This window comes from Cetorhinus maximus, chromosome 3 (assembly GCF_964194155.1).
Source record: "Cetorhinus maximus chromosome 3, sCetMax3.hap1.1, whole genome shotgun sequence".
Classification (NCBI taxonomy): Eukaryota; Metazoa; Chordata; class Chondrichthyes; order Lamniformes; family Cetorhinidae; genus Cetorhinus; species Cetorhinus maximus.
In genome coordinates, this window is record NC_135881.1 from 29449506 (window position 1) to 29737863 (window position 288358).

Consider the following 288358-nt stretch of genomic DNA (forward strand, 5'->3'; position numbering starts at 1 on the left):
CCCTCATGCCTTCCATACCAATATTTGCCCCCACTCACTATCCATGGCCCTTTATAGCCCCTATGCCACCTTAGTGCTAACTCATGTCAACCCATGCCCCCCATCCACCATCCTTTGCCCTTACCCCCTCCATGCCAACTCATCCAGTATTCACCATGGGCAGACATCAGGGCGCGTGCTGAGAGGAAATAAGATAAAGTTCTTTATTAAAATATTTATTGATGAATTCACAATATTAAAAAATGCTCTTACTGATTAAAAACCCATTCACCACATTTAAATTCCCTCGATCACTTAATCCTTTATTATAAGTGTTTGTATTCATAACCCACATCAAAGACCTTATAACCACTTGGAGCTGTCAATCAAACTGTGAACTGGCAGGCATCCCACTGCCTTAATGATAGGTTGTAAAATCAGTCATGCAGCACAAATCCTAAAATGATAGGCTTTAGGCTATGTCAACAGAGCGAAATAGCAGCACTGATTTTGTTAACCGCAGACTGCTTTTTTAAAATTTAAAGGCCAGAAGATTTAAATCCCTTGATAACTTGACAATTCCAATGAACTTGACAGTTCTACTGAGTTTTTCTACCTTTTGCACACATTCATGTCTAATTTTAACAATGATAAAGAGCAACTTACCTCTCCCAAAGGGCACTTTATTTCTCCCAAAGGATACCTTACTTCCCCAAAAGGTGTCCCTGGACCAATCCAAAAGGGTATACTATCTTCCAAAAGGGTACCCTGTTTCTCCAAAGGACTCTGCTAAATTTAAACTCCCTGATAGGTATAAAGTGCACAAATTGCATTTTGGACACCTGACCATCCAAAATTGGATCTGACTGAAGGCATCTGGCTTTAACATGAGCAGCTGCCTCCGTGAGCCACAGATTTGCAAAAAACAAGCTGTTTTTGTTTCCCCCCCAGACCCTACGAAAATGGTAGTGGCCAGATTTGGGGATGGGACTTCCGGTTCTGGAACTCCGGTGCCATTTTGGCCAAGCCAGACACCCGCTCCAATTGCATGACAATTCAGGCCTTAGTTCCCAGAGGGTGTGATGGGAACACAGGAACAAGAATAGGTTAATTTAGTTCCTTGAGTCTGTTCTGAGATTCATTGAGATCATGGTTGATCTGCGACCTGACTCCATATGCCCGGTGAATGGCACAATGGGCAGGGACACAGCCCTTTCATCTCTGAAATCGGGTTTGAATCCAGTCCAGGGTGACAATCTCCTCTATCTGGGAAGCCAAATGGCGGCATATTTCCTACTGGATGTGGGCCCAAGGGTTAGGACTGCCCGTAATTCAGCAAGGATTGGCAATGTCACTTGCAAAACCATAAAGCTGCCTGGTGTAGGAAGTGGAAAACTTCACACTGCCGCAGCAGAGGATGTAAATATTTAAACGAGATCCTGAAGCAGGGAAGGGAAAATATTACATTCTCCTTCCAGCATGTTTCGCAGAGACAGCACAATGATAACTGTGCTGGGAGCCGTCGAAGGTAGACATTTCATCAGCCAGTCTTTTTGTTTGTATAATAAAATTGCTGAGGTCCATTGTGTGGGATAACAGCAAGGCTGAAAAAGAGTGGGTCAGAAAATAAGGTAAAAAGGTGATACCCAGCTTGGGTTTTCTAGGAGAAAGGGCAGGGTGCATGAACTCCAAATTTTTGATATACTGGGATATCCAATGGTGATTCTGAATTACTGTTAGTGCCCAAATCTATTACAAAATGTCCATTGGAATAACATCAGTGACAACGGATACTAAAATGAATTCACATAACAACCAATGGAAGTCACCTCCACAGCTCCTGATGATACAATGTCAGAACAATAGAACCGTTTTTCTGAGGAAATATTCAAGAAGATTTTTCAAAGCTTAACTATATTTTCTTTTAAAAGGATTGTGAGTTACACTTAGCCCTTATAAATCTGCTGGTGAACTCATCAAACCTTACCCTTATCTTCTCCTTTAATACACTTCTTAAATTGTTCAAGTGTTTGTAACATGGGAGGCTCGTGCCTGAGGCAGGCGAGATTATGTGCTCAAGGCTGTAGTGGGAATTAAGCCCACAACCTTTTTATCAGCTGAAGCGAGAGTGACACCAACGGAGCATGGCAGCTGATGCTACTCTGTCATTGTGACTACTAGTAGATACTAACCTGTATCAATGGCCATCACTTTCACCTCAATGGGTTCAAAACCCACTCTAGAACTTGAGTACAAAATCCAGGCTGACACTGCAGTGCCTAGGGAATGCCAATATAGGATGTTAAATGGAAGCACTGTTTGTCTTTTCAAGTAAATGTTTCAGATGCTAAATGAACCAAACTGACACTGGAGGGAAGTCTAAAATGGGAGATTGTCTTGTGGTTCCCAGAAGTCTGAAATAATCACACTACTTAACACAGATACTTGGAGTTGACATCAAGTGTATTTTTCACATCTCTCCGTGTGTGTGTGGCAGAATGATATAATGCAGATTCTGCACACAGGCTGCAGTGCAGTAGTGAATGCTGTATATACAGGTATGTGCATGACAATATAGGGTTTATGGGGGCTTGGGGGGGTGGCGGCTGGTGGGGCGGGGGGGTGTGGACTGCTTGTCCGCCCCCAGAAGGAATGTTGCCAGCAGCCGGTGCACCCATAAGCAGCCTGCCCCGCATCCATAAAACGCTGCCAACGGGCGAAACTGGGTGGCAGTGGGACTTTTTGCCCATCAGTGGGAGGAAGTCCCACCCTCGAGAGATGCCGGCCAATCCCGACAGCGCCGGAGCTCAGTGTTGGGCACTGCCGGGACTGCAAGCAAGTCCAGGAAGAAGAGAAGAGGGACGCTGGAAGGTAAGTCGGGCTCTTTTTGGATAGGGAGGGATTGGGCAGCACAGGGAGGGGGCTGAGGGGAGATGGGTGGTGGGGTTTCTGGCTTTGGAGGCCAGGTGGGAGGGAATGGGGTGGGGGGGGGGAGGGTAAAATTTTGTAAGGGGTACCCCCAATGCGCAGATGGCATGCACCCACAGGACATACCCCCTTCCTTTCCACCTTATAAACATCTGCGTTTGAAAAACCACCTGCCCACTCCTGCCCGCTGCTCATGCCAACCATATCATGGCCTTGACAGCATGTGATCCGGGTCAATTGGCTTGTTACCAAAATTATTTCTTTAAATGTGGTGCTGATTTTGGCACCTGCCCACCCATGGCATTATGGGGGAGGCCCCGGGGGCGGACAGGAAGGTGTTGGACCTGCTGCCCGTCATATTTTATGTACCCGCCACCCTCATCGTAAACACGCCCACTGGGCTGACGTAAAACCCAGCCCATAGCTCCTAAATCATTTTGGAATAATATAACCGTGGCCCAAAACTTCTGATCCGAATCAGAACCCCTGTGTTCAAAAGGCTCCAATTTCCCACCCACGATGCAGAAAACTCCCTCAGCGCAGGAATCCACACAGAGAGCAGCGAAGAAAATCAGTGCAGAAGCCCACCGCACCCCTCCCCCAACTTTTACAATACCAGCCGCCATAAGGTAAGTTCAAATGTCCAGTGTGAATGGATGAATGAGTGAGTGAGTGGATGAATGAGTGAATGGGTAGGGTGGGTGGGTGGATGTGTTAATTGGGTAGCGTGGCAGATGGGTGAGGTGGTAGAGTGGCAGGTTGGTGAGTTGGGTGGGTGGGTGAGTGGGTCGTTGGGTCGGGTCAGGAGGGGTTGTCAGGTCAGGCAGCGGGGAGTTGGGGCTGGGGGTTGAGTCGAGGGGTCACGGGGTAGTTGGGTGTTGGGGGCTAGTCAGGTTGAGTCTATGGAATTCATGGGGTCAGTGGGGGTTAGGGGTTGCGTTGGGGCGTCAGGGGGCTACTCAGAGGGTTGGGGGGGGTTAGAAGGTCAGGGGGTGTAGTTGTGGGTTCTGGGGTGGCAATCAGGGAATCGAAGAGGGAGTTGGAGGGGTTCAGTGTGAGTGATTGGGGGAGTCAATTGTATAGTCTCCCAGGAGTTAGAATAAGAATTTTCAGTCTAACATTTCCTGCACCACAATCCAGGTGTGTCTCACGGAACTGTCCAAGATCTCCGACCCCAATTCAGAGGGTACTGGGCAATTCCCGTGGAGTCATTGCACTGGGACTCCCACGGGGTCCCAAAGTACATCAATGGGGGTACGTCTGATCTCCAATGATCCAGCGATTGTAAAATCAGGGCTGTTATAGCAGAAAGATTGCGCAAGGTCTGGGAAGGGATTTAATTGGGCAGTGAATGGCTTTTCCATATTCCATGATAGATTTTCAAATTCCATGGGACCTACTGTATGTTCATCCAAGCAGTTTTCTAAACTACCAGGGATACACTCGGAGGTATGATTTTCTAACATGACGGAGAGCTTCTTCGCAAAAAAAAAGAGGGGAAATCTAACCTCCAAAATAAAAAAGTTGGGTTTGGTAGGACGGGGTTCCAAAATTTAAAAATTCTAATATCCTCAGCCCAACCCACCACAAGTCCCACCCATTTCTAGTTTTAACGGAGACGGGACGGGAGGGGGTGGAGGCAGGCAGCCAACCTCCGCTCAGGAGGTGGGTTGTTGGCTTAACGTTTAAATCAGGTTGCGAGCCTCAGAATTTATTTCCTTTTTAAGTTTCATCCAGCAGCTGAAGGGAGGCATGAGCTGCGGTGTGGAAGAGATAAGTGGCTTTTCTCAGTGGCTTACAGGCCAGCTGGGCCCTCAGCTAACCTGCTTCCGCCTCCAAGATCAATCACCCTCCCCCACCCCCACCCCCACCACCATCCACACTCACCTGTTAAAGGAACCTCCTGCCCTGTGACTGGGTCACTCTGGTCCCTGCCCTCCTGCCCCACCCAGCACCACGATTGGATCCTTCTTCGCTGATCCTCCCCTGATCACGTCCCACCCCATTCTTCGCTCCAATTTGCCTCCGACTTTCCAGCAATCAACTCCTATGCCTACAAGCCGCCCTGTATCCACTCCTCCCCCACACCTGCCCACAATCTCTACCACTCGGGTAAAATTGGGCTCCCAGGCTCCTGGCCAGAATTCCTTCAATCCGTCCACCCTCTCTCCCAGCATGAAAGTCCTGCTCCATGAAATACCGGGGCCAGTATGAGCAGAAAGTGTGGCCATATCCGTAAGCGATCAGAAAATCATGTGCAAGGTGTGCTTGAATTTCTAATATGTGTGCCCACTGGGTTTGGCTCTTCACTGGCAGTGCCAAGTTGGAACATTACCCATCTGATACCATTTTTAAATAGGAATCAGAAGGACAGAGTAAAAAAACACATTCATTCTTACCAGTCTTTGGAGTAAGTCCAATTGGGAAACATTTTAAAATATTTTTTTGCATTTAGCTTCTTCATAAAGCTCCCCCAATTCCTTCAGCTGCAAAGTTCATAAATTCTGACCCTTCACCTCTCCATATAAATCGACAACCTCTGCTCTAACTGGCTGGCAGTGGGCACAATTTCATTTGGCCAAAAAAAATGTATAAACCTTGGTCCAGTGAGATATACAACTACGATTCACGGAGCACTCTTACTCTTGTGACTCAGCCTTTGCTACCGCCAATCTCCGAGTGCTTGCATTGTGCAATTGGATGGAACGGGAGAAGTAGATTTAAAGAAATAGTAAGTAAGCAGGTTAAAGGAATTGGAAAGTGTACAGAACAGTTTTACCAGATTGATTCCAGGGTTTAAAGGATTAAAGTTATGAAGGCAGGTTGCTGAACCCTGGCTTGTGTTCTCTTGAGTTTTGAAGTTTGAGTGGTGATCTTATAAAGTCATTTAAAATGATTAAGGGACTTGGTAGAGGAGAAACAGAAAAGCAATTTCCTCTGCTGGGGCAGTACGGAACAGAAGGATAGAAGCTTAACATTGGAGCAAGACCATTTCGGATTGAAAACAGGAAATATCTCCACACTGAGGCTGGCACAAATCCGGAATCCTGACTTCCAAGAAGCTGTGAATGCTGAGTCAATTGAAACTTTCAATACTGAGATTGATAGGCTTTTGTCAGGTAAGAGAACGAAGAGACATAGAACAAAGACAGGAGTTAAGGTATAGATTAGTCATGCTCTAAATGAACGATGAAACAAACACAGAGATAAAAACAAAAAGTTAAAAGCTACTGCGGATGCTGGAAATACAAAACAAAAACAGAATTACCTGGAAAAACTCAGCAGGTCTGGCAGCATCGGTGGAGAAGAAAAGAGTTGACGTTTCGAGTCCAACATGACCCTTCAACAAAACAAACACAATGGTCTTTATGTCTATTCCTCTCCTTAAAAATAATGAATAAGCTCCTTTGGGCCTAATTATCTCTTCCTGTAGTGAAACATTCTTCTCTTGGGATATTTCTGTTGCTAACTTCATTCCTATTTATCAATCGAAGCGCATGGCCAGAAACTACGTGACAGGAAACAACAAAATAACAACAACCATTTCCATTTATTCGGCACCTTTAAACTAGTAAAAAGTCCCAAGGTGCTTCGCGGGTGCATTATTGCACCAAAAGTTTACACCTAGTATTTAGCACTGAGAAATGGATAACTAATAACTTTGTAGTGAAGGGGCCTCTAGGAAAGAGTGACCATAATATGGTAGAATTTTATATTGGGCAGGATTATTCACTGAGCAGGTGGGCGCGAGCCCAACCCGCTCGAACATAAAACGACGTGCGGTGACGTTGGGCGAGCATCCCAACATTATTGTGTACTCGCCCGCTATTTCGGTCAGTGGGCGCGTGCGGGAGTTGGCAGAGCGCCTGCTGACAATTAAAAGGCCTATTAAGGCCATTAAAAATGTAATTGAATTATATTTCTCGCTGCCCGTCCTTACGGTTGGCGGGCAGGCGAAAAGGCCATGCATTTTTTGTGAAGCCTCATCCACGGGCGGGATGAGATTTCGACCTGTCGTTAAAAATAAACAAATTTCATCCTAATTTCTAACATGACCCTGCTCATGGGACAGAGTCACATGAGGGGACATGTTTTTTTTTAACATTTTAAAAATCTTTATTTCTAATTTTCAAAACTCTTCACCTCCCTGAGGCCGCTCTGTGCCTCAGGGAGCTTTTCCAGCGCGCCTCCGCCCGCATGTGCGAACTTGCACTGTTGCCCTCCTTGTCCCCCTCCCCCCCCACAACACAGGCAACGCTGAAGCACGAATTTCACGCTGGGTGGGCCTTAATTGGCCCATCAGCGTGAAATCCCGGCCCAACCCCGATTCCGGGCGACGGTGGACTTCCCGACTGCTCCCGCCTGCCCCTGCTGAGCCCGCCCTGATGAGGGAAAATTCCTGGCCTTTGAGTTTGAAGTGATTTGTTAAGCCTGCAACAACTTTAAGGAGGTATTTATTAGGGTGGTTAAGGAGGAACCGTTGGATGTGGTGTTCGGGGCCAGAATTTTCTGCTCGGCGCGAGAATTGGCACCGTGCCCGCCGACAATTAAGAGGTCTCTTCAGGCCATTAATCGATTGATCAAGAATGTTATTTTTAGCTGCCCGTCCAACCTTACGGGTTGGCGGGCTGGCGAATCAGCCAGGCGGCCTTTGGGTTTTTGCGCAAACCTCATCCAAGGGCGGGGTGGGGTTTCTGATCATTTTTGAAAGATACAAATGTTTGGGCAGAACTTTTATCATCGATATGTTTAGGTGAGCGCTTCTTATATGTGGAAAATGATATCCAGGATTTTGACATCTTTATTTAAGAGTTTAAAATTCTTCAGCTCCCTGAGACAGCTCTTTGCCCTCGGTGGGCGCTCCCCGGCACCTGTGCAGACTTCTGCGCTCGCCCTCCTCCCCCCACCCCCCCAACCCTGTTAGTGCTGAGCTTTTCAGCACGTCCGTCATGCTGGCCGGCCGTTAATTGGCCAGCCAATGTGAAATCGCGGCCAGAGGCCGATCACGGGCAGGGGGCCCTTTCCTGGCTGCTCCCGGGCCCGCCCACCGCACCCGCCTGGCGAGCCAAAAATCCGGTCCTTGATCGTGTACAACTCAAGACGACATTCCCCATATCGGGACCCATGGGATTGGGAACAATATATTAATATGAATTGGGGAATTGGTTACTGGAAAGAAAACAGAGAGCAGGGCCAGAATTTCCGGCACAGCTCGGTGAGCGGGGTCCGCTCGCTGAGGCGTAAAATGACGCGGGGTGATGTCGGGCATCATTTAGATTTTCAGTTCGGTGGGCGCGCGGCCGACTCAGCTGCACACCCGCCAAACTGGCAAAGGCCTATTAAGGCCATTTAAAAACTAATTAGAGAAATAAACTGAGCTGCCTGTCCAACCTTAAGGTTGGATGGGCAGGTGAAGAGCCCAGGCGGCCTGCGCATTTATCATGGAACCTCATCCACGGGCGGGATGAGTTCTTATGAAGTGTTTATAAATTGAATGAAAACTGAAAAAAAATTCATTGGCATGTCCCAGCTCATGTCACATGAAGGGACTTGTCTTAAAATTTTTTCTTTTCTTTATTCAGCTTTTTAAAACGTAAACTAATCTCCCTGAGGCACCTCTGTTCCTCAGGGAGATTTCTGCGCTCTTTTGCACGCATGCAGGCCCTGACTCAAGCAATCCCCCTTCCGCCCGCACAGGGAGCGCTCAGCACTTCCGGGTGCGCGTCACGCTGGGCGGGCCTTAATTGGCCCGCCCACTTAAAATGGCGACGTGGATCCGATTGGGGGCGCCAATTGGGTTCGTGCCCGCCTCATCACGCGCCATTGCGATATTTGGTTGGGCGGGCACATGATGATATCCGCTGCGCACCCGCCATTAATTAACGGGACACTTAAGGCCCTCGTCTCACCAATCGGCACGATTTTTCGGCGCCCATGCAATTTTCGGGTCAGCGCACGGGCAAAACGGGCAGGCGAGTAGGAGATATTTGTATAAACCTCATCAAAGGGCGGGATAAGAGGGCTCACTGAGGTCGCGAATGTGCACAGTCAAGTATTGATTTTTCAAAGTTATTGAAACTTGCCTGTGTGATCTGCAATACTTCAAAACACATACCAGCTGCGTGGTCTGGACTCTTAACCTTCAGGTCAGCACTCTGCAGTGAGGAATCTTTTTTGGGCCTGCAGGTTTCTGGAAGTCTTCCCTTAGCCTGGGAATTGGAGTTGTGCTCTCCACTGGAGGCACCTCCTCTGAGGAGGAAGGGAGGGCTAGAAGGGGGAGGAGGCCAGGAATGCATATTCAGCCTCCAGTGGAGCCACCTTTGGGTGGACAGGCACAGGCACAAGGGGCGCAGGGCCAAGAGGTAGCCCCAGGCAGAAGGGGTCACAGAAAACGCCACTATCCTGCTGCCAGGGTATACAGGCGGCGAAGCAGCTACCTCAATATATCTGAGGTGCAGTGCCGAAGGAGGCTCTGTCTCTCAAGGGAGACAGTCAACTGTATCTGTCAGATGATTGGGCCTGAGATCTCTGCGAACTGTGAGGGTGGACACCCCATACCAGTGGTTCTAAACGTCACAGCTGCCCTCAACTTCTCTGCCTCTGACTCCTTCCAGGGCTCGGTGGGTGATCTTTGCGGTGTCTCCCAATCAGCTGTCCACACTTGTGTCAAACAGGTTACAGATGCTCTGTTCAGGCGTGCATTGACCTTCATCCTCTACTGTTAGGACCAGGCAAGTCAGACACAGTGAGCCAGAGGCTTCGCAGCCATTGCTGGCTTCCCCCGTGTCCAGGGTGCAATAGACTGTACACATGTGGCCATCAAGGCGCCAGCAGGTGAGCCCGGTGCCTTCGTCAACAGGAAGGGCTTCCACTCCATGAACGTGCAGATAGTGTGTGATCACAGGATGCTGATTCTACAAGTCTGTGCAAGGTACCCAGGCAGCTCCCACGGTGCCTTCAGCCTCAGACACTCTCAGGTGCCGGGGCTCTTCAGTGCTCCGGCTTGATGGTTGGCTGCTGTGTGACAAGGGCTATCCCCTCAGAAGGTAGTTCATGACGCCTCTCCGCCATCCAAGAACAGAAGCTGAGCAGTGGTACAATAGGAGCCACGGCACCACAAAGGCTGTGGTAGAGAGAATCATCGGTGTTCTCAAGATGCGCTTCCGATGCCTGGACCGCTCAGGGGGCGCACTCTTGTACCCCCCAGATCGTGTCTTGGTGATAGTGGTTGCTGCTGCGCTCTCCACAATCTTGCGCTGGAACGGGGGAACGATGAAGACGTTGACGCAGTGTCTGCGGCTGCACACGATGAGTCCAGCAGTGAGTCCGAGGATGAGCAGGAAAAGGGAAATGCTGAGGGGGTAGACGCTGACCCGGGCATACTCCAGGGAGGCAGGGACACGTGGGAGGCTTTAATCCAACAAACCTTCAGCTAGCACACCACATATGAACCTCCAGGACAAGCCTGGGCTGTCGGCTCCATACTCGATACCCACGTGCAAAATCTGCCAGGTTAGGAACAGTAACTAAGGGCCTTGTTAATAAAGCTGAATGTCCCACAAATCACTCATAACATTTTTGGAAACCATACACAGACAGAAGAAAAGAGGCACCCTCTGCCTTGGTCACTTGTCTGAATTTAATATCACAAGCAAAGAAATTTAAGCCAAAAAAATGACAATTGTGTTCCAATTCAAAGCAAATGATTAAGATCTCATCTCGGGCCAACACAAAAGCACCAGTGATAAACCTGTGGTGTGCCTAAGGTGCCTTATGTTTACATTTCCAGGTGCTACGTCTTGGTGCTGCCCCATCGCTGGGAGTGGTACCTGAGACAGCCGGCTGACTCTGCTGTCCTGTTGGCCTGGATGACCTTGGCGGTCGTCCTCTGGCCCGTGGACCCTGTGCTGGCCCCACCTGGGAGGGAGCTGCCAGTTCCACAGCTGGCATCTCCCCAGTCGTCACAGCCTCACTAGATGATAAAGCACTGGGAGAGGGGCAGAGGAGCTGAAGCCCTCATCCAGAGCGCCCTGAGAGGAGCCCACAGAGACGACAGGCAGCTGCTGCGCTGATGTACGGTCGCTTCGGAACTCCCTGCTCACCGTGGATGGATGGGCACCGAGCTAGGAAACTTGGTGCCCAGACCATATCCCACACTGGCACTGACCAGCTGTGGTCAAGGCCGATGTGATGGCTTGCTGGTCAGAGCGCATCCCCAGGAAGCCCTGACCGGTCTCCTGGAGGAGCCTCTCCATGAGAGTAGCCACTCGAGGACGCATGTCGCTCGGATAAGTGACTCATTGCTTTGGGGATCTTCCGCGTAGACTCCTCCACCACGGAGACCAAGCCAAGCATAGCCTCATGTATCTCCCCCAGATGCTCCCACACACCCGGCCGCATTTCCTGCCCCTGCTGCGTCGCGGACGACTCCAGAAGCACATCATCAGGCACCGTCTGAGCATGTGCCTGGTACCCTGCAGTCCTTTGACTGCTGGCACCATGGGCACTCTCTGCCTCTGCCAGCTCCTCCAGCGACTGTGAAGTGCCCTCACCGCTGTGCCCCGGGACACTAGCCGGTGTTCGAATTCCCACCGAGGTGCTGGTATCTGAGCTGGTGCCTGCCTGGCCGAGATGGTGTGACGCTGGTGAGACTTCAGGGCCCTCAGGTGTGAGAGGGGGCCTCTGCTGCTCCTCCTCCAGGCCCAGCTCCGCTGATGCTGAAAGGAAGAACAAGGACATTGGATCAGTTAACGCGGAGACAATGTCAATGTACATCCCTGTCCCCGGGTCATTATGCGCTCATCCTCCCATAAACAATGGTCAAGCCATGTTGCAAAATTAAATCAATTAACATTCAGCAGTGCCATGGCTGTTGGGAGAACAATGGTGACCTCACTGCTGGGCAAACATACCTGGCCATAGCGCCCCAGCCTCACCGACACCAGTGGACCTGGGCACATGGCGCCTCTCCAAATCCAGGGCCTCCTGCTCAAACTGGATCAGAATCGTGAACTGTGCCTGGCTCCACACCCACCCACCCTCCCCTTGGCCAAATGCTGCCTACATCACATTAGGCACCACACGGTATATCCTTCCATAGCAAGGAGGCGCAAGCACATGGAGCGCAGAGGGCAGCAGATGGTTCATTGCCACGTCACCTTGAAGCTCCCCTCCCAGCCTGTCATCACCCTGACTTGCACATGTCCTGGATTTCCAGCACTGTGCCTGGGTGCAGCTCCTCCAGGTTGCCCCTAAAACAGTAATGTGGGTCTCAGTGTACCACATGCTGCGGGGGCAGAACCCGTCTCTTCACCACCCTCTCAGGGTGACCTCGGCATGGGCAATATCTGCTGACCCACCCAGCGAAGGACACAGGCCGTCAATGATTCAATGCAGTCACTACACTCAGACTTGGGGGCGGAGGGAGTCAGCAGCGGGGAAAGCCGACCTGCTGGGTTAGTGACCAATGCCAACATGGTACTCACCCTTCCTGAGCGCAACAAATCGTTGAAGCGCTTGAACACTGGATCCAGGTGCGCTGCACCACATCGCGGGAGCTCACCACCTCTGCCACCTCCTCCCAGGCACACTTCGTCATTTTGGGAGGCCTCCTCCTCCTGTCCTGGGGAACCAGCACCTCCTGTCGTGCTGCCACCTCCTCGAGGAGGGCAGCAAGTGCGGTCACCATAAAAACAAGGGGCACACTGGCCCCCCCCCCGCCCTATCCTCCAGCCTGGCCTGCCCCAATGGTCTACCCTCCAGACATGCGTTACCTTCAGTGCCCCTCTGCAGAGCCCTTCACCCAGCCATTGTGAGCAGCCTTTCGCACCTGCTCACGTTCCCGCTCCATCGGCGCCCCCCCCCCCACACCGTGCCAGCCAGAAAATTCAGCCCATAGACTCAAAATAAGGGGTCAGCCATTAAGAATTGAAATAAGGAGAGATTTCTTTAGTCAAGTGGCTGTGAATCTTTGGAATTCTCTGCCCAGATAGTTGGGAATGTTCATTCATTGAGTATATTCAAGACAAAAGTCGAGAGAGTTTTGGGTACCAAAGAAATTAAGGGATATAGGGATAGTGCGGGAGCGTACAGTTAAGGTAGATCAGCCATAATCTTGTTAAAGGGATAAATAGCTTAATCCAGCTCCTATTTTCTTGTGTAATTTAACACTGAGCCATATAAGGAGATAGTAGGATCGGTGACCCAAAATTTGTTTAAAGAGTTACGCTTTAAGGAATGGCTTAAAAGAGAAAAGAGATTATGGTGAATATTTAGTTCATGATTCATGCATTTTGAGATATAATTTTTATTAAAGCTTAACTGTAGAAAATGGGATAAGTGAATTAAAGCAAGCTTGGAGCTTATTGCACTTAAAAGTCTGGGGCCATATTGCCTTAAGAAGTTAACAGCTAAAAATATAAGATCAAAACAGCAGGTGGCCTTACTTAGCGAAGGAACTGGAAATGTGATGTCCATAATGCTTGCATTAATGGCTGTCCAGAGTAATGTTTTGTTTTGGAACTTAGTGTTAAATTAGTTTAAAGCATTCAGGAAACCCTGAAAAACCTATTTACTTAATCAGATTAAAAAACAAACTATAAATAGGGATAATTAACTTAAAGTTCAGTTTGAGGATAGCCCAGAGCAGGCTATGTTGTCATGGAGATGCATGAAGCTCAGGAAGGCTTCCTGGTTTCAATTTATATGCATGTTTGCTGGGAGAGGTCTTTTAGTTGCAGAGTAGACCTTGTGTGGTTTGCAGTGCACTGAGAGAAGTTAACCAAAGTAAATGACATTTAGACAGACCTGCACTGGAAGCAGAGTAAAGCACTAACTTCATTATTAACCATGTGGAAAGCAGGTAAGGCTTAATCTCAGTTTGAATTTTGTAAAGGAATGGAAGTCTGGCTTGAAGCTAGTGGGAGAATCGACAGTGGGCCTCATAGTGTCTTATTGCAAAAGAAAACAATCAACTGAATTAACTTGGGAGTATTGAAAAGTAACCAGAACAAGAGACTGAGCATCCACAGTCAAGAGGTGGTAAATGAAAGTTTTACCTCTGAGAACAGCTGGATCTGAGGAGGATTCTCCAGAGGATTGTGGCATACTTATGAGTGGTTCCCTACAGAAGTAAATAACTTTAAGATTGTTGTGTCTTATACGAGAATTCTTGGGGAAGTAGGCAGTAAACCTTGAATGCGTAACATATATAGTTATAAACCATGTTGTTAAATTAATAGTGCTTGTTTTACGTCTTTTATGTACAATAAAGTTTGTTTTTGAAAATAAAGTGAAATCTTGTGGCATAGTTCTGTTGGTCAGATTGTAACAATATTCAGAAAGTTTTAAGGGAGAGAATTCCAGATTTTAGAATTTAGGAAGCTGATGGTACGGCCATAATGCCAGAGCAATAAAAATTGGGGATGCACAAGAGGCCAGAATTAGAGGAGTGTAGAGATCTTGGAAGGTTGTAAGGCTGGTGGAGGTTATCAAGATAGGGAGGGGCTGATAAGTGCTGATTAGCGTCAAATCTGGAGCAGTTTTGTGCTGTGGGTTTGTGCTCACTAGAAACTAAGTTGAGACCTTCCCAACTCATTTTCCTGTAAGGACTTTGTAGCCAACAGACATAAAGCTTAGCACTTTATTAAGAACACTGAGGTCACCATTAACTTGACAATCAAAAAGCTGCAAATGTGAAAACAATAAAACACAGTTTAGAAAAATAATGGCAACACATAACAAATTAAAATACTGTTTCCATTTATAAACAAAACTCTTTACACCATCATCTGTACATTTTTTTGCTAACAATAATAATTTACACCAGATTACAGTCCAATGGATACAACACATTGAAGTTTACTGCACATATGATCTGTACTCCTATTTTGTTCTAAAACATTTCAATAGGGCTATTCGTTTATTTTGTTTATGGTTATATATCAGCAAGGCAACCAAGATCCTCGGGGGTTAGCCATCTATTGTACAATATACAAATACAACACAGGCTGACGAATAGTCGCTTGGTAGTACAGAGCTTGAGTATTGCTGAAAAAATACGTTTTTGTTAAAGCTTTTCGTCTTGCACTCATCAGGAGTGATGAGCAAATATACCCATTGTAAATATACCCATTGTAAAGGGAACAACAATTTATACTGTATGAGAAGAGAGTGCTAATTGGTTGGCAAGTGGAGTCTGATTGGTAGAGGTGTTGCCATGAGGAATGCATCAGTTGATGGGGTAAATTAATAACCCTGTTACCAATCTGTTCAATCTCATCTTCTAAATTGTTGTTCCCTTTAGATTTGGTATTCTTGCGAATTGTTCTGGAGAGTGCAAGATGAAAAGCTTTGACAAAAATGTCTCTTTTCTCAGCAGCACACAACACAGGTTTATTCATCAAAGATTGTTTTCTTGCCTCAATAACAATGAAGTCCCAGCATCAAATTATTTTAATCTGAACAGCAATTTACAAGGAATTGTATTTGAGACACTTGTGATTCAGCTTTCATGAGTTCTAATTACACACTCTATAATTTAGTTCAGTAAAAGTCTCCTTATGCATGAATATTTTCTTAAAAATTGGTCTTCCAGTAAACTTAAATGTGTTCCAGGTCCTTTTCAGGAATAGATGGGCTGACCGGAAATGTTTCACGGAGTGCAAGAACCTTTAGATAAAACTATCATCATTTCAAATTCCAATCACTTGCTGGAATATTTTTGGGATGGAATGGCTGGGATAGCCATTTTTCATATAGGAGGAAAAAATACACAAAGTAAAGCACTTTACAGATCATTGTTTAGTGCTTATGTAGGGCATGGGTAGCAGCTGTGTTTTAGGAAAAAAACCATAAACCATTCACAGATTGGTAGAGTGGCGATATGGTATGACGGTACAATGAGGCTTTGGCAGACTCGGTGCTGAGAGGTTGTTTCCCCTGGCTGGGCAGCCTAGAACTAGGGGTCAAGGTCCCAGGGTAAGGGCGCAGCCATTTAGGACTGAGATGGAAAGTAATATCTTCACTCAGAGGCTTGTGAACCTTTCGAATTCTCTACCTAGGGAGCGGTGGATGCTTAGTCATTGCGTATAATCAAGATAGAGGTCGATAGATTTTTGGACACTAAGAGAATGAAAGGGGGAGTAGGGTATGTCAGGAAAGCGGAGTTGAGGTTATATCTCATCCAGGATCTTACTGAATGGTGGAGCAGGCTTGATGGGACATATGAACTCCTCCTGCTCCTAACGATAGTTTGGCAAAGAGGCATTTTGTATTATGGGGCTGAATCTTCGGCTCGGCCTGCGGGTGCAGGGCCCACTGGCTGAGGCATAAAATATCACGGGGTGACGTCGGGCGTGCGTCCTGACGTCACCGCGCGTCATTTAGATTTTTAGTTCAGTGACTCGGCTGCGCGCCTGCTGAACTGTCAAAGGCCTGTTAAGGCCATTAATGAACTAATTAAGCCTATCGCGAAAGCTGCCCGTCCAACCTTAAGGTTGGCGGGCAGGCGAAGAGCCCAGGCGGCTTTCGCATTTTTCATGGAACCTCATCCATGGGCGGGATGAGGTTTTATGAAGGGTTTATAAATTAAATACATTTTTTCATTAAAGTTCATTGGCATGTCCCAGCTCATACGAAACTGTCACATGAGGGGACATTTATCTAAATTTTTTTTTTCTTTGTTAAAATTTTTGGAACTTAAACTAATCTCCCTGAGGCAGCTCTGGCACTTAGGGAGGTTTCTGCGCTCTTCCGTGCGCATGCGTGAAAAAGCGCAGACCCTGACTCAGGGAACCCCTCTCTCCCCGCTCGGAGAGGGGGCGCTCAGCGCTTCCGGGTGCGCATCACGCTGGGCGGGCCTTAACTGGCCCGCCCACGTGAAATGGTGGCGCGGACCCGATCAGGGACGCCGATCGGACCTGCGCCCGCCCCCGCACAACCCCTTCGATGGGGTGGATGTTTCTACCCATGGTATTCTGATGCAGTGATGTTTTGGCATACACATAGTTGGTATAGTAATGGTTGGTGTACTAGTTGTTCGGTATAATGACATTTAGTATGGTGGTGATTTGGATATGGAAACAGTTCAATATGTACATAGTTTGCCGCAATGATCTATCAGATAGTGGAAGGTTGGCATTTTGCAAACTTGTTAAAGTGGTGATTTGGTACAGCAGAGTTCAGTGCAATGACAGTTTGATACAAAGGCAATTTAGTACAATGCAGTTTGGCACACTGATGTTTTACTATAGTGGTTGTTTGTCTAGTGATAGTCTGACACAATAGGAGTTTGGCATTGAGACAGTTTGATACAATGATGTTTTGGTACAAAGCACATGATAAAGTGGTGGTTTAGTACAGAGACAATGTAATGCAGTGGTCATTGGGTGATGGGACAGTAGTGACAGCACAATTTTGTCCCAATTTACCAAAGTCACTGAAACCAATCCTGTCCTGATTTGGTAATTAGCCTATTATTGTCTTCCGCTCACTGGTTCCAACATAATTCTCATGGAGATCCAATAAAAAGACAATTAAATTATTGGTCATCAGCCATGAGCTGAGGAAGACTCACTTGTTATGCGTTGAATTGTCACATTTATATACAAGGTTGGGCCAAAGCTGAATGACCTCATGAATACGAGGGTTGAAAGTTGCATTTTCCCATTGATATCCGGGGATATGGATGAATTATGTTTTTTATCCTTCAGTGATGCTCATGTCTCACCTCACTGATAAACCAATCTGGAATTTTTGTCGAGGTTCTCCTAATCTGTGGCTATAACTTCAGTGGGAGATTGGTGGAAGATCCCAATGGATAAAAACAGCCACTTGTGACGTTTCTCAGAGGTATCTGCCAAAATTCTGTGGAAGCTATGATGAGATACCAGGAGGATGCCTAAGAATTCTCCCCCTATTATTGTCTGGAAATGTATGAAATAGGCATAGGTGGTGAGTAGGGGCTAAATTGAACAGCTCTCAAAAATGGACATTGCAGTGTATGATTAACTCTTCAGAGCATTGGAAATGCGACCCTTTCTCTGATCTGAGGTTGTTGTTATGGCTGCAGCATATGGCTAATTTCAGTGAGGATGGCCTCACTGAAGCACAGATGTTTTACATACTGATCCCCATTGAGATTCAGGTGGGAGAACTGCTGCCTGAACACCTTGGGCAGAAAAGGCCTACTCCATCACCTCCTCCTCTCTCTTCTAGTAGCTTGCCCTGCTCTGTGTGACCTCTGTCCATTTCCCAAGTCATGCTAAATTCCAAGGGGAATGGATACTTGTGTAATGACAACTAGGAGCAATCGTTTGTACAGAAGCCTTGAATTTATCAAAAACACTTTGAACGCCAGCCACACCACTCCCTGTGGAGCTGGTGGGTTGGGGGGAGGGGAGACTGTCGAGATGGTCCTTCCTGCTGCTGAATGCATGTTCAGCTGTGTCAACTTCAGACAGGATGTTAGCTGAAGTGCTGAATTCAAAAAATGGCATCGTGATGTCATGATCTGCCAGATTTGCATACTTGCAGTGGTTCTGCGCCACGCACTGTCACCTTCACCATGCCTCACCCCAAAATCGTCCATGAGCTGTACTCATCATTTTCTCCCTAGTTGACATAATTGAATCATAGAATAGTTACAGCAGATGAGGAGGCCATTTGGCCTGTCGTGTCCATGCTGGCCCTATATATGAAATATTCACCTACTGCCATTCCCCTGCCTTTTCCTCATAGCCCTGCACAAATAATTATCCAGTAATCACATCCACAGTGCTCAGAAAACCCAATCTTGAGCGGCATGTGCTTTGTTTGGAACTGGCTCCTGACAGTGTCTGGTTTCCAAATCCACGTGCCTAAGAACTATGTGTAAAGTTAATGAACTAGAATATAGCAAAGACTCTTACCAAATCCTTTCGTGACTGTGAGCTTGTGCCAATTGTGGTTTTAAAAGTTTGCTGTCCTTAGAACACATTGCCAGATATTACAGGAGCTGGAACATTGCCAACTATGAGATTGATCTGTTCCTTATAGGTAACTGCAGTTAATACAAATTAATGTCTTTCACTTAATTATCTCACCCTTAAGTTGCCTCATGGCAGTTTGGGTACAAAATACATTACAAGTGCTCACAGTATTGGGCTACGTTGTGGGGGCACAATTTTGGATGTGCAGTCTTGGCTTGTCATGTTCCCGAGGGTATCTGTAATATTTTTAACCTGCCACTCGTTGTTCTTTAGCTTGCAGAAGCTGTTTGGAAGCTACGAGTGATTCAACCGCAATATTTCCTTCCCACATTTTTCAGTTACAATCAGATTTTCTAAGTTGAAGCAGCAATTTGGTTTCAATGGATTTCAATGATGTGCTGATTTGATTTTAATTCTTGTTCGTTCATGAGATGTGGACATCATTGGCTGGGCCAACTACTATTGCCCATCCCTAATTGCCCTTGAGAAGGTGGTGTTGAGCTGCCTTCTTGAACCACTGCAGTCCATGTGGTGTAGGTACACCCTCAGTGCTGTTAGGAAGGCAGTTCCAGGATTTTGACCCAGTGACAGTGAAGGAACGGTGATATATTTCCAAATCAGGATGGTGTGTAACTTGGAGGGGAACTTCCAGATGGTGGTGTTCCCATGTATCTGCTGCCCTTGTCCTTCTAGGTGGTAGAGGTCAAGGAAGATGCTGTCAGAGGAAGGTGCTGTCCAATGGCACAGCACAATGGGTATCAATTGTGGACAAGTTAGATTCCAAGGAAGTGGAGGCTAGATTTCAATAGTATGGAGGCTGGGGTTCATTTATGTGAAGGCTGCATTTCAGTAGCATAGACATTGTGGTACAATTGTGCAAAGTTCATATATAAGATACTGAGGGGAATTGAGGGGGTGGATACTGAAAGGGGTGGTATTTCCCATTCTGGGACTAAGCCCTGTGGCGGCAGAGTGGGGAGACTTTCATGCCAATGAGGCTGCTGGGAATTTGCGTTGTATCGCTGGCCTAATTAACTATGCAGTCGGGGGTTTCCTGATATTTTGTGCGTCAGGAAGGGCTGGATGGCTCGTGCCCCATCATAATATCCGGATGCAATATTTAAAAGGCAACTAGACATCAGCTGATCCACTGTGGAAGTGAGAAGATCCACCTCCTGGTTAAGGTCCTGATGTCAGAAGATCCACATCGTAGATGCTCCACTTACTTCCTTCCCTTCCGATCTCGGTGAGCTGCCCTGGGCCTTCTTGCAGGTGTCTGACATTTGCACACCATGCTGGTGCAGGTGTCCTCTGCCCCACCGTAAAAACCCGCTGGCGGCACGGGAAATCGGATGCGGGCGGATGATTCTGGTTGGGCCTCCATCCCAGTAACGAGATGCAAAACGGTTTCATGCCGGCCTCCGGTGGGAATGGCGACCCGCCGTGATGGGTGGGAGCGCACGTACCCGCCATTATTTTACGCTGGTGGGATACTGACTTTTTGCCTCCTGCTGCAATGTCCCCCTCTGCCTGCCATTGAACCTGTCATGGGTGAAACTAGAACTGGGGGACACTGCTTAAAAATAAGTGGTCTCCCATTTAAGACAGAAAGGAGGGGAATATTTTTCTCTGAGGGTTGTGAGTCTGTGAAACTCTCTTCTCCAGAGTACAATGGAGGCAGGGCCATTGAATATTTTTAAGGCAGAGGTAGATAGATTCTTGATTAACAAGGGGGTCATGGGTAATTGGGGGTGCGGGGGAAGGTGGAGTTGAGACCACAATCAGATCAGCCATGATCTTATTGAATGGCGGAGCAGAATTGATGGGCCGAATGGCCTACTCCTGCTCCTAATTCGTATGTTCGTATGTCTCAGTGGTGTAGGGACTGCTTTCAATGCTGTAGCAACAAAGGTTCTTTGGGGACACCTCCCAAACCTGTGACACCGATCATCTCGAAGGACAAGAGCAGCAGGTGCAGGGGAACACCGTCACTTCTGAGTCTCCCTTTTAAGTCACCAACCTGAGTTAGAAATATATCACTATTCCTGTGTTATTACTGGGCTAAAATTCTGTAACTCCCTAGCTAACCTCATTTTTCTTTCTTGTACTTCCACAGGATGTGGGCTTTGCTGGCTGGGCCAGCATTTATAGCCCATCCCTAATTGCCCTTGAGAAGGTGGTGGTAAGTTGCCTTCTTGAACCGCTGCAGTCCATGTGGTGTAGGTACACCCACAGTGCTGTTAGGGAGGGCCATTGTTGGCCCCTCACCACCTTCTCAAGGGCAAATAAGGATGAGCAATAAATGTCGGCATTGTCAGCAATGACCACATCCTGAGAATGAATTCAAAAAAAGTTGTAATTCAATGTTGTAGAGGTTTGGTTTCAGTGGTGTGGTGATTGGATTTCAGTCATGTGCAGGCTGGGGTTTTATTTTGAAAAATGAACTGAACGGTCAGCAATTTAAAACATTTGCTGTGCACTCGCATTACCAAACGAACATGTAGCCCATGCTGTGCAAGGTTACTGTCGAATGAATCTGATTTGGTTTCAGTTATACCACACCCTGTGCATTGCTGTGACGCTGAAACAACTTCCTGGTGGTGCTGAGTACTGAGCTGTTAGGAGTGTGAAGAGAGTGCAAACGCACAGGAAATCTGCTTTCACTTATTCTTCCGATTGAAACATTTACCAGAGCATGAACCTTTGAACTATTATTTGCAATCAGATTAGTTTTTCACTACCGGTGAAGTGCAATAGTCAACCCTGCTATCTGGAAGCGAGGGGAAATTTTTGCTTGATTATTTTTCATAATGTGTGCCCACCTAAATACAGATAGCCCTATCCAAAAAAAGTGGCAAGGATGGGGTGATGCCATATGTCACATTATCCCTCATTCCGTCTTAGCAATGCTGGACGCTAGCTGTGGCAGCAACATAGTGGCATTCAGCGTCACTAGAACTAGCACAATGGGTTAGAAATCTTGGAAAGGTCTTGGTAAATTGATCAGTTAAAGTCACCAACATTCCCAGCATGCTGCAGCTGCCTAAGGGGGCATCAGCATGGTAGGGTTCTGGTGCGGCGACAAGACCAAAAGGAACTAATAAAACAACTCAGATTGGGCCGGGCCTATGAAATGTGCTGAGGTCAACAGTGGGGCAAGTGGGCAAGTGCCAAATGAACATCAGCAAATATCAGCATCCATGAAAACCTCGACAATAAATTCACTTTGCTGGCATGCTGCTGGGTTTTTAAGATTGAAAGAATTGTTGGCGCTTTTCTCTTTGTAGCTTTTTACTTCTGTCTGTAGCAAGTTTTGTGAGGAGTGTTTGTGTACTCTGCTTAATGTAAGCCCCAATTGGCAAAGTATTGCAATGTGCTGCACAATGGAAGGTCCAGCTACATTGCCGCAAGACATCGCTGTGATCAGAGTTTACAAATAATTCAAAAACCAAATGCTGCAAATCCGAAACAAGAAGAGAAATGGTTCTGACAAACTGACCCGAAACGTTGGACTGAATTGTACTGCCGGCCACAGAATACCGATGTCAGGACCAAATGAGGGCCCTGAGCTTGCAAATGCCAGTAAAATGGCAGCAGCCCTATTTAATAGACCCTAATTGGCGCCTTAAGTGCTTCAATTGGCTGCCCCAGCGATGGGACTGCATTGGGAAAAGGGGCATTTTAACAACTCTGTGTCTCCCAGTCTGCCACCTGGTCCAGCCTATTAACACTGTTTCCCTCTCCACATTGGCTGCCTGACCTGCTATATACTCCAGGGATTAATTATATTCTAGCTCTATGACTGCACAAGGCAATCTCTAGTGTGATTTTGGTTGAGGACACTGTCTATGAAAAGGACTTGGTCTGAAACTTGGGCCTAGGAATGACAGTTTGTGACATTGGCTTAATGACATTTCCTCGTCTAATATTTTAAGAAAAGCATTAGCCTGTTATAGGTTGGTGCATTAGTCTGGAGTGTATAAACTTGCTCTCTCATCCACAAAATAAATAAGCATTGTTTCCCTGGAGGATGAAATGTGCCTCCTGACTGCACTCCTCCAAACAGGGCAGCAAACCAGAGTGATATGGAGTCTTCTGAACAATAGAAGCCATCATTTTCCTGCAAGTGTTGGAAAATCATTCTTTAACAAAAAACAAAATGACATGCTGGAAGGATCAACCACAGTATAACCAACTGGAGAGTTCCCAACATATACCCTGGCACATTTCCACTTTTAGAGAGTTCAAATTCAACTCTGGAATATGGAAGCAGCATTTAAAGTGATAGGAAGTTCTTTTTCACTCAAAGGGACATCAACGCATGGATCAGCTTCCGGGTGGGGTTGTGGAGGGAGGAATTGAAGCACCACCTGCTGTAATCAGGGGCACTATCGTTCTTCCTGGGTTCTTACTGGGTATATGAGCTATTAACTTCATATCCTCTCTGTCACCAAGGCCAGTTGTCTCCACCCCGGCCTCGGCTCATCTTCTGCTGAAACCTTCATATACACCTTTGTTATCTCCAGGCTCGATTATTCCACTGCTGCCCTGGCTGGCCCACCACCTTTCACCCTTTGTAAACCTGAGCACATTTAAAACTCCGCTGCCCGTATCTGAACTAGCTCCAGGCCCTGTTCACCCATCAACGCTGTGCTCAGTGAGGTTAACCAGATCCCTGTCCAGCAACATCTCGATTTTAAAATTCTCCAAATCTCTTCATGGCCCCTCCCCTCCCTCTCCCTGTGACCTCCTCCAGCCTCTCGAGAACTCTGCTCTCTTCCAATTTTGGCCTCCTGTGCATCCCTGATTTTAATCACTCCGCCATTGCTGGTGGTGCTTTCAGGCTTGGCCTTAAGCTCTGAAATTCCTTCCCTAAACCTCTCCATCTCTCTACCTCATTTTCCTGCATTAGACACTCCTTAAAACCTTACTTCTTTGGCCAAACTTTTGGTCATCTGACCTGATACGTGGCTCGGTGTCATACTTTGTTTTAAAATGTCTTTGTGAAGTGCATTGGGACATTTTTATACAATAAAGGCTAATCTGATTGGCCGGCAGCTCTGTAATCCCAGCATTGTCAGTGGCAGCAGTGGTCAAGACCGGGGCTACAAACGGTTCCCAGGTGGAATTTTACATCCCCTCCTGCTGGCGGGATTTTCCTGTCCCACCGAAATCAATGGACTTTTAAATGGTTCACTGCATTTTCCGGCCTTGTTCCCGGCTGAGACGGGATCATAAAATTCCACCCTAAATCCCGGAGTCCAGGACCAGGTAAGTGAGGGGGGGTGGGGGGTTGGTCTCATGGCCCGAGTGGAGGTGAGGCCTGGGGGTGTGGGGGAGAAGAGTGGGGGGGGGTTTGCTTGGAGCGGCCAAGAGGTCAGGGAGCACCGACTGGGGCAGACCTCGTTGGGGAAGGGAGAGGAAAGGGGGTGCCCGACATGGAAAAGGGGCCTTTGAGGGAGGCCCTCCCGCCTTCACCCCCGAGGCCTGAGCAGACCTGCCCTCCTGACCCCGAACTCATCCCATCAGCCTCAAACGAGGCCGGGCAGGAAGTGACGTTAAGCGGCCAATAATTTAACGATAATATTAATCGGTCACTTAGGGGCTTCAATTGGGGTGAGGACTGGCAGCTGAGGCCTCGCCTGCCCCCATGTAAAATGGCAGACAGGTCGGGGCGGGGGCAAGGGCAGCAGGAAGGCCATCTGAGGAATTTTATGGCCCCGCGCACCCCCGCCCCCACCCCTACCCCCCACCCCCCTCCCCCACCCCTACCACCCACCTCCCCCCCCCACCTCCCCCCCACCCCACCTTCCCCCCCCCACCTGCCCCCCCCACCCCCACCCCAGGCTGCAGACCCCTGGCGGGGAACCGTAAAACTCTGCCTGTTGTTGCTGTCTATCAGTTACAGGCATTCATCGAAACATCAGGACCAACTTGAGGCCTCCGGATGCTCATATCATCATACTGACTCTTGCACTGAAATAAGAATGATTCTGTTTTATTGAAACATACTCAACTCCTGGAAATTTGCAATTTCTTCTCTGCATCATCCAATTATTTGACATAAGCAACATAAATAGAAAAGCAACGTGTGAAGTCAGTGTCAGACAAATGGAATTATCAGCGATTTTGAATTCAGTAAAAGAAGATGAGTGGATCGTGGTTGCTATTAATTCTCTACATCACATTGTTGTCAAATTTGTGCCATTTGGTGTCGACTCAAGAATATTGCTGTTTGTCGACATATTTATTTGTTAGAACGGCAGTCAATACATATAATGTGATAGAAATGCATCGAATGTGCTTTCATCAACTGGATCATTCTAAGTTGACCAAAAAAAGCTACATATTTTTTGGTCGAGGGGTGGATCTTATATGCATCTGTGACATTTTATACAACTCCCGCTCATATTGTTTGAATGGAGCTGTAAGGCTGGGATTACTGCTCGAAATCTTAATCAGGCTTTGTCCCATTCAAAGCAAATGAATTTATGCCATGCCAAAGCCTTAGAGGGTGCGCAGAGCAGGTTTATTAAAATGGTACCTGGGATTGTGGGACTTCAGTTACGTAGAGAGACTACAGGAACTGGGGTATTCCCCGCAGGGAAGAGAAGATTAAAGGAGTTTTAATAGCGGCGCTCAACTCCGCGAATGGCGTCGATAATGGATCAAGGAGAAAATCTTTCCAATGACTGGAGAGGACATGGATTTAACTTAATTGGTAAAAGCACAGGAGAGAACGGACATGAGGGGATTTTTTTTTTTCACAGTGAGTTATGATGCACTGTCTGAAAGGCTGTTGGAAACAAATTAAATGGTAGCTTTCGAAAAGGAATTGGATAAATACTTAAAGTGGAAAAAAAATTGCAGGGCTACAGGGACAAGATTAATTGGAGAGCTTGTTCGAAAATGGTTTGACTGGCTTTCCGCAGTGCTGTATCACTCTATGGTTCTAAGAAAATAGCAGAGAGAGGAATGTCATCCAAACCCACCAAGCGTTCCAACATTGGCTACAGTAAACTTTAGGCTTTAATTACTTCCCGAGCACTATAATCCCACTGATCAGCAGGATTAGTTTATCACTGCCACATACTTACTCACAATACAGCCCCACAGTAATTCCTCAAAGCGAACTTTGGGGATGAAATTAAGTACAGAAATACCAAGTTACTCAATGATTAGAACATAATTTATCCACCTTGAAATCCCGGAATGTTTAAACAATAAATAAAACCTCACGGATTTAAATCTTGTGATGGAAGTTGGGACCTGGTAGAATTCCAATGAATGCTGTGGATGGATTTCCATGAGGCATTCAAATTTGTGGGTGTCCATCCATCCCCTGGGACATCAGAACAGGAACTCGTAGCACTCTAACAACTGGTGATGTGCCTTGTTCGTGTTGCAAAGAGTTGAATATGAAATACTGGCCATTTTTTACATGAGAAAAAGTCAACATCACAAGGCTCAGTAAACGAGTGTTCGAGCTGCTACTGTGCAGAAGACTACATATATAATCGATTTTCAAGAAACCCTTAAAAAGGTGTTGTCTTGACTGCTGCACATGTTGTTGAGAAGTTTTAAATGTACTCATCGCAAAATGCAAGCTTTGAAAAATTCTTGCGTTTGGAAAGAAAGCGCCTGTGCCTGATGTTCCCCTCGGTTTCTCTCATGTGTCCAAGCAAAACACGAGTGGATCTCTTGATTCCGATGAATGTATGTATGGGAGGTAGAAAACTGCAGGATTCAGCACCGCCCTCAGAACCACGCTTATACCAGAGAGGTTTCTGTCTGCAGGAAGGACTGAGCTCGGGTATTTCTGCGAGAACCATTCCCTGAAATCGACGTTCTGTGCATATTGTAATCGGACTTTAAGTGACAACTGGAAACCAAGCTCCGCCATTTCTTTTTCAGTTCGGCTTGAACCTATATTTTAAAAATGAAGAATTTCAATGGCTATAATATATTTAATTTATTGTAGTTTAGTCCTAAAAATAAGCACAGCCACATAAATACATCATGTATATGTTAATACATTTGCACTTTTCATTAATATATATATTAAAATATATCAGCATATATTAACTTACACATATATTAATATGTATTAACATATGCATTAATATAGGGAATAGTGATCATTGTATCATAAGCCACTCACCATCCGGAGTTGGAAATATATCGCCGTTCCTTCACTGTCGCTGGGTCAAAATCCTGAAACTCCCTTACTAACAGCACTGTGAGTGTGCCTACACCACAGGGACTGCAGCGGTTCAAGAGGGCAGCTCACCACCACCTTCACAAGGGTAATTAGGGATGGGCAATAAATGCTGGCCGAGCCTGCGATGCCCACATCGGACTTCATGGGGTCCGGAGTCGATGTTGAGGACTCCCAGGGCAACTCCCTCCTGACTGTATACCACTGTGACACCACCTCTGCTGGGTTTGCCCTGACAGTCGGACAGGACATACCCAGGGATGGTGATGGTGATGTCTGGGACATTATCTGTAAGGTATGATTCTGTGAGGAGGACAATGTCAGGCTGTTGCTTGACTAGTCTGTGAGGCAGCTCTCCCAATTTTGGCACTAGCCCCCAGATGTTAGTAAGGAGGACCTTTCATGGTCGACAGGGCTGAGTTTGCTGTTGTCGTTGCCTAGGTCGATGCCCGGAGGTCCGTCCAGTTTCATTCCTTTTTTAAGGCCTTGTAGCAGTTTGATACAACTGAGTGGCTTGCTAGGCCATTTCTGAGGGCATTTAAAAGTCAACCTGGAGCCACATGTAGGCCAGACCAGGTAAGGACGGCAGATTTCCTTCCCTGAAGAACATTAGTGAACCAGATGGTTTTTTACAACAATCAACAATGGTTTCGTGGTCATCATTAGAATTTTAATTCCAGATTTTTACTGACTGCAAGTTCCATCATCTGCTGTGGCAGGACTCGAACCTGGGTCCCCAGGGCATTACCCTGGGTCTCTGGATTACTAGTCCAGCAACAGTACCACCACTCCTTGAATTGACATTTCTCTGATGGGGTGCTGTGCAAGCAATAATTATTGGCACACCAATACTTCCTCCAGCTTTACCGACTACTCATTCGTTTAGTGAATGGTAATTCCAGGAAAACTCAGCTGTGTAACAAAGACTTCTACCGAGTAACTCTGTCAACAGCAGCCGTGTTCATAAAGGTATAAAGTGGACCTCTTGGATGTGTGAAAATGCCCTATTTATTAACTATTAACAGAGCTGAAAAATTGTAATTCCCCTGATGCCAACTTGTAGCTGCGGGCAGTTCCGGAGCAGAAACAGCAGCCACTCATTCATCTGACATCTCATCCTTCAGGGGGACCTTCAGCTGGATAGGGATGAGCAAAGTCTGGAAAATGGTATTGTCACATTCTCCTGTTTGGAGTCTAGGACTACAAGACAATTTACATTCTACAAAAACAGCCTTGCTCCAAAGTCTCGTGTTAGCTCGCAGACTAGTACCATTGTGGATAATGCCCACTGAGGAATCTTTTTTTAAAAACTGCAAATACAACAAGGGCCCAGATTCAAATTCTCTAAAGTGGTTAAACTTGGCTTTTGAGCAGCCACAATGTTGTCAGCTTTCATTCTGATCTCAGGCTGGATACTACTGAAACCTTTGTCCATCTTTCCTGGTTCAACTTCTCCGATGCTATCCTCGCCGGTCACCTACAGCTCGGCTGCTCTCACACTGTCCCGTCCAAAGTCTAGGTCAACCTAACGCCCTTGACCTCACTGACTTCCAGTAGCTCTTCCCATTCCCGCCTGCAGTGATTTTAAAAGCTTCGTCCTTTTCTATGAATTCTTTGGAATCCTCTCCAGCCCCATGTTCTAGCACGCACCCTCTTGTTCCTTTGTGTATTCTCTCCTCGCTCTACTCCCAGCATTCTAAAACTCCCTTCCTAAAAACCCTTTCATCTTGCTGTATTTAGCAGTGAGGAAGTGGTTATGACACTGGACGAGTCACTGCAGAGTTTGTAATCACCGATCCCGGTTGGGGGGGTGGGGGAGTGATTATGAAAGCTGCTGAGGTGTTGTTAAAACTCAGCTGGATTGGTGTCTTTCAGGGAAGAGACCCTTCCAACAGCATCTACGCTCACTCACTTTACAAAACCGCTTCATGAAATTCAGGGCCACGGGGAGTCGGAGCCTATCCCGACAGGCAATGGGCACTAGACAGAGTACACCCAGGACGGGACACCAGTCCACCACGTGGAGTATCTATACTTGAACAGGGAAATGTGCAGGGCAGCAGGGCAGTTTCAAAGAATTGGAGCAGGCACAATGGGCTGAATGGTCTCCTTCTGTGCTGTATGAAATGATATCTCCCATCACTGTCAAAAACCTCCTCAAAACCTACCTCCACAACTATTCGGTGTCCTAAACAACTCGCTTCGCAAACTCCTGCTCATTGTCCGTCCAATTATTTGCAAAGTGTCTTGAGAATTTTACTATGTTACAGGTGCTACACAAGCTGCAAGCTGCTGTTATTTTATTGGGATCTTTGCCACTGCCTGCTCAGGCATTATTTCCCTTAAGGCTAGCTGACATTCTGTTGGTGTGCAGGATTACAGCCAGGTTCCAGATTCTGGCTGCCTGTTGTTGTCATCCATTAGAAAATTACATTCCTTTAACATTCAAGTCTTGTAACCAAGTTATCGGGCAAAGGTCACTGAAGCAGGCAAAATGAATAAGTTCAAGAAAGAATTGGATAGAGTTCTGGAGGGAGAAGAGACTGACAGCTTACAGCGAGATGGAATCTAGGTGCACTTCACCTACAAACATAATAACCTTTACGTGTTCTTAAAACTATTTCTGTTCTTAAACAAATGTGCATCTTTACTAGGCTTAGGAACCTAGACAAACCCAGTGCTAGCTTGCATATAGATCATACTTTGTTATAGCAAACAAAAACCAGCTGAAATTAGGGGTGCCATCCCCTTGCAAGTTATTATTAAGATTTTCCTCAGGGGTGAGTCATGCTTTGGAATGATGTTTTATATCAGTGGTAACCTTTGGGAAAGATTGACATTCGTGGAGAAATCACACAGCCTGTAATTCTCATCTTTTAAAATGAATGCACAGAGGCTCACAGACCATGTCCCCAGGTGCTTCTAACATATTAGAAGTTCTGGAAGGCAGAATTCCCTAATTGATTAACGTGATAGGTGGAAATTTCCCTTCCAAAGACCAAGCGCGTTGGCAGGTGGGAAAGTCAGCGTGATTCCCACGAGGCCGTGGGGCAGGTTCTCACGCCTGATCTTCCACTTTTCAGCTCATTTTTTATGCATCAGCGAGGACATTGTCGAATCTCATGGTGGGGCGGGCAGTGATTCGTCTGCCCCGCCGATACCTCATGGGGTCGAAGGTCCTGGCACCATATTGTTATGACATGGCAGATGATGTGAGCCAGACAGATCAAATCCACAAGGGAAACTTGACTATGTGGCCACAAAAACTGTTTTGACATTTGTATTTTATTTCGAGATGCGTGCCTTGAATTCAGTGGTAATAAGTCCACCACGACTTCAGAGGTTCTTTAGAAAACTAAATTAAACATTTATTAACAAAAGAAAGGATTTCAAGCACATACATAAGTCAACAAATTACTACTATAATAACTCCTAAAACCCCGAATTAATCTGGCTTCCAGTTACACGCAGGTTAAGGCAACAGTAAAAAACAAATAGATTTAAACAGACCCAGGCAAAGCACACAATACCCTGGACAGTGGAATTCAAAGTGAGTATTCTCAACTTCGGTTCCTGTAGACAGCAACTTAATGCATAGAGGCTGGAGGATTTTTACACTTGTGTTAGATCTTAGAATGTCTTCTTCCCTTACACATAGCCTCATCTCATTTATATATATTTCTTCTTTTTTAATGCAAATCCCATTGTTCCCATGGGCAGGATTTTCCGTTCGTCGGGCGGGTGTGGCGGGAGGGCGTGGGAGCGGCCGGGATAAGGTCTGCCCACCCGTGATTGGCCCTTGATCGCGAATTCGCGCTGGCTGGCTGTTAATTAACGGCCATCCAGCGTGAAATGCGCACTGAAACGCTCAGTGCTGCCAGGGTGGGGGCAGGAAGAGGGCGAGAGTGGAAGTCTGTGCTTGGGCGGGGCAGCATGTGCTGAAAGCACCCTGAGGGCACAGAGCTGCCTCAGGGAGCTGAAAAATCGGAGAAATGAAAGTAAAGATTTAAAGATGATATAAACATGTCCCCACATCTGGACTCAGTCGGATGAAGAGGGACATGTTTAAAATGATGGTGAAAAGTATTTAATAGATTTTTATTCACTGTTGGGAACCTCATTCTGCCCGTGGATGAGGTTTTGTTAAAAATGCAAAGGCTGCCTGGCCTATTCGCCTGCCCGCCAACTGAACAGTTGAACGGGCAGCGAAAAATATAAATTAATTAGTTGCTTAAGGGCCTTAATAGGCCTCTTAATTGTTGGCAAGCTCACTGCCGACTCCCGTACACACCCACCGACTGAAAGATCACCAGAGTACGCGATGACATTGGGATGCTCACCCGACGTCATCATGCGTGATTTTATGCCCAATCAGGTCGGGCGCGTGCCCGCCTGATGAATGTAAAATCCTGCCCCATGTTTTTGCAACTTTACTTTTGTCATAATATAAATCCTTTATAGTACTAATTTTATCAGTAACCTTCGGGAAAAATAAACACACTGTTTAGCTTAGTGTCTCCGGGCTGGTGTAACATCTTACCATCTCTTTGAAATTCAAACTACTCTGGTTTATCTAAAAATGCTAATTTTCCTTACACCTCACATTCTAAAACTTCAGCCATGTTTACGTATTTAGCGTTTCAAACCTAGCTTCCTTTTCGATAACTCATAGACCCAAGACCAGCTGTCCCCAATTCAATTAAATCCCATACACATACTCATAGAGAAACTAATCCAAACCCCACTTTTAACTTACTCTTACAATAAATCACAATAATATTATGAAAATTAATATATTTTCATGACAATATTTAAATGGCACCCACACACAATCACTCACTGTAGGAGAGATGTGCTGATGAGTCAAAGATGAAGCACCAAGATGAAGTAAACCCTCAGCTCCACGATTTAGCGAGGCCTCCTTGGAGATAATCCTCCAGGCCATCCAGGAAAGGTGGCAAGACCTCCTTCTAAGGGATGGGAGCAGGAGGGCCACCCACCTGGCCTTGGCGGCCTGAGAGAAGGTCACCAGGAAGGTCAGCAAACAAAAAAGGAACGCCCTGCAGTGCAGGAAGAGAACGAATGATCTGATCCTCTCCACCAGTGAATGTTCCCCTCACTCCAAACCCACACTCTCATAAGGGCATCAGGTAGTCCACAGGGATGTCACACACTATCAGCAGATGGGCCAGCAGAACTGATCGTCTGCCAGTCACTTTAACATCACCATCTCATGTAAGATCCTGCACAAATGGCATCTTCATCTCTTACAGGGTAGGACTCAGCACACACAGCAGGGATGCATGCTTCGGAACTGTTCTTTCATCCGTGGTGCTCACAGTCAATCCATCTGTCTTTATGCAGGACATGATTCCCCACAACAAGAGGGAGAAATCGATGACCAGAGGGGAGATGCTGGAGTTGAGGACACTCTCTTCTTACGAGGAACAGGCTGCAGAGCTGGCTGGAGAGGATGGGGATCGTTCCTGCATGGAAGGCGAGATCAGCCACCCCCCCGACCCCAACAAGGCAGTGAGGGCCCACACATTGGCTACACTTGGATAATGTGCGTGAACTATAGTGCAGGTGGCTGACTAGTCAATCACTAATTATCTCTTTTCTCTATTCCAGCCACTAGAAAGAAAAGGCAGAGGGAGATTTCCAGCAAGCGCCTCAGCCCAACCCCTGGACCACCTCAGATGATGAGGTGGTCTGATTATCAGATGAAGGCCTGTCACTGTGTTCACCTGCACCCTCCACCAGCGCAGATACACACCTTGGTGGGTCCTAGTTCTATAGTAGGCTCGAGTTCACAATCTGATCACCTCACAGATGCATGTCCACAGCAGATAGAGACAGTGACAGCCGAGGTCTCTGATACTTGGGGGACTACTGGAGACCAGGTTCCTGCTGAGTCCGAGTCCTGTGGTGAGCCTCTGGAATTGGCTTTGAGAGAAATGTTGGAGATGCGGAGACAGGCAGGGGAACATTAGGTAGAGTTGTCAGAGGCCGTCAGCAGACTGTTCTGTCTGGTGACATGGCTCCGGCATGCAAGCACATTGAAGTCTCCATTGGAAGGGAGACAGTTTCTGCCAGATTTGCTTCAGACCTGCACATCATCACTCTAGCCATGTGTGCGTTGAGTAGTGGATAGGCAAGAAGGGGACGAGGCACCTCGACCTCCCTCCATGTGCCCCTTTCCTCAAGGAGACAGGGAGGGGTCCTTGGGCACCCAGAGAGCATAGGAGCATCAGCCAGACACCCCAGGGGCATCACCCAGGAAACTCTGAAGGTGTCCAGTTGCTCCAAGTCCCCCCTATCTGTGACTCCATCAATGACAGCTGGTCAGGCGGAGGAGGGTGCATCTGAGCAGGTGACCCTTAGCAGGCTGGGGACCTCCAGACCTCAGGCCTCCAGAGGATGCCAGCCAAAGTCACCTCAGACAACAGGGCGTCGCAGTCAGCTGGCTGCCTCCATCTCTGCCGCAGATGTCAGGGCTACAGCAAGACGTAGGCATAGGTGTTCAATCACCACATAAACTTTGCACCTTTGTAAATGTATTTTGCTGCTCTCCCTCAAAGTCTCAGGTACTTAATGGCTCTTCCATGTGATGCAATGTTCTGTATTCATTCAAGGGTAACAAATGCCCTCCCACCCCTCCTCAAGTATCTCCCATCGTGTCCCACATTCCCCTTCCTCTGACCCCCACCCCCGTTACCCTGGAGCCAATCATTATAGATGTTGATATTCCTGTCCTGCTCCCTAACCATTTGATGTTGATGTCCTCGTACCTTTTGTTGACCTGACCCCTACCCTTCTCAAGGCCACACGCACTCTGACTTTCAGGGACCCCCTCCCACACACACACAATGAGACCATCCAATACCCCCTCCACCTCCCATGACTTACCAACTCCCAATTTACAGGGTGCAGATTCCTCCCTTGACCTTGACTGTGCCACCTGCCTCCAACCCTCAGGACCAAAATCTGAAACTGACTGACCATGTCCTGCACACCATGCTGTGTATGGCCGTCACTGCCCAGAGAGGCTTTCCCCCTCCCAGTACCGGGATCAAGCCACGTGTGCCATGCAGAGCCCTCTAGCATGGGCCGTATAGTCCTAGGACTGTCTTCGGAATCTGTCCCTGACAGTGTGGCCTCAGACCCAGGACAGTCTCACGCTACCAGCCTCTGTTCCTTTAACAATGCACCCCGCCTAGTCATGTGTTTGCCTTCCCCCCTTCCCTCCTGTGTTCCACTCACCACGCCCCCCATCCCCCACCGCAAGTCATGCCTCTGCCTCCCCCACCCCCTTCTCTCTGGCCTTGCCTGGTGGCCAGCAGCCTTGGCGCCGAGTCCGAGGAGCAGCGAGATATGGCAGCACCGCGGTTAAGGGTAGGTGAAAGCAGAGTCAATGTACCTCGAAGTCGCTGGTGAAGTGAAGGTCGCCAGGTGTACGCCACTTATACATGGTCATGTAACAGACCGTCCTGTTTGGCAGGGCATTTAAATTTGGAGGGAGGATGTCAATTCCGGCGAGTTGCATTTTTAATAAGCGTTCATGAGATGCAAATCTGGTCCCCACATCAATCAGTGGGAAAGTCTTTAACCCGCCGTGAAAGTCGGGAGCACAAAATTCCAAACTCATTTCCGGCTGGCGGGAAACTCGTTTTTGCCCGCGCTCCAGATTTAGTGCCCCTGCCCACCGCGTGCCTGGCCGCTGGTGGGAGTGGGAAGTTCCAAGCAATGTCACAAATGTGATACTGGTGTGCATTTATGGATTTGAAACTGGACTGACATATTAAGATTCAAATGACTGTACATAGGTTAAAGATGTTCTTTTTAGTTAGAATTTGTACAACGGGGCTATTAACTACCATTCTTACTGGTTCACCTGTACTGAGAACAGGTATAGTTGATAAATGCTTGTCTATGATATTCCAGGCATGACTCTAACATAAATTATGACCTGAGATTGATATCTTTACAATGTACATATCAGGCTTAAGCAGATGCCAGAGCTTCTGACGTCTCAGAAAACATGCGACTATTGATTCAGTGCCTTTTGGTCTGCGGGCAATAGTTGCCCTGAATTAATTACAAACAAAATCATGAATTAGCAACTTTGGAAATCAGCAAAGTTAACTCACCTCACTATTTAAAAAACAGTACAGGACTGCAACAATAAACCCCTGCAAGAGAAACAATTCAAAAAATATATCAGTGAACCATAAATTCTGTTGACACAAGAAATTAAATCCCAGGAGGGGTAAGAAATTGTTTTTACCTGAAAAGATCCAAAACATAATTCAAACGCCATCTTATATTCTTGGGAAATGTTATCCGGAAAAAAGGCAAACACAATGTAATGTACTCCAAGCAACGGGATTAGGAGCAGCGTGGATTTAGCAAGTCTCCTGGTTAATTGGGAAGAACAGAAACAATCACCATGACTTATAAAACCACCAGCTCCTTACAGAGCAAACAGGATCTGTGCAGAACCTGGAGGACCAAAGGCAACCAGCAGGTTTACAATCGAACATTACAGCAGGGATAGCAACTTGTAGGTGGCATAATGCATGTGGCAGGCACAGTTAGACAGCCGGTCCATTTTAACCAGCGGGCCTTGTTTCAATGGAGTGGGTGGGCTGCCCGTCTCAATGCCATCTCTCCATGCCGATTCAATATTGGGCAGCTTGCTGGCTGCTCAGCTAACATATGGTAGGTCACTGGGGGGGGGCGAAGGGAGGGAGGGGATGGTTCAATAGGGGTTCAGGGATGGAGAAGGGTGAGAACCCCATGCGACAGAGGCTCAAAATATTCTGTGGGGTCTGGAGGAGAACCCTTGCTCCCCCTATTCCCACAATAAAGTTATTTTACTTCGCTTTGAGGGCCGCTGCTCCTGACCTGACAGCTTCTACCTTCCACCCAGTCGGCCATGACAATCGTATTAGAGTCCTATGTATGTAGTAGGACCATGATTAAGGTAAATTCAGGAGTCAGGCAGGTGCCATGGGAGGTGAAAAGAGGGCAAGTGGGTCACTTTAATTTTAACTTCTGTATGATTTCCGCTGGAATGAAGGGATTTGTCATCCCTTCCCCACCCCACTTGAGTGACGGTCTTCAGTTGGCCAAGAACCCAACTGCATGCAAGGTGGAGTAACAGGGAAAGAACATGCCATCTGAATGTTATGCCAATGTTTGGTGCTCAGAAAGTACATTGGTCCCCAGTTCAACTGCAGCATTTCCAGGGAGAGATCGCAGTGATTCATAGATTCATAGAACATAAATCCTCCCGGCACCTGATTCTGGGATACCATCCTACATTTACAGTCAGACCAGTTAATACATATGTGAACACCTGGAATGCTTTCATTGTGAACCAGTATCAATACGTTTTTCATGGTGAATCCATAAATTTCCTTAATCAAATGAACCAGCACCGAACATACAATTGTTTCCTTAACCGAAAGTTAACTCAGGCTGAGTTGATACGCTTGGGTGCCATTACATGATGAATGTGTCAACTGGCATCCCATTAAGGAGGCTTTTTGTTTAAAGTTTTTAAGAGTTAACAATCAAGCCTGAAATCCGTGCCTATCATTTGCGTATCTCGTTGCCTCACAGAAGTCCTAATTTTGCGGCTTGGACAGTCCTTAATGCACTGCTCTTCTGTTTAAAGTCCCATTGCAGTGCTGGAGCAGTGGGCGAGTGACGCTCAGGTGACTGAGTGTACATCCACCCAGATAGTGTTACATTAGCACACTCTGCTCTGAATCCCCAGTGTGCTACACAGAGGCACTGACTGGCATGGGAACTTGTGGAAAGAAAGAAAGCAGACCACTCAACTTGACATAGATTCAGATGAGGAAGCGTTTCTCAGTTTAAAAAAAAGGGAGCTTGGTGGGGTTGGGGTACGGAATGAAATGGAAAAAAAGCTGCTGCAGTGAGAGTGAGGGATGGGTTAAAAAATCAACAGCGCAAATAAAAGCACCAAGTTACTTCAACAACCCTGTTGTGCTCTACAGTTTGATGGATGAGGCACTGCAAGATAAGTCCATTGCCAGATTGCTAGAATATTTTCATTTTCTTTACACATTATGACATTGAAAGCTGATTTTGACTAATAATTATTGATAAAAAGAATTGATGTCTCATTAATTGGTGGATTTTTGATATTTAAGATTATTGCATTTTCCAAAGGTTTATAACTTAATCAAGCCTGATCGTACAAATTGTGTGTGTGTTTGTGTGTTTGTGTGTGTGTCCAATATTTTCTATTAGGCACACAGTATGAGATAACAAACAAATTGTTTACTTGTATTGTGAGTGATCGTTGCCTCCAATATCTGGCGACCTTAGCTTCTGTATCAGTATTCGTACAATACTAATAAACAGGAGAAAGTTTAGCTGTAAATGAAATGAAAATGTGCACATTAGCTGCATGCAGTCTTGAGAAAATAAAGATACCTTATCTGTTATTTCTGAAGGTATTTTTAAAACATGTTATTTAACAGTTCAGTAATATTCAGACTATGCAACAAGAAGCTCTGGTACTTTTCTACTTTTAGGCATTGCACTTGATGAGTTCACTTGTGCTTAAAAATTGCAGTTGGGGTCCAACAGCAACATAAGACCCCTTTTGGCATATTTAAACAGCCTCCTGACTGAACTAGGTGGAAGTACAGTCTGTCCAATTACAGGCCCACCTATAATTGCAGCTGGTGGGCGTTGGATGGCAAGGGGTGACTGATGGTTCTACCCCTTCCTCTTCCTCCACTGCACACTGTTCCACACCACCCACTCGCATCCCACTTCACCATTTTCTCTACTGACTGACTAATTTTCAACTGTGAAGCAAGTGGGCAGTAGTTGAATATCATCTCCAACGTTACAATGTTATAGTGAGATTAATTTATGTGCACTCTGTTCATGGAAGAGCCATTAAATAATGATGATTACACCAGAGTGTTAAAGTGTTGTACTACAACATTGTTGTGTTAGCAGGTCACGAGGCCCATATGTACACACTCCTGGTCCAGCTGATCAATGTTTCTGTTATTTGCAACATCAACAATAACAACCTGCCTTTATATATTGCCTCTAATATCATAAAAGTATCAAGACACTTCACAAAATTAATTGAACACTGAGCAACATAAGAAGATATTGGGTCAGGTAACCAAAGGCTTGGCCAAAGGTGCTAAGGAGCAACTTAGAACCATAGAACCATAGAACACTGCAGCACAGAAAACAGGCCATTCGGCCCTTCTAGTCTGTGCCGAAATATTATTCCGCTAATCCCATTGACCTGCACCCAGCCCATAACCCTCCAGACCTCTCCCATCCATGTATCTATCCAATTTATTCTTAAAACTTAAGAGTGAGCCCGCATTTACCACGTCAGATGGCAGCTCGTTCCACACTCCCATCACTCTCTGAGTGAAGAAGTTCCCCCTAATATTCCCCCTAAACCTTTCCCCTTTCACCCTAAAGCCATGTCCTCTCGTGTTTATCTCTCCTAATCTAAGTGGAAAGAACCTACTCGCATTTACTCTGTCTATACCCCTCATAATTTTGTAAACTTCTTTCAAATCTCCCCTCATCCTTCTACGCTCCAAGGAATAAAGTCCTAACCTGTTTAATCTTTCCCTGTAACTCAACTCCTTATGACCCGGCAACATCCTAATAAATCTTCTCTGCACCCTTTCAATCTTACTGATATCCTTCCTGCAGTTAGGCGACCAGAACTGCACACAATACTCCAAAGTTGGCCTCACCAATGTCTTATACAACCTCACCATAACATCCCAACTCCTATACTCAATACTTTGATTTATGAAGGCCAGTATGCCAAAAGCTTTCTTTACAACCCTTTCTACCTGTGATGCCACTTTCAGGGAATTATGTATCTGAACTCCCAGATCCCTTTGTTCCTCCGCACTCCTCAGTGCCCTGCCATTTACTTTATATGTCCTACCTTGGTTTGTCCTTCCAAAATGCAACACCTCACATTTTTCTGCATTAAATTCCATCTGCCATTTTCTGGCCCATTTTTCCAGTTGGTCCAGATCCCTCTGCAAGCTTTGAAAGCCTTCCTCGCTGTCCACAACACCTCCAATCTTAGTGTCATCAGCAAACTTGCTGATTCAATTTACCACATTTTCATCCAAATCATTGATATAGACAACAAACAACAATGGTCCCAGCACAGATCCCTGAGGCACATCACTAGTCATAGGCCTCCAGTCTGAGATGCAATCATCCACTACCGCTCTCTGTCTTCTCCCACACAGCCAATTTCGAATCCAGTTTACAACCTCTCCATGGATACCAAGTGTCTGAACCTTCTGAACTAACCTCCCATGTGGGACCTTGTCAAAGGCCTTACTAAAGTCCATGTAGACAACATCCACAGCCTTTCCTTCATCTACTTTCTTGTTAACTTCCTCGAAAATCTCTACAAGGTTCGTTAAACACGACTCACCACGCACAAAGCCATGCTGACTATCCTTAATCAGCCCTTGGCTGTCCAGATAATTGTATATCCGATCTCTCAGAACACGTTCCAATAATTTACCTACTACTGACGTCAGGCTCACTGGCCTGTAATTACCTGGTTTACTTTTGGAGCCTTTTTTAAACAACGGAACAATGTACTTGAAGGAGGAGAGAGAGGTAAAGAGGTTTAGGGAGGGAATTCCAAAATTTAAAAGCTGAAGGATGAGCCACCAATGGTGGAGTAATGAATGTCAGAATCACAAGAGGTCAGAATTGGGCCCTGATGCGAGGTCATTGGCCTGAAACATGAACTCAGTTTCCCTTTCCACAGACACTGGCAGGCTTGCTGTGTACAGTCCGCATTTTCTGGTTTTATTTCAGAATTGGAGGTGCCACAGAAATCTGTGAGGGTAGTAGAGCTGGGGGAGATTACATAGAAAGAGAAGGGCCAGGTTAAGGAGGGATTTGAATATATGGTTGAGAATTTTAAAATTATGGCATTACAAGGTCATGATCCAGAGTAGGTCAGTGAGCACAGGGGAGGTGGTAAATGAGTTAGGATCAAGGTAGAAGACTTTAGGATGAGCTCAAATTTATGGAGAGCGCAAAGTAGAAGGCTGATCAGCAGAGCATTGGAATGGTCTTGTCAGTTCCTAAAGCCACTGTTGATGGTGGGGCTATAACCCCTCAATACATTGCACACATAAATAGAAAGAGAGAGAGAGAGAGAGAAAGGTCATATTGTAATAGAATTATCAATTTATCAATGCTCCTTTACTAATAAGAGGAGTAGGCCTTTCAGTTCCCAGGAATGCCTTGTGCCATTCTATTCGATCAAGACTGATCTGGTCGAAAAAAAAGAGATATGCTATCGAAGCTTTCCGTCTTGCACTCATCAGCACAGCTCACAGGAAATCACCAAATGTAATGGGGGAACAACAATTTATACTGCGTGAGAAGAGAGTGCTGTTTGGTTGGCAAATGGACTCTGATTAGGGAGACTTTGCCATGGAGAATGCAGCATGGAACAGTTAACTGCCTAGCTTTGTTCAAATTCAAACCAGGCAGGTTGACTTGATTGGCCAAGGCATTGCCCTGGGGAATGAACCAGGGAATGACTGTTCCCTAAGCTTCTGTTTAGTTGAAAAAGGTGCAATATTCCTTCTGTCTGCAAAGGAAAGGGCCCTATGTGTGAATATATGTAGCTTCTAGCATATGTAAATGAGCCACACTGTGAGCCTGACTGATACTCTTAAATGGGTTTTCAGTGTAAATCTTAGCACAATCAGGATTGTTTAGCAGTCCAATCGTGGAATCACTTCTAATGTTGAACACTACGGCCAGAATTTTCCAATCCCTTATTCCGGCGGGATCTTCCGGTCCTGCTGATGTGAACGGAGATTTCAATGGATTGCCAGCCCTGCCACAGGAGAACCTGCGTGGTGGGGGAGCTGGAAGATTCTGGTCTATGTTTAGAGTTTTGCAAGAGTGGGCTGGTTGGATACAGTCAGTACTTTGCCTGTTGCAAACAGCTGAGAATACAACCAGCCAATCATTAGGACATATGCCCTATACACCTGGAATTAACTGGCACTGAAATTCATATTCCACATTTCTCATTTGTGTGATAGGCAGAACATCTTTTAGTCTTGATGGCAGCATCCTGTTAGTGGAGAATACCACTCCTGTTGCTACTGCACAGTGACAGTGTAAAATAGCTAGCTTCACCCGTTGCTCAACATTTTGAGACACTTTACCCTTACAGGGTAATCTGAGGTAGAATGGGTACTCTTCAGGACAGAAAGTGGTGGTATTTGGCCCAATCATGAGTTTGCGTGATAGACAGTGTGAAATGATCTGATCAGGGTAGCCAACATCCTGCAAGATGTCTTGATGCGCCTATTTCAGCATCAAGATTGCACGGTGAGCAGATGGCTCGCGCCCTATTTACCAGGTTACCGATAAAACCAATCTCATAGTGCATGGAACTATAGGGGAAGAGTTTTCTCCCCGTCGTGGGGGGTTGGGTGGGAGTGAGCATGGGTGGGCGCGCAGCCGATCGCCGCCATTTTGGGTGGGTAGGCCAATTAAGGCCCACCCAGCGTGACGCGCACCCAGAAGCGGTGAGTGCTCCCTGTGCGGGCGGGGGGAATAGGCTGAATCGGGGCCTGTGGTCTTTCGCGCATGCACGCGAAAGAGCGCAGAAATCTCCCTGAGGTACAGAGCTGCCTCAGGGCGATTAGTTTGATTTTTAAAAATTTTAATAAAGAAAAAAAATTTTAAGACATGTCCCCTCATGTGACAGTGTCACATGAGCTGGGACATGTCAATGAATTTTAATTTAAAAAGTTATTTAATTTATAAACCCTTCATGAAACCTCATCCCGCCCGTGGATGAGGTTTCATGATAAATGCGAAGGCCGCCTGGGCCCTTTGTCTGCCCGCCAACCTTAAAGTTGGACGGGTAGCTCAGCTAATAACTTTAATTAGTTTTTAAAAGGCCTCAATAGGCCTTTGACAGTTCGGTGGGTGCGCAGTGGAGTCGGCTGCACGTCCGCCGAACTGAGGGTCAGAATGATGTGCGGTGCTGTTGGGACGCACGCCCGACATCACCGCGTGTCATTTCACGCATCAGCGAGCGGGGCCCACCTCCACTCACCGACCCTAAGATTCTGCCCTAGGAATCCCAATGCATGTATTGGCTGGTGAAGGTAGGCTTGCGGTAGACAGTAGTAGAGAACCCACTGGCAGATTTCTCAACTAGAACATTGAGGAAAGGGATTTGACTGCTCCACTTCAAAGGTGAATTTGAGCGCAGGATGGAGCCCATTAAGGTGTGTAAGGAAGATCTTACGTGCAGCTGTAGATTCAAAAACAGCAAATGTATCATCCACATATTGGAAATATGCAAGTGGTAGGAGGTTAGGGGCTGAAGTTTGCCCTTGTCGGGTGGGCGCAGGGTGCGGGCTCAGGAGCGATCACAAAACCGACCACCTCTAGCGATCGGGCCCCAAACACGATTTTCACGCTGGCTGGTGGTTAATTGGCCAGTCAGCGTGAATAGCTGCAATGCTGAGCACTGCCAGGGTGGGGGTGTGAGGAGGGCGAGCGCAGAAGTTTGCACATGGGTGGGGGTTTGCACTGTAAGCTCTCTGAAGGCACAGACCTGCTTCAGGGAGCTGAAGATTTATAACTGTACCAATAAAGATTTAAAAAATAAGCGGCAGAATTTTGCCCTTGATGGGTGGGTGGGCCCAACCGACTCGGCGGCGGGCGGGCAGCCGATCACTGCCACTGAAATGGGCCGCGCCGTGCCGCCATTTTGCGCCGGCGAGCCAATTAAGGTCCGCCCAGTGGGTTAGCGACTCCCGTGTAGAACGGGAAAATCGTCGCGGAGGTGGGCCTGTTCAGACCGCCGATTCCAATGGGGAACCGGCAGTCTGTATAAAGAGTGGCCAGGCAGCCTCGTTGAGGCAATGCACCATGGCCACTCACAGAGTGAGACAGAGAGGCTGCTCTCAGAGCACAGGAGCAGGAACAGGAGGAGGGGGGGCAGGCTGCAGGAGAGGCCAGTGGGGAGCCACTGTGCCCCTTGCTTCTTAGATGCCTGCCTTGCTGTCCTCCTCGAAGAGGCGTCCAGCCATCAGGATATTTTGTATCCAGAGGATGGGAGGAGGAGTGCCCCCCCACTTGACCAGGCAGGTGTGGGAGGAGGTGGGGGAGTCAGTAAGCGCCCATGATGCTGTGCGGCGCACAGGAACCCAGTGCCACAAGCGTTTCAATGATCTGTTGCGCTCTGGAAGGGTGAGTACCATGTCAGCCTTGGCCATTTTACCCAGCAGGTAGCCTTAGCCTTTGAGGCCCCACCCCTCACGTCTTAGTGTCGTTACTGCATTGGGCATTTGGCACACGCTGGGTGGGCAAACAGACAGTGACCATGCTTACATCAGCGTTAGTGGTTGAGGAGAAGATGTGTTCTCCCTGCAGCATATGTTGGTGTTTGTCGCATTAGAGTAGTCTGGGGGCAACCTGCAGGGGAGGCAGCTAAACACATACTCAGAACTCCAACACATGTCTTATTGATGGTGATGAGATGGTGGAAGGGGAGCCTCAAGGTGTCGTGGCCAAGAGCCATCTGCTGGCCTCGGCGTCGCACCTAGTTGCGCATCCTTGCTATGGGCGCTAAGACCCATGTGTTATTCAAAGTGATGGAATGTGTCCAAGGTGGCCGTTGGGGGAGGGGGTTGGGAGCAGCCGTACTATCTTCTGGGGACTGATCACCAGTAGCGTGGACAGGAGCCACTGGAGGCCTCAGGTGGGCCACTGTGGTTGGGGTGCGGTGTGCGTGTACAGAGTACATGAGCGATCAGCCCCAATAAATCCTTTTCTCTGTTCTGCAGGCAAAAACTGAGCACAATCTCAGGGAGCGCCAGAGGACTGGTGGTGGGCATGCCATGCTCCAGCGCCTCACCACCTATGAGGGGCAGGCGATGAAGCTGGGGGGGGGGAGGCAGGTGGCCAGGTTGGCAGGTGTCGGTGAGGCTGGGGTCCAGTGGCCAGGTATTTGAGGTCCTCAGTCCCATCCACTCTGTTTCCCCACTATCCAAAGCACTGATGGTTGCTGCAATCATTAATGCAGCAACACTGCTCATTCACAGACTGATACAGTCAGACGTGTGGGTCATACACAAAGGTCCCTCGGCCTCTTGAGGATGTGCGTCTCCAGCACCTTCCAAAGTCACCTTATCCCATTTGTGACCACTATCCCCATGGCCTAACATGCCATGGCATCACTGCTGCACATCCAAAGACTTATTGCATCTTAGGAGGGTTTGTTCCTCCACCACCCTTTCAGCCAGTGCGTCCCACATTACTCTGTCTAAAAGGTTCTCAGCACCTCACCTGTCAACCTCATGGCACTCAACTTAAATAAATGCCACCACGTTACTCATCCCTGCTCCAAGGGGAAATGTTGCCTTCTGTCCACTCGTTCGATGCCCCTCATAACGATATGAAGGTCAATAATGTGACCTGTCAATCTCCTGTGCTCCACGGCAAATGTCGCAAGTGTTTGCAACGTTTCCTCATCACTCCAACTCTCCAGGCCAGCATGCATCCAGGTCAGGAACCTCTGCACTCTCCCCACTCCAATGCCACATAACATTCCATGTGGCATTCCTTAGGCCATCTGACCAGCCTGTCTGTATGCGCGTCTAATGTTTGGGCCTCCTCTTGACTCTTTTCCACCCCACTAATGTTCGTCTCCTTAGGGACTTGAAGGGTGAGCGACTTATGAGGCTCGGGGGGAAAGGGATGAAAGGTGTTACTGACTGAATGCTAACTGATGCACTGTCCTTGTTGTTAATTTCAGCATCACCACCGCATGGCCGCCCCCAACACGTCCAGAGCCCCCCCTCCACACCTGAGGGCCAACATTTGCAAATTGATGCACATCATTTCAGCCAGCCAGGCACCAGTGCAGCGACAAACACTTTGGTGGGGAATGCAACATTGGCGAGTGTCCCGGGTCACAGTGGAGAGGGCACTTCACAATCGCTGGAGGAGATGGCATGGACAGAGTGTCTCGATGGCACCAGCAGCCAGAGGGCTGCAGGGGACCAGGCACATGCTGAGTCCGGCAGTGATGATTTACCTCTGGAGGTGTCAGCCATGCAGCAGCTGCAGGACAAGCAGCAGGGTGTGCGGGAGCATCTGGCAGGGTTGCATGAGGGTGTGCTGCAGTTGGTGCCTGTGGTGGAGGAATCCAGGCAGAGTGTCAGTGATGGCATGAACCTCAGGACAGAGCTTCAGGCTTCCTCCATTGAGAGATTGGCGACTCTCATGGAGAGCGGCTTCAATCAGATTGAGAATCTTCTGATTGGGTTACGCTCTGACCTGCAAGCCCTCACAGCGCTAATGGCCACAGGTGGTCATTGGCAATGTGGGAGATGTTCTGGGCACCAAGTGTCGGCGCTCGGTGCCCATGCATCTGTGTGAGCAGGGAGGTCCAATCTGACCTCACGTCGGTGCAGCAGCTGCCTGTCGTCGCTGCGAGCTCCTCTCAGGGCGCTCCGGATGAGGGCAGCAGCTCCTCCGCCCCTCTGCCAGTGACCGTTGCATCCGTTGAGGCTGCGACAACTGGGGAGGTGCCAGTTCTGGAACTGCCACTATCACAGAGACACGATCTGGGGATTACTGGAATGCATCCCCTGAGCGGTCCAGGCAACAGAAGCGCATCTTGAGAAGACCGATGGTTCTCTCCACCACAGCCCTTGTGGAGCCGTGGCTCCTATTGCAGCGCTCCTCAGCTTCTGTTCTTGGATGTCGGCGAGGTGTCATGAGCCACCTTCTGAGGGGATAGCCCTGATCACCCAGCAGCCATCCCTCCAGCCGAGCCAGAGCACTGATGAGCCCCGGCACCTGGGAGTATCTGAGGATGTAGGCATCGTGGGAGCTGCCTGGGTACCTTGCACAGACTTGTAGAATCAGCATCCTGTGATCACACACTATCTACACGTTCATGGAGTGGAAACCCTTCCTGTTGACGAAGGCACTGGGCTCACCTGCTGACGCCTTGATGGCCACATATGTACAGTCTATTGCACCCTGGACACGGGGGAAGCCAGCAATGGCTGAAAAGCCTCTGGCTCGCTGTGTCTGGCTTGCCTGGTCCCAACGGAAGTGGATGAAGGTCAATGCCCGTCTGAACAGAGCGTCTGTAACCTGCTTGACACAAGTGTGGACAGCTGATTGGGAGATATTGCAAAGATCACCCACCGAGCCCTGGAAGGAGCCAGAGGCATAGAAGTTGAGGGCAGCTGTGAGCTTCAGAGCCGCTGGCATGGGGTGTCCACCCTCACAGGTAGGGGAGATCTCAGGCCCAATCATCTGGCAGATATAGTTGACTGTCTCCCTTGAGAGATGGAGCCTCCTTCGGCACTGCACTTCAATCATATTGAGGTAGTTGCTTCGCCGCCTGTATACCCTGGCAGCAGGATAGTGGCATCTTCTGTGGCCCCTTCCACCTTGGACAACCTCTTGGCCCTGCACCCCTTGTGCCTGCGCCTGGCCTCCCAAAGGTGGCTCCCCTGGAGGCTGATTGTCCTCCTCCTTATTCTATCCTTCCCTTCCTCCTCAGAGGAGCTGCCTCCAGTGGAGATGTCAGAACCCATACCCCCAGGCTAAATGGAGGCCTCTGGAAAGCTGCAGGCCCGACAAAGATTACTGTCTGCAGACTGGTGAGCTGAAGCTTCAAAGTACAGAGAAAGCTCTTGGAAATCGATGTGAACTGCTAACAATCACACAGGCAAGTTTAAAACACTTTCTGCATTAAATACTTCATGAAAAACATGAACAACCCCTCTGAATCCACATATGCCACCAGTGCATGAGTTTTGATAAGAAATCACCTACCCGCCTGCCCGTTGGGCCCGTGCGCCGAGCTGAAGTTTGCACGGGCACCTCAAAATCCTCATCGATTGGCAAGTTCAAGGCCTTAACAAGGCCTTTAATTAATGGCGGGCGTGCGTCCTGATGCTGTGCGCGCCCGCCAACCTAAATATCGCGATGCCGCGTGCTGATGTCGGGACGCTCGCGCGACGTCAGCGGGTGACATTTTAAGCGCTGACGTGCGGGCTCCATCACCCGCACGTCAGCCAGAAAATTCTGCCCAAGGTGAACGTGTCCCCTCATGTGACTATATCACATGAGCAGGCACACGCTATAAATGAGATTTAAACATTTTTATTTTATTTTTAATTAACACTGGAAACCTCATCCTGCCCGTGGATGAGATTTCCTCAAAAATCCAAAGGCCGCTTGGCCTTTTCACCTGCCCGCCAACCAAACGGCTGGACAGGCAGCAAAAAACCTGATTTAATGAATTGATTAAGGGTCCTAATGGGTCTGTTAATTGTCGGTGGGCGCGCTGCCGCCTTTCGCGTGTGCCCGCTGAGCGAAATATTGCGAGAGTACACAATGACTTCGGGATGCTCGCCTGACATCATCGCGCAATATTGTACTCTCGTTTGGATCAGGTGCGTGCCCGCACGAGGAGAGAAAAATTCTGCCCTAGGTGTCATTCCATCAAAAGTGCATTTCTTGTGGAAACCAACGAAGGTGTTTGTGACAGCCAGGCCTAGTGGGGATCCCATGGCAACATCATCTAACTGGGCATACATACGGTGTTGTTAAAACTGAACTCAACTGCATGAGTTGCTGAATTCATAAGCTCAGTAAGTACATTCAGATATTGGTGATAGTGTCTAGATCACCATGATACAGCGATGCAGTGCAAATGTCTATGCCTTCCTTGAGCGGTACATTGGCGAATAGTCTAGCAATGTCGAATGAGCAAATAGACACAGCGTTGCTATTGATATGCAAGTCCTGTATAGTCTTCACAAAGGTGAAGGAATCCTTCACAGAGTATCTGGGAAACTTGCTCAGAATTGGTTGTAGTCATTTGGCCAACTCATAAAAACAAAAACAGAATTACCTGGAAAAACTCAGCAGGTCTGGCAGCATCGGCGGAGAAGAAAAGAGTTGACGTTTCGAGTCCTCATGACCCTTCTTCTCCGCCGATGCTGCCAGACCTGCTGAGTTTTTCCAGGTAATTCTGTTTTTGTTTTGGATTTCCAGCATCCGCAGTAGCTTTTTGCTTTTATTTTGGTCAACTCATGTTGTGCAGAACTGGCCATGGATAAGATAGAGGTTAATGGGACATCGCTTTTGTGTGTCTTGGGCAGCCCATACATACACAGACACAGTGAGCTGTATGAACAAGTTCAGTCATATACATCTCCTGGCAGCTTGTAACTCTTACATAAGTCCAGCAAACGCTTTTGTGACTTACAAGTTGATGCAAGATGTAAAGCTTTGATAGCATCTCTTTTTTCAGCAGCACTCAAGTTCTGTACAACCAACAACTATAAGATCGATCTGCACTTTTACTCTATTCCCTGTCTTGGCCCCAATTTCCCTGACACAGCTACCCAACAAAAATCTATCAATCTCAGCCGTGAAAATTTCAATTGACCCAACGTTACAGTTTTTTAGGAGAGCAAGTTCCAGATTTTCACCACACTTTGTGTGAAAAGATGCTTCTTGATTTTAACCCCCAAAGGCCTAGATCTAATTGAAGATTCTGCCCTCTGGTTATGAACTCCCAACAGAGGAAATAATTTCTTGATCTACCCTATCCTATCTCTTTACCATTTTAAAGACCTTGTTTAAATCACCCAATCTTTTATACTCAAGGCAATACACACTATTTTATATAATTCATTCTCATAAGTTAACCCTTGAAGTCCTTTATGGCCCTGGTAAATCTGTGTGTTATCCTCTCCAAGGCCCATTTATCTTCCCTGATAGATTGCACATACAAATTAGATATAATTAGCATAATTAATGGAAAATTGGTTTGAAATGCTGTATAACTCTAAATGTAAAAAGGAATGCGCCCCTCCACAAACTTCAACTCATCGACAATTCTGTCCCCAAACTCCAGACTCTCACTACCATACCCCCATCAATGCCCTAAACTCCATTAGCCCCCTTGACGCTGCATCAGACTCTTGGCTTTACCTTCAGTTCCCTCAATGACCTCACCCACTTTACTCTTAGCGATCTTGTCTCCACTTAAAATCCTGAACTTAGCCTCCACTCTCTAATACTGGACTTCTCCTCCTTCCTCTTTCTCTCAGATTTCCACATCAGCAGTTGCTCGTTCAGTCATAAAACTCCTGCTTTCCGACTCTCTCTCGTTCGTTCCTTCCCCTCGGCCACCTGTGCCTCTGCTTTCTCAAGTTGTCTCAACGTCATCCTCTCCAACTGTGTCTTTGTACCCATTCTCTCATCCTCTTCCCTTTCCCCGTGTGTGGTGTCCACTGTTTCAGTTTGTGATAAACTGTTTTGAGGCTTCTCCCTGCACTTGAGGAGTGTATCATAAAGGCAAGGGTTGGGATTGCACCATTTCCGTTCTTTTTTTGCATTAAAATGAGGTTCAGTGGGACACAGGTTGTAGATAATTGGCAACAGAACCAGAGGGGGAGATGAGGAAAAACATTTTACACAACAAATTATTAGAACTGGAATGCACTGCCTGAAAGGGTCGTGGAAGTGATATAAATTAGAAATATACTTAGAATGAACATATATTTAACAGTAAGCATGAGATATGTAAAAGAATACATTAGTACTATAAGTTTCATTTTACTGGACACAGCTCAACATTTTGTTTCTCTAGAAACAAACCAGCGGAATGATTATTCTTATGTGATGACAGCTGTAGCTAGCCTGAAAGGGGCCCATGGCCAGGCGAGGCCCCTGCAATAGTGAGCGAGCAACTAGATAGATACTTAGAACAAACAGCTGTAATATAAAACTGTGCTGGGCTTTTCACTCAACCCTGCCTATTTAAGAAGCTTGCTGAAATACATAAGTTAATTAACATAACCAAGTGGAATAGAAGTTACCTTAGTAAGCAACTTGTTAGTTCAATAGTCTGATAAGGAATTAAAACCAATCAGACTGGATAGCCATTGTGAAGAGCACATTAACAGGCCAATATGAATAATGAGCCCCTGAAGTTAACCCAGGGATGAGCTGGGAAGGAACTTTAAAACTAAACTGGAGAACAGCCCAGAGTGAGATAAGGAGGGGATGAAGTAAGGCCTGATTGATCAAGGACAGAAGGTACATACAAAGTCTCAAGAGGTTAATGGCAGGTGGATAACATTAAAAGTGGTTTTCACCCCATGATTTAGACAAAGGACAACTTTTTTTAGTGTATTTCAAATGAAGTATATCTTTATGGGCAGGTTTTTCCAGTCGGTGAGCGGGGGAGGGGCCCGCTTGCCGGTGTGTAAAATGATGTGGGGATACATCGGGCGTGCGTCCCGACGTCACCCCGCGTCATTTAGACTTTCAGTTCAGTGGGCGCGTAGCCAATTTGGCTGTGCGCCCGCCTGCCGATCTGTCAACGGCCTATTAAAGCCATTAAAAAACCAATTAACACGATTGATGGACCTGCTCGTCCAGCCTTAATGCTGGCGGGCAGCCCAGGAGCCCAGGAGGGGGAAAAATCATGAAAGCTCATCCACGGGCGGGATGAGGTTCCATGAGGGTAGTTAAATTTTTATTAAATGTTTAAATAAAAGTTATGGGCATGTCCCAACTCGTGTGACAGTGTCACATGAGGGGACATGGCAGGGAAATTTTTTAATCATCTTTATTAAAAGTTTTAAATCTGCGCCAATCACCCTGAGGCAGCATTTTGCCTCAGGGAGATCTGTGCGCTCCTGGCTGAGGCAATCCCCCCCTGCCCGCACAGGGAATGCATAGTGCTCCCTGGCGGATGTCATGCTGGGCGGGTCTTAATTGGCCCGCCCACGTAAAATGGTGGCGTGCCCCCGATCGGAAGCCCGCCCAGTCGTGCCCGCTCCTGCATTCCCCCCCGTTGGGGGTGGGGGGCTGGGGGGAATGCTGCCCTATATCACCATAGGGCCCTGTCAGTAACCCATCCAGCTTCACCCCTGAAAAAGGATATAATTAAGAGACTTTGAGACACCTCAGTGCAGTATGCAGAGAAACTGCTAAGGGTTGATCCATGCTAACACTCTTTGGGTGGTTTGAAAAATCGTGAAGATGCGAGGCACTGAGAAGAAAAAAAGAAAGTTGTTTGTACACGCTGGCCATCCTGCTACTTGTCATGGTCATATGGCTTTGCTGTATAATTCCCATCTTAAACTTTGAATAAACTTGACATATCCACCATGTTAGTTGCGGTCAATCATTATAGTTATTAATTCTCTAAACATGAACAAAGTGGAATATTAAAATCACTACAGAAGCAGATTCAATAGTAACTCGCAAATGGGAATTAAATAAATACTTGAAAACATTTAGAGCTATGAGGAAGGGGCAGATGAGTGGAACTAATTGATAAAATGCTTGTCAAAGACACAATGGTTCTAATGGACTCCTTCTGTGCTGTGAAATTCTAAAGCAGCTGGTAAGTCAGATAGAGAAATATTTGCCCTTTGGAATTGCTCACTTCACTAGCATCATTTAATGTTAGATCAATGACAAGTATGTGATGTGTATGAATAATACTATTTATGTTCTCATATCACGAGCACTTCATGTCACTGAAACAAAAAATATGTCAGCTAATTGGCTGCTCCCAAGCTGCTTCAAAGCAAAAAATGGTTGAACGAGGTCAAGAGGAGCTTTCATGTAAGCGTGTAAAAAATGTACAAAAACACAACTTTATGTATTGCTTGTAACCGATGAAAAATGTCGTCCCACAGAGACATCTAATAGTGTCCATGGATTGTAATTATGGGTGAGCTGTCATGTTTTATTTGGAGCAGGAGTTCTGGGGGGTCAACAGTTGTATGAAGCACTTGACAGAGCTGACAAGAACTGAGTACTGAGGCATAGTGTACTGGTGATCTTTGTTTAAGTCAGATAACAATATCTTAAGACTCACAGATGATTCAGTGAGAAGCTAAACATGGGTCAGCTGTGACTCTGGTCTAGAACTGCACCAGTTACTTGGGGCTGAACTCTCCTGTGGAGTTGGAAGTCCTGCCGCTAGGGGCGAAAGGGGGAGCCAACCACAGCTTCCCCACCCCCCATCTCCAGCAGGCGGCGGGACACTGGGGCGGCATTTACCAATAGCGGCCAATTAAGAGGCCGCTTCCAGGGTCGCCATTCATTTGAGGATGGCATCACCTCCTCAAGAGCTGCCGGCCCAATCAGGAGGCCAGCAGTTTAACAGCCCCACCTCGCAGTGGCCAGAGCTAACACTGAATCTCGAGGATGAGTGCTCGTCGATACTGAGGCATCTTTGAAGGCTTGTAGGTGTCCTTGGGGAAGCCGGGGCCAGGCAGACAGACGCTGGTGATTGGCAGGATGGGGGTGGAGGTGGGGTTGGATTGTTATCGTGGAGACCCTCGGGGCATTACAGCCAGGGGCTCCTTCATGGGCCATAGAGCACCTATTAAGGATGCTCCCCCCTTCCCAGGAACCCGCTGGCAGGGTCAGGAAGTGGCCTTTAATTGAGCCATTAAGTGGCTCAATTGGCTGCCTGGGGTTGGGCGGCAGTGCTCCTAAGGTTCCCGCTGCCATGGTGGCAGGAAGTCATCGGGCTTCCCTCCCAATGCCACGTTCCAGCATATTTCCAGCCTAACAGCTCGTCTCGAATGGCACAGGAGCATTCTGCCCTTCAGCTTCATCTAGGCTGGCACTCCTGTGCACTACAGAGGGAGTGCTGCACTGTGGGATGCCCTGTGGCAATGTTTGAGAAAGATATCCTGTGGGAATACTTGATGAAGAGCTTGTGGGTTTTCCTGGTGTCCGGGTAAATATTTTAACTCTCAATCAACAGCACCAAAGCAGATAATCTGATTATGTATTTCATTACAGTCTATGGTACCTTGTTGTGCTCAAATTTCTGTGTTTCCTCCATTACTATGACTGCATTTCAAAAGCACATCACTGGGTATCAAGAGATTTGGGACATCTTGAAGGGAGAAAGGTTACATGTGTAAATGCAAGTTTTTTCTTATTAAACCAAGGCCCTATCTCTCTGTCCTGGTGGTTCAGGAGGACAGTAAAGAGCCTGTAGCTCTATATGAAGAAGAGCAGGGAGTTCCAAACGTGTCAGGGCTGACAGTCCTTCAACCAGCACTGCCAAAAAAAAACTGTCTAACTGGGATGAATTGGAATTTGCTATTTGCCTACATAACAACAGTTACCCAATTTCAAAGTAATCTGTGGTTTGTGAAGCGTTTTTGGGATGTTTCTAAGAGACATGATAAGAAGCTAAATAAACAGATGTCTGTCTCTCTTCTCTTAGATAGTAGTTCAAACGCTTTGACTGCATGACAAACAAGTTCATCCGAATTTGCAGTGACAATTCTTTCAGAGCTCAGTCAGCGATAGAAAAAGCCTGCAGCTTCTCGACTCACTTACAGAATGAACCTGGAGCTCAATGAACAATCCTTGGCTCATTCACTGTGTCTGCAGCTGAAGGAAAGAATTGGAGGTACTGACTCCTCAGATACTGAAGCAGTCCGTGTCCATATGCAGCAAGACCCGGACAACATTCAGGCTTGGGCTGAAAAGTGGCAAGTAACATTCTCGCCCACAAATGCCAGGCAATGACCATCTCCAATAAGAGAGAATCTAACCATCTCCCCATGATATTCAATGTTACCATCGCTGAATCCCTCACTATCAATATGCTGGGGGTTACCATTGGCCAGGAACTTAACTGGACCAACCATTTCAATACTGTGGCTACAAGAGCAGGTTAGAGGCTGAGGCCAGAAGGGTCTGCTCCCATTGGTGGCGGGCGTCAATGGAGACAATATGGCTTGAAAGCAAAAAAGTGGCTTTACGCCATCGTGAAACCAGTTTGCAATCGCACACTCCGCCTGTCAATGGCGGGTTGCGTTTCCCACCGTCCAACGTCAGGAACTTAATTTTAATGCATTTGCATCTCATCATTATGCCCGCACGCCGGAATCATCCCCCCTACATCAAATTACCTCCCGCATCGGCGTGACTGCAGAAAGGTGTGATTTATGACTGCCTTTAAAAGGCGTGCACCTGGCGAGCTGAACTTTGAGGGGAACTTGGAGGTGATTGCACCCAGCCTTCTGCAGCGCTCACGAGGATTGGCCCTAGGACATCAAGGAAGAGGCACCATGCATTCGGAGGGGGAAACGGGCAAGTAGCTTTCTCCCGGCTGACTTTCGGTGCGGTGCTGGGACAAGAGCTCCAGTGGGGATGCTCATGCAGCAACCCAAACTTTGGTGGAGCAAACGATCAGCATATTGAAAATGAGGTTCCGGTACCTCAACAGGTCAGGTGAAGCCCTGTAATACAGTCCCCAGAGGGTGCTGCGGATCATTGTCGCTAGCTGCGTGCTACCCAATCTGGCACTAGGTTGCCAGGGGCAGGACCTGGCTGAGGAGGTGATGGAAGAGCTACACGTCTCCTCCGATGAGGTCGATGGGGACGAGCGTGATGATGTCCTCGAAGGCAAGGATGCCAGTGATGAGGCCATTGCACTGGCCAGACAAGGATAGAGCGCTCATGAGGCCCAAATACCTGCAAGATTCGTGGAGGATGGAGGCGAGATGCAGTGAGGGCAGTCCTGACATCCTCACTTTGCATCTGTGAACGTTTGACTCCTGTGTGACTGGTAGCAGCGTACATACCCTCAGTGCTCAGGCTCATGTCTTGGAGATGCAGTGGAGGCCCTAATAGTCACTAGATTTCAGGAGGTTGATGGTAACATGTAGTGAGGATGTTTCATATTGCCTCTGTGAATGTCTGACTCCTGTCTCGCAATTGTCTTTGCAGCTCCAACAACTGATTGAGGACTGAATCCAGAGGCTCATCATCTGACTCAGACTCAGCAGATTCCTTGCCTCCAGCAGTCCTCCGAGTGCCGGCGACTAAGGGTATCCCTGCCTCCATCTGCTGTGGAACAGATTGTGTACTGTGCTCACTAGATTGTGATCCCACCCAGGTCCCACCGAAGTGTGTGTCGCTGCGCTGGTGGAGAGTGTGTGTGAGCGTCATGGTGGGTTTTCAACAGTGCTGCCCTGTCCTTATCCAAGGTGCTCTTGGTGCTGGAGTTGGGGTCAAGTTAGCCTGAGGGTGTTGCAGCAGATGTGCCTAGGAGAGAAAGTGGAGATTATTAGTGCTTGGCAGCCGCACACAGAACAGTGGCCTAAGAGTTGTGTTGACGGAGGGATGATGTGGTGCAGGATCCTCACGTGGATGCTTGCTGACCTCACCGTTGCCGCAGGAACGGTTCACGGCCTGTCCAGCTGGCTCTAATGCCTGACTCTTGAACAGAGTGAGGACCTTGATGTCTGGCACTCCACCATCCCCCTGCCTGGGACCTCTCCCGTTGATTGTGCAAGATCTTGTCCTGCATAAAGACAGGTGAAGAGAGTGTGAGCAAGGCGTATGCCAGGCCAAATGAAAAGGATGCCAGGCATGTGTGCTGAGTGGAGCCATGGATGGGATGAGGAGGCCACCTCCAGAGGAGATGAGGCCAGATGGAAATGTGAGGAAGTGTGTGACAGGGTGAGTGGTGATGTCACTGAGCTGGCAGTGAGTGAGATGCCAGTGAATGTGTGATGGGCTTGTGAGTGTGTGTGTTTAGAGTGATGAGATGGTTGACTTACCCTGGCGACATGGATGAGATCATTCATCCTCTTTCTGCACTGGATGGCCGACATGTTGTGTAAAGCGTTGGCACTGACCACCTCTGCCACCGCCTCCCAAGCCAGAGTGGTGACACTGATGGGGCCTCCTGTGGCCAGAGTGGAGATAAAGGTATATCCTGTACACAAAAAGCAGGACAAATCCAACCCGACCAATTACCGCCCCATCAGTCCACTCTCCATCATCAGTAAAGTAATGGAAGGGGTCATCAATAGTATTATCAAGCGGCACTTGCTTAGCAATAACCTGCTCACTGATGCTTAGTTTTGGTTCCAACAGGGCCACTCAGCTCCTGACCTCATTACAGCCTTGGTTCAAACATGGACAAAAGAGCCGAACTCCCAAGGTGAGCCAAGAGTGACTGCCCTTGACATCAAGGCAACATTTGACCAAGTGTGGCATCAAGGAGCCCTAGCAAAACTGGAATCAATGGGAATCAGGGGGAAAACTCTCTGCTGGTTGGAGTTATACCCAGCACAAAGGAAGATGGTTATGGTTGTTGAAGGTCAGTCATCTCAGCTCCAGGTCATCACTGCAGGAGTTCCTCAGGGTCGTGTCCTAGACCCAACCATCTTCCGCTGCTTCATCAATGACCTTCCTTCCATCATAAGCTGAGAAGTGGGGATGTTCGCTGATGATTGCACAATGTTCAGCACCATTTGTGACTCCTCAGATACTGAAGCAGTCCATGTCCAAATGCAGCAAGACCTGGACAATATCCAGGTTTGGGCTGACAAATGGCAAGTAACATTCACGGCACAGCAGTGTCAGGTAATGACCATCTCCAACAAGAGAGAATCCAACTATCGCCCCCTGGTGTTCAATGGCATTACCATCACTGAATCCCCCACTATCAACATCCTGGAGGTTACCATTGACCAGAAACTGAACTGGACTAGCCATATAAATACTGTGGCTAGAAGAGCAGGTCAGAGGCTAGGAATCCTGCGATGAGTAACTCACCTCCTGACTCCCCAAAGCCTGTCCACCATCTACAAGGCACAAGTCAGGAGTGTGATGGAATACTCCTTGCTTGCCTGGATGAGTGCAGCTCCCACAACACTCAAGAAGCTCGACACCATCCAGGACAAAGCAGCCCAATTGATTGGGACCACATCCACAAACATTCAGTTCCCCCACCACCGATGGATAGTAGCAGCAATGTTTATCATCTACAAGATGCACTGCAGGAATTCACCAAGTCTCCTTAAACAGCACCTTCCAAACTCACGACCACTACCATCTAGAAGGACAAGGGCATCAGATAGATGGGAACACCACCACCTGGAAGTTCCCCTCTGGGTCACTCACCATCCTGACTTGGAAATATATCACCGTTCCTTCACTGTCGCTGGGTCAAAATCCTGGAACTCCCTTCCTAACAGCACTGTGGGTGTACCTACACCACATGGACTGCAGCGGTTCAAGAAGGCAGCTCACCACCACCTTCTCAAGGGCAATTAGGGATGGGCAATAAATGCTGGCCTAGCCAGCGAAGCCCACATCCTGTGAATGAATTAAAAAAGGACATTGCCTTGGGCCTCCCTGGCATCCAGAATGTGTCCCAGGGATGTATCACTGAATCAGGGGGCTGCGCTCTTCTTGGCTTTTGGGGCCATGTCTTCACCGGAGCAGTTCTGGGCTGCAAGCATTGGGAACTGTGCATGCGCCTGAAGTTTAAACATGGTACCCGGAGTGAGGAAGCAGCGAGGCAACGTCGTGGAGGGCAAATCAGAGGCCGGCCACCAGCAATCTGCTGTGTTTCCCATGACTGCCCAATTTATGAGGTAAAAGGGGACAATAGTTACCTGTGGTCAGCAGGTAAAGCATCTTTTTTCACGCCTGCTACCGCACTTAACACAAATCTGGGAGATTCTGCCCTCAGAATTCTGTGATGAGTAACTCACCTCTTGACTTCGCAAAACCTGCCCACTATCTACGAGGCACAAATCATGAGTGTGATGGAATGATCCCTATTTTCCTGGATGAGTGCAGCCCCAACAATGCTCCAGAAGTTCAACACCATCTAGAACAAAGCACCCTGCCCCATCTATCACCTTAAACATTCATTCCCTCCACCACAGAGCACAGCGGCTATAGTAAGTGCCATCTACAAGATGCACTGCAGCAACATGCCAAGGCTCCTTCGAATTGCGAACTCTACCACTTAGAAGGACAAGTACAATAGATGCATGTCACCAAATGCAAGCTCCCCTCAGATTGCACACCATCCTCACTTAGGACTATTTGCCCTTTCTTCATTGTTGCTGGTTCAAACTCCTAGAGCTCCCTCCATAATAGCACTGTAGGTATATCATCAGCACAGATACTCAAGAAGGCCACCTTCCCAAGGGCAAATAGGATTGGTAATAAATGCTGACTTTAGCACACATTCAATGAATGAATAAAAACAAATTATGCTCACGCTGTTCATTCTCTGGTACGGTCCTCATCTCCTTTCCCTTAAAGCGAAGGGGTGCAGACTTGAATGAATATGGTGGACAACTGGTTCAGCTATCACCATGTGCACAGCGGAGCCTGGTCTCCAGTCGTCTTGGAGACCCTTGCCACTGGACCAAGGCCTTGGCTCTGTGAAGCCCATGTAGTAGCTGGTGTGCAATGGCCACCCTACGTTAAAAGAACTTACGAACAGGCATCTTCTACGACCTTAAAATTAAGTTTGGGACCTGGAACGTAAGGACCCTCATGGACAACCGCAACAGTGACAGACTGGAATGGCTCACCACTATCGTTACCCAGGAGCCCAGGCATTTCAACATTGACATCACCACCCTAAGTAAGACCCAGCGGGCGGGAGAAGGCCAGCTCAAGGAACAAGGTGGCAGTTACACCTTCTCCTGGAAAGGTAAACCAGTAGAAGATCAACACCTCCACGGGGTTGACTTCGTCATTAAAAACTAGTCGGCCCTCTCAAAGACACCACCTGCAGGATAAATGAGCACCTCATGATCCTTCGGCTCAGCCTAGCCTAGAACCAAGGTGCTACAGTCCTCAGCGCGTATGCCACAACACAGGCGAGTCCAAAGAGGAATTTTATTCCAGCCTCGATCAATCCCTGGCCCGAGTCCCTGCAGGCAATATGCTGATCTTCGTCGGCGGCTTCAGTGCCTGAGTTGGGAAGGACACAGGCCTCTGGGGAGATGTAATCAGCAGTGAGGGGGTAGGGAAATCCAACATCAATGGTATTCTGCTCCTGAACAAATGCCTAGAACAGGGCCTTGTCATAACCAACACCTTGTTCCGTCAGAGAGGTGAGTACAAGGCCTGATGGCAACACCCTTGCTCCAGGCACTGGTGCCTTCTCGACTACATCATTATCCGAGCGAGGGACTGCAAGGACGTGCGTACCACCCACGCCATGACAGGAGTTGACCCCTTGCTGGATGGACCACTGCCTAATTCGCTCTGTCATCAACATCAATGTAGCCCCAAATCAGCCACAGCAACAGAAACTTTGCTGCAGGAAAATCAGCACTGAGGCTGTCAAGGACCCTGATAAGAGAGCCCTATTCAGCCAGTGCCTCACTGCTGAACTGGCGACTCCCAGTGACCCAGAGACACAGAGTAAGCACAGTGCCTGGTCTGCCCTCAAGGCCTCCATAATCAGCACTTGCGATGAGACGCTTGGTCGCTCGACCAGGAAACACCAAGGCTGGTTCGATGAGAATGACCAGGAGATCCAGGAGCTGATAAGTCAGAAGCGCAAGGCATTCCTGAACCTGAAACAGCAACTCAACCCGAGAGCAAGAAAGCAGCTCTACAGACGGCTGAAGGCTGAGGTCCAGCAAAAAACCCGCGACCTAAAGAACAGATGGTGGGTGGAGAAAGCATAGGAGGTCCAACAGTGAGCTGATAACCATGACATGCGAGGTTTCTTTAGTGCAGTCAAGACCACCTAAGGTCCAGGCAACCAAAGTCCGACTGCACTGCTGGCCAAGAACGGAGAGGTGCTCTTCAAGGACAGAGAGGTGGTCAGCACCTGTTGTAAGGAGCACTCCAAAGATCTTAACAGACTCTGTCTTTTGACTCCCCACAACATGCAACCCACCACCATCTCAGCACAACTCCAACCCTGCACGAGGTAGAAAAGGCCATTTGACAGCTAAAGAGCAACAAGTCATCGGGAGTAGATGGAATCCCCGCTGAAACACAAAAGCAGGGTGGAGGAGCACTATTGGCATAAATACATGGCCTCATCTCCCTTATCTGGAAGGAGGAGAGCATGCCAGGAGATCTCAGAGACGCCACAATTGTAACCATCTTCAAGAAAGGTGACAATTCCGACTACGGTAACCACAGAGGAAGCTCCCTGCTGTCAGCCACAGGGAAGGTCATCGTTAGAATCCTCCTCAATCACCTTCTCCTTGTGACTGAAGAGCTCCTCCCAGAGTCGCAATACAGACTCCGCCCACTAAGGAACACAACAGATATGATCTTCACTACGCAGCAACTGCAAGAGAAATGCAGTGAACAGCACCAACCCTTGTACATGGCCTTCTTTGACCTCACAAAAGCATTCGACACTGTCAACTATGAAGGGTTATGGAGCAGCCTCCTCCATTTCGGCTGTCCCCAAAAGTTTGTCACCATCCTCCACCTGCTCCACGATGACATGCAAGCCATGATACTGACCAACAGATCCACCACAGACCCAATCCACGTTTGGACCGGGGTCAAACAAGGCTGTGTCATCGCACCAACGCTTTTCTCGATCTTTCTTGCCACAATGCTCCATCTCACCCTCACCGCCGCTGGAGTGGAGCTAAACTTCAGGACAAGGGGGAACCTATTCAACCTCCACCACCTGCAGGCAGATCCAAGGTCGTCCCATCCTCTGTCATTGAACTACAGCACGCAGATGATGCTTGTGTCTGCGCACACTCGAAGGCCAAGCTCCAAGCGATCATCAACATCTTCACCGAGGCGTACGAGAGCATGGGCCTATCACTAAACATCCGTGGGACTAAGGTCCTCTACCAACCTGCCCCCTCCACACCGCACTGCCCCCCAGTTATCAAAATCCATGACAAGGCCTTGGACAATGTGGATCACTTTCCGTACCTTGGGAGTTGACTATCAACAGGGGCAGATATCGACAACGAGGGTAAACACCGCCTTCAGTGTGCCAGCACAGCCTTCGGCCACCTGAGGAAGAGAGTGTTTGAAGACCAGGACCTCAAACCCGGCACCAAGCTCATGGTCTACAGACCAATAGTGATACCCACCCTTCTATATAGCTCAGAGATGTAGACCATGTACAGCAGGCACCTCAAAACTCTGGAGAAGTACCACCAGTGCTGCCTCCACAGGATCCTGCAAATCCATTGGCAGGACAGGCGCACGTCAGTGTTCTCACTCAGGCCAACATCCCCAGCATCAAAGCACTGACCACGCTCAATCAGCTCCGCTGGGCGGGCCACACTGTCCGCACTCCTGACACAAGACTCACGAAGCAAGCGCTCTACTCGAAGCTTTGACATGGCAAGCGAGCCCCAGGAGGGCAGGGGAAACACTTCAAAGACACCCTCAAAGCCTGCTTGAAAAAGTGCAACCCACCGACATCTGGGAATCCTTTGCCCAAGGCCATCATCTGGGAAATCTTCTGGGAAGGAGCTGAACACCTCGAGTCTCATTGCCAAGGGCTAGCTGAAGCTAAGCGTCCGACAGCGAAAGGAGCGCATGGCAACCCGGGCATCCCACCCACCTGTTCCCCCTACCACCGTCTGCCCCACCTGTAACAGGGACTGTAGGTCGAGCATTGGACTCTTCAGTCGCCTGAGAACTCATTTTTAGTGCGGAAGCAAATCATCCTCCAAGTCGAGGGGCAGCCTAAGAAGAAGAAGTGGCTGCATTAGATAAAGCATTGTCAGATCCTGCTCTCATGTGTCAGAACTATTTGCTAATAGAGGATCATTCTGGAGTGCAAAGATAACCCCTGGTCTCTTTTTTCCACTGAAACTGTCATGTTAAATCCCTGTCCCTGTCTCCTCCACCTCAGCCTCAACAATAAAGGTGAGGACCTCATGGGCTTTTTTGTCAATATGATCTATACCATCTGATCAGCTGCTTCTGCGATGCCCCTCCCTTCCTTAAGCCCACTGGAGCAAACTTCCTCTAAAGCTCCTCCCTGTCCTAGCCCCAAATTTGCATCTTTCTCTAGTTTCTCTCCTTCATACCCACTGCAAGGTCATCCAGCCCATGAGACCCATCCCCTGCTCCTTCAATCTTATTCCCAGTAAACTGCTGACCACACAACTTCCCCTCCTGTTTCCCATGTTGGCTGAGATTGTTAACGGTTCTCTCTCCTCAGGTACTCTTCACCTGTCCCTCAAATCCGCCACTATCACCCTTTCTCCTCAATTATGTTAAATTTGTGTTAACTGAGGATCTTCTATTTATTCTTTCATGGGATGTGGGTGTCACTGGCAAAGTCATCATTTGTTCCTCATCCCTAATTGCCCTTGAACTGAATGGCTTGTTTGGGCATTACAGAGGGCAGTGAAGAGTGAACCACATTGCTGTGGGTCTGGAGTCACATGCAGGCCAGACCAGGTAAGAATGACACAGATTTCCTTCCCTAAAGGGACGTTAGTGAACCAGGTGTGTTTTTACAGCTATTGAAGATAGTTTCATGGAGTAAAATGTTTAGCTCGGCGGGTGGGTGCCCACCCGACCCACCCGACCCACTTGAGCATGAAATGCCGTGCATTGATGTCGGCCGAGCGTGCCGATGTCAACGTGCAGTCGCCGGGTGCGCGCTGGAGTCAGCGGCGCATCCCTTAACAATTATAAGGCCTGTTATGGCCATTAAAGAATCAATTAACTTAAATTTTTCGCTGCCCATCCAACCTTATGGTTGGCGTGCGGGCGAAAAGGCCAAGCGACCTTTGAAATTTTTTGGAAACCTCAACCAGAGCCACATGAGGGGACATGTTTCATTACATTTTTATTTTTTAATATATCTCTTCATCTTATGAAGTGCACACTCACACATGCGTGAAGTTTGTGCTCGCCCCCGCCCGCTCGCTCGCTCGCTCGCCCGCTTGCACAGGCAGCGCTGACTGCCACTTGCGTTTCATGCTGGGCGGGCCTTAATTAGCCTGCCAATGTAAAATCACAGTCCAGCCCTGATCGTGGGCTTCCTGACTGCCCCTGTCCAACATGTGCTAAATTCTGCCTATGGTAACCATTACTGATTTTAGTTTTTGATTCCAAATTTTATCAATTGAATTTAAATTCCATCAGCTATCATGGTGTGATTTGAACCCATGACCTCAGAGCATTAGCCTAGGCCTCTAGATTACCAGTCCAGAGACATTACCACTACACTACCATCTCCCCCCTCCTACCTGTGGAAATAGTTGCTCCCTATCTACTCTATCAAAACCTCTCTTATCCTGATTAAACTTCAAAATCCAAAGAGGACATAAGAGTAAAAACTTGCCACCCAGCAAAGTTTCACTGTGGTGGATCCGTTGGTCAGGATCATGTCATTATGGAGCAGGCAGAGGTATCATAGACCTTGCCACAGCAGCTATATTAATCAGGAACTTTGAATCAAGGTTGATGGATCGGAGACAATTCAGATCAAACCGAGCCAGAAATAATTGTTATAAATGCGAGGTTTTATAAGATGACTATGTTTTGGGACTGTGTTTCTCTGCGATGCAAAGGGATCTAGATGTCCTAGTGCATGACTCACAAAAGGCTAGCAGGCAGGTACAGTAAGTAATGAGGAAAGCTAATAGAATGTTATCATTTATTGTGAGGGGAATTGAATACAAAAGTAGGGAGGTTATGGATTTGGTGAGAGCACATTTGGAGTATTGTGTACGGTATTAGTCATCTTATTTAAGGAAGTATGTAAGTATGCTTGAAGCAGTTCAGGGAAGGTTTACTAAACTAATACCCAGAATGGGCGGGTTGTCTTTTGAGGAAAGGTTGGATAGGCTAGGCTTATACCTGCTGGAGTTTAGATGAGTAAGAGGCGACTTGATTGAAACATTTAAGATCTTGACAGGGTTGATGTGGAGAGCATGTTTCCTCTTGTGGGACAATCTAGAACTAGGGGCCAATGTTTAAAAATAAGGGGTCACCCATTTAGGGCAGAGATGAGCAGAATTTTTTCTCTCAGAGGATTGTGAGTCTTTGGAACTCTCTTCCTCAAAAGGCAGTGGAAGCAGAGTCTTTGAACATTTGTAAGGCAGAGCTAAATAGATTCTTAATAAGAAAGGGGGTGAAAGGTTATCGGGGGTAGGCAGGAAAGTGGAGTTGAGATTACAATCAGATAAGCCATGGCAAAACAGGCTCAAAGGGCAGAGTGGCCTATTCCAGCTCCTAATTCGTAGGTATGTACATATGTATGTATGGAACTGTCACTCTGGCTCCAGATAAGAAGGAGTCATGAAGAGGATCATGTGATCCACTTTGAATTCTGCCTGACAACAAGCCTGAATGACCCAGGGTCAGGGAGGTCCAGGGTGACGCTTACTGGGAGCAAAGTGTAAGATATTCACATCTGAAAAAAAAAGGCAAGAGCTGCTGTGGATAGACTTTTAGTCTTCAGGTTTGGGCAGAAAAAAGAGAAAGAGGGAGGTCTCAGCACAGAAAAAGGTTGCAGCTAGTGTGGTCAGTCGAGAATAAGATGGTGAGTTCCTTTTGAGCTACTAAGCAGAAATGTTGAAGGGAACACGGTCTCTGGTCAGAGGGCCACATCTTGTGGCAAACTACGGAATCTAGAAGATTTGTCCTGGTGAGGTCATGGGGGAAAGAATTGCTGGAGTGGGCCTTACTGCTGGTGTTCAGTTTGGAACTTCTCCGGAAACTGAGAGAACTGCCTTTTGACGGTCACTCGATGTTAAGACACAGTGAAATGAGAAGGACCGAACCCTTGGAAGCTGGGAGTGATTTTGAATTGGTTCCTGTAAAAACTGCAATATGGCGGAGAGCAGGCAGTGAAGTATAAGAGTGGCATGGGGTTTTCGGTCATGTGAATAAGTTAAAGGAGGGAGATGTTTTCTGTAGTTTCGAGTACTAATTGCCTAATAAATAGCGTTTAGCTGTGTTGCTTTTGGTTTGTTTGTTACGGTAAAGGTCATAAAACTTGAAACATTGTTATGTGATCCTTTCACAGGTTATCAGTCCCTATGGGGATCATAACAATTTACACATCCCCATTATACAGAAACAGTTATTAATTAAATGAGAACATTAACATGAGAAGGCAGACAAAAAATGATCATTTACATGAAAAAATGCCTGAAAAATAAGCTTTACCCAATTTAAATTCTAAAATGGTAATCTTTCTAAGTGCAAGGTTGGATTAAGGAATTAGTTACCACTGTACTTTTCCCTTAGCAGCAAAATGCAGACTGGTTTAGTTCCCCAGTGTATTCCTGTTGCTGGGTAAGTATCTCCTCTCCTACCTATGCTTGCTATCTGGCTATCTCTTGCTGTCATTGCTTAAACTGCTCTGAACATAAAGAAGTGCTAGAGCAGCGAAGCTACTAAGTCCAATCCTGGCCATTGTCTTTCCCTTTAGTGCCATACTTAGCCTCCACTGGGTGCTGCTGGTTACAGGGATAAAGATACAGCAGATTCTATCAGTAAAACTAAGCTGCCCAGGCAGAATGAAACTTGGCTTTGATTTGGCAAAGTGCATAAGGAACGCAAGCTGTTTTCCTTCTTTGGAGGTTTCTTCCACCAGTAAACATTTGGCCAACAATCTATCCTATAGACATTCCTTAGCAGATTCAGAATGGTTTATTTTGGCAATAGTAGTGTAAGCCATTAATGTAATGAATCGAGTTATAAAGCAAATGAACGTATCATGGTGCGACCTAATGTAACATAAATAGGTTATTCTAAAGAAGATTTAATGAGTTAACTATTCCTGTTTCTGCCTGTCTATAAGTCACCAAAACTAAGCAAAGTTTAATACCTTGACCTCTCTGTCTCAATTTCTGGTGATAGACTGTCCACCAATATTCATTACAAGTCTACCGACTCCCACAGCTACCTTGACTACAGCTCCTCACACCCCGCTTCCTGTAAGGACTCCATCCCATTCTCTCAGTTCCTTCGCCTCCTTCACATCTGTTCTGATGATGTCACTTTCAAAAACAGTTCCTCTGACATGTCCTCCTTCTTCCTTAACCGAGGTTTTCCACCCACAGTGGTTGACAGGGCCCTCAACTGTGTCCGGCCCATCTTCCGCGCATCCGCCCTCACACCTTCCTCTCCCTCCCAGAAACATGATAGGGTCCCCCTTGTCCTCACTTATCACCCCACCAGCCACCGCATTCAAAGGATCATCCTCCGCCATTTCCGCCAACTCCAGCATGATGCCACCACCAAAAACATCTTCCCTTCACCCCTCCCTGGCGGCATTCCGCAGGGATCATTCCTTCCGGGACACCCTGGTCCACTCCTCCATCACCCCCTTCACCTCAACCCCATCCCACGGCACCTTCCCATGCAACCGCAGAAGGTGCAACACCTGCCCCTTTACTTCCCCTCTCCCCACCGTCCAAGGGCCCAAACAGTCCTTTCAAGTGAAGCAGCACTTCACTTGCACTTCCCTCAATTTAGTCTACTGCATTCGCTGCTCCTCTACAATGCGGTTTCCTCTACATTGGAGAGACCAAACGCAGACTGGGTGACCGCTTTGCGGAACACCTTCAGTCTGTCCGCAAGCATGACCCAGACCTCCCTGTCACTTGCCATTTCAACACTCCACCCTGCTCTCATGCCCACATGTCCATCCTTGGCCTGCTGCATTGTTCCAGTGAAGCTCAATGCAAACTGGAGCAACAGCATCTCATCTTCCGATTAGGCATTTTACAGCCTTCCGGACTGAATATTGAGTTCAACAATTTTAGATCATGAACTCTCTCCTCCATCCCCACCCCCTTTCCGATCCCCCTTTTTTCCAATAATTTATATAGATTTTTCTTTTCCCACCTATTTCCATTATTTTTAAATGTATTTCCATCCATTGTTTTATCTCTACCTTTTAGCCTATTTCGATCCCTTCCCCCCACCCCACCCCCACTAGGGCTATCTGTACCTTTATTATTACATTCCTTAGATAATATCACCACCTTCAACACCTCTTTATCCTTTTGTCTACGACATCTTTTGGCTATCTCCACCTATCACTGGCCCTCTATCCAGCTCTACCTGTCCCACCCCCCTTAAACCAGCTTATATTTCACCTTTTTTCTATTTTTCCTTAGTTCTGTTGAAGAGTCATACGGACTCGAAACGTTAACTGTGTTCCTCCCTGCAGATGCTCTCAGACCTGCTGAGTTTTTCCAGGTACTTTTGTTTTTGTTCTGGATTTCCAGCATCCGCAGTTTTTTGCTTTTATCTTAACACTGAAACAGATTGCCACAGGGCTTCAGCCTGGCAAGTACATCACTGTCCGTGAACAAGCTCAGCTTATTGACGTTCAAGTTCATTCCTGAGACTGCTAAAGAGAATGTTGGGAGCTTCAGAGCTCCATCCCATTTTAAGTAGACAGAGAACAAGTGTGGCGTCACAATCAGCACAGCAATGGATTTATTCCACAATTGTGGCTACACAGGAACATGGAAACATGCAGACACCATTTTGCTCCTTGGGCCTGTGCAGCCATCAATAGGATGGATTTTGGCTGATCTGCAAGTTAACTCCATATACTCACCTTTGCATCATACTCCTTAACATCTCTGGTGCAATCAACCTCAGGATTAATATTTACATTTAATCTCGCATCAGTTGCTATTGATGCAGTTGTGGAAGAGAGGTCCATGCTCCTACCATTCTTTGTGTGTAGAAGTGTTTCCTAATTTCACTCTGAAAGGTCTGGGCTTATTTTTAGACGGCACCCGCACCCCCTACCCCCCGCCTAGTCATAGATTCCCCAACCAGTGGAAATAGTTTCTCTCAATCTACCCTACTACCCATACGTTCCCTTAATATTTTGGAAACTTCAATCAAATCACCCCGCAACCTTATAAATTCCAGGGAATACAACCCTAGTTTATGTTTTCTCCCCTTGTAAATCCTTGGAGTCCAGGTATCATTCTGGTATGCTGCACTCATTCCTAGGAAGTGGTGCCCAGAATGGCTCACAGTCACTTCAGGGCTGGTCTAACCAGGGCTTTGAAGCAAGTCTTCTACCCACTTTTATTCTAGTTTTCTAGACATAAAGGCCAACATTCCATTAGCCTTTTCAACAACTGTCAACGCAAGTGAAACGACGATGTCCTTCAAACAGGAATAATAAATTTATTACTGCACCTAAGCTACTGAAGTACTTTCCAATCTACATATAAATCATCAATCATGATCTCCCAGCACGGAGCATGAGTCAGAGACAGGGTGACAAGGTCATAGCTCCAATTTTCTAACTATGCTTCCTCTAAGCAGTACTGCTGGTGGTCCTACCTGAATAATTGAAATGTTCACGTATGAATTTTTTTACAATGTTTTTCACTAATGTTAAACATTACTGTGACTGTGAAAATCATGTGAATGTGGATAGACCGAGCACAGTGCACAGTGTCTCAAATCTGGCTGCCCAAAACCAGAGTTGCCCGAAAACTGGACGTTTTTATAACGTGCCATGTGTCAATTTTGATTGAAGAAAATAAAAAAAATAACTTACCTGGGCAACTTGGCTAGTTGCTGCATTGCTGCGGTGTGGGGCTGGCCTAGTTTTTGGCTTTGCCTCCTCACGCGCCAAACTATTCCCGTGCTCCGAGTGACTCTTAACCCCAACTGACCCAACTTGACTCGAACCGCCCACGGCCTGAACTGCCTAACCCGATATCAGGCAAGATCCGAAATCCAGCATGGCCTCGGCTCTGAGAGTGCCAGCTTTGAGACACTGTACCTGTATTAGTAATTATTGCTGACAAACAAGGAAACTGCTCACATTATGGTTATTACGAACATATGAAATAGGAGCAGGAGTAGGTCACTCGTCCCTTTGAGCCTGCTCCGCCATTCAATAAGATCATGGTTGTTCTGATTATTATGTCAACCCCACATTCCTGGCTATTCCTGATAACCTTTCACCCCCTTGGACCTTGCTTATCAAGAATCTATCTAGCTTTGCCTTACAAATGTCGAAAGACTCCACTGCCATTGAGGAAGAGAGTTCCAAAGACTCACAACCCTCTGAGGGAAAAAAATTCTCCTCATCCTAAACGGGTGACGCCTTATTTTTAAACAGAGGCCCCCAATTCTAGATTCTCCCACAAGAGGAAACCTCATCTCCACATCCATCCTGTCAAGACCCCCTCAGGGCCTTATATGTTTCAATCATGTTGCCTCTTACTCTAAACTCCAGTGGATACAGGCCCAGCCTGTCCAAACTTTCTTTTTAAGATAACCTGCCCAATCCACGTATTAGTTTAGTAAACCTTCTCTGAACTGCTTCAAACGCATATACATCCTTCCTTAAATAAGGAGAACAATACTGTACACAGTACTCCAAATGTTGTCTCACCAATGCCCTGTACAACTGAAGCATAACCTTCCTACTTTTGCATTCAATTCCCCTCACAATAAGGGATAACATTCTAATAGCTTTCCTAATTACTTGCTGTAGCCTTTTGCAATTCGTGCACTAGGTCAACTAGATCCCTCTGCATCTCAGAGCTCTGCAATCTCTCACCATTTAGATAATATGCTTCTTTTTTATTTTTCCTGCCAAAATGGATAATTACACATTTTATACTCCATTTGTCAGATCTTTGCCCATAGAATACATAGAAACTAGGAGCAGGAGTAGGCCATTCGGTCCTTCGGGTCTGCTCCGCTATTCAATATGATCATGGCTGATCCTCTATCCCAGTGCCATATTCCCGCTTTCTCTCCATACCCCTTGATGCCCCTAATATCCAAAAATTTGTCAATGTATTTCTTGAATATACTCAGTGACCCGACCTCCACAACCTTCTGTGGTAGAGAATTCCACAGGTTGACCACCCTCTGAGTGAAGAAATCTTTCCTCATCTCAGTCCTAAATGGCCTGCCCCGTATCCTGAGACTGTTTCCAGACTCCCCAGCCAGGATCCTCCCGGCATCTGCCTAGCCCTGTTAGAATTTTATACGTTTCAATCAGATCTCCTCTAATTCTTCTAAACTCAAGTGAATACAGGCCCAGTCGAACCAATCTCTCCTCATACGACAGTCCTGCCATCCCTGGTATCAGCCTAGTGAACCTTCGCTGCACTCCCTCTATGGCAAGTATATCCTATCTTAGGTAGGGAGACCAAAACTGCACACAATACTCCAGGTGTGGTCTCACCAAGGCCTTGTATAAATGCAGTAAGTCATCTTTACTTCTGAACTCAAATCCTCTTGCAATGAAGACCAACATACCATTTGCCTTCCTAATTGCTTGCTGCACCTGTCTGTTTACTTTTATTGACTGGTGTACAAGGACACCCAGGTCCCTTTGTACATCCACATTTCCCAGTATAACACCATTTAAATCATACTCTGCCTTTCTGTTTTTCACACCGAAGCTTATAACTTCACATTTATCCATGTTATACTGCATCTGCCATGTGTTTGCCCACACACACTTGTCTAAATTGCCCTGAAGCCTCCTTGCATCCTCCACACAACCCTGCCCAGTTTTGTGTCATCAGCAAACTTGGATATATTGCATTTGGTTCCCTCATCCAAGTCATTTATACATATCATGAATAGCTGGGGTCCAAGCACTGATCCTTGTGGTACACCACTAGCCTGCCACCCGGAAAAGACTCATTTATTCCCAATTTCTGTTTCCGGTCTATCAACCAATTCTCAATCCATGCCAGTATATTACCCCCAATCCCATGTGCTTTAATTTTGCCCACTAGCCTCTCATGTGGGACCTTATCAAAAGCCTATGATAAAAGCAAAATGCTGCAGATGCTGGAACTCTGAAACAAAAACAAAAAATGCTGGAAAAAAACTCAGTAGGTCTAGCGGCATCTGTGGAAAGAGAAACAGAGTTAACGTTTTGAGTCTGTATGACCCTTCTTCAGAGCTGAAGAGAAGTGGAAATGTGATGAAATTTATACAGTTAAAGGGGGGCGGGGCAGGTGGAGCTGGATAGAAGGCCAGCGATAGGTGGGGACAATGGAGGGATTGACAAAGATATCATGAACTAAAGGAAAAAGGGAGTGCTAATGGTATGGTTAGTGCTAAAAAAGGTGCTAATAGTGGCACAAAGGTAAGAAAGCAGAATGTGATTATAGCAGAACAAGGGTAGCATTGTGTGAAAGAACAACATAGAACAAGTGGCCCTGGAGGGGCTGGGGTGGGGGGAGGGGGCCGTGGTGGGGAAAAAAAGGATAGAAAATGGGACAGAAGGGGGGATAAAAAGGGGATAAAACCGCAGATAAATGAATGAAAATAAAATAAAAATGGATAAAAAATAAAAATGAATGTAGAAAAAAGGGGATTAAAAAAGGGGGTGAGGATGGAGGAGAGAGTTCATGATCTGAAGTTGTTGAACTCAATGTTAAGTCTGGAAGGCTGTAAAGTGCCTAAACGGAAGATGAGGTGCTGTTCCTCCAGTTTGCGTTGGGCTTCACTGGAACATTGCAGCAGGCCAAGGATGGACATGTGGGTATGAGAGCAGGGTGGTGTGTTCAAATGGCAAGCGACAGGGAGGTCTGGGTCATGCTTATGGACAGACCGGAGGTGTTCTGCAAAGTGGTCACCCAGTCTGCATTTGGTCTCCCCGATGTAGAAGAGACCACATTGGGGGCAGCAGATGCAGTAGACCAAATTGAAGGAGGTGCAAGTGAAGCGCTGCTTCACCTGAAAGGAGTGTTTGGGCCCTTGGACAGTGAGGAGAAGGAGGTAAAGGGGCAGGTGTTGTACCTTCTGCAATTGCACGGGAAGGTGCCATAGGAAGATGAGGTGTTGGGGATGATGGAGAAGTGGACCAGGGTGTCCTGGAAGGAACGGCCCTATGGAATGCTGACAGGGGGGAGGGGGCGGGGGGAAGAAGTGTTTGGTGGTGGCATCATGCTGGAGTTGGCGAAAATGGCAGAGGATGATCCTTTGAATGCGGAGGCTGGTGGTGTGAAAAGTGAGGACAATGGGTACCCGATCTGATCGTTGGACACAGCTGAGTGGGGTGGGAGGGAGGCCTTGGTTAAGGAAGAAGGAAGAAATGTCAGAAGCGCCATTTTGGAATGTGGCATCATCGGAACAGATGCGGTGGAGGCGAAGGAACTGAGAGAATGGGATGGAGTCCTTACAGGAAGCAGGATGTGAGGAGCTGTAGTTGAGGTAGCTGTGGGAGTCGGTGGGTTCACAAGCCCTGGGGATTTTTCAGCCTTTAACCCCGTTAATTTCTCTAGCATCATTTTTTATTAATATTGATTTTCTTAAATTCCTTCCTCTCACTAGACCCTAACATTTCTGGGAAATTATTTGTGTCTTCTTTTATGAAAACAGAGCCAAAATATGTAATTAATTCTTCTGCCATTTCTTTATTCCCCATTATAATTTCCTCCATTTCTGACTGTAAGGGACCTACATTTGTCTTCACTAATCTTTTTCTCTTCACATATTTATAGAAGCTTTTACAGTCAGCTTTTATGTTCCTTGCAAGTTTACTCTCATCCTCCATTTTCCCCTTCTTGATCATTCTTTTTGTCCACTTTTGCTGAATTCTAAACTACTCCCAATCCTCAGGCTTGCTGATTTTACTGGCAATTTTACATCTCCTTTTTGGATCTAATACTATCCCTAATATCTTTTGTGAGCCATAGTTGAGCCACCTTTCCTGTTTTATTTTTGCACCAGACAGGAATGAATAATTGTTGTAATTCATGCATATGTTCCTTAAATATTAGCCATTGCCTATCCACTGTCAACCCTTTTAGTAGGATTCCCCAATCCATCATTGCCAACTCGCGCCTCATACCCTCGTAGTTCCCTTTATTTAGATTCAGGACCCTAGTTTTCGATTCAACTTTTTCATTCTCCATCTTAATGAACACTTCTATCATTTTATGGTCGCTCTTCCCCAAGAGACCCCGCACAACAAGATTGCTAATTAATACATTCTCATTGCACAATACCCAGTCTAGGATAACCTGCTCTCTAGTTGGTTCCTCAACGTATTGGTCTAAAAAACCATCACGTACACACTCCAGGAAATCCTCCTCCACAGTATTATTGCTAGTTTGGTTTGTCCAATCTATATGTAGATTAAAGTCACCCATGATTACAGTTGTACCCTTATTGCGTGCGTCTCTAATTTCCTGTTTAATGCCTTCCCTTACATCTCCATTACTGTTTGGGGGCCTATAGACAACCCCCACCAACATTTTCTGCCCCTTGGTGTTTCTTATCTCCACCCAAACAGATTCCACATCATGAGTTTCTAAGCCAATTATTGCATTGATTTCCTCCTTTACTAACAATGCTACCCCCCCTCCTTTCCCTATCTGTCTGTCCTACTTAAATATTGAATACCCTTTGATGTTCAGTTGCCATCCTGCAGCCATGTCTCGGTAATTGCAACTATATCATAACCGTTTATATCTGTTTGCATTGCTAATTCATCTACCTTATTGCGAATGCTCTGTGCATTACCATACAGTGCCTTTAGACTTGTCTTTTTAACCTTGTTAGTCATCTTAGCTTTATTTTGCACTATGACCCCATTTGTTTTTTTGCCCTTGTTTTTTCTGCCTTCCACTTTTGGTTCTTCCTTTTCTGTCTTTTGTTTCTATCCTTGTTTCCCTCTCCTCTGTCTTCATGCTCAGGTTCCCATCCCCCTGCCATTCCAGTTTAAACCCTCCCTGACCACACTGGCAAACACCCCCCATTGGTCCCAGTCCTGCCCAGATGCAACCTATCCTGTTTGTACTGGTCCCACCTTCCCCACAGTGAGCCCACTCACTTAATTGATCCATATCCCTTTGTAGCCTCCTTGAGTCCTTATCACATCTTACTATCTTACCTATCTTTGTGTCATCAGCAAATTTAGCAGCCATTCCTTCAGTCTCTTTATCCAAGTCACTTATACAAATTGTATAAAGTTGAGGCCCCAGCACTGATCTCTGTGGCACAACACTCATTGTACCTTGCCATCTAGAAAAAGATCAATTTATGCCAACTCTCTGCTTCCTATTAGCTAGCCAATCTTCTATCCATGCTAATGTGTTACCTGCTACACCATGAGCTTTTATTTTTCGCAATAGCCATTGATGTGGCACCATATCAAATGCCTTCTGAAAATCTAAGTACAGTACATCCACTGGTTCCCCTTTATCCCCAGCATATGTTACTTCTTCAAAGAACTCCAATAAATTGGTCAAACATGATTTCCCTTTCATAAAACCATGTTGACTCTGCCTAATTACCTTGAATGTTTCGAAGTGCCCTGTTATAACTTCTTTAATAACAGCTTCTAACATTTTCCCTATGACAGATGTTAAGCTAATTGCCCTATTGTTTCCCGCTTTCTGTCTCCATCCCTTATTGAATAAAGGAGTTACATTCACTATTTTCCAAACTAATGGAATCTTCCCCGATTCCAGGGAATTTTGGAAAATTAAAACTATCTCCCTAGCCACTTCTTTTAAGACCCTAGGATGAGTCCATCAGGACTCGGGGACTTGTCAGCCCGCATCTCCAACAATTTGCTCAGTACCACTTCTCTGGTGATTGTAATTTTCCAACGTTCCTCTCTCCCTTCCATTTCCTGATTTACAGCTATTTCTGGGATGTTACTTGTATCCTCTATAGTGAAGACTGATGTAAAATACCTATTCAGTTCATCTGCCGTCTCCTTATTCTCCAATATTATTTCCCCAGACTTACTTTCTATAGGGCCAATGCTCTCACTTTGTTGACTCTTTCCTTTTTAAAATATCTATAGAAACTCTTACTATCTGTCTTTATATTTCTAGCTAGCTGTCATGAAAATATAATAATTTTCATAATATTATTGTGATTTATTGTAAAAGTGGATTAATAGTGTGTGTGGAATTAATTGAATTAGAAACAGCTGGTCTGGCGGTTTTTGAGTAATCAAACAAGAAGCTAGATTTGAAATGCTAAATATGTAAACATGGCTGAAGTTTTAGAATGTGAGGTGTGAGGAAAATTTGCATTTATAGATAAATTAGGTTAGTCTGAATTTCAAAGAGATGGTAAGATGTTATACCTAGCTAAAAGAAGCTAAGCCAAACAGTTATTTTTCCCAAAGATTACTGATAAAATTAGTACTATGAAAGATTTATATTATGAGAAAAGTAAAGTTGCAAAAACATGGGAACAATGGAATTTGCATTAAAATGGAGAAACATGTATAAATGAGATGAGGTTATGTGTAAGGAGAAGGAATTCTAAGATCTAATAGAAGTGTAAAAAGCCTCCAGCCTCTGTGCTGTCTACAGGAACCAAAGCTGAGAAAACTCATTTTGAATGCGACTGTCCAGGATATTGTGTTGCTTTGCCTGAGTCTGTTTAAATCTATTCATTTTTACTGTTGCCTTAACGGAGCTGTAACTGAGGGCCAGGTTAATTAGGGGTTTTAGGAGTTATTATAGTAGTAATTTGTAGACCTATGTGTGTGCTTGAAATCTTTTCTTTTGTTAATAAATATTTAATTTAGTTTTGTAAAAAGTCTCTAAGTCTAGGTGGACTTATTACTACTGAATTCAAGGCACGCATCTTGGAACAAAATACAAATTGCAAAATCGTTGTGACCGCGTGATCACATTTCCCTCGTGGATTTGATCCACCTGCCACACATCATCTGCCACATCATAACATTAGCTTTCTCTCTTAATCTAATTTTTCCTTCCTTATCAAACGTTTAGTCATACTTTGAAGTTTTTTATTGTCTATCCAATCTTCAGACCTGCCACCCATCTTTGCACATTTGTATACTTTTTCTTTATTTTAATGCAGTCTTTAATTTTTTTAGTTAAACACGGATGGTGGCTCTTCCCCTTGGAAATTTTCTTTCTCATTGAAATGTATCTATTCTGTGTATTCGGAAATATCCCCTTAAATTTCTGCCACTGCAATGCTATCGACCTATCCCTTAACCTAATTTGCCAGTTCACTTTAGTGTGGTGTCAAACTCCACAGCTTTCCACAACTATATTTCCACAATTTCCAATCAGGTATACCATTTAGCATTCATCAGAATAAGAAAGTGTTTCCCTTTGGGTTAATTTATAAAGACTAAAGGAGCAATTTCCCCAGGATACTTAGATGCTAAAGAGCCTCTTAGGAGCCTAGATGGGGTCTTGAACTGCAACATTGGTTTTGCCTGTGTTTAGCACAAGACGCCATCTTAGTAAAGGAGTTGAACTGTGCAGTAGGAATGGCTGCTTCGAGGATCGATAAGGGACTGATTACCAATCCAATTCCCTACCAGCGCAATAATTAGCAAGTCACGGATAAGACTTTTGAGCAATACTTAAAGCAATATTCAGCTTTTCACTGTTCAATTGCTGCTGGAGGTTTGAAGAGGACTTTTGAGGTACATTGGGAGACTTTCTGAGACAGTTTGTCTAGACTTTACAACAATTTGAGGACTCCTCCTTGGTCTGGAGGGGGACACGAGGCTGCACCAGCTTCTGTAAGCTAGAGGGATAGGGGGCCAAACTGTACTCCCTTTCTCGCTGCGGGTACAGGATATCCTACCTCCTATGAACCTCCTCTACCAGGACCTCCAGTGTCGCCCTCTCACTCAGTCTCTGAGCCATCCTGAAGCGGCTGCTGTGTGCCAGCCAGCCCACTCAGCTCCTTCTGTGGAAGTGGATACTTGAAAACCGCATATCCAGCTGCACAAAAATTGAATTTAAGCAGAGCTTGAGTGCTAAACCTAAAGATATTTCTGTTTTAGTGCCTCCGGACAATTTAAAATTATGGTAATCAGCAATTAGGATCGAATTACACAATAAAATCAGACTTTCTAACAAGTGTGTATCTTATTATCACAGCACCCATTTAGCGACTATCACCCCTTAACCAAAACAACGCCCCAATCTATCCTTGATGTTAGTTGAGAGATAAACATTGGTTAGGACACCAGGTGAATTCCTCTGCTTTTCTTCAATAGCGCCATGGACAATGCTTCCTCTAAGCTGCGCGGGTGCACAGTCATGCAGCAATCCAGAAGGTAGCGCACAGTGCGACAAACAGGTCAGGCACTACCAATGTTCTTTAAGATGCGAGTGTGAGCAGTCGTGCAGCAATCTTAAAAGGACTGCGCAGTGCAACATAACAGAGAAAAATTAGAGGTAACATTGGCCATGGATCTTTTATGCACAGGTGAGAATGCAGAAGGGGCCTTGGTTTAACATCTTATCTGAAAAATGGTGCTTCTGACAGTGCAACTCTCCTTCTGCATTGCAATGGAGTGTCAACCTATATTATGTGCATTAATCTCATGGGATTGGATTTGAACCCATAACTCTCTGGCTCACGGGTGAGAGTGCTACCCATTGGGCCACAGCTGATTTTAGTCCACTTATTTTCTGAATTGGACACATGGGGGAGAATTTTCTCCTTGTCGGGGGGGTTGTACGGGGGTGGGCCCGGAGCCGATTGGCGCCCCCGAGTGGCTGGGCGCCGCCATTTTACATGGGTGGGCCAATTGAGGCCCACCCAGCGTGACACACGCCCAGAAGTGCTGTACTTTCCCTGCGCAGGCGGAGGGGGTGTTGCCTGAGTTGGGAGTGCGGAAAGAGCGTAGAAATCTCCCTGAGGCACAGAGGTGGAGATTAGCTTTAAGTTTAAACAGCCTAATAAAGTGTTGTGAAAAATTTCATGACATGTCCCCTCATGTGAAACTGTCACATGAGCTGGGACATGTGCAGTAATTTTAATAAAAATTTTTCTGAAAATTTTAAATCATTCATGAAATCTCATCCCACCCGTGGATGAGGTTCCATGAAAAATGCAAAGGCCGCCTGGGCTCTTCGCCTGCCCGCCAACCTTAAGGTTGGATGGACAGCTTTCTCAATAAGCTTAATTAGATTATTAACGACCTTAACAGACCTTTGACAGTTCGGCGGGCGTGCAGCTGACTCCGGCGCGTGCCCGCCGAACTGAAAATCTAAATGAGGCGTGGCGAAGTCAGGACGCATGCCTGATGTCATCCTGCATCATTTTACGTCTCGGCGAGCGGGCCCCACCCCTACTCGCCGAGCCGAAGATTCAGCCCATGATTTTCAATTTTTCCACCCAGAAATACACACAGAATAACTTCATTTATATACAAAGACGATGGGGAGTGATGACAATGCAGGCCCACAAAATGATGAGCGGTATAGATCATCGCTCTCATTATCTTAAATGCTTTCTAATCTGTTCTGTAAATCAACAAGTTATTTAAATTGTGTGAATTAGACGATGCCAACATAAGAGATAGCAAGCTCAATAAGAATAGCAAGATTTGTTATCCCACACAGTTTTGGATATGTAGAACAGATTGCCTGCAAAAGCAATTAACATCACGGTTAAGCCCCTTAAAAATAAACTCGAGGAGTTCAACTGTAGATTATAAGGATTAGAATAAACATTCTTGATCAAATAACCCAAGGAACTGCATGGCTCTGGTGCTGTTATGACCACAGTATAGCCATCTGTGGAAATCAGGCCAACAGAGTTGAGTATTGCAGGCTGTCAGGTTAGGCGTTAAGTTTCAATTGGTTACCTTTGAAATTGAGGAAGAAATTTTGCAGAAAATTCTGTGAGGAGGCATATAAATTTACATAAATTCTATATTAATTTGATAAACTGTACAGGGTTGATGTTCAAATCTCCAATGCAACATTCTTCTGTTCTGGTGTACATTACCAGCAACACATGCCCAGGACCAGCATGTTCCTATCCCACTGTATTGCAAGTTCTAGACGGTGGAAGGATGGTGTGAACAATTTTTGAGCAGCTCTTAATTCATTACGTATAGTGCCACAATACCGTAGATAGATGATGACAGTAACACAGTAATATAAAGGTTAGTAATCATTTTGATTTGCAAGAACATAGAACAATCAAAGCAAACATGTTTGAGGTAGGAATCTGATATAAGTATTCCCGTCTGAGGTGGTGCAGGCCTTTATTCATCACTTACGATGATAGATGCTACGATTGGTCCTCTAATTGTCCACCATGGAATGCTCTGCTTATTAGTGTCCCAGCAGCTAAATTCAAAGAAGAACATGCATTTTATATAGCACTGAACTACTGTAAAACTCAAAGCAGCTGGTATTTGCAAAGTAAGCACTTAGGTTCTAACATTTAGTCTATGTTGAGAATTAAGATTCACCATGGTCAACTCTGACAATCTCAAAGAACAGGTAACTTGAAAGATCATTAATAAAATAAAAACCACTCATAATACATTGAACATGCGCTGTAATGGGAGCTCATAAATGTTTCAGGCACTTGAGTAAATTATTATCTCTGCCCAATGGATGGTCATTTGCTGCAGTGGATCCCTCACCCTCACAGAAACCACTGACCTCCATAGTGTTAGGAACATAGGAACATAAGGCATGGGAGCAGGAGTAGGCCATTCAGCCTTTCGAGCCTGCTCCACCATTCAATAAGATCATCGCTGATGATCATGGTTGTGGTCTCAATTCCACTTTGCCATCTGCCTCCCATAACCCTTGACGTCCTTGTCTATCAAAAATCTGTCAACTCTGCCTTGAATAAAGCCAATGACCCAACCTCCACAGCTTTCTGGGGAAGAGAACCCTACATATTAATGACCCTTTGAGAGAATTAATTTCTCCTCATCTCCCTTTTAAATGGTAGACCTCTTATTCTTAAACTGTGTCACCTGGTTCCAGTCTCTCCCACAACTGGAAACATCCTCCCAGTGTCCATCCTGTCAAATCCCCTCAGGATCTTTATGGGCAGAATTTTGCATTCGGCGTGTGAACGTGCGCCCAACATGCTGGAACATAAAATGACCCACGGTGATGTCGGGCGTGTGTCCCAACGTCATCGCGAACTCACGCGATATTTCGTTCGGTGGGCGAGCGCCGGAGTTGGCTGCGCACCCGCGAATAATTGAATGGCCTATTAAGGCCATTAGCTAGGTAATGAAGTTGAATTTTACGCTGCCCGATCAATGTGGGATGAGGTTTCCTAAAGCTAATAGTGATGAAATAAAAACTTTCTTTTGAAAATAAAAACATGTCCCATCTCATGTGACACAGTCGAATGAGGGGTCATGTTTCGTTAAGTTTTTACTGTCCACGTGTATTTTTTTAAAAAGCGCTTCAATCTCCCTGAGGCAGCTCCAAAGAGTGCTGGATCCAACTCTCCATCCTGCTCCCTGCCTGCACAGCACTACCGCTCGCGATCCACGCAGGGCGGACTCTAATCGGCCCGCTCACGTGAAATCGTGGTGCGCAGCCGATCGCGGCCACCTGCGCCCGCTCCCGCCTGGAAAATCCTGGTCTATGTTTCAATAAGATCACTTCTCATTCTTGGAAACTCCATTGGGTATTGGCCCAACCTGTTCAACCTTTCATCATAAGATAATCCCCTCATCCCAGGAATGAGTTGAGTGAAGCTTCCCTGAACTGCTTCTAATGCAATTATATCTTTTCTCAAGTAAGGAGACCAAAACTGTACACAGCACTCCAGATCTGGCCTCACCAAAGCCCTGTACAGCTGCAGTAAAACTTCCCTATATTTATATTCCATTCCCCTTGCAATAAATGTCAAAATTCATTTTTTCCCTTCTAACCACTTGCTGTTAGTTTGAAAGGAATGCAAATTGGGCAGGATCAGAAACTGATGGGTGATCCAGTCCACCAGGTTAGAGCCCTGGGCTTGACCACAGGTAACTTCCTGAGCTTTTCCAAAAGTCAATACTGTCATGCTGTTCCAAGCCACCAGAAAATTGATCAATTACCAGTATCTGAAGATGGCATTTAGAATTCTTATTACATATTTATCTTCTTAATAGAGCAGAAAGATCATCCACGTAATAGGATAGAGAACATGGGAAGGGAATGAAGGGGAACTGAGTGAGTTGGTCATGAATGGGGTAAATATCCATACTTTCAGTTCACCCTAAAATAGGGACTAGCTTTAAAGGGCATTATGTTGTTACATGTAGGATACAAGTCTTGAACAAGTAAAAAGGCCTTCTGCTTCTTCCGTGCCGTAAGGAAGGGGAAAAAAAATTAAATAAACTTACTTTGATGGGCTATTTTTGGCTCTGTTTCCTGGTTCTGAGTGGTTTGGCCTGGCAGTGAAGCCATAAGGACTTTTCCACATGTGCTGGGTTGCAGACTGCAGTCAGGTGCCAATGACATTACCGGGACCCAATCTTTGGATTTAAACAAAGACCTTGCTGGATTTACCAGGTGCTCTTGATGCCTCCAATTTAGCTGTCAGCCAGATTGGAATAAAAAATTCATCACACCATTTTAACTTTTCTGCTGCCCGGTTTTTTCCAGGAGACATTACAGATGAATAGCATTTAATTAGGAACAGGTTATAAGGAAGGGGAAGAAAAAAAAATTCTGCAAACCAAATATGGGAGAAGAAAATTATGACCTATAAAATTTCCTCTACATTATTCCATTAGAGTTGAACATAAGCTTAAGGAAAAGCAGCTTATCTTTCTACGAGGTACTTTGCAGTCCTCTGACCTCAATATGAACTTTAACAAGTTCCAACCATAAAAACGTCCTCCATTCTCTTGATGGAAAGAAGTGCCGGCACTGTGGGCTGTGGGACTGGAGGAGATTACTTAGATAGGGAGGGAAAGGCCATGGAAAGATTTGAAAAGAAGGAAAATAATTTTAAAATCAAGACGTTGCTTGGCTGAAAGTCAAGATACCTTAGTGCCCACAGGGAACGGGATTTGCTGTGAGTTAAGACAAGGGCAGCAGAGTTTTAGATGATGTTACTAATATCTAATTTCATGATTCTTATGTTATTGTAATAATATTTAGCTGCGGATTGAAATTTTTAAATGTAAGATAAATGAAAATACCTGGCTTGAAAAACTGGCAAACAGACCTGAAGTATTTGCAAATTAAGGGGTAGCCGATGTTTAATTTATAAGGTCACAGTGGGAAGTATTGGAAATTAAACAATGTGCTACCTCTCTGAGCTTCTTGGTGGAGACAGGATGTCTACAGCTGTCTTATTAGAGGTTTAAATTCTTTCCCAGAACAAAGAGAAGCTTTGGGAATTGGAGATAATTAGTTTAAATCTCCATCTGGGACATTACAGGCATGCCTTGGAGAATAGTGGGAACACTTAGGAGAATCAAAATGAATTCCTGGGAGCTGTGGCACACCTTGATTTGGTCCCGGGTAGAATGTGGGGGACCAGCAATAGTTAAGTCTAGAGGTAATGAAGACATGGATAAGCATTTCAGCAGCAGATGAGATAAGGCAGGGGCAAAGTCGAAATAAGCAGTCTTAGTGATGGCACTAATATGAGGTCAGAAGGTTGTCTCAGGATCAAATATAACACCAAGGTTGCAAACAGACTGGCTTAATCTCAGACTGTTGCCAGGGGGAGGGATGGTGTTCAGAAAAATTCTATGCCCATGCTCACTGCTCTCTGTGGCTGGCTGCCCTTAACCCTCCTCGTCCTGAGGCAGGAGCTGCTGACTGCCTCATTATGGTAATTGGCTGATTTCCCACACACACACACACACACACAACCAGCAAACTGGGACAAAGTGCCAACTTGGTGCCTGCAGCTTGCTGCCTACAGTTTGGTCCTCCTGACACTGGCTTTAAGTGGGCAGTACAGCTGCTCTGCCAACTTCCCTACTAATTTGGGCATAAGTTGCTTTTGAATCTCTCCCTTCCCTGTTAAGAACAACCACGGCAGCCATGATTTCAATTTAAAGCTTTCTAGTGCCTGAACCAAGCCATAAAAAAAGATAAATTGTAGAAAAACTTATGAATAAAAACTAGACAGATTCTTGGACCTGCCCCACTATCCATCTGAAAAGACAACATAATACTTTGTTTAACCTTTCCGCAGTCCAGAAACATCCTGATTTTCACCCTCAACGCTTGAGCGATCCCCTCTGTTTGATTATGGCCCTAACAGTGAAGGTGAACATTATCTCCGACCCCCAAAAACATCAAGCTATGATTCCACCAATAGGACATTTCGCTTTAGGACAGGAGACGAAGGTCTCTTTTGTCTCTTTATCTCCCAGAAAGATGTCGGGTTTTCCAACTCCATTTGACATCCTCTAAATACTGTTTCTTGATTTATCTCCGTTTACACATAATACTTTTAGGCATGTTGCCTTTGGCCCTTTATCTAGGTGTTGCTGATATAAGAGTTACTGCAAAATTTTTACTATGGCATTAAATTAGGATTTTGTGAAATTGTTTATTTCAACTGAGGCCTGAAAAATACCACTATTATTGAACACCTGTCCACTTCCATATTTCTTTGCAACTGAGAATGATGCCAGCTGTCACCTCACAGGAATGACATTTAGCCAATAAATGGAAACAGAAATGAATCTAGCTGCCTGGGAATTTTCTAGCTAAGGTAACAATGGGAATAGAAATGCCTTTCGGTTGGCTCCCTGCATCATGACTGGAACAGCTAATAAAATGTTGAAACGGGAACATTCCTAACTTGGCAGGCAGGGATGACCTATTATGGCACCACTTTAGCAGCAGGTCTCACCAGACTTTCCATTTGACCATCTTCAGTGAGACTTCCAGATGTTTTCTTTACAGTTTTATTCTGACTAACAGTTGAGCCTTTGTGCCACTCACGGTCATTTGAAAAAATCATTTGTTCATGGGATGTGGGAATCGCTGGGTAGGCTAGCATGTATTGCCCAGCCCTAATTCACCTTGTTCAGAGGGCATTTAAGAGCCAACCACATTGCTGTGGGTCTGGAGTCACATGTAGGCCAGACCAGGTAAGGACAGCAGATTTCCTTCCCTAAAGGACATTAATGAACCAGATGGGTTTTTATGACAACTGACAATGGTTTCATGGTCATCATCAGACTTTTAATTCCAGATTTTTTTTATTGAATTCAAATTCCACTATCTGCCATGGTGGGATTCAAATCCAGGTCCCTGGATCATTAAGATAAAAGCAAAAAACTGCGGATGCTGGAAATCCAAAACAAAAAGAAAAATACCTGGAAAAACTCAGCAGTTCTGAAAGCATCTGTGGAGTTAACGTTTCGAGTCCGTATGACTCTTCAACAGAACTAAGAAAAAATAGAAAAGAGGTGAAATATAAGCTGGTTTAAATGGGGTAGGACAGGTAGAGCTGGATAGAGGGCCAGTGATAGGTGGAGATAACCAAAAGATGTCATAGACAAAAGGATAAAGAGGTGTTGAAGCTGGTGATATTATCTAAGGAATGTGATAATAAAGGTACAGATAGCCCTAGTGGGGGTGGGGTGGAGGGAAAGGATCGAAATAGGCTAAAAGGCAAAGATAAAACAATGGATGGAAATACATTTAAAAATAATGGAAATAAGCGGGAAATGAAAAACCTATATAAATTATTGGAAAAAAGGGGGATTGGAAAGGGGGTGGGGATGGAGGAGCGAGTTCATGATCTAAAATTGTTGAACTCAATATTCAGTCTGGAAGGCTGTAAAGTGCCTAATCGGAAGATGAGGTGCTGTTCCTCCAGTTTGCGTTGAGCTTCACTGGAACAATGCAGCAGGCTAAGGACGGACATGTGAGAATGAGAGCAGGGTGGAGTGTTGAAATGGCAAGCGACAGGAGGTCTGGGTAATGCTTGCGTACAGACTGAAGGTGTTCCGCAAAGCGGTCACCCAGTCTGCGTTTGGTCTCTCCAATGTAGAGGAAACCGCATTGGGAGCAGCAAAAGCAAGGACTAAATTGAGGGAAGTGCAAGTGAAATGCTGCTTCACTTGAAAGGAGTGTTTGGGCCCTTGGACGGTGAGGAGAGGGGAAGTAAAGGGGCAGGTGTTGCACCTTCTGCGGTTGCATGGGAAGGTGCCATAGGAGGGGGTTGAGGTGTAGGGGGTGACGGAGGAGTGGACCAGGGTGTCCCGGAGGGAACGATCCCTGCAGAATGCTGCCGGGGGGGGTGAAGGGAAGATGTGTTTGGTGGTGGCATCATGCTGGAGTTGGCGGAAATGGCGGAGGATGAACTTTGAATGCAGAGGCTGGTGGGGTGATAAGTGAGGACAAGGGGGACCCTATCATGGTTCTGGGAGGGAGAGGAAGGTGTGAGGACGAGTGCGCAGGAGATGGGCTGGACACGGTTGAGGGCCCTGTCAACCACTGTGGGTGGAAAACCTCGGTTAAGGAAGAAGGAGGACATGTCAGAGGAACTGTTTTTGAAAGTGGCATCATCAGAACAGATGCAACGGAGGCGAAGGAACTGAGAGAATGGGATGGAGTCCTTACATGGGTGCCTGCATAGGCCCCAGTTATGCCTGACTCTTTATGGGGTATGTGGAACATTCCTTGTTCCAGTCCTACTCCGGCCCCCTCCCACAACTCTTTCTCCGGTACATCGATGATTACTTCGGTGCTGCTTCATGCTCTCGTCTGGACCTGGAAAAATTTATTAATTTTGCTTCCAATTTCCACCCTTCCATCATTTTCACGTGGTCCATCTCTGACACTTCCTTGCCCTTCCTTGACCTCTCTGTCTCAATTTCTGGTGATAGACTGTCCACCAATATTCATTACAAGCCTACCGACTCCCACAGCTACCTCGACTACAGCTCCTCGCACCCCGCTTCCTGTAAGGACTCCATCCCATTCTCTCAGTTTCTTCGCCTCCATCATATCTGTTCTGATGATGCCACTTTCAAAAACAGTTCCTCTGACATGTCTTCCTTCTTCCTTAACCGAGGTTTTTCACCCACAGTGGTTGACAGGGCCCTCAACCGTGTCCGGCCCATCTCCCGCGCACCCGCCCTCACACCTTCCTCTCCCTCCCAGAACCGTGATAGGGTCCCCCTTGTCCTCACTTATCACCCCAACAGCCTCCGCATTTAAATGATCATCCTCCACCATTTCCGCCAACTCCAGCATGATGCCACCACCAAACACATCTTCCCTTCACCCCCTCTGGCAGCATTCTGCAGGGATCGTTCCCTCTGGGACACCCTGCTCCACTCCTCCATCACCCCCTGCACCTCAACCCCTCTCCCATGGCACCTTCCCATGCAACCGCAGAAGGTGCAACACCTGCCCCTTTACTTCCTCTCTCCTCACTGTCCAAGGGCCCAAACACTCCTTACAAGTGAAGCAGCATTTCATTTTCACTTCCCTCAATTTAATCTACTGCATTCGCTGCTCCCAATGCAGTTTCCTCTACATTGGAGAGACCAAACGCAGACTGGGTGACCGCCTTGCAGAACACCTTCAGTCTGTCCACAAGCATGACCCAGACCTCCCTGTCACTTGCCATTTCAACACTTCACCCTGCTCTCATGCCCACATGTCCGTCCTTGGCCTGCTGCATTGTTTCAGTGAAGCTCAATGCAAACTGGAGGAACAGCACCTCATCTTCTGACTAGGCACTTTCCAGCCTTCTGGACTGAATATTGAGTTCAACAATTTTAGATCATGAACTCTCTCCTCCATCCCCACCCCCTTTCCGATCCCCCTTTTTTCCAATAATTTATATAGGTTTTTCATTTCCCACCTATTTCCATTATTTTTGAATGTATTTCCATCCATTGTTTTATCTTTGCCTTTTAGCCTATTTCGATCCTTTCCCCTTACCCCACCCCCACTAGGGCTATCTGTACCTTTATTATCACATTACTTAGATAATATCACCAGCTTCAACACCTCTATCCTTTTGTCTATGACATCTTTTGGTTATTTCCACCTATCACTGGCCCTCTATCCAGCTCTACCTGTCCCATCCCCCATTTAAACCAGCTTATATTTCACCTCTTTTCTATTTTTCCTTAGTTCTGTTGAAGAGTCATACAGACTCGAAACATTAACTGTGTTCCTCTCCGCAGATGCTGCCAGACCTGCTGAGTTATTCCAGGTATTTTTGTTTTTGTTTTGTCCCCGGGTCATTACCCTGGGTCTCTGGATTACTAGTCCAGTGACAATACCACTATGCTACTGCCTCCCCCAAAGTTGAAGTTAATGCTGTTTTACATTGACAGGAGCCATTATGGTGTGTGACACACACAGTGCATTATTCCACCTCTAAGACCCAGCTGTGTTTAAACTGGTCTGAAATGGCTGTAAATAAGCACAAGCACACGGCCTGCATAGAATTTTATTACAGTGGTTTGGACAGCTTACAGGTTGCTAAGTGCCTATTAACTTCCGGCCTCAAGTCAATTTGTACATTACTCCCATTAAGTTCCATTAACCTGTCATTAATATCAGTGTGAAATTCCTGGCTTTTCTCTTTGACTTTTCAAAACGTTTTCATTCATGAGATGTGGGTGTCACCAGTTGGGCCAACATTTATTACCCATTCCTAGTTGCCCTTGAGAAGGTAGTGGTGAGCTGCCTTCTTGAACTGCTGCAGTCCATGTGGTGTAGGTACACCCACAGTGCTGTTAGGAAGGGAATTCCAGGATTTTGACCCAGTGACAGTGAAGGAACGGCGATATATTCCCAAGTCAGAATGTTGTGTGACTTGGAGGAGATCTTCCAGGTGGTGATGTTCCCATGTGTCTGCTGCCCTTGTCCTTCCAGGTGGTGGAGGTTGCATATTTGGAAGATGTTTTTGAAGGAGTCTAATGAAGGACTCCTGCCACTGTGCGTCAGTGGTGGAGGGATTGAATGTTGAAGGTGGTGGATAAGGTGCCACCAATTGGGTTGCTTTGTCCTGGATGGTGTTGAGCTTCTTGAGTGTTGTGGGAGCTGCACTCATCCAGGCAAGTGGGGAGTATTCCATCACACTCCTGACTTGTGCCTTGTAAATGGTGGACAGGCTTTGGGGAGTCAGGAGGTGAGTTCCTAGCTGCAGAATTTCCAGCTTCTGACCTGCTCTTATAGCCACAGTATTGATTTGACTAGTCCAGTTCAGTTTCTGGTCAATGGTAACCTCAGGATGTTGCTAGTGGGAGATTCAGTGATGGCAATGCCATTGAATGTGAAGGGGAGATAGTTAGATTCTTCTGTTGGACACTTTGAAGCATTAAATCTAAAGTATAAGGGATAGCCTCAAAACATTTACATTCAACAGAGAGAATGCATTAATTTAACTTAATGTACTTCATCATTGATTGATTTTCTGGTTCATTTGGAAGCTCTAAGATTTGACAAATCAGAAGTGGCACCAGCTTGAGGAACACCAACTCCTCTTTCCACTCAGGCAGTTTGTGGCTTCCGCACTCAACATTGAGCTCAAGGGCAGGATTTTTCATATGGGGGGTGGGCTGGGTGGGAGCGGGTGGGGGAGGGCGTGGAGCCGCCATTTTACGCGGCCGGGGCAATTAAAGCCTGCCCAGCTTAATATGCTGCCAGTGGCGCTCAGTGCTACCTGTGCGGGTGGCAGGGGGAGGAGGGGGAGTCAGGGCGAGCGTTCTTTCGCGCGCAAGAATCTCGTGCCTCAGGGAGATTGAATGGATATTAAAATAATTAAATAAATGATTTTAAAATTTATTTAAACATGTCACCTCATGTGACTGTGTCACATGAGACGGGACAAGCTTTTATTTTTATGAAAACTTTTTTTATTTATTTAATAAAAGCTTTAGGGAACCTCATCCCACTGGTGAATGAGGTTTCCTAAAAAATGTGAAGGCTGCTTGGGCTTTTCGCCTGCCCTTAAGGTCGGACGGACAGCGTTACTAATCACATGGATTGTTTTCTTAATGGCCTCAATAGGCCGTTTACATATTGGCAGGCCCGCAGCCTACTCCAGCGCGCACCGCCAAACGAAATATTGCGGGACTGCGCGATGATGTCAGGACGCACGCCCGACGTCTTCGCGCGTCACTTTACGCGTTGGCGTGTCGGGCCCGCCCCCGCACGCCGACTAAAAAATTCTACCCCAACAATTCCAGGTCATAAATGATCGGCATCTTCCGGGACAAAGCAGCCCGCTTGACTGGCACAAACGTTCACCTTTGATTAAGTCGCCCCTTAAGCATCTAAATTCCAGGGATACAACACTACTTTGTGCAATCTCCCCTTGTAGCTTGTTCAGGAATCATTCTGGTAAACCCATGCTGCACTCCCTCCAAGCTCCTTTTTCACTCCTCACAGCAGTTCAGGTGTGTTCTAACCAGTGAATTGTATCGTTAAAGTGTGTGTTTTATTCCTCTAGATTCCATTAGCTGTTCATGACAGTTTCTTTTCCTTTATTCTTTCATGGGATGCAGGCATCGCTAGCATCCCTAAATGCCCATGTATTGAACGGTTTGCTCAGGCCATTTCACAGGGTAGTTAAGAGTCAACCACATTGCTATGGGTCTGGAGTCACACGTAGGCCAGTAAGGATGGTGGATTTCCTTCCCTAAAGGACATTAGTGAACCATTTGGGATTTTAGTTGTCATGGTTACCATTATTGAGGCTAGCTTTTATATTCCGGATTTTATTAATTGAATTTAAATTCCACCAACTACCGTGGTGGGATTTGAACCTGTGTCCCCTGGGCATTAGCCTGGGCCTCTGGATCACTCGCCCAGTGACGATACCCCTGCACCACTACACCATCGGCTCCCCCATGCAATCTACTTAATGGTCTATGAACTTGGGTTTTCAAGTCTCTTTGAACTCCCCTCTCTCTAGCTCTTCACCATTTCAAAAGTACCATGTTCTATCCTTTTTTGTCCAAAATGGACCTCACATTGGAAACATTTTGAGTCCCTTCCTGTTCAGTTCCCAATGTGGGCCACAACGAGTGAGTACTAAAAAAGGCTTTGGTTTCCCTCCCTTCCCCTGAACCCCAAACAGGAAAGTCATTTGTGAAATCCCTGGTACCTCTATGGCCCCTCACACGCCCATGCCATGATAAAGAACTGGGAGAATACCAAGATAGCTTTATAGTCAAAAGATACAACAGAGGAATAGAGCTCCGTTCTGTCTCAGTGGTAGGATATTCAACCTTGAGTCAGAAGGTTGTGGTTCACTGTGTGTAACCCACTTCAGAGACTTCAGCACTCAGCTGAAACTTCAGTGCAGCACTGAGGGAGTACTGCACTGTCGGTAGTGTTGTCTTTCTGTTGAGTTGTTAAACTGAGGCCCGCCCATCCTGTCAAGTGGACATAAATGATCCCAAAGCCCTATTTCAAAGAAGAGCAGGAGTGTTCTCTCTGGTTTCCTGGCCAATATTTATTCCTCAATCAACATCGTGAAAACAGATTATTGCTTATATTATTATCTTATTATAATATTATTATCATATTATTATTATTAATAATTATTATTAATAATAATTATTATAATATTATTATTATAAGATATTATTATCTTATTGCTATAATAAAAACGGAAAGTACTGGAAATGCTCAGCGATCTGGCAGCATTTGTGGAGAAATCAACAGAGTTAAATGGGCTAGATTTTCAACAAGTAGGGAATGACTCGGGAGCCCTTTAAAAATGGTGGGCATGTCTTGATTCCGGGATCCCCGACCCTATTCCCAGGGTTTCCAATTTTCGGGAGTGTCTTTTCAGGGTGAGGGCTGGTTTGGGTCAAATGACCACACCCTGCACTCCTGACCCTGTGGCATGTCCTAGCCCTCTACAATTTTCATGATGTCAGGCAAGCTTTTTACAGCATCACGGAATTGTTATGGTGTACAAGGAGGCCATTTGGCCCATCGTGCCTGCACGAGGTGTGGCTCATGGTTTGTTAGAGGTCTTGTAACCATAGTTTGCATGAGGGCACCTTTTACATAGAAAAAAAATAGGAGCAGGAGTAGGCCATTCGGCCCTTCGAGCCTGCTCCGCCATACATTATGAACATGGCTGATCATCCAACTAAATAGCCTGCTCCCGCTTTCTCCCCATATCCTTTGATCCCTTTTGCCCCAAGAGCTATATCTAACTCCTTGAAAAAATACAATATTTTGGCCTCAACTACTTTCTGTGGTAGGAAATTCCACAGGCTCACCACTCCCTGGGTGAAGAAATTTCTCCTCATCTCAGTCCTAAATGGTCTACTTCGTATCCTCAGACTGTGACCCCTGGTTCTGGACTCCCCCATCATCGGGAACATCCTCCCTGCACCTACCCTGTCTAGTCCTGTTAGAATTTTATTGGTTTCGATGAGATCCCCCCCTTCATTCTTCTGAACTCCAGCGAATATAATCCTAACCGACTCAATCTCTCCTCATATGTCAGTCCCACCATCCCAGGAATCAGTCTGGTAAACTTTTGCTGCACTCCCACTATAGCAAGTACATCCTTCCTCAGATAAGGAGACCAAAACTGCTCACAATATTCCAGGTGTGGTCTCACCAAGGCCCTGTATAATTGCAGCAAGACATCCCTGCTCCTGTACTCGAATCCTCTCGCTATGAAGGCCAACATACTATTTGCCTTCTTTACCGCCTGCTGCACCTGCATGCTTATCTTCAGCGACTGGTGTACAAGGACACCCAAGTCTCGTTGCACATTCCCCTCTCTCAGATAATAATCTGTCTTCCTGTTTTTGCTACTAAAGTGGATAACCTCACATTTATCCACATTATACTGCATCTGCCATGCATTTGCCCACTCACTCAGCTTGTCCAAATCACCCTGAAGCATCTCTGCATCCTCCTTCCAGCTCACCCTCCCACCCAGCTTTGTGTCATCAGCAAATTTGGAGATATTACATTTAGTTCCCTCATCTAAATCATTTATATATGTTGTGAATAGCTGGGGTCCCAGCACCGATCCCTGCGGTACCCCACTAGTCACTGCCTGCCATTCGGAAAAAGGCCCGCTTATTCCTAGGCCTGAATATTCCTGTTGGCGATTTGGGGGCGGAGCCCACTTGCCGACGGGAAAATGACGTGGGGTGACGTCGGGAGGAACGCCCGATGTCATCCCGGTCCCTTTAAATTTTTAGGAAGGAAGGCTGACAGCGAAATCAGCTGTCCGCCCGCCGACCTGTCAATGGTCAATTGAGGCCATTGACAGGGTAATTAAGATAATTAAATACCTCCCCGTCCAACCTTAAGGCTGGCGGGCAGGCCAGGAGCCCCAGCGGGCTTCTGATAATACATGAAACCTCATCCACTGGCGGGATGAGGTTTCATGTCCGTTTTTAAAAAGTGTAATAAAGTTTATGTCCTTTTTATTAACATGTCCCATCTCGTATGAAATGTTAATAATTTTTTAATTTTTCTATTTTTAAAATTTTTTGCACTGTCAGTAATCTCCCTGAGACAGGACCTTGTCTCAGGGAGCAGTGCGCTCTTTCGCGTGCATGCGTGAAAGAGCGCACTTTGACAGCTGGTGGTTCCCTCCCCCCCCGCACAGGAAGTGCATAGCGCTTCCTGTCGGGCAGGCTGCTGGGCGGGCCTTAATTGGCCCGCCCACTCAAAATGGCAGCGGGCCCTGTTTCGGTGGCGGGGGTCGGCTGTCCACCCGCTGCCAAGCTGGTGGGGCCCGCACGCCCACCAAGGGCAGAATTCTGCCCCTACTCTTTGTTTCCTGTCTGCCAAGCAGTTTTCTATCCATCTCAATACACTACCCCCAATCCCATGTGCTTTAATTTTACACGCTAATCTCTTATGTGGGACTTTGTCAAAAGGCTTCTGAAAGTCCAAATAAACCACATCCACTGGCTCCCCCTCATTAACTCTAGTAGTTACATCTTCGAAAAATTCCAGTATATTTGTCAAGCATGATTTCCCTTTCATAAATCCCTGCTAACTCTATCCGATTCTGCCACAGTTTTCCAAGTGCTCAGCTATTAAATCTTTTATAATGGACTCTAGAATTTTCCCCACTACTGACGTCAGGCTGACTGGTCTGTAATTCCCTGTTTTCTCTCTACCTCCTTTTTTAAATAGTGGGGTTACATTAGCTACCCTCTAATCTGTAGGAACTGTTCCAGAGTCTATAGAATCTCGGAAGATGACCACCAATGCATCCGCTACTTCTAGGGCCACTCCCTTAAGTACTCTGGGATGTAGATTATCAGGCCCTGGGGATTTATCGGCCTTCAATCCCAGCAATTGCCCCAACACTATTTTCCTACTAATGCTGATTTCTTTCAGTTCCTCCCTCTCACTAAACCCTGTGTTCCCCAACATTTCTGGTATGCTATTTGTGTCCTCCTTTGTGAAGACAAAACCAAAGTAAGTGCAAGTAAGTTCAAAAGGTCCTCCTCATGCTGTCAATCAAACAATGGTTTCTCTGGGGCTCGAGTGTTTCAGTACCTTAATGGATGTCAGGGCTTTCAGCCAAGAATACATAATGAGGCTTAGTTGAAAGCCCAGAAATCCATTGGTCTGTTGAAATACCCGAGTCCCAGAGAAAAGATTGGGCCGTTACCTTCGCCTAGTGTCTGAAAGTCCACAGAAATTAGAAAAATAAATGCACACATACCTGATCTTGAAAATTGCGTTGCCACTTCCATTGAGTGGAACTGCTTGAGGCCTGCATTAAAAGAATCCTCACAGGCCCCAGCGAAGTTTAGATCCAGCGTATTCATGGAGGCCATGCCCCCTTTTTAACAGTACTTGCTGCCGTAAAGCAGGTAAGTTTAAAGGGCCAGAGAAATTGATAGACCAGGGGAAGGTAAGTGTCTAAGGTAAGTAAATGGTGTGCCAGAGGTCGGGGGTGGGGTGGGGTCTGGAGGTGATGGGGATGCCTGGTGGTTGGGGGGTGTGGAGGTCAGAGGCCGGGCATCCAGAGGTCAGGGGGTGCCAGGAGGTCTGGGTGTCGTGTGTCCGGTCAGGGTGGGGTGTGTCCAGGGGTTGGGGGGGCGGTATGTCTGGAGGTCGGTGGGGTATCCGAAGGTCAGGGAGCGGAAATGTACGGAGGTTGGGGATGTGCCTGGATGTCGGGGGGTTGGTGTCTGGAGGTCGGGGGGTGTCCCAAGGTCAGGAGTGTGTCCAGAGGTCGGGGGTGCGTGTCTGGGGCTTGGGATGTCCGGAGGTAACGGAGCGGGGTGTGTCCAGAGGCCAGGGGGTGGGGGGAGGGGTGGGCGGCGGTGTCTAGAGGTCGGGGTTGGGGATGTCCGGAGGCCTGGGTGGGGAATGTCCAGAGATCTGGATCAGGGGTTTCCGGAGGTCCGGGAGGGGGTGGGGGGTGGGAGGGTTTGGGAGTTCTGGGGGCTGGTGTCCGGAGGGTTTGGATGTCAGGGGAGGGCGCGTGTATCTGGAGGTCAGGGGGTCTGGAGGTCAGTGGGGGTCCGAGGTCTGGTGGTGGGGGGCAGGGGGGATGTTGGGGGTGGTATTGTCTCCAGAGGTTGGAGGGGTCCGAGGTCTGGGGTGGGTCCGAGGTCTGGAGGGTGTGGGGATGTTTGAAGGCCGGGGTGGGTGGTGGGGTCCGGAGGTTGGAGGGCCTAAAGGGGCGGGGGGGGGGGGGGGGGTGGGGGGAGGTGGTGTCCAGAGGTCGGGGGGGACAGGAGATCGCGTGGGGAAGCGAGCGTTCAGTGGTCCAGGGGTCCAAGGTCAGGGGAGTCTGAGGTCTGAGGGTCCAAGGCTGGGTGGGGGATTCGATGTCGGGGGTTGCTGAGGTCAGTGCGGAGGGGTTGGCAGGGTTGTTGCAGGTCGGGGGGGATGGGGGGAGTCCCGTGAGGTCAGTCTGGGCATTTACAATAGTTACCCAGAAGTTAGAAGAGGTTTTAATTCTTCTAACTTTTTCTGGGTAACTATTGGTATAACCCCGGCAGAACCATCAAAGTCTATAATTTGAATCGCATTTTCAGATGGTTCCCAGTGCAGTGCAATTGTCCAGAGGAAGTTAGCACTTCTGGGAAATTGCCATGCAAACGCTTGCCTGGGATTCCCCAGCACATCTTTGGGGTACCCCCCAAATCCATCGCTGGGGAGCGCAGAAGTAATGGGCCATTGTTTGATTGACAGTTCTGGATTTCTGATCTATGCTGTCAATTTCACAAAGTTTAAGAGATTCAAAGAGATTTCAAGTGCTTGAAGTTTTTGCTATTGATGCTTTAAAGGGCCTGGATGATTTTTGTTGGGCTTTGGTAAAATGTCCTTGTTAAGAGAGTGGAAATTTATCAATCAATGACTTTTTAAAAAACCTTTTTTTAATATATCCTTCTGTCACTATAGGTTTCGTTGCTTCTATACAGTGTATAGTGCGCGAATGGGCACAGAAATGCCATAGCTTGGCAGGGGGGGAACACGAGGCCATAGGGGATGTTTGGGGGGTATAACTTGGAATGGGAGCATGAGGGGCTATAGGTGATTTTGGTGGCATGCCTTGGCATGATGGGCATGAAGGGCCATTGTGGGGGGACATGAGGTGGCATGGATAAGGCATGGGTGAGTGTGTGGAGTGAAGGGGTGTGAGGGGTCGTGGTTGGAGGGCCTTTTTGCTTTTATTTCAACTGGGACAAAATCCCACAGCATTGAGGTAGGCCTTTTCAAACAGGTTTTCTCAGCATCCAGAAACCCTGTGGCTGCCTCCGAACATTGTCTCAGGTCACTGGCCCGACTGCAGCCCACGCCCTCTACCCACCACAATGAAAATCCCATTCAGCGGGCACTTCGTCACGAGGCGGGCGGACCAAGCCGGGAATTTTCCAAACTCGCGCTACCCGCCTTGAGGATGAAAATCCAGCCCAATGTTTCAGGTCAATGACTTTGCATCAGACCTATTGTGTGGCCTCATTGCTGTTTGTGGGAAATTTCCATTTGGAAATTGGCTGCCACATGTCCTACATTAGAACAGCGAGCGCACTTCAAAAGTACTTCATTGACTGCAAAGCACTTTGGGATGTCTTATGGTCATGAAAGGTGCTATATAAAAGCAAGTCTCTCCTTCTCTCTCTGGGAGCTCATCTACAAGGGGCGGGGCTCTTGGCCCTCCTCTCTGTCTCCCTCTGTACTGCTGCCACCCACCGCCCCACGCCCCCCACCACGACCCCCAACCCGCCAAGGTATCAGGCCTGATGGATGAAGAAAAGATGACAAAAATGACCCCGAATGAAGAAATACACCAGATACTATCGCCAAAAAAATAGAAGCCAAAAAAGAGCGAGAAGCAATCGGTGCATTTTCATCCCTCTCTGCAACATGTTGCTCAGACCAAAAGAAGGGTTTATGACTCTACCAGTAACCGGCAATCGTAAACATTTTTATCTTTCTAATTTTGTTCATACTCACTCATTGTCTTCTAAATAGATTCTTGTAATAGTCCAGATGATTGTGCAGATTGTTGGGATTCCTGTAGAAAATATTATCAGACCAAATAAAGTCACAATTAGCTTGGGCAGATTTCAAACGAACTCTGTTAAGAACATTTTCTGCTCATCCAACTAAAAAGCTTACCCCAACCAATCAGCATGTAGAGAACAAAGTATTTATTTTCTGAGAAAAAGACCATGAGGAGTGTGTGCAGGTACAAGCCTTCCACCAACAGCCAGTAGAAGTTGGCAATGATGAAGTACTGGAAGAAGATCAAGATAGCTCTGCAGCCAACCTGGAACGAAACAACAAGGAGAATAAAGCTCAACTGTGATCAAGAGAAGAGGCTGTGTAAACATGTTGCCTAAAAATAGCATGGAAAATGCAGGACAGAGCTTACTTTCAAACATTACTTCAGTCAATAAGGATAATGAACCTTACCAGTAGAATGACTGCTGTCTACAAACATGTGTCACAGCAGAAGGTAGTCCCAAAAGGACATAAGAACATAAGAAATAGGAGAAGTAGGCCATTCGGCCCCTCAAGCCTGCCCACCATTCAATAAGATCATGGCTGATCTGCCCCAGGCCTCAACTCCTCTTTCACGCCAACTCATCATAGCCCTCAACTCCCTGATATTTCAAAAATCTATCTACCTCCTCTTTAAATACTTTCAGTGATCTAGCCTCCACGACTCTCTTGGTAGAGAATTCCAGACATTCACTACCCTATGAGAGAAGAAATTCCTGCGCATCTCAGTTTTAAATAAGTGTCCCCTTATTCTGTAACTATGTCCCCTAGTTCAAGATTCCCCCACTAGTGGAGACATCTTCTCAACATCTACCCTGTCAAGCCACTTCAGAATCTTGTACGTTTCGATAAGATCACCCCTCATTCTTCTAAACTCAAATGAATAAAGGCCTAACCTGTTTAGCCATTCTTGATAAGTCAACCCCTTCATCCCAGGAATCAACCTAGGGAATCTCTTTTGAACCTTCTCCAATGCCAGTATATCCTTTCTTAAATACGGGGGCCAAAACTGTACACAGTACTGCAGGTGCAGCCTCACCAACACCCTGTACAGTTGTAACAAAACTTCCCTATTTTTAAACTTCAACCCCCTAGCAATAGAGGCCAAAATTCCATTTGCCTTCTTAACTACTTGCTGCACCTGCATGCTAACTTTTTGTGTTTCATGCACAAGAACACCTAGATCCCTCTGCGCTGCACTTTTTTGGAGTCTCTCTCCATTTAAATAATAGTCTGCCTTTTGATTCTTCCTACCAAAGTGCATGACCTCACACTTTCCTACATTAAACTCCACCTGCCAAGTTTTTGCCCACTCACTCAATCTATCTATATCCCCTTGCAGACTCCTTATGTCCTCATCACAATATGCCCTTCCACCTTTTTTTGTATCATCAGCAAATTTGGATACATTACACTTTGCCCCCTCCCCCAGGTCATTAATATAGATAGTAAATAATTGAGACCCTAGGACTGATCCTTGTGGCACTCCACTAGTTACGTACTTCCAACCTGAAAAAGACCCATTAAACCCATCTCTCCGTCTTCAGTGTGTTAACCAATCCTCAATCCATGCTAATACATTACTCCCAATACCGTGAATTCAATCTTGTGCAATAATCTTTCATGTGGCACCTTATCGAAAGCCTTCTGGAAATCCAAATACACTACATCTGCTGGTTCCCCTTTACCAACCCTGCTTGTTATATCCTCAAAGAACTCTAGCAAATTTGTCAAACATGATTTTCCTTTCACAAAACCATGTTTATTCTGTTCAATTGCGTTAGGTTTTTCTAAATGTCCTGCTAGTTCTTCCTTAATAATGGACACTAGCATTTTCCCAATGATAGATGTTAGGCTGACTGGCCTATAGTTTCCTGCTTTTTGTCTCCCTCCCTCCTTGAACAAGGGCGTCACATTAGAGGTTTTCCAATCTGCTGGGGCCCTCCCTGAACCCAGTGAGTTCTGGAATATTTCGACAAATGCCTCCCACTATCCCTGCAGCCATTTCCTTTAAAACCCTTGGATGCAGGCCGTCAGGTCTTGGCGATCTGTCATCGCGAAGTCGCACGATATTTCATTCGGCGGGCGCGCACCAAAGTCAGCTGCGTGCCTGCTGAGAATTGAAAGGCCTATTAAGGCCATTAATCAAGCAATTAACCTGAACTTTACGTTGCCCGTCCAACCTTACGGTTGGTGGGCAGGCGAAAAGGCCAAGCGGCCTTTACTTTTTTCAGGAAACCTCATCCACAAGCAGGATGAGGTTTCCTGAAGCTATTACAAATTAAAAAGTTTAATTTGAACTTAAAAACATGTCCCATCTCGTGTGACACAGTCACATGAGGGGACATATTTCATTGAATTTTTCTGCTCTTTATTATTTTTTTCAAAGAGCGCTTCAATCTCCCTGAGGCAGCACTGTGCCTCAGGGAGATTGAAGCGCTCTTTCGAGCGCATGTGCAAACTGCATGCTAGGCCCGGCTTTCCCTCCTATCCCCGCCCACACAGGTAGTGCGCTACTGCTTGCGATCCACGCAGGGCGGGCCTTAATTGGCCCGTTGCATGAAATCGCGGTGGGGAGCCGATCACGGACGGTGGTCAGCTCCGTTACCAACACTGCTTACTCACACCAAGCCCGCCCGACGAATGGAAAATTCTGGTCAATGTTATTGGAAATTATTTTAAATTGGATTTGTAGTTGGGTCTGTGTCTGTGGGTGTGTCTGTGTGTGTCTTAATAGGATTAAAGCCAGCTAGCCTAAGAGCATTGATACATAGCATTTTTGAGATGTTAACAGTAAGGTAAAGGGTGCATTTGCATTTTGTTGAATAAACCATTCAAAGAATTGGGGGTGAAATCTTGCACCTAGCTAGGAGACACCAGGCAATGCGTTTATATCGCTAAAGAATTGGTACTATGAAAGGAGTTTTATTGTTAGAAAAGATGGAGTTCAAAAGGCATCGTGATAAAATGAGAATTTGCATTCAAAGGGGAGGCTAGGTATATACAGAAGAGTTTTGTGTATGGAAGTCAGAGGCATGTAAAATCTAAGCCTGAAAGCCTACCACTATTTCTGTGAAGGAACCAAATTGAAAGGAACCTCATTTTGAATTTGTAAGATATAATGTGCTTTGCCTGGTGTCTGTTTAAAATCTATGGGGGGAGTTTTCTCTCCGTCGGGCGGGTCGGTTGGGATTGGGCGCGGGCGGGTGCGGAGCTGATCGCCACCCGTAATTGGCTGCGTGCCACCATTTTACATGGGTGGGCCAATTAAGGCCTGCCCAGTGTGACACGTGCCTGGCAGTGCTCAGCACTACCTGTGCGTGAAAGAGCGCAGAAATCTCCCTGAAGCACAGAGCTGCCTCAGGGAGATTAACTTCAGTGTTAAACTTGCAATAAATAAAAAAATAAAATTATTCAGACATGTCCCTTATGTGGCAGTGTCACATGAGCTGGGACATGTTCATGAATTTTGATAAAAATTTTTATTAAATTAATAAACCCTTCATGAAACCTCATCCCACCCGTGGATGAGGTTTCATGAGAAATGCGAAGGCCGCCTGGGCTCTTTGCCTGCCCGACAACCTGAAGGTTGGACGGGCAGCCCTGACAATTGCTTTAATTAGTTTATTAATGGCCTTAACAGGCCTTTGACAGTTCGGCGGGTGCATAGCCGACACTGGTGCACACCGCTGATAGGAAGATGAGGATGACGCGCGGTGACATCAGGACACACGCCGACCCGAAGATTCTGCCCTATGGGTTATTGTTGACTTGGTGAAGATTTTAGGATTTGGGGATTTGTTTAATAGTTATTATGGCAGTAATTTATAGATGTGTAGGTGTTTAATACCTTATAAAATTAATAAATGTTTAATTTAATTTATATAAAAAACTTCTTGAGGCTTGGTGGCTTCATTTCTGAATTCAGAGTTGCATCTCAAACATACCAATTGAAAATATAGGTTATGACAGTTGTTTAAAGTTTCCCTCTAGGATTTTAAATAACCTAACCTTTACCAACTGCTGTGTCAGAACACCATCAATATGCAGATTAAAATCACCCATGACAATTGTAGCGCCCTTTTTACATGCCTCCATTATTTCCTGATTTATACTTTGTCCTGCAGCAAGGCAACTTTTCGGGGGCCTATAGATGACTCCCACCCATGACCTCTTCCCCTTGCTATTCCTTATTTCCACCCAAACTGATTCCACATCACGACCTATTGCACCTATATCACTACTCACCACCGCACTGATACCTTCCTTTATTAACAAAGCTACCCCACCTCCTTTTCCTTTTTGCCTATGTTTTCCAAATGTCGAATACCCTTGAATCTTGAGTTCCCAGTCTTGGTCACCCTGCAGCCACATCTCTGTTAAAGCTATAAAGTCACATTCATTTATTTCTATTTGTGCCATCAACCCGTCGACCTTGTTATAAATGTTGCTTGCATTCAGATAAAGAGCCTTAAGCTTTGACTTTTTACCATTATTACTCATTCTGGTTCTGATTTCTGCTGCACTCTTCTGCTTATATTTTCTGCCCCTTCCTGTCACACTTTGATTATTACTTGCCTCTTCACTACCCTGCACCTCTGCTCTCACGTTTCTTCTTGATTTTTTAAACTTCCCTTCAATTGAACCCTCTCTCCACTAATTAGTTTAAAATCCTATCTACAACCCTAGTTATATCATTCACCAGGAAACTAGTCCCAGCATGGTTCAAATGAAGCCCGTCCCAATGGATCAGCTCTCTCCTTCTCCAGTGCTGGTGCCAGTGCCCCATGAATCGGAACCCATTTGTCCCACACCAAACTTTGAGCTGCGCATTTACCTCTCTAATCTTATTTACCCTATGCCAATTTGCACATGGCACAGGAAGTAATCCTATAGAAAACTTCCTACATGTATCTCTCACTCTGTCGTGAAAATATAATAATTTTCATAATATTACTGTGATTTATTTAAAGGTAGGTTAATAGTAGGGTTTGGGTTAGTTTCTCCATGAATGTGTGTGTGAGGGATTTAGTTGAATTGGAGGCAGCTGACCTGGCGCTTTTGAGTTATTAAGAGGAGCTAGGTTTGAAATGCTAAATACGTAAACATGGCTGAAGTTTTAGAATGCGAGGTGTGAGGAACAGCTGGAACAATGGAATTTACATTAAAAGGGGAGAAACATATATAAAGAAGCTGAGGTTATGTGTAAGGGGAAGACCTTCTAAGATCTAACACAAGTGTGGAAAGCCTCCAGCCTTTATGCATCAAGTTGCTGTCTACAGGAACCGAAGCTAAGAAAACTCATGGTGAATATCACTGTTCAGGGTATTGTGTGCTTTGCCTCGGTCTGTTAAAATTTATTTGTTTTTACTGCTGCCTTAACAAAGGTGTAACTGGGAGTGAGATTAATTAGGGGATTTAGGAGTTATTATAGTAGTAAGTTGTAAACCTATGTATGTGCTTAAAATCTTTTCTTCTATTAATAAATGTTTAATTTAGTTTTGTAAAAATCCTCTAAGACTCGGTGGACTTATTACTACTGTATTCAAGGCACACATCTCGAAATGAAATACAAATTACAAAACAATTGTGACAGCTGTTTCAAGTTTCCCTCTGGGATTTGAGCAGCTCGGCATTTACCATCCACTGTGCCGTAACAACTCCTTTACATGAAGTTGTGAATTCTAACCATTGACTTGTTGACTAGTTAGTCTAGTTCCACAGTTCATCAGTTAAATAATATTGACAGGAAAAAAGAATTTCAAGCATCAGCCTTTGTAGGAACGGATTATGACCATCATATATAATATATCACAACTCAACTTTAAACATAGATCCTTGATATTTACACATTTTACCACAGGAATAATTAATCTGGATGGTAAATAATTTGTCAATTTTCTTTATAATCTTGAACTTTTCAATTTGTGTCATTTTGATATCTGTTTTTCAAAGAATATCTTTAACCTTACCTCGTGACTATAATTCTTGATATTTAAAAACAGTTTTGTTGCTTATATCTGTACCATGTCAAAGGCAATAATGTTTTTGAATTGGGCCACCACAGACCACAAACAATTGTTTTCACTTTTATAATACCTCTAAGTTAAGCACTTCACAGGAGCATAACAAACACATTTTGATCAGTTTTTAAGCAGCTTCTCAAAGGGAGAGAGAGATAGAAGAGGCAGAGTGGCTTAGGGAAGGAAGTCCAGAGTTTAAAGCCAGGCAGCTGAAGGTATCTAGGATATTAAAATTTTGAATGTGCAAGAGGCCAGAATTGGTGAGCTTAGGGATCTCAAAGGCTTGTAAGGCTGAAGGACATTACACAGATAGGCAGGGCAAGGCCATGGAGGGATGTGAAAACAAGGTTGAGAATTTTAAAACCAAGATGTTACCAGACTGGGAACCAATGTAGGTCAGCAAGCATAGGGGTGAGCTGGTACAAATTGGGACGTAGGCAGAGAGTTTTGGATGACCACAAGATTACTAAGGGTGGAAAATGGGAGGCCATCCAGGAGGACGTTGGAATAGTCGAGTCTAGAGGTAACAAAGGCATTGATAAGGCATGATTCCTGACAGTCTAACATGAGGATGGGTGATTCCTGACATTTTATTGAAGGATGGGATGATTCTTGGCACTTTCATGTGAAATAGGTCTGATCATTGAAAGAGTGGCAATTCATTTTCCATCGATGTAATCTGGAGCAGCTTGACAATTTACTCACAATGTAAATGACAAAATACACTTTCTGTGCTGGTGAGGGAATGTCTATTTCATTGGAGGATTTCTTACAAAGTCTAGTTGGACTCTTTTTTTTATTCATTCATGGGATTTGGGCCAACATTTATTGCCCATCCCTAATTGCCCTTATTCAGCAGGCATTTCACATTGTTGTGGGTCTGGAGTCACATGTAGGCCAGACCAGCTAAGGACAGCAGATTTCCTTCCCTAAAGAACGTTAGTGAACCAGATGGGTTTTTACGACAATCGGCAATGTTTTCGTGATCATCATCAGACTTTCAATTCCAGGTTTTTATTGAGTTTGAAAAGGACCTGGAGAGCAACGGAGACTTCAGTTTGAAAAGGGCGTGGAGAGCGGTGGGGACTTAGTTTGCAAAGGGCGCAGGAGAATGGGAGAGACTTCACTTTAAAAAGGGCATGGAGAGTGAGAGCGACTTCAGGTTAACTTCAGTTTAACTTTGTGAGAGAGAGGTTAAAATAGAGAGACTTTGGGAGAGAGGCTAAAATAGTGAGACTTTGGAAGAGAGAGGTTAAAACAGTGAGGCGTTGGGACAGAGAGGTTAAAACAGCGAGACTTCGGGAGAGAAGTTAAAACAGTGAGCTTCAGGAGAGAGGTTAAAACAGCGAGACTTCAGGAGAGAGAGATTAAAACAGCGAGACTTCAGGAGAGAGAGGTTAAAACAGCGAGACTTCGGGAGAGAGAGGTTAAAACAGCGAGACTTCGGGAGAGAGAGGTTAAAACAGCGAGACTTCGGGAGAGAGAGGTTAAAACAGCGAGACTTCAGGAGAGAGAGATTAAAACAGCGAGACTTCAGGAGAGAGAGGTTAAAACAGCGAGACTTCGGGAGAGAGAGGTTAAAACAGTGAGACTTCAGGACAGAGGTTAAAACAGTGAGACTTTGGGAGAGAGAGGTTAAAACAGCGAGACTTCAGGAGAGAGGTTAAAACAGCGAGACTTCGGGACAGAGGTTAAAACAGCGAGACTTCAGGAGAGAGATTAAAACAGCGAGACTTCAGGAGAGAGGTTAAAACAGCGAGACTTCGGGACAGAGGTTAAAACAGTGAGACTTCAGGAGAGAGAGGTTAAAACAGCGAGACTTCGGGAGAGAGGTTAAAACAGCGAGACTTCAGGAGAGAGATTAAAACAGCGAGACTTTGGGACAGAGAGGTTAAAACAGCGAGGCTTCAGGAGAGAGATTAAAACAGCGAGACTTCAGGAGAGAGATTAAAACAGCGAGACTTCAGGAGAGACAGGTTAAAACAGCGAGACTTCAGGAGAGAGAGGTTAAAACAGCGAGACTTCGGGAGAGAGATTAAAACAGTGAGACTTCGGGAGAGAGAGGTTAAAACAGCGAGACTTCAGGAGAGAGATTAAAACAGCGAGACTTTGGGAGAGAGAGGTTAAAACAGCGAGACTTCGGGAGAGAGATGTTAAAACAGCGAGAGTTCGGTAGAGAGAGATTAAACAGCAAGACTTTGGGAGAGAAAGGTTAAAACAGCGAGATTCAGGTAGGAGTAAGGGTAAAATAAAGGCAAGGGTCCATGTTCTATTTAGTTAAGATATGTCTGGGGTGCTCAGTCCTGTGATTTGCACATCCTGCGCTATATGGGAAATCCTAGACGCTCTTGGCGGGCTGGATAACCATGTGTGCAGGAGGTGCCTCCGAATGGAGCAACTCGAGCTCCAGGTTTTGGAGCTTGCGTGGTAGCTGGGGACACTATGGTGCATTCACGAGGCTGAGAAGTTTTTGTATAGCACTTTTCATGACATGGTCACCCCGCAGCTTAAGGAAGTGCAAGCAGAGAGGGAATGGGTGACCACCAGACAGAAGAAAGGGACCAGGCAGGTAGTGGAGGAATCGCCCGAGTGCATCTCACTCACAAACCATTTTTTGGCCTTGGAAAACGGTGAGAGTGACGGTTCCTCTGTGGAGGCCAATCAGAGCAAAGGCCATGGCACTGTGGGTGGTCCAGCTGCTCAGGCCAAGGAGGAAGAATTGTGGAAGGGCAATAGTGGTCGGGGATTCATTAGTGAGGGGAGTAGACAGGTGCCTCTGCAGCTATAGATGTGACTCCAGGATGGTATGTTGCCTCCCGGGTGCCAAGGTCAAGGATGTTCCAGAATGGCTACAGGACATACTGAAGGGGGAGGGTGAACAGCCAGAGGTCGTGTTGGAACCCATGACATAGGAAGAGAGAGAAATGAGGTCCTGCAAGCAGACTTTAGGGAGTTAGGTAGGAAATTGAAAAGCAGATTTCAAAGGTGGTAATCTCCGGATTACTCCCAGTGCTACGCAGTAGTGAGTATAGGAATGGAAGGGTAGAGCAGATGAATGCGTGGCTGGAGAGATGGTGCAGGAGGGAGGGCTTTAGATTTCTGGGACACTGGGACCGCTTCTGGGGGAGGTGGGACCTGTACAAGTTGGATGAGTTACATCTGAACAGGAATGGGATCAACATCCTCGCGGGGAGGTTTGCTAATGCTGTTGGGGTGGATTTAAACTAAATTGGCAGGGGGGATGGGATCTTGAAAAGTAGTTCAGAGGGGAGAGAAGCTGAGATGGAATTAGAAGTTAAAAGGCTAGTAAGTGAGTCTGGAAGGCAAAAGAAACATAGGCTAGATAAGAAAGAAATAAGTTTAGCAAGGTGAAATGGAATATATTTTAATGCAATTAGCCTGAGGAATAAGACAGACGAGCTGAGGGCACAGGTAGCTATAATATCATACTCCAACGTGCCTATGACCGAGACTTGGCTAAAAGAAGGGCAGGATTGGCAGCTCAACATTCATGGTTATAGGGCATTCAGGCGAGATAGGGGAATAGAAGAGAAGGGGTGGTTATAGTATTGATCAAGGAATCAATTAAAGCAGTGAGTAGGGATGATATCTCGGGAGGATCATTAAATGAGGCCATATGGGCAGAAGTAAAAAACACAAAAGGGGCAAACACACTGTAGGTGTGTACTATAGGCCTCCAAACAGTCAGGGAGAGATAGAGGATCAAATATATAAATCAAATTTCAGAGAAGTGTAAGAATAATAGGGCAGTAATAGTAGGGGATTTTAACTACCCAAATAATAACTGGGATAGTTTTAGTGGGCAAGTTGGGAGGGAACAAATTTCTTAAGCAGCATCCAGGAGAACTTTTTTAGCCAGTATGTAGAAAACCCAACAAGGGAGGGGGCAGTCCTGGACCTAATATTAGGAAATGAACCCAGGCAGGTGGAAGGCGTATCAATAGGGCAGCATTTTGGAGATGGTGACCATAACTCAGTTAGATTTAGGATAGTTATGGAAAAGGATAAGGTTGGGCTGGGAATAAGTTCCAAACTGGGGAAAGGTTAATTTTACTAAGGTGAGAAATGATTTGGCCCAAGTGGACTGGGAGATGCGACTTACAGATAAAACTGTCAGAGCAATGGGAAGCATTCAAGGAGGAAATAGTGAGAGTGCAGGGCAAATATGTTCCTGTAAAGATAAAGGGGGGGATCAAGTCTGGAGAACCCTGGATGTCAAGGGCCATAAAGGTTAGGATTAAGAAAAAGAGAGAAGTTTATGGCAGATACCAAGGGATCAATATGGCAGAGTCTGTTTCCAGTGAGGTTCTGCAGGGCTCGGTGCTGGGGCCCTTGCTGTTTGTGGCGTACATAAATGATTTGGACTTAAATGTAGGGGATATGATCAAGAAGTTTGTGGATGACACCAAAATTAGTAGGGTTGTAAATAGTGAGGAGGATAGTCGTAAACTGCAAGAGGATATCAATGGACTGGTCAGGTGGGCAGAGCAGTGGCAAGTAGAATTTAACCCGGAAAAGTGTGAGGGCGTACAAGGCAAGGGATTACACTATGAATGGTAGGACCCTGGAAAGTACTGAAGATCAGAGGGACCTTGGTGTGCATATCCACAGATCCCTGAGGTTGCAGGGCAAGTAGATAAGGCATATTTGCCTTTATTAGCTGAGGCATAGAATACAAGAGCATGGAGGTTATGCTGGAACTGTATAAAATGCTGGTTAGGTCACAACTGAAGTACTGCGTGCAGTTCTCGTCACCACATTATAGGAAGGATGTGATTGCACTGGAGAGGGTGCAGAGGAGATTTACCAGGATGCTGCCTGGGCTGGGGGGGTCTGAGCTATGAGGAAAGATTGGATAGGCTGTTTTCCTTGGAGCAACGGAGGTTGAGAGGGGACCTGACAGAGGTGTATAAGATTATGAAGGGCATAGATAGGGTGGTTAGGAAGGCACTTTTTCCATTAGTAGCGGGGACAATAACCACAGGGACATAGATTTAAGGTAAGAGGTAGAAGGCTAAGAGGAGAATTTTTTTCACCCAGAGGGTGGTGGGAGTCTGGAATTCACTGCCTGAAAGGGTGCTTGAGTCAGAAACTCTCATAACATTTAAGCAGTATTTAGATAGTCACTTGTGTTGCCATAGCCTCCAGGGCTATAGGCCAAGCACTGGAAAATGGGATTAGTGTTGTCAGATCTTTGCTGACCATCACAGAGACATAATGAGCTGAATGGCCTCCTTCTGTGCTGTAAACATCTACAAGAATTCAAATTTCACCACCTGTCATGGTGGGATTTGAACTCAGGTCCCCAGAGAATTCACCTGGGTCTCTGAGTTACTAATCTAATGACAATTCTGCTATGCCACCACCTCCCATTGCCTTGTCTAAGGGAACTGTGAATAACTGTCTGAAGCAGAGGGGTGAGCATGGGACAGTGGGGTTTGGTTTGGATGACTTTAGCACAGGGAAGCACAGTCACCAAATGTACAAAACGGCCTCTTTCCAAATGGTAAACCTCCTTGGTTTTAGTCCCCTTACACTGTGAAAGTGCAGTTCAGTGACAAACATATCAGACTCACTGGTACAACTAACACTCCATTTGATCAGCAGAGGACAGCTTAGGAGTGCACTAGGCAACTATTCAATTTGTTAATTTATTTAAAGATGAAGCAGTAACCCCTAGGGTGATCAGCGTCCTTTTCATGGAAGGTGTACTTTTCCTTTAAAACAATGGGCTGAATACAATGGTGTGTGAGGGAGGGGGTGCGGGTGGGGGTGGGGGGCAGCTCGCACAGTATACTTAACCATAACGAGCTGTGGGGCAGCTGCCAAGTGGGACTTCTGCCCCTCACTGGGGAGAAGGTCCCACCCTCTGGAGCTACCAGCCAATCCTGGCAGTTGCCGAGACTGCAGAAGAAGGGAGAAGGTGCATCGATCCCTGGAGCAGTTAAGTCTGAGGTCTTGGGCAGGGAGGGTTTGGATAGGTCAGGTAGGGGGACAGGGCGGAGGGGAGGAGGTGGCTTTAAGGCCGCAGGCGGGCAGGGAGGAAGGTGGTGTTCGATCTTAGGGGGACCGCCCCACGATCGGCAAAGGGCAAACCCCTAGGAGCAAAACCATCCCCTCAGCTTCCTTCCCGCCCTTTGAAGGACTTATAAAAAATATCGGTCTGCTCGCTCCTGCCCAGACCAAACGTTTCATGGCATGGACGGTGTATTATCAGGGTCAGTTGGCTTGATAACAAGCCTAATTGACCCTTGATTATTTATTTGAATGTGGTGGGCGGGATGCCAATTTTGGCACCTGCCGCCATATGGGGGTGAGCTCTGGGGTGGGCGGGAAGGTGGTGGGATGGGCACCTTTGCTATTTTATGTGCCCCCCCCACTCCCAAAACACACCCAGCGGGGGCATGTTAAATACAGCCCAATGTGGCTTAATCACAAAGACATCACACAACTGTTTATGCATTTCTTTATGAACTTTGCCCTTGAGTGCAGTGACTTTTCAATTTTTACTTGCTAAGCTCAATCTAGTTTTGGAATGAAGATTGCATAAGCCCCATCGGCTGATCTCAGGGTGCATTTCTTAATCGCCACATAGATTGTGGCCATCAAAGGTCAGGGGTCCGGAAGATAAGAGTTCAACTTGGAATTCCAAACCTAGTGTAATCAAATGACATTAACTTGGGCTGTGACTCTATAGAAATAAATAAGGAGAAAGATGAGAGGATTTTGTCTCATGGAATAATGCATTCCCAGCTAAGCCAGTTTCTACGTGACATCTGCTTGCCAGAAAAAGCAAAACCAAAATATCTTGTGTACAAGTAAACTTATCTCTGCAAATCTATAAAATCGCAGCTGATGCTTAGTTATGTTCAGCAATGTGGATGTGCCACCCATGTTACACAGCACTATTTCAGTTACACTAAGTACCATGTGTAGGTTCAATTGCTTTTTTGGTGTTCTTATTTTTGGCTCCTCTTGATCACCAGCTTTTGCTCATTGAGTTTCTTTCTACCCCTATTTCCCTTTGACTCTCCCAGGTTCTGTTTTTGGTCAACGAATGCTGGACCTGCTAGCGACGCTCATATCCTTATAATAATAAGGATGGAATAAAAACGAAAAATGCTGGAAATACGCAGCAGGTCAGGCAGCACATGTGGGGAGAAAAGCAAAGTTAATGTTTCAGGGCATAACCTGAAACTTTGACTCTGTTTCTCTGTCCACAGAGAAAGGAGACTCAAGTGAGCAACCAGGACTTGAAAGTTAAATCCAGAGGAAGAAGGTTGGCAGTCAAAAGGACCAAGCAATAAGAATGAACAAAACTAAGTTACACTTGTCAAACTATAGAGGGGTTTCACCGACACTAAGTAATCCAGTTAGCTCCATTCCCATTTTGTCTCATGTAAACTAGGACAGTGAGGCTTAATTTGACACATGGGATGAGATTTTCCGTGCCCGTTGGCATTGGGCGTGTCCGGTGGTGTGAGCGGACAATATGGTGAGAAGGCCAAAAATCAGTTTCATGATGTCGTGAAACCAGTTTACGATCTTCCGCTCAGCCTGCCAATGTCGGGCCGTGTTTCCCTCCGTCAGACGTCGGGAACCTCATTGTAATATATCTGCATATCATTATAAGGCCAGCCCGCCAGAATCATCCACCCGCTTCGGCAGGACAACACGTCAAAGGCAAACAGGGGTAGAAAGAAACTCAATCAGCAAAAGCTGGTGATCAAGAGGAGCCAAAAATAAGAACACCAAAAAAGCCATTGAACCTACACATGGTACTTAGTGTAACTGAAACAGTGCTGTGTAACATGGGTGGCACATCCACATTGCTGAACATAACTAAGCATCAGCTGCGATTTTATAGATTTGCAGAGATAAGTTTACTTGTACACAAGATATTTTGGTTTTGCTTTTTCTGGCAAGCAGATGTCACGTAGAAACTGGCTTAGCTGGGAACGCAATATTCCATGAGACAAAATCCTCTCATCTTACTCCTTATTTATTTCTATAGAGTCACTTGACAACTGGGACGTGCAGAAGTTGGGACACACCAGGACCTTGCTCACACTGCGGACATCCGAGGAGCAGGAGATACAGCAACGTGACCCTGGAGGAATGCTGGGTGGATTCTCATGGACATGGCTCCATCGTGAAGCAGCTCACGGAAGGTGGAAAATCACCGCGAAGGGTCTGCTCACAACAGATGGTGGTCAAGAGAGTGCAGAGGATGGTCCAACTGTGGTTGGGAGAGGAAAATGGTACCGGGGAGTGGGAGAGGAAGGTCTAGGATAGACTGGGAGAGGAAGAAATGTCAGAGTTGGGGGTGCAGTGAGGCTGGGAGGGGGGAAACAAAGCTGTCGGGAGGTTGGGGAGGGCGAGGTTGTGGGAGGAATGAAAGTGCCGGGGGCAGTGAGGTTGGGAGGGGGGGAATTAATATATCGGATGGGGGGGGGTGGCGGTGGGCGTGAGGTTGGGAGGGGGTGGATTAAGGTGTCAGGGGGGGTGAGGTTGGGAGGGAGTGAAGAAAGCTGTCAGGGAGGAAGTTGGAGGGGGGAAGGGGTTCCGGGGCAGAAGAGGGGGCAACGGTGAGACGACAGCAACTGGGGAGGTCGGCCTGAGGGGGGGGTGAAAGGTGTGAGGGAAGGAGTTTGGAGAGGGGGAGGGGTGCGGAGAGGGTATGGGGTCTGAGGGAGTCAGGAGTCTGGGGGGGGAGGAAGGAGTGCAGAGAGGTGAAGGAATCCAGGGGGAGGCAGGAGTGCTGGGGTGGGGGGATGGGGGTAAGGGGTGCAGAGAGGGGAGGGAGTAAGGGTAGACGAAGAAGGAAGGTTGGAGGAAGAAGGGTGTCTGAAGGAGTCAGGAAGGGTGAAAGAATAAGGAGGGGTAATCTGGAGTGGGGAGGACTAAGGTGGGGGGTAGTATTGAGGGGGAGGGGGGGAGGGGCGGGGAGCGTGGAAGGACTAAGTAGGGGGGCGGAGTCCGAGGGGGTGGGCGAGGAGTTCCAAGGGGGGACGGAGCCCGGAGGCGGGGGGAATGTCCAAGCGGACATGCAAGGGAGGGGGTCTGATGAGTCCATGACTGCCTCCTGGGGAGTGAGTGTGTGGAATGAGGGGATGGTGAGAATGACCGAGGGCAGAGTGAGGCGGTCAGGTGGGAGGGTGAGGGTTCGACGGTATTGGTAGAAGGGATGGTGAGGGTGGTTGGTGGAGATTCAGGGGCATACACGGACCCTGGGGGTGGGAAGGAGGAGGTTGGGGAGGTTAATGTGGATGGGGATGGGATTTTTCAAGAAGAAAGAGAACATGCACATTCACCAGGACATCTCTGAAAGAAAAGGGTTGTGGTTGGTGGAGGGTGACCCCAGAGGGGGAAAGGAAATGGGTGACTGGGGAGGGGAAAGGAAGGGCAGTGAAGGAAAAGCTGTATTTTTACCATGCTGGCTAAATTACTAGTGAAACGAGAGTGGTGGTGGGTGAGATCAGGTGCTGCATGGGAGTGAGATCAATGGGTGGGTGGTGATGCAGGTCAGCTCAAATGGTCAACTGAAAGTGAACCCCATCAGGCAGCATTGAAAATACTCAGGACATTGAGATGAGTGTGATACGTGAAAGATCCACGTGCTTGGAGGAGTGTTTGCACGAGGCTCCGAAAGGCCCTGCCACACACACACTTCTCCCTCCAGAATCACTCATTGGCCGGCTGAGTGCAGCTGAACTGCTAGTGGGGGTGGATGCAGTGGGAGGACTCAGGAAGCCTGTCAATGAAGCAGAAAGACACCATTACACATTATTCAGTGAAAGTGAATATATTTCCAGACTGTAAAGTGACAAAATGTGTTCACCCCTGCAAACAACTGTGATCAGAATTTCTTAACTTTGAACACCTTAGACTTCTAGTTGCTGCCCTGACATCTGCAGCAGGGGTGGAGACAGCCTGTGCAATGATTGACCCTGTTGCCCCTGATGCCTTCGGCATGTGTCCTCTGGAGATCCGAGGCCTTGGGGACATCGGCTTGCTTTGGCCGTCCTCCTGTGGGCAGCTGCTCCCTCTGCGGTGACAGGTGAGGTTGAAGGGGTCACAGGCAAAGAGGACTTGGAGGGAGCGGTCAGCCTCTGAGGTTCCTGAGAGGATGACCCAGGGGTGTCCAGCTGCACCTTCTCCTCCCTTCGGGTGCCGGGGGAGGCCTCGGCCTGGCTCCTTGAGGGGGAGGAGCACCTGGGGGGATGGTGAGGTGCCCCATTACCCTCGCGTGTTGCCACTGCAGGAACTCACCCATGGCTACCGCGATGGAGTGCAGGTCTGCACATATCTCCACATCCTGCTGGATCAGGTTCTCCATGGCATCTGCCAACCTTTCCATGGAGACATCCATATGCGCACATGTGGGCACCATTTCGCCAGAGAACAAGCGGACGCACTCCTCTGACTTGCGTGCCACTCTGTTGAGGGCTTCCAACAGCTCGGTGTGATGTTCCCCTGCCTTCTGCTGACTCTCCAGGATGAGATTGAAGGCCAAATCCAGAGGTTCGCCATCTGACTCGGACCTCAACAGATGCCTCTTCCCCAGAAGTCCTACAAATGCTGGGGAGCTCGGCCAATCCTGCCTCCTCACGCTGCAGAGATACGTCCATATGGTGACCACCAGATTATGAACCCAGGCTTGCTCTAGATGTTGGTCCCACCGAGGTGTGTCTCTGTGCTGGTGGAGGGTGTGGGTAAGTGCTGTGATGGGTCTTCCAGGCTGCTTGTTTCCAGCTCTTCATTGGAGGAGGAATCCTCCTGGCTGGAGATGAGGTTGTGGATGGAGCTCAGGGTCTGGCTGGTTGAGGGCGTCAGTCACTTGGCAGCACTCCCTGTGAACCAAATAGAGATAATTAGTGCATGGCAACAGAGTCAAAAGCAGGACCGAGAGAGCACAGTTGCGTTGAGAGAGGCATGATGTGGTACAGGTTCCTCATGAGGGTGTTTGCCGCCGACCTCACCGTCACCACAGACACGGTCCATGTCCTCAGCAGTCAGTATGATGGCACAGTCCTCAAAGTGACTGAGGGGCCTAATGTGGACCACTCTAGCTCCAGTCTGGGACCTCTCCCTACTGATGTGAGCCAGCTTCTCCTGCATGAAAACCGATGGAGAGAGTGTGAGCAGGACACATGGCATTGCGTGGAATGTTTGTGTGGTGAGTGGAGCCAGGGACAGGATGAGGATGTGAGCTCCAGAGGAATGGAGCCTGATGGAGATGTGAGGGTGTGTGTGAGAGTTAAAAGTGTTGTCCTTTGAGGTGTGAGATCCCTGTGGATGTGTGATGGGTTTGTGAGTGTGAGAGTTGAGAGTGATGAAAAGACTGACTTACCCTGTCGGAACGGGTGAGACCATTCAACCTCTTTTGGCACTGAGTGGCTGTTCTCCTTTGCAAGACATTGGTACTGACCATCATTGCCACCGCCTCCCAAGCCGGGTTGGTGATGTTGCTACCCATCCTGCGGCCAGAGCAGGGGTGGACGGCATCACAGCAGCCCAACCACGGCGTCCAAAAGGCGCTCGAGGGACACGTCATTAATCATGGGGGCTGCAGTCTTCTTGCCTTTCTTGCTATGTCTTCTGTGCAGCCATCCTGGGCTGGAAGCACGGAGAGGTATGCGTGCAGCTACACTTTAAAAATGGCGCCCGGCATGAGGGAGCAGTGAGGTGCTGGCGTTGAGGGTGAATGAGAGCCCGCATGCCATTGAAACAACGTGTTTCCCAGAATGCATAATCAATGCGTTGGAATTTGGATGGTACGGTGTGAGAAGCCGCCATTGCAGCCGGCGGGTAAAACATAATTTTTCCCACCCACTACTTCACTTAGTACAAACCTGGGACGATTCTTCCCATGAAGTCACATGATATAAACTTGAGAACAAATTATTTGTATGAATGTATTCAAACCCAGGTTTCATGATTGTTTGTTGCATAAGTAAGTCATGGTTCGTAGAATCATAGATATTTCCAGCATAGAAGAAGGTCTTTTGGATGATCGTGCCTGGGCTGGCTCCTAGGAAGAGTGCTTAAGCCCCCTCCCCTGCATTCTGTCCACAACCCAGCAAGTTTCCCATCCCCGGGTACCTGTCCAACAACCTTCTGAAATTATTAATGGATTCAGATTCCACCACCTCTTCAGATGGGACGTTGCAGATCCTGACAACTCTCTGAGTGAAGAAAGGATCTCCCCTCAAGACCTTTTGCTAATGATTTTGTTGATTCAATTGCCAGAGGGAATAATTTTCCTCCATCTACTTTATCAAGCCCTTCTCACTATCTTACTCTATTGGATCACTTCTTAATGTCTCTGTTCCAAGTCCTAACTTTGCCAAGCTCTCCTCATAACTGAAATCCTTCATAACATCCTGTTAAACCTCCAGTGTGTTTTCTCTAAGGGCACATCTTTTCTTGCCCTGCTATCTTTAAGGATTTGTGTAAATGAATACAAAGGCCTATCTGCTTAACTGCACTTTTCAAAATTGCATTATTGTACTGTCATTCTGTATTAATTCTCATAAAGTGAATCATTTCACATTTGGCTTTGGCATCATATCACTTAATACTAACAAAAATCCATCAATCTCAAATTTAAGATTATTAATTAAGCTGACTTCTACTGTTTTTTGTGGGAGAGGGCTCCAAAATGCTACCATCTGTTTTGTTGGGTTGACACCATTAAGTAGTCTTGTAGAAGTTACCAGGAAGTCTTTTATTAACATTCCTGAACTATGTACATATTTACAGTGGAGGGTACAGGCATGGAGAGAACTCCATGGCACGTCCTTACATGTTGCTACCGAACTCTACACTGCTGATCTAAACTCTAGGTCAGGTGCCTTCTCACGTCACTGGTGGTACTGTACCCAGCCCCAGGTTAACATTTAATATACCAGGTCCTTCTACCACACCATCTTTTGCATGAGAATGTGTTTCCTAACTTTTCTCCTGAATGAACATTCTCTCATTTTTAGATTATGTCCCCTTGTCCTAGATTCCCCCACCAACTGAAAATGTTTATCTCTGTTCACCCTACCAATTCCTTTCAAATTCATACCAACCTCCAACCATATCACTTCTTATATTCTGTGGAAAACAAGCCTAATGGATGTAATTATACTAACTCTGATTTTAGGATTAAATTTGATTAAGATTGATAATCATCCACCAAAAGATGAATTTTGAAATTAAGATTAAATCCAATAAAACACACAGTTGTCAAGATCAGTGTAGTAGAATTCTAATGTGATGTTTTCTCTGGACATGAATCATTATCACTGTCATTTTCATACAGTGAGAACTTTATCTTCTTTCTACGCCAACTTAAAAAGCACCGATAGTCACTCATGTGCAGAGGCTGAACAAAGTTCCATGAGAATAAATTTAAAGATGCATATCACCTCATTTTAGCTTAGCATTGTAACTTGTGGAAGCATTTGTCAGCATTTGTTATTCATTGAAAGCACTTAGCTCCTTCAATAAATGTTTAACTGATCAATGAAAATAATCACTTTTTACCTCGTCATGACCTTTTGTAAGACAATTTTTAACATGCTTACCTCAAGTGAGCCTTCACACTATAACCCTTCATCCCTGGTAATATTTATTATATCTAGTCCACTGATTTTCTAATTCCTGTAAGAATGTGAACCAAACCTTACACAATACTCCAACTGTGGCCAAGGTCTTGTATAAGTTCAGCAATGACTTTGTTGCTTTTATATTCTATCTATTCTAGTTACAAAAGTGACAATGCTATTTGCCATTGGTATGGCCTTAGCCTTCCATCTTTCAGATAAGATATGAAATCATGCGCGCCTGCCCTCTTAATCTCCTGGCATGATTTGAAGAAGAGCTACCAGTCCTCTAATATTTCCCCTTCAGCCTACACCACTAAGAAAACAGATTCAATCGTGTCATAGCTGTTAACAAAGAACAAAGAAAAGTACTGCACAGGAACAGGCCCTTCGGCCCTCCAAGCCTGCGCCGATCATATTGCCTGTCAAACTAAAACATTTTGCACTTCCGGGGTCCGTATCCCTCTATTCCCATCCCCTGTTCGTGGGATCTTGCCATGTGCAAGTTTAGTGGCTTGCGTTTGCCGACTTCTGAGGTTCCCCAGCCTGGGGCATGGTTAGGTGTGCCTGGGTTATTGGAGGAGGTCCTGAGGAAGTTGGGCTGGCCAAGGATGAGAGCCACTACTGCAACCTCACGTAGCCAGAGGAGGTACATAATGGGTTATGTCAGCACAGCATGGGATGTCTGCGACGTGACTGATTCCTTGAAGTTCAGTCTGATTAAAAATATTAAATATCTATCTGGAAAGACTCAGAAGAAAATCTTATGGGTTGGGATTTAGCGTGGGCGACGGTGGTATCGCCCATCAGTGGGTAAACTGGTGGCAGCCAACATCGCTTTTCTCTGGGAGGCCTGACACAATTCATTCCAATCTGCACAGGGCCCAGCCTTCCAAGCGATTAACCCCCAGTAAGGCAAAAATCCTGCCCACCAGAGCTGCTGGCCAATCAGAGGCTGGCAGCTCTCCAGTACCAGCAACACCACCTGGCCACAGCTGGTATTAAGGGACCACCGATGGATCCCTGGAGCGAGGTGAGCATGGGAGGGATGGGGACCGTGGAGGTGGGGTCACCAGCGGGCAGAGGTAGGGAGGGATCAGAAGCAAGGTAGGGGAGGGTTGGCTTCTTGCCGCCCCCCCCCACCTTCCTGATGTCAGGTTCCTCAACCGGGAACAGAGTGATCACGAATGAGGGGCACCCACCTCATCCAATAAGCCACAGGCAGACCTGACAGGGTTTGCTGGGCAGCCTCCCTGGATGGTGCGTCCCCTGCCCGCTACTGGTTGAATACCAGGGGCAGTGGCATGAGGCCCATGAGTGGCTTCAATTGGCCTCTGGGCAGGAAGGCTGTCTGAAAGCTTTCCAGCTCTAAATATGATTGGAGGGAGGTGGGAGGTGGAAACACTTTTGCTCTGCAACCTCCCACCCAGTCACATGGCCCTTCCCCTACCTCCGGACCTCCAAACCTGTCCAGATGGGGTGGGGGGGAGCTTTAAACTCCACCAACGGTTGTTAAGCTGATGAACTCCAATCTAATGCTATAAACTTTAGATAGAAAAATAGGAAAGGGAGAACAGGAGTAAGGGTGGCATTTTTGGTTAAGGATAGTATTGCAGTACTGGAGAAAGAGGATGTGTTGGAGGATTTAAGGACAGAATCGATTTGGCTAGAGCTAATTATTAATAAGGGTGCAATTACATTGCTCAGTGTAATATATAGACTACCAGCTAGTGGGAAGGATATAAAGGAATAAATCTGCAAGGAAATTACAGAGAGGTATAAACATTATAGAGCAGTTATAATGGGGGACTTTAATTACCTGTATATAGGCTGGGATAGTGGTAGGGTAAGGGGCAGTGAGGGACAAGCATTCTTAGATTGTGTTCAGGAGAATTTCCTACAGCAGTATGTTTCCAGTCCAACAAGAAAGGAGGCATTGCTAGAACTAGTTCTTGGGAATGAGGTGGGTCAAGTAGATCAAGTCACAGTGGGGGAACATTTAGGGGACAGTGATCATTGTATCATAAGGTTTAGGATGAGGCGGAAAATGACACTGATCACCCCAGAGTAAGAATAATCAACTGGCACAGAGCAAACTTCAATGGGGAAAGAATGGAGCTGGGCCAGATAGACTGGAACCAAAGGTTGGTGGGAAAAACAATAGCTGAACAATGAACTACCTTCAAAGAGGACATGGTTCGGCCACGGTCAAGGTATGTTCCCTCAAAAGGGAAGGGTAGGACAAACAAATCCAGAGCTCCCTGGATGACAAAGGAGATAGAAATTAAGTTAAAGAAGAAAAAGTGTGCTTACGACAGGTGTTTGGTAGCAAATACAATTGAGAACCAAGTTGAATGCAGAAGGTTCAGAAGGGATGTGAGAAAGAAAATACGAGAAGCAAGAGGGATTATGAGAAAAGACTGGCAGATGACATAACAGGAAATCCCTAAGTATTCTATAAGCACATCAATAATAAAAGGGTGGTAAAAGGAGGAGTAGGGCCTATTAGGGACCAAAAAAGGGATTTACACATAGAGGCAAGAGGCATGGCTGAGGTGTTAAATGAATACTTTGCACCTGCACCTACAAGGTAGACGCTGCTCAGGCCATGGTGACAGAGGAGGAAACTCTGTCACTAGAAGGGTTTAAAATTGATGAGGAGAAGGTATTGGATAAGCTGTTGGTGCTTAAAGTTGATAAGGCACTGGGACTGGGTGAGATGCATCCAAGAATATTGAAGGAAGTGAGAGTGGAAATTGCATAGGCACTGGCAATAATCTTTCAATGTTCACTGGATTCAAGGGAGGTGCCAGAGGACCAGAGAATTGCAAACATTACTCTCTTGTTCAAGGAAGGTTGTAAAGATCTGTCCTGCAATTACAGACCAGTCAGTTTAACTTTGGTGGTGGAGAAACTTCTAGAAACAATTATTCGGTATAGAATTAATAGTCACATGGAAAAATATGAATTGATTCGGAAGAGTCAGCATGGATTTGTTGGAGGAAAATCATGTCTAACTAACTTGCTGGAGTTTTTTGAAGAGGTAAGAGAGATGGTTGATGAGGGCAAGGCCATTGATGTGGTATATATGGACTTCCTAAAGGCGTTCGATACAGTGCCACACAACAGACTTGTGAGGAGAGTTATAGCTCATGGAATAAAAGGGACAGTAGCAACATGAATACAAAATTGGCTGAGGGATAGAAAACAGCGAATAATGGTTAATGGGTATTTTTCAGGCTGGAGGAAGGTTTGTAGTGGAGTTCCCCATGTGTCGGTATTGGGATCCTTGCTTTCCCTGATATATATTAATGATCTTGGTGTGCAGGGGATAATTTCAAACTTTGCAGATGACACAAAACTTGGGAGAATTGTGAACTGTGAGGAGGACAGTGTGGAACTTCAAATTGACATTGACACATAGGTGGAGTGGTCAAATAGGTGACAGAGATTAAGTTCAATGCGGAGAAGTGTGAGGTGATACACTTTGGCACAAAGAACATGGAAAAACAGTATAAAATAAAATATAATATTCTAAAGAGTGCGCAGGTACAGAGAGACCTGGGTGTATATGTACATAAGTCATTAAAGGTGGCAGGACAGGTAGAGGGAGCTGTTCCTAAAGCGTATAGTATTCTAGGCTTCATTAATAGGGGCACAGAGTACAAGAGCAGGGAGGTTACGATGAATTTTTATAAGACACTGGTTAGACCTCAGCTGGAGTACTGTGTACATTTCTGGGCGCTGCACTATAGGAAGGCTGTGAACACATTGGAGAGAATGTAGAAGGAGTTTACGAGAAAGGTTCCAGGGATGAGATACTTCAGTTATGAGGAAAGATTAGAGAAGTTGGGACTGTTTTCCTTGGAGAGAAGAAGGCTAAGAGGCGACTTGATAGAAGTTTTCAAAATCATGAGGGGTCTGGACAGAGTAGATAGGGAGAAACTGTTCCCGCTCATAATGGATTGAGAACCAGAGGGCACTGTTTTAAAATGTTTTGCAAAATGAGCAAATATGAGGTGAGAAAAAACTCTTTCACAAACCGAGTAGTTAGGGATTGGAATGCACTGCCTGGAAGTGTGGTGGAGGCAGGTTCAATTGAGGCATTCAAGAGGGCATTGGATGATTATTTAAATAGAAACAATGTGGGGGGTTACGGGGAAAAGAAAGAAGATTACCATCATATTAAAATGCTAAGAGGCCTGAATGGCCTCCTTCTACACTGTAACAATTCTGTGATTCTGTGATAAACGTATTATCAACATCCTGGGGGTTACCATTGACCAGAAACTGAACTGGACAAGCCATATAAACACTGTAGCTGCAAGAGGAGGTCAGCGGCTAGGAATTCTGCAGCGAGTAACTCACCTCCTGACTCCCCAGAGCCTGTCCAACATCTACAAGGCACAAGGCAGGAGTGTGATGGAATACTCTCCACTTCCCTGGATGAGTGAAGCTCCAACAACATGCAAGAAGCTTGACACCATCCAGGACAAAGCAGCCCGCTTGATTGGCACCCCATCCACAAACATTCACTCCCTCCACCACAAACGCACAGTAGCAGCATCTACATTGTACCATCTACAAGATGCGCTGCAGGAACTCACCAAGGCTCCGTCCAAACTCACAGCCACTACCATCCAGAAGGACAAGGGCAGCAGACACATTGGAACACCACCACCCGGGAGTTCCTCTCCAAACCACTCACTTGGAAATATATCACCGTTTCTTCACTGTCACTGGGTCAAAATCATGGAACTCCCTCCCTAACAGCACTGTGGGTGTACCTATACCACATGGACTGCAGCGGTTCAAGAAGGCAGCCCACCACCACCTTCTCAAGGGCAATTAGGGATGGGCAATAAATGCTGGCCTAGCCAGTGAAGCCCACATCTCATAAATGGAATTTTAAAAACTATGTGGTTTAGGTCATGTCTATACTGTGATCATTGCATTTCAAAGAAATTAATAGCGTGTGAATTTCTTAGGAGTTATTTGGATGTGATTAGGTACCTTATCAATACAAATTTTTAGCAATAACAACAATGCAGATCATTCTTTTTGTTAGTTACCTGTGGGCATATGACTTGATTCTGCTTAAAGGAATCTATGAATGACTTACCAGTGCTGCTTCATTACACTGACCAGAATCTGAATACAATGTGTCATCCTTCAGTAAAACAGATATTGCACGCAAAATGAAAGAGAGAAACAGATTCAGGTGGATGTAGTTCCTAGTACAACGAAGTTTCCTGTATGCAAGGAAAAGAAAGAGCAGAAAAAAATTAGTTTGTCTGAATTATATTCCGTTCACCTCCATTTCCCAATTGGCATTAATTTGATGCTGGTTTACTGCTGGTGCTAAAATAATTCCCATTGAAAGAAATCATCTTTTGTCCAAAAAGTATTTTGTCCCTTAAAGGACTATATAAAAACAGAACTGTCATATTTTGTACTACTGGGTGAACAGCTCTTGCCTTTAATATGAATCATTGTTGCTTTGTGTTAGTTTTAACCTGGACAGTGAGCACCAAAATTGTTTTAGTAGCTTTTCAAACCTACTCAGTCATACAAAGGGTCCATCATGATTCACACTCATGAATGAGACAGTTCCTTGGTCTGGCTCTCATTTTAAGATTATGTCCCTCTGTCCTAGAATCCCTAACCAGTGTAAAAGGGTTGTTGATGTGGCAAAGATATTAATGGCCACAATACTGCATAAACACTTGAAGTTTTTGTATGACATTCCTCTGTATAGTGCTTTAATGGAAATGTTAGCCTGGTTATGTTAACTGAGCCAAAATAGGACATTGAAAAGTACAGGACCAGAAAAGACTGCAGCACATTTATTCAGTCCTAAAACTGAACACTTCTCAATCAAGAAAGAAAGATCTTGCATTTGTATAGCATCTTTCATGACTTCAGGATATGCCAGAGCAACTTACAGCCAATTAAGCACCTTTGAAGTGTAGCTGCTCTTATAACATAGGAAACATGGTAGCCAATATGCACACAACAAGCTCCCACAAACTGCAATGTGATAGGTAATCTATTTTTTGGTGATGTTTGGCTGCTGGTTGGGTCTATTCTCCTTGGGGCAGAAATTTCCCCCCGTTCGGGGGGGGGGGGGGTCGTGTGGGGGTGGGCGGGGACGGGTGCGAACCCGATTGACACCCCCAATCGGGGCCGCGCTGCCATTTTACATGGGCGGGCCACAGAGGTGCCTCAGGGAGATTAGTTTAAGGTTTAAAATTTTAAATAAAGGGAAGAAAATATTTTAAGACATGTCCCCTCATGTAACAGTGTCACATGAGCTGGGACATGTTTATCAATTGTTTGAAAATTTTTTATTTAATTAACAAACCTTTCATGAAACCTCATCCCGCCCATGGATGAGATTTCATGAAAAATGTGAAGGCCGCCTGGGCTCTTCGCCTGCCCGCCAACCTTAACATTCTTAACTACTTTAATTACTTTCTTAATGGCCATAACAGGCCGAGTCCGCTGCGCACCCGCCGAACTGAAAATCTAAATGACGCACAGTCACCGATGTCACCGTGCCTGACGTCATTGGGCGTCATTTTACGCATTGGCGAGTGGGCCCCACCCCCGCTCGCCGACCCGAAAATTCTTCCCCTGGAGTTTAGAAGAATGAGAGGCGATCTTATTTCTTATTGAAACATAAGACAAGAGGGTTCTTGACAGGGTAGATACTGAGAGGATGTTTTCTCTCATGTGAGAATCTACAACTAGGGGGCACAGTTTAAAAAGAAGGGGTCTCCCATTTAAGACGGAGATTGGGGAGGATTTCTTCTCTCAGCGGATTGTTAGTCTTGTTTGGAAGTCTGTTCCACAGACAGCAATGAAATGAAGGCTTCAATACTTTCAAGGTTGAGTTAGAATTTTGATTAACAAGGGAGTCAAGGGTTATGGGGGCAGACAGGAAAGTAGAGTTAAGGCCACAATCAGACCAGCCGCAAAAGTATTGAATTGCACGGAAGGTTCATGAGTTGAACAGCCTACTCCTGCTCCTATTTCTTACGTTCTCATGATTCTATTTTTAAAAATTCATACATGGGGTGTGGGCTTCACTGGCACTTATTGCCCATCCCTAGTTGCCCTTGAGAAGGTGGTGGTGAGCTGCCTTCTTGAACTCCCCCTCTATCTCGCTCTCTCTTTCTCCCTCTCACATACACTCTCTCTCTCCCACTCACATACTCTCCCTCTCTGCCCCCTCACTCTCTCTCTCCCCCTTCACACATTTGCTCTCTCTCTCCCTCCTCACACACTCCCCTCTCTCTCCCTCCTCACACACTCTTTCTCTCCCTCCTCACACACTCTCTCTTTCTCTCCCTTCTCACAAACTCTCTCTTTCTCTCCCTCCTCACACACTCTCTTTCTCTCCCTCCTCACACACTCTCTCTTTCTCTCTATCTCCCCCCTCATACATACACTCTCTCTCTCTCCCTCCTCACACACTCTCTCTCCCCCTCACACATACACTTTCTCTCTCCCCCTCACACATTCTCTCTCTAACCCACCTCATGCACTCTCTCCCTCTCTCCCCCCAACACAGTCTTTCTCTCTCTCTCTCTCCTTCACACTCTCTCTCTCCCCCTCACACACACTCTCCCTCTCCCTCTCACACACACTGTCTCTCTCGCCCCTCACACTCTCTCTTCCCCCTCAAACACATACACATTCTCTTTCTCTCCCGCACACAGTCTCTCTCACATTGTCTCCAGTCACTCACTGAGATATCACTGGGCTGAGCTGCTGCTGCCTCATTCTCCAACCTGGACAGCTGCTCCCTGTTTACTGACATCCCTGCTTGTGGGCTCCCAGCCCTCAGCTCTCCGGCCCTCAGCTCCCCGGTCCTCAGCTCCCCCCTCCTGGCATGCTGGCCCTCAGCTCCCTGCTCCTGGGTCCACACTCCTGGCTTCCATGGCCCTCAGCTCCCTGCTTCTGTGCTTCCTGCTCCTGTGCTTTCCAGCCCTCGGTTCCCTGTTCCTGAGGTTTCCCGGCCCTTATCTCCGCAGCTATGCTCCCGGGCCCCAAACACATTACGGCTGGTGTTTGCCGCTCCTCCAATCACAAGTTGTTTCTCTCCCACATTTGCTGCTGATAAGCTCACTAGTGTGGGAGAGAACTGGCCTATGATTGGAGGAGCGGCTCCATGCAGAATCTCCCATTTAAACTTACCTGTTTGACCAGGGTATTTAAAACTGGCTCCGGGGGTCGCATTGAGGGTCTTCACGGGCTGCCTTTGACCTGTGGGCCGTACATTGGACAAGCCTGTTCTAGATGGTAGTGGTTGTGGGTTTGGAAAGTGCTGCCTAAGGAGCCTTGGTGAATTCCTGCAGTGCATCTTGTAGATGGTACACACTGCTGCTACTGTGCGTCGGTGGTGGAGGGAGTGAATGTTTGTTGATTTGGTGCCAATCAAGCGGGCTACTTTGTCCTGGATGGTGTCAAGCTTCGTGAGTGTTTTGGAGCTGCACTCACCCAGGCAAGTGGGGAGTATTTTATCACACTCCTGACTTGTGCCTTGTAGATGGCGGACAAGCTTTGGGGAGTCAGGAGGTGAGTTACTCATCGCAGGATTCCTAGCCTCTGACCTGCTCTTGTACCGCAGTATTTACATGGCTAGTCCAGTTCAGTTTCTGGTCAATGTTAATACCCCAGATGTTGATAGTGGGGGATTCAGTGATGGTAATGACATTGAATGTCAGGGGTTGATGGTTAGATTCTCTCTTGTTGGAGATGGTCATTGCCTGGCACTTGTGTGGCACAAATGTTGCTTGCCACTTGTCAGCCCAAGCCTGGATACTGTCCAGGTCTTGCTGCATTTGGACATGGACTGCTTCAGTATCTGAGGAGTCGCGAATGGTGCTGAACGTTGTGCAAACACCAGCGAACATCCCCACTTCGGACCTTATAATGGAAGGAAGATCATTGATGAAGCAGCTGAAGATGGTTGGGCCGAGGACCCTACCCTGAGGAACTCCTGCAGCGATGCCCTCGAGCTGAGATGATTGACCCTTAACAAGCAAAACCATCTTCCTTTGTGCGAGGTATGACTTCAACTGCTGGAGAGATTTCCCCCTGATTCCCACTGACTCTAGTTTTGCTGGGGCACCTTGATGCCACACTCAAATGCTACCTTGATGTCAAGGGCAGTCACTCTCACCTCACCTCTGGAGTTCAACTCTTTTGTCCATGTTTGCACCAAGGCTGTAATGAGGTCAGGAACTGAGTGACCCTGGCAGAGCCCAAATTGAGCATCAGTGAGCAGGTTATTGCTAAATAAGTGCCGCTTGATAGCACTGTTGATGACCCCTCCCAACACTTTACTGATGATTGAGAGTAGACTGATGGGGCGGTAATTGGCCGGGTTGGATTTGTCCTGCTTTTTGTGTACAGGACATACCTGGACAATTTTCCACATTGCTGGGTAGATGCCAGTGTTGTAGCTATACTGGAACAGCTTGGCTAGGGGCGCAGCAAGTTCTGGAGCACAAGTCTTGAGTACTATTGCCAAAAATGTTGTCAGGGCCCATAGCCTTTGCAGTATCCAGTTCCTTCAGTCATTTCTTGCTATCATTTGGAGTGATTTGAATTGTCTGAAGACTGGCAGCTGGGATGCTGGGGACCTCTGGAAGAGTCCGAGCTGGCTCATCCATTTGGCACTTCTGGCTGAAGATTGTTATGAATGATTCAGCCTTATCTCTTGCACTGCTGTGCTGGGCTCCTCCATCATTGAGGATGGGGAGCCTCCTCCTTCAGTGAGTTGTTTAATTGTCCACCATCATTCACGACAGGATGTGGCAGGATTGCAGAGCTTGGATCTGATCCATTGGTCTGTCTATCACTTGCTGCTTATGCTGTTTGGCATGTAAGTAATCCTGTGTTATAGCTTCACCAGGTTGACACCTCATTTTTAGGTATGCCTGGTGCTGCTCCTGGCCTGCCCTCCTACACTCTTCATTGAACCAGGGTTGATCCCCTGGCTTGATGGTAATGGTAGAGCGGGGGATATGTCGGGCCATGAGGTTACAGATTGTGGATGAGTACAATTCTGCTGCTGCTGATGGCCTCATGGTTGCCTAGTCTTGAGTTGCTAGATCTGTTCAAAATCATCCTATTTAGCATGGTGGTAGTGCCACACAACACGATGGAGGATATCCTCAATGTGAAGACGGGACTTTGTCTGCACAGGACTGTGCGGTGGTCACTCCTAATGATACTGTCATAACAGATGCATCTGCTGCAGGCAGGTTGGTGAGGATGAGGACAAGTGTATTTATCGTTCTCAGTTCACTCACCATCTGTCACAGGCCCAGTCTAGCAGCTATGTCATTTAGGACTCGGCCAGTGGTGGTGCTAGCGAGCCACTCTTGATGACGGACATTGAAGTCCCCTACCCAGAGTACATTCTATGCCCTTGCCACCCTCAGTGCTTCCTCCAAGTGGTGTTCAACATGGAGGAGCACTGATTCATCAGCTGATGGGCGGGGGTGGGGGGTTACGTGGTAATCAGCAGGAGGTTTCCTTGCCCATGTTTGGCCTGGTGCCATGAGGCTTCATGGGGTCTGGAGTCAGATGTTATGAGTGGTCAGTGTCTTTTTTTAAAATCCGTTCATGGGATGTCGCTGGCTAGGCCAGCATTTATTGCCCATCTGTAATTTCCCTTGTTCAGAGGGCATTTGAGAATCAACCACATTGCTGTGGGTCTGGAGTCACATGTAGGCCAGACCAGGTGAGGACAGCAGATTTCCTTCCCTAAAGGACTTTAGTGAACCAGATGGTTTTTTACAACAATTGACAATGGTTTCATGGTCATCATTAGACTTTCAATTCCAGATTTTCATTGAATTCAAATTCCACCATCTGCCGTGGTGGGATTCGAACCCAGCTCCCCAGAGAATTACCCTGGGTCTCCGGAGAACTGGCCCAGTGACAATACCACTATGCCACCTCCTCCCCACGAATTGAACGCATTACCTGAAAGTGTGGCGGAGGCAGCTTCAATCATGGTTTTCAAAAGAGAAGTAGGTCTGAAGAGGAAACATTGGCAGGGCTAGGGAGAAAGGTGAGGGAGTAGCACGATGTAAATTGCTCCTGCAGAGAGCCAGCACAGACACAAGGGGTTGAATGGCCTCATTCCGTGCTGTAACCATCCTATGACTCTACCGTATCCTGGCTAACATTTATCTCTCAAGTCATGTCACTAAACCAGGTTATCTGGTCATTATTTCATTTTTGCTTGTGTGACCTTGCTGTGGGAATATTGGTTTCCGCATTTCTTACAAGACCGACTACACTTCAAAAATACTTCATTGACTGTAACGTTCCTTGGGACATTGTGAGGCTGCAAAGGCGCTTTATGAATGCAAGTTCTTTCTTCTCTTTCCTTTTGTAAGTAAATTTTGCCAATTGGAATTTCTACCTTTACAAGGAAGTTAGGGCAGAAAATCCCTCAAGGAAGAAATCTCTCCAAGGCACCTCGGGGAAGCGGCAAACTATCGGAAACAGCGACCAGGAGAAAGGCAGAGAAGGTCATGCACTGCGCAGGAGTTGTTCCTTAGCCTGCTCAAAGCACTCTTGAGACAGAAAGTAACTCAGAACTCTCAGAGCACTGAACAAGATATAACCTGTGCACAGGTTTCTTTCTCTCATTGGCAGAAAAAACATTCTCAACTTCCAGTATATTAGGCAATATTACTTATTCTAGTTTTCTGTGTGTAACCAATCTTCTAATTATAGCCATTCTCCATGGGGGTAATGAGCTCCAAGGCCAGTTTAGCACTAATGGACGTTATTTAATGGAAGTGAGGTGGCCTCGCCCGCCAGCTGGAGAGCCAGTGAGCCCTGTGTTGCCTCTTTTTGGGAAGGCCAGCTGCCTTAAGTACCAATCAAGTACTTGATCGGGCAGCGGTAGGCTTTTCCCCGGAATCAAGGGCCCTGGGGGATAGAAGTCCCACCCGTCGAGGGCTGTTGGCCAATCAGAGGCTGGCAGCTTGTCATTGGTTGGCAATGCCCCTGGGGAGGCAGTGGCTGCTGCTGCTGAATATGTACCCACCAGCGGCCTTGGGTCACCATGGACCTAGGCACAGGTGAGTGATGGTAGGAGGAGTTTCGCGAGGTGGGGGTGGAAGGGCGGTCGGCACCAAGGGCAGGGGGTGACCCTCAGCGGGCCCCTCCTCCCCCTTCCTGATGCTCAGTCCCTCGATCAAGCACTGAGTGCCTGGCAACAAGGGGCCGCCTCTGGGTGCCCGCAAGCAAACTTGCCCAGGTTTATTTTTCAGGTTCCCAAATGGTGAGTCCGACGCCGGCGAATACCAGTGGTGACGGGATGAAACCCCTTGTGCATTAATTGCCCACTTAAGGGTCTAAATTGGTGGTGGGGTGGGAAAGCCAAATCGGCTGGCCTTCCCACCACGGACTTCATCGGGGCAGTGGTTGGAAGATGGCGGGGTCCCCACCCACCACAATCCTGCCTGATTAAATGCCCACCCTGCCCCCGCCAACGTACTTGCCACGGGAAGGCACTAAATTCCACCCGATATAGCTGTAATGGACCACCTCCCTTTATCCTGTCGAGTCGAATCAAATTGCTACTTTGCCGCTAATTCCTATTGTCATGAAGCTATTAATGTATATAATATTTTGGAAAATATTTTTCTTTTAAAACAGAGGTTTGGTCTGCGGGTATGTCTTAGTTGGATTAAAGCCAGCTAGCCTGGGTGCTTTGATATGTACTAGTTTTGATATGGAAGAGAGATAGTGTGCATCTGCATTTTTTTGAATACAGCATTCAAGAAGTGGGGTGAAAATTGATGTCTATCTAGCAGATACCAAGCAATATGTTTATATTACTAATAAAATTGGTACTATGAAAGTGGTTTCATTGTTAAAAGGTGAAGTCCAAAGAGGCTGTTGACACAATGAGAATTAACATTCAATGGGGCTGGTAGGTATAACTTCGGTATACCTTTTCAGTTTTCGGGTGTACAGAGCAGAGGCAATGTGAGGTCAAAAGGCAGCTGCAAGCCTCCAATTGGCTCCATAGTGAAAAGAACCTCATTTTGAATTTGTAAGGTGAAAATGCTTTGCCTGGTGTTTGGTTAAGTCTACGGGTGCTGTTGCCATAATGAAGATTAGTTTGGGAACTTGTTAAAAGTTATGATAGCAATTTGTAGCCATCTGTATATATATTTTAACCTGTGTAAATTAATAAACTGTTTCACTTCGTTTAATGTAAAACCTTGAGAACTAATGGCCTGATTCTTGAATTTAGAGTTGCATCTCAAACATAACACTTAAAATTATAGGTTATGACAGTTGTTTAAAGTTTCCCTCTGGGATTTTTAAATAACTCCACTTTACCAACTGCATTGGTCATAACACTATGGTGCTATTCAAATAATAACAACTTGAATTTATATAGCACCTTTAACATGTAAAAGGTCCCAAGGCTCTTCAATTGGTGAAGGAGGGAGAGTTAGAGAGGTAGAAAGTATTTTGAGATGGTCCTTCTATCTGTGTACTCCATGTGTGGTACTTGGTTAGTAGACAGACTGCAGGCATACACTGGCATCTACTTAATACTTGTTTATTAGGACTACTTCTAAACAGGTGACAGAGTAAGTATATTGCTCCTAGGTATGGTATTCCAACCTCTCTCTCAAGAGTCTAACGCATGACTGACTGATGTCAGTCGTCCATCATCACCTACATCAGGTATTAGCATTTTCCATCTGTTAACCCTTTATACTATAGAGAGGTTTAAGAAGGACATTCCAGAGCCTAAGGCCCAGGCAACACAGTACTTAACAATGAAGTAAATTTCTGCTATATCTTCCGCTGTGTCACTAATCAGATTTGCCTCTAAAAATACTAAAATGTTCGTTCTCATCACTCCTGCTGTTTGTTCTCATTGCAGATGGCAACCAACTATTTCAGCACTTAATATAATGAAACAAAACTGATGAGTGCCTCACTCAGATAAATCCTCTCTCCTTTCAGTTTCTGGGGACACTGGGACAGATTGTAAGCTTTTTAATGATCAAGATACTGATTTTCTTTTCAGATTGGGAAGGCAAGTTGCCTGGTGCCAGGTTTTTAAACAAAGTTAAATTACAAGTTCTATAAGTTAAAGCTGTTATCAGCCCTTGCAGTAATAAGATGCATAATCATGCCATGTCATCAAAATGGGTGTTTTAAAAATAATAGCTGTTGCTTAACGTGCATAAAATATTTTAGCCACTGTAAAATAGTGAAGAGTAATGAAGCCTTCAGATGCTCAGAAGAGCTATTTCCCTACACCACATGATTAATGACTAATCAATATTCATGCAAAAGGCAAAGATTACTGCGTGTAATTATGATAGGAAGTCAGGGGGATGTATTAAAAAGCCACTTTAAAGCTAATGGTTGAAATGAGACCTCCCTTCTAATAAATTATTTTTTTACAATCAGTTCCATTCCATTAATGCCATGTTTAATATTAAATAGATAATTTGGAAAAAAAACAGTAATTACTACAATTAACTTGTCACTGATTCTATTATCTTAACTGATGGTAAGTGTAGTTTATGCACATAATGCAGGAAAATGGTGTTGAAGGAACAAGTTCAGCCATGATTTTACTGAATGACAGAGGAGGCTCGAGGGGCTCTTTAACCTACTCTCTCCTATTTCTGATGTAACATTGCTTCACAAAGTACGATTCAGTTAGGTAAATGGGTGCAACAGAGACAGATGAAATTCAAAACAGGATTGGAGGGGAGGGGGGGAAGGGGGAGGGGGGAGGGATGGGAGGAGGGGGAGGGGAGGGGAAGGGGAGGGGAGGGGAAGGGAGGAGGGGGGAGGAGGAGGGAGGGGAAGGGGGGATGGGAGGGGGGAGGGGAGGAGAGAGGGGGGAGAGGGGAGGGGAGGGGGAGGGAAGAAGTGAGGGGAGGAGGAGGGGAGAAGGGGAGGGGAGGAGGGGAGGGGATAGAGGAGAGGGGAGGGGGAGAGGAGAAGGGAGGAGAGGGAAGGGAGGGGAGTGGGGGAAGAGGGGTGGAAGTGGGGGGAGAGGGGAGGGGTGGGCGGTGCGGGTACGGTGGCCAGAAGAGTGCCGCAAAGAGGTAAAGATGGAGTTTGTTCTGTTATCATTGTTGTGGGTTTTAGATGAGGTTGTCTATGGTCTGGATTTATAAATACTGCTGGAGTCAAGGCTGCAGGTAAACTTTGCCTTTTATTGCACATTATATAATGTACAGTACAGGCTTACCACGAGGCTCTACATAGAACTATCTCTCAGCATACTCTGCTGTCATGTGATCGATGTAGATTGTTCTATTTACATATGTAACATGAACCCATTATACTACATTTTTTGTAGGCTTCTAACTGGACCAAAGCATTAAAGAGATAGGATCTGGGAACCTGAGGAGAAGGATATTTTAATATGCTGCTCTGACACTTGATTAGAACAGGGCAACAAACGGTCCAAAGATATTGGACTTTTGGAGTATTGGCCTGCTACTGCACTCCAGGCCTCAGAGGAAATGGCTTTCTGACTGCTGATCGAAGGGACAGAGAGCCAGCAGAAAAGGTCTCTGCTCTTCTTCCCTGAACTTTACACCTGTCTTCAGGGAAGAGGTCAAGCAAGTTTGGGTCTCTTGTTTCTACTTTAAACAAGATCAGAATTGGTATTATTACCAACAGGAGGTTTTAGGCATTATAAAATCAAACATTTATTCAAATAACCTTAATGTTCATCTAAGATAGTCACCCAAGCCACTCCATAATTGTCTAATGGCTGCTATGATTTACTAGGTGTGAGCTTCCAAATCTGGCTTCTCCCTAGAATAACTTTTCTTATCACAGCCTTGCGCTCCAACTATTAGCCCAGACAAAACCCCGTGAGCTGCATGAAAGACAAGCATTTAATTTTTGGTCTCTCATGCTGCTTTTGCTCTCATTCAGCTTCAATCTTTTCAAAATATGGGTATATCTGAAATTTGTGGTTTGTCTAGTTCGCCTTCTACCATCCTGGTAATTGTATGCTACAATGATAATGGAGTTGTTGACTAATCATGGTCATCAATCTTTCAATTAATCTATGACAGGCCCAGCCATGAAGTGGAAACCTTTAGGAACCATCTGTTCCAAAATTCTGTTCCAAATGTTACAGCCTTGGAAACATCTTAGGAACATCTTAACTAAACAAAGTGTGTTGGCCCAATGTTTTAAAATGTTCATGTGATATGTGAAGTTTTCTCATATTTTCACTGAAAAAGTAATAATTTTCTTAAGGAGTTGGCTAACATGAACAGGAACAATATATAACCAGATTTTCTGTAGTGCCAGTAAATAGTCAAATGATGTAAAGGTAACTCAACAGAAGGCCATGTTTCTTACAAATATAATTTTATTAGGTATAGGAAAACAACAGTCTTTATTAACCAGTGACTACATTGAGGTTGCCAGCTGTGATTGGACATATTTCTGGAGGTGTCAGCACATGACCTCCTGCTTCTAAGAGCCCTCGTCCCACACTCCTGCCATTGGTAACCCAACATATCCAAACTCACCTTCCCATACCAATTGGAAAGTGAACTGACTCTTCATTATCAAACTTGATGATTCCTGACTGCCAAATAGTGCTCTAGCCTATGTCTGATATTTTTGTACCTAATGCATAAAAGTATTCAAAAAATTTTTAAAGACAAATTATTGCTCATATAACTTGTCTCCATGGTTGCTCACAGCAGTGTCCTGGAGATTAACCTACAATTCCTCAAGACTCCAAGACAATCCTGGAGGATTAGCAACTCTAACTTACAACGCCCATACTTCCAGAGGCTCCATCACTATAGCTAGTCTCTTTTTATATTCCGTGTCTCGAGATACTCAACCAGGGATCCCATTTGGCTTATTTACGGCCTTTCTCTACTTGCTTTTAATGATTGTTGTACCTATAAAAGGCCCCTCTGTTCACTTTCCCAAATCTAACTTCAAAACCTATTAATTCACTCTCTACATCAGCTACATCTGCCACATTGTTATCTGTCAATTCAGCGTTGACTGCAGTTTATTGTAATCCTCACCACAATTCACTGTACTCCCCCAACTTGGAGTCATCAGCAAATTTTGAAATAAATTTCATCTATCCACAGACACTTGTGGCACACTGCTTACTGTATATTTTCCATCTGACTAACTTCCTTTTACCCTGTACCCTTTCCTTTTCACTCTCCAACCATATCTTTAACCATTTGCCTTCTTGACTAATCATACATTATCTTTGCCATGAGTCTCTTAACATGCTATCTCAAAGATCTGAAGTGTGGGGAAATGGTGGTTAAGATAATAAATTATGTGGAAAAATAAATTTGGAAAATTAGTTGTATATGATGATAAACAATACAGAAAATTACCATAAGTGTTGCAAATGAACACAGGTTCAAAGGCAAAGTTACGGCTAATATCAGGAAGTTCTTTCACCTTGGTGCAGCATTGGAGGTGAACACGCTGGCATTATTTAAGAAACAATTAGTTGTTGCAATGGAGAGATTTTTAGGCTCTTTCTGATAAGGACTTAATGGCCTTTCTACTCCATCTTTACCATTGTGATCTGTGGCGTTGGTCCACAACCCAAAGCTCTCACTGGGGGGCCACACCTGTAGGTGGTGTTGGTCTTTGAGCCACATTCTGGTTCTTCACTGGGATACAGAATCACGGATAACCCCTTACATGACATTAATTCATTACTGGCTATTGTTGCTGCTTCTACACAAACTTTCCAGCTCTTGCTCCTTCACCAAATACAACCAATTGACTGGGATATTGTGAATTTTCTTTTAGTGCTGTTTGGTTTTATTCTGACCCATCAATAGCTGCGTAATAATGAACATTTTAAGGACAGTTTTTAAGGAGCCCCATGAATAGTTCATAGCAGTTGTTCATCTCCCACAGTCCCTGACTTCTCTTGCACCACAGCTGGCTTAGAGTATCATAGAATCATAGAAATTTATACCGTGGAGGGCCATTCGGCCCATTTTATCCAAGCCAGCCAACAAGTAGCCATCCATTCTAATCCCATCTTCTTGCTTTTGGCCCATAGCCTTGTAAAATATGGCATGTCAAGTGCATATCCAAGTACTTTTTAAATGTTATGAGGATTTCACTTCTACCACCCTCTCAGGCAGCGTAGAGTATGCTCACCTGGGAATTCTCTTGTTAGGGAAAGTTTGCTCTACTCTTCACATTCATTTAGTTTGTTAATTTTCTCTACAAAGTGCAACAAATGCTCACACTCACAGGCATGCATTCAACCTTTCTGTTTCTTTCAAAGCCTCTTTGTACCTATGTGATGCCTCAGAAATTTGCTTGTTCAGATCTTGAAAAGTTTGGTTCATTTTTAAAGGTATATACTCAGCTTGAATCTTGTGTTTCAAATCTTCCAGTTCAGCTTCAATATGAACATTTTCCTGTGGAATAGCTTCACTTTCTTTTTGTAGGTTTTGTTTCTTTTGGGTTAGATCAGGTAGCTTTCCTTCATTCACAGCCAGCTGCTTTCTCCACACTGCCACCTACTGTTGCAGTTTGATGTTGGCATTTTCAAAAAGCTCTATTTTTAAACATTTTGTCTGCTTCTCAGCTTCTTTTTTTCCTCTGCACTAAACTCTCTGGTTCTTGCACTTCATTGATCTGGACATGGTCTACAATCATCTTGAGGTTTGTTTAGGTTTGCTTCCCTTGGCCTGGGGTCTCCTGTCTCCCTCGCTTTGGGGTCCCCTGTCTCCCTTGCCCTGGGGTTTCCTTGCCCCTTTAGTGCTTTATTGGGGATGTTTTAGATCTTATTTTAAGGTCTGTGCTCTCCTCAACTTGGAGTTTAAAATATTTGTCAAAGGCTTTTAATATTTCACCAAATATGGTTGAGGATTCACCTATCCCTTGGCTTAGGATTACTTCATTTGCAAATACACCAAACAAGTATAAAAATGTATTAACTTGGACTTCTTCTGATTTCTTGCTTAATCCTGATGTACTCCTGTATTCTAAAAATTTTCTTCTCCAGGATGCCAAATTCTGGGTGCAGTTTGGCTCTTGCCTTAGCTTAAATTGGTCTGGTAATGTTACTTTGCTATCCATGGCTGATTTGTGATACAGCTTTAAATTTTTTCTCTCTTCCAAGATGGCACAACTGTAATCATTCTGTCAATGCTTCTTCTCAGTGAGGTTTCCCTCACTTGCCAGTTTTGGCAGGCTCTCGCATTAATGGTGATTGCAATTTCCGTGTTTTAAATTTTCAGCAGCGACTTGCTGGATCGACCTTTCTGAGTCTTCCCCGCAATCGCGAAATGGTTTTTGGGTCATGAAACTGTTGATTCCGGGCTTTTGCTGCGGTTTTTAACTGATGATTGTTTTTAATTATTTACTTTCGATTGGAGCGAACTCAGCCACCATGTGGTCAGGAGCTGACTCGGGCCTTGGGCTGTTCAAGGTGCATTTCAAAGGGGAAATTCTGACTGCTGCTGGCACAAAAGCTTTTCTTCAAACTCATTCTGGCCAAGAACTTAAGCTTTTTGGCTCTGGCTTCTGTTTTAAGAATTGCTTTTATTCATTCATTCATTCACGCTCAGCCACCACATGGTAAGGCACTGACTTTGGACTCAGTGTTCCCTCAGCTGCACTTCTTAAACAATCTGTAAGCTCTGTCTGGTTTGTGCCCTGATGACTTTTAAAAGATATGTACAGCCTTTTAGTGAACTTTGCTCACCCTTTTTGTGATCTGGCTAGGTCTTGTGACTCTGCGTTCACTTAGGATCTTCTTTTCATCTGCACAGTGGATTCTTCTGCTGCCTTTCAGCCTTTATTTATTTGCTGAATTTTGCTCACCCTTTTTGTGATCTGACTAGGTCCCTTGACTCTGCCTCTGTGATCGATTAGGTCAGGCAATGGAATGTTTTTTAGGTGGTCTCCAGCTGTGCTTTCAGGATTTCAGGGTCCATCTTTCATTACCACCATGTTTGGTGTCTCACTGAGAGGTCTGGAGGGTTGAATGCTTAAACATTTAGGGCAGGGTTTTTACCTCATTGGGCCGGTGTGGTGGGTAGGCCCGGGAGCGGCCATGAAACTGACCGCCACCCGCGATCGGGCCCCGATCGCAATTTCACACTGGCCGGCCAATTAACGGCGTGAAAGGCATGCTCAGAGCCTCAGCGCTGCCAGGGTGGGAGCGGGAGGAGCGCAAGCGCTGAAGCGTGCGCATGCGCGGGGGTGCGCTCAGTGAAAGCTCCCTGAAGGCACAGAGCTGCCTCAGCGAGCTGAAGATTTTTAACATTACAAATGAAGAGTAGAAAAATAAGGAAAACATGTCCCCTCATGTGACTCTGTCACATGAGCAGGGACATGTTAAAAATGAGTTTTAAAAGTTTTTTTTTAAATCACTGGTCGAAACCTCATCCCGGCCGTGGATGAGGTTTCGCACAAAATGCAAAGGCCGCTTGGTCTATTCCCCAGCCTGCCAACCGAACAGTTGGACAAGCAGCGAAATATTTGATTTAATTAATTGATTAAGGGCCTTAATAGGCCTCTTCATTGTTGGCGGGCGTGCTGCCACTGGTCGTGCATGCCTGCCAAGCGAAGTATCGCAAGACTGCGCAATGACATCGGAACGCTTGCCCGACATTATCGTGCACTATTTTACTCTCGTTCGGGTCGGGCGCGCGCTCTCCTGACGAGGGAAAAGTTCTGCCCTAAGTGTTTATCAAAAACTCATAACTTTTTACATCTCCAAGGTGCAGCCCTGTACGGGTGCAGTCTCCATGCTGGCTTCTGCAAGACTACTGCTGCACTCAGTCTACTATCATGTGACTCTCTACATCACACTGTGGGGAGTACTGTTTTCCTAGTCCCACATTAACCCTTGCTATGCTAGAAACCCTTATACTACAAACATCAGAAAGCAGAGAAGGCCATTTCATTCATCAAACTCATGCAAGACTATGTTAACCATTGAGACTATACTATGCATCCTCGACCCCAACCCCCACCCATCTCTGCCCAAGAACCACAAAAGGCAATTACTGTGAATCTAAATGTTACAAATAAGTGTTTCTCACCTAAAGAAACAAAGAATCGCTGATCCAGTCGTGAGAGCAGCCAAGGAGGCACCGTGTCCCAGCGTATAAATAGCCCTCAGTAGCACGTAAAAGTTAGCCTTGGAGAAATAAAAGACAACAGTAAGCCAACTAAACCATGGTCAATTATACGTCAGTCAGTAACAGTAATTGAATAAAATCTGACAGCAGGCACTCTAGCCTTACCCGGAGATTATATGGGAAATGATCAGTTCCAGTTGATGCATCATCAATTTGATGAAATTGCAATGCTATTGCTGGGTTTAATTAGTTTACTAGTACTATTGCACTACTGGAAATATTGAACTTAAACTAATATGTCTCTTCATGTGCTACTTTTAATTTATCATCTCAAATTATTTCCGCCATTATTACTTCAATTGATGGACTTGTAATTCAGGTTCTGAAGAAGAGTCATATTCAACTCAGTGTTAAACCTGTTTCTCTCTCCAGATGCGGTCTGACCTGCTGAGTATTTCCAGGACTTTATGGTTTTATTTCAGATTTCCAACATCTGCAGTATTTGGCTTTTATATTATTGGAATTCCACTACTTCATCCATGCTCAAAAAGCAACTTATATAAAAATTGTGCTTGTTAATCTGAGCCAGTGCTAGGTCGAGTTTTTTAAAATTCATTTACGGAATGGCTAACATTTATTGCCTGTCTCTAATTGCCCTTGAGATGGTGCTAGTGCACTGCCTTCTTGAACCGCTGCAGTCCATGTGGTGTAGATACACCCACAGTGCTCTTAGGGAGGGAGTTCCAGAAATTTGACCCATCGACAGTGAAGGAACGGCGATATATTTCCAAGTCAGGATGGTGAATGGCTTGGAGGGAAATTCCAGGTGGTGGTGTTCCCATGTATCTGCTGCCCTTGTCCTTCTAGATGGGAAGGTCGTGGGTTTGGAAAGTGCTGTCTAAGGAGTCTTGGTGAGTTTCTGCAGTGCCTTTTGTAGATGGTACACACTGCTGCCACTGTGCGTCGGTGGTGGAGGGAGTGAATATATCTGTAAGAGGTGCCAATCAAGTGGGCTACTTTGTCCTGGATGGTGTCAAGCTTCTTGAGTGTTGTGGGAGCTGTACTCACCCAGGCAAGTGGGAAGTATTCCATCAAATTCCTGACTTGTGACTTGTAGATGGTGGACAGGCTTTGGGGAGTCAGGAGGTGAGATACTCGTCACATTATTCCTAGCCTCTGACCTGCTCTTGTAGCCACTGTATTTTTATGGCTAGTCTAGTTCATTTTCTGGTCAATGGTAACTCCCAGGATGTTGATAGTTGAGGATTCAGCAATGGTAACACCATTGACTGTCAAGGGGCGATGGTTAGATTCTCTCTTGTTGGAGGTGGTCATTGCCTGGCACCTATGTGGCGCGAATGTTACTTGCCACTTATCAGCCAAGCCTGGATATTGTCCAGCTCTTGCTGCATTTGGACATGGATTACTTCAGTATCTGAGGAGTCGCGAATGGTGCTGAACATTGTGCAAACATCAGCGAACATCCTCATTTCTGAGCTTATGATGAAAGGAAGGTCATTGATGAAGCAGCTGAAGATGGTTGGGCCGAGGACACTACCCTGAGGAACTCCGAGAATGATGTCCTGGAACTGAGATGACTGACCCCCAACAACCACAACCATCTTCCTTTGTGCTAGGCATGGAATGCAACCAGCAGAGAGATTTCCCCCTGATTCCCGTTGAATCCAGTTTTGCTAGGGCTCCTGGATGCCACACTCGGTCAAATGCTGCCTTGATATCAATGCAGTCACTCTCACCTCACCTCTTTTGTCCATGTTTGAACCAAGGCTGTAACGAGGTCAGGAGCTGAGTGGCCCTGGTGGAACCCAAACTGGGCATCAGTGAGCAAGTTATTGCTAAACAAGCGCAGCTTGATAGCACTGTTGATGACCCCTTCCATTATTTTACTGATGATCGAGAGTAGACTGATGGGGCGGTAATTGGCTGGGTTGGATTTGTCTTGCTTTTTGTGTATAAGACATATCTGGGCAATTGCCAGGTAGATGCCAGTGTTGTAGCTGTACTGGGACAGCTTGGCTGGAGTGCGACAAGTTCTGAAGCACAAGTCTTCAGTACTATTGCCGGAATATTGTCAGGGCCCATAGCCTTTGCAGTATCCAGTGCCTTCAGCTGTTTCTTGATATCGCCTGGAGTGAATCGAATTGGCTGAAGGCTGTGATGCTTCTGTGATGCTGGGAACCTCTGGAGGAGGCCTAGATGGATCATCCACACTGCACTTCTGGCTGAAGGTTTTTGCAAATGCTTCAGCCTGATCTTTTGTGCTGTTGTTCTGGGCTTCTCCATCACTGAAGATGGGGATATTTGTTGAGCCTCCTCCTCCAGTGAGTTGTTTAATTGTCCACCAGCATTCACGACTGGGTGTGGCAGGACTGCAGAGCTTAGATCTGATCCATTGGTTGTGGGATCGCTTAGCCTTGTCTATCACTTGCTGCTTATGCTATTTGGCATGCAAGTAGTCCTGTGTTGTAGCATCACCAGGTTGACACCTCATTTTTAGGTGTGCCTGGTGCTGCCCCTGGCATGCCCTCCTGCACCCTTCATTGAACCAGGGTTGATCCCCTGGCTGGATGGTAATGGTAGAGTGGGGGATATGCCGGGCCATGAGGTTACAGATTGTGTTCGAGTACAATTCTGCTCCTGCTGAACGTCCACAGCACCTCATGGTTGCCCAATCTTGAGTTACTAGATCTGTTCGAAATCATGAACTTATGATTTAGTATTTAGCAAGGCGGTAGTGCCACAAAACACGATGGAGGGTATCCTTACTGTGAAGACGGGACTTTGTCTCCGAAAGAACTGTGTGGTGGCCGCTCCTACCAATACTGTCATGGACAGATGCACCTACGGCAGGCAGCTTGGTGAGGATGAGGTCAAGTATGTTTTTCCCTCTTGTTGGTTCCCTCACCACCTACCACAGACCAAGTCTAGCAGCTATGTCCTTTAGGACTCGGCCAGCTCGGTCTATGGTGGTACTACCGAGCCACCGGACATTGAAGCCCCCCACCCAAAGTACATTCTGCACCTTTGCCTTCCTCAGTGCTTCCTCCAAGTGGTGTTCAACATGGAGGAGCACTGATTCATCAGCTGAGGGGAGGCGATAGTGGGTAATCAGCAGGAGGTGTCATTGACCTGATGCCATGAGACTTCATGGGGTCTGGAGGCTATGTTGGGGACTCCCAGGGCAATTTCCTCCTGACTGTATACTGCTGTGCCGCCTCCTCTGCTGGGTCTGTCCTGCCAGTGGGACAGGACATACCCAGGGTGGGTAATGATGGTATCTGGGACATGATCTGTGAGGAAGACTGTGTCAAGCCGTTGCTTGACTAGTCTGTAAGACGGCTCTCCCGATTTTGGCACAAGCCCCCAGTTGTTAGTAAGGAGGACTTTGCAGGGTCAACATGGCTGGGTTTGCCATTGTCATTTCTGGTGCCTATGTCGATGCTGGGTGGTCCGTCTGGTTTCATTCCTTTTTATTGACTTTGTAGCAGTTTTATACAACTGAGTGACTTGCTAGGCCATTTCAGAGGGCAGTTTAGAGTCAACCACATTACTGCAGACTTTTAATTCCAGATTTTGATTGAATTCAAATTCCACCATATGCCGTGGTGGGATTCAAAACCCAGTCCCAAGAGCATTACCCTGGGTCCCTGGATTACCAGTCCAGTGACAATACACAATGCCACCGCCTCCCCAGGAGTGAGACTATTTCCCATATTAGCTTCAAGGAAACGGTGGTATAGTCTTATTGTTACTGAACTAGTCATCCAGAGCAAAAATAAAAATACCTGGAGAAACTCAGTAGGTCTGACAGCATCTGCGGAGAGGAACACAGTTAACGTTTCGAGTCTGTATGAGGCCTGGACTAATGCTCCAAAGACAAATCCTATCACAGCAGCTGGAGGAATTTAAATTTAATTAACTAAATAACTCTGGAATTAAAAGCTGGTCTCAGTAGTAGTGACCATAAAACTACTGGGTTGTCATCAAAGCCCATTTGGTTCACTAATGCTCTTTAGGGAAGGGAATCTGCCATCCTTATCTGGTCTGCCTTACATACCACTCCAGACCCACTGAAATGTGCTTGACTCATCACTGACCTCAGTCAGATGGACTGGCTGGCGTTAACCTAAGCACAGGAAGAGTTGTTATTTCACTGTTGCTGGGTCAAAATCCTGGGACTCCCTCCCTAACAGCTCTGTAGGTGAACTAGCAGTGGTTCAAGAAGGTGGCTCATCACCCCACTAACACATTCCATGACCAAATAAATAGAAGTAATCCATATTGGATAGGGAGCAGCTGTTCCCCTTAGTTGAAGGGTCAGTCACAAGGGGACTTAAATTCAAGGTGAGGGGCAGGAGGTTTAGGGGGGGATGTGAGGAAAAACTTTTTTTACCCAGAGGGTGGTGACGGTCTGGAATGCGCTGCCTGGGAGGGTGGTGGAGGAGGGTTGCCTCACATCCTTTAAAAAGTACCTGGATGAGCACTTGGCACGTCATAACATTCAAGGCTATGGGCCAAGTGCTGGTAAATGGGATTAGGTAGGTAGGTCAGGTGTTTCTCATGTGTCAGTGCAGACTTGATGGGCCGAAGGGCCTCTTCTGCACTGTGAGATTCTGTGATTCTGTGATATTCAGGTACAGCACTGACCAGATCAAGAATAAGTCTATCTCTGCAAGGGCTCTTGACTCTCACTCTTCACAATGGAAACTGGAGTGCCACCGGAATAGTTTGAAAAGGCTGTTATAATTCTGACACAAACGTAAACAAGTAACCCATTAATTTACATGTAACCTCTTATCTTGCCCACTTATTTACAAGTTCTATGTACAACGAAAACCATTTGAAGTTGGCTACAAACATCTAACACCATTGAAGGGTTCCAAGCCCATTGGTTAGTGGTTCTCATGGAAGTGCAGTATAATCATCAAAACATTAGGTAATCACCCATAAAATACTATAATATTAAATAATAAAAATCGGATCTGACTTACTTAGTCACCAAACCCAATTGATGTTAATTAAAAATGGAGAGAATGTGATCCATAAACCACAGGTGTCAATCCTATAATCCCATACAATAAAAATGCCTACAGAGCAACCAAACAAAAGCTGACTAACATCTTTAACACAACACAAAAACATCCTATGTATGAAGTCATAATGGGAATGCAGTGGAATTCCACTCTGAATCTTTCCCATGGGAAGTCCAATGTTAAAATGGGTGATTTCTGTCTTTATTATTGGCTTAAAATGTCACCACACACCACCTCATTCCCGACACTTTTAACCGAGCTGGAAACCACTCTGTGATTTTGGAGTGGGCTGGAAAGCAGGTGAACAGCAATCCCACCGGAAAGAAGGGCGAGCCTATTTAAACATGTCAATTAGCACCAATGACAGCTGTAAGGCCCAAATGAGCTTTCAGGGACCAACAAAATCGGAGTGGATCACTGCAGCTTTCTTCACTACTGAACCATATAAGTCTTCAATGGTGTAATGATTTTTGTGGGCCAGGAAGATTCTTCACCCTGCAAAAGTGTTCCACTCACTTCTGGCCCGTCTTTAAAGGCACTTCCCACTGCTCTGTAACCAGCTACATCTTCAATCTTTTAATGAGCTCCCAAAACCCAGCACTGCTCCATTTCTATCACAGCCCAGCACTGTCCATTGCTACCAATGTACCTCAATTCCATGCATTATCACTAAAACAGTAGTTAAACCCTACTAAATAGTGTAATCCTAGACATTCCACCTTCCCTGTGCAGCTCCTCCTGGTAATGGCAACCTAGGGGTTAAATCACAGAAAGCCCAGAAGAAAAAAACATAAATGGTCCATATAACATTTTTCTGGGTTTTCTGTGGCTCCTTGGCAGCTAATGGTGGGTGAGTGGGAGAATCCTCTCGAGAGGAAATTATCCTCTCGAGTATTTTCTTCTGACTGGTGCATCTGCAATACCATGTTTGTTGGGCATGAGGTGCCTGTCATGCTTCAGTTGTTAGCACCCTTGTCTCTGAATCCAGAAGGAGGTGGATTCAACACTTGAATTGGCCTCTATTCAAGCTTCTTCAGAACCTTGAATCAGTGCATTTTCAGAAAGGATAAAAATAGGCCTTTATCAGTGCTATTTGATCTTCACTGAGAGCTGGTGAGTGAGGGCGTTTTAAGGGTTAATTTCTATCTTTTTTTAATTCATTCACGGGATGTGGGCTTTGCTGGCTGGGCCAGCATTTATTGCCCATCCCTAGTTTCCCTTGAGAAGGCGGTGGTGAGCTGCCTTCTTGAACCGCTGCAGTCTAAAGTCTAGTTTTTTTTTTCTTTTTTATTCTCTTTAATTTAGCAATTAACTAAAAATTACTCCTTAAGCTAAGAGGAGTTAAGTTTTATTCCAGCCTTAAAACAGGGGTACGCAAACTCTTTGAGAGCAGCTGCAGCTAGTTAATTAGGCAGTGAGCTTAAACTGGTTTTCAGAAGCTTCAATCAGTTGTTTTTCAGAAAGTATAAAAACAGGCCTTCCTCAGTGCTGTTATATCTGCTCTGAATGCTGCTTCAAGTGCACAGTGTGTAAAGTGGGAGTTTGGTAAGTGAGGGAATTTAGTGAGGGAGGTGCTCCTTTCTTTTTCTGCCATTTTTCAGCCTCCAGTAGTTGGCTTTTACTTCAGTACAGGGGAAAAAGCTGTTTGGTGAGTAACTGGTAAGTTATTCTACTTATTCTAATCGTAATAAATAGTTTTTAAAGTTATGGCATGGCAGGTTAGCTCAGCCCTTTGGAACGCACATCCTGCGATATGTGGGAAGTCATGGATGCATCATTTTTCCTAGCCAAACACATTTGTAGGAAGTGTCACCGGCTGCAGCTCTGGGCTTTGGTGGTTGGATTTACTGTTGTGCATCTGCAACGCTGAGAACTACGTGGATAGCATGTTTAGGGAGGTGGTCACACTGCAGGTTAGGAGCATGCAGGCAGAGAGGGAATGGGTGATCACCAGACAACCTAAGAGAACAAGGCAGGTAGTGCAGGAGTCCCCTGAGTACAGTGTAGTCAATGGTTCCTCAGGGGCATGCAGCCAGACCCAAGTCCATGGCACCACAGCTGCACAGGAGGGGAGGAAGAAGAGTGGAAGAGCAATAGGGATTTGATAGTCAGGGAATCAGACAGGTGTCTCTGTGGCAGTAAACTTGACTGCAAGATGATTGTTGCCTCCCTGATGCCAGGGCCAAGGATGTCATGGAGCGACTGCAGGGCATCCTCCTAGGGGAGGGTGAACAGCCAGAGGTTGTTAGGTTGGTACCAATGACATAGGTAAGAAGAGGGGGGAGGTCCTGAAAGAGGATTTTAGGGAATTAGGAAAGAAATTAAAAAGCAGAACCTCAAAAGCAGTAATCTCAGGATTACTCCCAGTGCCACATGCCAGGGAGCAAAGGAATAGGATGATTGAGCGATTGAACATTTGGCTGGTGAGTTGGTGTAGGAGGGAGAGCATCAGGTCTGAGGCAGGTGGGACATTTACAATATGGATGAGTTACACTTAACAGGGCTGGGACTAATGTCCTCGCTGGGAGATTTGCTAGTGCTGTTGGGGAGGGTTTAAACTAGTTTGCCAGGGGGATGGGAACCTGAGGGGTAGCTCAAATTGGAAGGAAGTAAAGCTGGTAACAGGAAGTAGAAAAGTAGCAAGCAAAATTAGAAGGCAGGTGAAAAAAAGGCGAGCACCAACTAGGCTTAGAATATGGAATAATGTCAAAAAGACAGAGTTGAAGATACTGTACCTAAATGCACACAATGTTTGCAACAAGATAGATGATTAAAAGGCGCAAATAGAGGTAAATGAGTATGATCTAATTGCCCTTACGGAAATGTGGCTACAGGGTGACCAAGAATGGGAACTGAATATTCAAGGATATTCGACATTTAGGAAGGACAGATAAAAAGGAAAAGGAAGTGGTGTTGTGCTGATAAGGGATGGGATCAGTACATTAGTAATGGAAGATCTCAGATCAGAAGAACAAAATGTGGAATCTGGTTGGGTGGAGCTAAGAAACAGCAAGGGGCTGCAAACATTGGGAGGAGTTGTTTATAGGCCACCAAACAGGAGTGGTAGTGTGGGGCATGGTATTAATCAGGAGATTAGAGAAGCATGTAGCATGGATAATACAGTAAGCATGGGTGACTTCAATCTGCATATGGACTAGATAAACCTAATGAGCACTAATGCTGTAGAGGATGAGTTTCTGGAGTGTGTTAGAGATGGTTTTCAAGAGCAGTATGTTGAGGAACCGACTAGAGAACAGGCTATTTTAGATCTAGTATTATGTAACGAGAAAGGGCTAATTAATAATCTTGTTGTAAAAGAACCTTTGTTTGAAACTGAGATAGTTCAATCTGAAGCCAGGGTGTTAAATTTGAACAAAGGAAATTATGAAGTTATGAGGGGCTAACTGGCTGAGGTGAATTGGGAGAGTACATCAAAAGATATGATGGTATATAGGCAATGGGCAGTCTTCGAAGAATTATTATATAGTTTACAGTGACTGTACATTCCTTCAAGGCACAAAAACCCAAAAAGAAGTCAGTCAACTGTGGTTAAGAAAGGAAGTTAAGGATTGTATAAGATTAAAAGAAAAAGCCTATAAAGTTGTCAGAAATACTAAACCTGAGGATTGGGAGGATTTTAGAATACAGCAAAGCAGGACCAAGAAACTGATAAAAGAAAGGGAGAATAGAATATGGGTGTAAACTAGCAAAAAAACATAAAAAGGGACTGTAAAAGCTTCTATAGGTAAGTAAAAAGGAAATGTTTGGTTAAGACAAATGTGGGTCCATTACAGGCAAGGTCAGAAGAATTTATAATGGGGAATAGAGAAATGACAGAAAAGCTAAATAATTACTTTGTATCTATTTTCACTGAGGAAGATACAAGAAATCTCCCAGAGTTAGAGATCCAAGGGACTAGGGAAAATGAGGAATTGAAGGAAAGTGGTATTAGTAAGAAGGTTGTATTGGAGAAATTAATGGGACTGAAGGTTGATATGTCACCGGGACCTAATATTCTACATCCCAGAGTGTTGAAAGAGGTAGCTATGGAGATATTGGATGCATTGGTGATCATCATCCAAAATTCTATAGTTTCTAGAATGGTTCATGCAGACTGGGGGGTAGCAAATGTCACCCCAATATTTAAGAAGGGAAGGAAAGCGAAAACAGGGAACTACAGACCTGTTAGCCTTACATCAATAGTAGGAAAAATGCTAGAATCCATTCTAAAAGATGTGATAAATGTACACTTGGATAATAATAATCTGATTTGGGCATAGCCAGCATGGATTTATGAACGGGAAATCATGTTTGACGAACCTTTTGGAATTTTTTGAGGATGTTACTAAGAGAATTGATTAAAGGGGAATTGGTGGATGTGGTATACTTGGATTTTCAGAAGGCTTTTGATAAAGTACCCCACAGGAGGTTGGTTAGCAAAATTAAAGCACATAGGTATAGGAGGTAATATACTGGCATGGATTAAGGATTGGCTAACAGGCAGAAAACAGAAGGAATAAATGAGTCATTCTCATGTTAGCAGGCTGTGACTTTTTCTTACTCATTCATGAGATGTAGGTGTCACTGGCTAGGCCAGCATTTATTGCTCATCCCTAATTGCCCTTGTTCAGAGGGTATCAAGAGTCAACCACATTGCTGTGGGTCTGGAGTCACATGTAGGCCAGACCAGGTGAAGACAGAAGGTTTCCTTCCCTAAAGGACATTAGTGAACCAGATGGGTTTTTACAACAATTGACAATGGTTTCATGGTCACCATCAGACTTTTAATTCCAGGTTTTTATTGAATTCAAATTTCACTGTCTGCTGTGGTGGGATTTGAACCCAGATCCCCTAAACATTACCCTGAGTCTCTTGAATACTAGTCTAGTGACAATACCACTATGCTACCACCTCCCCCAAGTGGAGTACCACAAGGCTCAGTACTCAGGCCCCAGCTGTTCGCAATATATATCAATGATTTGGATTTGGGGACCAAATGTAACATTTCCAAGTTTATATTTGACACAAAGCTAGGTGGGAATGTGTGTTGTGAGGAAGATGCAAAGCAGCTTGACAGACTTGGACAGACTTAGTGAGTGGGCAAGGAACGGCAGACGGAATATAATGTGGAAAAATGTGAGGTCATCCACTTTGGTAGGAAGAACAGATGAGCAGAGTATTTCTTAAACGGTAAGATATTAGAAAGTGTAGATGTACAAAGGGACCTGGGTGTCCTTGTCAATAAGTCACTGAAAGCTAGCATGCAGGTGCAGCAATCTATTAGGAAGGCTAATGGTATGTTATCACAAGAGGATTTGAGTATAGGAGTAGCAAAGCCTAGCTCCAATTGTATAGAACTTTGGTTAGACCGCACCTGGAGTAGTGTGTGCAGTTTTGGTTCCCTTACCTTAGGAAGGATATTATTGCCATAGAGGGAGTGCAATGAAGGTTCACCAGACTTGTTCCCGGGATGGCAGCGCTGTCCAAGGAAGAGACTTTGGGGAAATTGGGCCTATATTCTCTAGAGTGTCGAAGAATGAGAGGTGATCTCATTGAAATCTACAAAACACTGAAAGTGATAGACAGGGTAGAAGCAGGTAAGATGTTTTCCCTGGTAGGGGAGTCTAGAACAAGGGGATACAATTTCAAAAGAAGGGGTCCTAGATGAATAGAATTTTTTTGCTCAGAGAGCTGTGAATCTTTGGAATTCTCTACCCCAGAGGGCTGTGGAAATTTAGTCATTGAGTATGTTTAAAGTAGAGATTCCCAATTTCTAAATACCAATGACATAGAGGGATTTGGGGAAAGTGTGGTGGAAAAAGGCATTGAAGTGGATAATCAGCCATGATTGGATTAAATAGTGGAACAGGCACGATGGGCTGACTGGCCTACTCCTGCTCTTATGTTTATGTCCCTAAGTCCCACCCCAGAGACACGAGCTTGTAAATCTAGACTGACTCTCAAGTACAGCCCTGATGGAGCTGTGCACTTTCAGATGAGACAACAAACAAGGCTGCTTGCCATTTTAATTCAGCATCCTGCTCTGAATCCCACACTTCTGTCCTTGGCCAGCTGTAATGTTCTAGTGAAGCTCAATGCAAGCTTTAGGAAGAGCGCCTCATCTTCCGATTAGGCACTTTACAACTTCTGGGCTCAACATGGAGTTCAACAGCTTCAGACCATGAACCCTGCCCTCCATTTTGATTTCCCTTCTCCTCCACTACCCACCCCCCCACCAAAAAAAATGTCAGTCTGTTTCTTGTTTTCATGTCTTTTGCTTTCAGTTAGATCTGTTCATTATTCTGTCATTAATACTCACTCTGGACCAATGCTTTGTTTGTTTACAAAAACCATTGCGATTCCCTTCTTCCTTTTGTTCCATGACATCTTTGTTACTTAATCCCTCCCACCCTCTACCTGTCCCAGGCCTTCCCTTTTGTTCTACTACCCCTTCCCCCTTTAAACCGCATAAAACCCATCACATTTCTACCTCCCTTCCATTCCGAAGAAGAGTCACATTGGACTCGAAACGTTAACTCTGTTTCTCTGCCAACAGATGCGGCCAGACCTGCTGAGTTTTTCCAGCACTTTCTGTTTTTATCCCCGAAAATTTGATTTGAGTCCAATCATGCTGTAACTGTATCTAAAACCCTGAAGGGCTTTTCTCGCAGTAGCTTTAAACACATTCGCTTATTAGAATGAAAGGGGGAGCAATCTGAACAGGCATGTATTTATCAGGAAACAGGTAGGCCTGGGTGAATTACAGATCATGCATCTCAGTTAGTCTACTTAGTTTTTCCAGCCCAGGCCTAGTCTGCTCTCTCTGATAGCTGTAAACAACTGCGTGGCATTATGTTAAACCACAGCAGGGGAGTTCTCCTCAGTGGTCTGGCAACCTTCAGTAAAACAGAATAACTTGTCATCATTAATAGACTAGCACAGTGACTATTTTATTGGATTAGTAGTTCAGAGGCCTGGACCAAAATATCTTCCAAATCTGAGGAATGGTCATTGACCTGAAACATTGACTCTGTTTTTCACTCCACAGGTGCTGCTAGACCTGCTGAGTATTTGCGACATTTTTTGTTCTTATTTCTGGAGTTGTGAGTTCAAGTTCCGCCAGTAGAGAATTAGATTCAATAAATTAAATAAATCTGGAATAGAAAGCTAGGACCTGTAATGGTGACCATGAAGCTGTCAGTTTGTTGTCAAAACCCAACTGGTTCACCAAAGCCCTTTAGAGAAGGAAATTTGCCGTCCTCACCAATACGTAAATATGTGACTCTAGATACACAGTAAATGTGGTTGACCCTTAACTGCCCTCTGTAATAGCCCAGCAATTCATTCAGGCAGCTCACCAACATCTTCCTGAGGGGAATTATGGATGGGCAATAAATGTTGGCCTTTCCAGAAACACCAACATCGCATGAATGAATGCATAAATTAAGGAAACGCATCACATTGCTGTTTGTGATAAATAAAATTTGTTTAATTTAGTTATTCAGTGACTTTTTAAAAAATTCATTCATAGGATGTGAACATTGCTGGCTAGGCTAGCATTTATTGCCTATCCCTAATTGACCTTGTTCAGAGGACAATTAAGAGTCAACCACATTGCTGTGGGTCTGGAGTCATGTATAGGTCAGACCAGGTAAGGATGGCAGATTTCCTTCCCTAAAGGACATTTTTATGACAATTGACAATGGTTTCATGGTCATCATCAGACTTTTAATTCCAGATTTTATTTTTTAAATTCTACTATCTGGTGGTGGGATTTGAACCCAGGTCCCCAGAGCATTACCCTAGATCTCTGGATTACCAACTCAGTGACAACACCACTATGCCACCACCTCCCCTGAGTCACAGAATCACAGAATTGTTACAGTGCAGAAGGAGGCCATTTGGCCCATCGTGTCTGCACCAGCTCTTCGGATCAGCAATTCACCTAGTGCCATTCCCCTGCCTTATCCCTGTAATGCTGCACAGTCTTCCTTTTCAGATAATAGTCTAATTCCCTTTTGAATGCTTCAATTGAACTTGCCTCCACCACACACTCAGGTGGTGCAGTCCAAACTCTAGCCACTTGCTGCATAAAAAAGTTTCTCCTTATATTACTTCTGATTCATTAACTAATTGCTTTAAATCTGTGCTCTCTCATTCTTGATCCTTTCATAAGTGAGAACAGTTTCTTTCTATCTCCTCTGTCCAGATCACTCATGATTTTGAATATCTTTACCATATCTCTTCTCAAACTTCTTTTCTCCAAGGAAAATAGTCCTAACTTCTTCAATCTATCTTCATAATTGAAGTTCCTCATCCCTGAAACCATTCTTGTGAATCTTTTCTGCACCCTCTCTAATACCTTCACATCCTTCCTAAAGTGCGTACCCAGAACTGGACACAATACTCCAGTTGAGGCTGAACCAGTGACTTATACAAATTCAACATCACCTCCTTGGTATTCTATGCACCTATTAATAAAGCTCAGGATACTGTATGCTTTATTAACTGCTCTGTCAACCTGTCCTGCCACCTTCAATTATTTATGCACATAAGCACCCAGGTCCCTAGCTCTGCTCCTCCACCCCCTTTAGAGTTGTACCCTTTACTTTATATTGTCTCTCCATATTCTACCTACTAAAATGAATCATCTCACACCGCTCTCCATTGAACTTCAGCTACCTCCTGCCTGCCCGTTCCACCAACTTGCCCATGTCCCACTGAAGTTCTACAGTGTCCTCCTCAGAGTTCACAATGCTTCCAAGTTTTGTATCATTTGCAAACTTTCAAACCGTACCCTGTACACTAAGCTCTAGGTCATTAATATATTTCAGGAAAAACAAGGGTCCCAAAACTCAGTTCTGTTGAAGGGTCATGAGGACTCGAAACGTCAACTTTGCTCTTCTCCGCCGATGCTGCCAGACCTGCTGAGTTTTTCCAGGTATTTCTGTTTTTGTTTTGGATTTCCAGCATCCGCAGTTTTTTGTTTGTTTTTTTTCCCCAAAACTGACCCCTGGGGAACTCCATTACAAATCTTCCTCGAACAGGAAAACATCCATTAACCACTACTTTGCGTTTCCTGTCACTCAGTCAATTTTGCATCCATGTTGCCACTGTCCCTTTTAATCCACGAGCTATAACTTTGCTCACAAGTCTGTTGTTTTGCACTGTATCAAAACCTGATGGAAGTCCATGTACATCAACAGCATTTCCCTCATCAACCCTCTCCTACCTCCTCTAAGCTCCAGCAATTTAGTCAAATATGTTTTTCCCTTAAGAAATCCATGCTGGCTTTCCTTAACTGACCCACGTTTGTTTATATGGCTATTAATTTTGTCCCAAATTATTGTTTCTAGAAGTTGCCCTGCCACTAAAGTTAAGCTGACAATTCTGTAGTTGCTGGGCTTATCTTTACACCCTTTTTTGAACAAATCTAAGGAAGACTGAAAAATTATGATCAGTGCCTCTGCAATTTCCACTCTTACTTCCCTCAGTATCCTTGGATGCATCTCATCCGGTCCCAGTGCCTTGTCAACTTTAAGTGCAGATAACCTATCCAAAGCTGCCTCCTTTTCAATGTTAAACCCATCTAGTGTCTGAATTACCACTTTCACCATGGCCTGGGTAGCATCTTCTTCCTTGGTAAAGACAGATGCAGAGCATTTATTTAATACCTTAGCTATGCCCTCTGTCTCCATGTGTAAATCCCCTTTTTGGTTCCTAATCAGCCCTACTCCTCCTTTTACTACTTTTTTTACTATTTATATACCTATAGAAGACTTTAGGATTCCCTTTTATGCTAGCTGTCAGTCTCTTTTCATACTCCTTCTTTGCTTCGCATTTTTGCTTCTTCACCTCTCTTCTGAACCTTCTGTATTCAGCTTGGTTTTCAACTTTATATGCTACCTGACACCTGTCATAAGCACACTTTTTGGTTTTATCTTAATTTCTATTTCCTTTGTCATCCAGGGAGCTCTGGATTTATTTGCCCTACCTTTCCCTTTCAAACAAAGGTGCCTTGATTGTGCCTGCATCATCTCTTCTTTGAAGGTACCATTTTCCTGCCAACCTTTGACTCCAATTTATTCAGCCCAGATCCGTTCTCACCCCATTAAAGTTGGCTTTCCCCCAGTTAATATTTCTTACTCGGGACTGTTTTTTGTCCTTTTCCATAGCCAACCTGAAACATACAGTATAATGATCACTGTTCCCTAAATCTGCTACTACTGACGCTTGATCTACATGGCCCACCTCATTTCCAAGAACCAGGTCCAGCAGTGCCACCTTCCCCATTGGACTGGAAGCATAGTGCTGTAAAACATTTTCCTGAGCACACTCTAGGAACTCTTGCTCCTCTCTGCCCTTTACGCTACTACTATCTGTCTATATTTGGATAACTAAAGTCTCCCATTATAAGTACTCTATAATTTTTGCATCGTTCTATAATTTCTTTGCAAATTTGTTCCTCTACATCCTTCCCACTGGTTGATGGCCTATGCACCACATGGAGCAATGTAATTGCACCTACTTTGTTCCTGAGTTCTAGCTAAATAGATTCTGTCTTTGATCCCTCTGGGACATCCTCTTTCTCCAGCATTGTAATGCTCTCCTTTATCAATGCCGTCATCCCTCCCCTTTTTCTTCCTTTCCCACCTTTCCTGAACGCCTTGAGTCTAGGAATATTTAATGCCTAGTCCTGCCCTTCTTTGAGCTAGGTCTCTGTTATAGCCACAGCATTGTATTTCGACATGGCAATCTGCGCTTGTAACTTACCAGTCTTATTCACCACACCCCGTGCATTCACATACATGCACAGTAACCCTGATTTAGACTTTATTACTGTCTCCTTTACTCTGACCCTACCGATTAGCTTATTATGCTCCTTGTTAATTCTCTCTAATATTATCTCCTGGTTCCCACACCATTGCCTAGTTAGTTTAAACCCTCCCCAACAACAAAATGCCTCACAAGGAACTCTGCTCCTGCTCTGTTCAGGTGCACCCCATCCAGCCAATGCAGGTCCCATCTCCCAATGTCCCAAGAATCTGAAGCCTTCTTTCATCCTAATTGCCCTTGAAGGTGCAATAGAAGGTGAACATAGCACAGGATGGGCACTCTCGAGTTTGGAGCAGACCTGCCATATCTCTAACTGATAGTGACTGTGATTAAACCTTACTGCTGGTAATAAACCTTACCAATATTAATAAAACTTTACCAATACCAATATAACTTACTACTATTAATGAACCTTAGCAATATTGATAAACCTCGCCAATGCTTAGTGCACCTTACTAGTGTTAATAAACCTTACTTAAAAAACCTTATAAAATCTTAGAATTATAATACATTACTGGAGTTTTGAAAGATAATTGACAAAAATACTCACCAACCAATCACTTACCTGTTTCCCTGTGACATCAGATTTTGACTTTTCTCAGAACGCGATTGGTCCTCAGACTGGCTAACTCTTGGTGCCTTTTTTCAAATGGAAGTCTCCCCTCGTTCCCCTATCTTTTTAAACTGAAATCTCCGCTGCCCTCTGCCTTTTTCAAATGGAATTCTCCCTGCTCTCCCTCCTTTTTTAAACTGAAGTCTCTGTCACTCTCTGCGCCTTTCTTGCAAAATCAAATTTGAATTCCACCAGCTACCCTTGTGGACATTGAGCCTGTGTCCCCAGGGTAATAACCTGGGCATCTGAATTACTAGACCAATGTCAGTGCCACTACACCACTGATCCCCACCCCCACCTCCTGATTGGGCATAATATCAGGGCCAATGATTTACAATCTGTAAGAATTGTTGTTATACTATTGTTATTGTTACTATTGTTATAAAATTGCACTGGCTCACTGTGGGCAGTTTATAGTGGGTGCCATCCTGTGAAGGCAATTTGGCCACTACACAAGGTAGCCAGTACAGCAGCTTCCTCCAAAATGTCACAATGAGAATTGTGATGGAAAGTAATCACACAAGGCAATACGTTGGTTTACTAACGTACGACACTGCAAAAGTCATGAGAATCATGGTGCAGGTCTTGGGAGCACTCTTTGATCGTGACCAAGCTGTGAAAGAAAACATCGAAAGGGAAACCAGGAAATGCGATAAAAACATTGATCACAGCTTCTGTTTGCATTTCAAATCACACCTCAGGGGAGATGGTGGCAATGTTACTGGGCTAGTAAATCCAGAGACCTGTGCTGGAGTGCAGGTTCAAATCCCACCATGGTAGCTAGCTGCATTTAAATGTAATTAATAAAACATGGATTTCAAAACTAGTTTCAATAATGGTGCCCATAAAATTGTCATTAAAAACCCATCTGGTTCACTAATGCCCTTACAAGGAAGAAAATTTACCATCCATAACCAGTCTGGCCTACATGTGACTGTGGACCCACAGCAATGTGATTGACTCCTGACTACCCTCTAAAATGGCCTAGCAAGCAACTTAGTTAAAGGCAAACTAGGGATAGGTAACAAATGTGGCCTTGTCAGTGACACCTGCATCGAATGAAAAATACAGTCCAAAGGTAGCTCAATTCTATAAATATCTTTTCCTACATTGCAAGGTTAACAAGGCACACCATTGAGAAAACAATTACACTGCTTAAAGATCTTTTTTCTTCAAGCTTTGTTTTTGTCACAGAGGTGAATATTTGAGTAACCCGAATTCACAGTAAAATTTCAGTTGAAAGTTGTTGTAAAGTGCTTGTTAGCAGACAACATAATTAAAGAAGCAGTATATGATAATTTACTAATGATACTGATAATAATATTATGTGATGATTTATCATGGTGCTAATTATGCAAACTACAATTTACAGGCTGTGATTTCATTGTTGATGCACCTTAATTAGCATTACTGCTACAACATGGGGATGGTAATTTTATTCCAATATCCTCAGGACTTTAACAAGATGCAAACTGTTGAGTAAGCACAGCTGTTTCTGCCCGAAATGTGTGGAGCATTTGACACATCATAACAGCAACTTTGAAATTTACACTAATGCAAATGGTTAAGGGTTATTGCTTTTTGCTGTGATGCTAAAGTATAGAAAAGTTTTGGGACAAACTTCAGATGTCCCATGGCAAAGTGCTATTTCATATACAATCGAAATAGACAAGTTTTTTAAAAAAAGGTAGTTATTGGTCTCTGATTTACCTTCAATAGCAATCAGCATATAACAGACCTCACAATTTCAAGCTTCATAGCAAGTGGATCGTGTGACCTTAAAGGGAAAGGCCATGTGTAACACCTTTCTACCGAAGCAGTAGAATAATACATTACAACTTAGAATACTCCCATCCCTAGAACACAATTACCTGACTTACTTAAAAAGCATCATAAGGCATTTTGCTGTTTATTTAAGAATGACTGTTGAAGTAGCCTGAGCTGACAGTTTCACTCTTATTGAGTGGAAAATGCAGAACCTGGAAATTATTGGTTTATTTTATATGACACAGTAATAAATATTCTTTCAACTTTATGTTTGAGGCAATTCTTTTAGAAAGGGTGTATCACAGTCCTTTTAAAGAACTTTGCCCCTTATAGGATATCATGATACTATATTCTGCCTCATATTTTTGCACAGTTCATACAACTTGATACTATAGGAACAGGAAACTATAGGCCAGTTAGCTTGACGTCTGTCGTGGGGAAGGCGTTAGAGTCGATCACTAAAGAGGTTATAGATGGACACTCAGAAAAATACAAGGTAATTGGGAACAGTTCGTATGATTTTGTGAAAGGGAAATCATGTTTATCCAATTTATTAGAGTTCTTTGAAGGAGTAACAAGTGCTGTGGATAAAGGGGAGCCTGTAAACGTACTGTATTTGGATTTCCAGAAGGCATTTGATAAGGTGCCACATCAAAGGTTATTGCAGAAAATAAAAGCTCATAGTGTAGGGGGAAACATATTGGCGTGGATAGAGGATTGGCTGGCTGGCAGAAAACGGAGTATGCGTAAACGGGTCTTTGTCGGATTGGCAGGATGTGACAAGTGGAGTCCTGGGGGGGTGGGGGGAGGTCTGTGCTGGGGCCTCAGCTTTTTGCAATTTACATCAATGGCTTAAATGAGCGGAGCAAAGGCATGATAGCTAAACTTGCAAACAACACAAAGATGGGTAGGAAAGTATGTTGTGAAGAAGGCATAAGAAGATTGCTGACGGATATAGGTAAGTTGAGTGAGTGGGCAAAAATCTGGCACATGGAGTATAATGTGGGAAAATGTGAAGTTGTTCACTTTGGCAGGAAGAATAAAAAGGTAAAGAATTGATTAAGTGGACAATGACTGCAGAATTCAGAGGTGCAGAGGGATCTAGGTGTTCTTGTGGATGAGCCACAAAAAGCTGGTATGCATGTACAGCATGTAATTAAGAAGCCTAATGGAATGCTATCCTTTATTATGAGAGGGATTGAACATAAAAGTAAGGATGTTATGCTTCAGTTATACAGGACATTGGTAAGGCCGGATCTCAAATACCATGTGCAGTTTTTGTCTCCTTATTTAAGGAAGGATGTAAATGCATAGGAGGCAGTTCAGAGGAGATTTACTAGATTGATACCTGGAATGAGCAGGTTGCCTAATGAGGAAAGGTTGGACAGACTGGGCTTGTTTCCACTGGAGTTTAGAAGAGGGAGGGGTGATTTGATTGAAGCATATAAGATCCTGAATGGTCTTGACAAGGTGGACGTTGAAAGGATGTTTCCTCTTGTGGGTGAGTCTAGAACTAGGGGGGGCACTGTTTTAAAATTAGGGGTCACCCTTATATGAAAGATGAGAAGTTTTTTCTCTCAGAGGGTTGTGCAACTTTGGAACTCTCTGCCTCAGAAGGCAGTGAAGCAGGGTCACTGAATATCTTTAAGGCAGCGGTAGATTGATTCCCTTGCCTAACAAGAATCTAAGGTTATCGGGAATAGATGGGATGTAGAACTCGAAACACAAACAGATCAGCCATGATCTTATTGAATGGCGGAGCAGGTGCGAGGGGCCGAATGGCCTACTTCTGCTCCTATTCCATATGTTCAGACAAACATTCCCTCGAAGTGACCACAGTTAGGGAAGGTTCATCTGTGTACATGACAATGTTGGGCTACCTGCTGGTCCATTCAGCCTGTCCCATGTGTCAAGATACAGATGTTCCCACCAGGAACCAGGTAATCTTCTGAGAGAGGTGGGAAAAAACAGATGGAAACACAGGCCAATCAAGGAAATGAAACCTGGAAAGTTCCTCACTGAGCCCTTAGGTGGTCAAAACAAATCAGGAGGTCACGTAGACCCTGACATATGACAGGTTAACTACATCTTGTACAACATATTTCCCACCTCAGTCAGGAGCTCCTGCAGCTCGCTTGGGACGGCACATATTGAATCAGCATTCACTGCATGGGCCGCAAATCTGTTCAATAAAGTGCACTATTCTCTGAGAGAAGGAAAATTGCCTATCGTCCAACTAGTTTTGTCCTTATGTACTTTATGTGACTGCTGATTAATGCAGTTGAAATAATTTGTCCACACAAACAGGATCTAGTTCCTCGTGGGTATGCTTTCAATCCTTGGGATTGATTAGCTTAGTGCTTCACTTACAATAAAGTTAGAGACTAAACATTGCATATTCCTTTCTCTCTAAATCACTCCCTGTTGCATTTTTTGAAGTACAACACAAAAAGACTAAACGGTCTAGAAGCAGAACGTGCCACTTTGAACAGACTCGAGGAACACAGGTACAGGGGGAGGCTATTCAGCCCCAGAGCCTGTTCCACTATTCAAATAGATCATGGCTGATTTGTATCTTAACTCCAACTAAGTGCTTTGGTTCTGTTACCCTTAATACCCTTGTCTAACAAAAATCTATTTGATAATATTAGAAATGCAGGTCCCTTTAAGAGTAAAGCGGGACAAGCTTCAGAGTGAATTGACAGCAGGTGATGCTCATTGAAGCCTGTACTTAAGAGCTGGGTTTTCGCCAGTATGGAGGGGGGGTGGGGGTTTTGCTTCTGGATGGGGAAAGGATCCAGAAGGGAAGAGTGGAAACTGGTATTTATACTGAATTATAGTTTAACAATAAAACAGTTGTGATTCACCAGAACGTCTCCTGTTGTTTGATTTGGTAAATGGACACCCACCTATTAAACACTATCAACTTCCGTTTTGAAATTTTCTTGGGCAGAATTTTCTGTCTGTCGGGCAGGCGGTGTGGGAGCGGGAGAGGGCGCGGGCGGGCGTGGACCTGATCGCTGTCTGTGATCGGGTCTGCACCGCCATTTTACGCATGGCCTCGCATCTTTGTGTGAGTGTTTGGCAGCAGCGGGGTGAGGAGGCACCGGATCCCTGTAACGTCCCACTCTGGTTGGGGTGGGCCATGCGCTGAGAGTCCAGGTACAATTAGCACTAATCAATGCTCGTCTCTCATTTTCAGGAAAAGAATGCTCATAATGCTGCTGAGTAGTTGAGGACTGGCGGAGGCCCGGTCTAGCTGGCCATCGTTTCCAGGGTCAAGCAGGAGGCCCTCGATTTGGAGAGGCGCCATGTGCCCAGGTCCACTGGTGTCAGTGAGGCTGGGGTGCCACAGGCAGATATGTTAGCGCAGCACTGAGATCGCCATTAGTGTCCCAGCAACCATGGCAGTGCTGAATGTTCAGTGATTGAAGTTTGCAACATGGCTTGACCATTGCTTATGGAAGGATGAGCGCATAATGATCCGGGGGACAGGGATGCACATTGACATTGTCTCCACATTAACTAATCAAATGCCCTTGTTCATCCTTTCAGCATCAGTGGATCAGGACCGGGAGGAGGAGGTGTTGGGCCCCTTCTCACACCCGAGGATCATGAACTCTCTGAGCCACCAGCATCACACCATCTCTGCCAGGCAGACACCAGCGCAGTTACTAGCACCTCGGTGGGAATTAGATCATCGGCTAGTGTCCTGGGGCATAGTGGTGAGGGCACTTCACAGTCACTGGAGGAGCTGGCAGAGACAGAGAGTGCCCATGGTGCCAGCAGTCGGAGGACTTCAGGGGACCAGACACATGCTCAGTCGGTGCCTGATGATGTGCCTCTGGAGTCATCCATGAGGCAGCAAACACTGGAAGTCCAGCAGGGTGTGCAGGAGGATCTGGGGGAGATACATGAGGCTATGCTTGGCTTGGTCTCCGTGGTGGAGGAGTTCACGCGGACCCTCGCCAATGCAATGAGCCTCATGTCCGAGCGCCATACGTCCTCCATGGAGACAGTGGTGACTCTTGTGGAGTGGCTCCTCCAGGAAACCCATCAGGGCTTCCTGGGGATGCGCTCTGACCAGCAAGCCCTCACATCTGCATTGACCTCAGCTGGTCAGCGCCAGTGTGGGACGTGGTATGGGCACCAAGTTTCCCAGCTCGGTGTCCATCCATCCACGGTGAGCAGGGAGGTCAAAGCGACCTCATGTCAGCGCAGCAGCAGTTGTCTCTGAGGGCTCCTCTCAGGGCACTCCGGATGAGGGCAGCAGATCCTCTGCCCCTCCCCCAGTGACTGTAGCGGTCAGGCTGCGATGACTGGGGAGACGTCAGCTGTGGAACTGGCAGCTCCCTCCCAGGCGGGGTCAGCACAGGCTCCACGGGCCAGAGGACGTCCGCCAAGGTCATCAAGGCCAACAGGACAGCAGTCAGCAGGCTGACTCAGATGCCACTCCCAGCGACGGGGCAGCACCTAGACGTAGCAGCTGAAAGTGTAAATTTAAGGCACCTTAGGCACACCGCGGGTTTCTCACTGGTGCTTTTGTGTTGCCCCGCAATGCGGTCATGATTAGTTGCTGTGTTCTTTAACACCTTTGTCATTTTGTTTCTTTAAGATCACTTTGTTATATCATTAAATTTTGACATGTGACCATGGCTGAGGGTGCCTCTTTTCCTCTGCAGGTGGATGGTTACCCATGAGGTTATGAGTGGGTTGTGTCACATTGAGCGCTATTGACTTGGCCCTTAGTTAATATTCCCATCCAGGCAGATGTAACACTCAGGTATCGAGTATGGAGCCTGCAGCACAGGCTTTTGTTGGAGGACCATCTGTGGTGTTCTAGCTGAAGGTTTGTTGGATTAAAGCCTACATCCCTGGAGTATGCTTGGGTCAGTGTCTCCCCCCCTCAGCATTCTCCTGTGCCTGCTCATCCTTGGACTTGCTGCTGGACTCATCGTGTGCAGCTGAAGCAACTGCGTCTACATCTCCATCGTCCACAGCGTCCCCCCTTCCCAGCGCAAGATTGTGGAGAGCGCAGTGTACAACCACCATCACCGAGACACGATCTGGTGGGTGTTAGAGTTCGCCCCCTGAGTGGTCCAGGCATCGGAAGCGCATCTTGAGAAGACCGATGGTTCTCTGCACCACAGCCCTTGTGGAGCCGTGGCTCCTATTGTACCGCTGCTCAGCTTCTGTTCTTGGAAGGCGAAGAGGCGTCATGAGCCACCTGCTGAGGGGATAACCCTTGTCACCCAACAGCCATCCATCCAGCCGGGCTGGAGCACTGAAGAGCCCCGGCACCTGGGAGTGTCTGAGGCTGAAGGCACCGTGGGAGCTGCCTGGGTACCTTGCACAGACTTGTAGAATCAGCATCCTGTGATCACACACCATCTGCACGTTCATGGAGTGGAAGCCCTTCCTGTTGACGAAGGCACCGGGCTCACCTGCTGGCGCCTTGATGGCCACATGTGTACAGTCTATAGCACACTGGACACGGGGGAAGTCAGCAATGGCCGCGAAGCCTCTGGCTCGCTGTGTCTGGCTTGCCTGGTCCCAGCGGTAGTGGATGAATGTCAATGCCCATCTGAACAAAGCGTCTGTCACCTGCTTGACACAAGTGTGGACAGCTGATTGGGAGACACCGCAAAGATCACCCACCGAGCCCTGGAAGGAGTCAGAGGCATAGAAGTTGAGGGCAGCTGTGACCTTTAGAACCACTGGCATGGGGTGTCCACTCACACAGTTTGCAGAGATCTCAGGGCCTATCTTCTGATAGGTATAATTGACTGTCTCCCTTGAGAGACGGAGCCTCCTTTGGCACTGCATCTCAGATATATTGAGGTAGCTGCTTCGCCGCCTGTATACCCTGGCAGCAGGATAATGGCGTCTTCTGTGGCCTCTTCCGCCTTGGACTACCTCTTGGTCTGCACCCCTTGTGTCTGCCCCTTTCCTCCCAAAGGTGGCTCCCCTAGAGGCTGAATGTGCACTCCAGGCCTCCTCTCCCTTCTGGCCCTCCCTTCCTCCTCAGAGGAGCTGCCTCCAGTGGAGAGTTCAGCTCCCATTCCCAGGCTAAGGGAAGGCTTCCTGAAATCTGCAGGCCCCAAAAAGGATCTCCACTGCAGAATGCTGACCTGAAGGTTGTGAGTCCTGTCCAAGCACCTGGCATGAGTTTTGAAGTATTTCTGCTCACACAAGCAAGTATCAGTAACTTTCAAAAATAAATATCTGACTAAGCACATTCGTGACCCCGCTGACCCCTCTTATCCTGCCCATGGATGAGGTTTATACAAATGTCTCCTACCCACCTGCCCGTTGCGCCCGTGCGACGACCTGAAGATCGCACGGTCCCCGAAAAATTGCTGTCGATTGATGCCTCAGGAGCCTTAAGTGGCCCCTTAATTAATGGCGGGTGTGCATCAGAGATCACTGCGTGCCCGCCCACCGAAATATCGTGACGGCGCACGGTGATGTCGGGACGCTCGCCTGGCATCACCGCGCGTCATTTTACACGTCGGCGTGTGGGGCCCACCACCGGGAAAATCCTGCCCCTTGCTTCAGCAGTTCTTTACAAAGTAGTTGCAGATTTCCACTAATTTTTGTGTGAAGGAGACTTTCTGACCGCTGAATGGCCTATCTCTAATTTTAAGTTTATGCCTTCTCTAGCAGACTGTGTGTGTGACAGTCCCTGTAAATGGCCTTAATGTTGTGTCCACTTGATTAATACTGCTCCCCAATGCAGCCAATGCTCCCTTATTCCTTCATGGAATGTGGGAGCCACTGGTAAGGCCAGCATTTGCTGCCCATCCCTGATGGCCCATGAACTGAGGACGGTTAAGAGTCAACCACATTGCTGTGGATCTGGAGTCACATGTAGGCCAGACTGGGTAAGGATGGCAGATTTCCTTCCCTTAAGGGCCATTAGTGAACCAGATGGATTTTTTACAACAATCAATGATAGTTCATGATCACCATTACTGAGACCAGCTTTATCTTCCAGAATATTTATGAACTAAATTTAAATTCCACCAGCTGCCGTGGTGGGATTTGAATTAATGTCCCCGGAGCATAAGATTGGGCCTCTGGGTTGCTTGTCCAGTGACATTGCCACTATGTCGCCATCTCCCCGGACTTGATCTTGATCTTGGGTTTAGATTGAGGTGGGCTGCTCCTATAATCCCCTTCCTGCTTTTTAATAGTTGTACAGTAAGTAACACCAAGGCTGAAGATTGTCATAAACCTATAAGACACCAAGAGTTCCAATGAGGTCAAAAATCATTGCAGAGCTTCAAGATGTATAATGCCCACTAAGTAGAATTCATCCTGTGTTATTTCACTTAATATGAACAGGAGGATTTTACAGAGGACCATTTAATTGTCTTTGACCACGTTTTTGCTTTGTTACTCAGGTGACATCCTGGTGAACAGCATGCTCCAACAATTAAATCAAGTGGTTTAAACCGAAGTGTTTGGTCATATTGACCATATTTCACTGCTTGGTCCTATGTAACAGCATTTTAATGTGGAGTAATGTTGCTTCCCTTTCTTTGATAACCCTGCAAGTTGCTTGTTATGTATAGGATCAGATAGTGTGGAATATCCAAACAGTAAAGTCATTCATTAAATCACACATCACCTTAAGGTTTATGGGCCACTTCAAAGCTTCTTATCTGAGATTATTTTGGCTCTGGTATCTTAGATCTAGGGCTGCATTCCACTCCTCCCTACTTGTGGAATTGTTAACTCTTGCCTTGAGATCCAGGTTGGCTTTTGTTTATGTGCCTGATAGTAAAACTAACTCTATGATCGTGCATCTTTTGATAAATGATTGCTCTTGAGAGATTTTAAAACGTTGTTTATTAAGTGGCAACTTCCTGTTCCCGGGCTCAAGTCCAACAAATCACAAAGTTTCCATCCAACATTTAAGCCAGAAGATTTTCTTAATGTTGCCTTTGTCTATCGCTGATGGTGATTTTAAAGGTTTTATTGTTTATATCATACTGTACAGCATCGGTAATTAATTTACACGCGTGAGTGAAATTTCTTTCTTCATTACTTTAATGAAGGCATTTAAACTTTAACTTTGAACAGGTTAATTCCGTTTATAAGATAGCAGACAGAAAAATGTGTTCCAATGTATTAATGCCATGGTCACTATCACTGCCCAGTGTGATTTCAGTCCTTATCATTCCCTCTCCACTTGGTTAAATTAATATAGTACAAATATTTACTTTCCATTTAGTGATATATCTTAAAAGTTGATTGAACTGGAGTTTAATAAACTACACCAAGAATGATCATAGCAAAACAGTACACTCGCTAGATGCACCAACAACTCTATCAGAGAAGCAGACTGTTACATTACACTGTCAATAAAATCTATATTAATTCAGGTATAAAATGCAACATGCAGACAATAACGGATGTTTAGGAGATAATTATTAGGCAACAGTTTGACAAAGTGGCCTAGATGGTAACAGTGAGAGGCAATAGTATGATAGAGTGTCTTGTGGCTTCAGAATGGAGCCACCCTTACCCTGTTATTGCCATCATCACCCTCTCCTTGTTTCCTGTGGCAAGAAATTGATTTTCACACCGGTTCCAAGACTATATGTGGTCTTCAGGTCTCAAGCTTTCAAAAAATCTTCTGCATGTTTTTGCGCTTTTTGAATTTAAAATGTTTAGAGTACTTGCTCTAATAGGTGATTTGAGTCCATGTTATGCAATGATTTGTGCAGGATGTGGTGTGATGATGGTTGGATGGGGGAAGATGATTCATGTTTCTCAAATAACATTTGGTAAATATAAACATTTACCTCAGCCATAAATATACCATTGAAGAGGTTACAAAATTAATGAAAGGGCAAAACTTAAGGCTCTGTATTTGAATGCATGTAGCATTTGAAACAAAGCAGATGAACTGATAGTGCAAATAGAGATAAATAAGTATGCTGTGATAGCCATTACAGAGACATGGCTGCAGGATGACGTAGATTGGGATCTGAATATTTAAGGGTATGTGACATTTAGGAAGGACAGGGAGCTAGGAAAAGGTGGAGGGGTGGCTCTGTTAATTAAAGATATTAGCATAAAAGAGGGGGATGACTTGGGTTCAGGAAACCAGAACATAGAAGCGGTTGGGTAGAGATGATGAATGATAAAGCCAAGAATTCACTTGTGGGAGTGTAACTAAATGGTAGGACAGAGCATGAAAGAAGAAATAATGGGAGCTTGTCAGAAAGGTATGGCGATTATCATGGGGGATTTTAATCTACATATAGATTAGAAAAAACAGATGGGCAAAGGGAGCCTCGCTGAGGAATTCATAGAAAGGTTTTGGGATAGTTTCTTAGAACAGCATGTTCTGGAGTCAACCAGAGGTGTCAGCTGTCGCTCAGTTCATAGCACCCTCGCCTTTGAATCAAAGGGTTGTGGGTTCATGTCCCACTCCCGGAAACCAAGAACTGCGATTGTACTCGAAAGAGTTGCAATCTGTGACTGTTGATAACTCGAAAGAGTTTCTGGAGTCAACCAAGCAGAAGGCTATACTAGACCTGGTATTGTGCAATGAGAAAGGGTTAATTGATGACCTCATAATGAAGGGGCCCCGAGGTAGCAGTGATCATGACATGATTGAATTTTACATTCAGTTTGAGAGAGAGAAGATTGGGTCTAAGACAAGTATTTTAAACTTAAATAAGGGTAGTTACAAGGGCATGAAAGCAGAGCTGGCTAAAGTGAACTGGCAATTTAAGTTAAGGGATAGGTCAATAGAGATGCAGTGGCAGAAATTTAAGTGGATGTTTCAAAATACAGAGAATAGATACATTCCAACAAAAAGGAGAAATTCCCAAAGGGATTCTAACCATCTGTGGTTAACTAAAATGTTAAAGATATGATTTTTCTTTAAGTTTAATACCATAATTGCAAAAAAATGGGTGGCAGGTCAGAAGATTGGACAGGATACAAAAGACAGCAAAGTAGTCTAGTTAAAAGGTTGGTAAGGTAGCTGACTGTGTGACAGCTAACTGTCAATCACCTGAAGCTTGATTAGGGCCTGAAAAGGTATTGATTACTATTTGAAGGTTAACTAGTGTGAGTCACCTGAACTCACTTCAGCTCTATTTAAGAAAGGAACTATTTAGAAGCAAACGATAGTGTGCTTGTACACGAACAGGGGAGAGACCTTATCGTGAGTGAAACACAGCCAGAGTGAGTGTGGGTATTGGAGATTTGGTGCACAGTGGGAATTCGGTGCAGATAGGAAGAGGTGCTCTTTGCATTTTTTCTTTGCTATGCAACTTCTTAAATCTTCAGAGAGTGGGCTTGCCCTGCTGCAGCAGCAAAGGCTACAAGGGAAAGGAGTGACTGGTAAGTAGTGGGTAAGGTCGGGTAAGTATTTACTACTTTTATCGTTTATAGTTTAAGGTCTTTTTGTGGTTTACAGTTTGTATATTCTGTAGTAACGAGGATCAGGAAAGAAGGGCCCTAGAGTAATTGATTTAAAAGGTTTAATTTAAAGGGATAAGTTATGGCAGGAGTGCTCAAAGCAGTGGTGTGCTCCATGTGGGAATCCGGGAACATTTCCAGTGCCCGGGACCAGTATGTGTGTGGGAAGTGTGTCCAGCTGCAGCTCCTGGAAGCTCGGGTTTCAGAGCTGGAACGGCGGCTGGGGACACTGTGGAGCATCCGCGAGTCTGAGAACATCGTGGATAGCACGTTTAGAGAGGTGGTCACACCACAGATGAAGGGACTTGAGGAAGGAAGGGAATGGGTGACCACCAGGCAGTCCAAGAGAAACAGGCGGGTAGTTCAGGAGTCCCCTGGGGTCCCGCTCACAAATCGGTGTTCCATTTTGAAGGCTGAGGGTGCTGGTTCCTCCAGGGAGTGCGGACAGAGCCAAGCTTCTGGCACCACAAGCAGCCTGTCAGTACATGAGGGGAGAAAGAGAGGAAGAGCAATAGTAATAGGAGATCCTATAGTCAGGGGAACAGATAGGCGCTACTGTGGCCGTCAACGTGACTCCAGGATGGTGTGATGCCTCCCTGGTGCCAGGGTCCGGGACGTCACTGAATGGCTGCAGGGCATCCTGAAGGGGGAGGGTGATAAGGCAGAGGTCATGGTACCGTTGGTACCAATGACATAGGTAGAAAGAGGGATGAGGTCTTGCATCAAGAATTCATGGAGTAGGCAGTAGACTAAAAAGCAAGACCTCTCGGGTTGTAATCTCTGGATTACTCCCACTGCCATGTGCTAGTGAGCTCAGAAATAGGAGAATAGCGCAGATAAATACGTGGCTTAAGAGTTGGTGCAGGAGGGAGGGCTTTAGATTCCTGGATCACTGGGACCGTTTCTGGGGAAGGTGGGACCTGTACAAGTGGGACAGTCTGCATCTAAACCAGAGTGGGACTAACATCCTTGCGGGCAGGTTTGTTAGTGCTGTTGGGAGGAGTTTAAACTAATTCGGCACGGGGAGGGGACACAGAGTGTTAGCAGAATAGGGACACATCATAATACAATAAAACAATCAAGTCAGAGGGAGTACAGCTGCATTAAGTTTCAAGGAAGTAAGGCAAGGCTGGATGGCCCCTACTTTAATGCCAGGAGTATTACAGGTAAAACGGATGGGTTAAGGGTGAGGATTGACACGTGGAATTGTGATATAGTAGCCATCACAGAGATGTGGTTGAGGGAAGGGCAGGATTTGCAGCTCAATATTCTGGGATATAGAATCTTCAGGCGAGACAGTGGAGGGGTTAAAAGAGGAGGAGGCGTCGCATTATTAGTTATGGAGTCAGTTACTGCAGTAAGGAGAGATGATATCTTAGAGGGGGCATCAAATGAAGCTTTGTGGGTAGATCTTAGGAATAAAAAAGGGGCAGCTACATTGTTAGATGTTTATTATAGACCCCCAGATAGTCAGCGGGAAATTGAGGAGCAAATATGTGCACAATTTGTGGAGGTGTGTAAAAACAATAACAATAAGGTAATTATATTAGGTAGTTTCAACTTTCCCAATATTAATGGGGATAGACATAGTGTTAAGAGCTTGGATGGAGTGGATTTCTTGAAATGTGTACAGGAGAACCTTTTAGGTCAATATGTAAAGGGTCCAACAAGAGACAGCGTAGTGCTGGACCTAATTCTGGGGAATGAAGCCAGACAGATGGCTGAGGTGGTGGTGGGGGAGCATTTTAGTGAAAGCGACCACAACATGGTGCAATTTAAGTTTGTTATGGACAAAGAAATAGACAAGTTGCACAAAAATGTTTTGGATTGGGAGAGAGCGGATTTTAGTAAAATAAGGCAGGATCTGGCCAAGGTAGACTGGGAACAACAACCTGTGAGGAAATCTACAGCGGAGCAGTGGGGGATGTTCAAAAAGGAAATGGGGAGGGTACAGGCTCAACATGTTCCCTCTAGGGTGATAGGAAAGAGTAACAAGCCCAGAGAACCATGGATGACCAGAGATATTCAGGATACGATGAGAAGGAAAAGAAAGGCTTTTAGCAGGTACAAGGGGAGCAAATCAGTGGAGGCATTAGTGGAGTACAGAAAGTGCAGGGTGGAGCTTAAGAAAGCAATTAGGAGAGCAAAGAGGGGATATGAGAGAGTTCTGGCTTGTAAAAGTAGGGAAAATCCCAAGATATTCTATAAGTATATCAATGGGAAGAAGATAGCCAGGGAAAGAGCAGGGCCCATTAGGAACCAAGGGGGCAATCTATGGGTGGAGCCAGAGGATATCGGTAGAGTGTTGAATGAATACTTCACATCTGTCTTCACCCAAGAGAATGAGGATGAAGGTATGGAACTCGGGGAGAGAGACTGCGAGGTTCTTGAGCAAATTGATATAGGGAGTGACAAGGTATTGGATGTGTTGACAGACTTAAAAGTGGACAAATCTCCAGGTCCTGATGATTTGTGTCCCAGACTGCTGAGGGAGGCAAGGGGGGAGATCGCAGGGGCTCTGTAGCAAATTTTTAATTCCTCTCTGGCACAGAGGAGGTGCCAGAGGACTGGAGAACAGCTAATGTGGTTCTGCTATTTAAGAAGGGTTGTAGAGATAAGCCAGGGAACTACAGACCAGTGAGTCTCACGTCAGTGGTAGGGAAACGATTGGAGAAAATTCTGAAGGAGAGTATCTATCTCTACTTGGAGAGGCAAGGTTTGATTAGGGATAGTCAGCATGGCTTTGGCAGAGGGTGGTCATGCCGAACAAATTTGATTGAATTTTTTGAGGAGGTGACCAGGTGTGTAGATGAGGATAGTGCAGTTAATGTAGTTTATATGGATTTCAGCAAAGCCTTTGACAAGGTCCCACATGGGAGACTTATAAAGAAGGCAAATGCACATGGGATACAGGGTAATTTGATGAGGTGGGTTCAAAATTGGCTTAGTTGTAGGAGACAGAGAGTGATGACAGAAGGATGCTTTAGTGACTGGAAGCCAGTGTCAAGTGGAGTACCACAGGGATCTGTGCTGGGTCCCCTATTATTCATCATTTATATAAATGACGTAGATGACTATGTGTGGGGTAGGATTCGTAAATTTGCGGATGATACAAAGATTGGCCGGGTGGTTAACAGTGATGTTGAATGTCTTGGGCTACAGGAAGATATAGACGGGATGGTCAGATGGACAAACAAGTGGGAGATGGAATTTAACCCTGAAAAGTGTGAGGTGATACAGTTCGGAAGGAGTAATTTGACAAGGCAGTATTCAATGAACAGCATGACACTAGGAAGTCCTGAGGAACAAAGGGACCTTGGCGTGTGTGTCCATAGATCTCTGAAGGCGGAGGGGCATGTTAGTGGGGTGGTGAAAAAGGCATATGGGACACTTGCCTTTATCAATCGGGGCATAGATTACAAAAGTAGGGAGGTCATGTTGGAGTTGTATAGAACCTTGGTGAGGCCACAGCTGAAGTACTGTGTGCAGTTCCGCTGGCACATTATAGGAAGGGTGTGATTGCACTGGAGAGGGTGCAGAGGAGGTTCACCAGGATGTTGCCTGGGATGAAACATTTGAGTTATAAAGAGAGGTTGGATAGACTTGGGTTGTTTTCGCTGGAGCAGAGAAGACTGAGGGGCAACCTGATTGAGGTATACAAGATTATGAGGAGCATGGACAGGGTGGATAGGGAGCAGCTGTTCCCCTTAGTTGAAGGGTCATTCATGAGGGAACATAAGTTCAAGGTGAGGGGCAGGAGGTTCAGGGGGGATGTGATGAAAAACCTTTTTACCCAGAGGGTGGTGATGGTCTGGAATTTGCTGCCTGGGAGGGTGGTGGAGGTGGGTTGCCTCACATCCTTTAAAAAGTACCTGGATGAGCACTTGGCACGTCATAACATTCAAGGCTATGGGCCAAGTGCTGGTAAATGGGATTAGGTAGGTAGGTCAGGTGTTTCTCATGTGTTGGTGCAGACTCAATGGGCCGAAGGGCCTCTTCGGCACTCTGTGGTTCTGTGAATGACTAAGAGGTTAATAAGGAGGGAAAAATTAGAGTAGCAGAGAAAACTAGCTACAAGTATAAAAACAGTCTGCAAGAAGTTTTGTAGATATTTAGTAAAGAAAAGAGTCAACAAAGTGAGTGTTGGTCCTATAGAAAGCAAGACTGGGGAATTATTAGTGGGAAAATAAGGAGATGGCAGATGAATTGAACTGATATTTTGCATCGGTCTTCACTATGGAGGTTACAAGTATCATACCTAGGGTCTTAAAAGATGTGGTCAGTGAGATCGTCAATATGTTGGTTTCAATTTTCTAAAGCTTACTAGATTCCGGGATAATAACTCCATTATTCAGAAAGGGAGGGAGACAGAAAGCAGAAAACTGCAGGCCAGTTAGCTTAACATCTGTCATAGGGAAAATGTTAGAAGCTATTATTAAAGAAGTTATAATAGAGCACTTGGAAAAATCCAAAGTAGTCAGGCAAAGTCAACATGATTTTGTGAAAGGGAAATCATGTTTAACCAATTTATTGGAGTTCTTTGAAGAAATAACAGATGATGTGGATAAAGGGGAACCGGTGGATGTACTGTACTTAGATTTTCAGAAAGCATTTGATAAGGTGCCACATCAAAGGTTATTGTGGAAAATAAAAGCTCATGGTGTAAGGGGTAACATATTGGCATGGATAGGAGATTGGATAGCTAACAGGAAACTGAGCGTAGGCATAAATGGTTCATTTTCTGGTTGGCAAGATGTAATGAGTGGTGTGCCACAGGGATCAGTGCTGTGGCCACAACTTTTTACAGTTTATATAAATGATTTGGATGAAGGGACTGAAGATATGGTTGCTAAATTTGCTGATGACAGAAAGATAAGTAGGAAAATAAGTTGTGAAGAGGACATAAGGAGGCTACAAAAGGGTATAGATAGGTTAGGTAAGTCAACAAAGACCTGGCAAATGGAGTATAATGTGGGAAATGTGGGGAAAAAAAGCATATTATCTAAACGGTAAGAGATCTCAGAGCTCTGAGATGCAGAGGGATCTAGGCGTCCTTGTGCATGAATTGCTAAAGGTTAGTATGCAGTTATAACAAACCGTTAGCAAAGCTAATAGAATATTAGCGTTTATTGTGAGGGGAATTGAATACATATGTAGGGAGGTTATGCTTCAGTTATACAGGGAATTGGTAAGACCATATCTGGAGTACTGTGTACAGTATTGGTCTCATTTAAAGATGTAATTGCGTTGGAAGCAGTTTAGAGAAGGTTTACTAGACTGATACCTGGAATGGGTGGGTTGTCTTATGAGGAAAGGCTGGACAGGTTAGGCTTGTATCTGCTGCAGTTCAGAAGAGCAAGAGACAACTTTATTGATCCTGAGGGGGATTCACAGGGGTTCATTGTTTAAAAATAAGGGGTCACCCATTTAAGACAGAGATAAGGAAAACCTTTTTCTTGCAGAGGGTCGTGAGTCTTTGGAATTCTCTTTCTCAAAAGGCAGCGTTTTTGAATATCATTAAGGCAGAGCTTGATAAGCAGGGGCTGAAAGGTTATCGGGGCCAGAATTTTTGGGTCGGCGAGCGGAGGCAGGGCCCACTTGTCGACACGTAAAATGACGCGCGGAGACATTGGGAATGCGTCCTGACGTCACTGCGCGTCATTCAGATCTTGAGTTCGGCAGGTGCATCAGCTGTGCACCCGCCAAACTGTCAAAAGGCCTATTAAGACCATTTAAACACCAATTAATCTAATTAACTGAGCTGCCCGTCCAACCTTAAGGTTGTCGGGCAGGCAAAGAGCCCAGGCGGCCTTCGCATTTATCATGAAACCTCATCCACGGGCAGGTTGAGGTTTCATGAAGGTTTATAAAATTTTTAATTAAATTCGTTGACATGTCCCAGCTCATGTGACACTATCACATGAGGGGACATGTCTTAAAAATTTTTTTTTTTCTTTATTTAAATTTTCAAATATCAAAGTCATCTCCCTGAGGCAGCTCTTTGCCTCAGGGAGATTTCTGTGCTCTTTTGTGCGCATGCGTGCGAAAGATCGCAGGCTCTGACTCAGCCTACTCCCTCCACCCCCACCGGCACAGAGAGTGCACAGCCCTTCTGGGGGGCTGGGTCTTAATTGGCCCACCCATGTAAAATGGTGGGCGCAGGCGGCGATCGGCTACATGCCCGCCTGTGCCCACTCCCGTCCGAAAATTCTCCTCTGGGAGTAGGCAGCAATGTGGAGGAGAGATTAAAATCAGATCAGCCATGATCTTATTGAATGGCGGAGCAGGCTCGAGAGACCGAGTGGCCTACTCCTGCTCCTAATTCATTTTGTTTGTACGTATCTAAGAAAAAGTTGTAGTTTTCACGTTGAGAGTTCTGCATATGATGTTTGACCTGGACTTAATCTCTGACGGATAAATCAGACTCTCCAGCATTAAAATGTTCTGTCTAAAGCAGTTTATTGTATTATACAGTAGACAATATAAATGGTTACATATACTACTATAGATACCAACTGTTTGTGTGCAGCCCATCAAAAGAAGCTCTCATAACTTAAATTTTCCCATTTCAGGTTCACATACAAATATTGATATTTTGTTTAACCTAGATTTGTATTTGGAATGGCCTGACTCATTAAGGGATGAACATTTTGATATTGTAAGAGACCCAGCATAACCTTTCACACCTATGCCATCTTTGTGTATCTCACACCAACAATTTACCTTTGTTATGTCGAGTATGAAGACAGCTGCTTCATATGTAAGAGCCATTTTTTTTGGATAAGTTCATTATTTTACTTATTAATAGTAAGCTGTTTTCTAGTTTGTAGTTTGGCTGAGGAACATAATATAATCCCTAGGATTCATGTTGTTTGTATGAATCCATTTTTATTTGTGGTCTAGTGAATGCATGTATGTGGGAAAGGCAGTCAGAATCCTGACAAGATCCGGGTTTTGTTTTAACCATCAGAATAGAGGAGCTTATAGGTTCCAAAATTGAAACACAAAGCTAAGATATCGGTTCCATCAGTAAAGTTCACCTATAAAGTTCTGTAAACTTATCAGTTATGGCTCAGTTGGAAGGACTATTTTCTTTGAGTCTGAAGATTGTGGGCTTAATCCCACTCCAGAATCTTGAGCACATAAACCTAGGATGACACTACAGTGCTATGCTGATGGAGTGCTGCACTGTAATGAGGATGTTGTGGCATCAATTGAAGAGCAGCAGGGATTGTGCTGGGAGTCCTGGTCAATATTTATGCCTTAACCAACATCACAAAATACCATTCCCTCACTGCTGATTGTAAGACTTTGCTATGTGCAAATTGAATCTCCTACATTACAATAGTAACTCTGCTTCAAAAAGTAAGCCCTTCATTGGCTCTAATGCAATTTGAAATGTCTTAAATTTGTGAAAGGCATCATATAAACGTGAGTCTTTTTCGCCTTTTTAACTACATCAGATATGTAGGGCTGGATTTTACAAAAAAGGTGTGTAGTTCTGCTGTCAGGACCAAAAATGGGCCTTGGCAGGTGGCAGCGGGCTCTCAATGAAGAATTTTACTGGTGGCAGCCAATTAAAAAGCTGCTGCTGGGAACACAGTCGAATTGAAGATGGTTCGTTGCCTCTCCGAATTGCTGGCCCAATCAGAGGGCTGGCAGCTTGGCAGCACCACTGATCGAGCTAGCTGTTGTTGAGGCTGCAGGGAGAAGAGAGCGCATCTGTGTTGAGGTCCCCTTTGGAGGCAGGTAATAATTATTTTCAAACGTGTTGGGGCCAGGCAGGCGGGCCCTGGGTAAGCTGAGGGGTGAACTCTCCGGCAACTGTGTCGGAGCCGTGGTCTGACCATTCCCACTGAGGGGGTCCCTCTGTGGGTCTTGGGAGCAGACAGAAAGGAAGCCCCAAGGCTGGAAGGCCACCTCGATATACCTGGTGGTCTCTCCATGCCTCTGTTGTTCCTGTTTCTGGGAATATGCCAAGATGGAAAAACAAGTCGGGCTTCCCTCTTGACACATTCCGCCTCCCAGCCCACCCCCAGAAAACTGATAAAAATTCAATCCATAAACCATCATTCATCATCAGTCAACCCTTTTATTGAAAAATTCATTTTTATCACTTCTGCAGCTAAAAAAGTATAATTGGAACAAGAATTGGGATTTGTTCCTTCTCAGTTATAAATATCACATTCTGTATTCCTGTTTATGCATTTAGACAATCAACTGAAGGCTATAAATGAGTTTGGATTGATTCTAAATATTTTAGCTGCCTGTAAACCCTCATCTCCCTTGTTCAGCTCTCCTGTAATAAATCTACTTGTGACTTACAGCCTAAGAGATATTTTTCAAAGAATGTTTTTAAGTGGAGAATCACTTCCATGTATGTTTTCAAATATTCATAGTGATGGACGTCAGACTTCCAAATAGAATGCCAACTTGTGTCTGTATGGCAAGTGTCCCAAGCCACATAAGAATTGTAATAAGACAAAAATCGACATTGAGCCAAAGAAGGAGATATTCGGACAGGTGACTAAAAGCTTGGATGGATGTATGTTTTAAGGACGGTCTCAAAGTAGGAGAGAGATGTGGAGAGACGGAGACGGAGAGGGGTAGGGAGGGGCCCTAGATGAGGGGTTAAGCAACTGGCAAGGCAATGGGGGAAATATAAGAGTTATAAGGAACACAGAGTTCTTGGAGGGTTTTAGGGCTGGAGGAGACTACAAAAATAGAAAGCTGAGACCACGAAGGAATTTGAACACCAGGATGAGACTTTTAAAATTAAAACATCGGTGTCACTGGGAGCCAGTGTAGGTCAGAAAATGCAGTTTAAAATTGTACAGTGATTGCCATTGCCTGGAGCTCCAAATAAACTCCATGTCCAGTGGTTCTGTAAAGGTCCAGTCATTTCTGTAGCTACAAGCAGCAGCTTGTGTGGCTGACACTGTGCGGTGCATTAAGCTATTTTGTACTTGCCACACCACCCCCAGATTGTGAAAGAAAGTGGTGTAAGGGCTTGTGGAAAGTAATTCCCTAAACAGCATTACTGTATTATGGAAAAGCAGGTTCCACGAGAAAGTGGAAGTACAGGAAATCACACAACAGACGAACAGCAGATGACTAATTGACAACGGAATTACTTGTGTAATAAACCTGTCCGATAACAGCCCGAAGGGCAAATTGATGGGTTGAATGTGTTTGTAGACCTAGCCATGAGACAAACAAAAGGGCTCTTAAAAAGACTTAAAAGGCAGGATAATGGCCCTACAGCTGTAGCTGTAGATAAGGAATACTAAAAGGCACTAATGGGTTATGACGCTCTGGCTGCTAGCAAAATGTTGGAATTTTCAGCATCATCATTTGTGGCACATGTTGATTGATTAACACCTTGGAAGGGGGATTTTTATTGAATGAGCTATGAGATTTATTCGTGGAAGGGAGATTATCGCAGTATTATTTAAAATATAAAAGCCATGTCTTTGCCTCCACCAAGCTAGTTCAATTTGGTAGTCAAGTCAGTCAATACAAAAGGGGGAGACAGACTTGGGCCTGAAATTTCACCAAGTTGGGTCGACTTGGGAGCCTTTTAAAAATGGCGGACGGGTCCCGATTCCGGGATTTCCGACCCCATTCCCAGGCTGTCTGATTTTGGGAGTGTTGTTAAAGGGTGTTGGCTGGTTCCTGTCAAAAGCCCACATGTGGCACCCCCGACCTGGCCGGTTCCATTACGGAGATAGGCATCTCCTACTCCTGCACAATTTTCATGGAGTTGGGCCAGGTTTTTAAAGAACTGTAGTTCATGGCCCCCTTAGAGGATTTGCGAACCCTAGTCTGCATGAGTGGACCTTTTTAAAAGATAAGTTCAAAAGGTCCCTCTCATGCCCCCATGCCAAGTTATGCCACCCACCCATGGCCCTTCATGCCACAGATGCCAAGCTCCACCCTTCCACCCATCCCCTATAGTCCCTCATGCCAAGTTATGCCACTTCCATGAGGAGACTTGGCTGAGAGATCAGACAGCTATTAGAATAGCAGAACACCTGGTCCCCAGAGGAAACATTGCTTGACTGACAGCTCAGGCTCTCTGTCCTCCGCTGTCAACTTCACAATGTTTGTTTATACAAGTTAAGTGGTTTCAACAGTTTGTGAAGCTTTAAAGGGCCTGGTTGATTGACATCCACTAGCTTGTAGTGCAGACTTTCTTTTTCAAACATAGGAGAAAGATATCAATCAATTACTTTTTTTTTGCAAGGCATTTTTTTTAACACAGACAACTATACACTACAGGTTCTAGAAAGAATACAGTGGGTCAATGGGTATGGAAGGTGATATGAGGGGCCATAAGGGGTGGGTGGAAGGGCAGAGCTTTCCATAGGGGCAATGGGGGTGGGTGGGGTGCATGAGGTGGTATAGATCTGAACAATGCCAAGTTTGAAACCATTAAAAACAGCAGAAAATGAGTTATGCCAGTCAGGAGAACACATGAAAAATATCTTGAAACTTCTCAGTTTGTGTAATCAAAAGTCAAATCACCATACAACAGTTTCGTCCATGAAGCTAGTTTGTGAGCGCTACCCCTTTAACAACAACAACCTGCATTTATATAGTGCCCTTAATTAATAAAATTTCCAGAGGTGCTTTACAATCATTATTAAACAAAATGGAAAACCAAACAATGTTCGGAGAGATTGAGCCAGATGACTAAAAGCTTGGTCAAAGTGGTAGGTTTTAAGGAGCACCTTAAGGAGCAAAGAGAGGTCGAAAGGCAGAGTAATTTAGGGAGGAAATCCCAGAGCCTAGTGCCTTTGCAGACAAAGGCACAGCCACTAGTGGTAGGATGATTGAATTTGGGAATGCTCCATTGTCATCCAGCTGGGTTGGACTGCTCTAACTATTCTTATCTATCTAGTTGTAGGCAGAGAATCACTTGCAATGACTCCTCTTCCAGCTATAGAGGAGTGCAGTGGAATAGTCATGTCTACAGTTAATACACCCGTGGATGAGGGTTTTAGCAGCAGATGAGCTGAGGCAAGGGTGGAGTCAGGAAATGTTGGAGGTGGAAATATGTTGACTTAGTGATGGCCCAGAGAGGTGGCAGGAAGCTCGTCTCAGGGTCAAATATGACACCAAGATTGCAGTCTGGGTCAGCCTCAAACAGTTGCCAGGGTGAGGGATGGAGTTGTTAGCTAGGGAGTGGTGTTTGTGTCAGGGACTGAAGGTAACAACTTCGATCTTCTCAATGTTTAATTGGAGGAAATTTCTGTTCATCCAGTAGTGAATGTCGGACAAGCAGTGTGGCAATTTATCAACAGTGGAGGGTTCAAGAGAGATGGTGGTGAGGCAGAGCTGGGGTAGATGGTATTGATATACAAATTAATCATGATCCAATTGAATGGTGCAACAGGTTTCAGGGGCTGAATGGTCGTTTCCTGTTCCTATGTTCCTCTGGACTGAGTCCAGTAACACAACTCTATAACCGTACCCTATAGTGGAACAACTTAGTCATTGTATTTGTTGCATTCGATGTTTCAGCAACACTGCACATTTGAAAGCAAGATTATGTGATCATTTACAACTTGCCAAACATGTACTGCAATGGTCATCTCCTGGAAAGCAGCAGCTTAGTGTAGCCACGCAGCTGGAGGGAATACTTTCTGCTGTCAGTCCTGCTTTCCTGAACCAACTGTCACAAAGTTGATTAGAGTGTGGGCATCACTTCTAGGGTTGAAAAGAACTAACTCATCCATCAACAGCTTTTCCCCAATCTTAGAAATTTCTGTGACAGCCAGTCAGGACAGCTCTGTGTACATGTATAAACATGCCGATGAAGAGAATGGTGCAGGCAAGCAGTATAATATAGTCAAGCTGCCAATTTGAGTGAGTCTCAGGCAGTCCGGTTACTAGTCCACTTGGCCCAATACAAACTTCGAAGTGTAGAGATCGTAACGGCAACATCTGTCCAAACCAACTAAAATTAGGGCAATGTTTATACTGCAACTTTAGTGCTGCTGCCGAGTGGTCTTCTTCAGGGTAATAGATGGCTCCAGTGCAAATCCAGAGCCTAAAGGCTTGACCTGACTCCAGAGACAAGTGGTGTGGGGCTCTCTCGAGGAGACAGCTGCTCCACAAGTCTTGCCACTGTGGAATGAATGCTAGATTTCAGAGACATTCCTAAACCTCTGGCTGCTTCGTTGATCTACCCAGAATCTATTTAAATATTTGGAGGGTATAAATGCTCCCATTTTCACTTTCTAAACATTTAATTACTATGAAAGGAGCTGAGTCCAATATAAATACAATGCAAGATAGCTGGTTCTTAATATGTATCAGAAATAAGATCAGTCTCAGCTTTTATAGGGACATATTTTCCTTTGCGCACATAGAAACATTCTTTTATTAAACTCTGTATCAGCTAATGACAGGCCAGTATAATAATTTTCTTTAAATTTACAGAGTCAAATATACCCCATAGTTGACTCATGGTCTTCCCAACTTCATTTTAAAATGTGAAGCACCTACCTCTTGCTTACATAGCTTGTAGGTCAGAACTATTAAAAAAAAACAGTCACATCTATATATGGTTTGATTAAATGCTGTGGCTGTACAAAGGCACTCATGTCGTTTATGTTAGAGATCAGTTTTAAATATTGCAATGTAATCTTTGGCATCTATGTGAATAGTTACTTAAGATAAGGACAGACTTCTGCAGTAAATCTTTCAATTTAGTTAACTTACCTTCTGCTCTATGGAAAGGCAGGTTGTTATCTATAAGAGGATAATAAATGGTCAGGAGTTTTTAATAGGAAAACGGATAGGTTTATGCCCGTCCTGAATATGCCTGTCCTGTGAAGCTTTAATTAATCATACGAGATTCAGAAGGGGTTTGACAGAGTAGACATTAAGAGGTTGTTTCCCTTAGGTGGGGAATCTAGAACACGGGGGCACAGTCTCAGGATAAGGGGCCGATCATTTAGGACTGAGATGAGGAGAAATTTCTTCACTCAAAGGGTTGTGAATCTCTGAACTTCTCTACCCCAGAGGGATGTGGATGCTCCATCATTGAAAATATTTAAGGCTGAGAGAGGTAAATTTTTGGTAAGTCAGGGAATCAAGGGATAAGGGAGCAGGTGGGAAAGTGGATCTGAGGCAGAAGATCAGCCATGATCGTATTGAATGGCAGAGCAGGCTCAATGGGCTTTGTGTCTACCCCTGGTCCTATTTCTTATGTTTATATGTTCTTAATCATTGTAGTTTAGAGCCTCACTGGGGAAACAGCCTTTTATTTCCTGTCGGCTGCTGAGTTTCAGTAAATACTTTCGACTGAGATCACTTAACATGTTGTTGAATGAAATCAACATCAAATCCAAGGAGAAAGTCTTTAGTTTGGTGCTGTCATGCCTGCTTTTGAGCCAAAAGGTGCAGCTTTCAAACCTTCATTTGCATACAACTGAAGCTAGAAGACCGACAGAAAGAACTTGCCTTTGTACAGCACCATTCACAACCTCCTGACACTCCAGATTGCTTTAGAGCCAATGAAATGCTTTTGAAATGTAGTGGCTATTGTAAAATAAGAAACGTGACAGCAGACTCTACAAACAGCAATGAAGTAATCTCTTTTTTTAAAGATTGTTGGTTAAGGGACCAATGTTGGATGCCTTTCTCCAAAGTAGTGTCATGGAATCTTTAACATTCCCGAGAGGACAGGCAGGCCTTGGTTTAACATCTTGTCTGAAAGATGGCACCTCTGACTGTGCAGCAGTCCCTCAGTACTGCAGTGGAGTGTCAGCCCAGTGCTCAAGTCTCTGGAATGGGACTTGAATTCACAAGCTTCTGACTGAGATGACAGTGCTACCATTGAGTTGAGGCCGATGTACATTTAAAGCTATGGATATTATTATGTCTAGGTGTTCTGATGTAAGGGGAAAAAAGACTTGCCTTTATATAGCACTTTTGATGATCACCACATTTTTCATCATGCTTTGTAGTCAATGGAGTACTTTTTGCAGTGCATTCACTTGTTGTAATGTAGGAAACATTGCAGCCAATTTGTGCTCAGCAAACTCTCTCAAACATCAATGAGATAATGATCAGATAATCTGTTTTTTGATGTTGACTGAGGGATAAATATTGACCTGGGCACCAGGGATGGCTCCCCTTCTCTTATTTGAATGAGCATCATGGGATCTTTTACATCCACCCAAGGAGGCAGATGGGATTTTGATGCAAACATCTCATCCAATCACCTCCATCAGTGCAGCACTCCCTCAGTACTGCACTGAGTGTCAACCTTGATTTTTATTCTTAAGCCATGAAGTGGGACTTGAACCCAGAGCCTTTTGACTTAAGAGGTGAGAGCGTGCTATAAATTGTGTTCAATCCTGTAGATTCTAGGCCTCTGAATCTAAAACTACCCAAAAGATCACTACTGATTTCTACCAAATGTGACAAGGATGGGCAACAAATGTTTGCTTTGCCTATGATGCTCACATCCCATCAAAGAATAAAAAACAGAATTAAAGATTCTTAAAATGTTTAAATGAAAGTCATGACAAGGTGGCAGGGACGCTGGGGCAGTTGAGCTACATGTTGCTCAGGGTAGTGTCCTCAGCCCAACCATCTTCAGCTGCTTCATCAATGACCTTCCTTCCATCATAAGGTCAGAAGTGGGGATGTTCGCTGATGATTGCACAATGTTCAACACCATTCATGGCTCCTCAGATACTGAAGAGGTCCATGTCCAAATGCAGCAAGACCTGGACAATATCCAACTTGGGCTGACAAAGGGCAAGTAACATTAGTGCCACACAAGTGCCAGGCAATGACCATCTCCAACAAGAGAATCTAACCATCTCCCCTTGACGTTCAAAGGCATTGCCATTGCTAAATCCCCCACTATCAACATCCTAGGGGCTACCATTGACCAGAAACTGAACTGGACTAGCCATATAAATACTGTGGCTACAAGAGCAGATCAGAGGCTAGGGATCCTGTGACGAGTAACTAACCTGCTGACTCCCCAAAGCCTGTTCACCATCTACAAGTCAAGAGTGTAATGGAATACTCCCCACTTGCCTGGATGAGTGCAGCTCCCACAACACTCAGGAAACTACCAAATTCTGCAGAATAAAGTCACATTGGCAATGCCAAGTCATCCCAGTGTTGTAACCAGGGCATTGCAGCCCACTTGATTAGCACCACATCCACAAACATTCATTCCTACAGTAGCAGCAGTGTGTACCATCTACAAGGTGCATTGCAGGAATTCACCAAGGCTCCTTAGACAGCACGTTCCAAACCCATGACCACCATGATCTAGAAGGACAAAGGCAGCAGATAGATGGGAACACCACCACCTGGAAGTTCCTCTCCAAGTCAATCACCATCCTGACTTGGAAATATATTGCCGTTCCTTCACTGCCGCTGGGTCAAAATCCTGGAACTCCCTTCCTAACACCATTGTGGGTGTACCTACACCACGTGGTCTGCAGCAGTTCAAGAAGGCAGCTCACCACCACCTTCTCAAGGGCAACTAGGGATGGGCAATAAATGCCAGTCCGGTGAAGCCCACATCCTGTCAATGAATTTTTAAAAATGTACTACAGCTTTAGGCAATACATGGCATGGCAATAAAAACAAAATGCTGGAAATGTTCAGAGTTAACGGAGTTAATGTTGTAGATCGATGTTCTTTACATCAGAACTGTTCTGATGGTCACAGACCTGAAACATTAACTCTGTTTGGTTCCACAGATACTGCCTGGTATGCCAAGCATTTCCAGTGTTTTCTGTTTTTAATTCATATTTCAGGTATTTAGGGTGTTTTGCTTTTGTTCACATGGTGTGGCAATGTGCGCATACATTCACTCCATCCCTTTTTATCTGGCTCAGCACATTGCCCCAAGCCTGAAGGCAATGGGGTGGTGAAAAAGGCATATGGGGCACTTGCCTTTATCAATCGAGGCATAGGTTATCAAAGTCGGGAGGTCATGTTGGAGTTGTATAGAACCTGAGTGAGGCCACAGCTGGAGTATTGTGTGCAGTTCTGGTCGCCACATTATAGGAAGGATGTGATTGCACTGGAGGGGGTGCAGAGGGGATTCACCAGGATGTTGCCTGGGATGAAACATTTAAGTTATGAAGAGAGGTTGGATAGACTTGGGTTGTTTTCGTTGGAGCAGAGAAGACTGAGGGGCGACCTGATGGAGGTGTACAAGATTATGAGGGGCATGGACAGGGTGGATAGGGAGCAGCTGTTCCCCTTAGTTGAAGGGTCAGTCACGAGGGGACACAAGTTCAAGGTGAAGGGCAGGAGGTTTAGGGGGGATGTGAGGAAAACCTTTTTACCCAGAGGGTGGTGACAGTCTGGAATGCGCTGCCTGGGAGGGTGGTGGAGGCGGGTTGCCTCGCATCCTTTAAAAAGTACCTGGATGAGCACTTGGCACGTCAAAACATTCAAGGCTATGAGCCAAGTGTCGGTAAATGGGATTAGGTAGGTAGGTCAGGTGTTTCTCACGTGTCGGTGCAGACTCGATGGGCCGAAGGGCCTCTTCTGGACTGTGGGATTCTGTGATTCTGTGAAGCCATGTTGTGGTCAGTGAATTCCTTTCTGGGGAAATCCTGGCTGCAAATCCCAACAAAGGCTAAAATTTCGACTCATAGCTCACAGTCAACAGCATTTCTAGTACATTTGAGGGAACACTCATTCGGCTGCTAATAATAGAGTTTAATTGCAATGGCCTAATGCAATCCTGAGTCTCTCATTCTGTCTGATAAAGTTTCATCAGCAACATTACTCAGTGCAAGCCCATGAATCAGCTTATAACACTGAGGTAACTTGGCATCGCCAATGTGACTTTATTCTGCAGAGTCTGGTAGAATATAAGAAATAGGAGCAGGATAGGCCTTTTGGCCTCTCAAGCCTGCCCCACCATTCAATAAGATCATGGCTGATCTGCCCCAGGCCTCAACTCCTCTTTCATGCCATTTCCTCATAGCCCTCATCTCCCGATATTTCAAAAATCTACCTCCTCTTTAAATACTTAGTGATCTAACCTCCACAACTCTCTGGGGTAAAGAATTCCTCTGAGAGAGGAAATTCCTTCACATCTCAGCTTTAAATGAGTGTTCCCTTATTCTGTAACTATGTCCCCTAGTTTGAGATTCCTGACATCTTCTCAACATCGACCCCGTCAAGCCCCCTCAGAATCTTGTATGTTTCAATAAGATCACCCCTCGTTCTTCTAAACTAATTTAGCCATCCTTGATAAGTCAGTCCCTTCATCCCAGCAATCAGCCTAGTGAACCTCTTTTGAACTGCCTCCATTGCCAGTATATCCTTTCTTAAATACGGGGATCAAAACGGTACACGGTACTCCAGGTGCAGCCTCACCAACACCCTGTACAGCTGAAACAAGACTTCCCTATTTTTAAACTCTAAGTCCCTAGCAATACAGACCAAAATTCCATTTGCTGCCTTAATTACTTGCTGCACCTGCATGCTATCTTTTTGTGTTTCATGTACAAGGACATCCAGATCCCTCTGTGCTGTACTTTTTTGGAGTCTCTCTCCATTTAAATAATAGTCTGCCTTTTTCTTCTTCCTACCAAAGTACATGGCATCACACTTTCCAACATTAAACTCCATCTGCCAAGTATTTGCCCACTCACTCAAGCTATGTATACCCCCTGCAGATTCCTTATGTCCTCATCACAACATGCGCTCCCACCTATTTTTGTATCATTTGTAGTTTGTCGGTAACAGTTACAAGTAGCTGAGGATAACCATGTAACATTGAGGTGAATAGAATTACCAACTAACTCATAGAAAAAAAAAACTAACTTGGAGCTTGCAGAAGAGATTAAATCTCAACATGCTATAGTTTAATATTTTAAACTGACGTGAGGGAAATATACAAACAACAGATTGGGAGCTACGTTTTCTGCCTCTGTGTTAACTGGGCTGTGATAGCGAATGGGACAAAAATCACCAGCTGTTCAGCAGAGGTGGAAAACCATGGCCTTTAATTCTTGGCAATATTCACAGGATGAGTAAACTGGCAACAATGCTGCAAAGCTCGTCAGCGACTCCAGTACTTTAATGTTGGCCAGCTGAAGTAAGTAATGAGCTCAAACATCCTGCAGTTTGACAGACTTGAAAGCAAAATGTTTATCGTCCTCAAGAGTTCAAATGTACAGCAAAGGATAATGACAAAATGGAAGGCTGGAAAACAGATCACTCCTGGGGCAGGATTTTGAAGTCGGCGCATGGGAGCGATCGGCAGGCTGGGAAATGGACTGCCGCCTGTGATTGGCCCCCCCGACTGCAATTTCACGCTGGCTGCCCAATTAACGGCCAGCCAGTGTGAAACGCGCACTGAAAGGCTCAGCGCAGCCGGGGTGGGGGTGGCGGGACGAGGGCGGGCACTGACGTAAGCGCGGGCGCGGGCGAACGCTGAATGAAAGCTCCCTGAAGGCAAGAGAGCTGCCTCAGGGAGCCGAAGAATTTAAAACCAATAAATAAAGATGTTAAAATCTTGGAAAAAATAATGTCCACGCAGCAGAATCAGTCACCTGAACATGTGGAAATGATGAAAATTCTGTCCACACATTTTTTAAAATTTAATAACGGAAACCTCATCCCGCCCTTGGATGAGGTTTGATCAAAAATGCAAAGTCCGCCTGGCAGATTCGCCTGTCCACCAACTGTAAGGTTGGACAGACCACAAAAAAATCAGGGACAACTGGAACCTTAACAACTTTAATCGTCATCTTAATTGTCGGCGGGTGCGCTTCCGACACACGCGTGTGCCTGCCGACTGAAATATCACACGAGTGTGGGATGACGTCGGGACGCTCACCTGACATCACTGCGTGCGATTTTGCGCCCGATTGGGTCAGACGTCCGCCTGCACACCGACTTAAAAATCCTGTCCCTGGTTTCCAAGTGTGCTCATACTACCCGATGCCTAATGATACGTTAGCATGCAATAGGGTGTAATAATGGTAGCTCCTTGTGTTCTGAACTGGATTCTTGCTTTTCCTACATCACAGAATCACAGAACGGTTACATTACAAAAGGAGACCTCACAGCCCGTTGTGCCTGTGCTGTCTCTCTGGAGGAGCAATTCACCTAGTGTCAGTCCCTCACCTCCATGCCAACACATACCCCCACCTTTCAAAAAGGTGAACTAGGTAAAAAAACAAAAGGCCAGATATGAATCATCAAGCTATTTTGTTTCATGGAGCTGACATACAGAGCAGCAATTATGATTGGACCCACTTACTCCAATCAGTACCACTTGTCTTTGCATAATAATATAAAAATGATGACCATACTCCCCTATATCATTGGCTCAATGCAGTTTGATAAATTGCAACTATTGCCCTCCGTACTGATTTTTGCTAGACTTGGCTGCTTTCGTCAATTACCTTTTCCCAAAGGTGGCTGCTCCTGCCACTCACTCCTTACAATCAGAATAGAAAGGGAAGCCTAAACCAGACAACCCAGGCTGAGCAATCGGGACCAGAAGCATCTCAACATGAGTATGAGGTGCTTATCAATGCTATTGATAATTGATTGTCATTGCAGTCTTTGGGGAAACAATAACAAAGCCAAGCTCATTAATATTTTAGATTATCTTTCCTCTCCGTACCTTTTTTTAACTTGTGAGATTCCATTTTGTGTATTGCTGAAAAAAGACACGTTGTTGAAGCTTTTCGTCTTGTACTCATCAGGACATTTCGCAAGAATACCAAATGTAAAGAGAACAAGAATTTATACTTCATGAGAAGAGAGTGCTGATTAGTTGGCAAGTTTTTGTAACCACCAAACGTAACCACAGATCCATTCTATGGAAAAATGGTCAAAAAATTCAAAGATCTGATCAGATGCTCCCAAGGAAACATCTAACATTCTGGTTACTCAGACATTTATACCTCTTATTAATGCCATTGGGGTTGCTGTCCCAACTTACTCTGGGTCTAGGAGTGTCCACATAAGGGCATGAATCATCTGCCAAAGTGAGCTCCCTCTGCACTTGTGGATATCAGTGGGTGGGCACATAGCACTTTTTACTTAGTCTAACCTGACTGGTGTATTGTTCCTGTGCTACTACCTCCAAACAGCTTAGTTAGGGGGAATTCCCAATGGAAAATCCATTGAGGGCCAGGAATTAAACTGGCGGTATTTTTCATCAGAACTGGAACAACTAGTACACTGTCAGGTATCTTCCTGACAGTGTGGGAAATTGCCCAGGTATGCCTTGTCCTCAAAAGCAGGACAAATCCAACCTGGACAATTACTGCCACATCAGTCTACACTCAGTCATCAGCAAAGTGTTGGATGGTGTCATTGACAGTACTGTTAAGCAGCACTTACATGGCAATAACCTGCTCACTGGTGCTCAATTTGGGTTCCAGCAGGGCCATTTGACTCCAGACCTCATTACAGCCTTGGTCCAAACATGGACAGAAGAGCTGAATTCCATTGATCAGATGAGTGACTACCCTTGACACCAAGGCAGTACTTGACCGAGTGTGCCATCCTAGCAAAACTGAAGTCACTGGGAATTGGTGGGGGGAAACGTTCTAATTTTTAAAAAAACTCATTCGCAGGATGTGGGCATCAAAGGCTAGGCCAGCATTTATTACCCATCCCTAATTGCCCTCATTCAGAGGGCATTTAAGAGTCAATCACATTGCTGTGGGTTTGGAGTCCCATGTAGGCCAGACCAGGCGAGGACAGCAGATTCCTTCCCTAAAGTGAACCAGATGGGTTTTTTAAACAATCAGCAATGTTGTGGTTGTCATCGTCAGACTTGTTTTTTATTAAATTCAAATTTCACCATCTGCCGTGGTGGGATTTGAACCCAGGTCCCAAGAGCATTACCTTGGATCTCTGGAATACTAGTTGAGTGACAATGCCACAATGCCACCACCTCCCCTCACAAAAGAAGATGACTGAGATTTTTTTGAAGCCGCTAAGCTCATTTCCAGGACATCCCTGAAGGAGTTCCTCAGGGTAGTGACCTAGGTACAACCGTTTTCAGTTGCTTCATCAATGACCTTCTCACCATCGTATGGTCAGAGTGGAAATGTTTGCTGATGATTAAAGTGCTCGGTACCATTCACAACTCCTCATACAGAAGCAGTCTGTGTCCCTATGCAGCAACATTAAGGCAACATTCAGACTTGGCCTAATAATTGGCAAATAACATTCACGCCACACAAGCGCTAGGCAATGACTATCTCCAATAAAAGAGAATCTAACAATCTTCCCTAGATGTTCAATGGCATTACCATCACTGAATCTTCCACAATCAAGATCGTGGGGATTAACATTGACCAGAAACTTAACTGGACCAGCCATAGAGCAGGCCAAAGGCTAAGATTTCTGCAATGAGCAACTCACCTTTTGACTCCTCAAAGCCTTTACACTGCCCACAATGCACAAGGCAGGAGTGCGAAGGAATACTCTTCATTACCTGGTTGAATACAGCTCCAACAGCGCTCAAGGAACTGATATCTTCCAGCACAAAGCTGCCCATTTGATTGCACTTCCCGCCCATCCATCACCTTAAATATCCACTCCCTCCACCACTGATGCACAATGGCAACAGTGTGTACCAGTGCACCACCTTCATGATGCACTGCAGCAACTCACCAAGGCTCCTTCAACAGCATCTTCCAAACCAGTGACTTCTACCACCTAGAAGGACAAGGGCAGCGGACACATGGGAACACCACCACCTGCAAGTTTCCCTCCAAACCCCATACTATCCTGACTTGGAAATATATCACCATTCTTTCATCATCACTGGATCAAAGTCCTGAAAATTCTCCCCTAACAGCACTGTGGGTGTACCTGCACTGATGGGCTGCAGCAGTTCAAGAAGGTGGCATCCTACCACCTGCTCAAAGGTAATTTTGAATGGGCAAAATAAATACTGGTCTTGCCAGTGATGCTCACATCCCAGAAACAAATAGAAGAAAAATGACGTTCTTGACCACAAGTGCCACCAGACAAAAAGGCCTTCTCAGTACTGCTCACTTCATACTGGTCCAAGTTAGACAACAATATCTGCATGCCTGAACATAGGGGAATGGCACATGGGATGTTGCCATCCCAAATTAATACTTGAATAAAGCCTATGCTTGTTTGAGGTGAGCACTTCCAATGGCCTTCCACAGGGCTCGGTGTTGGGACCCTTGCTGTTTGTGTTATATATTAATGATTTAGACATGAACGTGGGGGGCACAATTGGGAAATTTGCAGATGACACAAAGATTGGCCGAGTAGTGGATAGTGTAGAGGATAGCCATAATCTCCAAAACGATATAGATGGGTTGGTGGAGTGGGCGGTAAAGTGGCAGATGGATTTTAACATAGAGAAGTGTGAGGTCATACAGTTAGGGAGGTCAAACAGTTACAGGGATTACACAATAAATGGAATATACTAAGAGGGGTAGATGAAGTGAGAGATCTTGGTGTACAAGTACACAGGTCCCTGAAGGCAGCAGTTCAAGTAGACAACGTTGTAAAGAAGGCATATGGAATGCTCTCCTTTATTGGCAGAGGTATAAAATATAAAAGTAAGGATATAATGTTGGAATTGTATAAAACACTGGTGAGGCCAAAACTGGAGTATTGTGTATAGTTCTGGTCATCACATTACAGGAAGGACGTAATAAGCTCTGGAGAGAGTGCAGAGGAGGTTTACAAAAATGTTGCCAGGGTTAGAAAAGTGTAGCTACAAGGAGAGATTGGATAGGTTGGGGTTATTTTCCTTAGACCAAAGAAGGCTGAGAGGTGACTTGATTGAGGTGTACAAAATTATGAGGGGAATAGATAGAGTGGACAGGATAAAATTGTTTCCCTTGATGGAGAATTCTAGAACCAGGGAACATAGATTCAAGATAAGTGGCAGAAGGTGTAGGGCGGACATGAGGAAGAACTTTTTTACGCAGAGGGTAGTGGGTGTCTGGAATTTGTTGCCCAAGTTGGTGGTAGAGGCAGAAACTTTAAACTCTTTTAAAAAGTACCTGGATCTGCACCTAAAGTGCTGTAAGCTGCAGGGCTATGGGCCGGGTGCAGGAAGGTGGGATTAGAAAGGGCACCTGGGTGTCCTCGAGCTGGCATGGACAAGATGGGCCGAATGGCCTCCTTCTGTGCTGTAATTTTTCTATGGTTCTTTGGCAATGTTCCCGTTGACTGGAAATTACATGCAACGTAATTCTGGATGACCATCCAATTTTAGAATCAGGATTGAATAATCCAGTACAATGGGTTTTCAGTAAATTGTATGGCAGATGAACAATTGCTGCAGTGAAAGTAACTCCCATGGCATTACTTTGCACCATTTTCAGCTGGGTTGTTTCTGTTCTCTCTTACATTCTGTCATTTTTACTTGTCAATGTTGTTTATAATAAGGTCCCATTAACACATTTTATTATACCAAGCATGCCTTAATTTTCTCTTAAGCTGCATTGACTTCATCTCCATACTTAGTAGCTGCTAATTTTAACTGGAATGACATGGATTGCCTGCAGGTTTTTTTCTGTGCAGTTGTCAAGACTTTGCAGTAACTGAAAGAGACAGGCTCCCATTTGTAGGCCCATTATAATGATCAGGAATCACGTCTGTTTTCCTCATCACTTTTCAATAAAAGGCTTTTCAACAAACTGTCCAGGTTCATGGCTTTTCCTCTACGAACGGACTTAATCCATGCAGTAGAATAAATCCAGTGGGTTAATTTGCTCCATGCTTTATTGCTAGCTCTAATTGTGCTTTAAGTTATTCATTATTGTTAATGCAGTGGCCCCTAAATTCTGTCCATGCTCCTAAAATTTAAGTAGGTTTTGCTCAGAAAGTATAACGTTTCCCTCATTTGAAAGCTGGTGTATAATGGCGTTATTGCAACTTTTATTCATTAAAACTGGCAACCTTACAAGGTTGAGTCACCTCCTGACTCCCCAAAGCCTGGTTGAGTGCAGCTCCAACAACACTCAAGAAGCTCAACACCGTTCAGGACAAAGCAGCCCACTTGATTAGCACCCCATCCACAAACATTCACTCCCTCAACCGCCAACGCACAATGGCAGCAGTGTGCACCATCTACAAGGTGCACTGCAGGAACTCACCAAGGCTCCTTAGGCAGCACCTTCCAAACCCATGACCGTTACCACCTAGAAGGACAAGGGCAGCAGATACATGGGAGCACCATCATCTGGAAGTTCCCCTCCAAGCCACACACCATTCTGACTCGGAGGTATATTGCTGTTCCTTCAGTGTCGCTGGATCAAAATCCTCGAACTCCCTTCCTAACAACACTGTGGGTGTACCTATACCACATGGATTGCAGCGGTTCAAGAAGGCAGCTCACCAACATCTTCTCGAGGACGATTGGGGATGAGCAATAAATGCTGGCCTAGCCAGCAATGCCCACATCCTGTAAATGAATAAAAAACCTCCATATTCCTGCCTATCTCCCATAACCCTTGACTCCCTCGTAGATCAAAAATCTGTCTAACTCAGCCTTGAATATATTCAATGATCCAGTCTCAACTGTTCCCCGTGATAAAGAATTACAAAGACTAATGACCCTCTGAGAGAAGAAATTCCTCCTCACCTTCATCTTAGATGGGAGGCCCCTTATTTATAAATTGTGCCCCCAGTTCTAGATTTCCCCACAAGGGGAAGCATCCTCTCAGCATCCACCCTGTCAAATCCCCTCAGTATCTTATACGTTTCATTAAGATCACCTCTCATTCTTCTAAACTCCAATGAGTATAGTTGTTGAGATTAGTTCTGTGGATAGAATCAATTAGTAAAATGCTTCAGTTGTGACCAGTGCTTCCAGCGCCCCTTTCCTCTAAAGTCCACGCATGCACGTGTATCGCTGGTCATGATTACCTCATATGGTCCATGCCACCTGGGGGCAAACCCTGTTCGCTCCAGGCTCACCTTGAACATCACCTTATTCCCCACTTGAGGGGTCCGTTGTTGCTCTTTGGATTTGCCTATTTCCATATCCTTAATCACTTGTTGGTCTTTGAATTCCTTCCTTAACTCAAGCAATTGCTTACTCATTTCCCTCACATAGTCTCGCATCCTTCCTTTTAGTGGTCCTACATCTCCTACCCTGTGTGGTTCCAATGTCTCAGTTGATGGCCAGATTATCAAATTCAATTCCCTTAAAACAGTTTGTATATTGTGTCCTCTTTTTCCTACTTTCCTCACACCATTTTACACATGCAACAGCTGCCATCTTATCTTGTTTAGGTTGTCTGGAGAGACTTTACAGTCCAATAAAGTATCCTCATAACAGTTTAAAACAGAAATCAGGCATTGACATGTTTTGTTTCCTTATCTTCTTCTCAAACAACATTTTATTGTCTCAAATGTAACCCACTAAATTGTGTCTGACTCTTTTTTAGAATTACCCCAGATTCATTAACTCGGCGAAAAATTGGATTTCTGCCAAACTTTGTCAAGGTCTTGAGCTTAACTTCATATTTTGGGAACAGACTTACAAATACAAAAGCTTGCAGCATTTGAATTCGTGTCAGTTCTTGTCAAACCTTTTAAAATAAAAATTCCCTTTTGAGAACTTAATTGGGAACCAAACTGCAATTTTTAAACTTTGTAAGAACTGTAATTTACACTATCAAAATTAAAACTACCCCTTTCTCATGTGTATGATTTGTATCCAGATTAAAAGTCCCATATGTTTATTGAAACATTCTTTATCTCGGGTGGCATCCTAGTTATTCAAAAGTAACCTTCTAAATTACACTGCACTTTTCGCATCTCACGATTGTCCCATATTCAAATAACAGTGCTGTTGGGATGCAGATTTCCTTTCATATTTAATTCACCTCTTCAAAAGAGACCCCTTTTATCCATTGGAACCACCTAGACCGTGTGTTTATGTCTTTTGGTTTTCCTGGAATCCTTTTGAATTTCAGGTGGTTCATCTCAAACAAAGGCAATCCCTGTTTTATCTGTACAATACCTTCAAATTGTGATTTTGCCAGAAATCTCAACTCAAACCTTATACTCAAAACTTTGGAATTTTTGAGTATACTTTTCCTTTAACCTAATATGGGGCTTTCAGCTCTAAAGTGCTGAAGCACACTCACAAATGACAATTTAGGGAAGAAAACACATTAAAGCTCACATACAAATGCTTCCTTGCACACAAACACATATATATATATATATATATATATAAAGGTATGTATTTATGTTTCTATAACATTGAACTTAATGACTTAAAACTCTCATACTCTAAACAAAACTTCCAGTAGCAGTGGTGGGGAATAAAGGGATCTTGGAGGCTCCACCTATAGGGACAATGAAACTGACTGAAGCTCACATTTCCCCTGCCCCTGCCTGTCACTACTCATTAACTCCCCTAGGGGTACCCCCTTTCTTTCTCTCTCTCTCTCTCTCTCTTTCTTCAGCACAAACAGCTCTTGTAACTTAGATCAATTCATTTTTTTTTAAGTTACGGAAAATTCAGTAAGGGACCTTTCGGGTCCCAATCAATCTTAAACACAGACCAGAACATGACACAATTAATTCAAAACCTGGCTACCATGCTCGAAAAATATTTCAGATGAAGCAAGCAGAAATGATGTTCGCAGTACCTATGGATCCTGGGCACTGGAACAAGCCCGAGAGAATTTAAGACAGATTAATGAAGGGATAGTTCCTTTATGGGTATCTAATGAACATTTATTTAATCTTTCACGACATAAGGATCATGACTTGACTGGTTGCCAGCTCACAGGTTTAACACGTGTATATATAATGAATGTTGAATGCATAGTGAATAATAATATGCTAATAGGCATCGGGCAGAATTTTGCCCTTGGTGGGCAGGCAGCCGAACTCCGCCGCCGAAACAGGGCCCGCCGCCATTTTGAGTGGGCGGGCCAATTAAGGCTCGCCCAACGGGCTGACCGATGGGAAGCGCTATGCACTTCCTGTGCGGGGGTAGGGATACCCCAACTGTCAAAGTGCACTCAAGGGCTATCTCAGGGAGAGCGCTGACAGTTTGAAAAACTTGAAAAATAGAACAATAAAAAAATTATTAACATGTCCCCCCCATGTGACACTATCACATGAGATGGGACATGTTAATAAAAATGAGTGAAACTTTATCATACTTTTTAAAAACTGAGATGAAACCTCATCCCGCCCACTGAGGCTCCTGGCCTGCCCACCAGCCTTAAGGTTGGATGGGCAGGGCCTTTAATTGGGTTAACTACCCTGTCAATGGTCTCAATTGACCATTGACAGGTTGGTGGGTGGACTGCTGATTTCGCTGTCCGCCCGCCTTCCTGAATATTTAAATTGGCTGGGATGATGTTGGGGGTTCCTCCCGACGTCATCCCGCGTCATTTTCACATCGGCGAGCGGGGCCCATTCCCGATTTGCTGACGGAAAAATTCTGGCCATTGTCTTAGTGATACCTGTGGTACCTATGTCAACGCCTGGCAGAACATTATATAGAGTAGAAAATATTAGGGTGATACGGGGGAATTATTATATTAGGTACCATGACATTCCACCATATGCAGTAGACATAGAAGGGAATATAATTAGCACCACATTAGAAGGGTGTAGTATAGAGACCACCGCAGTAGTATGCGCACATCCAATATATGAGACGGAAGAAGCGGGTTTAAAGCAGCAGCAAATTGTATAATGGAACTAAATGGGCTGCAAAAGAACCGACCCATGTTGCATATATGGGGAATGGGAAATATTGTATTACCACGTGGCAGCAAAAGATCCAGTATAGGAGCAACCGGATGTGCCCCATCCACAATCATTCAGTGTGCCTACACCCGCAGGTGCCGGCAAGGGTGGGGAAGGTGGAACTGGTCGAGATATCCAGGCAAGGAGCGGCTGCTATTCAGGTCATGGAAAGCCTTAAGGATAACCTGACCCAGTATTTGAACCAGTCCTCCTATGAAATTCCCTTATTACCAGAGCACCTAACTGCGATATGAAGACAGGCTCAGCAGATATATAGAACGTACTATACACTGCAGCAACAGGTTAGAGCCTTGAAAGAGGATATCGAGCAAATAGATTCCTCCACATGGTGGGAGGATCTGTGGAATTGGGGCTCAAATGTACAATTACACACGTGGATTTGGGTTATCTCCCTTGCCCTGGTTGTGATTCAGCTGATATATATATTCAGTTATATATTTAACATACTTGATTCATTGTACCCGAAGGTCGCAAAAGAGGAGGTGCTGGGGGAATTTTAACAGGTGGAGAAGAGGCTTAGCAAGTCAGAGGCCTGAATTGAAGGGCCAGATAATACAGATGGTCTGACCTAGTACCTTTACAATCCAAAGCTGGATACCTGGCCGGTGTCAGTTCGTAAAGGGACGGACAGTACCACTGTAGTTGGCTACCTTGGGCTAGGCCAAGGACCAAAAGGGGGGGCTGTTAGGGGGAACACAGTAAGAATTTATTGAAAGGGAATTACTCAGAATCTCCAGGCAGACAGTGCCATCAAGAACATTACCACTTAAAAGTCACCAGGTGAACTTTGCACATCCTGCAATCACCAGAAAGACTCTGGGAACTAGACTGGAGACAGAGAAAAAATCAAGATAGATTAAGTGTGCTCTTCAGCAGACAAGGAAAGGACAGATGGTCCCAGCTTAGATAGGGGGAGAAGGCTCTGCCTGGGTGAAGGGGGATGTATGTACCTGGAACCAGAGATATCTGTTTAATGTAAACCTATATGCTGACAAGATTGGAATCTGAACAATGTCCTTGTACATGATCAGTGATGTAAAAATAAGCTGTATACTTGTAATTTGGTAGAGTGCTACCTCAAGCTGCTTTGAGGTGGTTCTCTCCTTGCAATTGCTCGAATAAATGATCGTGACCTGTACCTGAGCCTCCTGTGGTTCATTTGTCAAAGATATCACAACAATGGATAAAGCAGGTGTCCAACCATGGTGGCAAAAAGACATGAATATTTGTGTACTTACCCTTTCAGCATTTTCACTGATATTAAATCCACAGGCATTAACATACGCTGGAAATGTGTCTGTCCAACCATTAGCTGTGCAGTTCTTGCTGACATTCCCTATGGGAGGAAGATTAATGGATTTACCCCAGATCATACTGACTGCCTATATGGACTGACTTAAAAAACATCATTGCTTGAAGTAGAGTCAATATAGCTGAATTTATTAACTTCAGATTTTCCTTGAAATTGTTTAAACATTTAAAGAAATTCATGAATGAGCAAGATCTCCATGAAAAAGTATTTGCAAACTCTCACTAACTCCTAAACCCTATTCTCGAAAGTATGCTTTCATGAGTGAAGCTCTACACTGGGAACCTCACCCCGCAACCTTTACCCTTTGGCATCAGCAACAAGTATTCTCAAGTTTAAGTTAATTAGATACAGGATTCAGTTCCCTTCCTGTATATCTCCTAACATTTGCTTATGTGAATTGCATTCAGCCACATTAAGCTGTTTGTATGTGCCTCCATTAAAGTTAAATGATGCACAGCTTATCTCTCTCTAATAAGAGAGTTTGCAAATACCTGTACTTTTTCACAAAGGCCTTGCCCAACTATGGAAGTAAACACCCCGACTGAATAAATGTCACTTTATGTTTCTGTCTCCCGAAACAGCCCTGAATTAGTTTGCCAATTATTATTGAACCATGATTATTTCTGTGTTATGGCATTTGGTTTAATATGGTCCAAGCTCATTTCAGACAGAATCATTACAAGAAGAGATTATTGTCCTGTCAATCTGGACCTGGTTTTAAACTGAGGACCCAGACCATGACCTTCACCCCGCACAATTCCAGTGACAATGTAGTCTAAAACAAAAGATATTTCAGCAGTAAAACTGTGCAAGCAGACTAGTGTGAAATGATCCCAGTATGTATGCATAACCCCAACTGCAACATACACTCATTTAGAGTTGAAAATGTTATGAACCTTCCCAGCTATTCCAATAATGATTAATTTGCCTGAGATTGTCGTGGGTAGCAGACAGGCAGTGATCAAAACTACTCTTGACGGACTTAACATCCAACTTCTATTCAAAATTCAGAACCTGAATGGTTGCTCTGGCGGGTGTAGCTCAAAGGAAATTGAGTGTGTTCCATTGTATCTTAAGAATAGGACCTTTACAGAGATCAAGAGATATTAAAATGGATGGTGCATTCAAAGTGACTGTTGTGCAGTGCCTCTCGGTATGTGATTTTGTGAAGAAAATATTTGAGCTAGGAGCAACGATTTGGTGCATGAACCCTAACACTGCAGGAAATGCTTTGCTTAGATGAATGAATAGACAAAGTGATTGCAGAGATAGTTCTTAATGGCTAAGACTTGTTCCAACATTTGTAACAACAGGTCTGATCTCGATGACCTCATTAGGCTACTGCATGTCTGATGAGCTGATTAATTGTCAGTGTTTAGCAGTCCTATTTTCCCTTGTCTGTAAGGTACCCTGAGTGGTTAAGTAGATTCCCATGAATAAAATGTGGTATTAGTTTTAGTTAGCCTCTCACTTGCCATTTAGTATGTTATTTTGATTTGATGTATTTTTTTAAAAATTGCTTATGGGTTATAAAAAAAAGTTGGCAAGTGGCAACTGTCGGAGATTTTAAGTTAAGCTTTGAATTCTGAGACATCCTGATAAAGTTGTTCTGTATTTGATGACCTGTGCATGTAAAATTTCCAATTATTCTAATAAATATTTATTCTTAACGCAGTGTTTGGAAGTGATCCATAAACCAAGTGAAGAGTAAGCACCATATTCTACTGCAAAAATAGGAAATCCCCCAGCATTATGGGAAGTGTCTGAGTAAAAATAGCAGATCTCCTATCCTAGCACTCCAGCATATGTGAAACAACTCCATAAGGCTGCAGAGTAGATTTACATTCACTTTTGTTCCTGGGATTGTAAAGGAGATAAATCCTGAACTGAAATAAGCAAAATAAGTAGGCTAACTTAAGGGGGGCAAAACTCTCGGGCATTTTGGGGTATTTCCAAGGACCCTGAGGGATATAGGGCATGAAAATAATGGAGGTTTTAGGAATTATGGGGGTGATTCTCAACTTGCACATGAAACGGTCGTGAGGTTGGTGGTAAAGCTGAGATCTGAAGACCCAAACTATTTTCAGGTTCTGGCCTCCTTTGGATGCCATGGACCTCAAATAGGGGGTGGGAGGTGATGGCATAGTGGTATTGTCGCTGGCCAATAGACCTAGGGTAATGCTCTGGGAACCTGGGTTTGAATCCTGCCATGGCAGATGGTGGAATTCAAATTCAATTAAAAAAATTTGGAATTAGAAGTCTAATGATGACCATGAAACCATCGTTGATTGCTGTAAAAACCCATCTGGTTCACAAATGTCCTTTTGGGAAGGAAATCTGCTGTACTTACCTGGTCTGGACTACATGTGACTCCAGACCCTTGGTTGACTCTTAAATGCCCTCTGAAGAAGGGCAATTAGGGATGGGCAATAAATGCTGACCCAGCCAGCGACGCCCACATCCAATGAATGAATAAAAAACAACAGCTTTCAGTTTGCTGGTAATGGGAATGTCAAAAGTCAAAAGCAATTGTCAAATGCCCAGGGCAGAGACCTGGGTGGGGGATCAATTATGAACTGTGGTATTTCTGTGCTGTCGTGAGACGAAATTCTGCTCCTCTTGACACAATAAAAATCCTTCCACCAAAATTGCTGGGCCTTTTCTTGTGCTGCATTCCCTTAAAGATCAATGGTTAAAATGGGCGGTGTGTGCGCAGTGCAGGCAACCTATGAAGGATCCTGATTTGCATATTTAAGAACCAGCACCGAATGCTTGGGCTGAATTTAATGGCTGCGGTGGTCAACCAGCCTGAAAGTCTTGGTCAACTCCGACGTGGCCGTTGGAACTTAATGGTAATCAGGCAGCTAACTACCTGCCCTTGGGGCTCCCAGGCCATTAAGGGTGGAGGTCCCGCCTCCAAGAGCTGCTGGCAGCTCTTCAGTCTCAGCAATGCTACTGGAAGCGGTGGCCAGTGCTGGGACTGCACCTGGGCCCGAAGCAGCCAACATGGAGTCCATCCTGCCCTCCACAAGGACCCCCTCCCCATCTCGTCAGGATCAGTCAGACAGGCCCTGAGAGCAGATGAGTTCATTGGGCTCACCGTGTCCTGTGTTTTGTGCAATTTTAACTTCCTTGCTTTTCTACACTATGCCCCTATTGATAAAGCCAAGGATGCTGTTTGTTTTATTAACCACACTCTCAACCTGCCCTGCCACCTATCCTGATTTATTCACCTTTACACCCAGGCCCCATTGCTCCTGCACCCTCTTTGGAATTGTACCCCTTATTTTATACTATCTCCATATTCTTCCTACCAAAATGAATCATTTCACATTTCTCTGCATTAAATTTCATCTGTCACTTGTCTGCCCATTCCACCAACCTATCTCCTTTTGAAGTTCCACACTATCCTCCTCACAGTTCACAATACTTCCAAGGTTTGTACCATCTGAAAATTTTGAAATTGCTCCCTATATATCAAGGTCTAGGTCATTAATGTATATCAGGAAGAGTAGGGCTCCTAACACTGATCCCTGGGGAACTCCACTACAAACCTTCCTCCAGTCCGAAAAATATCAATTAACCATTATGCTGTTTCCTGTCACTCAGCCAATTTTGGATCCATGTTGCTACCGTCCCTTTTATTCCATGAGCTATAACTTTGCACACAAGTCTGCTTTGTGGCACTTTATCACATGTCTTTTGGAAGTCTATGTACACCATATCAATGGTATTACCCTCATCAACCCTCCCTGTTCCCATATTAAAAAACTGAAGCCAGTTAGTTAAATACGATTTGCAGTTAACATGTTGGCTTTCCAAAATTTTCCTAATTTTGCCTAAATTATCATTTCTAGAAGTTTCCCTACCACTGAGGTTAAACTGACTGGGTTACTGTGTTTATCTTTACATTCTTTTCTGAACAAGGATGTAACATTTGCAATTCCCCAGTCCTCTGGCATTCCACCCGTGTCTAGGGAAGATTGGAAGATAATGACAAGCCCTTCCACTATCTCCATTCTCATTTCCTTTAGCAACTAGGGATGCCAGCCATCCAGACCAGGTGACTAATCCACTCTAAGCCTAGGTTGCCTACCCTGCCTATCAATTTTCATCTTATCCATTAGCTCTATCATCTCCAATTCTTCTGATATTTTGTCAGCATCCTCTTCCTTGGTAAACACTGATACAAAGAGCGGAATTTTCCATTCCCACCAATGACAGGAATCGTGACGGGTGGGGGCACTAAATTTGACAGGGGACTAGTATGCTCTCAGTCCAACTACGAAGGAGACAATGCTGGAAGAAGTCCGTTTCCCGCTGGCGGGAAATTAGTTCGCATTTTTTTCTCCTGACTTTGATGGTGTTTCCCACTGATCTATGTCAGGTATCACATTTGCATCTCATGAATACTCATTAAAAGGCCAACTCACCAGAATTATGTTCCCCCCTCCAAATTGTTCCTCACTTTTCTCCATTTTTTCTAAACCTTATGAAGTGATGATTACTCTTGTTCAAGTGTTCCCCCATAGACACTTGGCCCACCTCATTCCCCAGGACCAGATCCAGCAATGTCTCCTTCCTCTTTGGACTGAGAACATACTAGTCCCCTGTGTTGAGTGCGTATTCACATTATTACTTGCACTTTTAGTTTTAATTGTCTCTAGGCCTCATTCACCTACACCACTGGCTTATATCTTTGCTTCAGCCTCTTTCCTTGCTCCTTAGTCATATTCTGACTGCTCCAATATCAACGTTGCACATTACTTCTTCAGGCATGATCTTAATTCCTGCTTCCACCTCCCCTACAGGTTGAGGCAAAATTGGTTCCATGTCAGTGAAAGCGAAATCTCAGCCACACTGCTCAGCGAGAATGACATTGCTATAGGAATGTACAGCAAGCTTTGTTACACAATGATGGGCCATTCTGTGCACATTATAGCTAAACAATCCATAATTATCAATTCATTTCTCCAATTAGGGTTACTGGGCCAGTAGGCTGTTAATTTCTTAACCAATGAAACTCTGCAGGATATTGTGATTTTAATAAAAGCATTTTCTGTTCTCTGAGGCGGAAAAGTATTCTAATAAAACAATCATATTTACAGGCCATCTCTGGCTAGGTTGAAAGGGTCTATTTGCAACATCTGAATTTGAAAGCTTGCCCATCACATGTTATACAGAACTACAACTATGGAAACAGGCTTGTTTCAAACAACTCATTGAAAACAGTTTTTGTGATAGGGAGGGTGTGGGGGAGGGGTAGCTTTAGTTGATGCGTGGTGGCACCTTAAATGCCTTCATGAAGGGTTTTTTTTGGGTCACTATTTGGAACAAATGTGCATGAACACATTTACAAAGACATGCCATGTAACAGCCAGAGAGAGTCTTTCCTGCCCACCCCCTCAGCCCCCCACCCCAACAAACAGCTTCTTAAGGATCTGATCCCTTAGAACTCCACTTCATTCATCAAACAATCCAAAGAGAATAAAGACCTGGTTTATCGGTGAGGTGGTGGAATATTATTGGACATGGTACGCTGACTGTTTCTCCAACCTTGGCTGGCATCCAGCAGGTAAGATTATCCCAAATCCCAGCACATCCTGGAACCAAGAAGAAAAACAAACACACCTTCAGCTTCATATTTTTACTTCAAGCAATTCAATCCTTTGTGATCATTTATCATTATTAACAAAGGTGGAAAAACACTGAGAAAACAGGCTAGGGGCTTTATTGGAACAGTAATTTTTTTTAATGGACAGAGCTTGTTATTTCTCCTATTCCAGTTTATGCCGCTCTAGGGTTTCCTCACATTGGTTCCACACATGGTTTCCCTCTTATTTCTCTCAAGAGTAGCCATCCTTCATATGTGACCCTTGGGACATATAAAGAATAGCTATTTGTGAGCAGAGAGGCGTTTTGACTGGCAGAAACCTCACCAGTATTCTGTCGTCAGTTAATCTTTGCACCAATCAGCAGCAATGTTGACTTTTCTTCCTATCCTTCAATCAGAGGTGCTGAGGTCTATTACATCATCTCCAACTCAACCCCAACTGACCTCAGCTGTCTCTCTCTTCATGTGGCATCCATGGTGTCTGAAGATAATCATGGCTCTGCACACATCCCTATGCCATGATATCACAATGGAGCAAGTAGAATAGACAGGCCTAAAGAACTATCTCAGCCGGAACCGGGACTGAACCTGTGCCATTGGCATTATTAAGCATCATACAATGTCAGCTCACTCAACACAAGTTGGGCATCGATCTGGGAGCCTGTTGCTCTATAAGGGTTGAACTTAATGCAGCCCGGCACAGTGGGAAGCATGGCAGCCAGTGGGAGAGGCCCCTTGTCAGTCTCTTGGCAAAGCCTTCAGCAAAACCTTTCTTGATTAAGTTGAGGGGTGGGTGGGATTCCGGGCCGCTGCCAGCAGGATGTCTATTAGGCTCATTAATGAGCCAATTGACACCCATTATCCCTGAGCCCACCACAATTTAGTGGTGGCTTGGGTATTAAATAGAGGCTGCATGGCTTTCTCCCGACCTCAGAAGGGTGCCCAGCAAACCCTGTCATGTTTGCCATTAGCCTCCCAGGGCATTCCCTCACTATCAGGCACTCTGTGCCCAATCGAAGGACCCAGCATCAGGCTTGAGGGTGGCCACTGAAGACCACCCCCGCCCCCAACCCTTGCCTCTGGCCTCGCCTCCGTCCTTCTCCAAGGACCCCCATCCCGTGAACCCAACCCGCTTCCAATCACCTGTGGCATGGGATCCTTGGCGATCCAGGGCCTCTGGCAAGTGCATTACCACCAACAGCCACTGTTCCCATTGACGCTGATGGCAATGAGGAGCTGCCAGCTGCTGATTGGCTGACAGCTCTCAGCAGGTGGTACTTCTGCTGCTGGGGCCCTCATTTTCAGGGAAGGACCATTGGTGGCCAGTTAAGTGCCTGAAGAGCACTTAATTCTGTCGGGCCTCCTACACGGAACTGACAGTTGTTCCCCACATGTTCTCCAACCGGTGGGCAATGTAGTATAAGGGTCTGGCACATAAAGGGTTAACATGTGACTGAGTACAGTACCGCCCACACAGTGATGTAAGAGAACACATGACCTGCACCGAGGGGTCAGTGTTGTTTTGGACAAGAGCTGTGTGGAGAAATAAGCATGGAGGCAGCTTCTAGCTTGGACCTTTACAGTACCTATGTATATAGTTTCTAGTAGTTAATAAATACTTACTGTTGAAATACCTAAGACCAAGCGAACTATGCCCAACACCTAACAACAGGCAAGGCCCCTGTAGGCCCAACAAAATCCTGGCCCACATTGAAATCCCACAACTGATATTCATTTGCAAACAATGCATTCACATTCCTTCCTACCAGCAATCCTCACCTCAAACAATCCCTGATTCAGGGCTTCCCAAACTCTGGATCGTGACCCCATTGACATGGTTTTGGGGTCATGAGCTCCGACGCAGCAATGGCTGCCGTGGAGTTTGGACTGTTTTCTGCCGGGTGTGAGGCTCCTTTAAATCATTGCTTTGTTTTTGTTGGTGGGAGTGGCTTAACAGACTGCACTCTGAGGACCAATTGCTGCTGCAAAAAAACTTGTAAAAAGTCAGGTGTTTTTTTTTGAAGAGAGCCTATTTCTTGTGTAATCAGGATCATCTTGCAGGAATAATCAGGATCATCCTATATTAATAATCGGAATCCTATTCCATCAATATTGAGGATCCTAATGCTCGGGCACCTACTACATTCATAATCAGGTCCTATTACTTTAAGATTCAGTATAATTCCACGTCAATAATCAGGATCCTATAACATTAATAGTCTGGTGCATACTACATCAACAATCAGGATCTAATTGCATAATTAATCAGTATCCTATTAGATTAATAGTTAGAGTTCCACTACATTAATAATCAGGAGTTTTTTTTATTCATTCACGGGATGTGGGCTTCGCTGGCTGGGACAGCATTTATTGCCCATCCCTAGTTGCCCTTGAGAGGGTGGTGGTGAGCTTCCTTCTTGAACCACTGCAGCCCATGTGGTGTAGGTACACCCACCATGCTGTTAGGAAGGGAGTTCCAGGATTTTGACCCAGCGACAGTGAAGGAACGGCAATATATTTTCAAGTCAGGATGGTGAGTGACTTGGAGGGGATCTTCCAGATGGTGGTGTTCCCATGCATCTGCTGCCCTTGTCCTTCTAGATGGTTGTGGTTGTGGGTGTGGAAGGTGCTGCCTAAGGAGCCTTGGTGAATTTCTGCAGTGCATCTTATAGATGGTACACACTGCTGCTACTGTGTGTCGGTGGTGGAGGGAGTGAATGTTTGTGGATGTGGTGCCAATCAAGTGGGCTGCGTTGTCCTGGATGGTGTCAAGCTTCTTGAGTGTTGTGGGAGCTGCACTCACCCAGGCAAGTGGGGAGTATTCCATCACACTCTTGACTTGTACCTGGTAGATGGTGGACAGACTTTGGGAGTCAGGAGATGAGTTACTCATCGCATGATTCCTAGCCTCTGACCTGCTCTTGTAGCCACAGTATTTATATGGCCAGTGTAGTTCAGTTTCTGGTCAATGGTAACCCCCAGGACACTGTGGAAGCTGCACTCATCCAGGCGAGTGGGGAGAATTTCATCACAGCTGAAGGCACTGGATACTTCAAAGCTATGGGCCCTGACAATATTCCGACAATAGTACTGAAGACTTGTGCTCTAGAACTTGCTGCACCTCTAGCCAAGCTGTTCCAGTGTAGCTACAACACTGGCATCTACCCGGCAATGTGGAAAATTGCCCAGGTATGTCCTGTACACAAAAGGCAGGACAAATCCAACCCGGCCAATTACCACCCCATCAGTCTACTCTCTATCATCAGTAAAATGATGGAAGGGGTCATCAACAGTGCTATCAAGCGGCACTTGCTTAGCAATAACCTGCTCACTGATGCCATGTTTGGTTTCCACCAGGGTCACTCAGCTGCTGACCTCGTTACAGCCTTGGTTCAAACATGGACAAAAGAGCTGGACTCCTGAGGTGAGATGAGAGTGACTTCCCTTGACATCAAGGCAGCGTTTGACTGAGTGTGGCATCAAGGAGCCCTAGCAAAACTGGAGTCAATGGGAATCAGGGGGAAAACTCTCCGCTGGTTGGAGTCATACCTAGCACAAAGGAAGTGGTTGTGGTTGTTGGAGGTCAGTCATCTCAGCCCCAGGACATCACTGCAAGAATTCCTCAGGGTAGTGTCCTCGGCCCAACCATCTTCAGCTGCTTCATCAATGACCTTCCTTCCATCATAAGGTGAGAAGTGAGGATGTTCACTGATGACTGCACAATGTTCAGCCCCATTCATGACTCCTCAGATACTGAAGCAGTCCACGTCCAAATGCAGCAAGACCCAGACAATATCCAGGCCTGGGCTGACAAGTGGCAAGTAACATTCGCACCACGCAAGTGTCAGGCAATGACCATCTCCAACAAGAGAGAATTCAACCATCGCCCCTTGATGTTTAATGGCATTACCATCACTGAATCCCACAATATCAACATCCTGGGGGTTACCATTGACCAGAAACTGAACTGGGTTAGCCAAATAAATAAATACTGTGGCTACAAGAGCAGGTCAGAGGCTAGGAATCCTGCGACGAGTAACTCACCTCCTGACTCCCCAAAGCCTGTCCACCATCTACAAAGCACAAGTCAGGAGTGTAATGGAATACTGTCCACTTGCCTGGATGAGTGCAGCACCTACAACACTGAAGAAGCTGGACACCATCCAGGACAAAGCAGTCCACTTGATTGGCATCACATCCACAAACATTCACTCCCGCCGCCACTGACGCACAGTAGCAGCAGTGTGTACCAGCTACAAGATGCACTGCAGGAATTCACCAAGGCTCCTTAGGCAGCACCTTCCAAACCCACGACCACTACCACCTAGAAGGACAAGGGCAGCAGACAGATGGGAACACCACCACCTGGAAGTTCCCCTCCAAGTCACTCACCATCCTGACTTGGAAATATATCGCCTTTCCTTCACTGTCGCTGAGTCAAAATCCTGGAACTCCCTTCCTAACAGCACTGTGGGTGCTGCATCGGTTCAAGAAGGCAGCTCACCACCACTTTCTCAAGGGCAACTCAGGATGGACAATAAATGCTGGCCCAGCCAGCAGTGCCCACATCCCGTGAATGAATTTTTAAAAAATCACACTCCTGACTTGTGCCTCGTAGAGGAGGAACAGGCTTTGGGGAGTCAGCAGGTGAGTTACTCGTCGCAGGATTCCTGGCCTCTGACCAGCTCCTGTAGCCACAGTATTTATATGGCTAGTCTAGTTCAGTTTCTGGTCAATGGTAACCCCCAGGATGTTGATATTGGGGGATTCAGTGATGGTAATGCCATTGAACATCAAAGGGCAATGGTTAGATTTTCTCTTGTTGGAGATGGTTATTGCCTGGCACTTGTGTGGCACGAATATTACTTGTTACTTGTCAGCCCAAGCCTGGACATTGTCCAGGTCTTGCTGCATTTGGACATGGACTGCTTCAGTATCTGAGGAGTCGCGAATGGTACTGAACATTGTGCAATCATCAGTGAACATCCCCACTTCTGACCTTATGATGGAAGGAAGGTCATTAATTACACAGTTCCTACTACATTAATAACCACCTGCCTATTGCATCAATAAGAAGGAAATTATTACATCAATAAATAGTATGCTAGTACATTAATCATCAGTGAGGCTGACAGGTTGAGTGGGTGGGAAAAAGTCTGGCAGACGGAGAATAGGCCAGGATTTTTCGCTTATCGGATGGGCATGTGCCCTACCCGAATGAGCGTAAAATGATGCATGATGATGTCGGGCAAGCGTCCCGGCTTCATCGCGCACTTGTGGGATATTTCAGTCGGCGGGCGCACGCGGTAGTCAGCAGCACACCTGTCAGCAATTAACAGGCCTGTTAAGGCCATTAAAGATCTAACTGAATTCAATTTTTTGTTGCCTGTTCAACCTTACAGTTGGCAGACAGGCGAAAAGGCCAAGCGGCCTTTGGATTCTTTAGGAAACCTCATCCCCGGGTGGGCTGAGGTTTCCAACAGTAATTAAAAATTATATTAAAATTCCAACATTTCACTCATAACATCTCCCTGCTCATGTGACAGAGTCGTATGAGGGGACATGTTTTTAAACATTTTAATATTCTTTATTTTAAATTTTTTAAATCTTCAGCTCCCTGAGGCAGTTCTGCGCTCGCCCTCCTCCCCCCCCACCCCACACAGGCAGTGCTGAGTACTGTAGCACGCGCGTGTTTCACGCTGGATGGGCCTTAATTGAGCTGACAGTGTGAAATCACAGTCACGGCCTGATCATGGGCAGTGGTTCGCTTCCCGCCCTCTCCTGCACGCCTCCCGACCTCTCCCGCACGCTTCCCGACCTCTCCCGCACGCCTCCGCCGATCCCGCCCAACAAGGGCAAAATTCTGCCCATAATGTGAAGTTGTTCACTTTGGCAAGAAGAACAAAAAAGCAGAGTATTACTTAAATGGAAAACGGTTGCAGAATTCCAAGTTGCAGAGGGGTCTAGATGTTCGAGTGCATGAGTCACCAAAAGTTAGCATGCAGGTACAGCAAAGTAAAAAGGCTAATGGAATGCTATCCTTTCTTTCGAGAGGTATTGAACATAAAAGTAAGGATGTTTTGCTTCAATTATATGGGGCATTGGTGAGACCACACCTCGCATACTGTGTGCAGTTTCGGTCTCCTTATTTGAAGAAGGATTTAAATGTGTTGGAGGTGGTTCAGAGGAGGCTTACTAGACTGATACCTGGAATGAGAGGATTGTCTTATGAGTTAAGGATGGACAGACTGGGCTTGTTTCCACTGGAGTTTAGAAGAGTGAGGGGTGACTTGATTGAGGTATATAAGATCCTGAACGGCCTTGACAAGGTGGATGTGGAAGGGATGCTTCCTCTTGTGAGTGCATCCAGAACTCGGGGGCACTGTTTTAAAATTAGGGGTCAACCTTATAGGACAGAGGTGAAGAGAATTTTTTTCTCTCAGAGGGTCGTGCAACTTCGGAACTCTCTGCCTCCGAAGGTGGTAGAGGCAGAGTCACTGAATATTTTTAAGGCAGAGGTAGATAGATTCTTGTTAGGCAAGTGAATCAAAGGTAATCGGGGGTAGATAGGAATGTGGAATTCAAAACACAAACAGATCAGTTATGATCTTATTGAATGATGGAGCAGGCTCGAGGGGCCGAATGGCCTACATCTGCTCCTATTTCATATGCACATATGAATTAGGCACAGGAGTGGGCCACTCAGCTCCTCGAGCCTGCTCTGCCATTCAATAAGGTCATGGCTGCTCTGAATGTAACCTCAACCCCAACCTTAACCGTATGTCAATATGATCCTATGTTTGTAAGCCTCCTCCCGCCCTCCCACTCAACAACTCCTGTATCCCCAAATTATCACTCTGGGGTTAGATGAAGTCTGAGGCAAGAAATTGGGTCACACCGGGAAAAAAACTGGGAAGCATTCTCTAATTCCCTAATAATTACAAAACTTAGCATTGGGATCCTGTTTTCCACTTGGCTCATCTCATATTTTCTAATTAGTGTATCTTGCAGTTTTGCCAAGTATGATAACTCTTCAGTTATGTAACTGGCAACTTGTGAGCTTCAAATCTGTGCTGTAGGAACCATGAAGCATGCCAGTCGCATTTGCAAATTTTGAAGACATTGCCAGTAGGCTTATCTAAAGCTGTTGGTGTTGCTTGAAGAAGGGGTGGGAAAATATTTGCGCGGAACAGTAATACTGGCATGGACCAGTCGGGTCGAACGGCCTGTTTCTGTGCTTTATGTAATTCTAGGATGCACGCACAGGGCAGCAAGAGTGCATCTTGAAGGACATACCAATGGCATAATTAATTCCACAAGGCTTAACGTTCATGGCTTGGTGGCGTGATATGCATTGGATGACTGATCAGGCTGTGGAGATTTCAAGATGTTTTTTTGTCAGATAGTGGTTTTATGCACATTTCTAACATAGTGCAGTCCAATATATTATAAGTTATTATAAATCAGAAGTAGGCAAACTTAAATCATAATGACGGTTCCAAATTCAGAGAACTTGTAGATTTGGCGCTTATTATTCTGGCTCAGACATTGTCCTGCAATGTTCTACTAGCTTATAGTTCACTTATTAATTACTAATCTGCTGTGTTTAATAAAGTTTATGGTCTACTTTTGGAAGTGAACTATTTAAAACCTTCAGTGGAATTTCTGCACCGAATATGAAGAAAAGGTTCTTTTTAGCATAAATGATTTAAAATGGTAATTTGGTAGTACAGAACTTGAGTATTGCTGAAAAAAGAAATATGTCAAAACTTTTTGTCTTGCATGCATCAGGACACTTTGCAAGAATACCAATATAAGGGGAAAACAACAATTTACACTGTATGAGAAGAGAGTGCTGATTGGTTGGTAAGTGGACTCTGATTGCCATGGAAAATTCATTGGTGCTGGTGACTGACAGTTAACAGCCAAACATTGTTTGAAATTTAAACTAGGCAGCTTGACCCTGATTGGTCAAGGCATTGCCCCAATGAGTCAGCGAATGGCTGTTACTTATTTTGTTTAGCTGAAGCATGCACAATGTGTGTATATGTTCTTTCTGTCTGCGAAGAAAAGGGCTGTGTGTATTAATATATGTAGCTTCCAGTACAGGCAAATGCACCAAACTGACAGTCTTAAATTGGATGTCAGTTTAACTCTAAGCACACTGAGGATTATTTAGCAAATGTTGTCCAATTGTGCAATCACATCTAACGTAGGACACTGTGTTTTGAGTTTTACAGGCACGGGCTGGTTGTATACGGTCTGTACCCTGCCCATTGCAGACAGCAGCTGGGACATGTTGTTTGATATGATCTGCCAGTCTTTGGGACGTACGGCCTACATGCCTAGCATCACACTGACACTGAAACTCATATACCACATTACTCATTTGTGTGATAGGCAGAACGTCTTTTTGGCTTGACAGTAGCATCCTGTTAGTGGTGAATACCACTCATGTTGCTACTGCATAGTAGCAGCGTGAAACAGCTAGCTTCACCTGTTGCTCAAATGTTTGAGATACCTTGTCCTTCCAGGGTAATCTGAGGTAGGCTGGGCACTTTTCATGGCTGAAAATGATGGCCTTGGGCCCCATTCATGAGTTTTCGGGATAAACAGCATGAAATGATCTGATCAGGGTAGCCATTATCCTGCAGGATGCGCCCTATTTCAGCATCAAGCTTGCATGGGGAGCAAATGGCTTGGGTCCCATTACAAGATAGGACCATGCTTGGGGGTGGGGGGGTTGGAGTTGGGAGAGGAGGGTATGGGAAGCGCCCATGCACTTGGGAAAGCTTATCCAAAGTGAGCATTCTTCCACAGCTGAGACTGTTCAGCGGCAGCTCCATTGAGATGCTTGGAGTCGGGCCTCTGAAGCTTTCCTGCCCACTCAAGCAACACAAAAGCATAAATGTGCCACCAAATGCTCCAGACCTTTTCGGCTCTTGTGTGCAGACTGTGCTTTAGGGGGCAGCAGGGCAATTGGCCAACTGGGCAAGTTGTACAATCCCCTTGCGAAAGGTGGCCATGGTGCAGTCACTGGTGGAGGTGCTCACAGCCCCTTGCAATGTCTTTATTAAGGTTTAGATCAGTATCCATCATGGTTCAAGCTAACAGCACAGCCTTGCAGTGCGGGTTAGGGGAATGCCTGTGTCTGAGCTGAGAGCACAGCATGCAGTCCAAAGGCCAAAGCTGCCGCCAATTGGTCAAGTGGAGTGGGGCGGAGGTGGGTGGGGTTTCGGACAGCCAATGAGCGGTCTACATACTGGCCATCCAAGTGGTGGCCAGCACTGTCCTGCATGCGTGAAGAGGCCTTCAGGCTTAACCAAAAGAGGTTCTTAGGTCACCAATGCTGATCCCCGCATCTCACTCTTTGATCCTGCAGGAGGAGAACGTCAGGATCATAGAGCCTAGTGATTTAGGGGTATGCATCATGGCTTACAGAGACCAGGGAAGAAGAAGAGAGTGGCTGAACTCCATCGCTGATGCTATAGTTGGCCTCCAACAGTGCATATGCAAGAGGGGTGCCGGGCAGCTTGATCTCACTCCAGCTTCCTCTTCTCCTCAAGGAGTCAGCCAGGGGCCCTTGGGCACTCATAGTGAGGAAGATCAGCAGGTGCACACCCCAGGGCCCATCCACCCAGGTGACTCTGGGAGTGTCCAGCTCATCTGAATCCCCTCTTTGTGTGACCCCAGCAGCTCCAGCTCCACAGGCCGAGGAGGGTGCCACTGATACACAGCAGGATCCCGAAAGCAGGCCAGGGCCCTCCAGGTCTCGGCCCTCCAGTGGACACCTGCCAAAGTCATCACAGACAGGGCGTAGCAGTCAGCAGGCTGGTTCCACCTCCACTATGGATGTCGAGGGAGCATCAAGATGTAGTGGCAGGGTTATGAAGGTTAAGAAGATGTAACTCTTTCAAGTTATCAACAGTCACAGATTGTAACTCTTTCGAGTACATTCACAATTCTTGGTTTCTGGGAGTGGGACATGAACCCACAACCCTCTGATTCAAAGGCGAGGGTGCTATGAACTGAGCCACAGCTGACACCTCAAATATTACAGCGACCAACGTGGGGCAGTTGCACAGTCTGGGCATGGGCGTTAATCACTTGTACATAATGTTCACTATTGTTAATAAATTCCCAAACAATGCTTCCCTGCCTATGGCACCTTGTTCCGTTGGGCAGTGTTCGTGTAACTCGGATGTCAAACCCTGGTCCCTGCACAAGATAAAGGGAAGTGTCTTAGTCCAGGGTCTCTTTCCTGTGCAGTGTGTAATCTTCAGACCAAAGTGATGGTCCAGTTTCACACTCACTTGACGCATTAGTGATGCCTGCACCTCACCAGCATGTCGTGGGCAGGTGTCACAGAGTTCCAGCATTCTCTCTGTGTGCTCTCAGCACCTTTGAGGTGGGACTGGCCCTCCATCTCTTCAGCATCTGTGACCGGTGACCCTGTGCTCCTGAAGGGGTCAGGGTGCTGAAGGCTGACAAAGACCCAGGTGCATTTAAAGTTTCACGGCTGCATCTCCATGATATGACCCTGATCACAGAGCGCAAGCCCTCAGCCAGACAGGAGTCAAACATTCACAGAGGCTATGTGAAGGTCTATGGAGTGTCCTCACTGCATGTCTTCATCATCCTCCCGAAATCTTGTGACTATTAGGACCTCCGCTTCCATGACATGGGCTTGAGCACTGAAGGTATGTGCGCTGCCACCAGTCACACAGTAGTCAATGTTCACAGATGCAAGGTGAGGATGCCAGGACTGCCCTCACTGCATCTTGTCATCATCCTCCACAAATCTTGTGGCTATGAGGGCCTCCTGAACGCATGTGCCTCATCTGCCCAGTGCGATGGCCTCATTGCTGGCATCCTCATCTTTGAGAACCTCATCACCATCATCCCCTTTATCGTCCTCCTCATCAGAGGAGATGTGCTGCTCTTCCACCTCCTCTTCAGCTAGGTCCTTCCCCTGTTGCAGCGCCAGGTTGTGCAGCACGCAGCAAGCGACGATGATGCGCAACAGCCTATGGGGACTGTATTGCAGCGCTCCACCAGACCTGTTGAGGCGCTGGAACCTAATTTTCAAGATGACTATCGTTTGCTCCACCAAAGTCCGGGTCGCAGCATGAGCCTTGTTGTACCATCACTCTGCTGCAGTCTGAGGCCACCGCACAGGCATCATCAGCCACTTCCTCTGTGGGTAGCCCTTGACCCCGAGGATCCAATCCTGCAGCCTCTCTGGACCCTGGGAGATGTCAGGGATCTGAGACCTGCTAAGGATGTAGGAGTCATGGACACTTCCTGGGGATTGTGCGCAGACCTGTAGGATGTGTTTGCGGTGGTCGCACTCCAACTGAATATTCAGCAGGTGGTTGATGTAGTTGTCTGCTTGTTGCTATGGAAATCTAAGCGGCACGTGAGTGCAATCAATGGCATCCTGAACCTGTGGAAAATCAGAGATCTGCGTAAATCCCAGTGTTCTTGCTTCCTGGCTTTCCTGATCGCAGGCGAAATGAACAAAGTTCTGTGCCTTTGCGAAGATGGTGTCCGTTACCTCCTGGATACATCTGTGCATGGAGGCTTGTGAGATCCCACACAGATCACCTGTGGAGTCCTGGAAGGAGCCACTGGTACAAAAATTGAGCGCTGCAGTCACTTTCACAGCCACTGGCAGCAAATGCCCTCCATGTCCCTGTGGCGTCAAATCCGGCAGCCAGTGGAATATGTGACCAACCTAGACATGTGCAGTCTTTGGCAACACTAGTTCTCAGTCATCTGTAGGAATGACAGGCGCTGTCTATAGACCCTGGGTCTAGCGAAGCATCAATGAGTGATGGCTTGACGGCTCTCTGTGGATCTTCAGCCGTGTGCGCAGCAGGCCCTGCTGCCCCTTCACTTCAGGGGTGTGCTCCTCCCTTTGCCCAGCCAGGTGCCTCCGCCTCGCTCTTCTTCTCTGCTTCACGTAGGGCATGAGGCGCACCACTAAATCACCAAGATCCATGATCCTGATGTTCTCCTGCAGGATCAAAGAGGGAGTAGCATAGGTGTACTAAGAACCTCTCTTGGTTATGTCTGAAGACGTCTTCATGCATGCAGGAGAGTGCTGGTCACCACTTGGATGGCCATTGTGTACTGCAGTGTGTACTGCGCTCATTGGCTGTCTGAGCCCCACCCACCTCTGTCTCACTCCACTTGTCCATTGGTCTGCATGCTGTGCTCTCAGCTCAGGCGCAGGCATTCTCCTAACCCGCACTGCAAGGCTGCACTGTTAGCTTGAACCATGGGGGAGACTGGTCCAAATCTTAATAAAGACATTGCAAGGCGCTGTGAGCACCTCCACCAGTGACTGCGCTATGGCCACATTTCGCAAGGGGATTGTACAACTTGCCCAGTCGACCAATTGTTCTGCTCCTCCCTCAAAGGCATATTAATTTGCAGTCTGCGCCCGAGGGGTAAAAACTTCTGGAGCATTTGGTGGCACATTCATGCTTTTGCGTTGCTTGAGTGGGCATGAAACATTCAGAGGCCCGACTCCAAGCATGCCAATGGAGCTGCAGCTGAACGGTCTCAGCTGCAGAAGAATGCTTACTTTTGACAAGCTTTTCCAAGTGCATGGCCACTTCCATCACCCCACCCCCAACCCCTGGAATGTGTTGGTGCACTTCCTTCAGTCTGTGCTGCTTTGCCCGCCCCACCTCCCAGCCTCACCCCACCGGAGCCCTTACCCTGGCACCACACTGAAAACCAGCCGGGAAGTAGCAACTTGCCTGTGACCCCACCTCCTGAATGCCTCTTCCTTGATGTCCTACGGGCGATGCTTGCAAGTGCTGTGCAAGGTTGTGTGAACTCACCTCCGAGTTCCCCTCAAATTTCAGGTCACCAGGTGCACGCCTTCTAAAGGGAGTGGTAAAGCGTGCCATCCTGAAATCACGCCGCCGTGAGTGGTAAATTTGACATCGGGAGATGATATTGACATGAAGGCACAAGAATGAGATGCAAATGCATTAAAATTAAGTTCTCGACATTGGACAGCGGGAAATGCAACCGCCATTGACGGGTGGAGCGGACGATCACAAACTGGCTTCACAACGTCGTGAAACCAGTGATTTTTGGCCTTCTCGCCTCATTGTCTGCTGACACCCGCCATGGCGCCTGGCACCAACGGGACTGGACGATCTGCCCAAAGCCAAATATCGGTAGACAGGGTCCAGGTTAGCCGGGTGGGTGGAGACAGAGAGAGTGATTGAGAGCAAAACTGGAGGGACTTCACTCAGCTGCCCAGCTGCTTGTACCGTTCTGCGGAGAAAATGTGCTTAAAACAGACAAATGGGCTTTAGCTTGTCATGTGACCTCTCTCTCCAACAGCCTGTAATTCAAACATAATTGTATATTCCATTTGTATCTTCATTAAGTCGGGTCTGAGGGATCCCCTCGCTTAGAGTCCCATCATCTAAGCAACTAACCTTTAATTCAACAGTTGAATACTTCAGGTGATTTTCCATAGATGCCATGTTAACAGGGCAGGAAGGGAGGTCATTCACAATCCCCAGGGGTTGGGGGAGTGAGGGGGAGAGGCAGTGGGGGAAGGGGTCATTGTCTTTGGTGGGTTTTGCAGACTTTCTGTCTCTGTCTCAATTGGGTCGGAATGTATGGTAATGTAAATTTGGGTCAGCCATCTTGAGCTGTGAGTTGGAATCCCTGTTTGAACAAAGTCTGTATTTTTAAAAGTTTAATTCCTGTTTCCAGTCGATGAATTAAAAAATCATTGTTTGGCAATGTCTTAGTGGCACTTTAAGTTAGATGCAGTTTAAAGAGGACAAAAGTCATGCTTAGATTATGCTGCACTTTTGGAACGCTTAAATGGCAGTGCACAAATTCACCTTCTTTAGATCATTGAATTCTACAGCACTGAAAAGCTTCAGATCTTAGTGCCTGTTCTGACTCTTTGGATGAGTTATCCAATAAATCCCTCTCCCCAATGCACGACAACGTTTTTCTTTCAAATAGTATATTCAATTCCCTTTTGGAAGTTACCATCGGACCGAGTTCTAGAACATTCCAGAACCTACTTCTAGATCAGTGCAACTGCAAATGATGCAGTTATACCTCATGATATTTTGTTCCAGGGTGTAGTTTGCACACTATGTGCAACGCTTTCTCAATTTAACTTATCTCGGAGTTTGACAAGTGGTATATAATTCAAGGTGATCTGTTGGCTATAATGGCAGCTTATGCTGGTGTGCAGTGCATCGAAAATGTGACACACCTAAATTCAGGGGCAAGACAAACAGAAAGTTTAGGAAATGCTCAACAGGTCAGGCAGCATCTGTGGAGAGAACAACAGAAGCAATGAGATCACAGGACCACCCTAGTACTACAAAGAGCTTAAAATATAGTCGTTTGGTAGTACAGAACTTGAGTATTGCTGAATGACCTGCCTTCCTACCCCATTAACATGGCAGATATGGAAAATCACCTGAAGTATTCAACTGTTGAAGACGAACCATTAAAGATTAGTTGCTTAGATGATGGGACCCTTGTAAATTGTTGTTGTTTTCTTCTTATGTTGGTATTCTTGTGAAGTGTCCTGATGAGTGCAAGATGAAAAGCTTTGACATATCTCTTTTTTCAGCAATTGCTTGAAATTTGTTGTACTGAGGGTTCAAGTGTAGTCAAGACAGGTGAGACCACTTACAACTCCTACTTTGTCATCACCCTGACTCCCAAGTCATGCTGCCATGTCAATAAACACCTGAAACTACATCACACTGAGAGGAAAATTTGAGTGTAATGGGGGGTGGGGGGGCGGCATAGACAAATAAAGCTCAGAATTTCAATTCTAACAATTATATCTTCTTGGTCACTCAGACTGCCATCTAACAAGTGTGGAAGATGAGGTTTGGTTTGCAAAGAAGGTGTAACCATTTCCACCACCTTGGTTGGATTCTCTCTGATTGAAGAAGGGCATTGCCTGGCACTTGTGTGGCGTGAATGTTACTTTGTGCTTATGGTGTGTTTATGGTGGGTGGGTGTGTGTGTGTGTGGGTGTGTGTGTGTGGACTATTTGGGCTGAAATTAACTGACTCCTGGGGAGGCGATCATCCAGTGGCTGCTTGGGGTAGGGGAAGGTTTCATGCAGTGAAGAGAGGGCTGCAGGCAGGGAAACAAACCCCTGCACCCCAGCAAAATCCCCAGAGGGGTCCCCCCATTCAGCACTCAGCCCTTTGACCATATTAAATTTTTTTGTCCTATCTGCTGTATGTCTCCCGTCTGCCTCAACCATGACTGCTGCTCCCAGTGGCACCCTGATTTGGCCAGCAGCTCTGGGGGACCCACATAATTGGCTGCCGCCTGTAAAATTCAGGTGGAAGTCCTGCCGTGCATGCTGGTGATATGCATTTCCAGCCGACTTAGGGAACTTCGCGCAAATGGTAAAATTCTGGCTTTCCATTGTTTATTGTGTGTGATTGTACTTGTGATGTTGTGTGTATTTGTGGTGTGTTTGGGTGTATTTGTGGTGCGTGTGCATGTATTTGCAGTGTGTATCAGTGTATTTGTGGTATGTGTCAATGTATCTAGAGAGGAGCTAGACGAGAGTGCGAGAGGAGGACTCTGGGACAGGCAGTCAGCAGCACCTAGAGGAGAGTGCGAGAGGAGGACTCTGGGACAGGCAGTCAGCAGCACCAAGAGGAGTCAGGAGTTGAAAAGGAGCGCAAGAGGAACTGGGAGCTAAAAAGGAGCGCTCGAGGAGTCAGGAGTTGAAGAGAAGTGCGAGAGGAGTCGGGAGTTGAAGAGGAGCGCAGGAGGAGTCAGGAATTGAAGAGGAGCGCGAGAGGAGTCAGGAGTTGAAGAGAAGCGCGAGAGGAATCAGGAGCTGAAGAGGAGCGCGAGAGGAATCGGGAGCTGAAGACGAGCGCAAGAGGAGTCGGGAATTGAAAAGGAGCACGAGAGGAGCCGGGAGTTGAAAAGGAGCACGAGAGGAGCCGGATGTTGAAAAGGAGCACAAGAGGAGTTGGGAGTTGAAAAGGAGCACGAGAGGAGTTGGGAGTTGAAAAGGAGCACGAGAGGAGTTGGGAGTTGAAAAGTACCGCGAGAGGAGTTGGGAGTAGAATAGGAGCGCGAGAGGAGCCAGGAGTTGAAAAGGACCGCGAGAGGAGTTGGGAGTTGAAGAAGAGCGCGAAAGGAGCTGGGAGTTGAAAAGGAGAACGAGAGGAGTTGGGAGTTGAAGAGAAGCTGGGAGAGCATGGGAGACTGAGGGAGCTCGGTGAGGAGGGAACAAGTTGATCCTTTGAGTACCGTGAGTACGGCTGGGTTAAGCATTTACTGTTATTATTGCTTATAGTTTTTAAGGTCTTATTATGTGGTTCAATGTTTGTAGGGGCTATATTCTGTAACAACGAGGAGCAGGGAAGAAGGGGCCAAGAGTAATTGATATTAAGTATCTTCCAAAAGGTTTAATTTAATTTAAAGGGCTAAGTCATGGCAGGAGAGCTCAAAGCCGTAGTGTGCTCCTCCTGCTCTATGTGGGAAGCCAGGCACATTTCCAGTTCCCAGGCCAGCATGTGTGTGGGAAGTGTCTCCAGCTACAGCTCCTGGAAGCCCGGGTTTTGGAGCTGGAGCGGCGGCTGGGAACACTGTGGAGCATCCGCGAGGCGGAGAGTATCGTCGATTGCACGTATAGAGAGGTGGTCACACCGCAGGCTAAGAGTCCACAGACAGGAAGGGAATGGGTGACCACCAGGCAAAGCAAGAGGACTAGGCAGGCAGTGCAGGAATCTCCTGTGGCTATTCCCCTGCAAAACAGATATACCGCTTTGGATACTGTTGAGGGGAGTGACCTCTCAGGGGAAAGCAGCAACAGCCAAATTCGTTGCACCGCGGTTGGCTCTGTTGCACAGGAGAGGAGTAAAAAGTGTGGGAATGCAATAGTTATAGGGGATTCAATTGTAAGGGGAATAGATAGGCATTTCTGAGGCCGCAAACGAGACTCCAGGATGGTATGCTGCCTCCCTAGTGTTAGGGTCAAGGATGTCTCAGAGCGGCTACAGGATATTCTGAAGGGGGAGGGTGAACAGCCAGCGGCTGTGGTACACATTGGTACAAGTGACATACGTAAAAAAAGGGATGAGGTCCTAAAAGCAGAATATAGGGAGTTAGGAAGTAAGTTGAAAAGTAGGACCTTAAAGGTAGTGATCTCAGGATTACTACCAGTGCCACATGCTAGTCAGAGCAGAAATAGCAGGATGTATTGGATGAAGACGTGGCTGAAGAGATGGTGTGAGGGGGGGGTTTCAGATTCCTGGGACATTGGGATCAGTTCTGGGGGAGGTGAGATCAGTACAAACTGGATGGGTTACACCTGGGCAGGACTGGGACTGATGTCCCAGGGGAAACATTTGCTAGAGTGGTTGGGGAGTGTTTAAACTAAAATGGCAGGGGGATGGGAACCTATGCAAGGAGTCAGAGGAAGGGGAATCAAAGACAAGAACAAAAGACAGAAAGTGGAATAAGAAAAGTGATAGAGAAATCAAGGACAAGAATCAAACAGGGCTTCAGTGAAAAATAGTGGGAACGGGACAAGTAATGTTAAAAAGACAAACCTTAAGGCTTTGTGCCTTAACGCGAGGAGCATTTGCAATAAAGTGGATGAATTAACTGTGCAAATAGATGTAAACAGGTATGATATAGTCGGGATTACAGAGACATGGCTGCAAGGTGACCAGGGATGGGAACTGAACATCCAGGGGTATTCAGTATTTAGAAAGGACAGACAAAAAGGAAAAGGTGGTGGAGTTACATTGCTGGTTAAAGAGGAAATTAGCACAATAGTGAGGAAATATATTAGTTCCGATGATGTGGAATCTGTATGGGTAGAGCTGAGAAACACTAAAGGGCAAAAAACATTAGTGGGAGTTGTATATAGACCCCCAAACTGTAGTGGTAATGTTGGGAATGGCATTAAACAGGAAATTAGAGACGCATGTAATAAAGTAACATCTGTAATTATGGGTGACTTTAATATGCATATAGATTGGGCAAATCTAATTAGTAACAATACCGTAGAGAAGGATTTCCTGGAGTGTATATGGGATATTTTTCTGGACCAATACATTGAGGAACCAACGAGAGAACAGGCCATCCTCGACTGGGTATTGTGTAATGAGAAAGGAATAATTGGCAATGTGGTTGTGCGAGGCCCCTTGGGGATGAGTGACCATAATATGATAGAATTCTTCATCAAGATGGAGAGTGACGTAGTTGATTCTGAGACTTGGGTCCTGAATCTTAATAAAAGAAACTACGATGGAATGAGGCGCGAGTTGGCTATGATGGATTGGGAAACGTTACTTAAAGGGATGACGGTGGATAGGCAATGGCAAACATTGAAAGAGTGCATGGGTGAACCTCAACAATTGTTTATTCCTGTCTGGTGCAAAAGTAAAGCAGGAAAGGTGGCCTAACCATGGCTTACAAGAGAAATTAGAAATAGTATTAGATGCAAGGAAGAGGCATACAAATTGGCCACAAACAACAACAGACCTGAGGATTGGGAGCAGTTTAGAATTCAGCAAAGGAGGATCAAGGGATTGATTAAGAAGGGGAAAATACAGTACGAGAGTAAGCTTGCAGGGAACATAAAAACTGACTGTAAAAGTTTCTATAGGTATGTGAAGGGAAAAAGATCGGTGAAGAAAAATGAAGGTCCCTTACAGTCAGAAATAGGGGAATTTATAATGGGGAACAAAGAAATAGCTGACCAACTAAATACATACTTTGGTTCTGTCTTCACAAAGGAGGACATAAATAACATACCAGAAATGTTGGGGAACACAGGGTTTAGTGAGAGGGAGAAACTGAAATAAATCAGTATTAGTAGGGAAATGTTGGAGAAATTGATGGGATTGAAGGCCAATAAATCCCCAGTGCCTGATAATCTACATCCCAGAGTACTTAAGGAAGTGGCCCTAGAAATAGTGGATGCATTGGTAGCCATCTTCCGAGATTCTATAGACTCTGGAACAGTTCCTACAGATTGGAGGGTAGCTAATGTAACCCCACTATTTAAAAAGGGAGGTAGAGAGAAAACAGGGAATTATAGACCAGTCAGCCTGACGTCAGTAGTGGGGAAAATTCTAGAATCCGTTATAAAAGATTTAATAGCTGAGCTCTTGGAAAACAGTGGCAGAATCGGACAAAGTCAGCATGGATTTATGAAAGGGAAATCAGGCTTGACAAATCTACTGGAATTTTTCAAGGATGTAACTAGTAGAGTTGATGCTCCCCGCCAGTGGATGTGGTTTATTTGGGCTTTCAGAAGGCTTTCGACAAAGTCCCACATAAGAGATTGGCGTGTAAAATTAAAGTGCATGGGATTGGGGATAGTGTATTGAGATGGATAGAAAACTGGTTGGCAGACAGGAAACAATGAGTAGGAATAAACGGGTCTTTTTCCGAATGGCAGGCAGTGACTAGTGGGGTACCGCAGGGATCGGTGCTGGGACCCCAGCTATTCACAATAAATATTAATGATTTAGATGAGGGAATTAAATGTAATATCTCCAAATTTGCAGATGACACAAAGCTGGGTGGGAGAGTGAGCTGTGAGGAGAATGCAGAAATGCTTCAGGGTGATTTGGACAAGCCAAGTGAGTGGGCAAATGCATGGCAGATACAGTATAATGTAGATAAATGTGAGGTTATCCATTTTGGTAGCAAAAACAGGAAGGCAGATTATTATTTGAATGGCTACAAATTGAGAGAGGGGAATGTGCAATGAGACCTGGGTGTCCTTGTACACCAGTCGCTGAAGGTAAGCATGCAGGTGCAGCAGGCAGTAAAGAAGGCAAATGGTATGTTGGCCTTCATAGCCAGAGGATTCGAGTGCAGGAACAGGGATGTCTTGCTGCAATTGTTCAGGGCCTTGGTGAGACCATACCTGGAATATTGTGTGCAGTTTTGGTCTCCTTATCTGAGGAAGGATGTACTTGCTATAGAGGGAGTGCAGCGAAGGTTTACCCGACTGATTCCTGGGATGGTGGGACTGACATATGGGGAGAGATTGAGTCGATTAGGATTATATTTCCTGGAGTTCAGAAGAATGAGGGGGGATCTCATAGAAACCTATAAAATTCTAACAGGACTAGACAGGATAGATGCAGGAAGGATGTTTCCGATGGTGGGGGAATCCAGAACCAGGGGTCACAGTCTGAGGATATGGGGTAGACCATTTAGGACTGAGATGAGGAGAAATTTCTTCACCCAGAAAGTGGTGAGCCTGTGGAATTCGTTACCACAGAAAGTAGTTGAGACCAAAACATTGTATGTTTTCAAGAAGGAGTTAGGTATAGCTCTTGGGTCGAAAGGGATCAAAGGGTATGGGGGCAAAGCAGGAGCAGGCTATTGAATTGGACGATCAGCCATGATCATAATGAATGGTGGAGCAGGCTCGAAGGGCCGAATGGCCTACTCCTGCTCCTAGTTTCTATGTTATGTTTCTATCTGTGGTGCGTGTCGGTGTATTTGTGGTGTGTGTGGTGTATTTGTGGTGTGTATGGTTATTTGCGGTGTGTACGGGTGTATTTGTGGCGTGTATGGGTCTATTTCTGGTATGTGTGGGTGTATTTATGGTGTGTGTCAGTGTATTTGTGGTTTGTGTGGGTGTATTTGTGGTGTGTATGAGTGTATTTGTTGTATGTGTGCCAGTGTATTTGTGGTGTATAAGGCTGTATATGTGCTATGTGCCAGTGTATTTCTGGTATGTGAGGGTGTATTTGTGGTGTGTGTTGGTGTATGTGTGGTGTGTGTGGGTGTACATGTGGTCTGTCTGGGTGAATTTGTGATGTGTGTGGATGTGTTTGTGTTGTGTGTGGGTGTGTTTATGTTGTGTGTGGGTGAGTTTGTGGTGTGTGTGGGTGTATGTGTGGTATGTGTGGGTGTATGTGTGGTGTGTGTGGGTGTACGTGTGGTCTGTCTGGGTGTATTTGTGATGTGTGTGGGTGTGTTTGTGTTGTGTGTGGGTGTATTTGTGTTGTGTGTGGGTGAGTTTGTGGTGTGTGTGGGTGTATGTGTGGTATGTGTGGGTGTATGTGTGGTGTGTATGGGTTATGTGTGGTCTGTCTGGGTCTATTTATGATGCGTGTGGGTGTGTTTGTGGTGCGCGTGGGTGTATTTGCAGTGTATATTGTGCATGTGTTTTTGTTGTTGATGCATGTAAAAGCTGAAAGAAATCTTCAGCACTTAGACAGTTACTCTGATTTAAGGCTGTCACTTGATAAGAACTCTGTATATCCTTCTACAGCTCAAAGCATAATCTGCAGGGGCAGGTTTCAATGGAACATTGAGTACACCAGTTCAAGAGGTTGAGCTGCGATATATTCAAGGTTGCGAAAAGCAGGCTTAAGAGAGAATGAAGAAGGATTTTTTCCACAGGAGGTACCATGCATAAAATTTGAAAAGCTGAAAACTTCAAAAAACCTGTCAACTTTAAGCATTGTCGAACTCAAAAACTAGCCTGAACTATAAAGACCACAGCACTGATTTACAAGCCTAAATGTTAAGCAGCAGAGAGTGTTCTGTACTTATTGAAACTGGCCAACTTAGTTTATTTGAGGATTTAATCAGGTCTGCATTACTCACAAAGACACATTAGATCAATGGTTTGAGAAATCGAGCTTTGCAATTAACGACTGACTCACAGTCGGATTGCGCTCTGCAGAAAAGTAAATCCAAAAACTGATCTGACAGGTTTATCAAAGAGGAAAAGATTCTATTAAAAATGTCACTATTTCCATACCAAAATACCAACTGTTAATGGGAACCTGGTATTCCTTTCGGAAACCTGAACAGGATGGAGGAGGGTTTCTGCTGGATTCTCCTGATCCAGTGCCGAAACCTTAGGGGAACAGGCCCCAGTATTTACAAGGAGGTGGGGAGGGCGAGGGGGGGTGCTGTAACAATGGGTGTATACCTGGAAATCCCAGGGGTGGGGAGGCCCTGCTAAATTTAAATGCAGGACCTCATTATCCTTTTCCGTCGTCCAGTGGGAAAGCTAGCGGCAGGAGGCCACACAGCTGGGGGCACGTTCATGTCCCCATGGCTCCTGTCAAACAGGAGGGATTGAGGCTTGGTCAGGGAGGCCTGGGTGGAGGTTGGGTTGACATGAGTTTGATTGCATTTGTCATTTTTAACAAGGGAGGATCATCGGTTGGTGGCAACTTGTGGCTTCTTCACTGATGGATGAAAGCCTGATGGATGTCTTTCTAGAATTTGGGCTTTTTTCTGTGAGTGCTCTTGACCCATTGCTACCAAAGATAAGTGATGGGCCAGCTGACTGGGGCCCATAGTCAGATTTCAGATCATCATAGGATCGGTGGCAGCCTTTGTGGTCTGCATATGACTGAAGTTCGTGCCTTCGCCAAAATCCTTCTCAACCGCTGAATGCAACATCTCAAGCAGGACCTGCAACCAGAGAGTCGGCGCGGGTTCAGAAAAGGTTGAGGAACCACTGATATGGTGCTTGCAATTAGTCAGAAATGCCAAGAACAGAGCCTGGATCCCTACACCGTGTCTGTTGACCCTGCCAAGGCCTCGGCTGTGAGAGCCTTTGGAAGGTAATGGAGAAATTCGGCTGCCCTGAGAAATTCATCATAATGATTCCACACTTCCACGGTGACATATACAAGTGTCTTGGGTGATGGGGAGTCTTCCCACCCAGTCACTAATGGAGTTAAACAGGGCTATGTGCTGGTGCCAACCCTCCTCAGCATGTTTTTCTCTACCATGCTCTCTGAAGCTTTCCATGATGGTCATCCAGGCATTGAAATCAGAAATTGCCTAGATGGTGAGCTGCTCAATCTGAGAAAACGCCAGGCAAAGACCAAGGTCTCCAAGGACATACTTTGCGACTTCCTGTTTGTCAATGAACTGTGCACTTGCTGCTGGTTCAGAGCTGGACATGCCACACGGCATGGACTTATTCTCCAATTCCCGTGACAGCTTTGGCCTGATGATCAACATGAAGGAAACTGAGGTAATGTACCAGCCTGCTCCAGGAAAGCCCTATCTTGAGCCCAAGGCTTTAGGCAAATGGCCAGGACCTTTCAGCGGTGGATAAGCTCACTTACCTCAGCTGCTCATTAGCTCAAATTGTCTACACTAATGATGAGACGCATGCAAGAATTACCTAAGCAAGGGTAGCCTTCAGCAGACTTTGAACACCAGTCTTGGAATGAAGAGGAGTAAGTTTACCTACCTAACTGAAAGTCTATAGGCAATAGTCCAGCCCACTCTGCTCTACGCATGTGAGACTTGGACTGTGTACCAGCATCATGCTAACTTTCACTTGAACTGCCTTCAGGGGCTTCTGAAGGTCAGCTGGCAGGTCAAAATACCAGACACTGAGGTGCTCACCTAAGCTGGCATGCCGACTATTCACACCATACTAAGATAATCACAACTGAGCTGGGCTGGTCATGGAGCCGGAATGTTCGTTTACCAAATTGAATCTTCTGTGGAGAGTTCAAGTCTGGGGTGCGCTGCCATGGAGGTCAAAGGAAGCGCTACAAAGACACATTGAAGGCTTCACTTAGGAGTTTTAATATTGACTTTGACCCTGGGAGAAGCTTGTCCTGGATCACTGCACCTGGCGCAACCATACAGTGTGGCCTCCTTTGAAGGTAAGCAGGTATCAGAGGCAGAGAGAAAATGCAAGCAGAGGAAATTCTGAGCCAGCAACTCATTTAAAACTCAATTTTTAAAAATTATTCATGGGATGTGGGTGTTGCTGGTTGGCCAGTGTTTATTTCCCATCCGTAATTGCCCTTGAGAAGGTGGTGGTGAGCTGCCTTTTTGAATTGCTGCAGTCCATGTGGTGTAGGTACACCCACAGTGCTGTTAGGAAGGGAGTTCCAGGATTTTGACCCAGCGACAGTGAAGGAATGGTGATGTATTTCCAAGTCAGGATAGTGAGTGGCTTGGAGGGGAATTTCCAGGTGGTGGTGTTCCCATGTCTCTGTTGGCCTTGTCCTAGATGGTAGCGGTCGTGGGTTTGGAAGGTCCTGGCTAAAGAGCCTTGGTGAATTCCTGCAGTGCATCTTGTAGATGGTACACACTGCTGCGACTGTGTGTCCGTGGTGGAGGGATTGAATGTTTGTGCAATCAAGTGGGCTGCTTTGTCCTGGATGGTGTTGAGCTTCTTGAGTTTTGTGGGAGCTGTACTCATCCAGGAAAGTGGAGAGTGTTACATCACACTCCTGACTTGTGCCTTGTAGATTGTGGACAGGATTCCTAGCCTCTGAATTGATCTTGTAGCCACAGTATTTATATGGCTAGTCCAGTTCAGTTTCTGGTCAATGGGAACCCCCAGGATGTTGGGGGATTCAGTGATGGTAATGCCATTGAATATCAAGGAACGCTGGGTAGATTCTCTCTTGTTGGAGATGGTCATTGCCAGGACTTCTGTGGCACGAATTTTACTTGCCACTTGTCAGCCCAAGCCTGGATATTGTCCAGGTCTTGATGCACTTGGACATGGACTGCTTCAGTATCTGAGGAGTTGCTGATGGTGCTGAACACTGTGCAATCATCAGCGAACATCCCCACTTTTGACTTTATCATGGAAGGAAGGTCATTGATGAAGCAGCTGAAGATGGTTGGGCCGAGGACACCGCCCTGAGGAACTCCTGCAGCGATGTTCTGGAGCTGAGACTGACCGCCAATAACCACAACCATCTTCCTTTGTGCTAAGTATGACTCCAACCGGTAGAGAGTTATCCTCCGTTTCCCATTGACTCCAGTTTTGCTAGGGCTCCTTGATGCCACACTCGGTCAAATGCTGCCTTGAAGTTAAGGGCAGTCACTCTCACCTCACCTCTGGAGTTCAGCTCTTTTGTTCATGTTTGAACCAAGACTATAATGAGGTCAGGATCTGAGTGACCCTGGCGGAAACCAAACTAAGAGTCAGTGAACAGGTTATTACTAAGCAAGTTATAGCACTTTTGATGACCTCTTCCATTACTTTACTGAGTAGACTGATGGGGCGGTAATTGGGCAGGCTGGATTTGTCCTGCTTTTTGTGTACAGGACATACCTGGGCAATTTTCCACATAGCCGGGTAGATGCCAGCGTTGTAGCTACACTGGAACAGCTTGGCTAGGAGCGCAGCAAGTTCTGGAGCACAAGTTTTCAGTACGATTGCCGGGATATCGTCAGGGCCCATAGACTTTGCAGTATCCAGTGCCTTCAGCCACTTCTTGATATCACGTGGAACGAATTGAATTGGCAGAAAACTGGCATCTGTGAGGCTGGGGACCTCCAGAGGAGCTTGTGGTACCCTGTCCTGTTTGCAACAGAACCTGCCAGGTGTCAATCTGCCTTAGCAGTCACCTACATCCCCAAAGGAACCCTAACAAACACCCCAGATGGTGACATGGTCATCTTCATCACAAAGGACAAACAAGAAGAACTGAATGGTGGAAAACGCTCAAGGGACTGAATAGCCTACTCCCATTCCTAAGTTCTGGCAGTAAACTGGGTAAAACCTTCTCTCTGAAATTCCAGCACCTTCTTCTAATAGTCCAGTTAAGAGCAAGTATTCACTTAACAAATATTTTCTCCTCAACCTAATGTAATTCTGAATGAAGTTTTATTGCCACCACTGCAGCAGATACTTTAAATCAAACAACTATCCGGCATATACAGATTTATTTTGCAACTTACTACATATTTGCAGTAAAATAGGCTGGCATAAATCATGAAATATATCGCCGTTCTTTCACTATCGCTGGGTCAAAATCCTGGAACTCCCTCCTAACACCACATGGGCTGCAGCGGTTCAAGAAGGCAGCTCACCACCACCTTCTCAAGGGCAATTAGGGATGGGCAATAAATGCTTCCCTAGCCAGCGACACCCACATCCCATAAATTAATAGGGGAAAAAAAGGAACTTATCAGGGCTATTAGACTTCATGGCCAGAATTTTACATCCCGTGGGCAGGAGCGTGCCCGACGGATGTGAACCAGAGCGAGATGATGTCGGGCAAGTGTCTCGATGTCATCGTGCACTCGCGCGATATTCGCTCGGCGGGGGTGTGCAGCAGTTGGAAGCGTGCCCACCAACACTTAAGTGGGCAATTAAGCCCATTAACAGTGGGCCATTCTCCCAGGCGGCATTCACATTTTTACTATATTTCCTGCTCTTATTTCAGATTTACAGCATCTGCAGTATTTTGCTTTTGTATTAGCTCCAGTGTCACTCCCCGTATCTGGCATTTGACCCAAATGTCATCCATAACTCCAGCCACTCAGTAAAACACTGGTTCACAGGCAAGAAAGAGAAAAGCAGAATAAAAGATAGAATCAAAGACTATCATGTCCTCTGGAACATCTCAAGACACGTTACAGCCAGCAATTAGCCTTAAAGTGTAGCCACGTTTGTTGTATTGGCACCACAAGGTGATAGATTAAATGAATGCTACATACTGTTGTTGTGCAGGCCTGCTAGAACCTACCATACTAGCCTAACTATTATATTGCTTACTATGTAGCACATTTAGCAATGTGTTGAAAGAAGAAACGTTCCAACAGAATTGAAAAACTAATGTTCATGTAACTGCGCAGTATTTTGTTTTTGTTACTGAAATCTCACAGCTCCACAATTCACTTGAGGACATTATTTTACCATAATGTTTCCCAGTATGTTCACAGTTACTCTAATACCCCATGGCCAGGATTTTGTCCTCATCGGGCGGGTTCGGCGGGGGCGAATGGGAGGGGCTGGGAAGCCGACCGCCACCTGCGATCGGGCCCCGACTGCGATTTCACGCTGGGCAGGCCAGTTAAGGCCTGCCCGGCATGAAACGCGTGCTGCAGCGCTCAGCACTGCCTGTGTGGTGTGGGGGGGGGGGAGGGAGGGGGAGTGGTGGGGGGAAGGGGGTGAGTGGGGGGACTTCGCGCATGTGCGAGAGTGCGCACAGGGAAAAGCTCCCTGAGGCACAGAGACTCTGTCACATGAGCAGGGGCATGTTATTAATGAAACGTTAACATTTTTATTTGATTTTTATTTTCTGTTGGAAACTTCATCCCGCCCGTGGGTGAGGTTTCCTAAAAAATCCAAAGGCCGCTTGGCCTTTTTGCCCGTCCGCCAACCGTAAGGTTGCACGGGCAGCGAAAAATTTCACTTAATTATGACTTTAATGACCTTAATAGGCCTTTTAATTGTCAGCGGGCGCACAGCCAGCTCCTGTGCACACTGGCCAACCGAAATATCACACATCACTTTATGCTTGTTCGGGTCGGGCACATGCCCAGCCAATGAGCAAAAAATTCTGGCCCATCTCTTGTGGTCCAGGATCAGAGACACATCTATAGCTGCTTTTACCACCACTAACCTACAGCCAACGTCAAAAGCATTGCTCTTCCACAGCTTGGTATCGATGGTGCCCTTCATAATGCCATTGTGCTGAATGCTTGCACAGAAAGTAGGATTTCATGGCTGGTATTTAATGTAGGCAACAGGAGTCTTGCCCACCAACTGGAGAGCCAAGAGAGCCCCACGCCACCTACTTTCGGGAATATTACAATTTCCTTTAAAAAGAAATCTAAGCTTCCAGTTAATAGCCGAAAAGGATGACACAAGAAGAAGTCATGTTTTAAAACTGTTACTGTAACAAAGGGCTAAAGGCATCTGTGACCAAACACTAGCTTTTTTTGTAGGCATCTTGCACTTTATACTATAGAGCGGAACATTCCCTTTTTATATTTATCGCATATCACACTCTTTGAATTACAGTCCTGATAAAAACAGTCCACAGTTACTCCCAGCTTCCAATGGGTTCCCATATCTCCATTTCACCGTGTAGTAATTTGGAGTGACTGTCTCCAGGTGATTTCCTCAGTTTTCAGGGAGTTTCTTAAATCCACCACCCTCAGTAAAGCCTGTTTTGTTGATTCTTCTTCCCCCTGGGTAGAACTACTGACCAGCTATTCTTAACCCCAACTCCTGTCACCTTAGAAATAAATGGATAGTTTACAGCATGGCTATTTACAACACAACACCTCTCTGGGAATTTGGGAGACTCTGAGTCTACTCATTGTAAACTCAAAAATGCTGCTATTGTCTCCAAGTGTAAATAGCTTGCACCTTCTTCTCAGTAAAACAATTTAAACCTTCCTTTGATCTTTAATAATCAAACCGCCCAGGTTTACTATCAGGCAGACTTCAGAACAAGTCACATGATCCCCTTCATTTACCCTAAATTTAAAGTCCCAAAATATAATAATCTTATAAACCTCATAATTGTGACAGGAAGGCCTGCTGCATTAGTGTCCCTCAGGTATTTAAACGGGCAGTGGCAGGCCTTTCCCAAGATCAAGGACCCTGGGGCGGAAATCCAGCCTCCACCCCCGATAGATGCTGGCCAATTGGTGGCCAGCAGCTGTGCATTACTCAGCAGCACCACTAGGGGGCTATTGTTGGCCCTCGGCCATAGGTGATTGACGGTGGGAGATTGATGGTCACGGGAGAGGCAGCGGGTGGCTGTCAGTAAGCCGTCCCCTTCCAGAATGCCTGGTCTCTCGCTCAGGCACTGAGTGCCTTCGAATGAGGGATCCAACCCTGGAATCCCCGCAAGCAACACTGACAAGGTTTGCTTTTCGTGCTCCCCGAATGGCACTCACCCCGCCTGCTGCTGGGTACATACCAGCAGCGGTGGGATGAGGCCGGTAAGTGGGCATTAATTGGCCATTTAAGGGCCGCAATTGGCGGGGTGGGAAAGCTGTTCACGAGTCTTCCTGTCCTGGGCTTAATCAGGGCAGTGGGGTGGGGGGAAGACTGTGAGGTTCCCACCCTCCACCTTCCCACCTGATTAAATGCCCCCCGCCACAAAACTTGACATGAGGGAGGGCGTTAAATTCACACTCATATTTCCAAGTGGCATCCTGTGGATTTACAGGGAACAGCATTGGGAGGTTAGCACAGCTGCTGACTCCCCAAACCAGTGCAGAAAATGTTGAATCACGACTGTCACCATTTTAAATGTCAGTTGTTAAGATCATGCAATATTTGTTCCTTAACTTGTTGCTGGTCTTATTCACTGATAACCAATGTAGAAGTATCTTTTAAAGGTTTGTACTTTGCAATGTTGGTTTCTTAAGAAATGCTTTGCTGTTTCACAGCTACTATAACTATCAAGGAGCTCAATGTTAACTTTGGCTTGTATTAATGGCAATTAAAGGAAAAGGTTAACATGACTCAGCATAGCATTTGTGGACAGTTTGCTTAAATAAATGTAATATTTCACATACCGATTTCCATGGCCATTACACTGTCTCACGCTAAGTCATTAGTCATTGTGGTCACTGCATTCACATCTCTGCTTTCGTCATTTGTGGACAGTGAGCAGGCTAATGTCAAATCAACATGGGCCTGGAGCCCGGACTTGTTTCGTTGCTTCAGTTGCTTGGTTGCTGGGAGTCTGTTTTCCTAAGTTTTAGCAAGGACGCGGTGTGCTGAGGGAGACAATGTGTAGTGCTGAGAGTTGTATGCTGTGGATTGGAATCCTTCCTCAGAGAAACATTACATGAAACAAAAGGGAAACAAAAGAAAACAGCAACTGTTGTTTCCCAGGAAACATGCCGTTTCCATGGCGGGCGGGTTCTCAATTCCCCACCATGCCATCATCTTGCCGCTTCATCACGCCGGGCACACGCACACCTCTCAGAGCTTCCAGCCCACCACCGCTGCAGAGAAGACATGGCCCTGAAAGGAAAAAAGGCAGCAGCCCCCAAGGTCAATGACATGTCTCTCGAGCGACTTTTGGATGCAGTGGAGGCTCGCCGTGATGTCCTCTACCCCGCTCTAGCCGCAGGATGGGCAGCAGCCTCACTAATCTGGCTTGGGAGGCAGTGGTCAGCATCAACGCCCTGCAAAAGAGGACAGCCACCCAGTGCCACAAGAGGATGAATGATCTCCTCTGTCCCTCCAGGGTAAGTCACTCTTCTCATCACTCTCAACTCACACACTCACAAACCCATCACACATTCACAGGGCCCTCACTCACTGCCAGTTCAAGGGACATCACCATTCACTCCCTCACATACACCTTCATTGTCCTCATCCCATCCATGGGACCACTCACCACCCATACATGCCAGGCACACTTATCATCTGGCCTGGCAGGCATCCTGCTTACACTTTCTCCATCTCTATTCATGTAGGACAAGCTGGCACACAACAAGAGGGAGAGGTCACAGACTGGTGGAAGAATGCCTGAAATCAAGATCCTCGTGGACTTTGAAAACAGAGCCATCCAGCTGGCCGGCGAGGATCTGGACCAGTCCTGTGCTGATGGTGAGGTCAGTGGTACTCTACCAAGTAAGAATCCAGCAGTGCAATATCCATCAGACAACCATGCTGTGAGTGATGTGTCCTGTTTCACAGGCCACTGCTATGCACTAATTGCTCTTCTTGCTTTCGCAGGCACATCTGCCAAACAGCCGACGGAGTCCACAATCCAGGGCCTCCAATCACGCCCCAAAGAAACCTCTGAAGAGGAATTTGGAAGCAGCCTCATTGAATTCCCATCTAACCTGCAGGAGTGGAAGGAAGTCGATGATTGCTGAGGGGTAAGGGAGGATGGAAACAGAGGCCGGAGAATTGATTGGAATACAGGTTTCCTGAGAATGTGGAAGAAATGCATGGACCAAAGCAGTTAGTAACTTCGAACAATTTAAGGGCTGGACATTGGGGCTTTAATTTGTGGAAGGATGTACAACTTAATTTATTAACGGAACAAGCTGTTATTGTTTTAAGAGCTGAGTTCCTCTCCTGTTTACGGAATAGAACATGCTTTTTTAAATTAATAGAGAATAGCAATATTAACAATGGAAATAGTCTTATTTAACGATGGATTAATTCTAAAAAAATCCATTAAGACTTACAGAGCTCAGGACCACTATTTCCCTACAGTTAGATTGGAGAAGGCCATGCATTATCCATCACACCCTGTGGGTCGTAGCTATTACTGGATGAGATGGCATTCAAATGGCATTACTGCACCAAGAATGTAGTGGAAGCCAATGAGATAACTTCAAATCCATTTACAATTTTCTTACTGGCTTATCAGGAAATACGCATGGATCAAAACAAAAATCAGTGACAGTATTCTTGGGGCAAAATGAAGACAGTTTTAACCTGGTCCACAGGATTGTGTAACACCTGTCCATCCAATATTGCACCCCAATGACTTTAAGACAAGTAGCTTGGATTAAAATTAAAATGATATTAAAATTACCCTGTGGCTCTCCTAATCCTGGGCTTTTTAAATCTCGACGGCAACAAATGCCTTTAAATTAATTAGTTAACTAATTTGAAAAGCGGCCCATTTGTCCCATGTTTGGTTGAATGAGCTGTCACATTTTTCACCCATTTCCATTTGATCTTTTCGAAATGCATTCTCACTATCAAACCCACTGACTCCCATCTGTGCTGTTTTGAGGTTATCCTGACTTATTGTTACCCTCCTCTCTCATTGTTTCACTCAGCCCTATATGGAAGCTCCCTCACTTTCCCTCTCTACTTCTGATCAAGGATCTCTACCCAAAACATTAATCAATGTTCTTCCTCTCTTTCTAGAAGTTATTTGTGCTAACATTTGATTTTAATTTCACCGATTTATTTTCTTGTCTTGAGCCCCAACTCCCACCTCTTCTGATCAAGTCAAATATTCTAATCTCTTGGCATCAGAACTGTGTCCCCAATACCTACTCCTTTCTAAACAACTGTCCGCCAAGTCATTGCCAAATTATGGGTTGACTTGCATTGTGGACTCGGGCTTAAGAAGAAATAGATTGAGACAGCACAAAACAAATTTACTTATGTCTGTCAGAAAAGGGTAACTTTTTACACCAGCTTAGACCATGCTGCTAAAAATGTGGTCCCTATCGGCACCCACCCCCCACCCCTCCCCTGCATAAAGTATCCTCTGGCAGGGGGTTGGGGTGCATTAAAACCCAATAATACTGCTATTAGCTTTTATTCAAGATTGTTTTAGAACGTTCAGATAGTAATTATGTAATAACATCCGTTCAGATGGTAATTATGTAATAACGTCCTCCCCTTTCCCCAGTTACTACATATAAACACTCTGGGGACAATTGTAAACTCTCAACAACATGTGGGAAAAGGGAGGAGTGTGAATGCAGGCCCACAGTAGTTCCCTGTTTTAACGTGGAGCCAGGGAGATGATTCCTCCTCAGATAAGTGTAAATGTTTGTGCTTAGCTTTTTGATGGTAGTGTTGGTTTAGTTGCTGTGGTCCCAAGAAAATTGACCACAAAATGCACAGTATAGGCAGGCATGGGGCCTACAGGCTCCTTGGATGCCATTCCTATACAGGCTAAGCATTCTTAAGCTTCACGCCATATTGGGCCCTCACTGCCTGTGCCACCGAGAACTATGAGCTGCACAATCTGATTTCTAGGCGCCTCTGTTTGGTATTTCTGGTTAGTTTAACCTTTTTTCAAAATTCCAAACAGAGGAAATCTTTCTGCCAAAGCACTTATAATGTAACCACGGTGCCAGAGGAATTCCAATGGTGAAGCAGAAAACTTTAAAAAGCTAAAAACTCCATCAGCTTGCATCCCTTACAGGATAAACCCGGTCACCATGTTGCCTTCCGGATGTCCAGAAAGCACCCTCCCTCTTATGTGCATCAGTTTGATGTGTGTGGAATCTTCAGGGAAAATGCCAATCAAATAAACACCATTTTCAAGTAGACAGCAAAGCAATGCATACTGAAGTGGAAGATGTGAGCTGTAACACTTCCACCATTTGCTAAACCTTCACCAGGTGCCTGGAGACTGTAAGTGTCATTGAAGGCTCTTGGTGTTTGACTCTGTAAACCAAGTCAATCGCAGGCTTTGTCATTGACATGATAACGTTTTGCACAGGTCTGTCAACTAGACCTGTCAACCCCCTATTTTGACTGAGATGATCACCTATTTAAAACTGTTTAAGTTAAAACTGTCAATTCAACATAACGAAAGCAAAACGTACTTCCTACATTACAGCAGTGGCTACTCACAGAAGTACTTCTGTGTTGAGAAGGGTGCTATATAAATGCATATCATTCTTTTATTGGCAAACACTTTTGTTTTTGTTAAAGCTTACACTCCCCTTCATTCATCAAACTTTAGTTCCCTTTCTCATCGGTGTAGGATGGTGGCATAGTGGTAGTGTCACTGGACTAGTCATCCAGAGACCCAGGGTAATGCTCCAGGCAGATGGTGAAATTTGAATTAAATAAAAATAGGCAAGATAAGGACTCATGGAGCTGGAGGTAATATATTAGCATGGATAGAGAATGGGTTAGTGGACAGGGAGCGAAGGGTAAGCAGAAATGTGGCATTTTAAAGTTAGCAGCTGTGACTAGTGGAGTGATGCAAGGATCAGGGCTGGGGCATCAGCTATTTAAAATTCTATATTAATGACGTAGACAAAAAGATAGAGAGTAATGTATCTAAGTTTGCTGATGATACATTTCCACTGAGCTTTGCACGTTGTGAGGATACAGAGGGGCTGATAAAAGATGTAGACATGTTAAGTGAGTGGGCAGCAAGATGGCAGATGGAGTATAATGTGGGGAAATGCAAGGTTATTCACTTTGGTCGTAAGAATAGAAAAGCTGCATTTTTTTTAAGGCATAAAACTTGTAGTTGTTGATATTCAGATAGACTTGGGTGTGCTTGTACAAGGAACTCGGAAGAGTTCAAACAGCACATCCCAGCCGCTGTTCACAACGGGCAGGGTACAGACCATAACCAACCAGCTCGTGCTTGCAAAGCTCAAAACACAGTGTCCAAGATTAGATGTGATTCCACAAATGGACATCATTTGCTAAATCATCCTCAATATACTAAGAATTATGTTGACAACCAGTTTAAGATTGTCAGTTGGGCTCACAATGTGGTGCATTTGTGTGTACTGAAAACTACATATATTAATACACGGGACCTTGTTCTCTGCAGACAGAAAGAACATGTACACACATAACGCCTGTTTTACCTAAACAAAATAAGTAACAGCCATTTGCTGACTCATTCCTCAGGGCAATGCCTTGACCAAACATGGTCAAGCTGCCTGGTTTAATTTCAAACAGTGCTTGCCGGTTACATGTCAGTCACCATCAGTGGTGCATTCTCCATAGCAACACAACCTGCCAACCAACCAATTAGCACTCGCTTCACATACTGTATAAATTGTTGTTTTCCCCTTATATTGGTTTCCTTGAGAGTGTCATGATGAGTGCAAGATAAAAATCTTAAATATGTCTCTTTCTTTCAGCAATACTCAAGTCCTGTACTACCAAACGACTAAAAAAAATTAAAAGTTCGTTATCTGAATGTATGAATCATCTGCAATAAGATAGATGAACTAGTGGCACAAAGATTTAGATCTAATGGCCATTACAGAGACATGGTTACAAGGTAATCAAGGTTGGGAAATAAATATTTCAGAGTACCAATAGTCATTCAGAACATGCGTATCACTGAAAAAAGACTCATCTTGCACTCGCCACGACATTCACAAAAATACCAAATGTAATGTGAACAACAATTTATACTTCATGAGAAGGGAGTGCTGATTGGTTGGCAAGTGGACTCTGATTGGTAGAGGAATTACAATGGACAAACACCAGTTAATGCCAGTCATCAGGTCATTAGACTTTCCCTCTATCATAATTGATTGCACAATGTTCAGCATCATTCACGACTCCTCAGATGCTGAAGCAGTCCTGCCTACATGCAGCAAGACCTGGACAACATTCAGGTTTGCGCTGATAAGTGGCAAGTAACATTTGCGTCACACAAGTACCAGGCAATGACCATCTCCAACAATAGAGTCCAGCTATCTCCCCTTGACATTCAATGGCATTACCATCGCTGAATCCCCCACTATCAACATCCTAGGGGTTGCCATTGATCAGAAATTGAACTGGACTAGCCATATAAATGATGTGGCTACAAGGGCAGGTCATAGGCTGGGAATTCTGCAGAGAGTTACTCACCTCTTGACTCCCCAAAGCCTGTCCACCATCTACAAGGCACAAGTCAGGAGTGTTATGCAATATTCTCCATTTGCCTGGATGAGTGCAGCTGCCACAACACTCAAGAAGCTCAACACCATCCAGGACAAAACAACCCGCTTGATTGGCACCACATCCACCACCTTCAACATTCAACCATCAAAGCACAGGGGCAACAGTGTGTACCATCTACAAGATGCACTGCAGCAACTCACCAAGGCTTCTTAGTCAACACCTTCCAAACCCACGACCACTACCATCTAGAAGGACAAAGGCAGCAGACACATCGGAACACCACCACTTGGAAGCTCCCCTCCAAGTCACTCACTCTCCTGACTTGGAAATATATCACCGTTCCTTCACTGTCGCTGGGTCAAAATCCTGGAACTCCCTCCCTAACAGCACTGTGGGTGTAGCTATACCACATGGACTGCAGCGGTTCAAGAAGGCAGCTCACCATCACCTTCTCAAGGGCAATTAAGGATGGGCACTAAGTGCTGGCCTAGCCAGTGACACCCACATCCCATGAATGAATAACAAAAAAGGAACAAATATTTTGTGTCTGTCTTCACAGTAGAAGACACAAGTTTCCTTCCAGAAATAGATGGTAAGCTAGAGACTTGGGCATGCTCATACAAGGAACGCAAAAAGTTACCATATAGGTAGAGCAAAGAGTTAGGAAGGCAGATGGCATGTTGGTCTTTTTTCAAGGGGATTGGAGGATAAGAATGAAGAAGTCTTGCTACAGTTCTACAGGGTTTTGTTGAGACCACATCTGCAGTACTGTGTGCAGTTTTGGTTTCCACATTTAAGAAACAACATACTTGAACTGGAGGGGGTACAGCAAAGAGTCACTAAATTGGTCCCAGGGATGAGGGGTTTGTCCTATAATGAGAGGCTGAGCAATTTGGGTCTATTTTCTCTGGAGTTTAGAAGAATGAGAGTCAATCTCATTGAAGTGTACAAGATTCTGAAGGGGCTCGATAGGGTAGACGCTGAGAGATTGTTTCCGCTGGTCGCGAATCTAAAACGCAGGGCACAGTCTCAGAATAAGGGGCCGATCATTTCGGACTGAGATGAAGGGAAATTAGTTCACTCAACGGGTGAATCTTTGGAATTCTCTGCCCCAGAGGGTTGTGGTTGCACCACTGTTGAATACATTTAAGGCTGGAATAGCCAGATTTTTTTGTCTCTCAAGGGATATTGGGCAACGAAGTGGAGTTGAAACATATATATCAGCCATGATCGCATTGAATGTCGGAGCAGGCTTGCTGGGCCATGTGGTGTACTCCTGCTCCTATTTCTTGTGTTTTGTGTTCTTGTGAAGGATATATTTACATTGGAGGCAGTGCAGCAAAGGTTCACTAGATTGGTCCGTGGGCTGAAAGGGTTGTCCTCTGATGAGAGGCTGAGTAAACTGGGTCTATATTCTCTAGAGTTTAGAAGAATGAGAGGTGATCTCATTGAAACCTATAAGATTCTGAAGGGGCTGACAGGGTAGATACTGAGAGATTGTTTCCGCTGGCACGGGAATCTAGAACACAGGGGCATAGTCTCCGGATAAGGAACCAATCATTTAGGACTGAGATGAGGAGACATTTCTTCACTCAAAGGGTTGCGAATCTTTGGAATTCCCCACCCCAGGAGTGTGGATTCTCCATCATTGAATATATTTAAGGCTGGGATAGACAGATATTTGATCTCTCAGGGAATCAAGGGATATGAGGACTGGGAGAGAAAGTGGAGTTGAAGCCCAAGATCAGCCATGATCATAAAAGCAAAATGCTGTGGATGCTGGAAATCTGAAATAAAAACATAAAGTCCTGGAAAAATGTAGCAGTATGATCTACTCCTGCTCCTATTTCTTGTGTTAAGACCATAAGGCGTAAGTGCAGAAATAGTCCATTCAGCCCATTGAGTCTGCTCTGCCATTCAATGAGATCATGGCTGATCTGATAATCCTCAACTCCACTTTCCTGCCTTTTCCCCATAACCCTTGATTCCCTTACTGATTAAAAATGTTTATCTCAGCCTTGTATATACTTAACAACCCAGCCTCCACAGCCCTCTGCAGGAGAGAATTCCACAGAATTCACCACCCTCTTAGAGAAGAAATTCCTCCTCATCTCTGTCTTAAACGGGTGGCCCCTTACTCTGAGATTATGCCCTCTGGTCCTAGACTCTCCCACAAGGGGAAACAACCTCTCAGCACCTACCCTGTCAAGCCCCCTAAGAATCTTATATGTTTCAATAAAGTCACCTCTCATTCTTCTAAACTCTAATTAGTACAGGCCCAACCTACTCAACCTCTGCTCATAAGAAAATCCCTCCATCCTCAGGATCAACCTAGTGAATCTTCTCTGGACTGTCTCCAATGTCAGTTTATTTTTCCTTAAGTAAGAGGACCAAAATTGTTCAGTATTCTAGATGTGGTCTAACTAGTGCCTTGTATAGTTTTAGCAAGACTTCCTTCCCTATTTTTACACTCCTTTCTAATATATATAGATATAATTATCATTATCACAGTTTGGGCACAATGGGGTGAGTATAGGATTTGCTAGTATGCAGCACTGAAGGGGTTTCGTTTCACTGAATGCTTGGGATGTTTTTACCAGGTTAAAGGAATCCAGGTTACCAATTCCCCTGGAGTTTGATTGGACAGACACATTGAATGACTGATGACAAAAGCAAAATACTGCGGGTGCTGGAGATCTGAAATAAAGACGGAAGATGTTCTGTTTTTACACTGACTGACTCGGTTGCCTGTCCGGCATTCCAACCCCAGCGCCAAACGGGCCAATGTCCTCACCGTCCGAGAGATCCGTGCTGTTGAGCTTGTTCAATCGGGTCAAACAGCGGAATTCCTCCTGCTTTAACTCCAGGTACAGTTGGCAGTCGGAGTGAATGCCGTTCACCTGCAGACAGTGAGAAGGAAAAGGGGGTGGTTTGATACACACGCCGTTTACTGTACACACACACACACACACGCGGCCAGCTACAGTACCACCGACTAACCGTGTTAACACAACCAGGCAGCTCGCTGTGAATGAATGGGGTCGGTGGCAGGTGTTTAATGTGTCACGTTATAAATATGACTGTTTAATGGGGATAAGTTACCTCACCCACTCCCTGCCCACCGACTAACTTTAAACCTGGGGTGAAAATTCACACACACACACACACACACATCTGGGAGAAACTATTTTCATAGAACATTTAAAGGACCATTATTTCCCTTTGTACAAACCCCGTTTCCACATGTTCAGAAAACATATAAAACTGGAGACAGGATTCGATCGGTTCCGCCTGAGGAAGCCCCCAAAAAATATTTGGTGGCGCTTTCCCGCCCTCGGGCACTCCCTCATTGTTCAAGCAGCACACTCTCTTGGTGCTGGCCAAGTCTTTTCAAACCCGGGTCATTCATACTATGGAAGCGCGTTCGAGACCCTTCGGCCAGTGGCTCCGTCTCGCCCCATGTTGTGTGAGATTTACAGGGGGGGGGGGCATGTGTGGCCGCTCCCGGCGGGGGAAGGGGGTTGGCCATCCCAGGGAGGGGGTGGGGGGCACAGGGCAGGTCTAAAAGGTCACAATCTCAGGAGTTCAAGCCGCTCCTTCAGCGGCAGCTCGGTAAGACAAGCTAAGCTAGCGATGGTCCTGAGACGCGCGCTGCCCATTTAACAACTCAGCTCTATGAAACATTGATTTATACACATTTGTGTCATACACCGCATCCAAACCGTAATTAAAATTAATCCGAAACCACAAAAACACCGTAAAAGGCAAAAGGGATTAACAAAAAAAAAACAATTTTAAATAGTTTAATAGTTGACTGTGATTTGCCCGTTCCTCGTTTCCACAAGGTTGTCCACAACACCGACAAGGTTCAGGCTAAACACAGAATTAAACTGATTAGCGGGAAGATCAAGATGTGTTTTCTTTTCGGCCAAAGTTGGCTGTAAGACTGACCTGCCCCGCGTTCCCGTTAAAACCTCCCTCACTTTTGAAAGTCAGGGCAATGTATCCAATCTGTCTGAACCTTGCCAGTTGTGAATAGACCTTATCCCCAGACTCACCGAAACCAAGGCGTAGAAGGTTAAGGAGATTATGAACAGAAGGTCCCTCATGGTGACGCCTCGGTCAGCTTTCTAAACTGTGGTCTCCTTCCAGTCGGGAGCACCATCCGATTCCACTGCAGGGAAGGACCTTACAGTGGGAATTGGGAAGTTTGCTAACTGCACAGTCAGTTCCACCTCTCGCCAGGCAGCCTCCCGCCTGCAAATTTCAATGAAGGCAAATTTAATTCCAAGTGATTAATTCAGAAAAGGTCGCTTGTTTCTCTCTCCCGTTCTCTCTCCTCTTCCTCTTCCTCTTCCCTCCCTCTTCCACTCTCCCCCTCTCGTCTTCTTCCACCTCTCTCCCTCTCCTCCCCCATCTCTCCCTCTCCCCTTACCACTCCCTTACTCTCTCCATACCACTCCCCCTTCCCCTTCTTTCTCTCCCTCCCCTCTTTCCCTTCCTCCCCTCTCTCTCCTCTCCCCCTTGCCCACCTCTCTTCCTCTGACCCCTTTCTACCCTCTCTCCCTTCCCACTCTTTCTCTCCCCTAACTCTCTCCCCCACTCCTTTTCCCTTCCTCTTCCACACTCACTCTCTCCCCTCTTCCCTATCTCTCCCTCGCTCCCTGTCTCTCCCACTCCCCTCTCTCGCTTTCTCTCCCTCTCCCTCCCTCCCCACTCTCCGCCGTACCCCCCTCACTGCCCCCCGCCCATTTCCCCCTCTCACTTTTTAAACATTTGCCTTGTTCCGTCTTCTTTAGCCCGCCCTGGTCACACTGAGTCCAGTGCTGTATGTACGGAAGAGCCCGGCGACTGAGTGAGATGCCCTTCGTCAGCAGGTGCCCTTTGCCCCGCCGCTGGAGTGAATTCCGGGGGTTGGTTCTCTGATGCCTGCCAGGGTCTGTGATGGAAACGGGGCGGCTGGGTTAAGGGTGAGACCATCAAATCGACTGCAAGCACAACCCCAGGCGGAGGTCAGCCGTGAGCCTGGCCGCTAGATACTCCCTGTCCTCTCGGATCCCAACCCAGCCCAACTCTAACCAGGGGTTTCAAATGCACCTTCTCGGTCAATAATAATAACGGTAAATGATCAAATCCACCAAAAATAACTCGAACATCCTGCAGTACTTTTTTTTAAATATTGCAGATAAGATGAAAATGAATATGGATATTAAATAAAAAATTAAAATGCTGGGAATACGCAGCAAGTCAGGCAGCGAGTTAACATTTCAGCTTGATGATCTTTGAAGGAGGTACAATACTGACAGAATGTTAACCTGTCCTTTCTCTATCAGAGGCAGACTGCCAGCATTCTCTGTTTCTGATTTACCTTATTCCATCTGAAGAGACCTCATTGACTTAAAACGTGAACTCTTGCTTTTCTCTCCACATATACTGTTTGACCTGCTGAGTTTTTCCAAAATGTTCTTTTATTTCAGATTTGCAGTGCCCACATTAGTTTGCTTTGCTGTGGATATTAAGTTAGATCTTAAGTATGCACATGTCATTCAAACTTATCGGATTGCCAAAAAAAACTCCATCTAGTTCACTTCAGGGGAGGAAATCTATTGTCCTCGCCTGGTCTGGCCGAGACACGACTCAAACCCATAGCAATGAGGTTGCCCTCTGAAATGGCCGAGCAAGCCACTCATTGTACCAGACCACTACAGGAAAGAAAAGCACCGTTTTTTTTTTATCCATTCACTGGATGTGGGCTTCGCTGGCTGGGCCAGCATTTATTGCCCATCCCTAGTTGCCCTTGAGAAGGTGGTGTTGAGCTGCCTTCTTGAACCGCTGCAGTCCATGTGGTGTAGGTACACCCACAGTGCTGTTAGGAAGGGAGTTCCAGGATTTTGACCCAGCGACAGTGAAGGAATAGCAATATATTTCCAAGTCAGGATGATGAGTGACTTGGAGGGGAACTTCCAGGTGATGGTGCTCCCATCCATCTGCTGCCCTTGTCCTCCTAGATGGTAGTGGTCGTGGGTTTGGAAGGTACTGTCGAAGGAGCCTTGGTGAATTCCTGCAGTGCATCTTGTAGATGGTACACACTGCTGCTACTGTGCGTCAGTGGTGGAGGGAGTGAATGTTTATGGGTAGGGTGCCAATCAAGTGGGCTGCTTTGTGCTGGATGGTGTCAAACTCCGTGAGTGTTGTGGGAGCTGCACTCATCCAGGCAAGTGGGGAGTATTCCATCATACTCCTGACTTGTGCCTTGTAGATGGTGGACAGGCTTTGTGGAGTCAAGAGGTGAGTTACTCGTCACATGATTCCTAGCCTCTGACCTGTTCTTGTAGCCACAGTATTTATATGGCTAGTGCAGTTCAGTTTCTGGTCAATGGTAACCCCCAGGATGTTGATAGTGGGGGATTCAGGTGATGGTTGTTGGAGATGGTCATTGCCTGACACTTGGATGGCATAAATGTTACTTGCCACTTGTCAGCCCAAGCCTGGATATTGTCCAGGTCTTGCTGCATTTGGACATGGGCTGCTTCAGTACCTGAGGAGTGGTGAATGGTGCTGAACATTGTGCAATCATCAGCGAACACCCCCACTTTTGACCTTATGATGGAAGGAAGATCATTGATGAAGCAGCTGAAGGTGGTTGGGCTGAGGTCACTACCCTGAGGAACTCCTGCAGTGATGTCTTGGAGCTGAGATGACTGTCCTCCAACACCCACAACCATCTTCCTTTGTGCTAGGTATGACTCCAACCAGTGGAGAGTTTTTCCCCTGATTCCTGTTGACTCCAGTTTTGCTCGGGCTCCTTGATGCCACACTTGGTCAAATGCTGCCTTGATGTCGAGGGCAGTCACTCTCACCTCACCTCAGGAGTTCAGCTCTTTTGTCCATGTTTGAACCAAGGCTGTAATGAGGTCAGGATCTGAGTGGCCCTGGTGGAACCCAAACTGGGCATCAGTGAGCAGGTTATTGCTGAGCAAGTGCAGCTTGATAGCACTGTTGATGACCCCTTCCATTACTTTACTGATGATCGAGAGTAGACTGATGGGGCAGTAATTGGCCGGGTTGGATTTGTCCTGCTTTTTATGTACAGAACATACCTGGGCAATTTTCCACATAGCCGGATCGATGTCAGTGTTGTAGCAGTACTGGAACAGCTTGACTAGGGGCGCGGCAAGTTCTGGAGCACAAGTCTTCAGTTCTATTGCCGGAATGTTGTCAGGGCCCATATACTTTGCAGTATCCAGTGCCTTCAGCCGTTTCTTGATATCACGTGGAGTGAATCGAATTGGCTGAAGACTGGCATCTGTGATGCTGGGGACCTCCGGAGGCCGAGATGGATCATCCACTCAGCACTTCTAGTTGAAGATTGTTGCCAATGCTTCAGACTTATCTTTTGCACTGATATGCTGGGCTCCTCCATCATTAAGGATGGGGATATTTGTGTAGCCTCCTCCACCAATGAGTTGTCGACCACCATTCACGACTGGATGTGGCAGGACCGCAGAGCTTAGATCTGATCTGTTGGTTGTGGGATCGTTTAGCTCTGACTACCACTTGCTGCTTATAATGGTTGGCACCCAAATAGTCCTGTGTTATAGCTTTGCCAGTTTGGCACCTCATTTTTAGGTTTAAAAACAAAAATGCTGGAAAAACTCAGCAGGTCTGACAGCATCTGTAGAGAGAAAGACAGAGTTAATGTTTCCAGTCCATATGACTCTTCTTCAGAGCTAAAGGGAAGTAGAAATGTGGTGAAATATATACTGTTTAAGGGGGGGGGGTGGAACAGGTGAAGCTGGATCGAAGGCCAGCGATAGGTGGAGGCAAATGAGAGATTGCAAAAGATGTCATAAACAAAAGGTCAAAGGGGTGTTAATGGTGGTGATACTGACTAAAGGAGGTGCTAGTGGTGACATTAAGAGTAAAAAGCAGAATGTGATAATGGCCAGATCAGGGTAAGCACTCTGGAAAGTGACGGATGGCCCTAGTTGGGGTGGGGTAGGAGGAAAGAAAAAAAAAAATCGAAACTAGGGTAAAAGCTGGGGATGAAACAATGAATAAATATGGAAATAAATTTTTTAAAATTATAATAAAAATAAGTGGGGAAAAAATGAATATTGAAAAAAGGGGATAAAAATGGGGTGAGGATGGAGGAGAGAGTTTATGGTCTGCAGCTGTTGAACTCAATGTTAAGTCCGGAGGGCTGTAAAGTGCCTAATCGGAAGATGAGGTGCTGTTCCTCCAGTTTGCATTGAGCTTCACTGGAACAGTGCAGCAAGCCAAGGACGGACATGTGGGCATGAGAGCAGGGTGGAGTGTTGAAACGGCAAGTGACAGGGAGGTCTGGGTAATGCTTGCGGACAGACCGAAGGTGTTCTGCAAAGCAGTCACCCAGTCTGCGTTTGGTTTCTCCAATGTAGAGGAAACCGCATTGGGAGCAGCGGATGCAATAGACTAAATTGAGGGAAGTGAAGCGCTGCTTCACTTGAAAGGAGTGTTTGGGCCCTTGGATGGTGAGGAGGGGGTAAGTAAAGGGGCAAGTGTTGCACCTTCTGCGATTGCATTGGAAGGCACCATAGGAGGGGGTTGAGGTGTTGGTTGTGATGGAGGAGTGGACCAAGGGCTCCCGGAGGGAACGGTCCCAATGGAATGCCGATGGTGGGGGGTGAAGGGAAGATGTGTTTGGTGGTGACATCATGTTGGAGTTGGCGGTTGGCGGAAATGACGGAGGATGATCCTTTGAATGCGGAGGCTGGTGGGTGAAAAGTGAGGAGAAGGGGGACCCTGTCATTGTCCTGGGAGGGAGAGGAAGGTGTGAGGGCAGAGGCACGGGAGATGGGTCAGACATGGTTGAGGGCCCTGTCAACCACCGTGGGTGGGAAACCTCAGCGAAGGAAGATATGTCAGAAGGACTGTTTTTGAAGGTAGCATCATCATAACAGCTGCGACAGAGGCAAAGGAACTGAGAGAATGGGATGGAGTCCTTATAGGAAGCGAGGTGTGAGGAGCTGTAGTCGAGGTAGCTGTGGGAGTCGGTAGACTTGTAATGAATATTGGCGGACAGTCTATCACCTGAAATTGAAACAGCGAGGCCAAGGATAGGAAGGGAAGTGTCAGAGATGGACCATGTGAAAGTGATGGAGGGGTGGAAAGTGGAAGCAAAATTGATAAATTTTTCCAGGTCCAGACGAGAGCATGAAGCAGCACCGAAGTAATCATCGATGTACTGAAAAATGAGTTGTGGGAGGGGGCCTGAGTAGGACAGGAATGTTCCACATACCCATAAAGAGACAGGCATAACTGTGGCCCATGCGGGTACCCATAACCACAACTTTTATTTGTAGGAAGTGAGACAAGTTTAAGGAGAAATTGTTCAGTGAGAGAACAAGTTCAGCCAGATGGAGGAGGGTGGAGGTGGATGGGGATTGTTCGGGCCTCTGTTCAAGGAAGAAGCGGAGAGCCCTCAGACCATCCTGGTGAGGGATGAAGGTGTAGAGGGATTAGACGTCCATGGCATTAGGGCCAGGGAACTGGAAATTGTTGATATGATGAAGGGCATCTGAGAAATTGTGGATGTAGGTGGGAAGGGACTGGACAAGGGGAGAGAGAACGATGTCAAGATAGGAAGAAATGGGTTCCGTGGGGCAGGAACAGGCTGACACGATCAGTCTACCAGGACAGTCCCGTTTGTGGATTTTGGGGATGAAGTAAAAGTGGGCTGTCCGAGGTTGGGGCGGGGGAGGGGAGGAGATGAATGATGAGTACAGATCTCCCTCATTAAGAACAGGGAGATCATACGAAAACTGTTTGAAGTTCCAAGTTTACCACATTACAACAATAGATACAATATGCAGATGCTGGAAACCTGAAATAAAAACAGAAAATGCTGGAAATATTCAGCATGTCTGGCAGCATCTGTGAAATGAAGTTCAAATTTCCAGTTTCAATAAGTTTATTTTGAAGGAGTGTCTAGCTGGATAGATATAGTTGTGCATGTGGATTTTCAGAAGGCATTCAGTATGATGTTTCAACAATTGTTGTTACAAGATTCAAGGCATGTGGTGTAAGAGAGAATATAATTACATGGTTGACAGAAGAGAGAAGTGGGTTTGGGTTCTATTGCTTAGGTTACAGATTGAAGCCTGCAAATTCATGACAGCCTCAAGTTAGGTACACTCTCAGAATTACCATCAGGAAACAGTGGTTTGTTGTCACCTCCGTCAATTTGGTCTACCTGCTTGCACACGAACAGGGGAGAGAGCTGATCCTGAGTGAGGCACATCAAGTGTGGGTATTGGCAATTTGGTGCACAGTGGGAATTCGGTGCATAGGAGACGAGGTGCTCTTAGCATTTTTTCCTTGCTTTCCAATTTCTTAAATCTTCAGAGTGTGGGTCTTGCCCTGCTGCAGCAGTAGAGGCTATAAGGAAAAGAATCACTGGTAAGTAGTGGGAAAAATATTATGACATTAATCGCTTGTAGTTTAAGGTCTTTTTGTGGTTTATAGTCTGTATTTTCTACAGTAATGAGGACCAGGAAAGAAGGGCCCTAATTGATTTAAAAGGTTTAATTTAAAGGGATAAGTCATGGCAGGAGAGCTCAAAGCCGTGGTGTGCTCCTCATACTCCATGTGGGAAGCTGGGAACATTTCCAGTGCCCGGGACCAGCATGTGTGCAGGAAGTGTGTCCAGCTGCAGCTCCTGGAAGCTCGGGTTTCAGAGCTGGAAGAGCGGCTGGGGACACTGTGGAGCATCCGCGAGTCTGAGAGCATCATGGATAGCATGTTTAGAGAGGTGGTCCCACCGCAGATGAAGGGACTAGAGGAAGGAAGGGAATGGGTGACCACCAGGCAGTCCAAGAGAAACAGGCAGGTAGTTCAGCAGTCCCCTGGGGCCCCGTTCACAAATCGGTATTCCATTTTGGAGGCTGATGAGGGCGCTGGTTCCTCCAGGGAGTGCGGACAGAGCCAAGCTTCTGGCACCACAAGCAGCCTGTCTGTACAGGAGGGGAGGAAGGGAGGAAGAGCAGTAGTAATAGGGGATTCTATAGTCAGGGGAACAGATAGGCGCTACCGTGGCCGTCAACGTGACTCCAGGATGGTGTGTTGCCAGGGTCCAGGATGTCATTGAACAGCTGCAGGGCATCCTGAGGGGGAGGGTGATAAGGCAGAGGTCATGGTACATGTTGGTACCAATGACATAGGTAGAAAGAGGGATGAGGTCTTGCATCAAGAATTCAGGGAGTTAGGCAGTAGACTAAAAAGCAAGACCTCTCAGGTTGTAATCTCTGGATTACTCCCAGTGCCACGTGCTAGCGAGCTCAGAAATAGGAGAATAGCGCAGATGAATACGTGGCTTAGGAGTTGGTGCAGGAGAGAGGGTTTTAGATTCCTGGATCACTGGGACCGTTTCTGGGGAAGCTGGGACCTGTACAAGTGGAATGGTCTACATATGAACCAGAGCAGGACTAACATCCTTGCGGGCGGGTTTGCTAGTGCTGTTGTGAGGAGTTTAAACTAATTCGGCATGGGGAGGGGACACAGAATGTTAGCAGAATAGGGACACATCATAATACAGTAAAACAATCAAGTCAGAGGGAGTGCAGCTGCAATAAGCTTCAAGGGAGTAAGGCAAGGCTGGATGGCCTCTACTTTAATGCCAGGAGTAAAACGGATGAGTTAAGGTTGATGATTGACACGTGGAATTGTGATATAGTAGCCATCACTGAGACATGGTTGAGGAAAGGGCAGGATTGGCAGCTCAACATTCCGGGAGGGGGTAAAAAGAGGAGGAGGCGTTGCATTATTAGTTAAGGAGTCAGTTACTGCAGTAAGGAGAGATGATATCTTGGAGGGGGCATCAAATGAAGCTTTGTGGGTAGGGCTTAGGAATAAAAAAGGGGCAACCACATTATTAGGTGTTTATTATAGACCCCCAGATAGTTAGTGGGAAATTGAGGAGCAAATATGTGCACAATTTGTGGAGGTGTGTAAAAACAATAACAATAGGGTAATTATATTAGGTGATTTCAACTTCCCCAACATTAATTGGGATAGACATAGTGTTAAGGGCTTGGATGGAGAAGATTTCTTGAAATGTGTACAGGAGAACTTTTTAGGTCAATATGTAGAGGGTCCAACAAGGGATGGTGCAGTGCTGGACCTAATTCTGGGGAATGAAGCCAGACAGGTGGCTGAGGTGGTGGTGGGTGAACATTTTAGTGATAGCGACCACAACATGGTACAGTTTAAGTTTGCTATGGACAAAGAAATTGACAAGTTGCAAAAAAATATTTTGGATTGGGGGAGAGTGGATTTTAGTAAAATAAGGCAGGATCTGGCCAAAGTAGACTGGGAACAGTAACTTGTGGGGAAATCTACAGCGGAGCAGTGGGGGGCGTTCAAAAAGGAAATGGGGAGGGTACAGGCTCAACATGTTCCCTCTAGGGTGATAGGAAGGAGTAACAAGCCCAGAGAACCATGGATGACCAGAGATATTCAGGATACGGTGAGAAGGAAAAGAGAGGCTTTTAGCAGGTACAAGGGAAGCAAATCAGCAGAGGCATTAGTGGAGTACAGAAAATGCAGGGTGGAGCTTAAGAAAGCAATTAGGAGAGCAAAGAAGGGATATGAGAAAGCTCTGGCAGGTAAAAATAGGGAAAATCCCAAGATATCCTATTAGTATATCAATGGGAATAAGTATACCAGGGAAAGAGTAGGGCCTATAAGCGACCAAGGGTGCAATCTATGGGTGGAGCCAGAGGAAATCGCTAGAGTGTTGAATGAACATTTCACATCTGTCTTCACCCAAGAGAATGAGGATGAAGGTATCGAACTCGGGGAGAGAGACTGCAAGGTTCTTGAGCAAATTGATATAGGGAGTGACAAGGTATTTGAGGTGTTGGCAGGCTTAAAAGTGGACAAATCTTCAGGTCTGGATGATTTGTGTCCCAGACTGCTGAGGGAGGCAAGGGAGGAGGTCGCAGGGGCTCTGACCCAAATTTTGAATTCCTCTCTGGCCACAGGGGAGGCGCCAGAGGACTGGAGAACAGCTAATGTGGTTCCGCAATTTAAGAAGGGTTGTAGAGATAAACCAGGGAACTATAGGCCAGTGAGTCTCACGTCAGTGGTGGGGAAACTATTGCAGAAAGTTCTGAAGGAGAGTATCTGTCTCCATTTGGAGAAGCAATGTTTGATCAAGAATAGTCAGCATGGCTTTGGTCAGAGGGAGGACATGCCTAACAAATTTGATTGAATTTTTTGAGAAGGTGACCAGGTGTGTAGATGAGGGTAGTGTAGTTGATGTAGTTTATTTGGATTTCAGCAAAGCCTTTGACAAGGTCCCACATGGGAGATTTATAAAGAAGGCAAATGCACATGGGATACAGGGTAATTTGATAAGGTGGATTCAAAATTGGCTTAGTTGTAAGAGACAGAGAGTGATGACAGAAGGATGCTTTAGTGATCGGAAGCCAGTGTCCAGTGGCGTACCACAGGGATCTGTGCTGGGTCCCCTATTATTTGTCATTTATATAAACGACATAGATGACTATGTGGGGGGTAGTAAGTTTGCGGATGGCACAAAGATTGGCCGAGTGGTTAACAGTGAGGTTGAGTGTCTTGGGCTACAGGAAGATATAGACAGGATGGTCAAGTGGGCAGATAAATGGCAGATGGAATTTAACCCTGAAAAGTGTGAGGTGATACACTTTGGAAGGAGTAATTTGACAAGGAAGTATTCAATGAACGGCATGGCACTAGGAAGTTCTGAGGAACAAAGGGACCTTGGCGTGTGTGTCCATAGATCTCTGAAGGCAGAGGGGCATGTTAGTAGGGTGGTGAAAAAGGCATATGGGCACTTGCCTTTATCAATCGAGGCATCGATTACAAAAGTAGGGAGTTATGTTGGAGTTGTATAGAACCTTGGTGAGGCCACAGCTGGAGTACTGTGTGCAGTTCTGGTCGCCACATTTTAGGAAGGATGTGATTGCACTGGACGGGGTGCAGAGTAAATTCACCAGGATGTTGCCTGGGATGAAACATTTAAGTTATGAAGAGAGGTTGGATAGACTTGGGTTGTTTTCATTGGAGCAGGGAAGACTGAGGGGCGACCTGATCGAGGTGTACAAGATTATGAGAGGCATGGACAGGGTGGATAGGGAGCAGCTGTTCCCCTTAGTTGAAGGATCAGTCACGAGGGGACATAAGTTCAAGGTGAGGGGCAGGAGGTTTAGGTGGGAGGTGAGGAAAAACGTTTTCACCCAGAGGGTGGTGACGGTCTGGAATGCACTGCCTGGGAGGGTGGTAGAGGCGGATTGCTTCACATCCTTTAAAAAGTACCTGAATGAGCACTTGGCATGTCACAACATTCAAGGTTATGGGCCAAGTGCTGGTAAATGGGATTAGGTAGGAAGGTCAGGTGTTTCTCACGTGTCGGTGCAGACTCAATGGGTCGAAGGGCCCTCTTCTGCACTGTGATTCTGTGATTCTGTGATCCTGTGATACTGCATTCGCTGGTCCTAATGCGGTCTCTTCTACATTAGGAAGACCAAACGCAGACTGAGTGACCACTTTGCGGAACACCTTCGGTCTGTCCACAAGCATGACCCAGACCTTCCTGTCGCTTGCCATTTCAACACTCCACCCTGCTCTCTTGCCCACATGTCCATCCTTGGCCTGCTGCATTGTTCCAGTGAAGCTCAACGTAATCTGAAGGAACAGCAACTCATCTTCCAATTAGGCACTTTACAGCATTCTGGACTTAACATTGAGTTCAACAACTTCAGATCATAAACTCTCTCCTCCGTCCTCACCCCTTTTAAAAAAATTATTTTTATTTTTTATCTACCTATTTTTATTTATTTATTCATTGTTATATTCCCTTTTTAAACTATCTCTTTAATCCCTTTTTCTATTCTTTCTCCCCCAACCACTGCCACCTCTCCCCTACCCCCAAAAGGGCCATCTGTTATGTGCTCCATGTTATTCTTTCACAGGCTGCTGACTAAGTGGTAAGCCAGAGGATTGGGAAATTTTTAAAAACCAACAAAAGATGATCAAAAAATAATTAAGATGGAGAAAGTAAATTTTGAGGGTAATCTAATAAGTAATATAAAAATGGGCAGTAAGAGCTTCTTTAAATATATAAAACAGGAAGAGAGAGGCCAAAGTGAAGAAGATGAAATAAATGCAATTACTATCACTCGAGAAAAAGTACTAGGGAATCTAATGGGGCTAAAGGCCGATAAGTCCCCTGGACCTGATGGGTTGCATCCTAGGGTATTGAAGGATATGAGGGCAATGGCGTAGTGGTATTGTTGTTGGACTAGTAATCCAGGGTAATGCCCTGGGGACCCAGATTCAAATCCTAACATGGCAGAAGGTAGACTTTGAATTCAATAAAAATCTGGAATGTCTGATGACGACCATTGCCAGCTGTTGTAAAATCCCATCTGGTTCACTAATGCGACACTACAAGCGTCTCCAGACCCTCAGTAATGTTGTTGACTCTTAATGCCCCCTGAACAAGGGCAATAAATGCTGGCCTAGCCTAGTCAGTGATGCCCACACATGAATAAAGAAAAGTAGCTACATAGATAGTGCATGAACTATCTTGGAATCTTCTGGAAAAGTCTCAGAAGATTGCAAAACTGCCAGTGTAACACCCTTATTCAAAAAGGATGGAGACAAAAACAGGTAACTATAGGCCAGTTAGCTTAATGTCTGTCATTGGGAAAATGTTAGAGTCTATTATAAAGGATGTAATAGCAGAGAATTTAGAAATACTTTATCTAATCAAACAGAGTCAGCATGGCTTCATGAAGGGGAAATCATGCCTGATAAATTTATTAGAATTCTTTGAGGAGGTAACAAGCAGGATAGATAAAGGGGAACCAGTAGATATTTGATCCCACACATTAGACTATTTAATAAGATAAGAGCCCATGGTGTTGGGGGTACTATATTAGCATGGATAGAGGACTGGTTAACTAATAGAAGACAAAGAGCTGGGATAAGGGGGCAACCTGTAACCAATGGGTTGCCAAAGGGATTACCGCTGGGGCCACAATTATTTACAATATATATATTAATGACTTGGGTGAGGGAAGTGAATGTACTATCGCCAAGTTTGCAGATGACAAAATTAGGTGGGAAGGCATGCAGTAAGGTGACACAAAGTGTACAGAGGGATATAGACAGGTTAAGTGAGTGGACAAAAATGTAGCAGATTGAATATAATGTTGGAAAATGTGAGGTTATGCACTTTGGCAGGAAGAATAGAGGAGCTGAATATTATTTAAAATGGAAAAAGACTGCAGAAAGCTGCAGCACAAAGGGATTTGGGGTTCCTTGTGCATGAGTCACAAGAAGCTAGCATACAAGTTCAGCAGCCAATAAGGGAGGCAAATGGAACATTGGCCTTTCTTTCAAAGGGAATGGAGTAAAAAAATAAGGAAGTCTTGCTAAAACTATGCAAGACACTAGTTAGACCACACCTAGAATACTGTGAACAGTTTTGGTCCACTTATCTAAGGAGAGATATACTGGCATTGGAGTTAGTCCAGAGAAGGTTCACTAGGTTGATCCTGGGGATGGAGGGATTTTCTTATGAGAAGAGGTGGAGTAGTTGGGCCTGTACTCAGTGGAGTTTAGAAGAATGAGAGGCGACCTTATTGAAACATATAAGATTCTTAGGGGGCTTGACAGGGTTGATGCTGAGAGGTTGTTTCCCCTTGTGGGAGAGCCTAGAACCAGAGGGCATAATCTCAGAGTAAGTGGTCGCCCATTTAAGACAAAAATGATGAGGAATTTCTTCTCTCAGAGTGTAGTGAATCTGTGAAATTCTTTACTGCAGAGGGCTGTAGATGCTGGGTGATTAAGTATATTTAAGGCTGAGATTGATAGATTTTCAATCATTAAGGGAATCAAGGGTTATGGGGAAAAGGCAAGAATGTGGAGTTGAGGGTTATCAGATCAGCCTTGATCTTATTGAATGGCAGAGCAGACTCGATGGGCCAAATGGCCTACTTCTGCTCCTACAGCTTATGGTCTTATCTTATGGACCCTTGTTCTGCTATTAACACATCCTGCTTTCTTACCTTTATGCCACTATCAACACCTTCTTTAGCCCTTACCTCTACCATTAACACTCACTGTCTTGAGTCCATGACAGCTATGTAAATCTCACCTTAGTACCATCTATCGCTGACCTTCTATCCACCTTCACCTGCTCCCCCTTAAACAGTGTAAGTTTCATCACATTTCTATTTCTCTTTAGCTCTGAAGAGTCATACAGACGCGAAACATTAACTCTGTTTCCCTTCACAGATGCTGTCAGACTTGCTATGTTTTTCCAGCATTTTCTGTTTTAATTTCAGAAGGCAGAGTCAGCTTACTTGATCTCCACCCTGGATTACCCAATCCCTTATCAACAATCATTACAATCTTTCTCACTCGTACCTCACTCTTGTTCCCTCCTCAATATCATTGTCGACTTCTCTTAAACTGTTTGTACCTCTAACTGTTTCAAAGGCCAATGGTGCTTTGAGTGGTGCTCTTCTGTGTTCCTTGTTTCCAAATGGTACTGTTTTGAAGAAGGGCAGGGGAGTTCTGATTAGTGTCCTGGCCAATATTTATCCCTCAGTCAACATCACTAAATTAGATTATCTAGTCATTTTAACATTGCTGTTCTCCTATTCACATTTTAGTCTGCCATTGAGTTCAGCAGGATCTGAGTACAAGCGTCAGCTAAATGGAAACGTTCATGAATGTTCCCTAGCACTGCTACGGAAATGTCTACAGACTTGACTATTTACTTGCTGTAAATAGGCATGCTTATCTACATAGGCAGTGTTGCAATGTCAAGTTGGCTCAAGAGATATTTTCCCCATGTTTAATGTGAAGCACCTTGGGATATTTCTTTACATTAAAGGCGGTAACATTCATGCAAGAGAAGTGCCAGGCAATGACCATTTCCAATAATAGAGAATCTAACCATCTCCCCTTGACATTCAATGGCATTACCATTGCTGAATCACCCACTATCAACATTCTGGGGGTTACCATTGACCAGAAACTGAACTGGACCAGCCACATAAATACTCCGGCTACAAGAGCAGGGAAGAGGCTGGGAATTCTGCAGAGTGTAACTCAACTACTGACTCCCCAAAGTCTGTCCACCATCTACAAGGCACAAGTCAGGAGTGTGATGGGATACTCTCCACTTGCCTGGATGCATGCAACTCCAACAACACTCAAGAAGCTGAACACCAACCAGGACAAAGCAGCCCGCATGACTGATGCCCCAAGCATTCCCTCCACCACCTAAGCACAGTGGCAGCAGTATGTACCATCTACAAGATGCACTGCAACAACTCACTAAGGCAGCATCTTCCAAACATGTGACCTCTATCACCTAGAAGGAGAAGGGCGGCTAATGCATGGGAACATCACCATCTACAAGTTCCCCTCCAAGCCACACACCATCCTGACTTGGAACTATATCACTGTTCCTTCACTGTCGCTGGGTCAAGTTCCTGGAACTCCCTCCCTAATAGCACTGTGGGTGTACCTACACCACAGGGACTGCAGTCGTTCAAGAAGGCAGCTCACCACTACCTTCAAGGGCAATTTTGGATGGGCAATAAATGCTGGTCTAGCCACATTCAGTGAAAGAATAACAAAAGGGCGCTATATAAAAGCAAATTATTGTTGTCATTATCAATAGTATCAAAGGAACAGGGGAGATGGGTCTCTGTCATAAAATGGTATCAGGGACTTTGAGCGTTGCAATGTTGGAAGTACCATCTTTCAGATGAGATGTTGGCCAAGACCCAATCTGCCTTCTCAGATGGATGTAAAAGATCCCATGGCACTGTTTTGAAGAAGGGTAGGGGAGTTCTGACTGGTGTCCTGACCAATATTTATCCCTCAGTTAACATCACTGAAACAGATTATCTAGTCATTTCAACATTGTTGTTCATGCAATCTGTGTAAATTGGCTGCCACCTTTCCTACATTACAAAAGTGACTACCCTTCAAAAATACTGCCTTGTTTGTAAAGTATTAGAGACATCTTGGGGACATGAAAGGCATCATAAAACTGCAAGTCTTCTTTCTTTGACCAATGTATTTTCAGAGATATGGAGCTTCAAACATGATAACAGAAGTTGCGTTGCAGCACCTTTTTGGGGATGTTACCAGTTACCATTCTTTTCTTCAATGAGTTCTCTGCCTGAAAGTATATCCTTGGTGATTATTCACCTGGCCATGGCAAAGTGGTTTTTTTAACGCGGCTAGGGCAAAGAGACAAATTCCATGACTGCTTCAGCCAAAACGGGGATCGAACCCCACGCTGTTGGCATTAATCTGATCCACACACTAGCCAAATGGGCCAACCGTTCCCAACCTGTTGCCATGGCCTTTTCAAAATATAATATTATTTAATTAAAAACAACATTTTTAAAGCTTGGCCTTGAAGGTAAAATCAACGTAATATTTTTCTTCTACACTTTGAAGGAAAAAAGTAATTAAACATCAGGAACATCGAATATGAAGGCAGAGTTGGCTGAAGTGGACTGGGAAAGGAGTTTAGCAGAAAAGATGGTTGATGAACAATGGTAGACGTTTAAAAAAGTAGTTCATGATTCTCAACAAAAATATCTCCCAGTGAGGAAGAAGGATTGTAGGAAAGGGTTAAACCAACCATGGTTAACCGAGGAAGCTAAGGATGGTATGAAAGTGAAAGAAAAAACATACAATGCGGCAAAGATCAGTGGTAAACCAGAGGATCGGAAAAGTTTTAAAAACCAACAAAAGGTGCCCCAAAAATGATAAAGAGGGAGAAAATAAACTCTGAGGGTAAACTAGAAAGTAATAAAAATGGACAGTGAGAGCTTCTTTAAATATATGAAAAGGAAGAGAAGGGCCAAAGTCAATTTAGCCCCTTAGAGAAGGAGGCTGGGGAAATAATAATGAGGAACCAGGAAATGGCAGAGGAGTTGAATAAATGCTTTGCATCAGTCTTCACGGTAGACGACATTAATAGCATTCCAAAAATACTAAATAATCATGGGGCAAAATGGGGGGAGGAAATAAATACAATAACTATCAATAGAGAAAAAGTACTAGGGAAACTAATGGGGCTAAAGGCGGCTAAGTCACCTGGACCTGATGGGTTGCATCCTAGGATATTAAAGGAAATAGCTGCAGAGATGGTGGATGCACTGGTATTAATCTTCCAAGAGTCCTTAGATTCTGGAAACGTCCCAGAGGATTGGAAAGCTGCCAATGTAACACCCTTATTCAAAAAGGGAGGGAGACAAAAAACAGGTAACTATAGGCCAATTAGCTTAATATTTGTCATTGGGAGAATGTTAGCGTCTATTATAAAGGATGTAATAGCAGAGCACTTGGCGCGCCATAACAATCAAGACCAGAGAAGGTTCACTAGGTTGATCCCAGGTATGGAGGGGGTTTTCTTATGAGGAGAGGTTGAATAAGTTGGGCCTGTACTCATTGGAGATTAGAAGAATGAAAGGTGACCTTATTGAAACATAAGATTCTTTGGGGACTTGATAGGGTAGATGCTGAGAGGTTGTTTCCCCTTGTGGGAGAGTCTAGGGCCAGAGGGCACAATCTCAGAGTAAGGGGGCACCCATTTAAGACAGAGATGAGTCACTTGTGTAAGGTAGGGAAACAACAAGCTCCCACAAACAGAATGAGATAGTGAGCAGAAAATTTGTTTTAATGATATTAATTGAGTGTAAAGTATTGGCCAGATCTCCAGGAGAACACCTCTGCTCTTCTTCAAATGGTGCCATGGCATCTTTTACAATCCCCGAGTTTAACATCTCATCCCACAGATGTACACCCTTAGTACCTCGCTGGAATATCAGCTTAGATTATGTGCTCAAGTCTCTGAAGGACGGTTGAATCTACAACCTTCCGATGAGTGGTACTACTGAACCAAGGTTGCCAAGCTGTATTTGTCGGGTGTTTTTATCAATAATTCATTACCAATGCCCAAGCATCTCCTGATGGTGGCAAAAAAACCTGCAGCCAATTTAAGGAAAAATGAGGGGAATCCCGGCTCCCTAAAACAATTCTTGGGAGACCCACTCCTGGGAGTCCATTGCTCTTTATGATCCCGGCCAACCAGGAAATTACACCAAAACTAGGAAAAAGCACTTTCATTCAGGAAATTGTCCAATTCCTGTTCAGGACATCATAGCAACTCCTTATTATCATATAATCATAGGTTGGAGAATGGTTACAGCACAGGAAGGGGCGGTTCAGCCCAACATGTCCATACCGGACCTCAGTGAGTGCAGCTCATTTAATCCCACTCCCCTGTTTTTTCCCCATAGCCCTGCAAATCCTCTCTTCAGATAATGATCCAATTCACTTTTGAAAACCACAATTGAATCTGCCTCCACCATACTCTCAGGCAGTGCATTCCAGATCCTAACCACTCGCTATCTTAAGTAAGCTTTTCCTCATGTCTCCTCCAGTTGTTTTGCCAATCACTTTAAACCCCTGTTTCTTGATCTTTTCATCAATGGGAATAATTTCTTGATCCTTTTATCAATGGGCACAATTTCTCCCTATGCACTCTGTTCAGGCCCCTCATGATTTTGAGTACCTCTGATAAATCTCCTCTCAACTTTCTATTCTAAGGTGAACAACCCAAGGTTCTAATCTAGCCACATAACTGAAGTCCCTCATCCCTGAAACATTCTCATGAATCTTTTCTGAACTCTCTTGAAGGCCTTCACATCCTTCTTAAAGTGTGGTGCCCAGAACTGGACATGATGCTGCATTTGAGGCCAGTGTTTTATACAGGTTCACCATAACTTCCTTACCTTTGGAATTTATCCCTCTACTTATAAAGCCCAGGATCCTATATGTTTTATTAACTGTTCACTCAACCTTTGTTGATTTGTGCACTTTGCGCCCCAGGTCCCCCTGCTCCTGCATCCCCTTTAAAATTGTCCCCTTTATTTCTCGTTCTTCCTACCAAAACCTATCCCTTCACACTTCTCTGCATTGAATTTCAACTGCCACGTATCTGCTCATTCCATCAGCCTCTGTCGTCTTGAAGTCTACCCCCTATCCTCCTCAATCATTCACAATGCTTCCAAGTTTTGCGTAATCTGCAAATTTTCAAATTGAGCCATGCACACCCAAGCCTACATCAGTAATATAGATCAAGATAAGCATTGGTCCTAGTGCCAACCTTGAGGAACCCCACTAAATACCATCCTCCCGCCTGAAAAACAATGTGGGCAGAATTCTTACCTTGTTGGGTGGGCGGGCCCCACCAGCGCGGTGGAGGGCGGACAGCCGACCCCCGCCACTGAAACAGGGCCCGCCGTCATTTTGAGTGGGCAGGCCAATTAAGGCCCACCCAGCGGCCTGCCCGACAGGAAGCGCTATGTGCTTCCTGTGCGGGGGGGAGGGAGTCCCCATCTGTCAAAGTGCGCTCTTTCATGCATGCGCACGAAAGAGCGCACTGCTCCCTGAGACTAAGTGGTGTCTCAGGGAGATCACTGACAGTGTAAAAAACATTAAAAATATAAAAATATAAAAATTATTAACATGTCCCCCTCATGTGAAAATGTCACACGAGTTGGGACATGTTAATAAAAAGGACATAAACTTTATTAAACTTTTTAAAAACGGACAGGAAACCGCATCCCGCCAGTGGATGGGGTTTCATGTATTATCAGGAGCCCGCTGGGGCTCCTGGCCTGCCCGCCAGCCTTAAGGTTGGACGGGCAGGGTCCTTAATGATCTTAATTAGCCTGTCAATGACCTTAATTGGCCATTGAAAGGTCGGCGGGCGGACAGCTGATTTCGCTGTCCGCCCGCCTTCCTGAAAATTTAAATGGACCGGGATGACGTCGGGGGTTCCTCCTGACGTCATCCCGCGTCATTTTCCCGTCGGCGAGTGGGCCCCGCCCCAAATCACCGACAGGAAAATTCTGGTCTGTACTACCACTACTTTGTTTGAATATTGCTAAAAGGAGAGACATGTTGCCGAAGCTTTTTGTCTTGCACTCATCAGGACAAACATAACAATGCCAAATTTCAAACAATCACAACAATTTATAGTACTGGAGAAAAGGGTGCTAGTTGGTTGGCAAGTCAACTCCGATTGGCCAAAGTGTTGCCATGGAGAAGAACCAGGGAACTACAGGCTCCCCAAGTTCCCAGGTAATTCAAAAGAAGGCACAAGGCTTGAACACATTTCTTTTGTTTGCAGAGAACGGGTCGCCATGTATGAATGTATATTGCTTCTAGCAAGCATAAATGAACCACATTATAAGATCGACTGAATATCGCGAATTGGTTATTGGTGTAGCTATTAGTGCACTCAGGATTGTTTAAGCAAGTGCTGTCCAATTGTGGAATCACATCTAAAAGTAGGCCTTTTTTTGGGTTTTACAAGGGTGGGCTGTACTTGACCTATTATGATCAACCGAAGGATTAAAGGATTACTACCTTTGATGCCCTGATTGCTAGTTTCTTTCCTAGCTCCCTAAAATCTACCTGCAGGATGTCATCCCTCTTTCTACCCATGTTGTTGGTACTGACATGGACCATGACTGTTGGCTATTCACCCACCCCGCTCAGAGTGCTTTGCAGCCATTTAGTGACATCCTTGACCCTGGCATCAGGGAGGCAACAAACCATCCTGGATTCATGTCTGCAGGCACAGCAACTTCTGTCTGTTCTCCTAACTATCGAATGGCCTATTGCTATTGCTTTCCAAATCTTCCCTCTTTCCCCACCATCCTGACCAGCATCACCCCCAGCACCCCACCTCCCCATACAGCTGAGCCAGCTGTGTACTTAGTTCCTGTGGAGAATGCAGCCAGAGCCATCAATCCCATCAGGATTCAGAACTAAATACCTTTTGGAGAGCGAGATGCATCAGGTGACTATTACTTGCTTGTTCCTCCTTGACTGTCTGGCGGTTACCCATTCCCTCGCTGCCTGTATACCCTTAAGGGTATAACTTGTGAGTCCGTAAATATGCTGTGAAGAGAAGCACTCACTGGTGTCTAATCTAACTCCTTGGTCATGTATTTTATAAACATCCGCTCTAGTTCCCTCAGTCTGATCCATCTCCAATAACCGATCCAACCGGATTCAGTCTACCCCCTCAGTTAAAAGCCTTACTCATCTGGGCCATTATGCTAATATTATTAACTCAGAAAGTACCGCTGGTGATATAATTGGGAAAATGTTTAAAACCATTTGTTTGGCATTCCGAAGTTTGCAATTTAAGCCAAATTATTCATTCATTTAGAATAAATTGGCTAACCCCTGCAAAAAAAATGTAAAATGGCATGAGATGCAAATCTTTTCTCCAAATTAAATAACTCTTACTGAGCCAACCTCAGTAATGTTATGTTTCTTCCTTTGCCTAATTTTAATCAACTGGAGACTGGGACTATGGGTCTTTGCAACTTGCATTCTCGCCTCGATAAATGTCACGGCCTAAAAGTGACTATTGCCAATATCAGTGAATGAATGCTGAACACTTTGTATCTCATGCCATTTTACAACTTTTTTGCAGGGGCTAGCAAATTTGATTTCAATGTTAGAATAATTGTGCTTAAATTGCAGACATGGGAATGACAAACAAATGGTTTTAAAACATTTGCCCAATTATATCACCAACATTACTTTTTAAGTTAATAATATTGGAAGAAAAGCCCAGATGTTCTGGTCTCTGGATAGTCAGAGACCGGGGATACCCTGGAAGATGTGCTATGGGACCCTTTAGAAGTCCCAGTGCAATGACTCAGTGAGAATTGCCTAGGAAGTTTCAACTTCTTATGTATAATTCCCCTGCTGCCCTCTGATAAAGTCTCCAATACTGAGTTAGAGCAGGAGTTACGACTTACTTACCTGGATAGTTACCTAGGAAATGTTAGACAAATTAAAACCTAGTATAACACCTGGATAACAATACAAGTGACCCTCTCTAATCACTCACACTGATCCCTCTGACTCCCCCGATCCTTCAAGACTTCGACAACACCGCCCCCCACCATGATCCCCCAAAATCTGACCTGACCCGACTAGCCCCCACCACCCAACTCCCCACCCAACCATACCTGACTAGTCCCCAACAGGCAACTCCCTTCATGATCCTCTGACTCCCACCCTGACCCTCCAACTCCTCGCTTGATGCCCCAACCCGCCAAACCTGAACTGACTACCTGCCACCACCCAACTCCACCACCCCCATGGTCCCCCGACTTCCCCTGACCTGACCTCACCACCTTACCCATCTACTGCCTTTCCCCCGTACCCACCCTACCCCCTTACCCACTTACCTTCCCTCCATAGCTTATCAAAGAAGCTCTGAGACATTTAAGCTCTTTACTTATAGAATAATGCAGCTTGTGCTGTTAAAAAAGGGGTGTGGTTTCTGCATGGATTGTCTCCAGGGTTTCCTGCACTGACTGAGTTCTGTAGGATCCTCCATCAGAAGAGTGCCATGAAAAAAAAATGGAGGAAGGCAAGTGCAATTTTTTTTGTCTGATCCGGGATGAAAATAGGTGTTCCGACCCTGAACTGAAGATTCGGGCTATAAAATGTTGGTGACCTCATTGGAATTCTCGGCTTTGCAACTCTGTTCTCATGAGTGGTTGAGGTAAAGACCATCCCTTAAATGCAACATGGATTAATAATTGAATCAGAGGAAGGTACATGTTAAGGAAAAGTGCCGCCCTATAAATTTATTTGGACTCACTAGGAGTGCAAACATTAAGAAAACAAGAACAATTGCTTAGGTTTTCCATTAACAGATTAAATGCAGAACTAAATGGAAACCATATTGCGACAGAAATAGATATTAATTTAAAAAATATTTTTGGGGAATATTGTGTTATTTAGTTAAGCTGAGCAGAGATTCATAGATGACAAGTTGTCTGGGGGATTTAAAACATGTAAAGGATAGAGGTGTTAGGTTTGAGGTACAAGTGAATAGGTTAGATCCAATCTTTGAATTTTTAGATAAGTTGACAGTTTGGTTGAATATCAAAGGAAAGTCAGAGGTATAAAGGAACATGTTTGCATCTTAAAGGAGTTCCATAGTTAAACGGAAGGGGGATATTATATTTTATTGACCCAAAAGCAAAGACATGATAGGAGCACAAAATATTTTATATTTGGAAGGATTTGAGTTTCAAAGAGGTGTGAGAACAATGGAATTTGAGATGAAAGAGGGAATAAAGGTATTTTAGAGTTACTGTGGGGAGCTGTGGGAGGTAGCAGCTGGAGCTGTGAGCTATAGCTGGAGCTAAGTTGGGAGCTGTTAGCTCTGGGCTGGGAGGAGATGCAGTTTGAATAGCCATCCAGTCAAGCCAGGAAAGTCTGGGCTGCAAAAGGCAGTTTTGTTCTGAAGCCTGGAATTCTACAGTAGAGTGGAAGAGAGTTAAAGGTCATATGGTATGCCTTTGTTAAAGCTACTGTGGCTTACCTTGGGTAATATTACTGGATTTTTATAGTTAAACATCTATAAGGAAGTGTTGTCTGGAAGGTGTTTACTTGTGGGTCTGAGCAAGTAGTGAGTCTTTTAGGGGGAATGTTTTGCAAGACTAAGTTTAACTGTGTAACTGTAATCTTGTGTGCTTAAGTTTTCTTCTATTCTTGTTAACAAAATCTTTACTTTTAATTTTTAAAATCCCAAAGGTGTTACGGGACTTCTTGCTGCTGAGATAAGTATGTCTTCTTCTCATTTTCAGAATACAAAAAAAAATAAGTAAGCCAAGTTTCCCTCTGGGATTTGGTTTGTGCATTGGCTGTGGTCATAACAATTGTTAGTGGAAAAGGAGCAATGTTTGTGTTATTTATAATTTCAGTGAGTTAGGGAACTAGAAATGTAAGAAGAAAGAACAAAGTTTTATTTACATAGGACTTTTCATGTCCTCAGGATATCTCAACGTATTTCATTGATTGAGTGTAGGACACTAGGCCAGCCAATTTACATGCAGAAAGAGCCAAAGGTAAATGATCAGATAATCTGTTTTTGGGAGTGTTATTTATGGGACAAATGTTAAAAAAAGCTAAGGAAACTTCTTTCCATTCCTTAAGGTAGTGCTATAGGATCTTTAGTGTTTGCCTAATCTGGGAGACAGGGTTTGGGTTCAACGTCTCATTCAAAAGGCACTGCCTCTGACAGTGCCACACACTCTCTGTAATGCATGGAAATACCAGCCTAGATTATGTCCTCGAACCTTGGGAGTGGAGCTTATATCCACACCTTTCTAGCTCAGAGGTAAGAGTGCTATCCCTGAGCCAAGGTGGAGACCTTAAGCTGAATGCTTAACTTTAATTCTTTTTTTTATTCATTTGGTGTCATACCCTTTCAGAGAGGAGAAAGACAGCGCACACAATATTATTAAAGTACTGTCCCTCCACTTATGGTTGTGTTATTAAAGTGGTATAAAGAACAATTGATGGGAGCAGTTGGAAAGTGCATAATCTATTAGGGAACAGGGGTATGTAGGGGTATGTAGACTAGGGCGGTCCCACATCCAATTTCTAATCTCTCTGAACGAGTTTCAGCTAATGCTGAATTTGCCCTCAGCTGCCATTGCTTGGGGATGCTGTATGTGCAATTGGGCAGAATTGCAGCTCGTGACTTCCCACCAGTAACACTTACTGAAAAATGGCACATTAAAATTGGCAGTAGGGGTCCAAGTACAGAAGCGGCCCAGATTATTTTATAATCCAGAGAACCATGGATGACCAGAGATATTCAGGTACGATGAGAAGGAACAGAGAGGCTTTTAGCAGGTACAAGGGAAACAAATGAGCAGAGGCATTAGTGGAGTACAGAAAGTACAGGGTGGAGCTTAAGAAATCAATTAGGAGAGCAAAGAGGGGATATGAGAAAGCTCTGGCTGGTAAAAGTAGGGAAAACCCCAAGATATTCTATAAGTATATCAATGGAAAGAGGATAACCAGGGAACGAGTAGGGCCAATAACGAGGGGGCAATCTATGGGTGGAGCCAGAGGACATCGCTAGAGTGTTGAACTAATACTTCACATCCATCTTCACCCAAGAGAATGAGGATGAAGGTATGGAACTCGGGGAGAGAGACTGCGAGGTTCTTGAGCAAATTGATATAGGGAGTGACAAGGTATTGGAGATGTTGGCAGGCTTAAAAGTGGACAAATCTCCAGGTCCGGATGATTTGCCAGAGATAAGCCAGGGAACGACAGGCCAGTGAGTCTCACGTTAGTGATAGGCAAACTATTAGAGAAAATTCTGAAGGAGAGAATCTATCTCCACTTGGAGAGGCAAGGTTTGATCAGGGTTAGTCAGCATGGCTTTGTCAGAGAGAGGTTATGCCTAACAAATTTGATTGAATTTTTGAGGTGACCAGGTGTGTAGATGAGGGTAGTGCAGATGATGTAGTTTATATGGATTTCAGCAAAGCATTTAACAAGGTCCCACATGGGAGATTTATAAAGAAGGCAGATACACATGGGATACAGGGTAATTTGATAAGATGGATTCAAAATTGGCTTAGTTGTAGGAGACAGAGGGTGATGACAGAAGGATGCTTTAGTGACCGGAAGCCAATGCCCAGTGACGTACCACAGGGATCTGTGCTGGGTCCCCTATTATTTGTCATTTATATAAACGACATAGATGACTATGTGCGGGGTAGGATTAGTAAGTTTGTGGATGACACAAAGATTGGCCGGGTGGTTAACAGTGAGGTTGAGTGTCTTGGGCTATAGGAAGAAATAGACGGGATGGTCAAATGGGCAGAAATGTGGCAGATGGAATTTAACCCTGAAAAGTGTGAGTTGATACACTTTGGAAGGAGTAATTTGACAAGGAAGTATTCAATGAATGGCATGACTCTAGGAAGTTCTGAGGAACAAAGGGACCTTGGCGTGTGTGTCCATAGATCTCTGAAGGCAGAAGGGCATGTTAGTGGGGTGGTGAAAAACGCATATGGGACACTTGCCTTTATCAATAGAGGCATAGATTACAAAAGTAGGGAGGTCATGTTGGAGTAGTATAGAACCTTGGTGAGGCCACAGCTGGAGCACTGTGTGCAGTTCTGGTCACCACATTATAGGAAGGATGTGATTGCACTGGAGGGATGCAGAGGAAATTCACCAGGGTGTTGCCTGGGATGAAACATTTAAATTATGAAGAGAGGTTGGATAGACTTGGGTTGTTTTCGTTGGAGCAGAGAAGTCTGAGGGGCGACCTGATCGAGGTGTACAAGATTTTGAGGGGCATGGACAGTGTGGATAGGGAGCAGCTGTTCCCCTTAGTTGAAGGGTCAGTCACGAGGGGACATAAGCTCAAGGTGAGGGGCAGGAGGTTTAGGTGGGATGTGAGGAAAAACATTTTTACCCAGAGGGTGGTGATGGTCTGGAATGCGCTGCCTGGGAGGGTGGTGGAGGCGGGATGCCTCACATCCTTTAAAAAGTACCTGGATGAGCACTTGGCACGTCACAACATTCAAGGCTATGGGCCAAGTGCTGGTAAATGAGATTAGGTAGGTAGGTCAGATGTTTCTCACGTGTCAGTGCAGACTCGATGGGCCAAAGGGCCTCTTCTGCACTGTGATTCTGATTCTGATAATTGTGCCGAAGGTATACGATGTACTCATCTCTGTATTTGCCGTTATGATCTAGTCAACTCTCCGCAAGTTATACTGTTTTCTGAAGCAGTGCCAAAAGAAATTTCATTCTCAAATGCAGTGAAAGTGGCAAACATTCAATAAAGTGCAGGATTTTCAGTCACAGGTTAATAATACTTCGTGTACAGGCTATGGCTAAAAATCAGCATTCTGTTCGTAACACATCAGCTGAACAGTATAGCCACATCACATCAATGTTTTTGCCCCTCTTCTTTTTCTTACTGTTCATACTTTGCTCGAGGTTGGGATTTAGAAGTGATTTTCTCTTAAAAGCAAATGACAACTATGGAAACATCTGTTGCACTTGTGGAACAAAATCTGTGTCAAAACTATCGGCCCACTAGCTCAGAAATTGCTCGGAGTTATTAGCATTGCCAATGCACACATTTGACTCTGGTATTAAGAGGGAGATTGTGATATCATGTTTAATGTAGATGACTTGCCTGTAAGCCCTTCAGTAAACTTTGATCAAAGATCTACAGCTCCTTTACTCATAATGGCAGATTCCCACATCATGATATTTTTCTTAAATACCTACTTGAAAACTTACAACTGCCGGTATAGTTAATGTGTCGAAACAATTTCAGTAAATTCTTCTGCCTTTGAAACAGGATCAACCCACCCACTGAAAATTTGTTTGAGTTTCAACTATTGTCAGCTAGGATTGAACTCAGCCTGAGGCTGTCATCCTGGTACTTACCAAAAATCCAGTCTGTTTTACAAAACACACCAATGCTGAGGTTCTTCAGTCGCAGAGCTCCCGTTCAATTTTGTTTTGGGCAGATTCTAGAATAAGTTTTAGACGTGGTTTAAATTAAATCAGTTGCTTTTCATGTGTTGTGTTGTAAGCCTACATCGATGTTAATAAAAACAATTTTAGTATAGCTGTAAAAATAGACATGTTGTTGAAGCTTTTCATCTTACACTCATCAGGACAGGTTCTCAAGAATACCAAATCGCAAAGGGAATAACTATTTATACTGCATGCGAAGAGGGTGCTGATTGGATGGAAAGTGGAGTCTGATTGGTAGAGGTGTTGTCATGATAGATGCACCAGGGGACAGTTAACTGTCAAGCTTTTGTTTAAATTCAAACCAGGCAGGTAAACTTTGATTGCACAAGGCATTTTCATGAGGAATGGACCAGGGAATGGATGTCCCCCAATCTTTAGTTTAGTTGATAAAGATTTAATGCATTGATATGTTCTTTGTTTGCCAAGGACAGGACCCTGTGTGTAAATATATGTAGCTGCTAGCACATGTATGTGAGCCACACTGCGAGCCTAACTGATAGTCTTAAATTGGTTGTCAGTGTAATTCTTAGCATACTCAGGATTGTTTAGCAGGTTTGCCTAATCATGGAATCAAATCTAATGTTGGACACTATGGCCGGAATTTTCCAGCCCGCCCGCGACGGGTTTCCCCCACAGCGGGGCCAGAGAGCCATTGAAATCTCCGTTCACATCGGCAGGACTAGAAGATCCTGCCGGCGTGAGGGGCTGGAAAATTCCGGCCTATGTTTTGAGTTGTGCAAGCACGGGGTGGTTGAGTACGGCCAGTACTTTGCCTGTTGCAAACAGCTGAAAGGACGTGCTGTTTGATACCAATCATTGGGGATGTATGGCCTACATACCCGACCACACAATGGCACTGAAATTCATATACCACATTACTCATTTGTGTCATAGGCAGGACACCTTTTTGGGTTGAAGGCGGCATTCTGTTAGTGGAGAATACCACTCATGTTGCTACTGCATAGTAGCAGTGTGAAATGGCTAGCTTCATCTATTGCTCAACTTTGAGACACCTTATCCTTTCAGGGTAATCTGAGGTAAACTGGGAACTTTTCAGGGCCAAGAGACAATTTTAGAAAATGTTGCAGCGATTTTGTAAATGCAGCACAATGGCTAATTTAGTCAGTGCTGTCACAGGCATGTTTGCATTTGGCCATTAATCTCATTGGGTTAAAGTTAAACTTCACTTGCCAATCTTCAGATAATGTAGTCAAAATTATATTTGAAAAGACAACATTGATGGTAAGTGTAGTGATTGTAAATAAAGCCTTTCATTCGGTTTTGGGATCATGTGACCATACAGACGAATCAGCCCTAAGCGCAGGTAATCTTAGGGGCGGGGCTTTCTAGACATGGTCTTGGTTCAAGCATGTAGCTTCATCAGGAGTTCTGTAAATAAAGTTTCTAACAAGAAACTTGTCCAGTACACCAAGTTTATTACAGTAAGACACTGCATGAATGGGAGAAAGCGAAAGGAAGAACGAAGAGAGGAAGGAAAGGAGGGAAAAAAGAGGCAGGAAAGAATGAGAGAAAGAAAGAAAAAGACAAGCAGACTTACACTCAGATGGAATGATTCACGAGCCCAAGATGCTGGAGGCATTAAGCATTGAAAACTCTTGCTCAAAGAGGATTGTTTAAAGCAGCAAAGATTTTACCAAAGAAGCTGATTATTCCACAGCCACCAGCCATCATTAATCATGCTTTAGATAAAAATAATAGGAAAGGTTATGGCGTATAATTCCACCCACCTTACTGAGCAAGCTCTTAATCAGACCCAGACATGTGAGGCTTAACTTTACAAGGCTCCATCAGCTGCACGCTGTCTCATATTGAGGTCAGTGGACAGGCAAATCAGCCTTTCAGTCACAGCAGCAAATTCAAATCAACTCTGTGCAGTTGAAGAACATACAATTTTGAGAACGATAATTGGTGTTTCATATATATATATATATATATATGAAACTGCTGTTACCATTTTGACTTTTCACAGAATCGATTCTCTCTCTCTCTCTCAGTAGTTTTAATTCAATTTCTGCAAATGGACCTTGTCTCCCCCAATCTGAAAATGGTACCCTGCTTTTTTAGCTGATTATCTGATCTCCATTCACTTTGGTGAACTGGAACTAACAATCACTGCATTTACATCAATCTGCCCACTGACATCAGCAGAACATTATGGTCTGCCATTATATTCTCGATCAGGCTTTATAGGCTTTAACTAGTTGATTATTTACAATTAAATAGAAACGTGAGTTACAACAGTCCAGCAAGTATTAAACAGAACAGTGGAAAACATAATGAAACAAGAAAATGTACTTTGTGGCAGGTCATTTGGCGGTTAAAAAAAAACTTCAAATATAAAAAGTTACACGTATTTGTTGGAAAAAAGTTCTGCCTTATGTCTACTCAGCCTAATTATCTATGAAATAAGGCTGTAAACTTGGCCTGCTGTCTAAATCAATCAATCACAAGAATTGCACAAGCACTCCTGAACTGAAGCAATTGTCTACTTGTGTCCTCTTGATTCCTTTCAGACAAACTTAGCAAGATTTACAAATATACAATGGATGAAGTTGTGTACAAATATGTACAATACACAAGAGTGAGCCTGAACAGTGTCACACTCTCATTCAGCAGAAAATTAATATTTGTGTCTGCAAAACTCCAAAGATTTAATTTAATAAAACTTAATTACTCAGATGGCCAAAGTGAACCGCTTCTAACTTTGCAGCAAAAAAACACTACCTGCTATGATTACAGAGCAAGCAAATCAATCCAAGGTTACTGACAACCCTGCATTGAAGAACCATAATAATATTTTCAGCAATAATATTTACACGTTTTATTACATGCATAGAAATTGTTCATGGACTAACATGCTTCTTCATTATATCACAAAAATGTTATAGACAGCTCCTCATTATATTGGAGAGGTGGTGGCATAGTGTTATTGTCACTGGACTAATAATATAGAGACCCAGGGTAATACTCTGGGGACCTGGGTTTGAATCCCACCCTGGCAGATGGTGAAATTTGAATTAAATAAAAACCTGGAATTAAAAGTCTGATGATGACCATGAAGCCATTGTCGATCGTTTTAAAAACCCATCTGGTTCATTATTGTCCTTTAGGGAAGGAAATCTGCTGTCCTTACCTGGTCTGGCCTACATATGACTCCAGACCCACAGCAATGTGGTTAACTCTTAAATGCCTTTTGAACAAGGGCAGTTAGGGATGGGCAATAAATGCTGGCCTAGCCAGCGATGCCCACATCTCATGAACAAATAAAAATACCAACAGTATCTCTGCAAAGTTACTTATACAACACTGGATGGTCACACAGGACACTGAGACATTATGCACCATGACCCTTATTGCTTTAATGCTTGTGTCAGGCTGATATTTAAGTTTCACATTTTATTCCCATTTTGATTTTTTAGCAAAGAAAAATTAAACCAGTGATGCCAAAACCACAAACTCTAACACCTAGAAGAAAAAGGGCATCAGGTCCATAAGAAAACCATCACCGCCTGTTTTCTCACCAAACCCCACATCATCCTGACTTGGAACTATATCGCTGACTCTTCACTGTCGCTGCGTCAAAATCCTGGAACATCATCCACTGTGGGTGTACTTACACCACACAGTCTTCAGTGGTATAAGAAGATGGCCCACCACCAACTTCTCAAGGGCAGCTAGGGCTGGGAAATAAATGCTAGCCATACCAGTGACACCCACATCCCATGTCTTAATAAATGTTTAAAAATATGGAGTTACATAGAATTATATTGAGTTTTCAGCAGAAAATATGTATTAAACTGTAATTTTTAAAAAAAACTATCATTGTACTAAACCCTAATTTTATATGTGCAAATAACTTTGTAACTTCAGTATAGTAGGCAAATAATGTAACCAGTTAAATGCTCAAAAAATAGAAACACTTAATTTAGAGTTGATTTATGGGGAGAAGTCTATTTTTGGCTGTTAACTTTATAAATTATACTTCATCACAAACTAGCCAGTGAATACATTTTTCAGTTAATGTATCACAGTTCAAGCCTGTTCAACAATTCTCAGTACAGGTCATGCAAACAGCGAAACCCTGGTTAATCTCATCTAGTTTTCATATTTCCAACACAAATATTGTCCAGTACATATCGAAGTCATTTCATCACAAGTAATTATCTTTCAATTCATTCGATAACACGCATTGTGACCCTGAAATTCCTGGGTTCAGAGAGGGCCTAAGCTGTCAATATGTTAAGAGGGCTTGGGAAGATGGGCAGGATCCTGACTGACAGTATTCTGTCACATTTTGACTGTCATGTCCCTGCTCTCGGCCCCCCACTAAAACAACAAGGATGTGTGCCAGGGCAAGTGCCAAAGCTACCCTGGGATATTCCTTAACTTAAGCCTTTGAACGCCACCTGTTCAAATGATGTCTTTGTTGAATTGGCATAAATCTCTTTCCGGCCTACTAAAGACCCAAGCCTCTACTGGAGCAAGATATTTGATCCCAGAAAGGGTGAATGTCCTTATTTAATCTGAGTGAGATCCAGTCAGAATTAAAGAATTAAAAAAAATATCATCTCCATTTAGGTTTATGGAAGCTTCTGATACATCTTGAATAAATGGATTAGCACGGGTTAGTGTGCTCATTACTCAATGTACCCGTGCAGATACATGTGACCAGATCCCATTATGTAAATGATCCTGTCCCCATAGAAACATAGAAAATAGTACCAGGAGTAGGCCATTTGGCTCTTAGAGCCTGCTCCGCCATTCATTATGATCATGGCTGATTATCCAACTCAATAGCCTGCTCCCGCTTTCTCCCCATACCCTTTGATCCCTTTCACCCCAAGAGCTATATCTAACTCCTTCTTAAAAACATACAATGTTTTGGCCTCAACTACTTTCTGTGGTAACGAATTCCACAGGCTCACCACTCTCCGGCTGAAGAAATACGTTATACTGCATCTGCCATGCATTTACCCACTCACTCAGCTTGTCCAAATCACACTGAAGCATCTCTGCATCCTCCTCACAACTCACCCTCCCACCCAGCTTTGTGTCCTCTAAATTTGGAGATGGAGATTACATTTAGCTCCCTCATCTAAATCATTAATATATATTGTGAATAGCATCGATCCCTGTGGTACCCCACTAGTCACTGCCTGCCATTCGGAAAAAGAGCCGTTTATTCCTGCTCTTTGTTTCCTACCAGTTTTATATCTATCTCAATACACTACCCCAATCCCATGCTCTTTAATTTTACACGCTAATCTCTTATGTGGGATTTTGTCAAAAGCCTTCTGAAAATCCAAATAAACCACATCCACTGGCTCTACTAGTTACATCCTCGAAAAATTCTAGTGGATTTGTCAAGCATGATTTCCCTTTTGTAAATCCATGCTGACTCTGTCTGATTCTGCCACTGTTTTCCAAGTGCTCAGCTATTAAATCTTTTATAACGGATTCTAGAATTTTCCCCACTACTGACGTCAGGCTGACTGGTCTACAATTCCCTGTTATTCTCTCCACCTCCCTTTTTAAATAGTGGGGGTTACATTAGCTACCCTCTAATCTGTAGGAACTGTTCCAGAGTCTATAGAATCTCGGAAGATGACCACCAATGCATCCACTATTTCTAGGGCCACTTCCTTAAGTACTCTGGGCTGTAGATTATCAGGCCCCGGGGATTTATCGGCCTTCAATCCCACCAACTTCCCCCAAACCATTTCCCTACTAATAGTGATTTATTTCCGTTCCTCCCTCTCATTAAACCCTGTGTTCCCCAACATTTCTGATATGTTATTTGTGTCCTCCTTTGTGAAGACAGAACCAAAGTATGTGTTTAGTTGGTCAGCTATTTCTTTGTTCCCCGTTAAAAATTCCCCTGTTTCTGACTGTAAGGGACCTACATTTGTCTTCACCAGTCTTTTTCCCTACACATACCTGTAGAAACTTTTACAGTCATAGATTGCCAATTATTCCTTTCTCGTTACACAATACCCAGTCTAGGATGGCCTGTTCTCTAGTTGGTTCCTCAATGTATTGGTCCAGAAAACCATCCCGTATATACTCCAGGAATTCCTCCTCTATGGTATTGTTACTAATTTGATTTGTCCAATCTATATGCAGATTAAAGTCACCCATAATTACAACCCAGGTTTAACAAGTCCAGTTTGTACTGGTGCCACCTCCCCCAGAGCCGGTCCCAATGTCCCAGGAATCTGAAACCCTCCCCCTCACAGCATCTCTTCAGCCACGTATTCATCCGATACATCCTGCTATTTCTACTCTGACTAGCATGTGGCACTGGTAGTAATCCTGATCACTACCTTTGAGGTCCTACTTTTCAACTTACTTCTTAACTCCCTATATTCTACTTTTAGGACTTCATCCCCTTTTTTACGTATGTCACTTGTACCAATTTTCCTTTATTACATGTGTCTCTAATTTCCTGTTTAATGCCATTCCCAACATAACCACCACAGTTTGGGGGTCTACGTACAACCCCCACTAATGTTTTTTTTGCCCATTAGTGTTTCTCAGCTCTACCCATACAGATTCCACATCATCAGAGCTAATATCTTTCCTAACTATTGCGTTAATTTCCTCTTTAACCAGCAATGCAACTCCACCACCTTTTCCTTTTTGTCTGTCCTTCCTAAATACTGAATACCCCTGGATGTTCAGTTCCCATCCCTGGTCACCCTACAGCCATGTCTCTGTAATCCCGACTATATCATACCTGTTTACATCTATTTGTGTGGTTAATTCATACACTTTATTGTGAATGCTCCTCGTGTTAAGGCACAAAGCCTTAAGGCTTGTCTTTTTAACATTACTTGTCCCGTTCCCACTACTTTTCACTGAGGCCCTGTTTGATTCTTGTCCTTGATTTCTCTGCCTATCACTTTTCTTATTCCGCTTTCTGTCTTTTGTTCTTGTCCTTGATTCCCCTTCCTCTGACTCTTTGCATAGGTTCTCATCCCCCTGCCATTTTAGTTTAAATCCTCCCCAACCACTCTAGCAAATGTTCCCCTTAGGACATCAGTCCCAGTCCTGCCCAGGTTTAACCAGTCCAATTTGTACTGGTCCCACCTCCCCCAGAGCCGGTCCCAATGTCCCAGGAATCTGAAACCCTCCCCCTCACAGCATCTCTTCAGCCACGTATTCATCCGATACATCCTGCTATTTCTACTCTGACTAGCATGTGGCACTGGTAGTAATCCTGATCACTACCTTTGAGGTCCTACTTTTCAATTTACCTATATTCTGCTTTTCGGACCTCATCCCTTTTTTTACCTATGTCGTTTGTACCAATGTGTACCACAGCCGCTAGCTGTTCACCCTCTCCCTTCAGAATGCCCTGTAGCCGCTCTGAGACATCCTTGACCCTAGCACCAGGGAGGTAACATACCATTCTGGAGTCTTGTTTGCGGCCACAGAAATGCCAATCTATTCCCCTTACAATTGAATCCCCTATAACTATTGCATTCCCATACTTTTTACTCCTCTCCTGTGCAGCAGAGCCGACTGTGGCACAATGAATTTGGCTGTTACTGCTTTCCCCTGAGAGGCCAGTCCCCTCAACAGTATCCAAAGCGGTATATCTGTTTTGCAGGGGAATAGCCACAGGAGATTCCTGCACTGCCTGCCTAGTCCTCTTGCTCTGCCTGGTGGTCACCCATTCCCTTCCTGTCTGTGGACTCTTAGCCTGCGGTGTGACCACCTCTCTATACGTGCTATCGACGATACTCTCCACCTTACGGATGCTCCACAGTGTCCCCAGCTGCCGCTCCAGCTCCAAAACACGGGTTTCCAGCAGCTGCAGCTGGAGACACTTCCCGCACACTTGCTGGCCCCGGGCACTGGAAATGTTCCCGGCTTCCCACATAGAGCAGGAGGAGCACACCACGGCTTTGAGCTCTCCTGCCTTGACTTACCCCTTTAAATTAAATTAAACCTTTTAGAAGATACCTAATATCAAATAATATCAATTACTCAAGGGCCCCTCTTCCCTGCTCCTCTTTGTTACAGAATATAGCCCTTACAAATGATGTACCACAAAATAAGACTTTAAAAACTATAAACGATAAAAGTAGTAAATACTTACCCAACCGTACTCATGGTACTCAAAGGATCACCTCGTTCCCTCCTCACCAAACTCCCTCAGTCACCAAACTCTAACTTAAGCACTCTACTGCAGCCCAAAGCAGCACTCCAGTGCAGACAAATTTATTTCCGGTCTTCTGCAAGTACTATGTTGGATTGAGGGCCAGAAATACCCGTGCAGATACATGTGACCAGATCCCATTATATGAATTATCCTGTCCCCAGAATTTGTTTCCGGTCTTCTGCAAGTACTATGTTGGATTGAAGCCTTGAAATTCTCAGGTCTGTGTTTTCCTTAGCTCCACTTTTGAAATTATGGTGGCTATTAATTGCCATAGTATACAATTGAGTCTGACTGAAGCGCAGTTCTGCTGATTGGCAGCACTATTCTCTTGATTATGATCTTTAGTGGTATTCTGAGATGAAAAGGAACACAAATGCAACACACCATAAAGAAAAGTCATATTTTTGTCCTCTGCTCTTGATCCTTCCACCGGTGGGAACAGTTTCTCCCTAACTACTCTGACTAGACCTCTCATGATTTTGGACACATCTATCAAATTTCCTCTCAACCTTTATTTCTTGAAGGAAAGCAGTCCCAACTTTACCAGCCTATTCTTGTAACTGGAGTCTCTTATTCCCCAGAACCAATCTTGTAAATCTTTTTTGCACCCTCTCTAGTGCCGTCACATCCTTCTTGAAGTGTTGTCCCCAGAATTGGACACGATGCACAAAATTGAATTTATGCGTGAGAAAGTGGGGAGAACTGAGGTGGAAGAATATCTTTGGAACCAGTCAGATTCACAATAGAACGTTGAAGGGCCTAGACATCCCTATCAGGAATAGAGTGTACCACATTCAGCACACTACACGAAAATGTTTAGATATTATCGAAGACCACAACAAAATAGGTTTCTGTTTGTTGTACTGAAAAGATTTCTGATAAATATTAAACATGCCAGCTGAAGAAATTAGATTTGCTTGTTATTATTTTACTCCTTTGCAAGTAATCTCTTTTTGCTAGTAACATAACGTTTCAGCGTAAAAATAACAAAAATAGTGTACAAGAATTACAAGTGAGCTAGCTCGGCATAGTAATTGTAAGATGTGAAGGTATAAAAACAGACCAGGGAAAAATTAAAAAATCGCTTAAATAGTTACCTTAGAAGCCGCAATACCCTAAACAAAAATTAAGTTTACTGCATAAATATGAAATGAGATGTCAAAAAGTCATTGCCGATTTGAGCTTTTAAAACTATTAGTGAGAATTGGAAGTTCATCACCTGTCCCTGGGGTAAATTAAAAAATGTTTCTCCAATAACTGCATAGATTTAATGTAATTGCATGCTGATGTGCTCAGATGATCCTGACGAGCTGGGCTTGTAATAATATGCTCATGTATTACAATGAAGTTCCATGATGGCGTAGTGGTATTGTTGCTGGACACGTGATCCAGAGACACAGGATAATATTCTGGGGACCCGGGTTTGAATCCCGCCATGGTAGATGGTGGAATTTGAGTTCAATAATAAATCTGGAATTAAAAGTCTAATGATGATCATGAAAACATTGTCGATTGTTGTAAAAACCCATCTGGTTCACTAATGCCCTTTAGGGAAGGAAATGTGCTGTCCTTACCTGGTCTGGCCTACATGTGACTCCAGACCCACAATGCGGTTGACTCTTAAATGCCCTCTGAAATAGCAAGCCACTCAGTTGTAACAAACTGCTACAAAGTCACCCGACCTTGGCACTGGAAATGACAATGGCAGTCTCAGCCCTGTCAACCCTGTAAAGTCCTCCTTACTAACAACTGGGTGCTAGTGCTAAAATTGGGAAACTAGTCAAACAACAGTCTGACAGACATCCTCATGGAATCATACCATACAGGTAATGTCCTGTCCCACTGGCAGGATAGACCCAGCAGAGGTGGCAGCACAGTGGTATACAGTCGGGAGGGAGTTGCCCTGGGAGTCTTCAACATCGTCTCTGGACCCCATGAAGTCTCATGGCATCAGGTCAAACATAGGCAAGGAAACCGCCTGCTGATTACCACTTACCACCCTCCCTCAGTTGATGAATCAGTGCTCCTCCATGTTGAACACTGCTTGGAGGAAGCACTGAGCGTGGCAAAGGTGCAGAATGTACTCTGGGTGGGGGACTTCAATGTCCACCACCAAGAGTAGCTTGGTAGCACCACTACTGACTGAACCCTAAAGGACATAGCTGCTAGACTGGGTCTGCGGTAGGTGGTTAGGGAACAACAGTCTGACAGACATCCTCATGGAATCATACCTTACAGGTAATGTCCTGTCCCACCGGCAGGACAGACCCAGCAGAGGTGGTGGCACAATGGTATACAGTCGGGAGAGAGTTGCCCTGAGAGGAGTGTGATGGAATACTCCCCACTTGTCTGAATGAGTGCTGCTCCCACAACACTCAAGAAGCTTGACACCATCCAGGACAAAGCAGCCCGCTTGATTGGCACCAAATCCACTCCCTCCAATACTGACGGACATTAGCAGCAGTGTCTACCACCTACAAGATGCACTGCAGGAATTCACCAAGGCTCCTTAGACAGTACCTTCCAAACCCATGACTACTACCATCTCAAAGGACAAAGGCAGCAGATAGATGGGAAAACCACCACCTGGAAGTTCCCCTCCAAGCCACTCACCATCCTGACTTGGAAATATATCACCATTCCTTCACTGTCGCTGAGTCAAAATCCTGGAACTCCCTTCCTAACAGCACTGTGGATGTACCTACACCACATGGACTGCAGCGGTTCAAGTAGGCAGCTCACCACCACCTTCTTAGGGGCTACTAGGGATGGGCAATAAATGCTGGCCCCACCAGCGAAGCCCACATCCCATGAATGAAGAAAAAAAAGTGGGGTAACGAGAAATGCAGCCTGTCATTGATGGGTGGGGCAGATGATTGCAAACTAGTTTGATGACATCATGAAACACATGAGATGGGACATGTTCATAAATTACACTAAAACTTTGTTAAACTTTTTAAATCCCTACAAGAAACCTCATCCCACCGGTGGATGAGGTTTCTTGTTTTTTTTATTTGCCACTGGGGCTCCTGGCCTGCCCATCAACCTTAAGGTTGGACGGGAAGGTCCTTTAATTGTTTAAATGATCCTGTCAATGGCCTCAATTGGCCATTGACAGGTCGGCAGGCCTGCAGCTGATTTTGCTGTAGGCCCGCCTTCCTGAAAATTTAAATGGGGCAGGATGACGTCGGTGGTCCCCCCCAACGTCATCCTGCATCAGTTTAAGCATCGTGAGCGGGCCCCACCCCTGCTCGCTGACGGCAAAATTTAGCCCTAAGTGAAGTTCTAGATATCTATTACAGCCTTCTCCATGTTAAAAAAGACTCCCATTCATGAAAGCCCATTCAAAACCTTTAAATCCCCTCAAGTACTTAATCATCTATAAAAGCAAACAAAGTTGTATTCATAACCCCACAATGAAAGCTAATCCTTTAATATTCTCTTTGAGCAGTCAGTCAAACTGTGGACTTCCTGTTGGGATGATGGATTGTGGAAAGCAGCCAAACATTAATTATGACATAATAGCCCTTAGGGTAATGTTAACAAACAGTGATTAGATATGTTAGGCTAAAAGAAATATGACCTATCACTGACATAGGCAGCCTATTTTACAGTCAGAAACAGGGGAATTTATAATGGGGAACAAAGAAATGGCTGACCAACTAAATACATACTTTGGTTCTGTCTTCACAAAGGAAGACACTAATAACATACCAGTAATGTTGGGGAACATGGGACTTAGTGAAGGCCGATAAATCCCCGGGGCCTGATAATCTACATCCTAGGGTACTTAAGGAGGTGGCCCTAGAAATAATGGTGGTCATCTTCTGAAATTCTATAGACTCTGGAACAGTTCCTACAGATTGGAGGGTAGCTAATGTATCCCCACTATTTAAAAAGGAAGGCAGAGAGAAAACAGGGAATTATAGTGGGGAAAATTTTAGAATCCATCATAAAAGATTTAATAGCTGAGCACTTGGAAAACAGTGGCAGAATCGGACAGAGTCAGCATGATTTATGAAAGGGAAATCATGCTTGACAAATCTACTGGAATTTTTTGAGGATGTAACTCGTAGAGTTGATGAGGGGGAGCCAGTGGATGTGGTTTATTTGGACTTTCAGAAGGCTTTCGACAAAGTCCAACATAAGAGATTGGCGTGTAAAATTAAAGCGCATGGGACTGGGGGTAATGTATTGAGATGGATAGAAAACTGGTTGGCAGACAGGAAACAAAGGCCTGAATTTTCCCGTCGGTGATTTGGGGGCGGGGCCCGCTCGCCTCCGGGAAAATGACGCGGGATGATGTCGGGAGGAACCCCCGATGTCATCCCGGTCCATTTAAATCTTTAGGAAAGCGGGCGGACAGCAAAATCAGCTGTCCGCCCGCCGACCTGTCAATGGCCAATTGAGGCCATTCACAGGGTAATTAAGATCATTAAAGACCCTGCCCGTCAACCTTAAGGCTGGCAGGCAGGCCAGGAGCCCCAGCGGGCTTCTGATAATACATGAAACCTCATCCACTGGTGGGATGAGGTTTCATGTCTGTTTTTAAAAACTTTAACAAATTTTATGTGATATTTATTAACACGTCCCATCTCGTGTGACATTGTCACATGAGGGGTACATGTTAATAATTTTTTTATTTTTCTATTTTTTAACTTTGTAACACTTTCACTGATCTCCCTGAGACAGCATTTAGTCTCAGGGAGCAGTGCGCTCTTTCGCGCGCATGCACGAAAGAGCGCATTTTGACAGATGGGGAATCCTTCCCCCCCTCCTCCCCCTGCACAGGAAGTGCATAGCACTTCTCATCGGGCAGGCCTTTAATTGGCTCCCCCACTTAAAATGGCGGCGGGTCCCGCTTCAGCGGCAGAGTTCGGCTGCCCGCCCACCACTGAGCCGGCCTATAGCGAGAGGATTCGAGTACAGGAACAGGGATGTCTTGCTGCAATTGTACAGGGCCTTGGTGAGACCACAAACGGAATATTGTGTGCAGTTTTGGTCTCCTTATCTGAGGAAGGACGTACTTGCTATAGAGGGAGTGCAGCCAAGGTTTACCCGACTGATTTCTGGGATGGCGGGACTGACATATGAGGAGAGATTGAGCCAATTAGGATTATATTCGCTGGAGTTCAGAAGAATGAGGGGGGATCTCATAGAAACCTATAAAATTCTAACAGGACTAGACAGGGTAGATGCAGGAAGGATGTTCCCGATGGTGGGGGAGTCCAGATCCAGGGGTCATAGTCTGAGGATATGGGGTAGACCATTTAGGACTGAGATGAGGAGAAATTTCTTCACCCAGAGAGTGGTGAGCCTGTGGAATTCGTTACCACAGAAAGTAGTTGAGGCCAAAACATTGTATGTTTTCAAGAAGGAGTTAGATATAGCTCTTGGGGCGAAAGGGATCAAAGGATCTGGGGAGAAAGCTGGAGCAGGCTATTGAGTTGGATGATCAGCCATGATCATAATGAATGGCGGAGCAGGCTCGAAGGGCCGAATGGCCTACTCCTGCTCCTATTTTCTATGTTTCTATGTTTCTATTTTTTAATTTTGAAAGGGCTGGGGATTTAAATAACTTTACAGCTTGACTGTTATACAGACTTTCTCCACCCTTCAAGAGCATTTATGTCTACTCTGAATAACTCCTACACTGTGGGTTAAGGTCCTTGCTTCAGCGAAAATGGGGTCTGTTTGAACTCAGCACTGAGTTCAAATGGCCCTGTGAATTCAGGTTTCCCTCGTGTGAGAATCATTTCCTTTCCCTTTCTCCTACCAGCAAAAATGGGATCTGGGTTCCACCTGCTATTTAGGAAGGTTCGTGGAACCTCTATGACTCAATGAAAATCTGGGCTGTAGCTTTTGCTGATGTTCCCAAATTCTTGGCCTTGTATGACCAGTTCATCCTAACCTCCAGATGTGCTTTGCTTTCAAATCTCTCCAAGGATATACCTCTTTTGATCTCTGTAACTTCCTCCAGCACTGCAACCCTCCAAGATATCTGCACTCATCCAATTCTGACCTCATGAACAACTCCTATTTTATTTGTTCCACCATTTGTGCAGTGCCTTCAGCTCTCTAGGTCTTAAGCCCTGGAATTCTCTCTGAAAACCTCTCCAATGCGCTACCTCACTTTACTCCTTTAAGATGCCCCTTCAAAATTACCTCTGACCAAGCTTTTCGCTATCTGCCCAAATATCTCTCTATGTGGCTCAGTGTCAAATTTTCTTTGACAACGCTCCGGTGAGGTAACTTGGGATGTTTCACTATTTCAAAGGCACTATATGAGTCACAAGTTATTGTAGGTTTCGTTCAAGTGAAAAAATCTAGAGAAGAATTTTCCCCCGGTCGGGGGGGGGTTGTGCGGGGGTGGGCAAGAGCGGGCGCAAACCCATTCGGCACCCCCGACCGGGTCCGTGCCACCATTTTACGTGAGGGGGGGCCAATTAAGGCCTGCCCAGCGTGACGCACACCCGGAAGCATGGTGCGCTCCCTGTGCAGGCGGGGGAGGGGGGATTCCCTGAGTCGGGGCCTGCGCTCCTTTGCACATGCGGGTGAAAGAGCACAGAAATCTCCCTGACGCATCTCCATACCTCAGGGAGATTAGTTCAAGTTCAGAAAAATTTAATTATGGAAAAGAAAAATTTTAAGGATATGTCCCCTCATGTGAAACTGTCAGATGAGTTGGGACACGTCCATTAATTTTTTTCAAACATTTTTATTTAATTTATAAACCCTTCATGAAATCTCATCCCGCCCGTGAATGAGGTTTCATGAAAAATGTGAAGTGCCACCTGGGCTCCTCGCCTGCCCGCCAACCTTAAGGTTGGATGGGCAGCTTTCTTAACAACGTTAGTTACTTTCTTAATGGCCTTAATAGGCCTTTGACAGTTCGGCGGGCGCACAGCCGAATTGGCTGCACGCCCGCCGATCTGAAAAACTAAATGACGCGCAGAGACGTTGGGACTCACGGCCAATGTTGCCCTGCGCCATTTTACGCCTCGGCGAGCGGGCCCCGCCCCCACTCGCCAACCCGAAAATTCTGCCGCTAGTATTTTACCTGTGTGACATTCCATTTTCTACATCAGCCTTGCAGTTGTTCTGATGACCTCTGTGTAAGACTGCTGACAGGTGCTATATTATGTGCTGTCTAAGAATGCAGACTTAGACTGAACAAAGACCCAATTAGGACTGAGGAGATTCATTTAATATGGTATCCTTAGAGCTGAAGGAAACAGGATGCTTTAATCCCATGAGTTTGAGTTGGACTGAAACGCAGCTCTATGAAGTGAAATGGTAAGTGTTTTAACCCACTGCCTCAGCAAGTTCTCAATGAGGCCTGGTTTTAATAATCAATGTTTTTTTGGATGTGTAGTACATAATTATTATAATGATAACACAATGTTCAGCCCTTAGTACTTGCCTACGCAATTGCAATCTTTCAAGAAAATATTATTTGATAATTGGTTTCTTGAAAAGTCATCATGACAGCATGTGTCATACTGTGATTAAACAAGTAATCATAATTCATAACATAGTTACAGACAATTAAAATAAAAACAAAGTATAAAATAGCGAAAGAATTGCACAATTATGAACATTACAGTATATAGATAATTACAATACATTGCAAATGCAGGTCCCCTTCATTTAATGAATAGAAGTGAAAGGTCTACGGCACTCTGCATTTTGTATTAAAGTCCATAGATCATATGTTGTCAGGTTGAGTTCATTAAATTCAGTCATTTACATACTATTTATGAGTTTTATAAAGTAGGAGCTGTCCTGTAGTCTATTCATTCTATTTGCAGAATTGTGTCTTGTCTCCTTCATTCCATCGCACATTTACTATTGCGGGATTGTGGGAAAGGATAGTGACAATGGGAGGTGGGATTCAAGGGTTTTCCAGCAAAGTTCAGGCAGAAAAAGCTGTCTTTCAGCAAGGGGACACATTCAGTTGTTTGATTGTGTCAGAGTAGCTTTGGTTCGTGTTATTTAGGATCAGTTTGAATGCTCATTTCTGACTGCTTTTGAGCTTGTTCACATGCTCTTTGGTAAGTCCAGCATTCCAAACCAAAAGGATGGCAAATTAGAGCCAATAATGGACCATGAAAGGTTAGTGCTTCATTTCTGTTGTATGTATCAGAAGGTGCCAGGAAATCTGGTGAATCACTTTCTCTGGAACCTACACATAGATGAGGCCAAGGGTCAAGGGTTCAATTTGCTCTGGTAATACGAAATGCAATTCCCAAGCCCATCAAGATCTCAAGGATTGGCATTTTAATCCTGTCGCATAGACCGTTGCCTCCATGTATTCCATTTTCTTTGAATGGGTTTGAAAGGGTTAGAATAAAAAACATTAAAGGGAAATGGGATTAGAAATGATACATCAATGCCCTGACAGGAGTTGAGAAGAATGGGCCAAATGGGCACCTGATGCATTGGAAATTCAATCCCAAGACATTCTAAATCTTTTCTGTGACCTTTTTTTACTGTCATATTACTCAGGACCACTTCTGAGTGTCTGTGTGTTCGACAAATAACAAGCCTGCTGGGAGATAAGGTGATATAAAAATGATACATTTATGCAGTGAATTTCTCTTCCTTTCTTTACAAAATGACCCAAATGGTTGAAACCAAAAAGTAGTGAGGGGATTGACGACTGGCCTGGCCCGGCCCAAGAGCATATAAAAATTCCTCTTAAGTCCAACATGGCTTTGGATGAATAGAAGATGCTGCCATGTAAATAAGTGTCACGTATCATAAGAAAATTAGCCTCCCTACAAGATTGCCTCTCTTGTCATAATAAATTAACATTATGTGAAATATGTTGTGAAGCCCAGTCGAGCTCCCAATAGATTTGCTTTGATTTTTTTCCAATAAAGCTTTTGCTATTGAAAATGTCATTTGATCCCCAAACAGTTTGTCATTCTCAGTATTTAATTACAGTTATTATCCCTGCTGAGTGTCTTTTCAAAGTTCAGTATCTGTACTATTCGTTCCCATAGCAGGCATGATACGACAATGGAGTCATAATTTAAAGATAAAACTATGACAGTCTGCAATATGAGGTTAAGACATATAAAGGACATGAAGTGACCTCTTGAAATGACACCAATCTTGCTTGAATTACATATTTTCTTCTTTAATTTTGTATTTTTTATTGTAATGCCCCCCTTTTAATTTTGCATCTCCAGCTTGGCATTCTCCTTCCATCCCTTCTTCTAAAGACCATAAGACATTGAAGAAGTAGGCCATTCGGCCCATCGAGTCTGCTCCGGCATTCAATGAGATCACGGCTGATCTGATAATCCTCAACTCCAATTTGCTGCCTTTTCCCCATAACCCTTGATTCCCTTACTGATTAAAAATCTGTCTATCTCAGCCTTGAATATACTTAAAGACCAGCCTCTACAGACCTCTGTGGTAAAGAATTCCATAGATTCACTACCCTCTGAGAGAGGAAATTTCTCCTCCTCTGTCTTAAATGGGCGACCCCTTACTCTGAGATTATGCCCTCTGGTCCTAGACTCTCCCACAAGGGGAAACAACCTCTCAGCATCTACCCTGTTAAGCCCCCTAAGCATCAAATATGTTTCAATAAAGTCACCTCTCATTCTACTAAACTCCAATGAATACAGGCCCAACCTACTCAACCTCTCCTCATAAGAAAACCCCTCCATGCCCAGGATCAGCCTAGTGAACCTTCTCTGGACTGCCTCCAATGTCAATATATCTTTCCTTAGATAAGGGGACCAAAACTGTTCACAGTATTCTAGGTGTGGTCTAACTAGTGCCTTGTATAGTTTTAGCTAGGCTTCCTTTATCATATATACACACCATTCCCTTTGAAATAAAGGCCAATATTCCATTTGCCTTCCCTATTACCTACTGAATTTGTACGCTAGCTTTTTGTGATTCATGCACAAAGACCCCCAAATTCCTCTGGGCTGCAGCTGTCTGCAGTCTTTCACCATTTAAATAACATTCAGCTCGTCTATTCTTCCTGCCAAAGTGCATAACTTCACATTATATTCCATCTGCTAAGTTTTTTCCCACTTACTTAACCTGCCTATATCCCTCTGTCGACTCCTTGTGTCATCCTCACTACTTGCTTTTTCACTATTTGTGTCATCCGCATACTTGCCGATAGTACATTCACCTCCCTCATTTAATATATATTGTAAATAATTGTGGCCCCAGCATTGATCCCTATGGCACTCCACAAGTTACAGGTTACCATCCTGAAAATGCCCCCCTTATCCCAACTCCATCTTTTATTAGTTAACCAATCCTCTACCCGTGCTAATATACTACCCCCAACACCATGGGCTCTTACCTGTCAAGGAGCCTTATGTGCAGTACCTTATCAAATGCCTTTTGGAAATCCAAATATATTACATCTACTGGTTCTCCTTTATCTATCCTGCATGTTACCTCTTCAAAGATTTCTAATAAATTTGTCAGGCATGATTTCCCCTTCATGAATCCATGCTGACTCTGCTTGACTATATTATGTATTTCTAAATGCTTTGCTATTACATCCTTTATAATAGACTCCAACATTTTCCCAATGACAGATATTAAGCTAACTAGTATATAGTTAGCTGTTTTTTTTTTGTTTCCCTCCCTTTTTGGCAATTTTCCAATCTTATGGGACTTTTCCAGAATCTAAGTGCATCCAGTATCTCTGTAGCTCCTTTAATATCCTAGGATGCAACCCATCAGGGCCAGGGGACTTATCGGGCTTTAGCCTCATTAGCTTTCCTAGTACTTTTTCTCTAGGGATCGTCATTTTATTTATTTCCTCCCTGGCTTTTGCCCCTTGATTACTTAGTATTTTTGGAATGCTATTAGTGTCTTTTACAGTGAAGACTGATGCAAAGTATTTATTCAACTCCTCTGCCATTTCCTGGTTCCCCATTATTATTTCCCCAGCTCCATTCTCTAAGGGAGCTATGTTCACTTTGGCCTTAGCTTCCTTTTTATATAATTAAAGAAGCTCTTACTGTCCATTTTATATTACTTTCTAGTTTACCCTCAAAGTTTATTTTCTTCCTCTTTGTTATTATTTTTGGTCATTCTTTGTTGGTTTTTAAAACTTTGCCAGTCCTCTGGCTTACCACTAATCTTTGCCACATTGTATGTTTTTTCTTCCAATTTGATACTATTGTTATTGTCCTTGGTTAACCATGGTTGGTTTGTCCCCTTCCTAGAATCCTTTTTCCTCACTGGGATACATCTTTGTTGTGAGTCATGGACTATTTTCTTCCCAGCTATCTCCCATTGTTCATCAACCGTATTTTCTGCTGAGCTCTTTTCCAGTCCATTCCAGCCAACTCTGCCCTCATTCCTTAAGTTACTTATACCCTTACTTAAGTTTAGCACCGCTGTTTTGACCCAAGTTTCTCACTCTCAAACGAATGCTAAATTCTACCATGTTATGGTCACTGTTTCCTAGGGGATCTTTTACTCCGAGATCATTTATTAAAGCTTCCTCATTACGCATTACCAGATCCAAAATAGCCTGATCTCTGGTTGGATCCACAACATATTGTTCCTGGAATTGTCCTGAATACACTCAATGAATACTTGCTTGTGGCTACCTCTGCCAATTTGATTTTCCCAATCTACATGACCATTAAAGTCACCCATGGCTAACACACTGCCTTTTTTACATGCCCTCATTATCTGCTGATGTATTTTCTGTCCTACAGTATAGCTATTGTTAGGGGACCTATAGATTACTGCCACCAGTGTCTTCTTCCGCTTCTTATTTCTTACCTCCACCCATATTGGATTCTACATCTTCTGATCCAAGATCATTTCTTGCTATCGTACCTATTCCATCTCATACTAACAAAGCTACCCCACCACCTTTTCCTTACTGCTGTCCTTTCAAAAAGTCACATACCCCTGAATATTTGGTTCCCAGCTTTGATCTCCTTGTAACCATGTCTCCGTAATGGCTACAAGATCATACTCATTACCTCTATTTGTGCCGTTAATTCATTTATTTTATTCTGAATACTACATACATTCAAATAGAGAGCCATTACTTTTGCCTTTTCACCATTTTTTCCCATTTGACCGTACTTGCTGCTGTTTTTTTTATGTTTGTACACTCTGTCCCTTTCTGTCACTCTGGGTATCATTATCTAAATACCTGCCCTGCAATGCTGCCATATCCTTTTGCTTTGTAAATCTATGCATCCCCTCACTAGAACTCTCACCGCCCACCCCCCTCCCCCACTTTATTTATTTTAAAGTCCTTTCTACAGACCTAGTTATTAAATTCACCAGGACACTGGTCCCAGCATGGTTCAGGTGAAGCCTGTCCCACCAGAACAGCTCCCTCCCTTCTACCCCAGTGCTGGTGCCAGTGCCCCATGAACTGACACCCATTCCTCCCACAACAATCTTTGAGCCATGCATTTAACTCCTTGACTTTATTTACCCTATGCCAGTTTGACTGTCGCTTAGGTAGTAATCCCAAGATTATTACCTTACACGCTGGTACCAACATGGACAACATCAACTGGATCCCTCCCCCCCCACTCCAAGTTCCTCTCCAGCCCTGAGGAGATGTCTTTTATGTCCTGGGTAAATGAGTTCGTTGGCCCACCGACTCCTAACTGCACGCCTTTCTATGTTCTCATCAATTGCTGCTTGCAAACAATAATGGGGAGAGACTGACATAAGAATAAACAATGATGGTTTATTGAGACATAGCGCAGAGCACCAGATCATACGTGCTCACTCAGAAACCTCCAGAACTAGACTTACAGTTCCCCACACAGTACAGTGATTTGTCGGTGCTGTCACATGATCAATACGCTTGCATTCTCTTAAATGGATAGGGTACCTCACTTTCCACAATGTCCTTAACCCTGGCTCCGGACAGGCAACACAACCTTCGGGACTCATGCTCACGGCTGCAGAGAACAGTATCTATGCTCCTAATTATACTGTCCATCAAGATGATTGTCTACATGAGAGATATCATACAAACAAAAATCCCATTGCATCTGAATTAACATGATATACTTAGCTGCAGACTCTATTTGGCTATATTGTGAACATTGTGGAAATAATCAGCTCAGTGCATGTCAGATACGATCTAGGAGTTATGAGAATCCCATAGCCTGCTAGGCCCATGTCAGACCCTTCATCCCTTTTTACATTACCAAGTTTGGATACAACAAAAGCAGTGTGTGTTGAGTCACAGGAAGCATGTTATCAATCAGTGTGGCCAGGTGCACCAGATATTGGAATGAAACTTGACAACACACATAATTAACTTTGTTTCATTTTTCAGACAAAGCAATAAGCACATCCTTTCCTGGTACAGTAAGTTACTGACCAGCAAAGTTCTTATTTCAGAAGATTTATACCAATGACCTATTAACACCAACATTCGTGTCAGCCTAGAAAACTAGCAGAAGATGACCTCAAAAAAGGTGACACAGCCACCAAAAAAGAATCAAGATAGAACTTAACATTTATATAGTGCTTAGCACTGTTCTTAAGATCCTGCTCCTCACACAACTCACTTTGTATTTGAACGACCCCATCATCACCAACCTTTCCTTTTGCCCCAAAATCCTTGATAGATTGTCACCTTTCCAATCCATGGACATCTTTCCTGCCATTCCATTTTTAAATCTCTCCAATCAGGTTTCAATATGGGACCAAGGCAGGTTGGTGGAGTTTAAGAGGCAGATCAGCCATGATCTTATTGTATGGCAGAATAGGCTTGAGAGGGTTGTTCTGTCTATCTCCCTTCCATGGCTATGCCCACATCCAGGTGTCCCTGGAAAAGGAGCACATGGTGTCCACCAGTATGCTTGAGGCCTTTGGTGAGGTTCCACTGAAGTGCATCAGCATCCCTGGGAGTGCCATCTAAGTTTCCTTTAAAGTTTTTAGTTTTTGTTACAGTGTATTAGTGGTGTCCCTTCAAAAGTGGCACTTAGTTCCCCTTCACTGGCAACCTTCTGCTTGGACCAAGGAGAGGCAGAACAGTTTCAAAGGGCTGAACGGCCTATAGCTATGGCTGTGCCTCCAATTCCAGTGAAAGAGCCGCTTAATTAAGACCCAGTTGAAACTGGATCCTCATTAAGTGACTCAGATCGGCCTTTTGTGTTAGGAGCATATAAATTCAGCCAGCAAACTCAGTTTAACCTAGGACTGAGTGTGTTGGGTAAGAAAGTATAACTTTTTATTT

General features: G+C 45.2%; 1 protein-coding gene across 1 annotated transcript; it reads right to left on the reverse strand.

Annotated features, from left to right (window-relative positions):
- Positions 1–24761: 24761 nt before the first annotated feature.
- Positions 24762–239784, reverse strand: LOC144677033 (vasoactive intestinal polypeptide receptor 2-like). The gene is made up of 13 exons (XM_078537306.1): positions 239522–239784; positions 238258–238363; positions 200247–200354; positions 194678–194775; positions 136905–137002; positions 120908–121037; positions 96261–96411; positions 96096–96156; positions 78983–79052; positions 37412–37503; positions 35381–35510; positions 35244–35285; positions 24762–26801 (listed from the first exon to the last, which is right to left on the reverse strand). The coding sequence occupies exons 1-13, from the start codon at positions 239570–239572 to the stop codon at positions 26646–26648; spliced, it is 1293 nt and encodes a 430-aa protein (XP_078393432.1). The 5' UTR covers positions 239573–239784; the 3' UTR covers positions 24762–26645.
- Between the last annotated feature and the right edge of the window lie 48574 nt (positions 239785–288358).

Excerpts from the sequence above, each read along its gene's own strand:
- LOC144677033 (XM_078537306.1), bottom strand. The coding sequence starts at position 239,572 with ATGAGGGACCTTCTGTTCATAATCTCCTTAACCTTCTACGCCTTGGTT. Across the intron at positions 79,053-96,095 it reads ATCTATTTAGAAGACAATGA|CTGCTGGGACACTAATAAGC; the intron begins GTGAGTATGAAC and ends CTTTGAATTTAG. Across the intron at positions 35,511-37,411 it reads AACGATCACTCACAATACAA|GAGACTTGCTAAATCCACGC; the intron begins GTAAACAATTTG and ends CCAATTAACCAG.